Source organism: Xenopus laevis, chromosome 1S (genome assembly GCF_017654675.1).
Source record: "Xenopus laevis strain J_2021 chromosome 1S, Xenopus_laevis_v10.1, whole genome shotgun sequence".
Classification (NCBI taxonomy): domain Eukaryota; kingdom Metazoa; phylum Chordata; class Amphibia; order Anura; family Pipidae; genus Xenopus; species Xenopus laevis.
In genome coordinates, this window is record NC_054372.1 from 10,063,423 (window position 1) to 10,351,780 (window position 288,358).

The window sequence follows — 288,358 nt, forward strand, 5'->3', positions numbered from 1 at the left end:
AACAGAGCCTCCTATAGTCTGTCAGTCCACATAGGGGCTACAATAGCCAATCACAACCTTTATTTGGCACCCCAGGAACATTTTTCATGCTTATGTTACTCCCCAAGTCCCCAACAGGTGAAAAGAGTTGGGAACTCCTGGTCTAGGGAGACGCTTTTGTGCCTTTTTCTCAAACATTTGTGAGTGCGTTCTTAATTATTTATTAAAGCTTTGTAAAACGCTTCTGCACATGTGAATTTTATTGCCCACATAAGGAAAAAATAAAATCAAGAATGGACAACACTAATCAGATTTTTGCTTCTTTCGCTTGGGGCTCTAGTGAGTATAATCAACCACCGGATTTACCATGGTTCTCAGTGTGGGTACCAATTTTACCTGAATCTCATCCACTTTGTAGAGCCGGTGTGATGTATCACTTTTTCACCAATCACAATTTATATTTATGTAATAGTTGGTGTGCACTGATACAGATTTCTAAACGTCACGGCTGTAAATATTATTTGACATATTACGCTATATTTTTTCCATTTTCAATTTTTTCCCTTTCTCAATAACATTCTGGTAAGATGAACCTGAACTGAAAGCCTGCACTTGTTGGTGAAGTTTATAAAGTAATGCTAGATAATAAGCCCTGAGAATATCCATCCACTTGTTGTTGTGTATGAAACATCCGTGCTGTAACTAACACAAGCTCTCGCCTATCTGCAGGAGAGATCTCTGAGAGAAGCCCCTCCAGGTTCTAGAAGTTCAGCACTGAGTGGAGGCAGCTGCGCTCGCTCATTTAGGTTTCACTTACAGTATTTCTGTTAATAAATCAGTTTGGGCCCAGATAAAAAGAAGGGGGCCTTTGTGGAAGTTCTACTTTCAAGGCTGTTCGGACTCACGCCAAGAAATCCACCCAAGAAATGACTGTATGGAAGGGTATTTAATTGAAAAAATCCAGCAGAATTTAATATCGCTTGACACTTTTTTTTTATTGTTATTGTTGAAATAAAGGAAACATTTTGTTAACGCAAAGCCCTGGCCCTTGAATTTCCTTCTGTGGTTAATCCACATTAAATTTGTTCTCTACTAAATCCATTTTGTACCTCGTCATTTCACCTACACTATTTAGCCTGGCTGTCTGCTCGGGGGGGGCTACAAGTCAGAACCGCTCACATACAGAACATTCTTGTCATCAGGTCTATTATAAATTGACTGTGGGTGTCCAGATTGCTTAGTTTAAAAGGAGTAGCCTTGAAGGCCGCAGACTCCAACACACACCTAATAAGAAATATCCTCCCTTGGTGTCGGTTCCAGGCCCATCTTCAAATGGAGCAGATTCTTTTCCTATCTCTGAAGCTCCTTTCTATGGCCTTATTTGTAACTGTCCTAGAATGGATGAAAATACCAGCCTTCCCCATGACTGTTTCACTGCCTACTAAATGACTTGCTGAATGTACGGCCGCCATTTCTCATTCATGTTTGCGCTTCGTCTTAACAAACCCGCGTGCATTTTACATGGTCAAGTGGTTGTGTAGTTGAATTCCAGACGTAGTCCAAGCCCTCGACGTTGTCTTTGTAAATAACCGTGAGTGTTCTCTTGGACAAAAGAACTGAGACCTGGGGTGAGGAGATGAGATGATTAATATCTCGGGATACATTTGTTTGACTATTGTACTTGTCACATTTTAACCTCAAAGTCTTTGATATATGGGCACTCATCGTATATGCAGTGGAAATATATATATAAGACAGCAAATAAAAGAGCAGTGGTATTAAACTCTGTAAATAGACACATGTTTCAACAATGTTCTGAAGGTTGGAGCTTCTTAAGGGTCTGGCCACACGGGCAGATTCGGGGAGATTAGTCGCCAGGCAACAAATCTCCTCTTCTTCGCGTTGACTAATCTCCCCGATCTGCCTTCCCCTGCCTTCCGCCGGCTAAAATGTAAATCGCCTGGGGGCAGGCACATGGAGCGGTTTGTTTTCCAAAGTTGTCCGTAAATGAGGAAACTTCAGGCGACTTGGGAAAACGAAGCGATCCAAGTGCCTGCCCTCAGGTGATTTTCATTTTAGCCAGCGGAAAGCAGGGGAAGGCAGATCCTGGAGGTTAGTCACCGAATCTGCCCGTGTGGCCTGACCCTTAAGGTGGACCAGGGAACTAGGTTGATCTGCTGGTTAAGTCCTTAGGGGTTCTATAGCAGATCCCACTTAGGGCAGAGACACACAGGCAGATTCGGGGAGATTAGTCGCCTGGCGACAAATCTCCTCTTCTTAAGGGTGACTAATCTCCCCGACAGGGGCGCTCCACCAATGAGGCGAGTTGAGACACTCGCCTCAGGCGGCAGCGCCCCCTGGTTGCCAGGGGCGCCAAAAATGCCGCTCCTGGTAACTAAGAGCCGAATTTCTGGTTTTCAAACCGGAAATTTGGCTCTTCTAGTGCAGAGAGCGCTATTGCGCTTTCTGCACTAAGCGTCGCGGACCGCCCCTGCCCTCTCCGGCGCTATAAAGGTTAGTGCAGTGGGGAGGGGTGGGGGCGGCGAAAGAAGGCCGCCTCAGGCGGCATAATAGCAAGAATCGCCCCTGCTCCCCGAACTGCCTCCCCTGCCTTCCCACCAGCTAAAATGTAAATCGCTGGTGCAATGGCACTCGGAGCAATTCGTTTTCTGAAGTCGCCCGAAGTTTCCTTTTGAGTTGACAAACTATTCCATGACAAACTTGAAACTGATGCCAGCACAAGTCACCAATATGGAATGTCATTGACTCAGCAGAAAATATTAAAAAATATAAAAAAAACAGCAACTTTATCTACTTATGAGCAGGATATGTGCATTTCTTGTATAGAGAGTATCCCCAGTTCAACAAGCAACATGAATATTCTGAACTGTATACTTACACCGTATATTAACACAATTGCTGAATGTTGCCAATAAATACTGGTGAGGGACAGGAGATGCTGCTGATTGGGGCAAATATTTATTTCTAGGGGTAAGATGACACATAGGAACAAAGGACAAGTGAAAACAAGAGATACAGACATGGAAGTATTAGAATGGCTATGTCCAAATATGCAGACACAATAGACACAATAATGCAATCAATCCTCCTAGTGTTTAATTGTTGAAAGCCCTCAAACTCTATTGTTATTAGTTTTACCCCTGTAATACCCCTGTACTACCCTGTACTAGCCCTGTATTACCCCTGTATTACCCCTGTATTACTCATGTACTTTCCCTGTACTACCCCTGTATTGCCCCTGTACTACCCCTGTATTGCCCCTGTACTACCCCTGTATTGCCCCTGTACTACCCCTGTATTGCCCCTGTACTACCCCTGTATTGCCCCTGTACTACCCCTGTATTGCCCCTGTACTACCCCTGTATTGCCCCTGTACTACCCCTGTACTGCCCCTGTACTACCCCTGGATGTGGATTATGAACACATTTTCTGTATCACCAAATGAATGAGTTCCCCACCATAAAGGCTCCATTACAATGGACTCATTGTTTTCTCTTTATTTATTGTACTGCAACTCTGAGCATATGATACAGTCTCAAATGGGCTCAAACGAGAGCTGGAAGCCGCCATCTGGGCTAGTGAGTTCGGTCACTTCCACTACACGGTCACTCGTTGTGCAACTCAAGCCTCTCTCATTCCTTCAGCATCTGTTGTGTGTTATGGGCATAAAACCCACGAGGAATATTTCGGTTTAGCAGGATATGGGACACTGCAGAATTCACGGCAGAAAAGATGAATCAGTCACAGGCATGATGTGGCTCTAATTGGGATAGGATTCAGTTGCCAAGTCGAAGGGCTCGGGAACGTCTGTAAGTGTAATCAGCGCAAAGTGCTTTTGTCTCTGCAAATTAACCAGTTGTCAAGGATCACACACCAGATTTCCTGCTAAAAAAATGAAAGTCAAAAGTATGATTTATTTGGAACAAACTCAAATTATAGAGACTTATATGGCTTGAGACAACTGAGTCTAAAGGGTTTATTTACATATGCAATATAGAGTGAAATTTTAATATGCAAGTCATCTTGTATTTTACCCACTTTTCCCAAGAATAGAAGTGTTGGTGGCTGAGTTGCCCCTATGAATCCAAAGGAAGGCAACTGCGGGTGCGTCAAAGGGGGTGGGAGTGACTGCAAAGGGGGCGGAGTCATGGTGTGCAATTGGACATGACGTCAAAGGGGTGGGGCAATACGTCAAAGGGGGCGGCGTGCAATTGGCCAGGCACTGAAGAAAAGGTTGATTTTGTGCAGATTGGGGTAGGCCAAGGGCTTTAGTTAGCTACATTGCCGGTAAATTTGTAATACCGGCCTTGGAGGGTTTTTTACCAGCTAGGCTGGTAAAATACCGGTCAGATGGCAACACTATCGATTTCTCCTCCCTGCCTTCTATAGGAGATAACCAGGGAGGAGAAATTGAGCGTCACGCGATGGTCGCTGTTTCTGAAGAGGAGCGCAAGCAGAGAATCGGTAAGTAATTTCTTAATAAAGACTTTGCGCATTTAAAGTTAAAACTGCCTTGGTGTTTTGTTTTGTTAAGTAAAAACTATTTTAAAAAAAAAAAAAAAATCATGTTACTGGTCCTTTAAGAGGTTCGCTGATAAAAAAAAAAAAACACCATATTAAAGGGATACTGTCATTTTTCAGTTGTGCTACTCCAGCAGAATTCTGCACTGAAATCCATTTCTCAAAAGAGCAAACAGATTTTTTTATATTCAATTTTGAAATCTGACATGGGGCTAGACATTTTGTCAATTTCCCAGCTGCCCCAAGTCATGTGACTTGTGCTCTGATAAACTTCAATCACTCTTTACTGCTGTACTGCAAGTTGGAGTGATATCACCCCCCCCTTCTTTTTCCTCCAGCAGCCAAACAAAAGAACAATGGGAAGGTAACCAGATAGCAGCTCCCTAACACAAGATAACAGCTGCCTGGTAGATCTAAGAACAACACTCAATAGTAAAATCCAGGTCCCACTGAGACATATTCAGTTACATTGAGTAGGAGAAACAGCAGCCTGCCAGAAAGCATTTCTCTCCTAAAGTGCAGGCACAAGTCACATGACCAGGGGCAGCTGGGAAATTGACAAAATGTCTAGCCCCATGTCAGATTTCAAAATTGAATATAAAAAAATCTGTTTGCTCTTTTGAGAAATGGATTTCAGTGCAGAATTCTGCTGGAGCAGCACTATTAACTGAAGCGTCTTGAAAAAAACATATTTTTCCCATGACAGTATGACTTTAATGTTAAGATTTTTCTCTCCCTAACGACCAGTTTAAGTGCGGTCCAACATATCAATCCTATTATCATGAGGTTATTGGGGATCATGTATCTAACCATTTTTCATCCGACAAAGGTCAGAAAATGGGTTGGCAGGTTAGAAAATTGTCCTCATTCCCAGTGAAATGTAGTCATTGTCCAACTGTTTGCAGGGCCAAGCAGGCAGCTACTCACAGTTTTCCTGGCTTCAATTAAACGATATCACTTGAAATGGTCTTTTTAGTTGGTGGACAAATTGTACATTTAAGCAATTGTTTCTAGATAAGCTTGGTTTTATGATAACGAAAAGATCTTTAAAAATCTTAATGGCCTCTTTTAGTCAAATAAATATACTCTCAGGAGTATGTCAGATTAATTCTGAACCAACCAAATTCACATAGTTGTCAGTAGTGAGGTTCAGTGAAAATGGTAATGTTGGGAGGTTGTACAGTAGTTTAAGGTCCCCATAGACGCAAAGATTTCTCTTGCCGAACGAAGTCCGACCAATCCTTTGAAATTATTGTGCGGTTAGTGGGACTCGAACAATCGAACATCTTACGATTTTTCGTTCGACATCTGTCAGAAAATTGATCAGCCAGGTTAAAAATCTATCTATGTTTGCAGACCCAAGCAGGCAGCTCCCCTTTGTTTTCCTGGCAAATTGGTCTTTTTAGTTGATGGACAATTCGTACGATTGTTTCGAGATAATCGGGGTCTCACAATGACGATCGGATCTATTAAAAATCTTTACATCTATGGCCAGCTTTACCCATGATCACCCTTCCCACTTTTCCATGCTTAACACACTTCACACTTCGTAGTGTCTTCACGCTAAAGGTGGCCATACACAGACAGATTAAAGCTGCCCTATTAGTCCTTTAGACCAATTCAGCATCTTATCTGCCAGTGTATGGGGCTTCTGATGGATCTCCCCGATCTATATCTGGCCAAGATATCAATCAGGGACCTCTGATTTTTTCTGGCGATTAAGGACCACATTGTCTAGTTGATGCGGCCCTATGACCAGTCGATATTTCCCTACCGTTGATGGGCATATCGGGGAAAGTTCCGCTCATTTGGCAACCTCGCCAAACAAGTGGATCTTATCGTGTTTGGCCACCTTAAGGCAGTGAGCCCCTACCAGTGGCTTGCAAGCAACATATTGCTCACAAAGTTGTGGTTGCAGGTGTACTGCCAAATAAAGGCTCCAATAGGCTGCCAGTCCACATAAGGCAAGGATGAGGATCCATAACCTTTTGTACACATGAGCCACATTCAAATCTAAAAAGTTGAGGAGCAACACAAGGATACAAAAAGAACTTGGGAACTCCAAATAAGGGCTCTGATTGACTGTCCGGCAGCCCCTATATTAGCTAGCAGCCTACACGAGGCTCTGTTTGACAGTACACCTGCTTTTTATACAACCAAAACTTGCCTTCCAACCTGGAGTTGAAAAATAAGCACCTGCTTTGAGGCCACTGGGAGCAACAGCCAAGGGGTTGATGAGCAACATTATGCTTGCGAGCCACTAGTTGGGGGTTACTGACATATGGTCTACCATATGGCCAATTACATCCCTTAAATGGCACCCCCAGGAACTTTTTGTATGCTTGGGTTACTCCTCATGGCTCATGGATAAAAAAGCTTGGGGACCCCCGGGCTAAGCCATCTATGTACCTTTCTGGCAACTCATTTAAGAGTAAGAGAAATTCCTAGAGTGACATTCAAATTGGGCCCTGGTGCATTAAATTAAAATTTCCAACTAAACTCAACACAAGCCCAACATAAAGTGCCAGTCCATGGTAACATAGCAAACTGTGATGCTTTCTCAGGGAACCTTATGAATAATCAGCAGTTACTAGAGAGTATTTGCTCATTGCTCCGGAAGCTCCAGCTAATCGCAGCGACTTTTCTCCCCGAATGCTTCCCCTCTCTCTGCGCCTGGCTAAAATGAAAAATCGCCTGCGCTAATCACACGCAGCGATTCGTTTTCCGAAGTCGCCCGAAGTTGCCTCACGAGGAAACTTCGGGCGACTTCGGAAAACGAATCGCCGCGTGTGATTAGCGCAGGCGATTTTTCATTTTAGCCAGGCGCAGAGAGAGGGGAAGTATTCGGGGAAGATTGGTCGTGGAAAGTCGCGGCGATTAGTCGCCAGGCGACTAAATCTCCCCAAATCGCCCAGTGTGTCCCAGCCCTTAGTAAATGCACTCCATTATCTCTGCTCCTCCTGCCGCCACTCAGTCATAGATCATTGTCCTCTCTTGTCTGATCTTAACTCCAGTCTCCAAAATAAACACTCCCCTGAATTTTTTCTTTCATTCCTGGCAGGTGAGTACACAGAAACCCTAGACATCCCAATGATTGTGCTTTATGCTGATGCATTCAGACCGAACCTACTTTTTGCCACAATTTTGTGATACATGAATGACAGTATTTCCAACCTCTTCATTTGATAGCTTGGAGATGTGGGTGATATTTTTGCAAAAATAAAAATACTTATATATAAATATGTGTCAGTTGGTTTCTGTGTGTGTGTAGGGGGTGAGCCTCCTTACTGTCCACCTGTTGGTAGGCCAAGAATATGTTGGGAGCAATCATAGACATCACAGGAAACAATTCCAGAGTGTCCATAAAGTCATTGGATTAATCTCTGCAGGTGAAAAAAAAAAAGCTCTGCAGGTGACAAATCTCCTCCAATAGCAACTAATCAGCTGTAAATTCTCATAGAAGAGATAAGTAAATTCTATTAAGATATGGTTGTGATATGGTTTTAACTTGTAGGGGGAATCCTGGCCACCAATCGGTTTTTAGTGCCCATGTTTGTGTGGCTTTTTTACTGTGGTGTGGGTTGTTTGGGGGTCTAGGGTGGGGCCTGTGGCAGTGGGTGGGGTCCAGGGGCCCCAGAAATCTTTATCGTATGGGGCCCTTTGATTTGTGATGGCGGCCATATACAGCTCTATGAAAGTTCTAACAGACACCTTTAGGTAAAAGGGTTATAATTATTTTTTCTGGGACTAGGCTGCAGTTTCTGGTTTGGGCAGCTGTGTGTAGGCTAAAAGTATAACTTATGGACTTGCCTGGAACTGTGGGCCATCCTTATTGTCCAAGTGAAAACTGTCACCAAGGGAAAGGATGGTTCAGGCTTTACAGTTCTAAATGTCCCAACAGTATTTCTACCAGATTTTTGGGCCTGCATTGGTTTTGCAGGCCCGTTAGTGGGTCCCATAAACGGGCCCCAGAATGGGGTTTTATCGGCCTGTGCGTGGCCACCTTATATCTCAGCAGTCACTCGTTCAATTGGCTTCAGCCTTGTCATACCCATAGAGGAACCCCATTGGGCTCTTTTGGACACTTTGCCACAACATTTATAAACCGTAAGGAATCCTGATAAAACCTAATGTTCTGGATATAATATTATAGGGCAGGGTTAATATGCCAGATGGTTGATCATATCATTGCATGGTGTATATGGATATTGGTCAAATGTCAGAAATGCTCAGCTAGGTCTTGTCCTTCTGATGACTGTAGCAGACGCGCCCATGTGTACCAAGCTCACAATTGGACTTCTTTGCATGTATATTGCATTACTTTTTATAATTATTGTTACATAGTCAGTAGACTGTTATTAACTTCTGGGGTTGTTGTTTAACAGCAGCTGCAGGGCCACAGGGTGGACTTACCTATGTATCATGTATCTGTCTATAATAGTTGAGACTTGATGCTGGCCCTGGCATTTAGGGCAGGGGCAAACAAAGCTACTGGGGGAGATTAGTCGGCCAGCGAGAAATCGACTCTTCTTCGGGCAGCTAATATCCCCTAAATGCCTTCCCACCGGCTAGAATCTAAATCGACGACGGGATGGCACTTCGAACGCTTTGTTTTCCGATGTCCCCAAAATTGCCTCGCGAGTAAAATTTGGGTGATTTCGGAAAGCTGTAGCAATCCAAGTGCCATTCCACCGGTGACTTACATTCTAGCTGGCGGGAAGGCATTTAGGGGAGATTAGTCTCCCGAAGAAGAGGAGATTTGTTGCTGGGCGACTAATCTCCCCCAGTAGCTTTGTATGCCCCTGCACTTAGAATTTACAAAAAAACATAAATGAAGGGGTGAGCTCCCATTGTGTAAAATTGTCAACCCCCGGTAACACTTTCTGCCCAATCATGTAATAACTTGGATCATAACATTTCTAAAGCATCAACATCTGCAAAGAATTAAAAGGCGGCTCCCAGAACTTGACTCTGCGCGGCTGTTCAAATTACGCTCATTGGCAAGTTATTTTCTCTACTGTATTCACTGGAAGTCCAACGTTTGCTCCTCATAACTAGACAAAATTAGATATTCAGAGCATTAGAGAGGTGGCTAATGTTTATCTAGGTGGTCAACTGGTCATGATTACTGTGATCATTTCTATTCACACCATTAACCTGCAAAACACCCCCTATGAATACACTTTAGGTAAACAGATTGACTGAATACAATGGGTATCCCACCATCACTCACAAAGCTCTCAGACTCTTTTTGGCTAAACCTGTTGGTATAGATATGAGCACAATAGTGTGAAGCCACTGATTGGATTTGCAGCTGTCGCTTCTCTGATAGCAACTGAAATAGAAATGACGTCCAGTTTCTTTCCACATGTCCAATAATCTGAACATTTGGGGACTGTATTAAATTAAATGAATGATGTCAATTTTAAAAAAAAGTCTGTTGAGATACTGTCTACAGTTGAGTCTACAGTCCATTTGTAGGCCATGTCTAGCTTGTAGGCTCATGGCATTTTTAGATAAAAAAAAAATCCTTCTTTTTAGATCAAAATGAGGTCTCAAGTTCTCAGCTATTATGTTCAGGCCACAGAAGTTCAGCAAAGGTATCATACATAGCTGTGTTGCCTTTTGCATTTTTGTCTCAAATGGCTCACCACATCCCACCATGTCACTCACAGATCATTATATTAACAGCGGGGCCAAACTGGCCCACCAGGCCTTCAGAAGAAATTCCAGTGGGCCCCAGATAGCTGGTAGTATGCAATGCAATGTGCAGTGGGGAGGTGGAGGCAACCAGTGTAGTATGGTGCAGCAAGGCATATTGGGGGATTGGTGTTGGTCAGTGATGTGAAGCAGCATTGGGGGGGGGTTCAGATTGAAAGTCAGGGTGGTGGGCCCTAGGGGGTCAGACTTACTGGTGGGCCCTGCATACCCCAGTCTGATACTGTTTAGGTGCAGAGGATAGCGTTGTTGTGTAGTCAGTCAAACAAAGTTTGCTCAATATGTTGGTAAAATACTTACATGCTGGATATTTATATCTACAGTAATTAGCACTCCTTGGTCTCTTTTAGACAACAGGTGGAGACTATGGATGATCAGCTGAAGCAGGCTTAGATCTGTGTGCCCCTGATATTTATACAGCTTCTGGAGTTCAGTTATTTTGGGTAGGTTATGTCTTCAGCACAAATCTTTGTTCTGCACATTGTTTCCAGCCATTCCAATGTTCTCTGTCTTGCTTGGAAATAGCAGCTCCAGGACAAGTTACTTAGCAGGTGTCTTCTGGCAACACGAAGGCCAATGTCTGATTTTGATTTGATTTGTTTGTCACCTTTCCTGTGATCCTTCACTTTCAGCCTTTCCAACTCTCCTTTAAGGATGATCGCACCTGATTCCCTTGTCCGAAGCTCTGCTGTGTGCAGCGACTCTCTTTATGAAAGTGTTCTGGCTTGCAAGTGCGTCAAATAATTGGCCAACATGGGACATGACCTCATGGTTAAGTATGTTAGCAGAATTTATATTGTTCTTAGAGAAAGAGTTCCCCAATCTATCCCTCTCCATCTGGTGATCCTGCGCCTCACTACAGATAGGTAATGTCGCCTTTGTATAGTGTTAACTCCTGTCTGACCTGGAGATAGATAAGGAACTGAACCCAACTCTGCTGTCCTCTGCCAGCTGTCCAAAGACAGAGCTCTCAGCAGGGTTGGTGGCCACCATGCATGACTCCTGAAGACAGACTTGTTTTTTTTACTGTATGTACCTGGGAGAATTGTAAGTTACACTGACTTTAGTGCCTTATGCTCCATGAATATGCACAAAGAGTATAGCTGCTTTTTCGATATCTGGCATGGGGGGGGGCGAGGAGCCATCATTGGGTATGTCTGGGGCTGTGGTGACAGGGGGAATACGAGATTCTTGTTTAAATAGTTGCAATCCATATCGGATGTACTTGTAAATAACCCACTTGCCTATGTTAGAAAGGTGAGGAGATCAGGGCGTTAAACAAATATTCACACTTCAGACGAAAGAATCCCAGATGTTTTAATTGCCCTTAGAATAGGGAAATAATATATCACACAGGGCTCCAAGTCTTTATTTACTTTGCATTTTATAGAACAAGGGGAGAAAGGGAGAAAGACATTTGAAAGCTGATACTCCTACTGCCTCTGGTATGGCTTGATATTTTGAAATACAGAACCTGTTAAAAAGAAACATTTTCTAACACTGGACCTTGGGCTCAGGCATGTGTGAAACCCAGTAGAGCAGTTACCGGATGGTTTTATTTCATGGCAGTACTATGCTTTAAAATGTACATATTGCTGCGATTCATATTTGGTTTTGAGGCTGGAAAATATGTGTTGTTCCTTGATCCATAATATCGAAGTCCATGCAACACTACACAGGCTTCCCTTGGGAGACTTTTGCTCAAGGCATTCAATTCAATGAAATCTATATCCAGATATGGCCCTCTCCGGTGTCATGGGAATAAAAGCTGCATTCAACATTATATGTGGGGACTGGAGAGTTGGGAAAGGCTAATTCTGATAGGCTGCAAGCAAGCAACATAAGTCTATTATCCAGCTGGCCAATAGCTGCCAATGCAGATGCGGCATACAGCCAGTTGCTATGGAATATACTCAATCATTAGGAGGGTAGGTTCCTGACATTAACCTAAAGATCCCTGACAATCTTTTCCAGTTCTAGATGGCCCAACCTTTGGTTAAGCCCCCAACCTTAAAGGTCCATTTTGGTCAGGATCCCCCTCAAAGGTCCAAATTTTGATCCAGGCTCCTGTAACTCATGACATGGGTACAGATATAAGAAAATTGCAACACTCTATTGTCACACTAGCTGTCCTTCATGTTGAGCATCCCAAAGTTTGGAAACCACTATCCAGAGGGCTTTAGCAACAGGGAAAGGGGATCAAGGGTAAAGAGACAACAAGTGATGTGTGAGGAAAAACTCAACCCATACCTAACCGTAACGCACAAAATTTTAACCTGCACTGACTCTAGCCCGCAAAATGTTGCCATTGTAGGATCCTTACCCAACCCTTACCTGCATCATCTCTCTTTGTATGTTACTTCTGTGTGTGCCTCTGGTTTCTAGAGCCAGAATCTTCTGGAGCACTGTAATTACCCAGTCTGACAGTCAACCCTTTACTCATAATGGTTGGCCAAATTTCAATCCAAACCCACCAACTGATCAAGCCAAAGGTTACCATGGGTTTCATGTCACTCAGGACTAGCCTGTCCATCAAACTGGAAGATCTACCTTTTTGTGGTTGGCATGAAACTGGGAACCACTGTTAGCTGTGTATTTTGGGGCTTTATTAAGCTGGGGATTTAAAACAAACTATTTCAGAAGCTTGTACCACCAAGGTTCTTCAACCTACCTTATGGAAGGCTGGAGGGAAGCAGATTGAGAACAAAATAATAAATGAATCACATGTTACAAATCATTTATAATACAGGAATGCATCAATTTAATTTTAAGACCTGCTATTCCCATAGAATGATCTGAGGCAATACAGAGTTTTTTCTTGATAGAGTCAAAGAAATTGAAATTAATATTAAAAGACTCAGAAACTTGACAGGGGCTACTGGGGATGAGTAATGTGTCTAATCACTGGGCCGTTAGAAGCAAGAGATAAGTAATACAATCGCTATGCTGGAAACTACAAAAAGCAACAAACAAAGAAGCCCAAATTAATCCAGAGACAGTAGTTAAAACTAGGACCTGTCTTCTTTCTTTGATGTGGGTGCTATATAGACCTTATCTGTTTCACTGCTCTATTTCTCACACCTCCCACTGTGAATTCAGGGCTAAAGGTAGCTAAATGTTATCCTTTCAGATAAATAGGATTGTGGTGCATTTGTTAATCCTCATGGCAGATAGGACAGAATAAACACACACATACTATCAGCATTCCTGGATAAAAGCTTTCAGCATGGGTAAGATAGAAGGAGGCACACATTGATCAAATACTCAATAAATTAGAAGAAGAGCCTGGGTCTTGAGACGCTGTCTTTTTATAGAATGTACCCAAAAAAGGACATTGTGGAAGAAATTTTGGGTTCGGGTATGGGACTAATTATCTGGAATGCTTAATACCTGGCATTTTTCCACTAGTGAAGTCTTTCCATAATCCCAAATGCTAGTGTAGAGGCCACAAGCCAAGGCTGTCTATCTTGTTATAAGTCTCTAACTCACTCGCTTCCAGCCACTTACTGTCAATACCCTATGGGGTTACCCTTTACTGAGATGTGCCACTGTACCTCTATTCACTCATGCTGATGGGTACAAGTGGCCAGTTAGTCAGTTCTCAAGCTGGATATACACTGAAATATCTTGAGGTAGGCAATATCATGCTGATCCAGGGACAGGGATACAGGCTGTCAAGGAGCGGACTGCATCAATGAGCCATCTTGGTCATTGCCCTGACAAGATTTTTTAAAATTGCCTGATCATGGAAATCTGCCCAGTTTTCAGCCAGATATAGTATATAGGATATGCCTGTTGTAGTGCCCCGTACACGGGTAAAATCTCCCAGTGTGTAGTTACCAGATTACAACTTTAAAGAGGAGGGACTTTACAAAGCTGATGTACATATTTCTTTAGAATTATAACAGTCAGTTAGATGTAAGAGCCACATCTGCAATTTGTCACAAATATGTGGCCTCTTATGTGTAAGTTAATCTCATAGTAATGTAGTGCATAGCATAGCCATCCATATACTGTATAAAATACAAGGCCTGCCTTTGTTCCCCAAAGAGAGTACAATATGGTACCTACCTGTCAGAATTGTGTTTCCTTAGGGTAAAAAAGAGGAGGTGTTCAGAAGGCTCCACTGGCTTTGTGGAGGTCAATTGACTCTGTTGGTGTATGAAAATAATGGGATGAGCCACATGTATTCTCTTGCATGGAGAAAGGAAAATGTGGGACATTAGGGGAAGAAGTCAGGATAAAGACTGAGCCCTGGGGCAGTAGGTCCCAAAAGTCAGGAGAGGCAAGGGAATCTTAAAGGGGAACTATTGTGAAAATGAAAATTTAACATACGCTTCCTCATACTGAAGCAAGAAATTTACGCATACAACCAATGAAAAATTCTGCATTTTTTCTGAAATGATCATGTTTATATTCACTATCCCTCTCATAGCATCTGTTTCTTCTCATTCTGTCTTCATGCAACAGTTGGGTGTCAGATAATTATTGACAGTTAGATCCAATATATCTTATAGGGAGGGTTCCCTTTCCTAGCAGATGTATTAGAGCTCAAATAACTGATTCCAGTACAAACAAAATGTAACAAAATAACTGCCTTTTGCACAAATCCTGCATGTAGAGAGACATGATGTCTGGTGAGTTTAATAGAGGGAGCTCTAATACATCTTCTAGGCAAAAGGATCCCCCCCTAGAAGATATATTGGATCATTCATCTGACACCCAACATCTGCATGAAGACAGAATGAGAAGAAACAGATGCTGAGAGAGGGATAGTGAAGTTAAACTTGATTATTTTAGAAATTATTCAACATTTTTAATTGATTGTATATAGAAAGTTTCTTATTTCAGTATGCTGAAGCTAAAGTAAAATTTTGATTTTCAATAGTTCCCATTTAAGACTTAGAACAAAATAATTGTGTTTTTTGCTTTTGTTTTGCTCTTCACACAATACTGACTAATATCCCTGTACCATGGATATGGGGTAGTTTGCCAGTACACCATGTCAACCAGCACCAGTGCATCACTAGATCAGGAAGGCCTCCTTCACTTTGGCTTAAAGTTGACCACACTTAAAGCCACAGGGGCCGGATTTACATAGCGGGCACCCCATAGACCCACTGCCATTCTTCACCCCTGTTCCCTCCCCTTCATTCATGCACATGCACAAATGTTCATCAGATTGGGAGCACTGGGGATCCTGGGAAATTTGAAAAACAATTGTATCTCATGAGCAGCCCCAGAGTTTCCAAACCAATGTGGATGTGGTTGGGCAGCATGCTGCCCCCTAAAATCCTGCCGCCCTAGGCCCGGGCCCTAGTGGCCTTTCCACAAATCCGGGCCTGAAAGCCAAAGTATAGAATATGCCAGTATGTGGCCAGATTTGTGTGGGAGGCTATTGGTGTACCTGTGTGAGACCTGCATCCCAGATATTAAGTTTCTATTAAGTTGGGAAGAGCATGTGTAGCAGCTTTGAGATGAGCTACACCTCTACATACAGCAGGCATTTCCCTTGTATGAATGATGAATGTAGATCATATAATTCCATATTAATAGACAACTCAAGCCAAGCAACCCAGTTTCCAGACTTGCTGATGTGTGCAAGGAAAGTATAACCCAAAAGAGGTGCCTTTATTCAAACGCAAAAAAGATCTTTCACAACTATTAGTTGAAGTCTGACAAAGTCAGAGCAACAAACAAAATTTTTTTATAGGAAAAGAAAAAAGAAACCCCACCAATAGTTATGATTCTAAGGTTGACAGGAAAATTCTAATAGGTGATGCACCCTACTTATTTAACAACAATAATTCATAAGAAATTATACTAAAAAAAGATTTTAAAGTGCCAGTGCCGTTATAACCACATTAACCTTTCCCGAATACTTTGAGATCGAAAAGTTTGAAAAATCGAACTAATTCAATTCATCTGTGAGATAATATTACTCCTTAAATTCATCCATAAATAGAAAAATTCATTATTTAAGTAAAGTGCAGTGCAATAATTTAGAGTGCAAAGAAGGTGCCAGTTAGAACCAAGAGTCCTTCATCTCTCCCCAAGCAAAAAGACCCTGCCATGTGGCCAAATGATTTGCCATGAATGATGAATATTCCCTGATCACTTTGGTTTGTTTTAACACCATTTATTTTTCCTTGGCCCCTGTCAGGCCAGGATGTTGCTTGTTGTAGGGAAGACACACACCAGACAGCGCCTGATAAGCTTCTCTCATCTATCACTGATTTCTAATCATTTTACTGATTTTGTCCAAAGCTCCCGGTAAGAATCAGATTGAATGTTGCCTTTCAATTCCTCAGCTGCCCAGACAGTTTTAAAAGAAATCTTTGTTTTCTTTGGCAGTTTCAATTATTGCCAATTACTATTCTGAAATGATTGCTCACATTTTTTGCTCCGGTAACACAATAGTATCTTTTTCCTTTGCCATAAATAATATCCGGTGAGCGGGCGAAGTTCCAGAAAGGGCTTTTATTACACTGACATTTCCCAAAGAAGTCACAGCTCCTGGCTCAGACTGGTCATAAAATGCAACGCTCTTTCCATATTTCCAGATAGCCAACACTTTCCACTATTCTTCACCTTACACACAGCGAATTTCCCATGAGGGTGAATATATGGAAATATTGAGAAACATTAACCTCTGAGATGCTTAAAGGGGAACTATAACCACAAACATTTTAGTTTCAACACATTGGAGAAAGCTGTTGGCAGAGATGAGAGGACCTGGGGCAACTCATAATTTGATGGGCACATTACTTATAAAAATAATTATAACATGAAAATATATAAACTTGGACTGTTTAACATGTGTCACATCAGTCCCCTAGCACCTCTTTTCAGGACGTTCTGGGATTCACATTTCAGTTAAAACAGAAACAACACCATCTCTCCCTACTATACCTGCTATCCCACAGTCACACTCCCTTCCCAGAGACTATTATCCACTGTTACTATAGGCACCATCTCTCCCTACTATACCTGCTATCCCACAGTCACACTCCCTTCCCAGAGACTATTATCCCACTGTTACTATAGGCACCATCTCTCCCTACTATACCTACTATCCCACAGTCACACTCCCTTCCCAGAGACTATTATCCACTGTTACTATAGGCACCATCTCTCCCTACTATACCTGCTATCCCACAGTCACACTCCCTTCCCAGAGACTATTATCCACTGTTACTATAGACACCATCTCTCCCTACTATACCTGCTATCCCACAGTCACACTCCCTTCCCAGAGACTATTATCCCACTGTTACTATAGACACCATCTCTCCCTACTATACCTGCTATCCCCCAGTCACACTCCCTTCCCAGAGACTATTATCCACTGTTACTATAGGCACCATCTCTCCCTACTATACCTGCTATCCCACAGTCACACTCCCTTCCCAGAGACTATTATCACTGTTACTATAGGCACCATCTCTCCCTACTATACCTGCTATCCCACAGTCACACTCCCTTCCCACAGACTATTATCCACTGTTACTATAGACACCATCTCTCCCTACTATACCTGCTATCCCACAGTCACACTCCCTTCCCAGAGACTATTATCCACTGTTACTATAGGCACCATCTCTCCCTACTATACCTGCTATCCCACAGTCACACTCCCTTCCCAGAGACTATTATCCACTGTTACTATAGGCACCATCTCTCCCTACTATACCTGCTATCCCACAGTCACACTCCCTTCCCAGAGACTATTATCCACTGTTACTATAGACACCATCTCTCCCTACTATACCTGCTATCCCACAGTCACACTCCCTTCCCAGAGACTATTATCCACTGTTACTATAGACACCATCTCTCCCTACTATACCTGCTATCCCACAGTCACACTCCCTTCCCAGAGACTATTATCCCACTGTTACTATAGGCACCATCTCTCCCTACTATACCTGCTATCCCACAGTCACACTCCCTTCCCAGAGACTATTATCCACTGTTACTATAGACACCATCTCTCCCTACTATACCTGCTATCCCACAGTCACACTCCCTTCCCAGAGACTATTATCCACTGTTACTATAGACACCATCTCTCCCTACTATACCTGCTATCCCACAGTCACACTCCCTTCCCAGAGACTATTATCCACTGTTACTATAGACACCATCTCTCCCTACTATACCTGCTATCCCACAGTCACACTCCCTTCCCAGAGACTATTATCCACTGTTACTATAGACACCATCTCTCCCTACTATACCTGCTATCCCACAGTCACACTCCCTTCCCAGAGACTATTATCCCACTGTTACTATAGACACCATCTCTCCCTACTATACCTGCTATCCCACAGTCACACTCCCTTCCCAGAGACTATTATCCCACTGTTACTATAGACACCATCTCTCCCTACTATACCTGTTATCCCACAGTCACACTCCCTTCCCAGAGACTATTATCCACTGTTACTATAGGCACCATCTCTCCCTAATATACCTACTATCCCACAGTCACACTCCCTTCCCAGAGACTATTATCCACTGTTACTATAGGCACCATCTCTCCCTACTATACCTGCTATCTCACAGTCACACTCCCTTCCCAGAGACTATTATCCACTGTTACTATAGGCACAATCTCTCCCTACTATACCTGCTATCCCACAGTCACACTCCCTTCCCAGAGACTATTATCCCACTGTTACTATAGGCACCATCTCTCCCTACTATACCTGCTATCCCAGAGCCACACTCTCTTCCCAGAGACTATTATCCCACTGTTACTATAGGCACCATCTCTCCCTACTATACCTGCTATCCCACAGTCACACTCCCTTCCCAGAGACTATTATCCACTGTTACTATAGGCACCATCTCTCCCTACTATACCTGCTATCCCACAGTCACACTCCCGTCCCAGAGACTATTATCCACTGTTACTATAGGCACCATCTCTCCCTACTATACCTGCTATCCCACAGTCACACTCCCTTCCCAGAGACTATTATCCACTGTTACTATAGGCACCATCTCTCCCTACTATACCTGCTATCCCACAGTCACACTCCCTTCCCAGAGACTATTATCCACTGTTACTATAGGCACCATCTCTCCCTACTATACCTGCTATCCCACAGTCACACTCCCTTCCCAGAGACTATTATCCACTGTTACTATAGGCACCATCTCTCCCTACTATACCTGCTATCCCACAGTCACACTCCCTTCCCAGAGACTATTATCCACTGTTACTATAGGCACCATCTCTCAATACTATACCTGCTATCCCACAGTCACACTCCCTTCCCAGAGACTATTATCCACTGTTACTATAGGCACCATCTCTCCCTACTATACCTGCTATCCCACAGTCACACTCCCTTCCCAGAGACTATTATCCACTGTTACTATAGGCACCATCTCTCCCTACTATACCTGCTATCCCACAGTCACACTCCCTTCCCAGAGACTATTATCCACTGTTACTATAGACACCATCTCTCCCTACTATACCTTCTATCCCACAGTCACACTCCCTTCCCAGAGACTATTAGCCACTGTTAAGCTGGCCGTAGATGTTGAGATTTTTAAAGATCAGATCCTGATCGTGAGACCGCGATCTTCTCAGAACGATCGTACGATCGTACGAATTTACCATCAACTAAAAAGACCAATTTGCCAGGAAAACAAAGGGGAGCTGCCTGCTTGGCCCTGCAAACATAGAGAGATTGCACTGGGACCGACAACGATTTTTTGACCTGGCCGATCAATTTCCTGAGAGATGTCGGGCGAAAAATCGTAAGATGTACAATCGTTCGAATCCCACTAACCGCACGATAATTTCGAAGGATTGGTCGGACTTCCCTAAAATCGGTCGTTCGGCAAGAAGAATCGTTGCGTCTATGGGGACCTTTACTATAGGCACCATCTCTCCCTACTATACCTGCTATCCCACAGTCACACTCCCTTCCCAGAGACTATTATCCCACTGTTACTATAGGCACCATCTCTCCCTACTATACCTGCTATCCCACAGTCACACTCCCTTCCCAGAGACTATTATCCACTGTTACTATAGGCACCATCTCTCCCTACTATACCTGCTATCCCACAGTCACACTCCCTTCCCAGAGACTATTATCCACTGTTACTATAGGCACCATCTCTCCCTACTATACCTGCTATCCCACAGTCACACTCCCTTCCCAGAGACTATTATCCCACTGTTACTATAGGCACCATCTCTCCCTACTATACCTGCTATCCCACAGTCACACTCCCTTCCCAGAGACTATTATCCACTGTTACTATAGGTACCCTCTCTCCCTACTATACCTGCTATCCCACAGTCACACTCCCTTCCCAGAGACTATTATCCCACTGTTACTATAGACACCATCTCTCCCTACTATACCTGCTATCCCACAGTCACACTCCCTTCCCAGAGACTATTATCCACTGTTACTATAGACACCATCTCTCCCTACTATACCTGCTATCCCACAGTCACACTCCCTTCCCAGAGACTATTATCCCACTGTTACTATAGGCACCATCTCTCCCTACTATACCTGCTATCCCACAGTCACACTCCCTTCCCAGAGACTACTATCCACTGTTACTATAGACACCATCTCTCCCTACTATACCTGCTATGCCACAGTCACACTCCCTTCCCAGAGACTACTATCCACTGTTACTATAGGCACCATCTCTCCCTACTATACCTGCTATCCCACAGTCACACTCCCTTCCCAGAGACTATTATCCACTGTTACTATAGGCACCATCTCTCCCTACTATACCTGCTATCCCACAGTCACACTCCCTTCCCAGAGACTATTATCCCACTGTTACTATAGACACCATCTCTCTCTACTATACCTGCTATCCCACAGTCACACTCCCTTCCCAGAGACTATTATCCACTGTTACTATAGACACTATCTATCCCTACTATACCTGCTATCCCACAGTCACTCCCTTCCCAGAGACTATTATCCCACTGTTACTATAGACAACATCTCTCCCTACTATACCTGCTATCCCACAGTCACACTCCCTTCCCAGAGACTATTATCCCAGTGCTACTATAGACACAATCTCTTCCGACTCCCTGGCTTAAATAAGCTATTTGCTCCCTCTCCTTTTTTTTAAGTTTAGCCAGTTTCAGAGGCGCCTGGTCTGTCAAAACATCTTTGCTTCTCTTCTTGTCAACTTTTAAGCAAATTGGTGGGTTTTATGAGTACAACCCATTTGATGTTGAAAGGCATAACCATATCCTTGTGTCTGCAGATATGTATGCATGTAAATAAGTCATGTCTCCCCAGAGAACTCTAAACCCCGCTTCAGTACCTGTCAGTACCAGGGCAAAGTACAACTATTTATTATGTGCTGCAACTCAACTTACTTCTCCATGTCACTTAGTAAAGTCATTCTACAGGGTCTATAAATTTCAGAACTTGTCTCAACTGTTGAAACCCTAGGAGAGAAGGGCTCAATCACAAACTTGGTAACCAATGGCTCTTTAGACAGGAGAGGCATGATGATATTAAGTGCCAAAACATATTGGGAAAGCCATGTATTTAGGGTTTTTAAAAATGTTAAAGTTGAGGTAAAGGGCTTTTTTTGGAAGCCTTGAAAGAGGTTGCTCTAAACACCGACTCTTTCAGTGTTAACATACCTGAGTTAGACCCCTGCTGCTGCCTTCAGAATAATAGTACAAAGCTACCTAAAACTCCAAAACTCCAAACAAGACTAAAACTAAACTGGACATTCACACAGCAATAATATTGCGTAAACAAAATTTCATACAACTCTTAGTATGTGTATGGTTCTACGGCAATCCAGTTTGTGTATTGGGCTGGTTAGCTCATTTCTTCTGCTGATGTCCCATGTCAGCAAGTTCATTGTGCATAAAACAGATACAAAATTGAAGAGGAGCCATAGCTCACCATTGTTTCTTGCTGTGTTGATTGTTTGTGCCCTTTGCATGAAGATTGCTAAAAATATGAAGGTGGCCATCCTGCTTGTGGTCCCTTGTATGCTCTCCATCCATTCAGCCCATGGGCCGATTGGGTGAAGAAAGTACCCTGTTAGGCGATGTTTGATTTACTTTAGATATTTATGCAACAAATCGTAGCAGGTTGTGTGGTGTTTATACAAATGGCCTGTAGATGTCACTGTGCTCAGACTTATACTGTGCATATTTCCTGGTAGCTTAAAAGTGAAAGTGAAAGTTACTGTTGTGTAATGCCTGCATGACTCTGCTAAAAAAGCACTGGTATACTCTACTCATCCTCGGCTACCAAAACATAACAGGTTGTTCCTATAAAGGAAAGTTCCCCATTCCTTGGGATAGTCTGCACTAAGGAACCCAAAGCAATGGATGGAAGAGGCAACTTCATGGCCTCTTAGACTGACATTTGGGGGAAATGTTAATATGCTCTGCTAGATATTGCTTGAGGCCCATCCTAGAGACCAATAAGGTTACATTTGGAGTCAACACAATGACAATATATTGCAGCAGAGAGACGGCTGCTAGTATTAGATCATTTATTTCCTGATTGCATCTGCCCTCATATCAATTAGAACACACTAAAGATTACATTTCACTGGTGGACATTCTAGGACACTGATGATAAAGAAGGTCATGACAACTGGGACCGCTGGTACCAATACTGCATATGTTTTCCCAAAAATGTGAGGGGGGGGGCTACGGCATTATGGAGCTGCAAGCCATCTGCCATTCATAAATATTTTTCCATCCTATAGAATTTCATATACTGTAAATGCATAGATGGGTATGTCAGCATAACTCACATGCCTTCATTTTTCCTAGGTTTCAAGGTCTCTTTGATGGGCTGAACATCTCCAGTGAGTTGCCAAGAGAAATAAGACATATATTACATAGTCAAGCCATATTTTCAGGACTGAGTCGTTTTCAGGAACTATCATGGTCGATCATTTAATACCTGTCTGCCCAAAGTATACAGAAGAAAACAGCCAATTAACTTAGAGGAAACACCATGACCACCAGCCCAATTTATACCCAATAATTCCCTAATTATGGAGCAACGACAGCCCTTTAATGACGTTGTTCATCATTCACATCAGTCCTCGCCCAGAGGAAATATCAATCTAAGTTGGCCATACATGCTACAATCACAATCTTTCCCATGACTACTGGCCGTACGAAAGATCCTTCATCCGCTCTACTAACTTTGAATTGTCAGATATGCAAGTAAAAACACCAATAATTCTTTAGCTCTATCTATCAGCATTAATATTATGATGTTCGGTCACCATAAAATTTTTTAGTTCTTGCCAATCAACGAGACAATCAATATCCAAATTTTTTTTACTGGTATCAGTCGCCTTGTCTCCCAACACACATGCACTGAAGATGTTTTGTACAATAATATTGGTGTGTGAATAAGGTCCCTACCATGCACATACACTATACAGTAACTGTGATCCCCAACCAATGCTCACAAGCAACAAGTTGCTCACCAACCTCATGGATGTTCCTCCCAGTGGCCACAAACAGGTGCTTTTTATTTATTTATTTTTTAAATCTTGGCATGGAGGCAAGTCTTGGTTGCATAAAAATCAGGTGTAAAAATTTCCTGCAGGCTGCCAGTCTACATAAGGGCTACCAAATGGGCAATCACAGCTCTTTTTTGGTTCTCACAGGAACGTTTTGGATACTTGTGTTGCTCCTGAACTTACATTTGAATGTAACTCTTGAGTATGAGGTTGAAGACCTCCGCACTAGAAGGTCCCTACCATGCACATAAGCAAGGCAGTGGGGGCACAGGTATCTTGAAACCAGGCCCTGGTTTGCTACAGCCCCAGCCAAATCAAGTTTGTTTTTATGTTTTTAACCAAGCAAAATATTTTCAATCCATGCTGTTATTTTGAGCGATTGTTGCCTCCAGTGCCGAAAATCAACAACAGAGGTAAGTAAGCGTCATTTCCAGAATGAATTCAGTCAAAATGCCAGGGCTCATTAAAGCCCTGTGTGGCCACTGGTCACAAACACCTTGGCCTTTGGTCCACCCCAAGGGAACTGAGGACTTGTGGGCACCATGGCAAGGACAAATAAGGAACAATAGCGCAAGTGTTTAAAATGCCAACAATGCTCTTGAAAAGCCACAAAAGGGCAGTGAATGAAGCAGATTGTATTAGCGTTTAATGCCCCACATTAGTATTCAAACCTTCTTAGATATTGTGTGGAAAATGGATGGTGCGATTGTGAAGGAAGAATGGATTTCGCCTGGAATGAAAGATCCATCAATTCAAACAGGTTCAGAGTGAAAGCAGGTCAGCGTATCGCATGATACAGATTCCTCCGTGTCTGGTCTCTCTGTTCTGTGTCTATTGTCCAACCTAACAACGTTTGACTGTCTTAGAACTGGAGATGCCCGAGAGGTCTGTGCTCCCCTGTCAGAAAGGCAATGCTCGAATTTTAAGTACCATTAAGCACAATGACTTTCCTTCTGGCCTGTGGGCTGAAGAAGATTAGTCACTGGCAGCTGAACTCCAAGGTCAATGCACTTGGCATATAACAAATGGAAATGCCTTGAATTACATGTCCAACAAAATGCCCTGTCGTAGCAATTATTTATTTCTGGTACTTGCATTAAAAAAATGGTTTCATCATTATTAATAATAATAATAATAATAATAGATCTGTGTATTTCTATTTTATGGTAAGTTTACATTAGTAAGTTTGATCAGTTGTGGACCTGTTCATTCTCAGCCATCCATTGAACTCACAGATTTCATACTCATCGTGACCCGAGGCTTAGGGGTCTATATAGAAGGTTAATGCTTTTTTTAAAAAAAATCAGAAATTTTAAGACAAATAGTAGGGTAAAAACACCTACCTGGTGGTCTAATGGGCGCTTCTGGATTCCCGCAGTGCTCAGGTAGTTTTGGTTATACTTGGAGCGCCTTGTAACGTCTGGTATTGACCCTGCCTGCTTCACATCTTGCTGACGACTTCCACGTCCTTTCCGCGTACGTTGGGTCCCATAGCCTGCTCAGAACCCTCTCCCTGTTCCTCTCACATCAAGTCCTGTCTGGAGTGGAGGGCTCCTCACAAAGCCAAAGGTGGCTGCTATAGGCAGAAGAGTGCGCCGTGACCAGGTCCTTGGAGTTAGTTCTGAGTTTGAGATAACTTACATTACAGTAGGGAAAGGATAAATGTACATTTTAGTGGGAGATATTGTGGTCTATTTCTGAAGATTGCTTTATATTATTGCTTTATATCTACTGTATATCTAAATGTATTGCCATGAAATAAATTCTCAGGTTACATAGTTACATAGTTAAATCGGGTTGAAAAAAGACAAAGTCCATCAAGTTCAACCCCTCCAAATGAAAACCCAGCATCCATACATACACCACTCCCTACTTTCACACAAATTATATATTCCCATATCTATACTAACTATAGAGTTTAGTATCACAGCAGCCTTTGATATTCTGTCTGTCCAAAAAATCATCCAAGTCCCTCTTATAGTCATTAACTGAATCAGCATCACAACATCACCCGGCAGTGCATTCCACAACCTCACTGTCCTGACTATGAAGGTTGGTGTCTATGTGTATTTACTTTATATGTGTTTATTACATGACACCATGGCATCATGACACCATAGAGCAGTGATTCCCAACACATAGCCGGGCCAGGGCGGCCAGGCGCCCTAGGCAACCTGACCGGTCCTGGCGTTGGCGAGATGTGCGCTTGCACAAATTGCTGCTCAGCGTGCACACATGCATGAATGGATGTGCACATACGCAGAAGTGCAAAAACACTAGGAAGCTAAAACAAAGTCGGGGGGAGAGAGGGGACCAGACATGGGTTAGGCAACAGAGAAGGTACGGGGCCCTTGCCATAGAGGTACCTGCACATATAGATAGGCTGTAGGTAGGGTTGCCACCTTTTCTGGAAAAAAATATCGGGCTTCCTATATTATCTTTTTCCCCTATTAAACTAATAACATTGGGAACAACCATTGTTTTTACCGGCCAGGTGGCAACCCTAGCTGTAGGAGTTCATAAGGAAGTGGTCCTTAGGGGGTGGTCTTGGAGAAGAAAACATGAGCTAGTGCTTTCAGACAGTTGCCATAGAAGGCACATATTTGGAAGCATATTTTACTTCTCTTCCACGTTTTGCAAAACCGGCACAATCAGCATTTTGATATACAAGGTTAATATAACAGGGTGCAGGAAGGGACATGTTCTATTAAATAGAAGAAAAGCTGAGTTGATTTTGGAATCTTGTTCCACACCATGTGATCACTAATGTGTTGAATTCTGGTATAATGCACCCCAGGGACCCATTTACAAGTATTTTCCATGCAATCAATAAACTGTATTTGATAAATAATAGCCGGCGTAGGACAAGCTTGTACAACATGAGATGGCTTTGCATTGTCTTGCAGTTTGCCAAGACTCCAAATGTTCTTGAGTGCACACACATTACATGGCCAATTGTTGCCCTCTTCAACTTCAATGTCAGGATCAAAATCTTTGTCAAGATGCCAGAGCAGAAAAAACAGCCGTTATCTGATACTCGCACATGGAAAATGGTCCATCATGACATAATAAACAGATGAAGAAATCCAAGTTGCAACAGCCTGAATGTGAAATGCCCTCAATGCCACCCTGATGCAGGTCTTACAAATGTGCTATAGGCAGTTACAATTCACAGAGTAATAACTTCCATTTTGGCTGGAAATAATGTTTTCATTAGATGTGATTCAGCAGCTTTAAGTGGATACACAAAATAAGCAAAAGGAGGATGTATAACTTAAGGCATTTAGACATTTTCTGTGCTGTAGAAACGCCTGTGTTAGATCAATGAAGATTGCATTTTAAGTTATTCCATATGGCCAAACCCTGTCCTAAGCACTTGCTACATGGAATTATGCAACTCTCTGCTTCTGCTTAAATGCTCAAACTGAAGACGTGTGTTTAACTTAGGGGCAGCCTAATTAATCAACATAGTTATTCTGTAGAATGTTTACCATACCTGAGTAACCAGCTCTAGAACTCTCTCTGTTTGTTTAGGATAGCAGCTGCCATATTAGCTTGGCGTGACATCACTTGCTGCCTGAGTCTCTCCCTGCTACTGCTCTGGGCTCAGATTACAGCAGGGAGGGGAGGAGGGAGAGAGGAGCAAACTGAGCATGCTCAAGCCCTAGCCCTGGAGGTTTAAGCTGAAAACAGGAAGTCTGATACAGAAGCCCATGTGTGTAATGTACTCGAGAATCAGGAACCTTGAAGGCAGCTGGTACACTCATACACACAAGGTGTTCACCAACTCCCTTTTGTTGCCCCCGGCCTTTCTGTTTCGCAACCAACAAGGAATTGGTGTGTTTGATAGTAAAGAGGTACGGCAAGGATTAGGCAAGACGTAGTCACAAAACAGGCAAAACTGTTGAGGCAGGCAGCAAAAATCGAAGTCAAAACAGGCAGAAATAAAAAAACAGGAAATTCCAACAGTAAATAACGCTTCAGCAGGGTCTGTAAATGGAAGCCAGCTTGGGCACTGTTAAAATGGAGGAAGGCCTTTTTATAGGAGAATTGGTGCCAAAAATTTGTATCTCGCGCAGAAAATGTTGTAATGACGTATTGGCGACAAACACGAATGAACCGACGCCAGCGTCACTTGCGCATGACCGGAACACGTGACGATGCAGGAAGCGCGTACCTGCGCCCTAGAAGCCAGGGAGTGACATCTGGAGGTACGGGAATGGAGAAATCTCCTGGCGCGTCTTACAATATGTACACAATAGAAGGAAAGAAATGTGGTGTTTCTTTTGACAGAGGACTCAGAGCAGCATTACTTTGAGGATTTACTGGTGTATTTATATAGAGCTTTCTGATAAGGCTTACTTAATTTTAACATTTCCTTCTTCTTTAAGACAGGAGATGGCAGTGGATATTGGTGGGGTGAGAACAGTGTCGGACTGGCCCATTGGGATACCAGGAAAACTCCCGGTTGGCCAAGGTGTCAGTGGACCTCTTGCTTCTAACCATTTAGCCTATTTCATTGTCATTCCATGTTTCTTTATGGGAACAAAGTGGCTTGATAATGGAAGAATAGAGTATAGTATGTAGAAGAAAAAAGACTAGGAGAATAAAGAGGTTGAGTGAGGAGAGGAGGCATAATAGTTTGTAAAGTGGGCTCTCAGCCTAAGGTTTTCTGGTGTTCCCCTGGCACCCCAGTCCAACACTGGGTGAGAAGAAGAGACCATGTGAAGGCAAGTAGTGAGGTGTGCAGGAGTGAGAGCCAGAGAAGGCGGAGGAATGAAGAGCATTCCTATGATAATGAAGAGCAGGTTATCTCTCAGGTGAGAGCCAGAGGACTGAATGAAGGGAAACAAGTGGGAGGTGGTTAGTAGCAGTGACATAATTATAGAGGAATTAACGAGGCCCAGGGAAAGGCTGGCCTGGACCTCAGGGTCTGCTTCCTCTATACTTCCCCTTCCTTCCTCCTCTTCAGCGGGTTCTTCCGGAAGTACAGGGTGCAAGCAGCGGGAGGGTGGTTGGGTATAGAGGTTCACACCAGGTCCCTTAAACTTTTTTGTGGAGGGGATAAGAGTCCTGTACTTACTCCACTGGTTAGTAGTAGGTTTCAGTAATTTAGGAAAGACAGGATAAGGGCAGGATATGAATGCGAGAAATGAGGTCCCTCGGAGCTTCCAGTCAGCAACATGCTGAATTGGCATGGTTAATAAACACACCATCAAAAGTAATCACAAAAGGGGGGACTGGGCCAGGTTTGGGTGGATAGTACTTGATATAGTCGGATCCAGTCCCGAGCTATATGTTTAAGGCACCAGTGAGTTCCCTGCAACTGGGTCATTGGTTCCAACTGTCAAACAACTTGGTCACTCCTAATCCTTTGACTGAGAGTGAGAAAAATAAGATTAGCTGTGGCAAAGATCTGAAACTCGAATGTATCAGTTGAGCGTTAGTATAGTGTTAGTATAAAATATATTTATATCTATAAAAAATTTGGAAGAACCAAAAAACCTAAATCTACGTCATTTGGATGAGCTACAAAACCTACATCATTTAATCTCAAAGTAAAGGCAGTCTGTTAAACTTCCTCAGTCCTTAGTCCTTGACATACAGTGATCAGAGATTCTTCATTCAGCAGTGCTTAACATGCACAAACCATGTTTGTCCACTAGGGAGCAACATAACTTATATTTACTTAATATTCCTATCTTCCTTCTCTAAAATATTTCATATTTCATTCGGACTTTTTCCTAGCAGTGAATTTGAACTTGATGCCTTTTGATGAGTGCATCACTGCCCGGTACCATCCCTGATTCTAATTGGTTCTTTTTCTTGCATCTCATGTCCTGCAGACTCATCACTTGCTCATCACCATCACGGGCAAAACAGAGGGGCCGCTTATGAAAAATGTGCCCCAGTGTAGCAGATGGCCTGTATTTGTATATCTAGCAAAAGGCAAAAAATAAAGGGACTCACGCAGTGTTATTCTATAGTGTCAGGGCCTTGAAGAACTTTCTCCCATTAATTAAGGAGAGCATAAAAAATAAATGTCGCGAGCTGTGAAAACATATCTGTTTCCTAGATATAACAGAGCAGGAGAAACCTTATAGCTGGCAGAGATTCCTTTGAACAATATATATGGAGCCATGGCCGTTCCAAAAACAGTAACTCAGGTTCTCCTGCTCATGTGCATCCAATTACAATAAAATGTGTAGCTGTCGTGTGAATGTCACATGGATGGTTTCTTCAACAACACTACTGGGGGTCATTCAGAATTTTGCTTTCATTGCTGTACCTGCAGCTGGCAGATTGGTTGCTATGGGTTACTGCCTCTGTCCGGACAAATTTGCCCAGTGTTCACAAGTGAGTCCCCGAGTTTTATAGGGTGTCCTGATGGGTGGTGGATGAAATTTCTAGTAAGTTCAGATAAGTAGGTCAAGATGTTGACAGTATGATATTGTGCAGAATTGCAGATAACAGGAGAAGATGGTAAAAGTAGGGCAAGGTGGGACAATAGGACAGCATGGTGATGATAGGGCAAGGCAAGAAAATTTGATCAGTACGGCAATTTGGTGACAGTTGAGCAAGATAAAAAGAGTAGGGCAAGATGGTTACATAGCAAAATGGTGGCAGTTGGGCAAGATGGCTACAGTAGGGCAAGTTGGTAAGAGTAAGATGTTGACAGTAGGGAAAGATCGCAAAAGTAAGAAGTAAGACGTCAACAATAGGACAACATGGAGACAGTAGAGCAAGATGGCAACACTAGAGCTGGGATCTCCAACCAGTGGCTCGGGAGCAACATGTTGCCCACCAACCCCTTGGATATTGTTCCCAGTGGCCTCAAATTAGCTGCTTATTATTGAATTCTTGGCTTGGAAGCAAGTTTTAAATTCATAAAAACCAGGTTTACTGCCAAACAGAGCCTCCTTTGGGCTGCCAGTCCACACAGGGGCTATCAAATAGTCAATCACAGTCTTATTTTGAACCCCAGGAACATTTTTCATGCTTGTGTTGCTCTCCAACTTTTTTTACTTTTGAATGTGGCTCATGGGTAAAAAAAGGTTGGGGACTTCTGGACTAGAGCAACATGGTGACAGGATGGAGATAGTAGAGCAAGATGGCCAGAGTAGGACATAGGGCGGATTTGGACAAGATGGTGAAAGTAGCGTAAGATAGCAACAGTAGAGCAAATTACAACCAATCATCCTCCATTGCTGCCTGAGGGAAAGTCCTGGTGATGTTCACCCACTCCCTACACAAAGCCGGCCAGCAACTATATTTATAGACCCGCACCCAGCCCGCTCATCTCCGATGTTAAAGAGGGGGCAGGGCAGGCACGCTCATATATATGGAGGCTGTCAGAGCTGAAAGCTGACATAGGAAGGTCATGGGTGGGGAGAACGGAAGAAGAGCTTAACCCGAACTCACCCAACCTGTAAACCGGCGGGTACCGTGGGTGTCGCCTTCACATTATTATTGTAACACCAGACTGGCCAGCTGAGAGCTCTCCAGATTACATGGTGAGACTTATATTGCAGTTTAATAATTAAAAAAAAGTTGGTGACATGACATTTGGCGGAGTGTGACCAACTGTCATATTATTATTTTCACTTAAATTATAACCAATCGTTCTTCCAAATTAAAAAGAAAAAGAAAGTCCCAGGAAAATTTACCATTTTATTTCCACATCCAACTTGTCTCCAGGGTATTCCAAGAGCTGTGTGTATTTATGGAGACACATAAATAAAGGCACATACTGTACATAGCTACTGTACATAGAGAGGATGCCCTCTCACCAGCCGGAAGGGAATATTCTTTAAAAAGAGAAACCCAGATCCACACAGCAGCAAATTTTATTGATGTCAAATTGGCTTGTGTGAAAAGGATCCTGCAAAGATCTGCCCTCTAGCTCTAGAATACTGTGCAGCCTTCCTTAGAGGTTCTAAAAATGCCCCTACGGATGTGGATAATGACTTTTAAAGGTAAAGTATTGGTGAGTTCAAGGCTCAAAGTCTCAGTTGTCTCTTATAATACTAATATGGTCTGCCCATTAACGTGGTGGTTCAATTTATAGGAACAGTTCAGTATAAAAATAAAAACTGGGTAAATAGATAGTCTGTGCAAAATAAAAAATGTTTCTAATATAGTTAGTTAGGCAGAAATGTAATGTATAAAGGCTGGAGTGACTGGATGTCTAACAAAATAGCCAGAACACTACTTCCTGCTTTTCAGCTCTCTAACTCTGAGTTAGTCAGCGACTATAAGGGGGGGCCACATGGGACATAACTGTTCAGTGAGTTTGTAATTGATCCTCAGCATTCAGCTCAGATTCAAAAGCAACAGTTATGTCCCATGTGCCACCCCCAAGTCACTGATTGGTTACTGCCTGGTAACCAATCAGTGGAAACCAGCTGAAAAGCAGGAAGTAGTGTTCTGGCTATTATGTTAGACATCCAGTCACTCCAGTCTTTATACATTACCTTTTTGCAACAATATTAGAAATATTTTTTCTTTTGCATCTATTTACCCAGTTTTTATTTTTACACTGAACAATTCCTTAAAGTTAACTTTTAGTATGTTATAAAATGGCTATTCTACAACTCGTCTTTATGGGACAACTGGGGGAGCAGGTCTGGGCTGGGGCCCAAACAGGTTTTTTCCCAGTGTCCCTCCGGCCCAGTCCGACCCTGCTACATCATTTTAGAATTTAACCCAAAGGTGAACAACCCCTTTAAAGGCAACCCATAGGTTTTAAACCACTAGGGCCCCTGCACCCCATACCATCCCCATACATTTACAAAAGTGCCTTCTTCCCCCCATAGTGACCAGCTATAGATAGAGTTGCACAATGGGGTTGGAATGGTGGAGGAGTGTGTTTGTATGTAAAGCCTGAATTAAAGCCATGCACTAAAGAAATAACAATAGCTGCCACTGGTGAGGGTGTAGAATCACTCTGGGTAGAGATTTTGACTGGGCAAAAGGTTACAAAGAGAATTATCATTGGTGTATGTTATAAACCACCTGGTATAAGTGTCGAGTATGAAGCCCAGCTACTCTTGCAGATACAAGCGGCTTCACAGCTGGGTCAAGTTGTTGCTATGGGTGACTTCAATTATCCAGACATTGACTGTAATGGCGTTTCTAAGACAGAAAAAGCTAGTAGGTTTGTAAATATGCTGAATGACAACTTTTTATTCCAGCTCGTTCAAGAACCTACTAGGAATAACTCTCTTTTGGACCTTGTAATAACTAACAATACTGAACTCATATCTAACATTTGTGTGGGTGAGGGGCATTTAGGGAATAGTGATCATAACATGGTCTCCTTTGAGATTCTGTTGCAGAAGCAATTCTATAAGGGACCAACTAAAACACTAAATTTCAGACGTGCAAACTTTGACAGTATAAGGACATCTCTGCAACATATTAAGTGGGAAATGCTTTTCACAGGGTTAAACAAGGAACAAAAATGGGAAGTCTTTAAAATGCTGCTTAATAAATATACTTGTCAGTATATTCCACTTGTAAGCAAGGAACGTCGTTGCAAAGCAAAACCTTTTTGGTGTTGAGGTGGGTAAGAAAAGATGTGCTTTTAAGGCTTTCAAGTTAGCTGAGACAGCCGAAATATTTATAAGGTACAAGGAGGCCAATAAATCATGCAAAGAAGCTATAAGGCAAGCTAAAACTGATATAGAAAAGGATATTGCAGCAAGCAGTAAAAAGAATCCAAAATTATTTTTAAATATGTTAATAGTAAAAAAATGAAGCGGGAAGGGGTGGGACCCTTACTATCAGAGGGGGGTCAGCTGGTTGATGAAAACAAAATAAAAGCGCAGATTCTGAATTCATATTTTTCGTCTGTCTACAAAAATGTTGAACCAGTTAATGAAGGTTTCCTTCTTAATAGTCCCAATTCTAGTAATACAACTAATGATGCATGGTTCACACATGAAGAAATTCAAAAGAGACTAGAACATATTAAGATAAACAAAGGTCCAGGGCCAGATGGTATTCATCCCAGGGTACTTAGCGAGCTTAGCTCTGTGATTGCCAAACCTCTTTACTTAATTTTTCAGGATTCATTGAGATCTGGCTAGTGCCGAGAGACTGGCGAATTGCTAATGTGGTGCCTCTATTCAAAAAAGGATCCCGTTCTCAGCCTCAAAACTATAGGCCACTTAGTCTGACGTAGGAAAGCTTTTTGAAGGGTTATTAAAGGATAAGATACTGAACTTCATAGTAGAGACCTCGATTCTGGGATGGCAGTGGATGTGATTTACTTAGACTTTGCTAAAGCATTTGATAAAGTGCCACACAAAAGGTTACTGGTTAAATTAAGGAATGTTGGCCTGGAACATAGGATTAACCTGGATAGAGAACTGGCTAAAAGATAGACTACAAAGAGTGGTGGTAAATGGAACATTTTCTAATTGGACCAGTGTTGTTAGTGGAGTACCGCAGGGCTCTGTACTAGGTCCCTTGCTTTTCAACTTGTTTATTAATGACCTGGAGGTGGCCATTAAAAGTACTGTTTCTATTTTTGCAGATGATACTAAATTGTGCAGAACTATAGGTTCCATGCAGGATGCTGCCACTTTGCACAGTGATTTGTCTAAACTGGAAAACTGGGCAGCAAACTGGAAAATGAGGTTCAATGTTGATAAATGCAGGTTATGCACTTTGGCAAAAATAATATAAATGCAAGTTATACACTAAATGACAATGTGTTGGGAGTTTCCTTAAATGAGAAGGATCTTGGGGTCTTTGTAGATAACACGTTGTCTAATTCTGGGCAGTGTCATTCTGTGGCTACTAAAGCAAATAAAGTTCTGTCTTGTATAAAAAAGGGCATTAACTCAAGGGATGAAAACATAATTCTGCCTCTTTATAGGTCTCTGGTGAGGCCTCATCTGGAGTATGGGGGCAGTTTTGGACTCCAGTCCTTAAGAGGGATATAAATGAGCTGGAGAGAGTGCAGAGACTAAGTGCAACTAAACTGGTTAGAGGGAGGGAAGAGTTAAATTATGAGGGGAGACTGACAAGGTTGGGGTTGTTTTCTCTGGAAAAAAGGCGCTTGCGAGGGGACATGATTAGACTTTACAAGTACATTAGAGGACATTATAGACAAATAGCAGGGGACCTTTTTACCCATAAAGAGAATCACTGTACCAGAGGCCTCCCCTTTAGACTAGAAGAAAAGAAGTTTCATTTGAAGCAACGTAGGGGGTTCTTCACAGTCAGGACAGTGAGGTTGGGGAATGCACTGCCGGGTGATGTTGTGATGCTGATTCAGTTAATGACTATAAGAGGGACTTGGGTGATTTCTTGGACAGACATAATATCAAAGGCTAAACTTTGTAGTTAGTATAGATATGGGTATATATAATTTATGTGAAAGTAGGGAGGGGTGTGTGTATGGAGTTTTCATTTGGAGGGGTTGAACTTGATGGACATTGTCTTTTTTCAACTCGATTTAACTATGTAACTATGTAACTATGTTTCTCTTCCAGTCCCAAGCTCAACAGCAGTGATTACATGATCCCTTAAAGACAGGACCAGGGTCTTTGTAGCTTTGGGCCAAAAGTGACATGACTAAACATGGTAACCGCCAGCCTATCCCAAAGCCCTGCCTTTGGCTGGCAAGTACAGTGGAACAGCACAATTTGGGAGTTTATGTTGTACTTGGGGAAGGGCCCCAGTCAAAATGTAACCACAAGATTAATTTACTTTAAGTAACCCCCCCCCCCAACAACCAGAGAACAGTTTGGATGTGAGGAAGGAGCGATGCAGAATTATTAATAACATGTATTTATAAAGTGCTAACATATTCAGTAGAAATACATTTGCCAGAGCATTTGAATTCCCTTGGGACAGTTTTCTAATATGAGCCCAGCCTATTGAATGAGGCTCCTATAAACAAGCAGCGAGGAGCAGCTTAAGCGCATATGATATAATATCCGGTTCTTTCTCGGGTTCCCTGGCACCACTATGAGTCAATATATATCAATGAGTCCTTTTTCTTCTCCAGGCCGTGACATCCTAAGTCTGTAAGGCTTAAGGCTAATTTCCCTTTAATTGAGGAAAATCACAAGTATATTTTATTTGCTGATGTGAATGATGAACGCTCTGTGCAACATGCTTAAAAGTGTCGGGCGCTGTATAAATAAAGGATAATAATAATAATTGAATTTAAATCATTCTGTTTGCTGACAGGCTTTCTATACAGTCAGCCCGTTCCTTAAATGTCAGTCTGTTCTCAGTGTATTTTCATTGTAAATGACTTTTTGAATAGACCTCTTGAATGTTTTCTCTGACCTTCAGGGGTCTGACTAGGAGAGGAATAGAGATGTCGCGAACTGTTCGCCGGCGAACTTGTTCGCGCGAACATCGGGTGTTCGCGCTCGCCGGAAGTTCGCGAACGTCGCGCGACGTTCGCCATTTTGGGTTCGCCATTGTTGGCGCTTTTTTTTGCCCTCTCACCCCAGACCAGCAGGTACATGGCAGCCAATCAGGAAGCTCTCCCCTGGACCACTCCCCTTCCCTATAAAAACCGAAGCCCTGCAGCGTTTTTTCACTCTGCCTGTGTGTGCTGAAGAGATAGTGTAGGGAGAGAGCTGCTGCCTGTTAGTGATTTCAGGGACAGTTGAAAGTTTGCTGGCTAGTAATCGTTTTGATACTGCTCTGTTATTGGAGGGACAGAAGTCTGCAGGGGTTTGAGGGACATTTAAGCTTAGGTAGCTTTGCTGGCTAGTAATCTACCTTCTACTGCAGTGCTCTGTATGTAGCTGCAGTGGGCAGCTGTCCTGCTTCTGATCTCATCTGCTGACTGCTGCAATAACAGTAGTCCTTGTAAGGACTGCTTTTATTTATTTTTTTGTTGTTTTACTACTACTACTACTACTACTACTATAAGAGCCCAGTGCTATTAGTCTAGCAGTGTTGGGGAGTGGGACTGGTGTGCTAATCTGCTGCTCCTAGTAGTTCAGCAGCACCAACTTTAATTTTTTTTTTTTAATATTCATTTTTTTTTATTTTACTTTTTTTTATTTTACTACCGCTGTAGTAGTGTATAAGTTGACCTTTTAGGCATTATTTGCCCTGTAGGCATTATTTGCACACTGTTTTCTTCAACCCGCCATCGAGCTGTGTGACCTTGTTCACATTCTGTCTAAATATCCATAATATTACCGTCTCCAGAAAAAACACCGGAGTCACTTTTTTCAAGCAGCCATAATATATTTTACGTAATCCGTATCCACCGCTGTAGTAGTGTATACGTTGGCCTTGTAGGCATTATTTGCACACTGTTTTCTTCAACCCGCCATCGAGCTGTGTGACCTTGTTCACATTCTGTCTAAATATCCATAATATTACCGTCTCCAGAAAAAACACCAAACAATGCCTACAAGGTCAACGTATGGCAGTTGTTTAAAGAGAACAGTAGATTACTAGCCAGCAAAGCTACCTAAGCTAAAATGTCCCTCAAATCCCTGCAGACTTCTGTCCCTCCAATACAGAGCAGTATCAAGCAGATTACTAGCCAGCAAACTTACTATCATCTGTCCCTGAAATCACTAACAGCTCTCCCCCTACACTATCTCTTCCAAGCACACACAGGCAGATTTTTCAGATACATTTTTGCCCTTGATCCCCCTCTGGCATGCCACTGTCCAGGTCGTTGCACCCTTTAAACAACTTTAAAATCATTTTTCTGGCCAGAAATGTTTTTTCTAGATGTTAAAGTTCGCCTTCCCATTGAAGTCTATGGGGTTCGCGAACCGTTCGCGAACCGCTCGCGTTTTTGCGCAAGTTCGCGAATATGTTCGCGAACTTTTTTTCCGACGTTCGCTACATCCCTAGAGAGGAACAGCTGCTTTAAGTCTTTGGGGCTGTCACAAACCTTTTCTTGTGTGTGTTGCTAAGGTGTACCATTATAGGGTATCACTTTAAGGGCAGATGATAAGATTCGGGTTGCCTGGTGACCCGGCTAGAATCTAAAAAGCCGACGGGATGGCACTCGGAGCGATTCGTTTTCTGGAGTCGCCCGAATTTGCTGGACAAGGAAACTTTGGGCGTCTTCAGAATACAAATCGATCCGAGTGCCATCCCGCTGGCAATTTAGATTCTAGTGGGGCGGCAGTTTGGAGAGATTAGTCACCTGAAGGAGAGGCGATTTGTAGCCGGCGACTAAATCTCCCCGAATCTTCTCGTCTGTCTCTGCCCTAAAAGGTGTGTATAACTCCTATTGCCATAGCTGTTAGCCTGGGGCTGACAAAGGCCTTGGTGCCGAAACGTTGGGGCCATTCTCATTTTTCTGGTAGGTGTATCCGCTCCTTGCTGATATTTTGCTTGCTATGTACAATTAATGGGTGGTTGATATTTTATGCTATTTTTAAACATTGTATAAATCATGCCATGTGTTGTATGGCGTTGTCCGTGTAAAATGCTTTTCCCTGCATAAAAGTAAAAATTATTTTTTCGAACCACCCTCTCTCTAAATTGTATTTGTTTTGAGTGTGCAAACATGCAGATATAGATTGCTGCATTATGTAACCACTGGGGGGCAAAGGGGCAATAAGTCTGGGTGCCACTTCTGTATATGATATCCAACAACTTAAATAATAAAATATACTAAATCACTTGTACTTTTATGTACATTTTCAGTTCATGGTGCTCCTTTGATTGGATATTGCAGGACAAATGATCTTTTTGCCCATGACTCAAGTTGGCCTTACACACTTAAATTATGATCTTTCCCACGATCATTGGTTCTACAAAAGATCTTTCGTCCACTCTACTAACGTTAAGAGCTTAATCGTCAGATATGCAGGTAAATACAAAAAGAATTCTGTAGATCTATCTGATGGTTCAGCATTAACGTTACAATGTTGGGAAACCTTCAAAGGTGCCCAATCAAAATTTTCAGTCCTGCCCGATCGACGAGACGACCGATATCCAAGGCTTTTTATTGATATTTGTCTTGTCTCCCACCATACACGTGATTATCATACGATAGATCTTTCATATATAGTATTGGTGCATCTATGACCACCCTAAGGCTACTAGGGACGGGTATATAGGATCTGAAAGATACTGTGGAGAAAGTCAGGCCGAGGATCCGCTCCTCCACAATTCCATTTCAGTCATTTTTCAGAAAGTGGCACTTGCACTCAAAGTAGTCAGAGGTCATATAGAGACTGCTGTGCTCAAATAGAGGATCAGGGTTCAGAAAGTGACCTTGCACTGTAATGTTCAGGAATTCAGAAAGTGACCCCTGCACTAAAACAGATATCAGGCACAAGCCCTGCAATTAAACATATGATCAGGGGTTCAGAAAGTAACCCCTATGCTGAGACATTCATGGGTTCAGAAAGGGACTGCTGCACTCAGTCACTCATACAATTTGTCTGGGGTTCAGAAAGAGACCTCAGCTTTTAAATAGATGATCAGGTGTTTAGAAAGTGACCCTTGCTGGTGTTAATCCCAGTGTTAGTTACTGGCCCCACAAAAAAATCTTTTAAGGGCTCCTCGTCATCCAAACCTTGGGACACTACTAAAAAATACCAGTGTCTGGGCTGCACTGACTGTATATAAATGAAATGCAAACAGTGCATACCCCTTGGGATCTGATTGGGTATCATTATGTAGAGACCCTGAGATTTGGGTGTATTTATCTCAGGCATTTCTCTTTTGGTAAAAGGACACCTAAGGGCCCTTTAGTAACTCAGGCAGCTATGTCCCTTGCTGGGTCCACATTAGTTCATGGAGTTTGTCCACTAGATGGCACTGTTTGTCAATATAAAAGGGTTTAGCACCATGCGGTCTGGGTCTGTCCTGGGACTTTGCCTCAGTGTGAGGTACTACAGGTCCAGGTCTGCCGGGAAAGTTAGTTAAGTGTAAGATAGTGATAGTAATACCGTAATAGTCGCTCTAGGAGTGAAAGTCAGCACAGGGTAGCTAGTGAGCAGATGTGGCTCCAACGAGGAGAAATAGTGGGGTTAGGACCCCGTGGTATTTGAACCACTAGTGCAGGGACTACAGTGGGTGAGTTGAGGACCAGATAGGATACCAAGACCCAAGATCCCAGGCTGAATACAGTGGGTGAGGATCAAGTCCGGTGCCAAGATACAAGACCTCAGGCTGAGAAACCCATGCCTTAGTGCTTCACCAGAGGGATAGTGCCCAGTGAGAGTGGTAACTATTCCCCAAGTCTATTGTTGCTGATTGATATTGTATTCTACTCCGTCTGTTGCATCTTCTACCTCCTGATGGGAATATTGTTGTTGGAGGCTACGCTATAACTGCTGTGAACATCAAAGTGCTGTAACTTATGATCTTGCCGGTGCTCTGTTAATAAACCAGTTATAATTTACTGCAAAGGACTTGTCTGGCTGAATCTACTGCTGCATTTATCCACACCAGGTACCGGGAGTTGCAGGGAGTTGCCCGGGTACACTGGGGGTCGGGGCACACTAATAGCAGTGTTAGCCTGGTCACACACAGCCTCAATACACAGCAAAAGTACACTCAAGGGCAGTGATCCCCAACCAGTAGCTCATGAGCAACATGTTGCTCCCCAACCCCTTGGATGTTGCTCCCAGTGGCCTCAAAGCAGGTGCTTATTTTTGAATTCCTGGCTTGGAGGCAAGTTTTGGTGCATAAAAAACAGTCTCACTGCCAACCAGAGCCTCAATGTAGGTTGACAATCCACATAGGGGCTACCAAATGGCCAATCACAGCCCTTATTTGGCACCCCAAGAACATTTTTCATGTTAGTGTTGCTCCCCAACTCCTTTTAGTTCTGAATGTTGCTCACGGGTTCAAAAGGTTGTGGATCCCAGCTCAAGGGTGTGCTACAATTACTTGAGTACACTTACAATGGAACTGATGCCCAGGTATATGGAGATTTTGGGAATTTTGGGGCCCATAAAAATCTCTTGGAGGGCTATTGGCCCAAGGCTTATAGAAGAAAAGCCGTAAGCAATAGTGGGACATTTTGCTCCTGTAATTACAGTACCCCCAATCATTCAGTTAGTTGGTCGAAGGTTCTGGGAGTTGAATTCTACAACAGCTGGAAGCCTGCAAGTTTGACATCTCCGGTCTGATGTATTTAAGTTTCCCCATTCACGCTGGGTTCCTAAACAAAACACTTGTGTAACAATATATCTGGGGATTTGCTGGCTCGGGGTAGACAAATGGCGATCTCTTTTCTCAAGGCGACACAACAGATTGGGTAACCTGAGATGAGTTTTTTTGGTGTGTTAGCATGTGCTAAGTGAAACATATGTAATGGCCATGGCTTTGTGTGTCCAACATCTCTCACTGAGTCAATATGTCCAGGCCTCGCACTGGGGAATTAGTAGTTTGGAATCAGTCGACAAAGAAGAACAAGCACCTGTTACTCGGTTCCGTCGCGAACACTGAAAAAAATGGTGTTAATCGTCGCGAGAATTTTAAGGAAACCAACGTCGATATTAAGTCAGGGACCCCGAACTGCAACAATTCTATTTAAAGGAAGATGGAACCCTAAAAATACCTTTTTTTTGCCATATAGCAAATATTGAATTAAAAGTGCATCCAGATAATGAAAATAAGGACATTTTGCATAATTAAAGAAAATGTACCAGGATTATTTTTTATCAGGAACCAATTGACCTGCCTGTTTGTTTCTGGAGTGCGGGAGGAGAATGGGGCATCCAGAGAAAACCCATGTATTTCTGGAGAGTTCTGTGGAGGTCCAAAGACATAGGGTATTTTTGGGTCCCTACCTTCTCCAGTGTGCATGATCCCATATGAATATCCATCTCACAGGGCTTGATGATCCTTTCCAGGTGCCCCATCCACCAGGTTTAGCAACAGTCACCAGACAGGTGGGCCCAGTGGGTACCTGAAGAAGGTGCAATTTCAAGGTCTCTGGAAGTGATGCTCTGAAATGTTTTGGCCTAGGAATTTCTTTGAAAGCCAGTGTTTTTATCATTGCCCCCTCTATTTTTGTTTTGAAATTTGAGTTAAAAAGAGCTGAAATCATCTTATATCACTTGCTTTTTTCTTAATATACTAAACCCAAAGAGCTACAAGTCCTTAATCTCCCCCCTTAAAAATTCCAGATGCAAAGGATGCCTGTGATTTGTATTCTGACTAATAGCAAATTCTGCTTGACTGAAGATAAATACCTGCAGTTCTGCTAACAAATCCCTTTCCCCCAGTGTAGAACGCAGGAGATAAGTAAACTCACAGTACAAGGTTCTCACAGCTGCCGCACCAAGGGGCCCCATCTCTCCCTCTGGTATTTTGGGCTGGGGACAGGGATTGCCGGTGGCAGCTGAAACAAGTAGAGCAGATTTTCTTTCCTGCTCAGAGTATTGCTAGACAGCATGCTGATGTACAGTTGTTTCCCACCACAAACACCCCTGGGACGCAACTAGTAAAGGGGACACATTCTCCAGTCAGTGGGTGTTCTTAAAGGGATACTGTCATGGGAAAAAAAAAAATTTTTTCAAAATGGATCAGTTAATAGTGCTGCTCCAGCAGAATTCTGCACTGAAATCCATTTCTCAAAAGAGCAAACAGATTTTTTTATATTCAATTTTGAAATCTGACATGGGGCTAGACATATTGTCAATTTCCCAGCTGCCCCAAGTTATGTGACTTGTGCTCTTATAAACTTCAATCACTCTTTACTGCTGTACTGCAAGTTGGAGTGATATCACCCCCTCCCTTTTCCCCCCCAGCAGCCAAACAACAGAACAATGGGAAGGTAACCAGATAACAGCTCCCTAACACAAGATAACAGCTGCCTGGTAGATCTAAGAACAGCACTCAATAGTAAAAACCCATGTCCCACTGAGACACATTGGGGGGAATTCACAAAAGTGTCGGGAACGAAAAAATGTCTTTAAAATGTCGTAGAAAGTGTCGTCGCAACAGCCGACAAATTCACAGAGCATTTCTCCACCAATTTTCCGACATGTACGACACTTTTGAATTAGTGTAGTTAAAAGTGGGCGTGGCTTTTTCGGCGCCACTTTTCCCGACATTTTTATGAATTACTCGTAAACTCATTTTTTTTACCGACAATTTTTCAGACACTTTAGGCTCTCCAAAATGAAAATGTCAGTCAAATTGTCTTTTAAAAAGTCTTGGTAAAAGTCGTTTGTACGATGAAAAGATATACGACATTTTAGAAAATTTACAGACTTACGAGACATTCAGAGATGGTAACATCTGCTTTTGTGAATTTGCCGTTCATACGACATTTTACAAATTTGTTGACCGCCACTTCTGGGTGACTTATTTTACCGACACTTTTGTGAATTCCCCCTATTCAGTTACATTGAGAAGGAAAAACGGCAGCCTGCCAGAAAGCATTTCTCTCCTAAAGTGCAGGCACAAGTCACATGACCATGGGCAGCTGGGAAATTGACAAAATGTCTAGCCCCATATCAGATTTCAAAATTGAATATAAAGATTTCTGTTTGCTCTTTTGAGAAATGGATTTCAGTGCAGAATTCTGCTGGAGTAGCACTATTAACTGATGCGTTTTGAAAAAAAAACAGTTTTCCGATGACAGGATCCCTTTAAAGAGAAAGGTGGCACCCTGGGGCAGAAGTTGGGGTTGGCATTATATCTTCACAGCTATGAGGTATTGGGTTGGATCTGAGACAAGGCATATTTCTCAGGAGATATCGTCTAAGGTGGCATTACACTCCAAGTAATTTAGGTCACTTACCTTCTGATGGTCAGAAAAAACCATCGGAGTCCTGTAGTAGAGGGAGATATTGGGAAACCTGGTACATGAAGATTTTGGTTGGTCTAGGCCAGGGGTCCCAAACCTTTTTTTTACCCGTGAGCAACATTTAGATGTAAAAAGAGTTGGGAGCAACACAAGCATACGTTCCTGTGGGTACACTGCCAAATAAGGGCTGTGATTGGCTATTGGTAGCCCCTATATGGACTGGCAGCCTACAGATGTCTCTGTTTTGCAGTACATCTGGTTATAATACAACCAAAACTTGCCTCCAAGCCTGGAATTCAAAAATAAACACCTGCTTTGAGGCCACTGGGAGCAACATCCAAGGGATTGGGGAGCAACATCTTACTCACAAGCTACTGGTTGGGGATCACTGCTATAGGCTTAACATTTATACTGCCCTTTCTCCTGGTATCAGTGTGAAGTAAAGACCATTAATTACCCCCAACTTCTGTAATAATAGCTTAAACCAAATAATAAAATGGTTAAATGGAAGTTGTATTATTACTTTTAACAGGGTGATCATTCAGGTTCGTTGTAGCCTTTGCAAAGTCCTCGGCTGGCTATTGGAATCCAAGGCATATACTTCTTCTGGTCCCGCTGGGAAATAAAAATGATCACAGAAACTGATCCATCACCCCAATACTTGTAAAAATAACAGCTCCTTTTCGCAACTGTTCCTCCCAAATACCCTGTTATTAGTATGTAGAAAGCAGTACCAGGTGAAGGTATTGTCATGCGCTATATACTGCTAAGTAAAGGCTTCCTGTGACTGTATATTGCTCCAAATGCTTCCTCCTTTCATATCCCACATGACTTTCTCTACAGAAAGTTACTTTATTCAGCACCCTATTTCTTTCCCTTCTCTGGCTACTTCCATTGAAAAATAATTGGGTGAGCAAAGCCTTGATCTGCCCCTCACACAGGTCACAGAAGAACAAGGGGAATGTCTTGTCATTGTATACTTTGCATAGCATCTCTAAAAATATTTGTACCTCCTTATCCAATAGCATTTTCTAACCTGCCAAGTACCGTAGAATTATATCCCTTTTTCACGAGATATTGGTTAGGCAGGCCTTTGGCAAGGCCTCATACAATGACCAATAAACTGCATACTTAAAGGGCCACATCAACACTGATCCACTGCCATGTGAGTATTGCTGAATTTCTGGAAGGACTCCTGCATCCAGGATTAACCAGGCAATACCATACACAAGACTATATTTTACTATTGAGTGCTGTTCTTAGATCTACCAGGAAGCTATTATCTTGTGTTAGGGAGCTGTTATCTGGTTACCTTCCCATTGTTCTTTTGTTTGGCTGCTGGGGGGGGGGAAGGGAGGGGGGTGATATCACTCCAACTTGCAGTACAGCAGTAAAGAGTGATTGAAGTTTATCAGAGCACAAGTCACATGATTGGAGGCACCAGGGAAACTGACAATATATCTAGCCCATGTCAGATTTCAAAATTAAAAATAAAAAAAAAACAGTTTTCTCTTTTGAGATTTTCTCTTTTGAGAAACGGATTTCAGTGGAGCAGCACTATTAGCTGATGCATTTTGGAAAAAAATGACAGTATACGTTTTAGTCCTGGTCTAAAGCTTGGCATACACAAGAACATTTGCTTGTTTGATGTGGTTTCTACAATGTGCGGAACTGGGCTGATCTGATTATTTGGCCCAGTGACTGGTGGATCAAACGGAGGACCCAAATTTCTAAATACATTAAATAAACTAAATACACAGTGACAGATGCCTAAAAGTACTAAAGGTTTGATGGTAAGTCACAGTGAGCAGCAGCTTTATTACCATGACATGTTCATGCACTGAGGGAGGGATACTAAAAGGCTATTGTGATGATATTTGGCCTCAGAATGAGACCCAATTTGGGGAAATGGTCAGAAGACTTGTCAGTGACATACAGTATACAGACAGTAGAACTTCATTATAGATCACAATCAGTCCAAAACCTACACATACTACGGAAACATACCCATTACTCATGATAGCCCTCGTTCTTGAAGCATTAATGTTCAAAGGAGGCACTTTGCAACTCCAGCACAATAGCCCATGTATTTCAGAGGATTACCAGATTAAGGCCAGAGTGAATTAGAATCTTACAATCTTTGTCTCACGTCCCCATTTTTGGCCACACCACAACGTTGGAGATCAAGTTTCTATACAACTACCATACAGCTTGTCCGGCTCATACTCTGGCATGCCGCCCATAGCCCATATACTGTACATGGGGCACTGCAACTATGATCATTTTTCAGCCTCTTTATCAAATCAAATTGATACTCAGTTTATTAAATCTATAGCAGTGTGTAAGATCTGTGACCGCTGTGGAATGTAAGCTCTGTGGAAAAGCTGGCTGGCATCTTAGCCATAAAGCAGGAAAGAACTGCTGCTTTGGGAGAGAAAGAACATAGAAGGTGATTACACTCCCCTGCACAAGATTAAAAGTAACTTTCATTTTTCAGAAATTAAAGAGGAAGTTCACTCTCAACAAAATTATAGTTATCAACAGTTCTCCCCAAATATTGACGTTATATATTTTTTCCCTGAAGCTTAACTCATAAAATGAAGCAAGTTCATCTTCACCATTCTCATTGCCTGCAGTGGCAGCCCTGTAAGCCAGACAATGTCTAACTTCCTAAACCTTTACAGGAGCATCAGAGACGTTCTAGCAACTACTGTATCAGTTACTCTGTTACAGACGTTAGTAAAGACCTGGGAGCATGCTCAGTAGGGACTGTTGCTCAGAAATGCATCCAATATGGTATTATATTATAACAGAGTCAACAATCTGGTTGACTAAGCTTTTGGGTAGAAGTACAAGTATGGGACCTGTTATCCAGAATGCTTGGGACCTGGGGTTTTCTGGATAATGGATCTTTCCATAATTTGGATCTTCATACCTTAAAGGAGAACTAAACCCCCTTTCTAATAAAAACCCATACCCTCCATAGTACGCTTGTAAGATTGTAAGCTTTTGCACCTTTTGTACCTGTTTTGGTTGTGATGTCTGTAACTCCAGTTTCTCTATGTATGTAATTAATGTGATTTAGTTGTACAAACACATTTTCTTTTCAGCGCTGCGAAATATAATAAAAATAATAGTTGCGCCTCCCTGCTCCGCCTGCACAGAAGTTAACACAAGTAAATACCCCTAAGCCGGTAATTACCCCTTGTTGCAGAGTCAGTGAAGCAGAGCTCACGGGGGCCATCTTTAGGCGATTCGGTAATCTCGATAAAGAAGCGCCATATCGGTGCATGCGCCGTTTGGAGCATTTTACGGGTTCGCTACAACTGCGGATGTGATGAAGTGACGAAAATTACAGAAGCGCCTGAAGAAGACCTGAAGATTACCAAAGCGGCTGTGAGCTCCGCTGCACTGGCTCTGCAACAAGGGTTAATTAACATATTAGGGGTATTTACTTGTGTTAACTCATGTGGGGGGAGCAGGGAGGGGGGACTATGGAGTGTAGGGGGTAGGGGTTTTTATTAGAAAGGGGGTTTAGTTTTCCTTTAAGTCTACTAGAAAACATTAAATAAACCCAATAACCCGATTCTCCTTCCAATACGGATTAATTAAATCTTAGTTTGGATTAAGTAGTAGATACTGTATTTTATTACATAGAAATTACAGAGAAAAGGGATAATGGAGTCTATGGGAGACAATCTTTCCATAATTCAGAGCTTTCTGGATAATGTGTTTATGGATAATGGATCCCCTATCTGTAAAACAATTTTTTCAACCAATAGGTAGAAGAGCACAACAATTCCAGATCCTTTGTAACCAAATTGTTGCTGAAATTTCACAAAATGCTGTTGATAGCTTCTTTTATATGTAGCAACTGTTTTGTGTTTATTTTCCCTTTTAGAATAAGAAGGAACTAAGACAGCTCTCAGGGGACGTTGCACAAACTGGCCCATGTAATTAGCTTGGGGGCTGCATCTAATGTCCCCAGATGTTGTCACGTTCTTATCTCCATGAGGATCAGCGGTTATTGTATTCTTGAGTCCTCAGCTCGGGAAGAATTCGTTAGCTCAGCTGATTCCTTCACACAAACCAAAATATTCACACCTTCCAGGCCTCACAATGGCAATTGCAGACGTGCATTGAGCCCAATCATTTACATCAATGTTAAACTGATGAACTTTTTCTGGACATTTGTTGAATCCAGGCTAACAAATGCCTTTTGTTTCCATGGCCTTAAACCAAAATAGGTTGACATTATAGTCTGGTCCATCATAACCTAATTGTTGACTTTTAGCAAGGTTGGTTATGGAGGCAAAATCAAACTATATAAATATGTTAGTGTCTGTTCTGCCCATAGACCAATGGAAGTTTTGTAGCTCCAGGGGCAGTGGTCCAAATTTAGCCTCTGTCATCAACTGGCTTAGGTCCTGAGTTCCTTTTTAGCCAGGACACTCACTATTTGCAATGAGTTTGTTGGTTTTCTTGGTGTCTGGGCCCTCCTGTGTGTGAATAAAATGTTAGCGACCTTCGACTGTAAGCTCCACTGGGGCAGGGACTGATGTGAATGATGTATAGGCTCTGTCTTGGCAGAAATATGCTGAAAGTTTCCTGTTCAGTTACCTTTAATTCAGAGTTAAAAAAGGGGTGATTTGATCAATATAAACATTATCATTATTATATACTATGTGCATGGGAGGGTGCACAGTGCAAACAATCAACACAATCCACCATGTTGTTTTCTCTTGGCAGGTAGAAGAATTGCTGCAGGTCTCTGTGTTCCAAATTGAAGCGCAACAACATTTATTTGCCCCATGAATACAGAGCTTCCTGAATTCAGCAGTGCTAAGTTGGTTTGTTGGAGACACATAGGTATTCTGCCCCCTAACTTGGACTGCGAATGTGTCCTGTGCCAACTGGGGTTAAGCTCTGCACCCTGTGCTGGATTTTTTCTCCAACAAGGGAGGTGCAGAGTGCAACAAGACTCCAGTTGTAAGTGCTTAATAAACAACCCACAACATAAAAGTCATTTTCAAGTTATCTGCTCTTTGGGCCAGGGACCTCATCCCCAAATATGTACAGGTAGGGGACCTGTTATCCAGAATGCTTGGGACCTGGGGGTTTCCAGATAAGGAGTCTTTCCATAATTTGGATCTCCATACCTTAAGTTTACTTTAAAAAACATTTAAACATTAATTAAACCCAATAGGACTTTGCATCCAATAAGGGTTAATTATATATCAGTTGGGATCAGGTAAAAGGTACTGAAGGTGGCCTTCTTGTAATTTAGAACTTTCTGGATACTGGGTTTCCAGATAACAGATCCCACACATGTATTGAAAGCTCTAAGCTACTAAGCACATATGTATCTATTTGACAAGCATATACAGCATTGAATAAAGAGGAATGAGGAGGAGTGGAATAAGGAGTGACTTCAGGTTAGGTCTAAGCGCTGACAATGCTATTGACATAAGGAGGAGGATAGTGGGCACCTGTGTCAAGTTACAGTCAGGTCAAAGTGGAATGACAAAGAGCCATCATTACTTACTTTAATTTGAAAATATGGGTAATTACTATTACTAAAGGGCAATATCCCCCAAAAGACTGTAAAACTAACAGGTGTGTGAATCATCCAGCTGCTTTACCTCTGAGGAACCACTTACGGCTAATGCTCAGGATTCGCTGCATTTTTGTGGCAACACAAACAAGCTAATAGCGTCTCTGTGGCCCTGCCCTGCTGCTATTCATGGGAAGACTCATAGTCACATGGAAAGTCTATTACAGTATATAAATGCAATAAATATTGTAATATGTTTTCTTATTTTATGCATATTTACAATTTTTTCTTGGCATATGATAAAAGGAAAAAAGCAAAGTCTTGGTAGATCAGTAGTTGGACATATTACATTTCATGGGAAATGGGGATTACAGGTATATCATTATATGGAATAGTCAATATTTGTGCCTTGGCTTGTGACTGATCCCTCAAAGTCATAACGTGGATATTGTATATACTGTATACTACTCAAGAGGTGAGAAAATGTTTCTACCAGACTTTCCTCTCCAGCTCCTAGCAGCCCCACTGTGAAGCTGTAGATATAAAGGTAACAGATAAAGCTAAACTATGTTCTACTGCACTTGGGCAACATCTGAGGACACTGTTTTTTTTCCCCTAATTAAGAGTGTCAACCTGCTTTTATTTGTTTTTTTCAGGTCAGGTGATTTATATTCAAGGTCAGTTCTTAAAATTGTAACCAAGAAGTAAACAGTGCACTTGAAAGTCAAATATTAAAGTCCAACCTGATGTTTGATAAGGAGTGGAGGGGGCACAAATCAGCAGTCTGTTACTCCCATACACCCTTTCATTGCACCAAGTGGAAAATTTGTCCAAAAGCACTCGCACACCCTGGCCTTCACCGAAAACGATCCCCTGGTGCACAGCAAAATGGAGGAAACGGCAACCTCTCTATCCAATGGCAACAATAATTCACCGGCACACAGGTAATGCAAGCAGGTTATACCTTGCTTAAAGGGGAAGGAAACCTAGTCGGCGCAAAACCCCCCTCCCGTTTGTTGCCCCCCCTCCCTCCTCCTCCCTGGCCTACCCGTCCCGCTGGGCAAATGCCCCTAACTTGTTACTTACCCTTCTGCGCAGGTCCAGTCCAGGGAGTTCACAGACGACATCTTCTTCCACGCGATCTTCTTCCTGCTGTGAACGGCGCATGCGCAGTAGGATCAGTTTGACCGGTATGATCTACTGCGCATGCGAGTGACATGCGCAGTATATCCGTACCGGCGAAATGATCCTACTGCGCATGCGCCAAAACGCCGTTCACAGCAGGAAGAAGATCGCGTGGAAGAAGATGTCGTCTGTGAACTCCCTGGACTGGACCTGCGCAGAAGGGTAAGTAACAAGTTAGGGGCATTTGCCCAGCGGGACGGGTAGGCCAGGGGGGAGGAGGGAGGGGGGGCAACAAACGGGAGGGGGGGTGGGGGGTTTGCGCCGACTAGGTTTCCTTCCCCTTTAAGGTTTATTGCTGCAATAAGGTATAACCTGCTTGCATTACCTGTGTACCTGTGTGAATTTTTGTTACCCTTTCATTGCACCACACGTTAACTAATTCCGTGGCACAGCAGACATTTTTTTAAATTAAGTGTTCACTCTTATCGGAACACAGAAAGAGTTACAATATGCTTTAATAGTAAGAGAAATAAATGACAATTCAAGAAGATTCAATATTCAGCCACATTGCTAGTTTTTGTATTTGTTGAAAATGTGTCAAATGCAATATATATATATATATTATGTGGTAGAGTGACCAAATAAAGGTGGAAAAATGTCACCCCAGTCTTTAATTTCTCTCCAGTGATTGAGATGAGTGCCAGGAAAGGGCTCAATAAACAGTAGCCAGACACTCCATTCCCCAGGTCCAGTCTGGAGATTGGAGCTCACTTTTCACAGGAAAGCTGTCCTGTGGAAAGAGTATTTAAACTTAAGGAGTTAAGTTAAAAAAGTAGTTAAAAAAAAATACTGTATCTCATGAGCCGCACTAGAGCTTCCAAACCAATGTGGGAGTGGTTGGGCAGCATGCCGCCCCCCTAAAATCCTGCTGCAATAGGCCAGGGCTTAGGCGGCAGGATTTTAGGGGGCAGCATGCTGCCCAACCACACCCACATTGGTTCAAAAACACTGGGGGTACAATCATTTTTTAAATTTCCCATGCACCAATCCCCATTGCTCCGGTTCAGTTGATGAAAATTTGCACGAATTAACGGGAGGGGACAGGGGCGAGGAACGGCAGTGGGCCTAGGGGCGCCCACTATGTAAATCTGGCCCTGATTATTGCCTCCTACCCCAAAAAGTATACTCCCACCTTCATAACTGAGACAGTACCAAACTCCTACCAGGGTTGTCCAACCCCCACTCATTAAAGTAATTAAGCACAAGTGTGCCAGGTAAAATGGCTTAATCCCCAGTGATTTTAAGCTTTACTTTAACTAAGATCTATTCAAAGGGAAGAAATTATTGGATTTGCCTTTACTTTATTTTCCCCTTCTTTGTAAGGAGCAATGATGAGGACAAATTGGAGGAGAGAATGCCTTAGCCATTCCGAGTTTGAAGTCTATATTGATGTGAATACAAATGTGCATGTAATTAACAAAGGGGGCACAATAATGTGTGTCTATACTGGTGCAACCCTTTTACCAAGGAGTGGAACAATAAAGATGAATTTTTCTGAAAAAACGTGCAAATTTCCACTGGGAATTTTACAGGACTGGTTAGTTAGATCTCCATACACTAGTAGCGTCTCTCTTTATCATCTAGGAAGCCCTTAATTACACCATTTCCTCTGTCTGCTTTTCTTTTCATAGGGGTGAATTGAATTGGGCTTTAATTACACCCCTGCCCCACAGGAGTACAAAATGTACTTTCCGTATAATTCAAGCCCTTTAATCACCAAATTTGGATACAAAGGCAGAACCAAAGCGCAGCTCAGGTGACAATATAAAAGCCCCATGTCACCACCAGCAAGAAAACCCAATGAAACAATATGAGGAAATGGGATGAAGGGAAAATGCATTGCCGTGTTCTTGCAGCAATTAAAATGTTCTTACAATTTGGTTACAAAATCATTTGTTTATACGAGACGTTAAAATAAACACGTTTTTTCCGTCCATTTCCATAAACACATGTTTAGTGTTTAGATCTCTTTACAAATAACTTTCTGCCAATTACACTTTCCTTTCAGAGCTGCGTGTGCCTTTCGCCCTCCAACGAAGGATTGTCAGGATTTAGGGAATTGTGTTTAGCAGGTCGGTAACAATTAAACAACATAGTGACTCCATCTTTCCTGGGAGGAAATATTAGAGCTCTGTTGGACACACGTCAGGATGTTTCCCTTCCTGGTTTCATGTGGACTGACAGTCGTTAAAGGGGAACTATCGCGAAAATGAAAATTTAATATAAGCTTCATCATACGGTAATAAGAAACTTTGTAGATGCAATCAATTTAATATTCTGCATCATGTCTGAAATAATCAAGTTTATCTTCACTATTCCTCTCTCAGCATCTGTTTCTATTCATTCTGTCTTCATGCAGCAGTTGGGTGTCAGATAATCATTGACAGTTAGATCCAATATATCTTATAGGGGGCTCCTTTTGCCTAGAAGATGTATTAGAGCTCACTCAAATAACTGATTCCAGTACAAACAAAATGTAACAAAATAACTGCCTTTTGCACAAATCCTGCATGTAGAGAGACATGATGTCTGGTGATATTAATAGAGTGAGCTCTAATACATCTTCTAGGCCAAAGGAGCCTCCCTATAAGATATATTGGATGTAACTGTCAATGAATATCTGACATCCAACTGCTGCATGAAGACAGAATGAAGAGAAACAGATGCTGCGAGAAGAATAGTGAAGATGAACTTGATTATTTCAAAAACTGTACAGAATTTTTTAATTGGTTGCATTTAGAAAGTTTCTTATTTCAGTATGATAAAGCGTATATAATTATTTTTTTTTGCCATAGTTCCCCTTTAAGTACAGGGAAGTTAATGGAGACAAGGTGATCTTGGATCCAAGTCTATCAAAGCTTCTATTTGTTTTATTGCTATTCGGCTTTACCAACAGCTGGAGAACCAACCTTTATAACTTGGGAGGATAATGCAGATATCCAGCAGTTCATTGGTGATTGGCTTTGCTTGCTATTCAAGTCTGTAATCCCAACAATATCTAAGTGCACTTTGAAGCTAGAAAGTTTTGGGTCTCCATTTCCCAAACCTTGTAAAAAAAGTATCTGTTTCATCCATTTGATGTTTATTTACAGGTAACCATGTGGCAGGCCTTGGTTGGGGTTAACCACCTTTTCTGTCCTACCTATTGGGCAAGATATATATATATATTTTTCTTTAACAAGAGCTACTGTAAGCTTTAAAAATGATTAGTCACCAGACATTACAGTGTGTCCATAATGACTTGTTATTAGTGAACTCAACTCACCAGTAATTGAGGATGTAAATGTGTCTGCTTTGATGTTTCTATTTCCTTCTTCTGTATCTTTTCAGGTATCAATCTGTGTCTTCTCTCCAAGGCATAGACGCACCGATACTATTGTATAAAACAAATTTTCTGCAGAAGACTTGGATATTGGACTTGAAATTTCCAGGCCAATTGTAATGTACACCTAATGCTATTTTGGTGCCCTACTCCTGACCTCTCTCTCTCTCAGTGGCAAATTAATGATATGTGAGCAGGGGTTTATTAATGCACAGGCTACTTTAGGTTATATACTAGGGGCCCAGTATCATCAGGGGGCCATCTAGTTTTTTTTTCAATTTTTATTTCTATGGACCCACCCAATGCAGGATTTGGTTTGAGATTCATCCAAGATTCGGCCTGTATTAGCAGGATTCGGATTTGACCGAATCCAAGCACCCAGACGAATCACAGTTTGCGTAGTTCTTCCCAACATTTCTATATGCAAATTAGGGTCCGGTTTGGTATATGGCAAAATATTTCCACAAAGGATTCAGCCGAATCCTAAAGTAGTGGATTCAGTGCATCCCTAATTATTTCTATTTTCTTTCTTTCATTATTTCTTTTTATTTGCACTGCTGGGTCGGTGCTGGGAGAAGAATACAGGGGGAAGGCACATGCGTTCGCCCAGATGCATACAGATGAGGATGCGCTGAAGCCAACCCAGTGTAGAGAACCTTTAAGCTTTAAGTGTGCCTTTAACCAATATACAGTTGTTCCAAATTCCTACACCAGGGATGTCCAACCCCCACAACAGAACTAATTAAGGACAAATGTGCTTGGTACAAAGCCTCAATCCCTAGTGCTCTAAGCTTTACTTACAATAGGATATATTTCAAGGGAAAGATAAAGTAGGATTTACCTTCACTTTATTTTCTACTGCTTTTCAAGGAGGGACAATGTGCTGTGTTTGTCAGATGAGGTTTCTCCAGTACAATGGACACGTATAAAACATCACTTTCGGTGGCCATACACGGGCTGATAAAACTGCTAATATTGGTCCTTTAGACCATTTCGGCAGCTTATCTGCCCATGTATGGGGTCTTCTGACGGGTCTTCCTGATTGATATCTTGCCACGATATTGATCGGGAAGGTTTCATTTTTCCGGCGACCGACCCTCACTGATCGTTCTGCCCTAGGGCCGAATGTTCGGATTACCCTGATATAGCCCTGCCGTTGGTGGGCATATTGGGGTAAGATCCTCTCGTTTGGCGATGTCGCCAGATAAGCAGATCTCTTTGTGTATGGCCAGCTTTAGGAACAGTTGGAGATTCTTTTTATTTTTATTTTGATTATTTGGAGTCAAATACAAGTCATAGTAGCCGTAATAAATACCTTTATTAAAACATTCCCAGTCAGAGAGAGCAAGAGCATCCCTAGGGGTCATACATGCTGTTGCTATAGCTATTATAATAACACTGACATATATATAAATGAAAGACCAGCCTTGGTTCAACTTATTGAAAATGACAAGAGCCAAAGTCTCTTCCATGTTCAATTACCTACTGACAAGCTAAAAGGTTTGCTGCAAAGCGGGGATTAAGTTGTACCACTAATCACCTGCTGTAGGAGTCCGCCTAGCAACGTCTTCCAGTGGATTTTCCACTTCGCATGTCTACATGATGTGATTTATCAGACGGCAATACGACATGACAGGCCGTACTTAAGGGATTCGGATGCACCCCTGGGTGGGGTTATAGGGACATCCATTGAGATCTTTTAATGCACATCCAAGCATGTATCCATTCCCAAACAAACCAGAACCAACAAACTTTGATCAAAGAAATGAAGAATCAACTAGAAAAGCAAATAGTAAAAAAAATTGTTTTTATTATAAAAAAAAAAAAAAGTCCTTGAGATCTTAAGTCAATATATGAAAGGTTATCCTCTTGTGTTTGATGCCATGGGCTGAGCCGGGAAACCTGCCGACACAAGCCACGGAGCCTGGAGCAGGGCGGCCAGAGGGGCCCACATCACAAAGTTTATGTTGATTTGTAAAGCGAAGCATTTACACTGGTACACAACGCTGACGTCCGTATACAAAAGATAATAAACACTTATGGAAAGCTCTGCTTTATTGCTTTGACAGCAACGGCTCTTCTCGTGGAACTCATGGAAATTGTATCAATATACAAAATAATAATTTGGTATCAATTATGTACTGTGTGTATCCCAAATAACATTATATAATTACAAGGTACTACTTTGAAAAATGAAAAAATACGAGTTTTAGAAGAGCCCTCTCTAAAATCCACTGCTTGGCTGGATAGACACTTGGTGGGCCCCATGGCAATTTGTAGTGTGTTTTCCAAGTACAATGCAGAATTTTCCCCAAATTTACATTGTAATTGTGTCTGTCCAAAATTGGTGTTACGCAAAAATGACTTGCAAGTTGCACTTGGGGTACTTGGGACATTCTGGTCATTGAACTGGCACAGTGCCAGGCCTAAAAGTGAGGGCACCCAAGCCAATAACCTGTCCCAATTGCCTCAAATCACCCCAACTTTTTGTCTTGGTATCTACCCACACCCCCCTTGCGAACCAGATCCTCTCATAGCAAGACAGCATTAGGGAGTGGGGAGTTTAAGTGCGCCATACTTACAGAAAGCCCCAAACTAGGTTAAAACAGGCAGGAGATGTACATGCCCAGCACCCCCAAGACCAAGTCGGCAGCTTATTGGCCAGTGTTTGGGGCCCCCCGACGGCTTTCCCGATCGAGATCTGGCCGAAAGTCAGCCAGATATCGATCGGATGAGACTAAAAATCCCGTCGGATCGCGGCCACATCTGTTCGTTGATGCGGTCCCATGATCCGACCGCTCGTTCCCATTCATTAGGATCCGATCGTTGGGCCCTAGGGCCAGGGCCGCCATCAGGGGGGGACAGGGGGGACAAGCGTACCGGGCCCGGGCATGAAGGGGGGCCCGGCAGCGCTGCATTTTCTGAAGATCCGGGCCCCTCTTACGAGCGCCCGAGCCGTACGTCTTGCCTCTTGCGTTGCCGAATGCGGAAGTGCCGAAAAGCCGAAGCCGATGCGCTGAAAAGACCCGAAGTCACAAAAACAGCCGAAATTGAAGTCCTGAAGTGGTGAAAAGACCCGAAGTCACGAAAGGAGGCGAAGTTGAACTACTGAAGCCATGAGTTCAATTCTACTGAACACCAGTTTGTGTATTTTTTTTTTTTTAATCCCCTGGCCACCATTGTATTATTTTAATATTCTATAGGCCCCTGCCACCAATCTTTTTTTTAAAACATTTTTTTTTGGGGCCCCAATTTTTTTTTTAACTCGTAAGGGGCCCCTGCCACCAATGTTTGTTTTTTTTTTATTTATTTTTTTACATTTTTTTTGTTGGGGCCCCAAGTTTTTTTTAACTTATAAGGGGGCCCCTGCCACCAATGTTTTAAAAAAAAAAAAAAAAAATTTTACATTTTTTTTTTTGGGGCCCCAATTTTTTATAAGGGGGCCCTGACCATCAATAGCTTTTTACAACTTGTGTGGGGGGGTTACTTTTTTAGCGCTGATGTCTGTGTGGTCTTTTAACTGCAATGTGGAGTGGGCGGGATATGGGGTGGAGCTTGGTCGTCAGTGTGGGCGGGGCCCAGGGGGCCCCAAAAATTTTGTTGTACGGGGCCCCGTGATTTCTAATGGCGGCCCTGCCTAGGGCCCACGATTGGATCAGCTTGATATTGCCCACCTCAAGGTGGGCATATCGGAGAGAGATCCGCTTGTTTGGCGACATCGCCAAATGAGCGGATCTCTCCGTGTATGGCCACCTTTAGATATACCTCAAACCCCAGCTTGAAGGCCACTTAGGGTGAGATTTGGGTATTTGCAACCCTAGCTATTCTGGGAACTATAAATGATTGATTCAGCAATGTCTACCTATGTCTGTAACCTTGATATGAACTATCTGGGAACCTTAAACCCAATGACCTCCTAGGGAGACCTGAACTGAAAAAATCTGACCACCTCATTCACATTGACAAGCATGGCTAAGGTTCTAGGCATAGCCACCTTACAAATGGCATGTAATTGGCTGCATTTCTGCAGCACTTTTTCTGTTATGTAAAGTAAATTATTTGGGGATTGCACAACAGTATGAACAAGTTGGCAGGCAAGATGGGGTGTCACTTATATGGGGCAAATAGCAAGTGAAAACCAAAACTCAGCAGGTAAGGCTAATGGCAGTGTTGAAATAAATGGTAAATTCTCCAAATAACATTGCTGAGATTTATGGGCGTATTTACTGAATTGTTGCCAGTTACTCTGCACCATTCTGCTGTGTGTTATGCAACACTCTCCAATAATCCTCAATAAATCCACGATAAAGCTGAAAGAACAACCCTTGCACTCAGGATTAAAGGCTATACAGTAATTTTTAGATTTATGGAGGTACAGGTTTGAGATGATCATCCTATGAACTTGGTTTTTGGCTTGTGTATGGTTCCTTTATCTCTGACAGTCTCCTGTATAAACACAATGAAATCTTAGATACTGTAAACAGGACTGGAGGAAGGGAAGTGGAGGTCCTGGGGAATAAAAGCTGGGACTCCTACTTGGGAGCAACAACCTTCTTTTCTACACATTTGAATTTGCCTACAATGTTGTTCTCAGTACTGAGGAGTTACCTCGAATACTGGAATAACTTTATGGGATCTCTCTGTAAAAAAATACTGACTACTAGCACTGTGTAGATTTTATCTTTAAGGGTTGTGCTTTGAACTAACCAGGCAGCAAAATGTCAAAGATCAATAATAATTGAGATATAGGACAATTTTAAACGTATTTTGTTCTCCTATACTGCGACTGCTTTCCAAAGGGAATATTTTTGCCTGGCAGTCAATGTTTTTGTCAAAAAGTATAACAGAAATGTGACAAAAAGTAATGAGAAAACATGTCAGACATACTGTAAATTAATATATAGATGTCCCATGGCCAACACATCACCCCATATGCCCAGGGCCGGATTTACATAGTGGGCGCCCCTAGGCCCACTGCCGTTCGTCGCCCCTCTCCCCTCCAGGGGGACAAGAGCAATGGGGATTGGCGCATGGGAAATGTAAAAAATGATTGTATCTCCAGCGCATCCCCAGTGTTTTTGAACCAATGTGGGTGTGGTTGGGCAGCATGCCGCCCCCCTAAAATCCTGTCACCCTAGGCCCGGGCCTAGGTGGCCTTTCCACAAATCCGGGCCTGCATATGCCCCATGAAGTTTTCATTTCTTTCTTCTGTCTGCTATGGGGTGCCAGTATCCAATGCCTCTCAGTGTATATATGGGATTGGGATGCCAGTATCCAGTGCCTCTTGTGTATATATGGGCTTGGGTGCTGGTCTCTAGTGCCTCTCAGTGTATATATGGGTAGGGATGTAGCGAACGGCGGAAAAATGTTCGCGAACATATTCTCGAACTTGCGTCTGGTGGTGGTGAACTACTAGGAGGAGCAGCACACCAGTCCCTCTTTTCTCTGAACTGAACAGCCAGAAAAAAAACAGTTTCTAACTTAATTGGCTTTTGGCAGAGAGCTCAAAACAGCTAACAGGTGCAAATAAGATACTTTGTAACAATTTTGACTCTGGTTGGTGCTGGTAGTGGTGAACTACTAGGAGGAGCAGCACACCAGTCCCACTCCCCAACACAGCTAGACTAATAGCACTGGGCTCTTATAGTAGCAAAGTAAAAAAACAAAAAAGAAAATAAAAGCAGTCCTTACAAGGACTATTGGGTTATTACAGCAGTCAGCAGATGAGATCAGAAGCAGTGCCCACAGCAGCTACATACAGAGCACTGCAGTAGAAGGTAGATTACTAGTCAGCAAAGCTAACTAATCTAAATTCACTGTCCCTCAAATCCCTGCAGAGTTCTGTCCCTACAATACAGAGCAGTATCAAGTAGATTACTAGCCAGTAAAGTTACTATCAACTGTCCCTCAAATCACTAACAGCTCTCTCCCTACACTAGCTCTTCCAAGCACACACAGGCAGAATGAAAAAACGCTGCAGGGCTTCAGTTTATATATGGAAGGGGAGTGGTCCAGGGGGTGTGGGGGTGGTCCAGGAGGGAGAGCTTCCTGATTGGCTGCCATGTATCTGCTGGTCTGGGGTGAGAGGGCAAAAATAAGCGCCAGCTAAGGCGAACCCAAATTGGCGAACGTCGCGCGACGTTCGCGAACATTCGGCGGACGCAAACGGCCGATGTTCGCGCGAATTAGTTCGCGAGCGAACAGTCCGCGACATCCCTATATATGGGATTGAGGTGCCAGTATCCAGTGCCTCTCAGTGTATATATGGTATTGGGGTGCCAGTATCCAATGCCTCTCAGTGTATATATGGGATTGGGGTGCCAGTATCCAGTGCCTCTCAGTGTATTTGAGGGCTTGGGGTGCCAGTAGCCACTGCTAATTATTGTATAAAGTTCTGCTCTCACGTTATAATAAAAGGATAATTATAGTTTATTAAAAAAAAATAGTAAATATTTGCAGACACCCACCTGATTCACATGACAAAGACATTGATTGGCTATAGTAACTGTGTTTGTTTTGCTATATATAACAATCGACAGGTACCACTGTGCTATAACTAACTGGCAGCACATACAGTAATGTACTCTTCCACCAATGCTGTAAAACCTCCTCTTTAGGATTCTTGGTGGCCATACACATACAGAGATTGAAATTTTGTACCAATTTCTAGAATGCGCATGTGAAAGGAACTGGAATAGATATCTTTATATCCTGTATATTGTCCATTACATCGATTGGGCAGGTGTGAAAACTTTGGTGGGTTTGACTCAAACAACAATAAGCTTTTTTGGATGGGGCACTCTATAGCTCTTTAGAAGTTTTTTTTTTATAATATCTATATTGAGTGTATGTACCCATTTATTGTACAACACGGCAGAATATGTTGATGCTTTATAAATACATAATAATAATAATAAGAATACTAATAATAATACTAATAATACTAATAATACTAATAATAATAATAATAATTATTATAATAATAATAATAATAATAAAAATAATCTATTTGTGTATAGCTGGTGTGATGACAGAATGATATCCATGCCTGATTCACAGCTCTGATCACCAGGACACTGGCTACTGATTCCAGCCGTGGCTCTATCCACAAGTAGTTTGGATATTCTCTATACTGTATATATGAGTGGGTTTCCTCTGGGTACTATGGTTTCCTCACACACTCTAAAACAGTGGTCCCCAACCAGTAGCTCGTGAGCAACATGTTACTCACCAACCCCTTGGATGTTGCTCCCAGTGACCTCAAAGCAGGTGCTTATTTTTGAATTCCAGGCTGGGAGGCAAGTTTCGGTTGTATAAAAACCAATTGTATTGCCAAACAGAGCCTCCTGTAGTCTGCCAGTCCACCTAGGGGCAACCAAATAGCCAATCACAGCCCTTATTTGGCATGCCCATGGATTTTTTCATACTTGTGTTGCTTTCCAACTCTTTTTTTCATTTAAATGTGGCTCACAAGTAAAAAAGGTTGGGGACCCCTTGCTCTAAAAACACAGAGTCAGGTTAACAGGCGTCTGAACTAAAATCCATAGTTACTATGATAAAATTACAGTGTGATGGGGAATGTAAGTTCCACTTGGGCAGGGAATGGGGCATAACTCTGTATGACTAAGTACCGGAGGGTATGAAACACTTATGGTGGACCATGCAGGGTCAGTATGTACCATTTTAAATGTGAACTGCAATAAAAAATGTATTTTTAACTATAAATTGAGCCTTGGGTCATATATGCTGGATATATATTTGTACTAAATCATAACTCTGTAAAGCCCCGTGGAATATAAAGAATGATGATAATTTCCCTATAGAGGTTATACATACACAGAACCTGTCCTTGCCTCTATGAGGCAGATAAATGACAGTTGCCATTCCAAAGCCACCCTTTTCTGGCACCTAGTCAAGTGTTGGATTCAGGGTAAGAAAAACAAGACCTAAGGGGGAGCTGTGAAGTTGCTGTAAAGCTGAGCCATTCCACTGAGGGCGAAAACATCCTAGAGGTTTAAATCACGGAAAGTTTGTATTTTTATTAGGCCCAAGGAAAGGCTTTTGAGCGTTAAAACAAACAGTTGATTTGCTCCGGCAGAGAATCCACGGATAACCAAAGAGGATAGAGTCTGAATTAAAAAAAAACATTGTCTGAGGAAATATTTAGACAAGTGTGTAAGGCCCCCGGCACCCCACTGCTCCGCGGTATCTGCTTTCCCCATGATGGGGCTGCTAATTGATCAATAAAATACTCACTGCTTAAATAACTGCCATTTAAAGGGAAAGATGCCATCTCCAGTTTTATCACTTCCCAGCGGGCCCCTGCCCAGTCTCTTGGCTGCGATTCAACTGCGCCGTCTGGGGTGGGGGGAACTGAAATGTCACTTAAAAAAGATCCCACAGAATTTGCCATGATGGTTTCCCGGTTTCAAAAGAAAACTACTAAAAAGCTTCCAGGGTGCATGCTGTTTTTTTTAAAGGGAAAGTTCATTTTATGAGTAACTATTAGGGTGCTGCAGATGGAAATTTCTTGCAGCAGCTTTGCAACTGTATTCTAGTGAATTATTTGAATTTGCCTTCTTCCTCTCCCCGTTCTTACAGTGTATGTGTGGGACCTGCCCAATTGCTTCTCCATAAATAGATTCTAGGGCTCATTTACAGCCTCAAGTGCAGTTGGCACCTTTTAGCACTCATTTTATCGCATTTATTTATTGCACTTATTTTTAAGCACTTTTTTATCACTGTACATAGGATCTTGGCAGGAGTGCAGCATACTCTTTTAGGCTCTGTCTCAGGCTTTTGGTAACCTGGAGGAAGCTTCGGCGGAACCACCGCCCAGGTCCGGACTAAGAATTAAAATAGGCCCTGGCATTTCAGGTTCATAGAGGCCCCAACAGTCCACACAGAGGCCCAAATAGCCCCCACCAGCCCACTAAATACTGACTTTCTATGGCACCTTATAGCAGCCCCTCTGGCATTTGCCAGAACCCACAGATTGCCAGTCTGGGCCTGCCACCGACTGTGCCTTTTGGGCGAAGGATGATGGGACTCAACCTTGCTTTGGCACCTCTCTTATCGCCTTTTGTCCTGGGGCTGACGAGTATGGAGCATGTGCCTTTGCATAGGTCTCAGGGTACCCTGCACTTTAGCACTGCACACTTTTAGGGTGATGAAACCACGACCGTGGCTTTCAAAAAATGTAGTTGTGCTAAATTGGACACAATCCCAATTATTAAATGTACTTGTATTAAATGGTATTCCTTGCACTTCCTTATAGTTGTGCGTCACTGCCTTCAGCTGTGAATTTTGAGCAAGGCACTCAAAAGGTATAGGTAGCTCCAGGGTGCATCAGACGCACACATCATTGTTTTTAACACTAGAAATGAGCCAACTGATATTTTCAGTGCTCTTGCATCTGATTTGCCTCAAAACACAAGCACAACGGTGCAAATTTTGATGCATGGTATGCAGGCGCATGAGGTACATCTCCCTCTTGTAACTGGAATTACCCTGAGATTATGGGGAAAAAAGATGCGTTGTAGTGGGAAAATATAACAATCACATCCAGAAGTGCACTTTGCCCACATAACTTTCAGGTCTTTCAAGGGATATTGTAATGGGAAAAAAAAATTCAAAACGCATCAGATAATAGAATTCTGCACTGAAATCCATTTCTCAAAAGAGCAAATAGATATTTTTATATTTAATTTTGAAATCTGAAATGGGGCTAGACATATTGTCAGTTTCCCAGCTGCCCCAAGTCATGTGACTTGTGCTCTGATAAACTTCAGTCACTCTTTACTGCTGTACTGCAAGTTGGAGTGATATCATCCTCTTCCTTCCCCCCCCCAGCAGCCTTACAACAGAACAATGGGAAGATAACCAGATAGCAGCTCCCTAACACAAGATAACAGCTGCCTGGTAGATCTAAGAACAACATTCAATAGTAAAAACAATAGTGTCCCACTGAGACACATTCAGTTACATTGAGTAGGAGAAACAACAGCCTGCCAGAAAGCAGTTCCATCGTAAAGTGCTGGCTCTTTCTGAAATCACATGACCAGGCAAAATGAACTGAGATGCACCTACACACCAATATTACAACTAAATACACTGGTTCAGGAATAAAATGTTATATTGTAGAGTGAATTATTTGAAGTGTAAATAGTGTCATTTAGAAATAAAAACAACATCATAAAAATCATGTAGGAATCCCTTTGAGGTTGCCCAAAGCCTATTTAGAGCTATACTATGACATCATAAAATATGAAGATATAAATTGGTTCTTTGGACCTTCCATTATAACAAATACAAATAAATGATTGTTCCTAAATTCAGACGAAAGAAAGAAAGAAAGAAAGAAAGAAAGAAAGAAAGAAAGAAAGAAAGAAAGAAAGAAAGAAAGAAAGAAAGAAAAAGAAAATACACAAAGGCAGTAAACGTCAGACATTTAGTAATGTCTAGAGAAGCAAGAGCCACATCAAATTCAAACATAAACGATGTGAATCCAAACACAGACTTTTGTCTCCGGGTCCCGCCTGTAACAAATCCTCCGAGTGAGAAAGTGCACAGATTCCACTGGTGCCAGCGCAGACTCTGCTCAAACCATTGACAGTAAAGCTCCGAAAAGATCAAGTTTCTCTGACAAATATTCAGTGTTGTGAGTCTCTGCTCCATCGACTGTATATTTCTCATCAGCGGCTGCAGCGTGTTGGAGACAATGACATTGTATTAGTAATGGGCTTATTAGTAATGAGTTTTTCCTCCAGCCATGGATTCCTGGCACAATTCCGCAACTCGCCATCTGCATATTTTTTCACGAAACTCCGGGAAAATTTTTGCCATGAAAAAATGACCAGAAGAGAAAATGCTCATTGACTTTAATGCATTTGGACAAAAAAGTCGCCATAAGAAAAAACGGCCATTGACTTTAATGCATTTGGAGCGAGAAAAATTGCCGCGTGGGTAAAAAAATTTACCTCAATGTGTTTTGCAAATTTTTCGAAACTGGGCCAGATTCACTCATCACTACATTTGATACATCTGATGCAGTTAGAGCAGGATTTCTTAACCACATTCTAATGGGACCCAGATTAACTGTGCCATACGGTTACCAGATCCACAACTGAGAATACAATTCTTTACCTATAAAAGAAAACTATACCTGATATTGGTCATAAAACAGCTCATATGTAAAACCCTGCTTCATGTAAATAAAACCATTTTCATAATAATATAATTTTTTTTTAGTTGTACAGGTATGGGAACCGTTATCTGGAAACTTGTTATCCAGAATGCTCTGAATTAAGGAAAGGCTGTCTCCTATTGACTCCATTTTATCAAAATAATCAAAATAATTATTTCCTTTTTCTCTGTAATAATAAAACAGTCGCTTGTACTTGATCCCAACTAAGATATAATTAATCCTTATTGGAAGCAAAACCAGCCTATTGGGTTTATCTTAATATTTACATGATTTTCTAGTAGACGTAAAGCATGATGATCCAAATTACAGAAAGATCCATTATACGGAAAACCCCTGGTCCAGAGCATTCTGGATAACAGGTCCCATACCTGTATTCATTTTGAGTTTTCCCGAAATTACAATTGGTTATTGTAGAAGGAAGTTTTACTGTATCAAGGGGGATCCTATTAGCAGAATGGGGACATACTTGTGGGTCCTGAGCCAAAGATTATAAATAATTCTTGTACTATAATAAATATGGTAATATATACTTACAAAAAATATCTGACATCATAGCAACAGTAACACTTTGCCACAACTTAAAGGGATACTGTCATGGAAAAAAACATGTTTTTTTCCAAAACGCATCAGTTAATAGTGCTGCCCCAGCAGAATTCTGCACTGAAATCCATTTCTCAAAAGAGCAAACAGATTTTTTTATATTCAATTTTGAAATCTGACATGGGGCTAGACATTTTGTCATTTTCCCAGCTGCCCCCAGTCATGTGACTTGTGCCTGCACTTTAGGATGGAACTTCTTTCTGGCAGGCTGTTATTTCTCCTACTTAAAGGAAAACTATACCCCCCAAACAATGTAGGTCTCTATAGAAAGATGTTGCATAAAACAGCTCATATGTAAAATCCTGCTTCATGTAAATGAACCATTTTCATAATAATATACTTTTCTAGTAGTATGTGCCATTGGGTAATCAGAAATAGAAAACTGTCATTTTAAAAAATAAGGGCTGCCCCCTGGGATCGTAGGATTCACTGTACTCACAAACATACCAACAAACCATACATGTTAGGTCACATGAGCCAATTAACAGACAGAGTTGTGTCTTTTGCTTCCACACTTCTTCCTGTTACAGTTAGAGCTGCAGTATTTCTGGTCAGGTGATCTCTTCCTGTTACAGTTAAAGTTGTAGTATTTCTGGTCAGGTGATCTCTTCCTGTTACAGTTAGGGCTGCAGTATTTCTGGTCAGGTGATCTCTTCCTGTTACAGTTAGAGCTGCAGTATTTCTGGTCAGGTGATCTCTTCCTGTTACAGTTAGAGTTGAAGTATTTCTGGTCAGGTGATCTCTGAGGCAGCACACAGACCATCACGAAATGGTGGCTCAAGGCAAGAGATGTAAAAGGGCAATATTTACTTAAATATATATTCCAGTTTGGTAAGATTCTTTAATATGCCACTTAATATGTTATGAACTATCTGTTGCTTAAGTGTTCATTTTGGGGGTATAGTTTTCCTTTAATGAAACTGAATTCATATTTGTTGGCGCAACAGCAATTACAGACCCCAGGTTTGGCTTCCATAGATCACACAAATGAAATTACATTTTCAAACAATCCAGGGAGTGTTATGGGGTTTTACTTGTGACAGTCTTCAGCCTGATGGCCATGAAATGAAGCAGATGCTTGTGCTGTACAGATGCTTACATTTATACACACACACACACACTGCAATGCCGCAAAACTGCTAAAGCCTCAATTTATCAACATCAGCGTTTGTTAGATTAGGCACTTAGCTGGCTCAAAGGCACAAAAACAAGAAGTCAGATCTGTTTAAAATCACAAACTCAAAGCAAAAAGAAAACCTTTCATGTCCAACAAAATCTCCCCTTACTCCCTGAATGATCCTCCCTTTTGTTAATGTATTTTAATTACCCTTCTTAAACAAGAGTATAATATCCTTCTTATGCCTATAGCATATATATCACTTCTGGACATTTTGCCTGCTCCTTGTAAAAATGCGAGTAGGCCAATCAGACCAGCACAATGCCTAAAGGTGTCCATACGCAATAAGATCCACTTGTTTGGCAAGGTTGCCAAATGAGCGGATCTTAACCCGATCTGCCTGTTCCTAGGGCGAACAATCAGATTATAGCAAAGGAAATGGGTGCCGATGGGTAGTAATGAGCACATTTATTTGCAAACCATAGATTTGAGGCGAAATTCCGAATTTCGCGTGCAAATTGGCAGAGAAAAAACCCCCATGAGAAAAAACACCCATTGACTTTAATGCATTTGGAGAAAAAAGTCGCCATAAGAAAAAATACCCACTGACTTTAATTCATTTGGAGAAAAAAGTCACCATATGAAAAAACACCCATTAACTTTAATGCATTAGGACAAAAAAAGTTTCCATAAGAAAAAACGCCCATCGACTTTAACAAAAAAGTCGCCATAAGAAAAAACGCCCATTGACTTTAATGCATTAGGACAAAAAAAGTCTTCATATGAAAAAACGCCCATTGACTTTATCCATCAGAACAAAAAAGTCGCCAGAAAAAAAACGCCCATTGACTTTAGGGTAAGGTCACACCGGGCGTTTTGGGGAGATTTAGTCGCCTGGCGACTAATCACCTCGCCTTTGCTGCGACCAATCTCCCCAAAGGCCTTTCCTGAATCTTGTGCTGGCTAAAATGAAAAGCTTTCTCACAAGGAAACTTCGGGCGACTTTGGAAAACGAATCGCTGCGTGTGCTTAAAACCCCGTGGCTATTTATCACGCAAATGAGGAAGTAAACAAATGCTTTAACCACACGCTCAGTTCTCTTGTGCCCTTCCTGCCCCAATTTTGCATATGCAAATTTGGATTCGCCCGAAGTTTGGTATTCGGCCGAATCTTTATTAGGATTTGGCCAAATCCCAAAATACCTAGTACAGAGTATTGGGCATTGAGCATTGAGCATTTTGTTATACTACATTAAAAGGGTGGTTCACCTTTGAGTTAACTTTTACTATGTTATAAATTGTTCAGATCTAAGCAACTTTTACATTGGTCTTGATTATTTAATTTTTATAGTTTTTGAATGATGTACCTTCTTCTGACTCTTTCCAGCTTTCAAATAGGGGTCCCTGTTAGCGACTGCTATACACGTGCTGTTTCTCTCTATAATAAGAGAATAACTAGACCAGAGATGCTGGTGTATTTGGGTAAATCTGGTGTTTGTATCATCTGCCCCTCACTAGTGCCATAGTGTTGCTTCACACGGCTCCGCTCACTCCCAGGTACATTCATACAACTGTGCATGAAAGGTGCAGTCACACCGGTTTCCATTAGGATGAAAGAGAAGATGAAGGAGAAGCCTGTGTGCGGCTGTCATTACTATAGAATAAACAGCACATCAAAGCCACGGAAACTATTCCTATTTGTGGCTTCATTATAGGGGTTATTTATCAAAACCCAAATTTTTCTGTTTTTGTAAATAAACAAAGTCCAACCAAACTAGAATCCACGATTTCCCTCATTTATCAATAAAAAACCACGGAAAAAAAAACGGACGCCCAAAAAGTCAAACTTTTTTATGAAATCAGCGGAAAAGCGAATGTTTAGAATTGCAAATAGGGCCTCTGCCGTTGACTTCTACAGTAACTCGACCGGTTGAAGATGGAGAATTTTCGGATTCTGACTTTTTGCAGCTTCGGGGGTATAATAAATCTTGAAAAATTCTGGATTTTTTCCCACTAAAAATTCAGATTTTATAGTAAAAAATAAATTGAATTTTTCTTGTGTTTAACATTCGGATTTTGATAAATAATCCCCTAAGTGTGACAGGATGCAGTGTGTGTATGTGTTCGGCAGCAGTGTGTGTGTTCCATACGGCCTGTCTCCATTGCAATATGTGTATTTCTACCTATCCCATGGCAATGTGTCTCCTCCTCACAGCATTGTGTGTCTGTGTGTTCCATAATGTGTATGTTTGTCATAGTTGTGCGTCTGTCTTCTCTGCAGCAATGTGTGTATTTATATCCATCCCAGCCAATAGTGTGTGCACATCCATTCCAGCTTTGTGCATGTGTATCCAGGGCCACCATCAGAATTTGCGGGCCCCATACAAATTTGTGGCAAGAGACTGGTACAAGTAAAATAAAATCCTTTGTGGCCAGCCCCCCGAAGTTAAAAAAAAAATTTGTGGCCAGAGGCCCCCCCCCCAAGTTAAAAAAAACATCAGCTGCCAGGGCCAAGTTAAAAAAAATCAGTGTCCAAAGACTTAGGCGCAACTTGGCTCCTACTTTGAAGCAATTCAGCTCCTGCTGCTGCGCAACTTGGCTCCTACTTCAGTGCAGTTTGGCTTCTATTTCGTCACAACTCAGCTCCTACTTCGGCGCAACTCGGATCCTACTTCGGCGCAACTCGGATCCTACTTCATCACAACTCGTCTCCTGCCGTGGCACAACTCGGCTCCTACTTCGGCACAACTCGGCTCCTGCCGTGGCACAACTTGTCTCCTGCCGTGTCACATCTGGGCTCCTACTTCGGCACTACTCAGCTCCTGCCGTGTCACAACTCTTCTTTGAAGCAACTTGGTTCCTGCTGCAGTGCAACTCAGCTCCAACTTCAGCGTAACTTGGCTACTACTTTGGCACAACTCGGCTCCTACTTCGGCACAACTTGGCTTCAACTTGTAATAATGCTGGGCCCCCCTAAAATATAGAAGCCATTGTACCCCCAGTGTCCCCCTGAGGGTGGTTCTGTGTGTATCCATTCCACAGCCGTGTGTGCCTTCAATAAGTATATGTGTGTATCCAGTCCATAACAATGTGTGTGCTTGTCCTTTCCACACCCGCACATGTGTGTAGTAGCCATGCAGCATTTAGTGATATGTGTGTGTCTGTGTGTACATGACTGTGCACAGCTGTGTGTGTTTACCTAGTATGAGTGTGTGTATAAATATATAAACCTACATACACACATCTGTGTTTAGCTGTTTGTTTGTGAGCATTGGAGCAGGTCCGGACTGAGAATTAAGATAGACCCTGGCATTTCAGGTGAATACAGAGGCCCAAACAGCCCCCACCAGCCCACTAAATACTGACTTTCTATGGGACCTTATAGCAGCCCCTCTGGCATTTGCCAGAACCCACAGATTGCCAGTCCAGGCCTGCATTGGAGGCTGTGTACAAATAGTGTATGTTGCATATATCAGTGATGGTATTGTTCTGTGAGCACAGTATATTTATAAAGCCTGGGTGAGGTTTTGTGTCTATAATTTATATTTAATTGTATGTGTGTGTGTGTGTAGAGTGAAAAAGTATATGTATTGCCCTGCGTGTTTGTATGTGTCTCCTTGTGTAATGTCTGTGACTGTGTGAATATCTGTGCCAGGTGTGTGTGTGTAGCTTAACATGTAACAATGTATAGCTGTGTGTGCTCCCAGCTTTGAGGAGGGTGGGGGGTCTAAAAATCTAAAAAAACGAATACTAATGCATTGTAAGACTACTTGTGTATAGTTATTGCTAATTTTTTGTCTCATCTTTCTATTCAGGCCTCTCCTAATCATACTCCAGTCTCTTATTCAGATCAATTCCCTGTTTCTAGGGTAACTTGGACCTTAGCAACCAGATACTTCACTGATCTGTGTGTAGTAGTGACTGAGCTGTGTGTAGTAGTGTAGTGACTGAGCTGCAGTGTCAGTGTGTAGTAGTGTAGTGACTGAGCTGTATGTGCAGTTGTGTGTGTAGCAAACATCTCGCCCACGGACTCCTGCCCATCGCCTGCACACAAGGGGACTCCTAGAAGAACAGCTGCGGCGCGCTGGGGGTTAAGCTCAGGTCAGGCGCTGATTGGCTGCGGGGAGGAGAGAGGCTGCTGAGCGGCCAGAAGTTTTCAGTGGGCGTGGCTTGAGCTGCAGCCTGCGGTCCCCTGAATCACAAAGCCTGCGGGGAGGCGCACGGACAACACGGAGCTTCTTTCTACAGCTCCGAATCCACTTGGTTTGGTTCCCAGTCACACCGGCACCTCGGGCCGCACAGACACGGAGTGGGAGTCCCCGTGTGTGACATACAGACCTGTATATATATATATATGTGTGTGTGTATAGAGTGAGGGACACCCCAGCGCCTCAGCCTCCTCCTCCTGTCACCCCCGGGGAAGCGCCTTGTTGTACCGGACTCGCTGCAACTCAGCCGGGATCATTGGGAGGAGCCGCACATGGGGGAGACAAGGGATTTACACTGACCTACTGCTGCTGCTACTGGGGGATATAATTGTGTCTATAGGAGAAGATCCCACCTGGGACCTGCTGGAGGTGAGTCACATCATTGTGCTGATCCCAAACAACTCCCGGCGACCCTTGTATGGGGGGGGGGACAGGTTATCCAATGGGCTTATTATCCAGCTATACATGATGTACTGTACAGTATTACTGGGTCACCTCCATCCATCCTCCTCACACTCACTCTATGACTCCCCCAATAACTGCTGCTCACATTGGATCCCCTGCACTCACACACTCACACTTCATTGCTACAAAACGGCTCCAACAACGGCTGAAACAAAGTATCCCTTGGGCTTATTTACTACATATGTCCCAAATCCGTCTGTCCCCTTCCTACCTACTTGTTCTTTTCCTTCTCTTCATACTATTCTGTGCGTTTATTGGTAATTTAAATGTTTATCTTCTATCATCTATCTTTGTCTGTCCCTTTATCTGTCATCTATCTCTATCTCTCTCTCTCTTTATATCATCTATCAATCATCTATCTATCTATCTATCTATCTATCTATCTATCTATCTATCTATCTATCTATCTATCTATCTATTGATCTATCTATTATCTATCACTATCTATCTATCATCTATCTATCTATCTATCTATCTATCTATCTATCTATCTATCTATCTATCTATCTATCTATCTGTCATCTATCATCTATCGATCTAACTATTGATCTATCTATCTATCTATCTATCTATCTATCTATCTATCTATCTATCTATCTATCTATTATCTATCTGTCTATCTATCTATCTATCATCGTTCTCTCTCTAAATCAGTAGCTTTATTATCTACATGTTGTTATATCATCTATCTTTTCTATCAATTATTTCTAACAATCAAATACGTATCAGCTGATGTATTTATCGTGGATTTGGATTATTTATGACAATATAGACTGTGTATAAGTAACTGTGGCTCCTGTGTATGAAAATGTGCCCGTGTGACAGTTCAGCAATGAGTTCCCCGAACAGAAGAGGGATTGTGGATAGAGTGAATGCTTTATGGTACAGAAAGCGAAAGTGAATGGCCCTTATGATACAATGATCCAAATATTGGGATGTAAAGTAGCAGGTTCCCCCCAACCCCTCTGATAAATAAGCGCTAGTTGTTCCGTAGAGAGACCCAGCGGGGCTCAGAGCTGCCATGTGTCTCAGGCAGGATCATTTCTGCTCTGTCTCCTGCAGCTCAACAGTGAGCTCGGCCGATCTGCTCTATGCGCAATGATGTAGTTGTATAGAACCTTTTGGGGGAGGTGGGGTTTCATTGCACCCCTAGTAACCCCACAGCTGCAGACATGTGTTAGCTCCATATATCACTGTCATTGCATTCTGTAATGCCCAATAATCCCAAAGTACTGCTCTCCCAGCCCTCTGCTTTCCCTCTTCATTACAGCCCCCCTGTACTGATTGACGTCCTCATCACACTGCCCTGTACCCCCACTTTTTTGGAATTTAACAGAAACCCCCTGTATAAGTCTACTATTAGGACCTCTCATTCCTGCAATTTCCCATTGTACAATATTGCTAATTATTGTTTCATATTAATTAATATTTCATTCATATATGAATCTAGTATTCAGATATAGATCGTTATATATAATTAGTTATTTTTAGCGTTGTTGCACTGAATTTCCCAGAATTCCCCCAAAGCCATCCGCTGTACAACGGCATTTTGAGGGCCCCTTTCAGCAGCCCCTGTTCCTCATCAGTCGGTCAGACTAAATCAAACGAAAATGCTATGTTATGAATGTTGCCATTCAGTATAGTAAAAAAAAAAAAAAAATCAGAACTTAATGTTGTTTACTCAGGAATAAAAATGTCCCTGCTTTCATTAGCTAATTTGGGGTCTGACCCCGGCGGACATCCGCACGACCCCATACAGATGAAGTACTGTATTCATCCCCTGGAACTAAAGCCCCTCTGTGCTCTCTGAATAAAGCTTTTCACAGCAGTCACTTTACTGTATAGTGTGTAAGCGCACACACAGCACATGGTTTTTTCCTATAACAAGCATCTTAACCCCTTTGCTGCGCCAAAACAACATCAGGAAAAAAAAAAGTTTGTACCCTCCGGTGCCAAAGTGGTTAAGAGCTCCTGCTGAGAATTTGTAAGCCAAATACAAGGTGTAATTATTTAACTTGTTGGATTCAGTACTTGGATTGTTGTTGTGTGTCCCCGGGGTACGGAGCGTTTAGATCAAGCCCTTTTACAAGTGCCTGGAATTCAGACACTGTTTAGAGAGTGAGAGTTAAAGGGTAATTAATATACTCTTCTGCGCGATCCTTAAGGAGAACTATCGCGAAAATGAAAATTTACTATAAGCTTCATCATACTGAAGTAACACACTTTCTAAATATAATCAATTAAATATTCTGCATTGTTTTTGAAATAATCAAGTTTATCTTCACTATTCCTCTCTCAGCATCTGTTTCTCTTCATTCTGTCTTCATGCAGCAGTTGGGTGTCAGATATTCATTGACAGTTAGATCCAATATATCTTATAGGGGGGCTCCTTTTGCCTAGAAGATGTATTAGAGCTCACTCTATTAAAATCACCAGACATCATGTCTCTCTACATACAGGAGTTGGGTGTCGGATAATCACTGACGGTTAGATCCAATATATCTTATAAGGGGCTCCTTTTGTCTAGAAGATACATTAGAGCTTACTCTATTAAACTCACCAGACATCATGTCTCTCTACATGCAGGATTTGTGCAAAAGGCAGTTATTTTGTTACATTTTATGTGTACTGGAATCAGTTATTTGAGTGAGCTCTAATACATCTGCTAGAAAAGGAGCCCCCCTATAAGATATATTGGATCTAACTGTCAATTAATACCCAACACCCAACTCCTGCATGAAGAGAGAATGAAGAGAAACAGATGTTGAGAGAGGAATAGTGAAGATAAACTTGATTATTTCAGAAATGATGCAGAATAACTGTTTATATTTAGAAAGTTTGTTATTTCGGGGTGCTGAAGCTTATATTATTTTATTATTATTATTTAATTCATTGTATTTACAAAGTTTCTTATTTTAGTATAATGAAACTTATATTAAATTTTCATTTTCGCAATCGTTCTCATTAAATCCACTTGTCCCGTCACATCCGTGGCTAGCAGAATCAGCCTCACTTCTAGGGAGCATCGCTTTCACTAGCAAATAAATGACAAAATCAGTCCCAACACCGGTGGAGTTTACAATCTAATCTCCCTGCCGCAGGCACCTGCTCTAGGGGGCAATTCGTTGGAAGTTGTCGCACCTTTTACTATGTTTTTGGACTGGGAGGAACATACAAATTCTAGGCAGGTACTTGTAGACTGTGGTTGGAACCAAACCAAAGAACCCAGTAGTTGAAGACAGAATTTCAACGAACTATTGTGCCACAGAAATGCAGCAATAATCAAGAAACTCCATAAGGAGGGTTCCTGACCCTCAGATTCAGTAATACTAACTCACAGTTCCTCCATGCTGCATAATTCATAACCCTCCCCATTGGTGAATAAAGGATAATATTAAAGGGGTGCTTCACCTTCAAGTTTCACCGTCAATTTTTAGGATGTTTTAGCATGGATAATTCTAAGCAAATTTTCAATTGGTCTTCATTATTTCTTTTTAAAAGTTTTTAAATAGTTTGCCTTTTTCAGCTTTCAAATTGGGGTCACTGACCCCATCTACACACAAATGCTCTGCAAGACTACAAACTTTATTGTTACTGCTACTTTTTATTACTCATCTTTCTATTCAAGCTTCTCTTATTCATATTCCAGTCTTTTATTCAAATCAGTGCATGGTTGCTAGGGGAATTTGGACCCTAGCAACCAGATTGCTCAGCTTGCAAACTGGTGACCTACTGAATAAAAAAAAGTCAAAAAAACAAAAATAATGAAAACCAACTGCAAATTGTATCAGAATATCACTCTGTACATCACACTAACAGTTAACTCAGCCCCTTTAATTAAATACATGTGCCATACATTTTGCAGTGTATCGTTGGGGTGCTGGGGTCAAGTCCAAACAGGGTGCTGAATTGTAAGGTGCTTGCTGAGACTCACACACACCTTTGTGCACAAATACTTTAAAAAATCCCTTGTAAAATATACATTTTGTGCACAGGCCCTTAAAAAATTAGAGCAAAACCGGGGGTGGGGGATTGATCCTAGAGGATTTATGTACATGTTGAAAAGGGAAATTAGATTGCAAGCTCCTCTGGTGAAGAAGATAATGTAAAGCGTGACTATGTTCCCCATAAAGCACAGATATCTACACTAGTCCCCTTTTGACCCCCTATTAATTTGTCCTTGTGTTTCTTCATCATAGGTGAATTATTTCTGTGCATCTATCTGTGGAAAATGGAATTGCAATTGGCTCTCCTGATTGTGGGGATAATCACCTTCTCAGACTCAGCAAGAGGTAAGGGTGATAAATATCAGCAAGCATGGAAATTTGTAGCTCCAGTGGAAGTGCCAACCATGGTTTATTTGGTTAAGGTGGATAAAGAGTTGCTTTCTTGAAGGGATTCAGTCAGGATTTTTATGGTGTAGTTTTTATTTCTAAATGACACTGTTTACACTGCAAATAATTCACTGTACAATATAAAATGTCATTCCTGAACCAGCAAGTGTATTTAGTTGTAATATTGGTGTGTAGGTGCATCTCAGGTCATTTTGCCTGGTCATGTGATTTCAGAAAGAGCCAGCACTTTAGGATGGAACTGCTTTCTGGCAGGCTGTTGTTTCTCCTACTCAATGTAACTGAATGTGTCTCAGTTGGACCTGGATTTTACTATTGAGTGTTGTTCTTAGATCTACCAGGCAGCTGTTATCTTGTGTTAGGGAGCTGTTATCTGGTTACCTTCCCATTGTTCTGTTGTTAGGCTGCTGGGGGGGAAAGGGAGGGGTGATATCACCCCAACTTGCAGTACAGCAGTAAAGTGTGACTGAAGTTTATCAGAGCACAAGTGACATGACTGGGGGCAACTGGGAAACTGACAATATGTCTAGCCCCTTGTCAGATTTCAAAATGAAATATTAAAAAACCTGTTTGTTCTTTAAAGAAAGTGCAGAAGTCTGCAAGTTTTATGAAAAAATCATGTTTTCCAGTGACAGTATCATTTTAACCTCTGTGAATTGTAATTTAGCAACAACTTAGGGGCTATAAGCCTGTTTTGTCCCTTAAATAAATAACTGCCCACAGTAACCAGTCTTTAGGGCAACTTCATAGAGTTATAGAGAATATTGTTGCCTTTTCCTTAACGTAATATGTGCTCACCCGGGACAGATGCAGTTTATATTCCTTATCTTCCATTTAACTGGTTGCTGCATCATTGGCCACTATTCTAGGCTGAGGAGGGGAGTCCAAGATAAGACTAAATCAAACAGCCTTGTGCTTTTCCAAAAGGCACAGCAATGACTCTGCCCGTCGGCCATCACCTACCGTGACACTTGCCATTGGGAGATAATCTCCCCATAAATAAAATCACTTCACTAGAAGCCCCTGGGTGTCAGGGAGGTGATTGGTTTATCTGATGAAACACAATGTTATGTGGTTTCTAATGAGCAGCTCGAAGGGCAGTGTTTCTAAAATGTACTGGAATAAAATCAATTTTGCTCTCTTGCTCTCCTGCTTGTGTGGTTACAATAGTTTATGGATTAATATATCCAGAATTCTCCGGACTTGGGGTTTTCCTGATAATGGATCTTTGTGTACTTTGGATCTTCATACCTTCATTCTACTAAAAAAACATTGAAACATTTAAAAACACAGTAGGGTTTAGATTTTAGATTGATAGGGTTTTTTTTTCCATCAACAAGGATTAATTATATCTTAGTTGGGATCAAGTACAAGTTACTGTTTTATTATTACACAGAAAAAGGAAATCAATTTTAAAAATTGGATTATTTGGATAAAATTAGGTATGCACCGAATCCAGGATTCGGCCTTTATTAGCAAGATTCGGCCGAATCCTTCTGCCTGGCAAACAGAATCTGAATCCTAATTTGCATATGCAAATTAGGGGTGGGGAGGGAAATCTCTTGACTTTTCTGTTACAAAACAAGGAAGTAAAAAATGCTTTCCCCTACCCACCCCTAATTTGCATATGCAAATTAGGATTCGGATTCGGTTCGGTATTCGACCAAATCTTTCGCAAAGGATTCGGTGGTTCGGCCGAATCCAAAATAGTGGATTCGGTGCATCCCTAGATAAAATGGAGACGGGCTTTCTGGATAATGGGAAATCAGTCTTTAAAATTTTAATTATTTTGATAAAATGGAGTCGATGGGTGATGGCCTTCCTGTATTTCAGAGCTTCCCGGATAATGGGTTTCTGGATAACAGATCCCACACCTGTACAGAGAAATCAGTCTTAAAAATGTTAATTGTTTTGATAACATGGAGCCTATGGGAGATGGCCTTCCTGTATTTCAGAGCTTTCTGGATAACAGGTTTTCCGGATAACGCATACTAAACCTGAATTATGTGAATCATGGCAATATGCCAAAAACTATACCAAATCCCAAAACAGACTGAATTGCTTACATATTTGTAGCCTTGGGCGACTCCTTAATAGTATCGAATTCAGACCAAATCCACAACCCTTAATTTGTTTCATTTTTGAAGCAAGCCCTTTTTTTAAAAAATTATTTTTGTGCACAAATGAATAAGCAAATTAGGGTTTTGGAATCTGTGTAGTATGTGCCCATTTCTTGGATATTTTGAAAGGATTCTGTATTCGTTTGGATCCGAATGTGATTTGCCAGATTTTGCTAAAACCTGTTAAGTTTGTTGCGGTTGGTTGTCTGGAATTTGGTTGAAATGATGAGAAACTTGGAAACTGTGTGGAGTCTGTCAGTATCTCATTACAGAACAAATATACCGACTGTTGGCTTGTCTTTAACTTCTGAGCCCTCTGCTCAGTCTGAAACAGTAAATGTCTATTTAAGAGATACTCAGAACCAAATCCTGCCCAGTGACTAGCGTTGAATATTCTAATGATCTGATATGCGGCTCTCAGCAGAATCATTGACTTTTTGTTGCTTCATGACCATGAGATTAAATGGAGCATTTAATATATATATATATATATATATAGCTCCAAAGGTTGCCAGCACTCTCGAAAAAAGGAATTAATTTGCCTGGGTGCAGAAACAACAAAATACAACTGTAGAAAGATCCGCACTCACAGGTCTTATAGAGAAAAATAAATAATTTATTAGTTACACAGGACTGACATTTCGGCCTACCCAAGTCCTGTGTAACTATATATAGTGAATAAAGTACCCCCTCTTGTAAAATATAAGGATATTATAAGTTACCGAGGAGTTTCATGACCATATAAAAGTATGAGGCCGAAGGCCGAGTGCTTTTATACAGGTCATGGAACTCCGAGGTAACTTCTAATATCCTCATATTTTGCAACTGGGGGTACTTTATTTATTATAATACACAAATTTCAGTGAGTCATGTGACAGAAATGACATCAGAACTCACCGTTTATAACTGATGACATCAGAACTCACCGTTTATAAGGATATAATTTACAGGATATTCATGGCTTTTGTGTATTTTATATATATATATATATATATATATATATATATATATATATATATATATATATATATATATATATATAAAAATATATATATATATATAATACACAAAAGCCATGAATATCCTGTAAATTATATCCTTATAAACGGTGAGTTCTGATGTCATCAGTTATAAACGGTGAGTTCTGATGTCATTTCTGTCACATGACTCACCGAAACTTGTGTATTATAATAAATAAAGTACCCCCAGTTGTAAAATATGAGGATATTAGAAGTTACCTCGGAGTTTCCTGACCTGTATAAAAACACTCGGCCTTCGGCCTCGTGTTTTTATATGGTCATGAAACTCCTCGGTAACTTATAATATCCTTATATTTTACAAAAGGGGGTACTTTATTCACTATATATATATATATATATATATATATATATATATATATATATATAAATATCCCATAGGTGACGGCACTCCAAATAATAATCAGGATACACAGGTCATCAAGTCATAATCGAGGTTTATTGGTGGACCAACGTTTCGATTCCGTATTGGAATCTTCATCTCACCCTGACGAAGATTCCAATACGGAATCGAAACGTTGGTCCACCAATAAACCTCGATTATGACTTGATGACCTGTGTATCCTGATTATTATTTGGAGTGCCGTCACCTATGGGATATTTGTATAATTGTACAGACTGGCACCCAGCATTTGGACATTGCTTATGGTGTGCGTTCCACGCTCGCTTGGACTATATATATATATATATATAAAAATAAAAAAATAGTGTGAAAGCTGCATTCCCTTAGAGCTGGGTGCCTAGAACCAAAAAGATTTAATACATACAATGAAGGTGGTCCGTGCTCCAAAAACCAGTATTTCTCAAAGTGCTTTATTCTATAAGTTACACCAAGCAGGAGACTATACATATGGAATAAAGCACTGAGAAATAGATATTTGGAGTATGGATCACCTTCATTGTGTGTGTGTATGTATGTATATATATATATACACGTATGTCTTTCCTTGCACGAGCTAGTGCTGTACAGCAGGCTACACTCTCGTCTACTGTTTCCTATAGACATGTAGTGTGTTATTGTCTTATATATCAGTATATTTCTAGCTACAGCTCAAGAACCACGCAGTGTTTTCTCAGTTGGCATTTTCAGCCAGTAGAGAAGAACATGAACCCGACTTTTCTCTAATAAAAATGAGGGATTTAGCCAGATCCTGGATCCTTCCTGAAAGATTCTGCCCAATCCCGAAACTGAATCTGAACCCTCATTAAGCACAAGAAAATTGGGATTAGGAATGGTTAAAGAGAAACATAAAATTTGTGATGGAAAGAAGTGATTTTATGGTTTTGGATTCGGTACGGCCAGGCACTTGGATTCGGTCATATATGAATCTTACTGTAAAAGGCTGAATCCTGAACTGAATCCTGGGTTGGGAGCATCCCTAATAAAAAAACTACTAAAATACCAGGCTGTGCAGTAGGGTATAGGCACTATTGATGTGCCATCAGTTTTTGGCCTTCTTCCCATATAGTAACACAGCAGTCTGCCCTATGGATCTGTACATCGACACAAATGCAGGACTCGGTGTGGTGGAACGCAATAAAATCCGTTGCAAATGGTAAAATTTGGAATGTAAGGGTCCTAAGGCTCCCTGAGCCAAGGGCCATGTTTAGATTTAGAGGACAAAATAAAATTTGTGGGTATGAATGCCCAATCAATGGCGCTTCAGCTGTTGCAAAACAGCTCCCGTCTTTCACCTTTGCATCTGCCATCTTGCTCCACCTTCTCCATTGTGCTCCGCAGGCACCACCTCGCTGATCTTGCTAGTAATACGTTTGCAATTAATCAAGGCCAATGCTTTCCATTTATTAGAGATATCCCTGTCTTTTTAAATGATCTGGTAACCAGGAGTTGCATCTGATCTGGTGTAAGTAGGGGTGCTGATGACCCACAGGAAATATTGAGACCCAATTTCTTCTTACCATGGGGAGGCACAATTATCAAAGGTCGAATTTCGAATTCATGTGAGTTTTTAAAAACTCCCCTAAACTCCTATAAAATTCGAAATTTGACCAATTGAAATTTATTTAAAAAAAAAAAAAATCGAATTTTTCTGACACGGGTGAATTAAATCGACCTGAAGAATCGAATTTGATTTGAATTTAAAGAATTCGGTTCGAGTTTTTTATCTGAAAAAACCTTGAATGTCAGGAAGGCTGCAAACTACTCCAAATTGATCCCTGGATGTCTCCTATTGATTCAACAGCAATTTGGCAGGTTTTAGGTGGAGAATAGTTGAATAGTTCTTAAAGGACCAGTAACATCAAAACATTTTTTTTAAAATTCGTTAGAATACATCGAAAAAATTTTTTAAATCGCAAAGTCTTTATTAAGAAATAACTCACCAAAACTCCACTTGTGCTCCTCTTCAGAAAATGATTGAGCGATCCATCTTTCGGTGCTCGATTTTTCCTTCCTTATAGGAGATAGCCAGGGAGGAGAAATTGAGTGCCGCACAATGGATCATCGCCCTGTCGCCTTTTCTGAAGAGGAGCACAAGTTTCGGTAAGTTATTTCTTAATAAAGCCTTTGCAATTTTAAAGTTTAATTTGTCTTGGTGGGTTTTTTTCTATGTATACTAACAATTTTTAAAGAATTGTTGATGTTACTGGTCCTTTAATGGGCCAGAGTATGATAAATCTTGAAAATCAAATTTTTTAGGGATGCACTGAATCCGGTTCGGGATTCGGCCAGGATTCGGCCTTCTTCAGCAGGATTCGGCTGAATTCTTGTGCCTCGCCGAACGGAATCCTAATTTGCATTTGTAAATTAGGGGCGGGTAGGGAAATCACGTGACTTTTCATCAGAAAAGAGGAATTTTTTCCACTTTTTCCTTTCCTGCCCCTAATTTGCGTATGCAAATTAGGATTCGGTATTCGCCCGAATCTTTCATTGGGGATTTGGCTGAATCCCAAATAGTGGATTCGCTGCATCCCTAGAATTTTTTTAAAAAAACTCTTATCGAATTTGAATAACTCCTTGGTCAAATTTGATAGTTTTGGCCATGAAAAAAATTAGAAAATTTGAATTTTCAATTTGACCCTTGATACATCTGCCCCTTAAAGTGAAGAGGGATTAAATTAAAAAAACAAAACAGGCCTGGAACGTTATCACCCCTGTGACATGGGATTAGTCGGTGTCTTTGCAGCTGTCACGCTGATTGTTCTTAGTGTTTAATGTAGCATTAAAACAACTGGATCTCTATAGAACGGCTCCTCCTTTGTTGTGATTCAGCATTCAATGGCTAATGACTTGTGTTTTCTGCGTAATCCTACCTGCTAAAGCCCAATCTCTGTGTTCTGATCATTTATTCTTTTACTTTGCTGGTTGCTTAATCCCCTCCAGTATCCCACCCTCCTCCACCCCTTCGCCCACTGGCTTTGCACATGATGTTTTTGCCTCGTCGGTCACATTAACTGGAGCCTTCGCTTTAGAAGTGTGAAATTGCACAGATTGTTAAAGAACAGGGGGAAAGAAAATAAACATCAGAAAAAAGAAACACTGCACATCTGGCAGAGCTTTCAGGTTACATTTTGGTGCCGAAAATTGTGAAAGTGCAGTGCGTAATTTCTAATTTGTCTCCTAAACTATCGGTGAACTCGTGAGGAATGTGGCGTAGTGTGTGCCCTAGACGTGGCCCGTGGTGTGAGCAGGATTATTGGGCAAGTGAAAGTCTCTCTACTGCATTGTGGCTTGAACTTGTCTGAGCATTAAAGGGGATGTACACCCAAAAATCTGATTTTGCCAAATGAAAGAAAGTTTCATTCCAAGCCAAGTTCCAGTATACATTGTTTACAAATTTACTTCTGCCCCGGTGGCTGTGACTGTTGAAATAATGTAGCAGAAGCTTCCCGATAAGGATTAATAATAATTATATATATATAATAATATATATATTAACTTATATTATAGCACAGATAAAGGAAATCATTTTGAAAGTATTTAGATAAAATAGAGTCTATGAGAGACAGCTTGTCTATAATTCAGAGCTTTCTGGATAATGGGTTTCCGGATAACAGATCCCATTCCTGGACCTGGTAGAGCGAAGTGAATTAACCTGCGGTGCACTGGAACAGACAAAAGATCTATTGTTTTATCTGAACACGTTCCATTGAAAGTTTATTTCTCAGCCGCCTGTTCTTGTTTTAATTTTTCCCTGACACATTATTTCTGTCCGGAATGTTGTGCTACACGTGCGAATTACACATATCCGTGGGCTCCACCCTCCCTTCTAGCACCTTCTAAACCACGGCCGCTGTCCTGTGTCGGCTGATTTAAATAATGAAAAAACAAAACAAAATGAAATGTTAAGCTGGCCATAGATGTTGAGATTTTTTAAAGATCCGATCCTCATTGTGAGACCACAATTTTCTCAGAACGATTGTAATACGAATTGACCATCAACTAAAAAGACCAATTTGCCAGGAAAACAAAGGGGAGCTGCCTGCTTGGCCCTGCAAACATAGATACATTGCACTGGGACCCACAAACATTTTTTGACCTGGCCGATCAATTTCCTGACAGATGTCGGCGGAAAATATACGATTGTTCGAATCCCACTAACCGCACAATAATTTCGAAGGATTGGTCGACTAAAATCGGTCGTTCGGCAAGAAGAATCATCGCGCCTATGGGGACCTTGACTGTGCAGATCGGTCTTATTGGACGTCTTCCTTTTTTTATAAACTCAATTTATTTTTCAGTTTCTACGGCCTGTGACCTTGGCAACGAGAGTGCAGGTTGATTACAAAAGATATTTTTATTACTTATATTTTCAACCTCCCGACTGGTTGCAAGATTGAGCATGACCTTAGCAAGCGGATAACATAAATACCCACTAGCAAGTGGCAGAATCACCATTTACTGTACTTTTGGAGAGGTTACCAAACAAGCAGAACTTTCCCGATTTGGTCACCAATGTGCTGGGTGGAATCTCCAGGCCAATGATCAGATCATAATGGGCCCCAAGGGAGATCCATTGGCAGAGGACCTCATTGATTCACTCAAGCTGTCCTTTCATATGATGTCCCAAATAAGTGCTGGTTTATAAACCTATAACGGCAAATATGGTTAAATGGGTTGTTCACCTTTAAATTAACTGTTAGTATGATGTAGAGAATGATATTCTGAGTCGATTTGCAAATGGTTTTCATTTCTTTTTATTATTTGTAGTTTTTGAGTTATTTAGCTTTTTAATTCAGCAGCTCTGTAGTTGGCAGTTTCAGTAATCCAGTTGCCAGGTACAAATTACCCTAGCAACCATGCATTGATTTGAATAAGAGACTGGACTATGAATAGGAGAGGCCTAAATAGAAAGACACATTATAAAAAATAGCAATAACAATACATTTGTAGCCTTACAGAACATTTGTTTTTAGATGGGGTCAGTGACCCCCACTTGAAAGCTGCAAAGTGTTAGCAGAAAAAGGCAAATAATTCAAAATATCAATAATGAAGACCAGTTGAAAAGTGGCTTAGAATTAGCCATTCTATAACATAATAAAAGTTAACTTAAAGGTTTAAGTTCTCCTTTAAATGTAATAGCAAGGCATACAAGTATATTTAAAGGTGAACTAAACCCTAAAAATTAATAGGGCTAAAAATGCCATCTTTTATATAGTGATATATATTATATATATTACATATATATTTTATATATTGCACGAGGCTAAAGTTTGAGCTTGTCAATAGCAGCAATGATCCAGGACTACAAACTTGTCACAGGGGGTCACCATCTTGGAAAGTGTCTGTGACACTCACATGCTCAGTGGGCTCTGATTGGCTGTTGAGAAGCTAAGCTTAGGGCTCGTCACTAATTATCCAGCAGAAAATTAGCTTCCCTGTAATATAAGCTGATGCTACAGGTTTGCTGATTATTAAATTCTGATGCTAATTGCACTGGTTTCTGTGCTGCCATGTAGTAATTATCTGAATTAATTACTAATCAGCCTTATATGGTGACATTTCTATTCTATGTGTACTGTATATTGTGAGTGGCTCCCTAAGCTCAGTAAGTGACAGCAGCACAGAGCATGTGCAGTGAATCAGCAGAAAAGAAGATGGGGAGCTACTGGGGCATCTTTGGAGACACAGATCTTTACTGCTAAAGGGCTGTGGTTGCCTTGGGCTGGTACAGAAGTACAACATTTCTAGCTACTGCTTTAGTTTAACTTTCCTTGTCCTTTAAGGAGCAACAGAAGCACTAGCTATAAAGAGGTTCCGGTCATTTTTCCTGTGGAGCATTTAACCCCTTAGCTCAGTGATCCCCAACCAGTGGCTCGTGAGCAACATGTTGCTCTCCAACCTCTTGGATGTTGCTCCCAGTAGCCTCAAAGCAGGCACTTATTTTTGAAATCCAGGCTTGGAGGCAAGTTTTAGTGGCACAAAACCCAAATATACTGCGAAACAGAGCCTCATGTACGCTGCAAGTCCACATAAGGGCTACCAAATGCCAATAATATTTCATATTTTGCACCTGTAGGAACATCTTGCATGATTATGTTGCTCTCCAACTTATTTTACATTTAAATGTGGCTCACGGGTAGAAAAGGTTGGGGACCCCTGCCTTAGCTCAAGGGTTTCTCCCAGCACTACTAAAGGTTACAACCAGGACCACCATCAGGGGGGATGGGCCCAGTTCTTTTTGTTTGTTGGGGGGGCCCGGTGCTTTTTGGATGTTTGGGGGGCCCGGTGCTTTTTGGGTGTTGGGGGGGGCTTGGTGGCTGTACTCACACTGTGGCAGGGCCCCTGCTGCCGTCAGAGAGCTGCAGAATGGGGTGGGGAGGAGGGACCTGTAGTGGCTGCATGTTGCTTTCCCCTCCCCTGCTACAAGAAGAAGCCGCAAGGGAAACAGGCTGAGAAAAGGAACAGAATAGAATCAGGGGAAGGGAAACAAATGTGCAGCCACTACAGGTCCCTCCTCCCCACCCCATTCTGCAGACACAGCCACCTTGAAACACACTAATACAAGTTCTTTTTATATTTTGGCCCTGGACATATATTAATAATAAGGGAGGGGGAGTCAACAGACACTTAAGCAACTTTTCAGTTGGCCTTCATTATTTATTTTTACAGGTTTTTAATTATTTGCCTTCTTCTGGCTCTTTTGATCTTTCAAGTGATCTTTCGTGTAAAAAACAAATGCTCTGTAAGGCTACAAATGGATTGTTATTGCTACTTTCTATCACTATATTTAGGCCCTCTCCTATTCATATTCCAGTCTCTTAGTTCAAATCAATGTGTGGTTGCTAGGGGAATTTGTACCCTAGCAACCAGCTTGCTGACATTTCTAACTGGAGAGCTGCTGAACAAAAAGCTAAATAACTAAAAATCCACAAATAATAAAAATCAAATGCAAATTGTATCAGAATATCCCTTTCTACATCATACTAAATGTAATTCAAAGGTGAGCAACCCCTATGGTTAATGGTTCTAAGCTACTTGTGCCCAAAAGAAACACGTCTGCTTATAAAGGTTCCTCAGGAGAGACAGTTCTGGTAGGGGCAGGGGGGCACAGGGGGTACTCCTGGCCCAGGCCTAACGGGGGGCCCGGCTGTGCTGCACTTTTCTGAATAGCTGGGCCCCCCTTGACAGCGGCCGAAGTCCTGAAGCCGCGAAAATACCCGGAGTAACAAAAGGAGCCGAAGTTAAAGTCCTGAAGCCACTCGTTCAATTCTAATTTAATTTTTCAAACCCCTAGCCACCAATGTATTATTTTAATATAGGCCCCTGCAACCAATGTTTTGTTTTTTTTTTTAAATATTCTCTGGGGCCCCAATGTTTTTTTTAACTTGTAAGGGGGGCCCTGGCGCCAATGTTATTTTTAACTTATAGGAGGCCCTGGTCACCAATTATTTTTTTTAACTTGTAGGGGGGGCCTTGACCACCAATTTTTTTAAAAAAAAACTTTTATGGGGGGCCCTGGTGCCACAGTTTTTTTTCAACTTATAGGGGGCCCTGCTCATCAATGGCTTTTCATAACTTGTGTGTGTGGGAGGTTTAACGTTTTTAGCGCTGATGGCTGTGTGGTCTTTTAACTGTGTTGTGGGCTGGATCTGGGGTGGGCGGGGCCAATGGGGCCCCGAAGATTTTGTTGTACGGGGCCCCGTGATTTCTAATGGCGGCCCTGGTTACAACACTCCATTTTTGGGGTAAATCCAAATGACCTCTGTTGCCCGCTCAGCACTCAAGACAGAAAAAAAAAAGTTGGTTAAAAGACGTTTTGTGTTTTCCTAGAAATAAATCAGAGGCGTTCGGCCGTCCTCCTCTGAAAGTTATTGCCACGGATGTTTCAGATCTGTATTTTGTGCTGTCATAATTATAGGTGTTCAGCCCAGTTACTGCTCAGTGTGGTTTCCAGTTAAGAAATGTGGGTTCTGTATCCAGTTGCTGTGGGTAGTGTCTTCACAGAGGCATTCCTTCTAACCAGCTCTATTTTATATCCCCTTTAATATTACAACTTAATAGTAAATGGCTGATGTACATATTTGTAGTCATATAGAGGCTCTTTTCATAGATATCCCCTACCATTCCTGTTACAGAATGCTCGGGACCTGGGTTTTTTCCAGATAACAGATCTTTCTGTAATTTGGATCTTCATGCGAAAAGTCAATTAGAATATCATATAAACATTAAATAAACCCAGTAGTTTGCTTTTGCTTCCAACAAGGATTAATTATATCTTAATTGGGATCAAGTACAAGGTACAGGTATGGGACCAGAATGCTCGGGACCTGGGATTTTCTGGATAATGGATCTTTCTGTAATTTGGATCTTCGTACCTTAAGTCTACTAGAAAATCATGTAAACATTAAATAAACCCAATAGGGCAGACATACTAAATAGAACTAAAGGATTCCCAGCCGTTAAAATGTTTTTGGGGTTGTCGTTGACAATGTTCAGCGATTTGGCTCATTTTTCGAAATAAACAATTGTGTCAGTTCAGTGGAATGTGTTTGACTGCTTTGAGTGCACCTTTGTGTTGTGTAGGGTGTTAGAGCTCAGTGGTAATGCCGCGCTCGAACACAGCTTCAATTCAGTGTAGTAGTGGGATTCATGATTTGTAGAAAGTCTGAAATGAAAGGCCAGTTTATTAAAAGTCGAGATCAGTTATTTTCTATATGGTATGGGACCTGTTATCCAGAATGCTGGGGACCTGGGGCTATCCGGATAACGGATCTTTCTGTAATTGTGATCTTCATACCTTAAGTCTACTAGGAAATCATTTAAACATTAAATAAACCCAATAGGCTGGTTTTGCTTCCAATAAGGATTGATTTTGGTTTTGCTTCAAATAAGGATTGATTATAATGATTTGGTTCATTTTTCAAAATAAACAATTGTGTCAGTTCAGTGGAATGTGTTTGAGTGCAACTTTGATTGTGTAGGGTGTTAGAGCTCAGTGGTAATGCTGGGCTCGAACAACTGCTTCAATTCAGTGTAGTAGTGGGATTCATGATTTGTAGAAAGTCTGAGATGAAAGGCCAGTTTATTAAAAGTCCAGATCAGTTATTTTTAGGGATGCACCGAATCCAGGATTCGGCCTTTTTCAGCAGGATTCGGATTCGGCCAAATCCTTCTTCCTGGCCGAACCGAATCCGAATCCTAATTTGCATATCAAATTAGGGACGGGAAGGGAAATTGCCTGACTTTTTGTCACAAAACAGGAAGTAAGAAATGTTTCCCCTTCCTACCCCGGAAGATTCGGATTTGGTATTCGGCCGAATCTTTCGTGAAGGATTCGGGGGTTCGGCCGAATCCAAAATAGTGGATTCGGTGCATCCCTAGTTATTTTTCTATATGGTATGGGACCTGTTATCCAGAATGCTTGAAACCTGTGGCTTTCTGGATTAAGGATCTTTCTGTAAATTGGATCTTCATACCGCTTAAATCTACTAGGAAATCCTTTAAACATTAAATAAACCCAATAGGCTGGTTTTGCTTCCAATAAGGATTAATTATATCTTAGTTGGGATCAAGTACAAACTACTTTTTTATTATTATAGAGAAAAGGGGAATATTTTTTTAAAATTTAGATTATTTGGATAAAATGGAGTCTATGGGAGATGGTCTTTCTGTAATTTGGAGCTTTCTGGATAATAGATTTTCGAATAACGGATCCCATACCTGTACTACTCTTGGATCTACTGCCACAATCCCAGCCCCCTGCACAAAGACTCGCAGATATATAAAGCTGCCTATGTAAGGGAAAGGTAACTTTTTGTTTTTTCTTTAAATGACTGATTTTCCATGAGGCTGATGGCATAATTAGTAACTGCCAGGACATACCTCCAGCGTGCAGTCATCTGGCGTCAGTGGAAGGAGCCGAATCACTGGGAAATCAGAAGTTCTCGTAGGGAAGTAGAACAGGTTAGGATGGATTTAATTAGATCCACTTGTTTTGCCTCCAGAAGGTTCCATAGAAGAGTTGACATTGAGCAAAAGTCTATAACAAAGGCACCACTCTGGTAACTGCTCATTCTGCTGTGTATGTTCTGACTCTTAATTTTCATTATTTTACTTTTTAGTCCAGAAAACATATAGTTCTATATATCTAATAGTGTTATCTTCCCTAAAGGTGACCATATACTATTAGATTCCCTTGTGTGGTGAGGTCGCCAAACAGTGGATCTTCCCCCTATATGTCCACCTAAGACCACCTAAGGAGGGCCATATTGGGCTTAAAGGAACAGTAACACCAAAAATGAAAGTGTTTTAAAGTAATGACGATATCATGTACAGTTGCCCTGCACTGGTAAAACTGTGTTTGCTTCAGAAACACTACTATAGTTTATATAAACAAGCTGCTGTGTAGCAATGGGGGAAATGGAAAAAAGGCTATATGGCACAGGTTAAATAGTGAATAACAGATAACATTATGTTCTACAGAGCTTATCTGCTGTGTAACCTAAACCATTTCTCATTTGAATGGCTGCCCCCATGGCTACACAGCAGCTTGTTTATATAAACTATAGTAGTACTTATCTGTTATCTACTGTGTATCCTGTGCTTGAATGGCTGCCCCATTGCTACACAGCAGCTTGTTTATATAAACTATAGTAGTACTTATCTGTTATCTACTGTGTATCCTGTGCTTGAATGGCTGCCCCCATGGCTACACAGCAGCTTGTTTATATAAACTATAGTAGTACTTATCTGTTATCTACTGTGTATCCTGTGCTTGAATGGCTGCCCCATGGCTACACAGCAGCTTGTTTATATAAACTATAGTAGTACTTATCTGTTATCTACTGTGTATCCTGTGCTTGAATGGCTGCCCCATGGCTACACAGCAGCTTGTTTATATAAACTATAGTAGTACTTATCTGTTATCTACTGTGTATCCTGTGCTTGAATGGCTGCCCCCATGGCTACACAGCAGCTTGTTTATATAAACTATAGTAGTACTTATCTGTTATCTACTGTGTATCCTGTGCTTGAATGGCTGCCCCCATGACTACACAGCAGCTTGTTTATATAATAAACAATATATTTAAACAATAGTAGAGTTTCTGAAGCAAACACAGCAGTTTTACCAATGCAGGGCAACACTACATTATATTTTTATTACTTTAAAACACTTTTTATTTTTTGCTGTTACTGTTCCTTTAATATGAGCCAAATGATCAGATTACAACAGTGGGAATACAAGCCTTGATGGGTCTTTGATCACTGATTGGTCCGATGGGAACAATCAAACCTGCCCAACTAATTTTTATCCAGATATCAGTTGAGTGGACCCATTGGAGGGCCTCATACATGGGCATATAAGCTGACAATCGATCTAAAGGGCCCAAATCGGCAGTTTAAATCTGCCTGGACATGGTCTCTGTCATTCATTCTGACCTTCACATTGCTGACTGGTTGTTATGACCTGTGGTCTTCGCAAACCAAAATGAAGAGCAGAACCAGTGTGGCTCCTCTTTACTCCTTTATCTGCTGAGGCATCGGGCCTATACGTTATCAAACTTGGCCTATCAACTCACCATCGATTCCCTAATTATTTCTCCATTACGCCTGATGAGTTTGGCTTTATTTCCCCTTAAAGGGTACATTCACCTTCCAAACACCTTTTTTCAATTCAGTTGCTTTTAGATTTTCCCCCAGAAATAAAGACTTATTTCAATTACTTTCCATTACTTATTTTTTACTGTTTTTCCAAAATCAAAGTTTTAAAGTTAAATGTTCCTGTCTCTGGTGTTTGAGTCTGGCAGTTCAGTAATTCAGGGGCAGATTCTGAACTGTTACAATTTTGCAACATTGAGTTGATCCATTTCTCAGTAGGATCTATAGGGAATATAAGTGCAACTATTGTATCAATTCTAACTGTAATGAAACTCAGGGATTCTGCTCAGCAGGGACAACAATAACAAATGTATCAACTAAATGTATCAATTTAGAACAGTTTACAGGGTCAGCGACCCCCCTCCCAGAGCTGCTTTAGAAAAAGTCGTTATTTCTGGTTATCTATCTGAAAACAACTAGTTGTTTGAAGGTGAACAACCCCTTTAAGAAAGAGGCCACAGCGCGTAGGGATAACAATGCCCCTGTTTTCCCTTCTTGTGCAAAGAGCCCGACATCTTTAGCGTTTGTTTATTAAGTGCGGCTATGAAAGGGGCTGCGCCGACACGGGACGTCACGCTCGTTTGATGTGCGCTATAAATGTATTTTAAAAGGCGAGATGGAACGGCAGGAGGAGCACAGAACTAGTGAGTGGAAACAAGTTACGGCGACGGAGGGGGGGGGGGAGCACAAAGTCTGGTTTTGTTCAGCGCTTTTAAGTTTTAATGTTGCTTCAATAGCTCTGACAGCCGTATACATCAAAAGGAACAAGCATTAATGTCCATTTACTCTTCCACCCCCAGCATTGGGACCTCGCTTGTTTATTACAGGAGAGACGAGCATCTAAATGGTTCCTGGAGCACATGAGAAGCTCAGTATTAGATGCACAAAGATCTCTCTGCTCGGTTATTTTACGTATTGTGCCTCCGGCTCAGGAGCTGGATCATATAGACTCTGCTCCTTGGTGCCGCTCTACTTTGCCAAAGGCTCATTCAAACAGGAGCCACATGCTGAGTCTTACCCCCATATGTAATAAAATGCACTAAGTTTGCCCAGGAGCAGTAAACTATGACAACCAATAAGATTCTTGCATTTCAGCGGGTGACTAGTAAATGCTACCTGCTGATTGGTTGCTATGGGTTACTGCTCCTGGGCAAACTTATTATTAGGATAAACTTACTATTAGAGACATAGCCCGCTGCAGAAATAAGATAAAGTCCCCTGGCCATGGACCCATCTCATGGTGTGTGCCGGTGTGGGGGTGGGTGTTGCGGGGTACAAGGCACGTCTAAGTGTCTGGGGTACAAAAAAAAACTCCTTTCAACCAAATGACTTCATCCAAGTGCCTTGTATTTATTTAATAGATGTTATAAAGCATCTGATCACAAAAGCAGCGAGCCAACACTCCCCAGGTCTAAAATAAAACATCCAGATGATGATATGCGTAGGTATCTAAGGATGCTGGGAGTTTGGGTTTGTAGATAATTGCACCACTTAAAGGACCAGTAATGTTTTTAAAAAAAATGAGTTTCTTTTTAACGCAAAAATAACACCAATTTTTTAAAAAACATTTTTTTTTCTTTTTAATGAAAAAAATAACACCAAGACAGTTTTCACTTTTAATTCGCAAAGCTTTTATTAAGAAATTACGCGCTTCTCTGCTTGCGCTCCTCTTCAGAAATGGCGACAGGGCGACGATCCATCGTGCGGCGCTCGTTTTCTCCTCCCTGGCTTTCTCCTATAGAAGGCAGGGAGGCGAAATCAAGCGCCACACAATGTATCGTCTCCCTGTCGCCGTTTCTGAAGAGGAGCTCAAGCAGAGAATCGGTAAGTAATTTCTCAATAATAATTAAAATAATAAAAGTGCTTTAAAGTAATACAAATATAATGATATGACCTGCACTGCACCCCAATGACTTTCTATTTTCTACATCTGACAGTTTTTCTAATGTTGAAGAATAAAGTTTAATTTTTCCCCTTCTAAAGCAGCTCTGGGAGGGGGGTCGCCGACCCTGTAAACTGTTGTAAATTGATACATCTAGTTGATATTATTTGTTATCTTTGTCCCTGCTGAGCAGAATCCTTGAGTTTCATTACAGGCAGCTGTTAGAATTGATACAATAGTTGCTCATATTCCACAGATACTGCTGGTAAATGTATCAACTAAATGTAGCTCTAGAATCTGCTCCTGGATTACTGAGCTGTCAGACTCAAACTCCAGAGGCAGGAACATTACATTTTAAACTTAAATTTTGGGAAAACAGTAAAAAATTGGTATTGGTGTGTAGGTGCATCTCAGGTCATTTTGCCTGGTCATGTGCTTTCAGAAAGAGCCAGCACTTTAGGATGGAACTGCTTTCTGGCAGGCTGTTGTTTCTCCTACTCAATGTAACTGAATGTGTCTCAGTGGGACCTGGATTTTACTATTCTATCTACCAGGCAGCTGTTAGGGAGCTGCTATCTGGTTACCTTCCCTTGTTCTGTTTTTGAGCTGCCGGGAGGGGAAAGGAGGGGGTGATATCACTCCAACTTGCAGTACAGCAGTAAAGAGTGTCTGAAGTTTATCAGAGCACAAGTCACATGACTGGGGGCAGCTGGGAAACTGGGAAACTGACAATATGTCTAGCCCCATGTCAGATTTCAAAATTAAATATAAAAAAATCTGTTTGCTCTTTTGAGAAATGGATTTCAGTGCAGAATTCTGCTGGAGCAGCACTATTAACTGATGCGTTTTGAAAAAAACATGTTTTCCCATGACAGTATCCCTTTAATGTCACATTCAAAGATGAGGCAGCATGGCTAACACACAACCACACTTCTTGGCTACACTTGAGTATATTTGACCTGAAATGAATGAGACAGATGGTATATATTAAGGGGGAGGGGAGAAAGGACTACCGACACTTTTTATTGTGTCTTTATCCGATGCCCATGGCTAACCTGATTTGGCTTGCCCATGTGTGCGGCTAAAGGCCTTTTGGCGTAAGTGTTGTGCCAGTATGCTTTTAGTTTAGCCCGGCTGGATTTCTTTTCTTCGTAGCACAGTGTAGGGCTCTGGCTGCAGATCAGAAGGGGCAAGTAACAAGTTAATCGATGCCGTCTGCTGCTGCCCTCCATTCACGGCTCTATTTATTTTCCTTACCCACCCCTCTTCCAAATAAACATGGACTGGCTGATTGCTCTGATTGCACAGTCCCGGCATTGTGTCCCGGTGCAGAAGTCAAGCTGCCAATGTTCATACATACAGTAGGGCTCATTTACTTGCTAAGTGCAAAATGGGGAGGAAAATTGCCATGTTTTTGGCCCAGAATTCCAGCATTATTGTGAGCAATAGTGATGAGCGAATCTGTCCCAGTTCGCTTCGCTGAAAAACTCGCAAAGCGGCGACAAAACTGCGAAAAATTGGCAAAACGCAATGGCCATTTTTTCGATTAACTTTTTTTTACGCGAGTGACTTTTTTTTACGCGAGTGACAATTTTTCTTACTTAAAATGCATTAAAGTCAATGGGCGTTTTTTCTTATGGCGACTTTTTTGTCAAAATGCATTTGGGTTAGGCCAATGAAAATCGCCAGGGGGAATCGCCCGAAGTTGCCTCAAACTTCGGGCGATTTTGGAAAACGAATCGCCGTGTGTGCCTTCCCCAGGGGATTTTCATTTTAGCCGGCGGAGGGCAGGGGGAAGGCAGTTCGGGGAGATAATTGCTGGGGCGACTAATCTCCCCGAATCTGCTTGCGTGGTTTGACCCTGAAAGTCAGTTGGCTTTTTTTTCATGGAGACTTTTATGTCAAATTGCATTAAAGTCAATGGGCGTTTCTTCTCATGGCGACTTTTTTGTCCTAGTGCATTAAAGTCAATGGGCGTTTCTTCTCATGGCGACTTTTTTGTCCTAGTGCATTAAAGTCAATAGTTGTTCTTTGCTTATGGGCATTTTGTTTCTGTGAATTTTTCCGTGGCAAATTTTCGCCGGAGTTTCGCGAAAAAATTCGCACATGATGAAATTTGGAATTTTGCTGCAAAACCATGGCTGGCAAATAAATTCACTCATCACTAGTGAGTAACTTAGCGCATGATTTAGTAAACCACGTGCAAGTTGGGCAGACGTCAGTTATATGACAATATCTCTTCAAGAATGTCAGTTAAAGGGAACTGGGGAAGCTACAGGTTTTACCTACTGAACTACATTTCCCAGAATGCCAGCTGGCAATCGTAGTCCGCCAACATCTGGCCGTTTACGTTTCCGCTGGACTGAATTTGCTGAAGGGAAGGGGTGGGGGTTTTATTTAAATTAAGAACAGAGAACTGTAGGAGAAAAGGCTTGTTCTGTTTCTCCTAATATTTTTTTCCCTCTGTGCGTAACTGTAGAAGTCAAAGCGGTTTCTGTATTGGCAGGAAACTCTGTTATTTTCTTATTTTCCCCCTCCCCCTATGATTTGGCCACTTTATAGATTTAAATGCATCCAGGCAAGGAGAGCGGAGCAGAATGTTACAGTACATACTATTTTACCTACAGCTGTCCTACAATTCCCAGCATCCTCTGCTGGCCTTGTCCGCAGTGCAGGTCTTTACCCATTGCAACCAATCAGCAATTTGCTTTCATTATACTCCGTGCAGTTGAGCAATGAGAGTTAGTAGCTGATTGGTTACTATGAGTATGGCATTATAGCCTATGTGCAGTGTAGTCTGCGGATTTCTCAGCCAGACAAACAGACGGAAAAGATGATGTGGCCCCATTACCAGTTCCACTGACAATGGGGCCACACCAGCACGAATAACAGCACTGGAGATATAGAAAGTTTATATTCAAAATTATTTTAACCTTTCCGACCAGCCCGGGCCAATTACCTTGACCCCTGGGTTCCCATCTGATTCCTGTGTAGTGATTTGTGTCAATCATAATTATAGTTCTGCTGCTGAATAGGGAGCAGTTATTGTTCTGTTATATTCTGTAGTAGAAACGGTTTCATTATAACTGTGGGATGTATTTTGTCTCCTCTCTATAGGGGACTGGCAGGGTTAATCTTCTTTAATCAACCCTGTTGTGCAAATAATTCACTCTACAATATAAAATGTCATTCCTGAACCAGCAAGTGTATTTAGTTAGTAATATTAGTAATATTGGTGTGTAGGTGCATCTCAGGTCATTTTGCCTGGTCATGTGCTTTCAGAAAGAGCCAGCACTTTAGGATGGAACTGCTTTCTGGCAGCCTGTTGTTTCTCCTACTCCATGTAACTGAATGTGTCTCAGTGGGACCTGGATTTTACTATTGAGTGGTGTTCTTAGATCTACCAGGCAGCTGTTATCTTGTGTTAAGCTGGCTATAGATGTTGAGATTTTTAAAAGATCTGATCGTCATTGTGAGACCACGATTATCTCGAAACAATCATACGAATAGACCATCAACTAAAAAGACCAATTTGCCAGGAAAACAAAGGGAAGCTGCCTGTTTGGCCCTGCAAACATAGATAGATTGCACTGGGACCGATAAAGATTTTTTAACCTGGCCGATCAATTTCCTGACAGATTTCGGCCGAAAAATCGTAAAATGTTCGATCGTTCAAATCCCACTAACCGCACGATAATTTCGAAGGATTGGTCTGACTTTGCTAAAATCGGTCGTTCGGCAAGAGAAATCTTTGTGTCTATGGGGACCTTTAGGGAGCTGTTATTTGGTTACCTTCCTAGGCTGCTGGGGGGGGAGGGGTTGATATTACTCCAACTTGCAGTACAGCAGTAAAGAGTGACTGAAGTTTATCAGAGCACAAGTCACATGACTGGGGGCAGCTGGGAAACCGACAATATGTCTTGCCCCATGACAGATTTCAAAATGAGAAATGGAGAAGCACAATTAACTGATGTATTTTCCCGTGACAGTATCCCTTTAAAGCGTTTGCTTGCTGCCCAGGTTATACTCATGGAAGAAAGAGATTAAAGATAGGAAAGCTGGTATTTTTTCCCCCTAGAAATTGTGCTAAACCCTAGTCTCAACAGGGTGCGTTTGCTCGAAGGGGGGGACTGCTGGGATTTGTAGTTTAACAATGACCAGCAAGTTTGCGCATTCTGTACAGTAAACAAACCCCACAGGACAGTAATTAGCCACCTCAAATGATCGCACCCCGCCTGGGATAAATGGGTTTTGCCGCTGGATGGCCCAGCATGCAGCTGAAGGCTGTTTGTTTTCCTAAACACTTCTGATGACTTGAGAGCAATAAAGCAATTGTGAATGAATAGGCACATATCTGTGAATGAGTGAGTCTTATCTTGCTCATGTAGGATCCTACTGTGTGTATTCATTTCTTGCCAGCCTCCTCCGGCTCTGCCTTTTCTCTCTCTCTCCGGATTGGAAATGGCTGAATGGATTCGGTGCTGGAAGCCACAGAGCTCCATTGTGCTGACACTCTCTCCACTTTACACCCAGCTGATGGATTTATGGGGCTGACACTCTATAAAACACCACTCCATTTTTTTTCCTCGGTTTCCAGATAATATATTATTATTATGACTAATAACACTGATTTTTCTTTGTGCTAGTAATTCAGTTTTTAAGGCAAGCGTGAAGAAAAATAACAGCCTTTGCTGAAATATACATTTTGTTAGATCAATGGGCCACTTATTACACTCACCTTTACAAATGTTCTTAATATGTAAAAGGTCTTGGCATAGATTGAGTTGTTAAACCAGTAATCATCTGTAGTGATGCACAAATCTGTCCTGTTTCGATTTGCCGGAAAATTTGCAAAATTCGAAAAAATTTGTGAAATTTGTGAAATTGTGAAAAATGTGCGAAACGCATTGAAGTCAATGGCCACGAAATAATTGTGATGTGCATCAATATTGACGCGTATTTTTATAAGCGCAACTATTTTGTCCAAATGCATTAAAGTCGGTTGGCGTCCAAATAGTTTTGACGCGCGGAAATTTTTATGTGTATCAAAATTCTTTTTTTGTCACGGGGGATTTTTCGCCAGCAAATTTCTGCCGCAGTTTCAAGAATTTATATGCCGGTGGCAAAGTGCGGAAATTTACTGCAAATCCATGCCTGGGAATTTATTCGCCCTTCATTAATCACCTGCCCATAATTTAATTGGTGCAGCAAACCCCTTTCTATGCGTTACAGGTCTATTCCAATTACCATTTGATAGGGCAGGTTTGATTTTTCGGAAAGTGGACTGCGTCGGCTAGTTGATGCAGTTCTTACTCCGACAGTTCGTATTCCCCCATTATAATAATATTGTTGGCTCTAGGGCCACCAATCAGATTAAGCCTGATTTCATGGGCATATCGGAGGAAAGAGCCGCCTATTTGGGAACCTCTGCAAATGAACAGTGTATGGCCAGTAGAGTAACTAGTTTTTACTGGGCCCCACAACAAATTATGTTTCATGCTCCCAAAATGTTTAGAGGTTGACTTATTATATTTATTGAAACTGTGTATGAATTAGGCCCCCCTATACCTCCTGTGCCCCCCTGCAGCTTCATGGTCTGCTTCCTCTATAGTTACGCCCCTGTGTATGGCCAGTTTAAGTTAGAGATTCCAAAACCCCCTTGGGCACCCACCTCATGTAAACCCAATCCTCATCTGTCACATCATTGCCATTAATTCCAAACCTAAACATCATCCCCCCACACCCTGATGTAATCACCCCTCTCCTCAGCGCCCTCTGTCGGAGGACAATGAAAACAGTGTCTATCGTATGTAGGCAGAGGAAGCTAACGCCAATGTGGGGCCATACACAGCTTATTGGCCAATCTATCGGTTTGTCCACCGGGCTACCTCAACTGATATCTGGTCGATCTGGCAGATTTAAAGATCCTGTTGAATTGAGGACCACATTGGTTTGTTGATGCAGCCTTCGCACTGCCCTCCTCCGATCATTGGGTCCTAGGGCCAACGATTAGATCAGCTTGATATCAACCATTCAAGGTGGCACTTTGGGGCAAGATCCACCCATTTAGTAAGATCTCCAAATAAGCAGATCTGCTCATGTATGGCCACCTTAAAGGAGAAACCAACCCTTAATAAAAAAAAACCCCTACCCCCCTACTCTACATAGACCCCCTCTCTCCTTCCCCCCAGCCTAGCTGCCCCCATGGGCCCCTAACTCTTTACTCGGGGCTCTTTACCTAGTGCCCAGCAAACGGATCATAATGGATCTAATACGGGCGCTCAGATCGCGGGATATAGACGCACAGATCGAGACAGATATCGATCGGGGAAGCCCGTCGGATGGCCACACACACAGGCTTTTATCGGCCCGTGTATGGGGGTCTTTGTGGTCAATCAAAATCTGACTCCGACTCCTGCATGAGAAGAGAAGGGAGACAGACAGACTGCTGAAAGTGGGATAGTGAAGAATAACTTAATTCGTTCAGAAACGGTACAACGTTTATATTTACAAGGTTCCTTATTTCCACGAAATAAAGCTCCTCGAATTTTTTCCATTTTGCGATAGTCATTTTACATTCTCTTTGTTGAAATGCGCTGTGGTATAATTGAATCAGTGACGGCATAAAATAAATGCCTCTAATAAAGGACTTGATCGAGGCCTCCTCACATTCCAGACTGAAAATGTAAGGATAATAAATGGCAGACAAACACTACATATAAAGACAGTATCGTTTTCCTTTCAGCTTTCCAACGTTATGGCCTCTGGATGAGAGGATCGGAGCAATAGTGAGGCTGCCTGGCCTATACAAGTCACACCTAGCCCATATTTGTACGTCTTTAAGGTCAATGATCAGGTTCTGCAAACATGCCCCTCGTTCCACAAAAGCGCCACTTAATTACCTCTCTGAAAAGAAAGCAGTGTGAGACCCATAAGGACCATCATATCATATAAAAGCCCTTTTAAAAAATGGAGGTATTTGTTAAGCCTCAGTAATTGACTCTTGTTTATCCTGGCCGCCCCCTTTTCTACTCCAAACTTTATTACCCCTGTTAAGCCAGAGGAAATGAATTAACATAATTTACTGTTTTTAAAACAAGACAAATTCTAAACTCCCCCCCCTTTAACGCTGTTTACAGAGTCTGGGTCCATTTAAAGGGAACAATAACCCGATTATGAGGCATAGACTCTCTCTCTCTCTCGCTCTCCAAAGGAAACTGCCGGGAATTTTAATGCACAGTGTCGCTACTGCAAGTTTTTAAGGTCTGCTGGGCTTCGAGGATACAGAGCCAACCATTATTCAGCACGGTCGCTGGTTAAATGTGTCTGGAGATTGACTCTACAAGGTGTCGGGTGCTGCTGTTTGGTGCCGCTTACTAAGTGATCGGTGACTTGCCGGCGAGAGATGTTCTTATAGGAAGGGACCTAGTCTGGCAAGTGACATTATTTATTAGGCTGCCTGGCGTTCACGATTACCCCATATAATTTAAGAAGCCTTTTTTTCTCAATAGAAAACAATACCAGTTTTACATTCATTTAAGGGGAACATTTCTTTGGTTTAAAGGGGTTTGAGTTAACTGTTATTATGATGTAGAGAGGGATATTCTCAGACAATTTGCAATTGTTTTTCATTTTTTATTATTTGTGGGTTTTGAGTTATTTAGCTTTTTAATCAGCAGCTCTCCAATTTGCAGTTTCAGCAATCTGGTTACTACAAGGGTCTAAATTCCCCTAGAAACCATACATTGATTTCAATAATAGACTAGGATATGAATAGGTGAGGCCTGGATAGAAAAGAAGCAATAACAATATATTTGTAGCCTTACAGAGAATACCTCCCAACATTTTGGAAATAAAAAGAGGGACAAAAAAGTTGCAGCGCCAGTGCTGTAATTTTTAACCACGCCCATTTTTGTGGCCACACCCCATTATTACCATGTTCATTTTACAAAATTTAGCAGATTATGAAAGTTTGAACATATTTTTGTGTTTTTTTACAGTTTTGCTAATGAAGGTGATTTGTCATTTAAGCTGTGATTCTAACTTTTCCCAAGGGACCTGTTATCTTATATTGTTACAATTACTTATTTGCTTATCTTGAAATTGTTACAAAAGTATCTTATCTGCCGCTGTGGATGTTCTGGGCTCTCCGCCAAAAGCCAATTTAGTTAGAAACATTGTTTCTTTTTCTGGCTTTTCAGCCTCAGAGAAAAATGGGACTTTCCAGTATGAACGAGGGACTGCGGGTTGAGCTGTCAAAATAGGGACTGTACCTCTAAAAACAGTTGAGAGGTATGCAGGGCATTTTTTTTTTAGATGGGGTCAATGACCCCCATTTGAAAGCTCCAAAGAATCCAAAGAAAAAGCCAAATAATTAAAAATCAATAAGATAACTCAAAAAGCTATAATAATAGCAAATGAAGGCCAATTGAATAATTGCTTAGAATTAGCTATTCTAAAAGTTAACTTAAAGGTGAACCACCCCTTTAAAGTTATTTATGAATGTCATTTAATATCACTGCCATTTTCATTCCAGTATACAGGTATGGGACTGATTATCAAGATTGCTCAGGACCTGGGGTTTTCTGGATAACAGATCTTTCCATAATTTGCATGTTCATACCTAAAGTCTACTAGAAAATCATGTAAACATTAAATAAACCCAATAAGTTGGGTTTCCAATAAGGATTAATTATATCTTAGTTGGGATCAAGTACAAGCTACTGTTTTATTTATCAAAGGTCAAATTTCAAATTCATGTGATTTATTTTCAATTCGAATATACTCACAATTCGACTGAGAGGTTATTTAGGAAAAAATCTGAATGTCTAATAATCGATCGAATTGTTTCAGAAGATTCTAATCGTATTCGATTCGTACGAATCGAGTTTTTCGAGTGAATTTTAAAACTGGAAATCTCTAATTCAACTTTACTATTCGACCCTTGATTCGACCCTGCCCCTTAATGTTTACATGATTTTCTAGCAGACTTAAGGCATGAAGATCTTAATTATGGAAAGACCGGTTATCCAGAAAGGTTATCCAGAAAACCCCAGGTCCCAAGCGTTCTGGATAACAGGTCCCATATCTGTATACATACCTTCCAACTGTCCCGTTTTCAGAGGGACAGTCCCTTTTTTGACAGCTCAACTCGCAGTCCCTCGTTTGTACTGAAAAGTCCAGTTTTTCTCTGCACTGAACAGCCATGAAGGCACGAAGATCTTAATTACGGAAAGACCGGTTATCCAGAAAGGTTATCCAGAAAACCCCAGGTCCCAAGCGTTCTGGATAACAGGTACCATACCTGTATACATACCTTCCAACTGTCCCGTTTTTAGAGGGACAGTCCCTTTTTTGACAGCTCAACCCGCAGTCCCTCGTTTGTACTGAAAAGTCCAGTTTTTCTCTGCACTGAACAGCCAGAAAAACAAAGTTTCTAACTTAATTGGCTTTTGGCAGAGAGCCCAGAACATCCACAGCTGCAGATAAGATACTTTTGTAACAATTTCAAGATAACAAATAAGTAATTGTAACAATATAAGATAACAAGTCCCTTTGGAAAAGTTAGACTCACAGCTTAAAGGGCAATTCACCTTCATTAGCAAAACTGTAAAAACTGAAAAAAACACAGAAATGTTCAAACTTTTATAACCTGGCAAATTTTGTAAAATGAACATGTTAATGTTGTCCCTCTTTTTATTTCCAAAATGTTGGGAGGTATGCTGTATATTGTGTATGGGACCTGTGTGGTGAGAAACACACAATAGAGTGATTCCCAATCCTGTTAATAGCGGTTAATCTGTCACTAGTTCCGCGCTCCTCCGCTTCTCACCATCAAAGCAGTTTCCTTACACAGGTGCGTGTGTTACACATTCACACTATTCTTACATTGTCTCAAAAACACACAAATTGTGGGAAAAAGGTTACTCTGCTGTTTAGTGACCCTACACTAACAGAAAAGCACACTTATATAACAGAATCTGGCGTTCCATATTGAATAATTCAAATCCTCCCCGTGGTACAGTTGGGGCGCAGAACTACAAGATACTGGGGGTACAGGTGAGAAATCTGATGGATCTCAAACAAAGAGCCTATTATATTCCCTCGCTCCATCTGCGCTATAGATGCCCTACAGATTAGCTACAAATGTTAATTGCGCAGCTGGATTTTGTGTTTTTTTATGTCACGTTCAGAGTACGCAAAAAAATGCTTTTCCTGGACCGGGAAAGCCCGACTTTATAAGTGATTTCTTAGGCAACGAAAATGACTGTTAATTGGAAAGCTGCTTGAAATTAATTTCAGATGCAGGCGGGACACAAAGGTAGTGTATGTGAAGCAAGGCCTGTGTTGTTTCAGCTTGAAGGAGTGTGGCAGTTGTGTAATTAGATGTTAATGGGCCAGACAGGGATTTCATTTTAGGGCCACCAGTATATCTACAAGTTGACCTATGTATAGTAAACATGCTTTTTAAGTAGGGCCCCAGTGGACTCTGCTTTCTACTAGTTACCCTGGTATAGAGATCTTTCCTGGAAAAGATGATTGTTTAGGATAGCAGCTGCTGTATTAGCTTGATGTGACATCACTTCCTGCCTTAGATTCTAGCTTATCATTATAACAGGAAACTTCAATCCTAGTGGTCAGAGATCCTACCCGAAAACTATTGTTTCTATCACTGCAGGATTCTGAGACTTTACAGTAAAGGCATACGGAGCATTTTGGTCATCACTTGCCATCTGGCATTCATCCTGGCTGAGGTGCGGCTGCCATGTTTATTGCTGAAAGACAGAGGTGGTCAAAATGCCTGTGAGCCAGTCGCCTAAGATGGTTAAAGGAGAAGAAAAGCTACCGAAGCATTTTATTGCCAATAGATTAGCCACAATAGTACAAGCCATAACACTATATTTTTATATTTTTTTTACAGAATGCTTTACCATACCTGAGTTTAGCAGCTGCCATATTAGCTTTGTGTGACATCACTTCCTGCCTGAGTCTCACCCTGCTCACTCATAGCTCTGGGCTCAGATAACAACGGGGGGGGGGGAGGGAGGGAGGAGGAGAGAGGAGCAAACTGAGCATGCTCAAGCCCAAGCCCTGAAGATTTAAGAGGAAAAGAAATACTGTGTTTCTCTTGACAGAGGACTCAGAGCAGCATTACTTTGAGAGTTTACTGGTGTATTTATATAGACCTTTCTGATAAAGCTTACTTAATTGTAGCCTTTCCTTCTCCTTTAACTAGCAGAGGAACTGAGATAGGTAAGGGAAAGGAAAACCATTAATTGGTTATTTTAAATTATGATAATTGTATTTAAATGGCATGTAGATATTCATAAAAGAGACATTTTTGAATGATTGAAATGTTCCAGAATTGTGTGCTATGGGCAATGTATTTTCAGAATATGAGATGGATCCCTTTAGTGCGCCGGCAGATGTTACAGGTGGGAACAATTAGTGTGCAGATTACATGCCTTTAATTGCATTTCCTTGGATTTGGGGTCTGGGTTTAGGGCGGGCGCTGGGTAATCTTGTAGGTAAAATGGTAAATCACGTGACCACAACTCATGAATACAGAAGTCACTGGGGGTCATTTACAAGGTACAGAGGATTCTCGGAGCTGTAGGAAAGGAGATGTAGATCCTATAGGCTGCCTGTGAATAATTATTATAACCCGGCCTTTAATGTGAAAATAGTGAATGGAATGTTCCCGTGTGTTAGATAATAGTGTGCATATCACATTTGTCTCGGTAACTATGTAGTATTCTGAGCAATCCAAACTTTTTAATGAGATACAAGGGCAGAGAGATCCTCCCATCCCTGGCGGGTTTAAAGGCTACACCAATGTGTTATTGGAAAAACAGTGTTTGGGATGATGAAGCACATTCTGCTGATAACACGACTTGCCTTTTGTTTTTGAAGTGGAAGTTAATGAGCTTGGGGTGTCGAGATGTTGCTAACGCTCTGGAAATATCCGTTAGGGGAACAGAGGAGCCGAGCCGTTTGTTTGGCTGAAATTATCTCCAAGCGCTAAATATTTTCATTTGGTGAAGCAGTTGAAACACACGGCAGCTCAATATCAGATCGGCTTGTTATTGTTATGGCAAGGGAAGAGGTTGGCAGGGTGTCGTTAGAATATAAACTAATTGGACATTTCTTCCCCAATCTCTGATATCCAAACCAAGGGTTGATCCCTTTGCTACTATAACAGTCTCTAATCTTCAGGGAAGATTTCCACTAGGTGTTGGAATAATATTGGTAGGATTTGCTTCCATTCGGACACTGATCAAACCATGGCTTTCAGTTGGCTTTCTGCTTCACCCCACAGGGGTTCAGTTGGATAAAGGTCAGGGATTTGTGCAGTTTATTCCACTTCTGTCTCATCGGATTTACTGTGATAAAAATGTTCATGACCTTATGCGCGGGCATTCTGCACTGCAGTTACCGTTTGGTGGGTTCCACCATTAGACTCAGCTCAAATAGTGTGAATTAGTCTTCTTCTCATGAGCTCCTATTGTTATCCAATCAGTTCAGGGTCGATCCGGGCTGGAGGGCCACAGAGAAAAAAATCTAGTGGGCCCTGCCAACCAAGACCTGCTCCCTGCCTGAAATCCTGATCACTGCACCCTGACCTCCCCCTGCCCCTATTCATAACTGCAAGAAGGAAAATAAAGTATTCATGGAGGGTTGCAGCTGGGGCAGGTGGCCCAGGGGGCAGAGAGGAGATGCAGCGGAGGCAGGGGGAAGATAGGAGTTGCGACTGGGACCCATAGAGGTGTATGGGCCTGTGAGGCGACAAACCCAGTGGGCTTTGGATACCCCAGTCCGCCGTTGAATCATTTCCCTTTCAGCCATGAATCAAGTTAAGAAACTTAACTCTTTTTTAATTGGCCTTCCCCTTCAGAGACTGTCACCTCTCCAGTCCATAATGAACACTGCGTCGAGGCTCATTGATACACCTCAGCAACCGCTCCTCCTCTGCCTCGCCATTCTGTCAATCCCAACACTGGCTTCCGTTACCTTTCAGAATAAAATTCAAATTAATGACCCTGACATTCAAAGCACTTCATAACTCTGCTCCACTCTACATCTCTGAACTCATATCTATATACTCACCAAATCGCTTACAACGCTCCTCTACTGGCCTGCTCCTCAACTCTTTTCTCATTACCTCCTCACATGCTCGCATTCAAGACTTTGCAAGGGCTGCACCCCTCCTCTAGAATTCTCTCCCACGGTCTGTCCGACTTTCTCCCAACATTTCTGCTTTCAAAAGATCTCTTAAAACGCACTTCTTTAGAGAAGCCTACCTTCACTCTGCTTAACTACCAAATGCAATACCACATACAGTACCACATCTCTCACCCACTAAATTCTGATCCTGCCCACTCCCACACCTCGTGTCTTATTCCCTTTCCCTTTAGGCTGTAACCTCTTTTGTACAGGGCCTTCCTCACCTTTTGTACCGGTATTGGTTGTGATGTATGTAACTCCATATGTTCTATGTATGTAATACATGTGATTTAGTTGTATAAACACATTTACTTCAAGTGCTGTGAAATACGCTGGCGCTATATAAATCAATGTTACTAATAATAAATACATCTTTAAATGTGTTCCTCTTCTGGTGGAGAGTGTTGTTGGGTGCCCAATTTTACCATTTACTTGCACTTCTGCGGGTTCAGTCCCCATAGAGAACACTCAGGTCCAAATAGGGTTGACACCTTTTCTAGAAAAAAATACCGACCTTCCTATTTATTTATCTTTTTTCCCTATTAATAACATTGGGGTCAACCATCATTTATATCGGCCAGGCCGGTAAAATATTGGCTAGGTGGCAACCCTAGGTCCCAATGGCACTAGCCTTCTTATAAGGAGGTAATTACTTATGAGACGTCATTTTAGGGATTTCCTCAGCATATAGTTGTGTCTGCTATGGACAAAACACCTTTAACATCTGTTTTTGGGGCATTTTAACTTTCCCGTGATGGGAGGATTTCCCGTTCTCTTCCAGCGCTCCTGTGTTCCCAGTGGCTTTGTGCTGTTTATTTGATATACCTGAACACCTGGCGCAACTAAAAGGCCCAACAAGTTTCCACACCTCCGCGTTCTTCTCTTCTCTCTCCCAAATGTCTTTCATCCCGCGCGGCTTTGTTAGTGATTTCCTCGCCCTAAAAGGATATAGTCAACAAGCCGTATTAATCCCCTATGACTGGCCCCCATCAGTTGTAAAGCGGAGCCTGCCTACAAATGAAAGGACTACCTTACTAAGAATAACATGATTGCACAGTTCCCCAATCCATCTGCATTCCCTGGCTTTTCAGCATTCACTGCAAATCTCCCATGCTTTTACCTTCTTCCTTTGTTTTGTTATGCTCTGCAGGCTTGATTGAAAGTCACTGTGGCAGCGGCGATGCCTGGCTGGCTTTGGAGAAAACAAGTCTAGAGCTCATTTAGATATTGGAGTTGAAAGAGGCGCCCATTATCTGCTACCAGGGGTGTGGGGTTGTTCTTTGTGTAACCAGCTGTTTTCTGTCCTCAGGGGTTCCCAACAGGGTTGTATTTTATGTTGGGCAGCACAGAAAAGGCCCTTGGCCCCCAAATATAGATTGTAATAATATGAAGCACTTTGTAATAACTGATGCTTCAGGCTGTGGAGCTTCACAAGAATTCATGCATTTGTTTGTATGTACAGGTATGGGATCCTTTTCCTGTAACTCATCCATAAAGCTCTGAATTACGGAATACCCATCTCCCATAGACTCAATTTTATCTAAATCATCCAAATTTCGAAATATTATTTCCTTTTTCTCTGTAATAATAATAAAACAGTAGCTTGTACTTGATCCCAACTAAGATATAATAAATCCTTATTGGAAGCAAATCCAGCCTATTGGGTTTATTTAATGTTTACATGATTTTCTAGTAGACTTAAGGTATGAAGATCCAATTATGGAAAAATCCGTTATCCAGAACATCCCAGGTCCTGAACATTCTGGATAACAGGTCCCATACCTGTATATGTACATACAGTATATAAATTCTTGGATACGTGTGCATGTGCACATACAGTTATTTGTGTATGAATTCTTGTTTGTGGGTTCCTGTGTGTGAGCGATTTTATACATGTGTCCGTCCTTCCAGGCTGTGGTAGGTGTGTGCAAGTATTGTAGTTAGGGTTGTCACCCGGCTGGTTTTTTATCGGCCTGGCCTGGCCGGTAAAAATGATGGTTGATCCCAATGTTATTAATAGGGAATAAAGATAAATATATATCAAGGCTATTATAGCGTGTGTGTGTGAGGGTGCCGCACTCGAGGAAGTATTCAGAGAAAAATGTTGGTTGGATTAGGACTTTTCAGCACCATAACTAGCATGTCCTTAGAATGAGCAGCCTGACCATGAAATCACTTTATCTGGCATTTAATCTTTAAAACATTTTATTTATGCATAAACGGCCGCTCCGCTGCGTATTTATAGCAGCACGGACTTGGCCCATATATTTTCCCTGCAGCTGGAGATCTTATGCCACCTTCAGTCTTTCCTTGGCAGCGAGCTCTCCAGCTGTGGGGAGGGCTGATTTAATCCCTGAGCCCTATCAGACGGTGGTGAGATCCCTGCAGGCTGCTTTTACTCTCTGTGACTACAGTCTCTGTCGTGGCCCTATGTACCTTTCCTTGGTGTGGGGAGCTTTGAAGCTGGGGGTGTCGTGCTTTCTTGGCATAATATCTGTCAGGAAATCAATGTAGGAAGAAAAAGAACCCCTCTTCTATCAATTACTAAATGGTTTCACAATGTCAGTTCTATTAAAATTCCTAAATCACCAACCACCATCATTTGCCTTGAAAAAAGCCAAGTATTCTGCTGTGCATTTCGTTTTTAATGAAACTGTAGCTTCAAGCCTTTTAGTCAAATTATTTTGGAATCGGTCAAGTAGGGGCGCTCGGTCCTCTCTATCTCTCCTTCTCTTATTGCAATCCCCCACTGGGACTCTAAAGCTGGCCATAGATGTTGAGATTTTTAAAAGATCAGATCCTCATTGTGAGACCAAGATCTTCTCGGAACGATTGTACGATCGTACGAATTTACCATCAACTAAAAAGACCAATTTGGAAGGAAAACAAAGGGGAGCTGCCTGCTTGGCCCTGCAAACATAGATACATTGCACTGGGACCAACAAAGATTTTTTGACACGGCCGATCAATTTCCTGACAGATGTCGGGTGAAAAATCGTAAGATGTACGATCGTTCGAATCCCACTAACCGCACGATAATTTCAAAGGATTCATCAGACTTCGCTAAAATCGGTCGTTCGGCAAGAAGAATCGTCGCATCTATGGGGAGCTAAGGGGACCAATGATCTGTGGTTTTTGAGGCAAAGACTGCTCTCTCACAACCTAGGGCTAGTTAATCATTAAGACCACAGTCTTGGTTTCCCTGTCTGTCTTAACTTTGTGGTGTCCCAGGGATAGAAAAATCATAGGTAGAAGTTTTGGGACAACTCCACCTCTCTAAAGGTGGCCATACACGGGCCGATAAAAGCCGCCGACAGACCGAGTCGGCAGCTTATTGGCCCGTGTATGGGGGCCCCTGACGGGCTTCCCCGATCGAGATCTGGCCGAAAGTCGGCCAGATCTCGATCGGATGGGGTTAAAAATCCCGTCGGATCGCGGCCGCATCTGTTCGTTGATGCGGTCCCGCGATCCGACCGCCCGTTTGCGAACGTGAAGGATCCGATCGTTGGGCCCTAGGGCCCACGATCGGATCAGCCCGATATTGCCCACCTCAAGGTGGGCATATCGGAGGGAGATCCGCTCGTTTGGCGACATCGCCAAACGAGCGGATCTATCCGTGTATGGCCACCTTTAGTTCATTTTCCAACTATCATTACTTGGATTGAGTTGATTTGGAATTTATTTATCCTCTTATTATGGTCATAATAAATGTTACTATCTATTAATCACAATCAATTTGGAGAATTAAATTAATTTATTTATGGCACTGCACTTTATTAATGGTTATTTAATTACCAAGAAGTAGTTGTATTAATTGGAAATTGAGCAATATTAGTATTAATCAAGTAATTTCTCTTGGGAAATTGAGGAATTTATTAATTGCCACTGCATTATATATTAATCGATTGGGAAAGTTACTGGATCAATCTGTAGTCTAACTTATCAGCAAATTGTGATTATACAACGTTAATGCACCATCAACTATATTTTAATTAATTGTTTAATACTTAACTTATTAGCACTAGCACTTTTATAGGAGTATTGGCTAAATTGACGGGTAAACTTTGAAGTTGGCAAATCAATCTAATTCAATTCTGGTGGTTGGTGATTTAGGAATTTTAAAAGAACTGACATTGTGAGACCGTTTCGTAATTGGCAGAAGAGGGGTTCTTTTTCTTTCTACATTGATTTCAATTATAATTATTAGGGATTCACCGAACCCAGGATTCCGTTAGGGATTCGACCAGGATTGGGCCTTTTTCAGCAGGATTCGGATTTGGCTGAATCCTTCTGCCTGGCCATACCGAATCCGAATACTAATTTGCATATACAAATTAGGGGCAGGAGGGAAATCACGTGACTTTTTGTTACAAAACAAGGATGTAAAAAATGTTTTCCCCTTCCCATCCCTAATTTGCATATGCAAAGGATTCGGTTCGGTATTCGCACGATTCTTTCGTGAAGAATTTGAGGGTTCGGCCCAAAAAATATTGGATTCGGTGCATCCTTAATAATTATACTGATTATATTAGACCTCTAATCTATCAAGGGGATAAATTAGCAATTGTTAATTAAGGGTATCAATCTTATCTAAGTATAATATCTGTCAGGCTCACGATAGATAGGAGACCATCTTAGTTGAGAGCTGGCATCAGGTAAAGGCTGCGGCATAGAGAGTGCACTTACCAAGCAAATTATTAAAATTCACGCCGCTTGAAAGGCCTGTATTATCGCAGCGGGGGATCCCTATTTTAATATTCACAAAAGCCAATATAAAGATTTACATTTAATTGGGTTAGGGCAAAGCACCTTTGATGCTCGTTTTGTGTCGCTTTTCTCTGTAGTCCTATTTGCTCTTTAGTTTTAACACTCTCATTGTTCCCTAAACGCTTTTCTGGTTGTATTCCCAAAGATCTAATTGGCCCAGAGTGGGACAGGGCTCCTGGCTATGCAGGACAACTGATGCCCCTGAGAAAATAAACATAGATCTGAGATTCCAAACTGTTATTGTTTAACGGCAGATCCTGCCTACACCCATTTAATCGTATTAGTGTTCTTATTTGTTACAGGTTGGCCTAGCCATGTGATAGGTTTACTTAATTGGTTACAGTTGGCTTTAGACCATGATAGACTAGTCTAATATTCCAGTGCTACAGTGGTCTAGTTACAGGTTGGTTGAACCAAAGTAAGCTATTAAGTAAGCTTTATCAGAAAGGTCTATATAAATAAACCAGTAACCCCTCAAAGTAATGCTGCTCTGAGTCCTCTGTCAAAAGAAACAGCACATTTCTTTCCTTCTATTGTGTACTCATGGGCTTCTGTATCAGACTTCCTGTTTTCAGCTTAAACCTCCAGGGCTTGGGCTTGAGCATGCTCAGTTTGTTCCTTTCTCCTCCCCTCCCTGCTGTAATCTGAGCCCGGAGCTATGAGTGAGCAGGGAGAGGCTCAGGCAAGAAGTAATGTTACACCAAGCTAATATGGCAGCTGCTATCCTAAACAAACAGAGAGCTTCTAGAGCTGTTACTCAGGTATGGTAAAGCTTTCTGCAGAATAAATATAGTGTTATTGCTTGCACTATTGTGGCTAATCTATTGCCAATAAACTGTTTCGGTAGCTTTCCTTCTCCTTTAATGTCAGTTGTCAGTTACAGGGATTCGTTATAGCGTGGGCTGATTGGTGGTCTGGAAACACATGGGGTTACCTGCGGGTATAAAAGACGGTGGTTGTCAATAGGGATGCACCAAATCCAGGATTCGGTTCGGGATTTGACCAGGATTCGATATGAAATGCTCGCACTGCCGAAGTAACGCTAATGAAAAGTCACCAGCGTTCACCAGCAACTTTGCATATTAGTGAATTAGCGTAGTGGTAGCGAATTTACACCTGGCAAAGTGGTACGATGTGTGCGAACCGGTCGCTGGTGACAATTTGCCCTTTAGTAAATCTGCCCCCCTGTGTGGCCTTTGCCTTAGGCAGGACAGTGGTAAGTGACTGTTTAAGCACTACTACTCCCATCATGCTCTCCTGTTCAGAGTCGCAGAACAGCTGAAGGCTGGTTAGGGCTGGCTCTAGAAAGGATTTGACAACATGTGTTTTTCTTCTGTATATGAAAGAAAAAACAATAAAAGGAATCTACTCCTTTGTAGCTCTGGTACAAAGCCAGGCGCAGTGCTTGTCTATACAGGCCTTTACTGGGAGTGCGTTCTACATCACCTTCCGCTCTTTCCTTTCCCATGAAAATCCCTTGAGCTGTCAGAATACAACATAACGTTGCTCAGCTTTGTCCTTGTGCTATTCTTCCCCCCCATTTGCCCTCACTCCCTCCATTGATTGAGATAAGGGGTCGGTGACAGACTGTGCAAAGCACTGTTGGCTTAATGATAATATTGAGGGAGAAACTTGATATGCTGGATGACTAGAGCCATGGAGTGGCCAAGGAGTCAAATGGAGCAGGGACAGGGAATGAGGCTCGGCTATGCTTTTAATTTGTGGCTCAGAACATCTTGAGCTTGCATAAAAGAGTAGAAGTCAGGGCTTAGTGGAGTCATTTAGTCCCACTTGCTCTCCCAGTTCAGAAATATAAATTAAGGCTAACAGTAATGCCGTATTCCTTTGTGTATCCCATGCGCTCATAAATAATAAGTAATTAGCCAAAGGGCAATGAACTGCGAAGAAAACGTATTTCTTGTCCTCCTACAGTGACTCTTCAGAAACAGGCGGTAAGCACTTTCTGTAAGACACAGTTTATGCTCTAAAGGGCCACTAAACTTTGGGAACTGGATTTACCCATAGCTCGTACACTAGTAATGTGACTGCAGCTACACCCACTTTCCAGTAAGCTCCTCCCTTTCTAAAAGGTGTACGATTTTACTATTTAAATTCAGCACATAATGACCATTTATCAACTCCATTGGCCAACCACAAGATGTGCATCCAATTCACAGTCTTTCAGCTGATGTTTAACCACGACTGAGGATGCTGGGAATTGTAGTTCAGCAGCTTCTGAGGTGACAGGCTCATGATATTTCATGCAAATGGCTGGCTGACTTACTTGATATCATTTTCTTTCTTTGCAGCAGACATATTTCTGTACAATTTTCTCTTTACTTCATTTCCCCGAGTGTTTCGTGCGAATGTTTTCCCTAATACCAGCAAGGTCACTAGACATGTCAGACTTGCAGGCTACAGAAAAGGACAGTGTGTATGGAGTCTGCATCAGCTGATAGTACCACCTTTTATGCTATAACTGCTACATCCAAAGAGATTGAAAGTTGGGGTAAAAAAAGAATATTTATTTACCAATTTATGGGTGCCCAGAAGTTGTTTTGCCTGAAGTTGCCTCACGAGGAAACTTTGGGCGACCTCTGAAAACACTTTAGTGCAGGCGACTTTTCATTATAGCCGATGGGAAAACACGAGGAGGCAGTTCGGGGAGATTGTCACCCAGAAGTCGAGGCGATTAGTCGCCAGACAACAAAATCTCCCCGAATCTCCTTGTGTGAACTAACCCTTTAAGTAATTGTCACTTGAAGTTCCTAAACCTGACAGTTTTGTCACCCTGACTGTCCCTTATTAAACTGTCAGTTAGAGTTTCTAATGCTAACGGACTCCTGCTGCAAAAATATGGCAGCCCCCTCATAAAGGAACAGGGTAGTAAGAAAGGTAATGTAAAAGCATCAGGGAAATACTTATATGGCAAAATTCTAAATAGCATTCAAAGACAATGTTATGATAGATAATAAAAAAAGGTTATTTCCGATGCCAAGTTCATGTAGAAGTCAATGGCAGATGCCCCAAAGAGAAACTGATTTGCGATGGGTTTTCTGAAAAAGTTGTGGTATTCAGGCGTCAAAATCCGGGAAAAATCTTGGTATTCCGGCGTCAAATTGGAAAAAGTGTGGTATTCGCGCGTCAGATCTGAAAAGTTCTTCACAATTATATCAAGTTTTTTCCTGAACGATTGGGAAAAGTATTGATAAATAACCCCTTCAAATTTGCCTATAGGTCCTGTTGATTGCTTTTTTTCAGATACTGTAGGGCTACATTGTAAGTTATTGTTACTTGAAGTTCATAAACCTGACTGTTTTGCCAACCTGTTTCTTCATCACCTGTCAGCAGGCCTGGACTGGGAGTCAAAATAGGCCCTGCCATTCCAAGTACACAGAGGCCCAAACAGCCCCCTAACAGCCCAAATCCCCCCTCGTCCAGAAACTAGGGATGCACCGAATCCAGGATTCGGTTCGGGATTCGGCCAGGATTCGGCCTTTTTCAGCATGATTCGGATTCGGACGAATCCTTCTGCCAAACCGAATCCGAATCCTAATTTGCATAAGCAAATTGTTATATGCATATGTGGGGAGGGAAATCGCGTGACTTTTTGTCACAAAACAAGGAAGTAATAATGTTTTCCCCTTCCAACCCCTAATTTGCATATGCAAATTAGGTTTCGGATTCGTTTCGGTATTCGGCCGAATCTTTCACAAAGGAATCGGGGGTTCGGCCGAATCCAAAATAGTGGATTCGGTGCATCCCTACCAGAAACGCAGTCATGTGTATATGCACGGAATGTGTTAAAACATAACTTTTAATAAATACCATTAAAATAGTTGGAGGTCCAGTATTTCTCCATTAAAAATTTGTCAGATACAGGGAGGCGGAATAGCAAGAGGTAGTGGGTTTATATTAAATATATGCGGCAATGTGTAAGCCAGGCAATTCCACGGTGAAATAAAGTGGCGTGTTATTTGGTACTAGTGTCAGTGTCTTATGTACATAAATTATAGTAATCGACTGTACATAGCGTCTTAAACGCATAGATTGTAATTGCTGCCGCGTATAGCGTTTTATGCGTTTGAATTGTAGCAGACTGCTCCCTGTATCCGCCTCCCTGTATCTGATGTATTTTTAATGGTGAAATACTGGACCTGAGTCACCTCCACCTATTTTAATGGTATTTATTAAAAGTTATGTTTTAACACATGCCGTGCATATACACATGAGTTTCTGGACCAGGGGGGATGGGAAGGTGCAATGTATTAGGTCATTTCAACTGCTGCACATATATGGCAGCCCCCTCATAGAGGAACACGTGGGATCAGATAGATAATGTAAAAGCACTGGGCAAATGCCTTTATGGCAAAATGATAAATGGCATGTTAACGTGTCACATGGTGCAACCAAATGAGCAAAGCCAAAACATGGCTAGAAATGAGGAACTCCTCACATATCCTGCTTGTTTTAGGCTCCACCTACTTACCCATCAATCCATTTCAACGTGTCACATGGCGCAACTGAATAAGCAAAGCCAAAACATGGCTGGATATGAGCAACTCCTCACATAAAACACCCCATTTAGCCTTCCTTCAGTTTGCATGAGTCACATGGTATAAATGAATTTGTCAATGAACCAGACAGGCCTAGATGCGAGGAACGCCATGTGTGGTAAAATGATTTAGGAAACTTAGACGGTGTTGTTTTTTTTTTAATGATTAACTGGGATATTCCCCCCTTTTATTTATATAGTGGATTAGTGACTGGGTTAGAATGATTGAATGCCGGTCTCGAGAAAGATTTGTCCTCACATTCACGCAATTAGCTTCCTGGTAAATAAAACTAAGCCTGAGAGTCTATAAAAGCTGAGGCAGAACACCCACACGCATGATAATACCTGGTAATCTGCAAATGCCACAGCCCTTTCTACAATAAAACAACAGAGAAGCCGCCATGTTTGTTGCAAGAGGAGAGGCCAAACTTGCTGTAGTAGTTATGAGACCCTCCAGCCAGGGTCTTAGGGCTCGAGTTTTTTTTCTGGAATTTCACAGCACTACACTAAAATCTATTTGCTGATTGGGGCTAGATTCAGAGCTAAAAATCTCCCCTTGTCCAGAATGCCCGGGGGAGTAAGCCAGGAACTGGGAACGATGACGGCCATGACAGGGCTAGGAATGAGGGAACCGGAAGAGGAGGTTAGGGATTATGGGCGTTGTAGTTCCTATTAGGGATGCACCGAATACACTATATTGGATTCGGCTGAACCCCTGAATCCTTCACAAAAGATTCAGCTGAATACCGAAACAAATCCGAATCCGAATTTACATATGCAAATTAGGGGTGGGAAGGGGAAATATTTTGTACTTCCTTGTTATGTGACAAAAAGTCGCTCAATTTCGTTCCCTGACCCTAATTTCCGTATGCAAATTAGGGTTCGATTCGGCCGGGCAGAAGGATTGCCCGAATCTGTATCCCACTGAAAAAGGCCTAATCCTGGCTGAATCCCAAAATGAATCCTGGATTCGTTGCAACCCTAGTTCCTGGGTTGCTATTGGGATGGGTGGAGAAACGAGGGGTTAAAAAAGGGAAGGAAGTGAAGGGAGCATGCTCTTTTACCTTCAACAGCTCCCGCCCTCCCCAGAATAAAGGAGTAGTTGGGTAAAGGGTGAGAGTTAGCATAATGTCACAGCAGGAGGGACTCCCCTAAGGGAGGAGTCAAGAGAGTGGTAACAAGTGTAGGGCGTAACAGGGGTTAGACCTGGGGCCAACGTGATGGAAGGGTAACCGGTGGAAGGGGCATGAGTTACAGAGGAAAGCCACACCTAGGAAGGACAGCAGGTGGGCCCCTTGCTATTGGGTACAATCATTTGCAGCCTTCAGTGTCTATTAGATGTTAAGTAAGTTAATATTTGATAAATGCGATGGTACATTGCCCTACACTCAGGGAATACAGGGATATGGGAGATAGCTCATAGTACAAGTTGATCCAGGGACTGGTCCCATTGCATCTTGGAGTCAGGAAGGAATTTTTTCCCCTCTGAGGCAAATTGGAGAGGCTTCAGATGGGTTTTTTCGCCTTCCTTTGGATCAACTGGCAGTTAGGCAGGTTATAATAGAGTTAAAAGGTTAAACTTGAGGGATGTGTGTCTTTTTTCAACCTAACTTACTATGTTACACTTAACGCTTTTGGTTTAGGTTGGTCGTTATTTATGTGATTTAATGATAAAGTTTGTTATTTTAAGAAAGGGGAGGGAAGCTTGGTGTTGTTGGGAGGGGCCTGTTAGATGGACGCTGCTCCTGTCATGCCATATCCAGGTTGTACTGAAGGTTTAGAATTTTGGGGTTCTTTGCAGGGCTTTCCATTCTCTGCCAAGGGAGCCAGCCATGTTGATCTTCAGCAGTTTGCTTTCCCAACTGAAATGTTTTCTAAAGTTTATTCAGGTTTCATGCTGTTGTATGATCCCAGGATTATTGGCTTTACAAAAAATGGCAAGCACATAAATGCATACTTAATGGAGGGAAGGGGGGACTAAAATCTGGCAGTTCAGACAGAGAAGGTCCTTGTTCGGATAATAACCGCCGAGCCAATGATTGTGACCTTCCGTGATCGTCTGTAAAAGTATCTGGTTAAAAAGATTGAACTGGCTGACACCGGCGGCTCGCTCCTCGATGAGGTGGGAATCTGACTGTAATGACAGGTACAACAGGGCTGCGATGACAGATTCATTCAAACAATATTCTGTGGCTGAACGTGGCCCTTAGTCTGTCAGTAAACATTTGGCATGTCCCAGTGCCTACAGGGGATAGAGAGTGGGCTGCCATTGTTCAGCACTGCAGTAATGGGACTTCAATTAAATAGCGCATTTTGCGTCAGATGGTGCCCCAAGGAAGAATGGTTATTTGCAGAGTCCTTTATAGAACAGCATACCTGTATACATAATTCAACCCTACCTTGATTTATTAATCTGTATTTTTTTTTTTTTTTTTTACAAAGGATTATGTGGTTATGTGTTTTCTTTTTCCGCCACAAACGCGATTCAACTTAATTATTAAAAAAAAACTGACTGTAAGCAGAAAATACACTTCTGCATAACAGAAGAAAATGTGATTTCAGATGATAACTTTACACTATACGTTAATTACACATTTTTAGGTTTTTGGAGAATTATGGGTATTTGTCTGCCTTTTGCACTGTTGGTTATGACTCCGTGCACCACTGAAGTTATTTTGTACAGGAATGGGACCTGTTATCCAGAATGCTCGGGACCTGGGTTTTTCTGGAAAATGGATCTTTCCGTTATTTGGATCTTCACGCTTTAAGTCTACTTGAAAATCATGTAAACATTAAATAAACCCAATAGGCTGGTTTTGCTTCCAATAAGGATTAATTACGTCTTAGTTGGGATCAAGTACAGGTATGGGACCTATTATCCAGAATGCCCGGGACCTGGGGCTTTCCGGATAACAGGTCTTTTCGTAATTTGGATCTTCATACCTTAAATCTACTAGAAAATCCTGTAAACATTAAATAACCCCAATAGGCTGGTTTTGCTTCCAATAAGGATTAATTCTATCTTAGTTGGGATCAAGTACAAGCGACTGTTTTATTATTACACAGAAAAAGGAAATCATTTTTAAAAATTTGGATAAAATGGAGAATGGGAGAAGGCCTTTCTGTAATTTGGAGCTTTCTGGATAACGGGTTTCCGGATAACGGATCCAATACCTGTAGTATTCTGCTCTCTTCTTCAGCTAGTGCTCCATTTCCCATAATACTAAGCACACTTCTCATAGAACATACAAGGAATTGTTTTATTATTTCCATCTTGTTCTCCTGTCTCCTTCTTGGCCACTTTGGCTGCCGTTATAGCCTTCCTAACAACAGCTGTTCCTCTGTGATGCCCTTGCTTCCCCCACCCCATCAAAGGCAGCTCTGCACCCTGGTTAAGGGCTTTTACACACGGGCGTTTTTTTCTTGCGCTCCACAGCGCTGCGCTTTCTTCCGTTCAGCCGCAGGGGAGCGCAGGAGTAGACGCGATGCGCTCAATTATGGTGAAGGGGGCTGTACGCATGTAAGCGCCAAACGCAGGTAGGACTCAGCATGTTGCATTTCACATGCGTTTGGCCCATACATGCGTCTGTGTGAGTACAGCCCCATTCACAATAATTGAGTGCGTCTACTCCTGCGTTCCCCTGTGGCTGAATGGAGGAAAGCGCAACACAGGGGAGCGTAGGAAAAAACGCCGGTGTGTAAGAGCCCGAAAGCACAGACTGTATGGACTAATTATTTCTGAAAGATCACTTATGAGTTTGATGTTCACTTTTTAACAGAAAATATAATTTTTTCCCCTTAATATTTTATTGATATTTGTTTAGGACACCGGCCAGAACCACAGATTTCAAGAACAGCACACACTATTTATGTAAAAATACTCGGTTGGTTAATAATATTTTCAATAAGACCTTTGTGCTTAAAAATGTCATCATAAAAGAAACTTTTGTAGCTCCAATATGTAATGATGTTACCGTGGAGGAAAAACACTCTTAAATGGGCTCATTTGATGAAATTGGTGCACACTTAGGGTCCCATGTACAAAGCGGTGTAAAATGTTTCTATTAAACAAGGTGTTAAAAATTGTGTAATAAAGATGGCGTGTTTCTAAAGCTTAGTTATTGTTCATACGCATGAAATGACGCCATGCAATGCGATCGCAGAAATAATCCATTACAAAAAGAGTTTATTGTCTTATTTATATAGATGTGTATTATAATCCATGCCAAATGGCGCCAAATTACACATTTGAATGAAATATTTATTCAGGGTATTATTGTTTGTTTTTATGCAACCATGGTGTTAAAGTGGTAATATTTGGATAAATCAACACTTTGTTTTAAACATCTTTATAAATATGTCCCTCTGTTACCAATTAAATAATTTTCATTATTGTAATTGCCCTAGACTAATCAAAGAGATTAGGTGATTGGTAGCTATTTGTGTGCTAATTCTGTATTTGTGTTAGTAAAATTCACATACAATTGTATGCTGATAGCCAAGAACCCTACGGAAGAATTTTATATGCACCCAATATTGTCTTATTAGCTTGCAGTGCTGCAGACTGGCATTGAGATGGATTAGACCAAAATACTGCATCATTGTGCAGGCACAGCAGTGTTGCCTCTTAAGGGTCAGGGCACACAGGTAGATTCGGGGGGGGGTTAGTCGCCCGGCGACAAATCTCCTCTTCAGGGCGACTAATCTCCCCGAACTGCCTTCCACCGGCAACTTCAGGGCTACGGAAAATGAATCGCTCCGAGTGCCATCCAGCCGGCAATTCACATTTTAGGTGGCGGGAAGGCAGAGGAGGCAGTTCAGGGAGATTAGTCGCCCCGAAGAAGAGGAGATTTGTTGCCGGGCGACTAATCTCCCTGAATCTGCCTGTTTGACCTGTCCCTAAAAGTTGAACAGAAACAAAAGTACATTTTGTTGATATTTCTATTGTACTTGTCAGTTGTCTCAGTCCTTTAGGGACCTGCCACTCCTCGGGAGACTCTCCAACTCCCACTGGCATTAATGTAAATTGCTGGTGCTAGCTAAAATGAAAACAAAGCCGGTGCTAATCACACGCGGCAATTCATTTTCCGAAGTCGCACGGAGTTTCCTCGTGAGGCAAATTATTCAGGGAAGGCGTTTGGGGAGATTGGTCGCCAGATGACCAAATCTCCCCAAAACGCCCTGTGTGGTCTTACCCTAAACATACAAATAGTTTCATCTTTCCCAAGTTGCCCAAAGTTTCCTTGTGAGGCAACTTCGAGCAACTTTGGGAAGCCTTAGCAACTTGTATATGTTCTCCCACCGGCGATTTACAATATTACCAGCGGAAAAGCATTTGGAAAAGATTAGTCACCCATACTAGAGGAGATTAATTGTGGGGTGACTAATTTCCTCGTGTGTCATTGGTCGGGGAACTCCGGCTTTCAAACCAAAATTTGATAAAGAGGCCCACATAACTCAGTAACCCCTAATATACCCATCAGAGTTACCTGTTTCTTCAAAAAGCATGAATAAATGCTGTTTTTTTATGCTGAAATCCAGCTGTTTAGCAGTTCTTCTCTTTCTGCATCATTTGAAATCCTGGTAGGGAAGGAGGGACTAAACACTGATGTTACAAACTTCTCCACAGCTTACAGACAGCATGCAGGAACTATATAACCCACAATGCATTGCACTTTGATGTTCCATTCCTTATTGAAACGTGTGCAGGGAATTGTGGGGTTTGGAGGATGCAGGCTAAGGACAAATGGCTGCTGATACAAAGTAACAGTAGTCAGCCAGCTCAGCAAAGTAGTCAGACAGATCAGCAGAAGAACAGGAGGCTAGGCTTAGGGAACTTTTCAATCATGAAAAGTCTGCATATTTTTGAATTGCTGTATATTGCAAAGTTGCTTGAAATTATGTTTACTTTTCAAAAAGCTTAAGTTATGTTTTTGTGGAGTTGCCCTTTAACCATCTGTGATGGGAGAATTATAGTGGCTTGATTGATTTTCTCTCTCTGGCTTCAGGTTGGTCTAGCCATTTGATGTTTCTGGCTCCAAGATTAGCTGTATCCCTGCCTGCCAACCAAACATCCCTGCCAACCAAATAGTTGGTTGCACATACACACAACATAAAGTAGGTTGTTCATAAAAATGTAATTTGTAATATTCCTGTGCATGGCAGCTGATGTTTGGTTTGGTTAATGACTGTTGACTGGGTTCTTACAGCTTATTTCATTCTATTAGATATATTGCACATAGCTGATCAATCCATTAACATGCATTTCACGCTTCATTTGTTCTTTAAGTTGCGCCGTACTAACTAAGGCATCTGACAGGCTTCTAAGGAATAATGTATAGTAACATCCCCTTGGTTACCAGGAAAAAAAAGTGAAAACATCAGAAAGGTCACTAAACTAATGAGGGAAAAATGTGAACATGGGGGTTGCAAGCTCCTTCACATTACAGCAAAGCAATCAAGAGGAATGATTGAGGAGGACCATTGAGGTTACAGATCTAAGCTGTGAGGCCGGTCTCCCTGTGGAGGAGGCTAAGGGAAACGCCAGCTGTAGAAACAGCAAATTCCGCCAGACCGCCCTAATCTCTGGATACTCATTTTTTTTCTCCCGACATAACAACACTTTTTGTATTAGGCAGATTTATGTATGAGATGCAACCACAACTCAATAGTACACATGGTTGTCCAAGCAACTGCCTTGGGCCCCACTACATTTTAGTTCCCATAAAAGCAGTACTCATTGGTGGGGTTGTAACTGTGGAATAATATGTATAGGAAAGCAAGGTGGCATCAATTTGTAACAATGGGGCTACATAACATGCACCCTTCAGCTGCTGTTTCACCCACTCCCAACAACCCCCCACAACTGGATTATTTGCTCCATGACTGTTCAACACTATGGACAGCCCTGCAGGGATAAATGTTGTTTTAGCCTGTTGACCACTTGTAGCTATAAAGAATGCATGATATTATTTTCCATAATTTGCTTAATGCATAAACATACAACAATGATGGCAAATCCAGTTGGGCACAATTGGAACTCTTTGAATATTGCCCTTATTGGAGGTATGTGCATTACTATCTACAAATCCTTGAAGGATGGAACCCTCAGCACCTTATGCAGATGCCAATCAACAAGATTTAAACCATAATGTACTTTGAAAGATGTAAGCCAACAGGATCGATTGGCTGACAGTGCTGATAGAAGGACAGATGGCTGCGGAGTCAAAGCCAAGACTTTGTGCTTTTCTGTTGGTGAGGGATTTAACACTTTCAGCGTTTGACTGGTCTCATACGTTCTTGCCTGCAGAACTCTCGTTTTTTTGTATGTTAGTAATTTGGATTGGGGGAAGTGGAATATAAAAAAATATGAAGTAAAAGTTGGGAAGGCTAGATAATTATTACATGCATTATCATGCATAGCTAATATGTATACCTAGCAAATGTAATACAAACAAAGTGAAATACGAATAATTCTGTTAATGAGGGTAATTCTTTCAAGAGAAGAAAAGCCAGGGCCATGTTTTTTTCCCCAGTCCCTGCTTTAAAATTAATTGAATCAATAGCTGGAACTGCTAATGAGATCACATCTCATTGATATATAGTGCCTTGGAGTGGAGATGAGTAGAGAGGTTAGGCTTCTGTCATTCTGAAGGATGGAAAGAGACAAATCAAAGTTGTTCTTTCATCTACTTCTTGTAGATCAAGATGCTCTTTGAAGTTAGAGAGATGACATGATTTATCTCCCTCCTCCCATTTGATAAACATCATACCTAAAGAAGCCTGACATAGGGAGAATTTGCACCTGACTTTAAGTTCTTTCCGATGTTTTCATGGCTTTATCTTCTGTTATTTTGTTTTTTAATAGAAAGAATGTATATTCTAAATAAAACTTGCAGGAGTGAGACATTGGACTTGGTGGACTTGTCTTTTTGCAACCTTAACTTCTTCTCCCGATACCTAATAGTGTTGATGGCAGGTCATAAGTCAAAATGTACAATTAACATTTTAAACATTTTTAATTGTTGCCACTCCCAGGTGCGGTTGTCCTCAAGCTGATACCTGCAGGAAAAACATTTGTGTCATTTGTTGTCTATTTTTCTTTTTTGCATAGCGGAACCCTTCAATTCTGTCCAATAATGTTGTCCTCAATGGTTTCTCAAAAGCCTAGCTGTAAGGGCAATACTATACCTCAAGCCTTGAATGTTTCCAAAACAGCACACCTAATTTAGAACTCAAATGTCATATCACACTCATTCTCTGACAACCACCTTTCTAATGATGTGACAAAAGTTCCACCAGTATAACCAAATGGAATTGATGGATAGTCTTTGTCCATTAAATCCTTGAGACTCCTACTTACTCGTCCTTAGCATGGCTTTATTAGTATGCATTTTGTTAACTAATAGCACATTGATGCCCTATGCAACAATCAAAAAATCTTGACTGATGATTCAAGGTGTTATACATCTGTCCGTTTGGTCTGAAGAAGGACATTTTTTTGGCCCTGTAAATCTTGGCAGCTTGGGGTGGGTGATCAAAGAATGAGGCTTTTCTACAGTGTTGACCATGATGGACTTTATTTACCAGATATTTAAGGCATTGTAAAAGATAACATTATAATGCAGTCAAGGATTGGAAGCCACATCGGTTCCTTTTGGTGTACAATTAAATGGAGAATTTTGGTATGGCCCATATATTTTACCCCCATCTTTCTAAAAACAGAGAAAAGTCTTTTTTGTTTAATATGGAGGTATTTTTCCAGCCATCTGATGTGTTATTCTTAATTACTTATCACTACTTTTTAATATTTTTTATTTTAATCTTGTGGTCACCTTTCTAGGCATGCAAGCGAGATTGTTGCAAAATTCTGTCATCGCTAGCATGGGTTTTGGGTTTATTTAATACAGATCCTGTGAATTTCTCCCATTTAATACATTCTAAGAGCATAAATAAGGTAGAAGTATTTTTCTTATTCATACTGTGTTTTCACAGCTGATGCATAGGCCACCCTCATACTGATCAGAGAAGGGTCACCAATGTTAAACATCTAGCTGTCTCTTCACACCTGCTCTGTGCATGTTCAGCTGCCCCCATCCCCTCATTTCAGCAACAAAAACGGCTTGTGAAGGAGGCCGAAATCTAAACTCATTCAACAGTTCCATATTACAAAGGAGGGTAGCGGTGTTGATACATGGAACTTCATTTAACACATGTTGAATTCCTGAAATAGACTATTTTGCTTCATTTTTGATGAAGAAAAACGATTGAGCCAGCGATACCTGCATTTGCAACACAGTGTTCACTTTATAGTATGTTTTCTGGGCGTACACAGGACTGTATACAATATGCCCCCCAAAATAAATGTATATATATATGTATATAAATACACAAACCCTGAATGTCTTGTAAAACTTGTTAATGGTGTTAGTGATGTCATCAGTTCTAATTTGTGCTTAGTGATGACAATTGTGTAACATGTTTCATCAAACTTTTATGCACCTTCTAATTTAAAATATTGAGGGTATTATAATTCATCTGAGAGGTATATGGTTATTATTTCTCATAAGGCTTTTCAGTGATTTGTAATGATGTTATATTACATTAGAGATACTTTATTCCTTATTTATAACTTGGTTCAGAGATTCTGTTACAGAGTATAGGAGGCCATACACTATAAGATCCTCCCATTTGTTGAGGTTGCCAAATGAGTGGATCTTTCTCCTGATATTCCAACCAAAGGCAGGGTAGTATCGGGCTAATTCGATCGTTCCCTAGGGACGATTGGATTATAACAATGGGAGTGGCCGCTGATGGGACGAGGAACGTATCAACTAGCCGTTGCGGTCCTCGATTGCGAGGAAGCTCTAATCTACCCAATTGATATTGGTTGAGAAGGTCCGTCTGAAGGCCCCATACAGTACATGGGCACACAAGCTGTTGTATCGGTCTTAAGGACTCGAATTGGCATCTTAAATCTGCCTGTGTATGGCCACCTTAAATCAGCTTCTCTGATGGTCCCCCACACTTGCTCAAGAAGGTGTGCCAAGGTGGGTGGAGATTGGTACAGAATAGGCAGGTAATGAGTGGTTACATAGAGTAGGTAGACTTTCAGCAAAGATGTCCCTCTCTGGCCTTATGTAGTTTTTCCACCCCTAACTCTTCCAATGATAAGATTTATTCTTTATTAGCTATTTAATGGGAATTTTTGCAATGCATAGTTTTCCACCTTGAGGAGTCCAGTTATGTCTGACTCAGAAATGTATTGTGTTCTTATTATTTACATTGTATTGTACTGATAAGGCTCCAGAGTATCCAGTATCAAGGAGCAAATGTAGAAGGGTTGACTTCAGGGGTGAAAACAGCTCTGTACAAGGACAGAAATATCTCTGGAATGTGCTCACATTAGTTTGGAAGAGATTACGGACAGGCACATGTTAGCTGGCCTATGGTATCACGGTGCATTGTGCTAATTCTGGCCACTCTCTATACTGCTTTTCAGACTGTACAAAAGTCCCAGTAAAAGGGAGCTGTGATTGATTGTTTGATGGTGATTGGTCCTCCTTTGTTGCTAATTGGTCCACCAATTGTGGGTGTAGGTGTCATCTCTGCACCCAAGCAGAAGATGGAGCACTGCTCAAGGTATCCAACCTTCTAGAGGGAGCACTGCATCTCTTTAAATGCATATTCATGTGTTGGCTAAAGGGTAAAATGTTAGATTTTCCCAACTGCCAAATTTGACCCTCACTAGCTGTGAATGTAACAAACCTAGTGCTTTAATATGCAGCAAATTGCTGGGATTCCTGTACACTCACCATGCCCTGTGCAATCTCTCCCTTCACTTTGCATATCATTTCCTTTGCATATTTGCTGTGAGTTCCCAAGCCTCGTGCCCTGCTACCCTTGATAACTCTCCATTTCTGGAATGCCTGTGCAGGGCTGCATTATCAGCTCCAGTACTATGATATATGAAATTACTCAGAACCTCCTTGGTGACATAGTTAGAAGATCTTCACTGCAAATAAGATTTGATGTGTCCTTCTGTTGTACAGAGCTGCTAAAAGCTGTGTCTCTGTTCTCCGCACTGCTGATTCTGACTCCCGAACACTGTTGCAGAATCAGCTGATTAATAGACTTGGAAAAAATTGTCTTCCCCTACACCGTTGCAAGAGTCCGAACCAGAAAAGAGAAAGCAGCGATTGCTGCTTTCCGTTGCGATAACATTTAAACATGAATGTATGTTAGAAAGTTACTTAGAATTACATTCTTTATGCTAAAAAAAATCTGTTTTTGGGTAAATTGGATATGACCTTTTGACTGGCCATGGGCCAATTATCCGCTAATACAGGTCTATGTGGTGGATTATTAAAAAACAATGATGTCATACAGATATTATAAGGTGGCCACCCACAGAGAGATCTGCTCGTTTGGCCAATCTCTCCCCCAATATGCTCACATAGGGTCCAACGATAATGCAAGGCGTGCGGGCGTTCCAATCGTGGGACCACATGAACGAGCAGATGTGGTCTGTGATCCGACGGGATTTTTAGCCCTGCCCGATGACATCTGGCCGACTGTTGGCCAGATATCTATTAGGGAAGCCCGTCAGAGGGCCAATAAACTACCGACTCTTTCTGCAGCTTTTATCTGACCTTGTATGGCCACCTTCAGGCATGCTGGAGGCCATAAAAATATCTTTGAGGGCCACTATCCTCCAATTGAACAGCCGTGGACTAGATGAATAAAAACTATACAATATATGGCTGCCGTCTCTCCCTCCCTGTTGTGTTCCATACACCAACACCCAATCAGATCGCTCTGATGGGATAAATGTAAAATATCTGTTGCTGGAGCGAAATTAGGTGATGCCTTGATAGAGTGTAACCGTGGTTTAAAGGGCATGACCCCAGGAGGCTTTTTGGTCTTCCTCGGCTACTGCGCATTTCGCACTAATCCGTGTAATTCTGATATGTATAAGTGCAGACAGCGTCCATCCTTCTCCTGATATCATTTTTAGCTGTACCAGTCATGCTCAAGAGTAACGGCCCCCCTATCCTATTGCACGCGGACATGTTTTCCACCCCATTACTCTGAAACGGGACTCTGTCGCCCCACAGCACCGCATTCCCATAGCAAGTGGGGACTTACTTCCTTAGGGATCCGAGAATGTGCCACCTCGCCAGCAGCCTACAGGCATTCCTAGTGGTCGCCCTCATCGGAAAAAGATCATATATTCAAAAGGCAAAGGGGGCAGTCAACCCAGCAACAGTCCAGCTGGAAATGGGGGCCCTCTTTAGGATGTGCGACTAAAACTGTCAGTTGTAGTTCAGTAACATCTGTAGCATTGCCATCTGCCAGGCCCATGTTTTAGGCATTAAAGAGAAGTGAGGCGCTTTGTTGATTTTACATGGCTCTCATTTTGCCTGACCTGTGACCCGCAGAGCTTAGCAGAAGTCAAGTCTTTAACTTTTGGTGCCAATTCCACTTAGTGTTTGGGGGCAAGGGGGGTCACAGTGGATAAAAGTCGCAGGGGATAAGTACCATGAAAAATGCTGCATCTTCCTTAGTATCTCAAAGATTGTTATACTGATCAGTATCAAATTTAGAAAACTGTAGCAATATTAAAGGCCAAGTCAAACCAAGGATGAACATAGTATTTATTTATCTTCAATGACAGCTGACCCATTTAATCACCCCGACTTAGCTTTATGGTGGCCATAGACATCCGCTCATTTGGCGATGTCGCCAAACGAGCGGATCTCTCCCCGATATGCCCACATTAAGGTGAGCAATACTGGGCTGATCCGACCGTGGGCCCTAGGGCCCAACGATCATATTATAATGCATCCGATATGGGCGGTCAGATCGCGGTACCACCCAGAAACGTAAATCTGACGGGATTTTTTAACCTGCCCGATCGAGATATGGCCAACTTTCGGCCAGATATCCATCAGGGAAGCCCATCGGATGGCCCCACACACGGGCCAACAAGCTGCTGACTTGGTCTTTGGTCCAGCCTATTCCTCCAAAGCATAACATATGTGTGACCCAGGGGGGCAGATTTGTCAAGGGTCGAATTTAGAGTTCATGGGAGTTTTTTTTAAACTCCCATAAACTCCCATGAACTCAAAATGATACCAAAATTCGACCAACTACAATTTGTGAAAAATTAGAATTTTTCAAACTCGGGTGAATGGGATCGACCTGCAACCTCGATTCGAATTCAGTTTGAGTTTCTTCTTCGAAAAAAACCCTTGATTTTCAGGAAGGCTGCAAACAACTCCTAAATTGATCCCAGGACGTCCCCCATGGGCTAAAACAGCCATTCGGCAGGTTTAAGGTGGTGAATAGTCGAATTTGAATTCTTAAAATCTCAAAGTCGAATTTGAATTCTCACAAAAATAGAAATAAACGGCACACTCACTTCAATGCTACTGCATAAATTCAAATTGTTTTCATTTTTATTTCAGTGAGATCCCAGCAAACGTTTCGGGGTCAAGCCCCTTCATCAAGTGAATTCTCACATGATACATTTTAAAAAAACTCAAATCGATTTTTAACAATTCCCTAGTCGAATTTCACAGCTTTGGCCAAAAGAACTTGAAAATTCGAATTAGAAAATTCGTATTTTCACATTGACCCTTGATAAATGTGCCCCTTAGTGTGCAATAAACAGTAAAATAAGGGCTGTCATATAAAAAGGCATCTGATCCTCAAAAGCCACTCAGCAACCAAATAAAACTGTAAAAACCACGCTTTAAATACTCAATAAAATAAAAAAAGTTTAAGGCTTACATGTGAACAGGACATTCCATAGCTGAAGCTTTGCTTATCTATATTGATATATATCCCATTGAGATGGAGCTGCCATACTGTTTGCATTAGTGGATATTGAATTCTTATGGCCACCAGGGGAGACCTCTTGAGTCAACAGAGAACATCTTGTCCCCTTTCGTATAGAGGAATTCAAAAAGATAAAAATATATATTAAAAATAAAGGGAAGATAAACCTTCTACACATACATAGTGTCCCTTAGCATAGACTGCCTGTACTTGGGTTTGGGTACTTGTGCAAGTGGGAAACTGAGGACGCTCCTCGGGATTCCCACAGTGCAGTTCTGGCTTGATCCCATTTTTTGCATTTCCAGTGTTTTTTATTAGCTTGCAATGCTGTGAGGTAGCTGCTTCTGTTGTCTGTTTAAATCGTAACATGATACCGTGCCAGATGGCAAGAATAGAGACTTGCCCTTGTCTGATCAAAGTTGTCTGCTCTTATTAACCTTATAACATTGTTTTCCTCTGCCCTGCCATGTTCAGCTGCCTTCCAGCTTACCCTGGTTATGGGATATAAAATAAAGATACAGGTATGGGAACCGTTATCCGGAAATTCGAATTACAGAAACGCTATCACCTATAGACCAAATTTTATCCAAACAATCGAGATTCTTAAAAAAATATTTCCTTTTTCTCTGTAATCATAAAATAGTAATAGTAGTAGGTATGGGACCTGATATCCAGAATGCTTGGGACCTGGGGTTTTCCGAATAACGGATCTTTCTGTAATTTGAATCTTCATACCTTAAGTCTACCAGAAAATCATGTAAACATTAAATAAACCCAATAGACTGGTTTTGCTTCCAATAAGGATTAATTATATCTTAGTTGACGTCAAGTACAAGCTACTGTTTTATTATTACAGACAGAGTAAAAGGAAATCATTTTTGAAAATTAGGATTATTTAATTATAATGGAGTGTATGGGTGACTCCCTTTCTGTAATTCAAAGCTTTCTGGATAACGGATCCCATACCTGTACCTTGTACATGATCCAAACTAAGATGTGATTAATCCTTATTGGAAGCAGAACCAAGCCTACTGGAGTTATTAAATGTTTATATGATTTTCTAGTAGGCTTAAGGTATGAAGATCTAAATTACGGAAATATCTGTTATCCGGAAAGCCCCAGGTTCCGAGCACTCTGGATAACAGGTCCCATACCTGTTTATAATATATATGGGGCAGAATGGGGGTGCCTAACATGGTTGCCTTGAAGCTCATGAACATGGTTGCCTTGTAAGTTGAATTCCCTGTGCCCAAGTGGGTGCCCTCCAGCCCTCCCAATTCAAGATATATACAGTAAACATGTATCTATAACTTGGCAAGAGAAATGAATGACCTGCGGTTGATTCAATCAGGCAGCAGCACAATAGTCCTTCCATGTATGGCCTCTGCTAGAGCCTAAAGTAAGTCTGAGAACTGTCTGTATAATTTCAGCTTATTGTTCTTGATTTTGTGCCCATTAATGAGCTAATATTCTGTTTGTCATTGTGTTGTTCTTGTGCCGAAGCAAAGGAATTCTCAAAGCCGTAGCCGAATTTCGATTAATTGTCTTTTTTAGTAACAACAGTAACACTTACATTAATTACTGTGAATGCAATTATGCTTTCTTTAACATTTTTGTTTAACCTTCCACTTTCCGTTGCTCAGACTCCACCAACTTGGGGAAAGGGCCCCAAATGTGATTTATATCACTAGATTTTACTAGCTAGTAAAAGTGCATCGGCCAGATGAAACTTGCCACTTTTAATCCTTACAGTTTAGAAAGGCACGTTTATAAAGATAACACGTTCTTGGGGATGTTTGGGAAAGGGGGAGCTGCCACCCAGATTAAGTGCTCAGCACACCCACCAAGGTATCGGGGGATCGGTTGGCTGTTAATACTTTATCGCAAGCAGTTTCATGACCACGTACCTCACTGTGGGCCAATGGGTTTTGCTTAGAAAAAGAGTACTTTGTATTCATCTTTAATTGCTGAGGCCACCAAAGGGATATTGAGGCACTTCCATGTGGTCCAGTTGAGTTATTGTTGGTTTACATTAGAAATTGAGACAGGCGCCCTTCAGGCAGACATCACTGGCCTTGATCAACATCAATGAATGGTTGGGAGATCCAGACAGACATAAAATCATAGACCATGACTGTCAACACACAACTTTCAAGGTCTGCATTTATCCTTTCAAATGTATTGAGGGCCTTGGGAAAGGCCTCGATCAACTGTGTTCTGCCCCTAAAGAAATAGTTTCTGTACTTAAATAGCCTACACCAGTGTTCCCCAACCAGTGGCTCGTGAGCAACATGTTGCTCTCCAACCCCTTGGATGTTGCTCCCAGTGGCCTCAAAGTAGGTGCTAATTTTTGAATTCCTGGTTTGGAGTTTTGGTTGTATAAAAACCAAGTGTACTGCTGCTTGTAGGCTGTCAGTCCACATAGGGGCTACCAAATTGCCAATTACATCACTTAATTTGCACCACCCCGGAACTTTATTCATGCTTGTGTTGCTTTCCAGCTCTTTTTACATCTGAATGTTGCTCACGGGTCAAAAAAAGATTGGGAACCCCTGGCCTACACCATCAGGGTTGTTTGATGCCCCTGGTCAAAGACCCAGTTGGCCAAAGGTGATAAACAGAATAAAAAGATCCCTTTTCTAGGAGATTCCATGTCCCACGCATTCCACATCCCATACGTTTATGAAGCTTTCGAAAAAATAAAAACATGAACTAACTTTCATTATTTGAATTTGAATGTTTTCTCTTCTAGTGACCTCAATGTCAAACCAGGCCTCCTAGGGCCCACCAGAGAACTTACATTGATGCCCCCTCAAAACAATTAGTGCTAAATGTAATAGGTATTAATTAGACTTATGGTGCAAATAAGATAGGGCTGAAGAAAATCAGATCATGTGGTATTTTGGCAGGCCCTTCCAACCCTGAGTGGCCTTGTTAGTTGTCAGACACTATCTAGAAATAAATTGCTCCATCTTCAGTTTATATGAACATTGATAGTTTCTGTCACCGTTGGTGTAACACCTTTGGTAGCTAAAGCAAAACAAGCTAGCCTACATGGTAATACAATCCAATAATTCCAGTAGGCCCATTCATAAATACATGAGTTTGCGGGGCCCTGTAAGAAGCTCATGATTATAAAAATGATACAAGGTCTGATGGAAACCTAGGGAATGGCCCACCAAGAACTAGATGGGGCCTTAAGCTGGCCATAGACGCAAAGATCCGAAACGATCTGACTTCCCCATCTTCTGACCTGCCACTAACCATTCAGATCAAATAAAGTAGTAAAAGAACAGATCAGCCGATGTTCTGCCCCTGACAGCAATCGTACGAAAGTTATGTCCGACAAAGCTGGTGGCAGTCTCCCACTGAAAATCGTACGATCGGCAATACACGCAGAGATATTATCGGCAGAAATCTTTTAACCTGTCCGATCGTCCAAACGGCGTGCGTAGGATGTAAAATGTCAGGACTCCACACATGGTCCGAAAATAGTACAAATCAAGGATTTGTACGATCGGATTTTGCGTCTATGGCCAGCTTTAGGGTGTCCATACATGTAAAGATCTGCAAGGTTTCCAAGCAAACAGATCTTTTATTGATACGCTGACCTTGAGGCCTCTGGTCAAACAATCAACATCAGTGTAGGCCTTTAGGAGAGGACCTCACCAATAAGCCGATACTGTCCTTGCCATGACGGAATTTGTAAGCCAGGCCAACTGATAAGGCTAGGCCCATACACAGGCTCATAAGCTTCCCATTAGGTCTGAAGGAGCCAAATTGACATCTTAAATATGTCCGTGTATGTCTAGCTTTAATCCATATTTCTTTCTAATTGGTTAGGTGAAATGTTGTCATTCACGTGAAAGAACAAATTATATAACATCTTATCCAATCTATCAGCAGGATATCGCAACAAAATGTAAACGGAGACACGCTAATGTTCTTCGTGGGAGGAATAATATTTATAGGTCATGTTTTGACTGTGATCTAACATAATTGCGTGACATTAAACAGCTTGAATCTCCTCTTGCATAAGACTCTTTAATAGGGTATGACAACACTGTAGCCTGGCTTGTCCGTGCTGCCTCTCTATGTTCCCACTGCTTTGTCTGACACGGGAGCCTTTGATTTTTTTCCTTTTTAATTCAGTAATTATTTTGTCTGCCTTCATGCATGATTTTATTTAACCGTGCCACTGTCTAGAGGAGACAAACTGGAATCCCGGCAGTTCAGAGAAGCATAAACAGTTCATTTGAGGTGAAACAGAGAGACTGGGGATTACATGCACAATTGATTGCTGTGTTTTTCTTTTTACTTTTCACATTAAGTCACTAACTTGAAGGCGGAAGGGTCGGTTCATCTTCTTGATGACAGGCTTTTGAATGCACATTTGGGGATTCTGTTCTGTGTTTCCCCATGCAACATTGTCCCACAACACACATAACCCAAGAGACTTAACAGTCCTGCTGTGTCTCAGTATCACCTAGCATACTCATGTGAGCGGTGGAGTATGGGAACCAAAGCTGAACTAGTAGCTACTGTACTCACGGCAGACCAGTAATGTCCAATATGGCCGCTATGTCCAATATGGCCACTAATGTCCAATATGGCCACTCAGGGCTCTGTTTAATTCGTTTTTTTTATACAGTATTATGGTAGCTTCCAGTGATTTTAATAATAACAAATATGTAATTTATTCCAACAAGTTCTCTTTAATCACCTTTGCTGAGCATTGGTTTGGGGTAGGCACACCCTGCCAGATTGTGGGCTCTCCCAGAAATCAATCCGGGCACTATTTTGGGAAATCCAAGGATAAGAGCGTCTCTGTAATTTGTTTGCACCAGTCTCATCCATCCATTATTAGCTACTTGTGCCGCCTTTTCTCAGACATTTGCTGATAAGCACAGAGTTATCTAAATGCAGTGCTGAATGGCTCACACTTACTTACAGAAAGCCAAGCTGCCTTCTTTGTAGTCTTCCAGTCTTTCGGTCTCATATAATGTGTCTTATAGTTTCCTGCCGCCATTTCTTTATCTCAAGCCTATTTTGATTGTTGGAAAGCTTTTGTAATTGCAGCAAATGTCACAGTGCAGATATAGGCATGGCTGGCTAGCAGTGCAAGTGTCCAGGGTATTCTAGTATTTAGGAGGGGGTATATAGTATGAACAAATGTGCGTGAGATAAATAGGACTGAGAAATGGGTAATAAAAACTGATCTCAATTAAAACCCAGAAGTTGCATAAGGGTCTGGCCACATGGGCAGATTCGGGGAGATTAGTCACCAGGCAACAAATCTCCTCTTCTTCACGGTGACTTTTCTCCCCTGATCTGCCTTCCGCCAGCTAAAATGTAAATCGCCTGGGGGCAGGCACACGGAGCGGTTCGTTTTCTGAAGTCGCCCATAATTGCCTCATGAGGAAACTTTGGGCGATTTCGGAAATTGAAGCGTCTCGTGTGCACTGCGCTGGTGTTTTCTGATTCAAGCAGGCGGAAAGCAGGAAGAAGGCAGTTCAGGGAGATTGTCGCCCCGCAGAAGAGGCGATTAGTCGCCTGGCGACTTAATCTCCCCGAATCTGCCCATCTGCCCTTAGCCTAAGGGCAACATGATACAGCGAAGCTCATTTATAGTCACCTATAGTAAACAATCTCAGTATTCTACATGTAGTAAATACTTGTACTTCAAGAGTGGTGGATTTTTATAAATTTCCACATACCACAACGCAACACAATGTTCATTGATACTGAAGGCCCGTGGGTTGTGCAGCAATGGCGTGACTGTTGCCATCTTTCGTTGCCATCACAATCTTGTCCTGCTGTAACCATCTTGTAGTGCTATACTAACTATAACTGGATATGCACTAAAAGATCTACTTATTTGGCCATGTTTCCAGAGAAGCAGATCTTCCCCAGTTTCTCCACCAAAATGCTGGCCTGAATCTGATCATTTGTCAACCATTGATCAGATTATAATGGGATCCTAGGGAGACCCATTTGGAGATGACCACATAAACTGGCCGATTGGGTTTTCTAACCTGCTTTCTACAAATTTTCAGACAGATTTTGTCAGACAGGCTGTTGGGAGGGCCCTATACACAGGACAATAAACTGACGACTTGGTTTGAAGGGTCCAAACTGGCACCTTGTATTGGCCACCTTATACTACTTTCTTGCAATCTGCAAATACTTTACTCACGGGCTCCTATCATGTGCGGTGTCCATTACTGAATCCACCCTATAAATACGAGACTATTAAGCACTGTTTTATGTTTAGAAATGTTCTGGAATGTGCTGGGAGCACTTAGGCATTCTGAACTGTTTCAGGCTTCTATTTTTAACCAGTGGAGATCCCTTTGTTTCCTTGTCGATGAGTAAAGTAAACGGGAAACTCAAGCTTTTAATCAATCCCCCGAGACGTTGTGTTGGGCTCTTGACCATTACCATTTGAATTGGTCTGAATAAAAAGGAAAGTCTGATGAGGATCCTGATATTCTCTGATGGTCCATCCTAAAAAAACTCAGTGAAGTGGCTCCTTTTACTACAACCATTGTGGCTGCCCGGATTGTGTTCTTCAAAGGATGCCCGTCTCTTTCAAGCCACAAGGACCATATCACAGCTCAGCATTAATGTTACCTGATACAGGTCTTCCGTCCAGCTTTGAGTTGCCCTTCTCCGTGAATTGGGTTTGTTTAGCAAAGTCACATAGGGAGAGGAAGAAAGAGGCTTTGTCCCATCGCTGTGCCCATTTGTATAATTGATTATGGCTCCGGGATTTGTTACATACAGGCTTCAGGGCTGATAACCTGCTCTCTTCAGATTGGGACCTTTCGAAACATTCACTTTTTTGGTCATTTCCGTTCCTGAAAAAGAATGATTCTATCTGATGGTCTTTAGAGTGCAGCAGTAAGAGTATAAGAAGGTATCGGTGTTAACTGGAAGCTCTTAAGGATTGGATTTCACCAGTTGACAAAAGACAATAAAGATGGCCCTATCTTTTAGGCTTCACATTTCAGATGGAATTTAGAGTCAGGCGCAGACAAAAATACTACAGCTTCTTGTTTTTGTTACTAGCCATTGCCTGCTTTTATGTTTCTGAGGATTCTGTGATACAACTATCTTCTGGAAGATCTACCACTGACTCTCCTTCTCTTGTGAATATATTAATATACAAAGCAGCAGTGACAAGCAGTGTTAATAACCATTTGTAAATATGATAAAGAGTTGAAATTATATAAATATGCGTTCCTGGATCATGGCAAATTGACATTAATCCCAGTTTGTTGTATATCAAGGAGCAGAGACCCTATACAACAGAAACCACAGAGGCTTTGAAATCTGTTTTCTTCAAGAGGAATTTGGAGGCAGCTTATGTAAATGTTATGCCCAACTGAAACCAGCTTGTCTCTTTTCCAGGACTAAAAAGGCAATCAATGTGTATAATACATCTCTTTTACAGATCATCAAATTATGCCCCCAAATGGGATTCCTAAAATTCTGTTCATTGAAAAGCATTGGGCCTCCAGAACAAAGACGTAGAGGAATAAGGGAGCAACTGTACAGGCAATACAGTAAAAACATAAATTGTGCATCGAGGTCCTCATGTGCCTAGTGGTGTAAAACAACAGCAGTTCCGATGGTGCCGCATTGTTCTGTGCCTTTGTTCCAGTGCCAGATCCAAATGCCCAGACTTTGTTGAGACTCCATATTATCCGTATGTTTACTAAACATATCATTAGAAAGAGGCATTTTTCTGGTTCTTTTCCCAAATGGCTCCATGCATTGATTTGTTTTCTCCTCCATATGTATTTATTGCCCTTTTATTTAATTTGTTGGCTTTTTAAAAGGACACTGGCATCAAGAAGTAATGTTTGTGCCTAAAAAAAAGTGTTGGTTATTAAATTAGGCTTGTGCTGTGCTTGCAAAGCTATGAGTAACTAAGCGGTTAAAGGGATCCTGTCATGGGAAAACATGTTTTTTTCAAAACACATCAGTTAATAGTGCTACTCCAGCAGAATTCTGCAGTGAAATCCAGTTCTCAAAAGAGCAAACAGATTTTTTTATATTCAATTTTGAAATCTGACATGGGGCTAGACATTTTTTCTGTTTCCCAGCTGCTCCCAGTCATGTGTCTTGTGCCAGCACTTTAGGATGGAACTACTTTCTGGCAGGCTGTTAACTCTCCTACTTAAAGGCAGTGGCGTAACTAGATATTTTTCAGGCCCCCAAAATGTTTTGGGGTTGACTTGTTTCTCCAATATTTATTGAAATTTTATATGAATTAGGGCCCATGGGGCCCCTATACCTCCTGGGCCCCCCTGCAGCCGCAGGGTCTGCTTCCTCTATAGTTACACCCCTGCTTAAAGGGATACTGTTATGGGGAAAAAATTTTTTTTCAAAATGAATCAGTTAATAGTGCTGCTCCAGCAGAATTCTGCACTGAAATCCATTTCTCAAAAGAGCAGATCTTTTTATATTCAATTTTGAAATCTGACATGGGGCTAGACATATTGTCAATTTCCCAGCTGCCCCAAGTCATGTGACTTGTGCTCTGATAAAAGGTCCCCATAGACGCGACGATTCTTCTTGCCGAACGACCGATTTTAGGGAAGCCCGACCAATCCTTCGAAATTATCGTGCGGTTAGTGGTATTCGAACGATCGTACATCTTACGATTTTTCGGCCGACATCTGTCGGGAAATTGATCGGCCAGGTCAAAAAATCTTTGTCGGTCCCAGTGCAATCTCTCTATGTTTGCAGGGCCAAGCAGGCAGCTCCCCTTTGTTTTCCTGGTAAATTGGTCTTTTTAGTTGATGGTAGATTCGTACGATCGTACGATCGTTCTGAGAAGATCGTGGTCTCACGATCAGGATCTGATCTTTTAAAAATCTCAACATCTATGGCCAGCTAAACTTCAATCACTCTTTACTGCTGTACTGCAAGTTGGAGTGATATCACCCCCCTCCCTTTCCCCCCCCAGCAGCCAAACAAAAGAACAATGGGAAGGTAACCAGATAGCAGCTCCCTAACACAAGATAACAGCTGCCTGGTAGATCTAAGAACAACACTCAATAGTAAAAACCCATGTCCCACTGAGACACATTCAGTTACATTGAGAAGGAAAAACAGCAGCCTGCCAAAAAGCATTTCTCTCCTAAAGTGCAGGCACAAGTCACATGACCAGGGGCAACTGGGAAATTGACAAAATGTCTAGCCCCATGTCAGATTTCAAAATTGAATATAAAAAAAATCTGTTTGCTCTTTTGAGAAATGGATTTCAGTGCAGAATTCTGCCGGAGCAGCACTATTAACTGATTCATTTTGAAAAAAAATTTTTTCCCCATGACAGTATCCCTTTAAGGAGGACCTTTTCAATTGGTTATTAATGTTACCATTTGACTGGTAAGGATGAAGCTGGTATTATAAATTTAGCAGCAAATTCACATTCTTCCATTCTGCCGATTCTCCCAGTAGCTCACCCATCTAGTTACCATTTATTTGTAATATACAGAATTTTAGAGCTTGGATTCTGCTCCATCCTTCCTCCTCTGTTTCAGACTGGTGGAGAAAGTAGGGGGCAAAGCCCACTGAAATTCAGCAAAATTCTGGCTGTAGATTGGCTTTTTCAGGACTGGGTTGCTGGACCACTATCGTCATGGATTTCAAAGTGTCGCATATACAGGTATGGGATCCGTTATCCAGAAAGCTCCAAATTACGGAAAAGCCATTTCCTATAGCCTCCATTTTATCCAAATAATAAATTTTTATCCCTTTTCTGTGAAATAATAAAACAGTAGCTTGTACTTGATCCCAACTAAGATATAATTAATCCTTATTGGAAGCAAACCCACCCTATTTGGGTTTATTTAATGTTTACTAGTAGAATTAAGGTATGAGAATTACGAAAATATCCATTATCAGGAAAATCGAGCATTCTGGATAACAGGTCCCATACCTGTATCAGTTTACCAGAAGGGGAGCCCAGTACCTGAAAAATATACGGTCATAAGCTACTGCACTGTAGAAAATAATTTGCTTTTTTTCTTGAACAAAGGATTTTGGATAAAGATTTCTTTCGGAATAAAAACGAAAAAAACGGTTAAAATTCCAGGGGACAAAACTGAAACAAAATTTAAAAGTTAAAAGGCAGCGCCAAACCTGGGTCCGGATGATTGATGCCAATGTATGTCTGAGCCGAGTGATGCTTTGTGGGAATATGTATTGTGATCAAGTGCTTGAGAGGCTCTGAGTGGAAACCCAGGCCGTATTCTGCAAAATCACTTAGAATAAACGCTTTGCAATATGGGGGTAAAATGAACCTTTTGTATTCTACTAAAGGCAAAGCTAAGCAGAAGCACTTGGCTTTCAGACTAAGATGAGGGCCAAGTATTTACTAATGAGCAGGGCCCCTATACCTCCTGTATTTGTTAGTATTTGTAATCTGTATGTTTGAAGTATAATCCCATCAATGCAGAATATATTCGTGCTTCATAGATTTGTGTCAATAATAATAATAATTAAAAAGATGTGCACATGGACACTGGTATTCTGTTGTACATGTTTGTGGTTATTTATTAATTACTGATATTGTTTGTCATGCAGCTCTCAGAATATAAGCCTATGAGTAAGTGCCCATTTTGGCACGAAACGCATTAGGCTAATGCATCTCCTTATAAAAAATTTTTCATTTACTTGGGCTACTGCTCCACTAATAGTGGGTCTCTTCCCATTTTGATTTTTCATTTACTCTCTTAAAATGATGGATAACCCATTGGACTGGGTTTTTTTGGGGATGAATCCACTGTATATTTTTCTTAAATAAATTGGATTTATGATTTTCCTGTTTTAAGCGTACGACTACATAACGTAGTAGGGTTGGCACCTTTGCCAGTGGCTAAACCCGAACAAAGGGGGCGGGGCAGATAGCATTGGGGTTGGAGCAGTGATATTCGGGTGGGCATGATGACATCAGAGATGATGTCATGTAGTTATGATGCCGGGTCAGGGTTATTGCATCACTTATATGCAACTGGCTGGATTTCTGTTTTAAATGGAACAGAAAGTTTTGAATGGACAGCCCTTTGAAACCCTACCTCTATGCCCGATAAACAAGACCAATCCTTTAACTACAGGTGTGGGATCTATTATACAGAAATCAGTTATCCAGAAAGCTTTGAAACACAGCAATGCTCATTTAAAACAACTATTTCTAATTTTTGATTGATTTGCTTGTTTCTGTAATAACAAGAAATGAACTGCACCTGATAATAACTAAGCCACGTCTCAATCAGTATCTTTGTATTTAATTGGTTCTCATATATTAGCCAGATTATTGTTGAAAGTTGAGACCCGAACAGGCCTTAGAAAAACCGAACTGTTCGGGTCAAAAACTTCAGTAAAATGATATATCTCTCAGAATATAAAGCTGCTATCAGCTCGCTTCATCTACATTGTTTCAAGAGTCGGAACCAGCAGAGTAATGAATGTATAATAAAAAGTTTCTTAGGATGACATTTTTTCTCATTAGAATTCCCCTTTATATAAAACCTGTTCCATTGGAGTTTGGGAAGTGGTAGAGACGCGGCTGCTGCTCCCGGGGCTGTTGTTACACGACTGGTTGGAGATGAAGGGGCTTAATGCTGACAATGTGAAGCCAAGTGAAGAACAATCTGTTTTGAAAGGTGTTGAATGTAGAGAAAGCCAGGAAGGGAGACAGATTGTCTCAGCGGTTGATCCTATTGATCCTGCTTCCTGGCCGCTCATGTCATTGGCATTTTTAGGTGGGCCGGTTACTCATCTCTTGGCAAAAGGACATAATATCATTGACAGTGCCCAGAGCGGTTCTTGCTCAGCGGGTAGGGACACAAGACACAATGTTATAGCGAAATGCCAGGGCTTACATTAAGGGGGTTATTTATCAAGCGCCGAATATCTGAAATCCGAAAAATTCGGATTTTTTTATTGAACCAAAAAAAGAAATCCACATTTTTTGGGATTTATTTAAGTCCAATGGTCTGAGAAGCCCAAATCCGGCATCTCAAAGCTCTCGGGTCCTGTATAAGTCAATGGGGAAGGTCCCAGTGTGTGCGCTGCTGTCCTTACCGATATCCAATGATTTAGGGAATTTCGGACCAAAAAGTCCGAAAAATTCCTACTTTTCATGCAAAGGTCCGAAGTTATTGGGTTTTTGCCCGAACCTATTTTTTCTGACTTTTTTTAATGATTAATAAGGTCCATTGGGGCAATCGGACTTGCTCGGATTTCTAACTTAGAAATACTGAGATAAATTGGGACCTTGATAAATAACCCCCTAATTGTGTCAATTGTTTGGGGGAAAAAAAAAGGAAAATCTGTATTTTTAATGTATTTGTGGTGATTTTGTTGTTCGCGGTCAGTGAAACCGCAGCACCCAGGAGAAGGGAGGGTTAGTGCTCAGTGATGACTGTCACCACACGTATGACACATTTATGGGGGCTCATTTATAAACACTGGGCAAATTTGCTCCTTTTTCAACAAGTTTTGCCGCACAAATGACGCCCGAAATGCCCGCAGAAATGACACTGACTAATAAAAGCTAATAACTGATTGGTTGCTATGGGTAACTGCCCAGATGCAAATTTGCCCGGTGTTTATAAATGAGCCCCAGTGTCCACCCTCAATGGTTTCACTATAAAACTGATAAGTCCATTTACTGCCAGCGTCTTGCACAGCTCTAACATGCTCTAATTTGGCAAGTTATGAAACACATTTCTGTGGTTTTTATGTTATTACAGTTTTGCTAATGAAGGTGAATTGCCCTTTAAACTGCAAGTCACAGATTCCCCAAGAGACCTGCTTATCTTAAATTGTTACAATTGTCTCTTTGCTTATCTTAAAGTGTTACAAGAGTATCTAAGTGCACCTGCCACATATTCTGGGCTCTCTGCCAAAAGCCAATTAAGTTTTAGAAACTTTGTGTCTTTTTTTTTTGCAGGAGCTGAAAGAGAAAGTAGGGCCATTTCAGTAACAATCCGGGACTGTGGGTTGAGCTGTCAAAATCGAGACTGTCCCGTGAAAAACAGGACAGCTGGGACGTATGAGCTCAGCCAAGCACTATGGTTGTTCCACTCCAAATTGTAGATGCGGAACACATTTTAAGAATTCATCCCCTTATCTGGGGACACAATTTTAAACAGGGAAACTAAATGGTCCCTGTGTGAGGCAGCAGCTCCAGTAGAGATCTTTGCGTCTCAGTCTTAATGTTGAGGTTGGGGGCAGAATAACAGCAGAGTGAAGGTTGAACGAGCAAATCCCAAGAAATCTCTGAATTGTGACACAAGTGAAATCTGACTGCGGTAATTACCGTTCAGGCCATAATTTATCCCATATTTTGGCTCCAGCCCTTCTCATTGAGGGTAAGCTGACCGACCAGCTTCCTTCTGATTGGATAAGGTTACAAAGCTCTGCTGGCTGAAACGCTAGTATCCTGCCTGCAAACGAAGCGAGGGTTGCACCTAGCCAACAGCTCTGCCAGGCACCTGCTGGGTGAAGGGTTTTTATAGGCTCCTTCTAATTCCCTTGTAACACAGGAATATATTACCTACAGCGCTGAACTATATCTCCCAGCATCCACGTCCCAGTATCACGGCCAGGGTGGGATTGGGATATAAGAATCCACTTCGTTGATATCCCTCATTGGGAGCAGAGCAACATGTGTGGTCCCAGGCATACTAAAAGGGAAACTATCGCAAAAATGAAAATGTAATATAAGCTTCAGCATACTGAAATAAGAAACTTTCTAAATACAATCAATTAAATATTCTGTACTGTTTATCTGAAATAAACAAGTTTATGTTCACGATTCCTCTCTCAGCATCTGTTTCTCTTCATTCTGTCTTCATGCAGCAGTTGGGTGTCAGATATTCATTGACAGTTAGATCCAATATATCTTATAGGGACTCCTTTTGCCTAGAAGATGTATTAGAGCTCACTCTATTAAAATCACCAGACATCATGTCTCTCTACATGCAGGATTTGTGCAAAAGGCAGTTATTTCGTTGGATTTTGTTTGTACAGGAATCAGTTATTTGAGTGAGCTGTAACAAAATAACTGCCTTTTGCACAACTCCTGCATGTAGAGAGACATGGGGGTATATTTATCAAAGAGTGAAGTTAATAGTAAAGTTCCGCCACTAGTGTGAAATTCCGCCCCTTTCCATTCATTTCTATGGGATTTTTAAAGGCGTATTTATCAAAGGGTGAACTTTCACTTCACCCATTTATAAATATGCCTTTCAAAATCCCATAGAAATGAATTGTGAGCTGCGGAATTTCACTCTAGTGGCGGAACTTCACTCTTTGATAAATTTACCCCATGATGTCTGGTTTAATAGAGTGAGTTCTAATACATCTTCTAGGCAAAAGGAGCCCCCCTATAAGATATATTGGATCTAACTGTCACTGAATATCTGACACCCAACTGCTGCATGAAGAGAGAATGAAGAGAAACAGATGCTGAGAGAGGAATCGTGAAGATAAACTTGATTATTTCAGAAACTGTACATAATATTGAATTGATTGTTTCTTATTTCAGTATGATGAAGCTTATATTAAATTTCACGATAGTTACCCTTTAATAAAAGCTACACTTGTTTCAGGCACCATTCAACAGTTGCAAATCCTTTCAGCAACATGTAACGCACACACTCGCCTAAACTGCTGATGTCAAAACATTTCCCTTGGATTTGCCTCTCCATGAACATTCTACTGTGATGTCATCATATCAACAGAGCGCAGCAAGGGAGCACCTGAGGATCACTACCATATGGTGTAGAGCACTTACACCCCTCCCTTCATTTTACTCCTTACTAATTTTGTATAATAATCTTTTATTGGGCGCCAGGGGGTCAGTGACCCAGACAACCAGATTTCATTTTTAGTTTCAGGCAGGAAACAGGTAGAAGAGTATAAAAAAAAACACACACAAACAAAATGAAATACTGAAGACCAATCGAAAAGTTGCTTATTGGACTGTCTTCCATAATAAAACAGGAGGAATTTAGTTTCAGTGACCGGGAGGTGGTTGCGTAGCTCTGTGTGTGGCCATTCCTTGTAATTAACCTGCAGAGTGATTTTCTTTTCCCTAATTTGTAGGAAGCGGCTCGTGACATCTGCATTCAGCCCCAGGCTCTGTGAGATCACCATTACTTCCTATTCCCTTTCACTCCGGAACAAATATAAAGACAAGCGAACACTGTTAATCCCTAATTATGTAGGGAGTGACTTCCATAATACTTTTTTTTATTTTACAGCCTTGTAGCAAATCAGAGAATGGAAATGAGCTGTTTCTTTATTACCACTAGAGGCGCTGGTCTACAGTTGCCTATGAAGCACATACTATAAATATACTGTATAAAGACTACAGACCACAACCCCAAGTGCTCATGAATGAACAGTAGACTTCTGTTCTGGCCTATGGAGTGTTGCTCAGTTGAGACAAGCAAAATTGTAGCTCCCACTCAGTAGAGTCCTGCTCGGAACTAATTTCTAAGACCCCGACTCGAACCCGCAGCCCGCGACCCAAACCAGCAACTAGGGTTGCCACCTTTTCTGGAAGAAAATACCGGCCTTCCTATATATTTATCTTTTTTCCATATTAATAACATTGGAATCAACAATCATTTTTACCGACTAGGCCGGTAAAATACCGGCCAGATGGCAACCCTACGGCCGCAACCTGCATATTTACCCACTTTGATTGGCGACCCAGACCCGCAACTGCCTTATCCGCAACCTGACCTGTAACCCGCCGACCACCATCAAACAGGAACTGATGTTGCTGCAAACCGGAAGTGACATCATCAAAAGTGGGCGGGACAGAAAAACGTATTGTAAAACTTGAAATTTAGACGAGACCCGCAACATGACCCGCTGACCGACGACCCGCATCTATACCCGCACCTGAAAATCCGCCCCTCATTCAAAAGGTGCCCGCTTTTTTTGCGGGTAACCCGTGGGTACCCGACCCGCTGCAGGACTCTACCTCTCTCTACACATAAGTAGAGACTAAGGACTTTAGGCAGACTAAATGAAAATTAGCAATAGCAATAAATTTGTAGCCTTACAGAGTGTTTGCTTTTTAGATGGGGGTCAGCAACGCCCATTTTAAAGCTGAAAAGGCAAATAATTATAAAAATAATTATAAAAACCAATGGAAAAGTTGCTTAGAATCGGCTTTTCTATTACATACTAAAAGTTTACTTAAAGGAGAAGTAACCCCTAAAAATTAAACCCCTGAACTTATTGACTGAGGCTAAAGTTTCAGCTTGTCAATAGCAGCAATGATCCAGGACTTCAAACTTGTCACAGGGGGTCACCATCTTGGAAAGTGTCTGTGACACTCACATGCTCAGTGGGCTCTGATTGGCTGTTGAGAAGCTAAGCTTAGGGCTCGTCACTAATTATCCAGCAGAAAATGAGCTTCCCTGGCTGTAATATAAGCTGATGCTACAGGTTTGCTGATTATTAAATTCTGATGCTAATTGCACTGGTTTCTGTGCTGCCATGTAGTAATTATCTGTATTAATTACTAATCAGCCTTATATTGTGACATTTCTATTCTATGTGTACTGTATATTGTGAGTGGGTCCCTAAGCTCAGTAAGTGACAGCAGCACAGAGCATGTGCAGTGAATCAGCAGAAAAGAAGATGGGGAGCTACTGGGGCATCTTTGGAGACACAGATCTTTACTGCTAAAGGGCTGTGGTTGCCTTGGGCTGGTACAGAAGCACAAAACATCATGTACAACATTTCTAGCTACTTCTTTAGTTAGGCTTTAGTTCTCGTTTAAAGGTGAACCACCCCTTTAATATTATACTTCCTTCTCATGAAGGCAACCTGACCTGACTTCCCCTATAGCACAAAGAGAACTCACAGGTGTAGATACAGAACAACACCCAATTATTATTTTAAGAAAGCTATTTTATTTCTAAAAGGACAGTACTATACCCCTAGCAGGAATGCAAACTTGGGGCAGGGCAGCTGTTGTGCATTGGAGGATACTGAAAGATAGAACAGTTGCAGGATCGGAAGCTCCAGTACTGTTTGCCCTGCTTCCCAAATGCCCATGAAAGGGGTATCTCCACTTTTATAACTACAATACCCATGATCCTCTGCCATACAGTAACCGGCCTGTTGCTTTCAAAATATTGTGTATGAAGTGTGCAGACTTTTGTTCCAGACTCTTGCCCCATAGCCATCCCTCCCATCCCGGCACATGGAACTACCAGTGAAATACAGTATACGTTTCCTGCGGAGATCTGGAAATTTGACTCCAGGTGTCCCACGAGGAAAGGCAGTTGTTTTAGCTGTGAGTTTGAAAAGGAGCCTTAGAAGCCCTGGGGCTGAACAGCTTGTTTTCAGCTTGTCTGCAATTGACCTGCTTGACAGCTCCAGGAGATAAAGGATTGACCTGCCTAAGTGGTGTATTTATTGAGCTCGTTACTGTTACTCTGTCACTTCAGGCGATTTAGGGAGTGACTAATCATCAAATGAGCAGATCTCTCCCCGATATGCCCATATTGAGGTGGGCAATACCAGGCTAATCCGTGGGCTCTAGGGCCCAATGATTGGATCATAATGCAGGTGATCGGATCACAGGACCTCATCAACGAACAGATGCATCAGCGACCCGTCTGGTTTTTTAACCTTGCCCAATTGACATCTGCCGAATATCAGCCAGATATGGATCGGGGAAGCCCGTCGGAGGGCCCCACGCACGTGCCAATAAGCTGCAGACTAAGTATCTCGGCCCATGTATGGCCAGCTTTAGTCTGAGCAGCATGTTCACCGGAGAGGCTGGATCTCCCGGCACACACTGGGGCAAGTTCGTCACTAACGAAAATTTGCCAGAAATAACATCCACAGGGACGTCGCTAATTCACTAACAGGCGTAGAGAACCGGAAAAAAGCATTGCTAATGAAGTTTTGCGCCCTTTCACCAGGGACTTTTCACTCAGGCGAACAATCGTTACTCTGCAAAAGTGCAAAAAGAGGTCTACTCCGGATCAATGAACTCTGATGTTTTTCTTCTGGAAAAGAAAGAGACATTGGTATGGACATTATATCGACCCACTATGGGTTTAAAAGTCTCAATGGTATTTGTGTGGCTTTTTTTTCTGAGCTGTAAATATCTGAGAGGTCCCTTGTTCACATGTTAATGCATGGTGCAAACCAAACTTGCATTGTGCCATATTTCTTCATGGCTTGGGCACCTGGAACACTCTTCTAAGGCATAACCAGGAAGCAGCACTCCTACTGGTCAGAAATATAAAACAAATATACTATAAAAATATTGCATAAGTATTGTATTTTCCTTTAAACGAGAGCTAGCTAATCAGAGCTTCGACTTCGTCATATTGTAAACCATCATCTTGGCAAGCGTTATTCGGTTGTGTAATAAGGTTTGGGCCACCCCACCTTTCCTTCATCCATCATCTATGCTTATGTCTAAATAAGTCAAGGAATCTTCTGTGCGTGGAATGGAACCTTTATATGAATGCCAGACGGCACCAGGCAGCCTAATAGGAAAGAGCAGGGAACTTGTCTTGGTCATTTAGAGAGTGTTTGCATTCGGTAGTTATTGATTGGGGATGAAGATGACTTTCTTCAACAAATAGTTTTTTGACTGAGTAACTTCTTTGGAGTAGTTTGTCTCACTTTTAATATTGCCAAATTTATGTCCCAGGCGCTGACTAATGTCTGACACCATCGAAAGTCTCACCGACTTGAACTTTTATCTCATTCTTTATGGATAAAGAAACTGCTTAGCTGTGTGTCGATGTGAATCACTCTCCTACGCTTATGTCACATTGGGCCATTGTTCCTTATTCGTTTTAAAGTTGCAGATTCAGCCCAAAAATTGCTTAGAAAGTCTTATCTGCCATGTTTTTTTTATTAATATTTTCCAGGGAGAAATTTGCAATGATAAAAGGTATCCTTATGGTCAATTTTGGTGCCGACCAACAGGTTATAAATCCCTGTATTACTAGATACTGGTTTTAGCTGGTTGGCTGTAGATGGGGTTTCTTGTTTATTATGGGAACATAAAAGACGACTTCCCCCACAGACTGGTTAACACGGTGCTGCAAATGTCATAGGTTGGATCCCAGGCAGACGAGATATCAACATGTAATGATGGGTGGAAGAACAAAGCAGCCTGGCTCAAATACCATCCTCTTCTTCTTAAAATTGAGATTTCACTGTAGAATTTACATCCAGAAGAATTTATTTTGCATACAGAAGCTTTAAAGTGGACCTGTCATCCAGACACAAAAATCTGTATAATAAAAGTCCTTTTCAAATTAGACATGAAATCCAATTTCTATTTTTTATTAAAGCATTCATAGCCGTTGTAAGCTCATTTAAAAATCTCAGCTGTCAATCAAATATTGTCTGCCCCTCCTCTATGCCAGTGGCATAGAGGCGGGGCAGACAATTACTTTCACTTTCCATTCAGCACTTTCTAGAGGTCACTGTTCTCTCCACATTCCCCCGTTCTCTTCACCGTTTAATTGTGTAACCAGGGCATAGGAATGGACATCGGGTCCCCCATTCTGGTGCACAAACAATATTTTGAGATGATACAAGGCTTGCCTTAATAATAGTGCCCATAAAATGACTCCTGCCTGCTTGTTATAATTATGAATTCCCAGACTGAAGGAAACAAGATTCAAATAATTTATATAGTGTAATTAAAGTTCATGTTGCTTGACTAATTTGATAAAATAAGATTTGGAATGTTTTTTTTTGGGTGACGGGTCCCCTTTAATGAACAGTGCTTCAAATGACAGATACCTATTACCCAGAAAACTCCAGGTCCCAAGCATTCCAGATAGTAGATCCAATATGTGTGCCTGAAGATTCTTTTGTAGAGACAATGATCAACTGATAAGAGAAATGATACTTTGTACCTACCTATAACCATAAGTGCAGCTTAAGATGTGATTTTCCAGCTGGGTGAGGCATGGTTGTTGAATAGAATAAGCCTGGGAGCCAGATCTGCTGCTTGAATCCATCAGGAGGAATACTTTATTTTCCTTGTAGACTTGTAAGCAAGATTACTATAATAGTAGTAAGTCGTGATTTATTTCCTGTTCGTTTTCATTACCTCTCTGGAATTGGCATTGATTTGTAGTATTATAGGGGTTATCCAAGATATTCCTTGGCCACTTGCATGGCGATTGTCAGATTTGATTTAATGTTCTCTGCCTGAAAATAGAGAAAAAAGAAGAAGAAGAAAAAAAAGGAAAGGAATAGTTTAGGCAAGGCATTCACTTGTTATGAGCTGCTAAAAGTACATTTTAAAACCATCTGAAACGGGTTAAAATCTGCCAAATAATGCCGGGTTCATTTCTTGTGAAGAAGGCAATCTTTATTTGAACAATGTCTAAAGTTTCCTTGTAGGTTCCATAAATATTTGTCGGTGTTCCACCTTGCAAGACCCTTGCGAGCCTTTGGCAGCGATGCTTGGTATCTGCTGAACAGTCAATGTAAATAGATTTGGGGCAGATAAACCGGAGCGAGCAGAGTACCAAATATCTAGAGGAGAGCCAACTGGATTCTTGGTTTGGGTTTTCTACTGAAGAATGAAGCTATGGGTTTTTTTTTTAAATTTACAAGAGTGGTATAGTCCAAGAAGCTACTGTGTCTGATTGCTCTTTCCTAGTGTTATCTCTGACCTGGAAGAAATAGGCATTAATGGGCAAACCAATAGATTCTGGTGGAAATATTAGTTGTGTTGGTCACTAACAGTAATAGAATGAAGTGTGTGGGTTCTGTCACAGTGGTAAGCTTTGCTATTTTTGCAGTGCTGGGGTTGTAGGTTCAAATCCAGCCAAGGCATTATCTGCAAGTTGTTGGTATGTATTCTCTGTATCTGCTTGGGTTTCTTCAGGGTTCTCCAGTTTCTTCTCACACTAAAAAAAACATATAGAACATGCTAGTTGGCTCCTGATAAAACTGGTCATAGAGTAATGGTTAGATTGTAAGAAACATAAATAGATAGGGAAGGAAAAAAGGGTACATTTTCAAGCTGGATCAGAACTAGAGATTTTCTTGGCTCAGTAAGTGGCTCCAGCAGCAACAGGTAGCTCAATACTAATGGAGGACTGGCAGTTCTGCATTCTCACTGTGTTCCCAACATTGTTTACAGCGTTGGCTGAAGCTAAAATGTGCTTGAAAAGCACATTGAAAAGAAGGCGTGAAACGTTAGTTCGGAGGGTAGGCTGCATGGCTCAGCAGCAATTTGATTTTATTGCAGTTATGCCCTTGGAAGAAGATCTTTAACTGTTAAAGTTATAAATATATGTAAGTTGCATAGAGAACACGGCAACTGCGACTAGCTTTCTGATCTGGTCCTGAGCCAATAATGGTTCATCGGTACCACTGCTTCCCCGCATGTTCTCGATGTAAAAGGAGAATCCCAGAATCTGCAGAATTAAATGGTTAATGCGAGTCAATGGCATTGCCTTGCACGGCTGGTCCTCGATGTCAGCCCGAAAGGTTAATATTCTTTGTGCTGACAGACCCTGCTATCCAGTACACGGGAATGGCACATAAACAGTTCCACCGGTCGGGCGCTTAGATGTGTGAAGATGAGACCCACTACTTTGATCTGAATGGCTCTTGCTTCCTCTAAGATTAGCCGGAGGAAGGCTGGGGTGACCAATATTACAATATCCAATTACAGGGTTCTAGCATGATATCAAAAGCAGAAGTTTTTACAGGTATGGGAGCTGTTACCCAGAATGCTCGGGTACTGGGGTTTTCCGGATAATGGATCTTTCTGTTATTTGGATCTTCATACCTTAAGTCTACTAGAAAATCATGTAAACATTAAGGGGCAGATTTACATAGGGTCGAATATCGAGGGTTAATTAACCCTCGATATTCGACTGCCGAATGTAAATCCTTCGACTTCGAATGTCGAAGGATTTACCGCAAATAGTTCGATCGAACGATTAAATCCTTCGAATCGTTCGATTCAAAGGATTTTAATCCATCGCTCGAACGATTTTTCTTCGACCAAAAAAACATTAGAAAGCCTATGGGGATCTTCCCCATAGGCTAACATTGCACTTCGGTAGGTTTTAGGTGGCGAAGTAGGGGGTCGAAGTTTTTTTTTAAGAGACAGTACTTCGACTATCAAATGGTCGAATAGTCGAACGATTTTTAATTCGAATCGTTCGATTTGTAGTCGAAGGTCGAAGTAGCCAATTTGATGGTCGAAGTAGCCAAAAAAAACATTCGAAATCCGAAGTTTTTTTTATTCTATTCCTTCACTCGAGCTAAGTAAGGATTAATTATTTCTAAGTACAAGCTACTGTTTTATTATTATAGAGAAAAAGAAAATCATTTTAAAAAAATTGGATAATGCAGATCTTTCTGGATAACTGGTTTCCGAATAACGGATCCCATACCTGTATTATTATTATTATTATTATTATTATTAAGACATATTTAAAAAACACCAACATATTCTGCAGCGCTGTACAATGAATGGGTGCACACACTGAATATAGAGATTGCAAATATCAACTCATCAGATTCTTCTGTGTATGGGCAAGCAATAGAGCCATTTGGTAATTCTTGTGCTGTCCTTGGCTTTAAGCAGAGCTTCAGAAACTGTGGGACTTGTGAGACAAATTTGGGGAGAGTTCTTGTTTGCTGTCCTAGATATTTCTAATTTGAGAAATCAAACACAATTAAGCTTAATGTGTTAGTGCTCGGTGTTGCTCAGTAGTGGCCCTGAACACTTTCACCCATCCAATTCATATTGCATGCAGGGAGCAAGGATATAGGCAATTATTTTCTACCTTCTTTATTATAATTAGGGATGCACCGAATCTACTATTCTGGATTCGGCTGAATCCTTCATGAAGAGTCGCCCAAATACCGAACCGAATCAGAATCCTAATTTGCATATGCAAATTTGGGGCAGGAAAGGAAAAAGTAGAATTTTTTTTTTTACTTCCTAGTTTTTTGATGAAAAGTCACATGCAAATGCATATGCAAATTCGGATTCGGTTCAGCCAGGCACAAGCATTCGGCCGAATCTGAATCCTGCTGAAAAAGGCAGAATCGTGAACCGAATCCTGGATTCGGTGCATCCCTAAATGTAATTAATTAACCCATATTTAACCAAGTGGTTACTATCGTTACTGTTCTGTAAAAATTACAGATCAATAAATAATAAGCAGTATTTTTATATATTCCTGTAATTTGAAAAAAAATCGTTTGAACCCACAGGTCTGAGAACCGTTGGCTTAGCAGTATCAGTATTATCTTAAAGAAAATGACAACAAGACTTTCATTCTCTCCTTCATCACAAAGTTTACAGCGGAATACAAGGTTATTTACTGTAAATTGCGTCTTTCCGAAAAAGCCCAGCACAATATGCACAAGCTTCTTGGAATTTCCTTCTTGTAATTATGTTTAATGTCTTAATAAAGTTCTCTTTGAACTAGATTATGGTAAATGCTATCTTAAGAACGATTTTGTGTAGGGGATGGGGACCATATGCAAACTGCTCTTTCTGAGGTTAGCAATAAACATGGATCGTTTGAGGCTAGGAATGCACAATAGAAGGTTTTTTTGGGGTGATTGTCACATCATCAATGATTAATAAGTAGACTACAGGGTCTGGATAAAGGCAACAGTGTGATGCTTTACCCAGATAATAATTTGTTGAATTTTAGTTGCTTAAGTTCATGGGAAATTTAAAAAAATATAGGACTGATTTGTGAAACTATTCCCAGTCTAGCTTTTATATATAAGGCACAGAAATTAAAATTTAAAAACATGACATTAAGGGGCAGATTTACTGAGCTCGAGTGAATAGTTCGAATGCAAAAATATTAGAATTTCGAAGTAATTTTTTCGACCATCGAATTGGTCAAATTAGATCGAATTCGATCGAATCGAATGATTTGAAGTTAAAATCATTCGACCATTCAACCATTTGATAATCGAAGTACTGTCTCTTTAAAAAATCCTTTGACTCAATACTTCGCCAAATAAAAGCTACCGAATTGAATGTTAGCCTATGGGGACATTGTAGATAGGTTTTGGGCACTTTTTATGATCAAATAAAAATCATTCGATCGATTGCTTAAAATCGTTACAGCCGATCTTTTTTCAAAGAAAATTTAGAGTTTTTTATCCGGCAGCGCCTCTTTTTTCTCCTCTCTTTCTCCATGGATGGGCGATTAGAACTTGCAGTAACTGAGTATACATTAAAAGTTGCCCAGCTGTTCAGTTAGACAGGTGGAGGATTTTCTTTTTCTTTTCTTTTTTTTTTTTGCACTGGACAGAAAGTGCAAAAGCAGTTGCTCTTTTCTCCGCAGGGTGAGATGCAGTGGCGCTTTTGTTTAAATCAGAAAGGGAATTATACGGAATATTGTATATATTCATCTGTACACCTTAAAATCAAGGCAGGGCATTGACTATTCACATTTATGAATCATATTAAAAATGCAGTGCTATTTACATATAAAAATCAAAATGACATATAAGAAAATGACATAAAAATTTCTGGGGAATTTTGTCTGAATTTATTTGACGACATTTCTTACAACTGTACTTTAATTTAAAAATTTAGAAATTTAGAAAAAATTTAAAAAAATTAGAAATTTAAAAAAAAACATCTTTTTTTATTTTGTGTTGAGATAAATTCATGTTATATAAGAATGGTTTGCGCAGGATATATTTTAAACTAGATAAATGGTGAATGAGGCCGCATGGAGTGTCCTCACCCAACTTAGAAAAGTAAATATAAATATTAGAAAAATGGGACTTCAACTCCAAATGACCAATTCACCATTACAATATTAATTTGGATATGGAATTACAAAATATTCTGAGAGTAAAAATAAAAGGCAATATTTATTTGTTTACCACCATGCCATGAATTGGTTAAAAACATTTAAAAACCAAGGAAACAGCGCTGCATAAGGACTGAGGGATCCCTCTCCACTGACAAACATACAATGATAAATTAAAAGTTTGTAAAGTGGAACTGAGCCACTCAAAATGGGTAGCTGATAAAAACCATCCTGGGTGTTATTCTTATAAATTCCACAGCCCTTAAACTGAGTCTGACAAATAAACCTGTAAAAAGTGTCTGTCTGACTTTTTGTAGAAAAACTCGAATTTTTCATTTTTTTTTTTTTCATTTGAATTTTTCGGGATTTATTAAAGCCCGATGCTGCAAAAAGTCAGAATCCAAAAATCCACCGTCGCAGACCTGCCGAGGTTGTATATAAGTCAATGGGAGAGGTCCCTATGCTATTTGGAAATTTATGTGGTTTGCTCTGGAATTAGCCTGATAATCCGACTGTTTAGGCAAAAATCGGTAAATTCAGGTTATAAAAAGTCCCAAAAAATCAAGGATTCGGGAAAGAACTCACTCAATTTTATCGAGTTCTTCCCTCATCCGATTAAATCAAGATTTTTGAACAATAAATAAATTGAAATAAAAAAAATCTGAAAAATTCAGATTTTGATAAATAACCCCCTCAATATGCTTCTTTTTTTTTTTTTTTTTTTTTTAGAAAGAATTATTTCAGTTGATATTCATCCATTCTTTTGGTGATTTCTAGAGCTGAATTTAATATCTGGATATGTTCACATGTATGGGACCAGTTATCCAGCTTGGGCCCTTGGGTTTTCCAGATAAGGGATCTTTCTGTAATTTGGATCTTTATACATTTAAAATACTAGAAAATCATTTAAACCAAATAGGCTGGTTTTGATTCTAACAAAGATTAATTATATCTTAGTTGGGATCAAGTACAAGCTACTGTTTTATTATTACAGAGAAAAAGGAAATCATTTTTAAAAATTTGGATTATCTGGATAAAATGGGGTCTATGGTCGACAGCCATTCTGTAATTCTGAACTTTCTGGATAATGGGTTTCCAGATCCCACACCTGTACTGCAAAGGCATGAAAGATTTTAAAATGAATATTTATGTTGCATAGTCAACTTTTTACCAGGCTGCTGCAATTGAATTATTTCCATGTTATGGTCATGGATTCTTATTTTATCTTGAGGTATCACCAACACTTCACTTCTTAACTTGCTCTTCTTCTTGAAAAGAGCCAAAATTATTTGTAAAGGTGGCCATAGACGTAACAATTGCCATCTTTCTTGGAACAGATGTTTCAATACACACGTGTAGAGCTGAATGGTCAGATATACAGAGAGAAACAATAAAATTCTACCTCTATCTGATGATTCAGCACTAACAATGGCTGATGTGTGGGAGCCTTCAAAGACGCCCAATCAAAATTTTCCATCCAGCCCGATCGAAGAGCCGACCGATTTCCAAGTCTTCTGCCAATATTGGTCGGCTCTTTTCCCACCATACAAGCACAGAATATCGGATGGAAATTAGTTTTGTACGATATTATCTGTGCGTCTATGGCCACCTTTAGACCTGCATTAGAGTCCTGCAGCAGGTCGGGTACCCGCGGGTTACCCGCAAAAACCTGCGGTACCCTGCGGGTTGCAGGTAGAAGATTCGGGAGCAGGCATAGACGCGGTTCTCCAGGTTTGCGAGTCGCGGGTCATCTCAATAGTTAGTTTTACTCCTTTTTTTCTGATCACTCCTACTTCTAATGATGTCACTTCCGGTTTACAATGACAGCACTTCCTGTTTTACTCCTTTTTTTTCTGATCACGCCTATTTGTAATGACAGCACTTCCTGTTTCTTGGTGGTCAGTGGGTTGTGATCGGGTTGAGGATAAGGTACTTTCGGGTTGGGTCGGGTAGCGGGTCCAAACGGGTAAGTATGCGGTTTGCAGGTCGGGTTTAACAAATTGGTTCCGCACAGGCTTCGTTCAGTTTGATGTTGTATTTTGTCTGCCTGAGAGAAGTGTATAAAGCAGGGGTTTCTAAGGGGTATAAGATGATGAAATGCTCATCCATTACAAGCTGCATACAGTACAAAACACAATTTAATCATTCGGGCCAGATGGTCTACATCACAGAAACATTAGTGGAATAATTGCACTGCTTGAAGGGCCAAGCTCTTTAGATCTTCTTTTCTAGTTATAGGATACTTTTAAATAAGCCTCTTGTAGCCACGTGGGTATGTTGGCACATATTCTGCTGCTCAGCTGGGATGTGTTAGGATCTATACATGGAAGAGTTAAGTTCAACCTAAGTAGCTGATGTATCAGTGGTATAAGGGCGATAAGCTAGCACACATTTCAAAAGATAAATGCATTGACTTATTGTTGACCTTGACTGCAGAATTAATTATGCTCTATTGCTGGTTACTATACATCACAACATACCGTCACCTCTGCGTTGCCACATTTGTTTTTCTACTTTCTGCACTCGGTGTTGGGATAATTATGTCACATACGCAGACTCGGCCGGACAAGAATAACATCACAGTTCACTTCTAAAAAAAAAAATGTATGAGCTAATCCTTGTCGGCCAAACATCAGAGGCGTAGTGATAGATTTACACAAATGAGAATAATTGTTAATCCCAACGTATCAGTCCCCAACTAAAAATCCACGTTATGTTTACTCTATCCAACCTTTTTCTACATTGGAAAAAAATTTGCAAAATTTGGTTAATGAAATAAAAATAGAAATGCAAATGTTAAAAAAAGTTTGCTACCGGTCTTGTAACCCATAGCAACAAATCAGCAGGGGTCAAAAGCAAACATTGGACTGGTATAAATTGTAATGTCTGTTGAGAATTAGATGAAAAAACTGAGATAGATTGCTGGAGTTGGTTTTATTTTAGACTTACATACTTCTTTTTTGTTTGTTTTTTTAAATAAAAATGTCCTAAAAAAGCAATGTATGTGTAGCTCTTGTTTCTAAGATGCAAATGATAGAGGAATGTGATGCAGAAAGATTTTTTTTAAAAATTCTGTCGACTTGCGTCAACACATACATATTCGAAGGATTTTACTTCGACGGCCGAATATCGAGGGTTAATTAACCCTCGATATTCGACCCATAGTAAATGTGCCCCACAATGTTTGGTTCATAAAAGCCACAGCTGATAACCTTTAACCCATTAATTATATTTAAATTTACAATTTGTTTCATTTTTACCTTCTTCAGGTCCCCCGCGCATATCTGACAAAGTGATACACCGGCAGACAGTGAGGCTGGGAAGAGCCATTAAACTTTTGTGTCCAGTAGAAGCGGACCCGCCTCCTCTTATAATGTGGATGAAAGATGGCCGTACTATCCACAGCGGCTGGACGAGGTTTCGGGTTTACCAACATGGGATGAAGATCAAAGACGTGGAAAGTGAAGATGCAGGAAGTTATATCTGCAAGGCGACAAATGGATTTGGAAGTATCAATGTTAACTATACACTTATCGTAATAGGTAAGAACCAGATTGCCAAGAATTCTTCTAGCATAAGAACTACAGCTTCTTTCTTGCATACCAAAAGCGGATGAGTTTGAAAATGAAGAGTTTTCATGAAGTTCTATAAACAAGTTGTATATGAACCAAAGTTGACATCTAAAAGCAAACTTTACACCTATCTCTCTAGTCAAGAAGTTTTGTTAATTAAGGGGGAAAATATACAGTGATAGTGAAATTATACAACTGCCTCCTGGAATATCCATATGCCATCCATTTATCTGTTCATTTGAGACCCTGAGGCTGTTGCTGGACCTTTTGTGATGGTGATTAGTGATGGGCGAATTTGTCCCGTTTCGCTTCGCCACAAAATTCGAGAATTTCCTGCAAAATTCGCAAAATGGGAAAAAAAATTTGCCGAATACAACATTGATGCTGGCAACAACTTCGAAGCTGGCGACATTTGACGCCCATTAAAGTCAATGGGCATCCGTTAGTTGTCGACGCCGAACTTTTGCGGCAAATTCGAGAATTTATTCGTCGCCAGCCGAATAAATTCTCCCATCACTAATGAATCTGGGCAATTCTTACTTTTTATTATCTATAACTTCCATGAGTCTTTACATCATTAAGGGGGTTATTTATTAAACTCCGAATGCCAAAAACTTGAAAAATTCTAGGTTTTTTTTACTATAAAATCAGAATTTTTATTGGGAAAAAAACCTCAAATTTTTCAGGATTTATTTATTATACCCCAAAGATGGAAAAAGTCAGAATTTGAATATCTGGCATCTCAGACCTGCCAAGGTTGTATATAAGTCAATGGGAGAAGTCCTGAAGATATCCTGACCTACACCTGGTTTTGTGCAAAGTTTTGTCGTTTTTGGGCAAAAATCTGAAAAAAATTAGTTTTCAGGCTAAAATCTGAAAAATTCATACGATTAGAATTTTTTAGACGTTTTTCAAATTTTTTTCAAGTTTTTTCCTGAACTGGAATTTTTCTGGGAAAACGTATTAATAAATAATGGAAAATAACCCCTGCGGATTTGGTTGGAGTATATGTCAGAAAATAATGAAATAAATTTGTATTTTGATAAATAACCCCCCAAGTATCAGAAGGAGGATTTTTTTCCTTATTTTTCCAACGTACAAGGGAAAAATGTTCGTTTTTCTTTATGAGGGACTTTAGGAAAAATGTACTTACCCGTTGCTCAAGTTTTAAATTGTTTTTTCTTGAAATATTGAAGAAGAGATAAAATTAGAAAGTAAAACCCCTTTAACTCAAAAAGACAGACCTGTGTTTATATTTAAAATAGCATAATGTTCCCAATAAGCCTAAAGCTAAGACATATGGTTAGGCAGTATATTTTTAAGAGACTAGTGTTGGTTGGCTTGTTAAGGAGAATTGCATCATATTTTACAACTCCAGTTTAAGAAGCACCCCCAGTGGTCTGTAATAAGTCGTGTCCGCTTTAGATTGACTTCAGACGCTGCAGTAATATTTATAGCTTATCAGTCTCCGCAACATCCTCTTGTAATATAGTTTTGACTCCTGCTTTAATGCTTTCAGATGGCTTGCAAAGTTAAAAACAAAATCAAATATAATTTGACCACATACCCTACTCATGCTGTTTCCAGATGCCTTGGTTTATCACAAGCTGGGTAGAATGGAAGGTACAAGGATTATGTGTGATGCAAAAGAAACATCCACTTCTTTCATTCCTCAAATGGTCTTTCCAGTACTAGTGCATACTTTATACAATCACATGGAATGAATGGAACATCCCAACATTTGTAGAGCATCTGCAGATATATACGTACACAAGGCTTTTCCATTTTCAAACAGTTTTATCTCCTTTGACATGAAACATGAAAAATGTATTATCTTCTCCATTCTTCCTTTTTTGTGTTAAATGGAGTTGGAAACCTGGTGAGCCATATGTTTTGAGATTTCGGTATTGCTCTGTTTATGTAATGAATCCAGGTTTGTGTTATACATTTTTCTTTGAGTAGGGAGATCTAGAGAGTACTGTGTTGGCTATTGGTAGTCAATCAAGAAAGAACTGAGTACTGTGTGGACTATATATAGTGAATAAAGTACCCCCTCTTGTAAAATATAAGGATATTATAAGTTACCGAGGAGTTTCATGACCATATAAAAGTACGAGGCCGAAGGCCGAGTGTTTTTATACAGGTCATGGAACTCCAAGGTAACTTCTAATATCCTCATATTTTGCAACTGGGGGTACTTTATTTATTATAATACACAAATTTCAGTGAGTCATGTGACAAAAATGACATCAGAACTCACCGTTTATAACTGATGACATCAGAACTCACCGTTTATAAGGATATTATTTACAAGATATTCATGGCTTTTGTGTATTATATATATATATATATATATATATATATATATATATATATATATATATATATATATATATATATATATATATATATATATATATATATATATATATATATATATATGGAGTATTAAGTGATTTACTGGCTATAGGTAGAAAGAATAGGAGCATCTCCTGAGTACTGTGTTGGCTATAGGTTACTGACTCTTAAGGTGGCCATACATAGGGAGATCTGCTTGCATCGCCAAACGAGCAGATCTATCCCAGATATGCCCACATTGAAGTGGGCGGTATCTGGCTGATCCGATCGTGGGCCCTAGGGCCCAACATTCGGATCAGAATGGAGACCAAACAGGTGGTCGGATCGCAGGACCTCATTAACAAAAAGATTCGGCCGCGATCCAACAGGATTTTTTAACCTGCCCGATCAGCATCTGGCCGACTTTGGGCCAGATATTGATCGGGAACACCCGTCGGATGGCCCCACACATGGCCAATAAGGCTGCCGACTCAGTCTATTGGCAGATTTTTTATGGGGGCCTTTAGAGGCACATTTATCAAAGGTTGAATTTTGAATTCATGTGAATTTGAGCTCCCATATATTCTAAATTTCGACCAATGGAAATTTATTAATAAAATCAAATTTTTTTAAACTCGGATGAATCGACCCGAAAACTGATTTGATTTTTAAAAGCTCGATTTGAGTTTTTTCTCAGAAAAAAACTAGAATGTCAGGAAGGCTGCAAACAACTCCAAATTGATCCCTGGACGTCTCCCATTAACTTATACAGCAATTCGACAGGTTTTAGGTGGTGAATAGTCGAAAAATCGAGTTCTTAAAGGGCAGAGTATGATAAATCTCAAAAATTTAATTCGAATTGTTTTTAAAAAATTCAAATCGAATTTGAATAACTCCCTAGTCGAATTTGTCAGTTTTGACCATAAAAATATTTGAAAATTTTAATTCGAATTTTGAATTCAAACCTTGCTAAATCTGCCCCTTAGAGTAATAAAATCTTGGGAATATTCCATGGATTATTGGCTTTTGGTATTAAGAGCAAGAAGATCTTATACTGTAGGTACTGCATGGGCTAAAAGTTAATGGTTCTTAGAGTAATTAGGTCTTGGGAGTAAAGTGGCGATTACTGGCCATTGGGTGAAAGAGTTGAAGATCTTATGAGTTATCCTATGAGTAGGTTCATGGGTTTTAGAGTTTCTGGGTAATATTGTATGAAATATTGCATTGGAGACTTGATAAATAACCTTAAATGATGCAGGGTATTTTTTTAAAATAAACCGCAATGTACATCCACTATATGGACTGAAGATACTAAGCAGGCGCAGAACTATGATTTAGAGAAAACAATTGCTCTGGCCACTTTTTATACACCCCTTTCCATTGTTTACACCCAGTGCGATGTCTTGGAGACAGAAGTTCAGGCAGCAGTTGCCTTACAAAGGCTATAGATTTTATAATATTTTTTTGTGCTTTTGCTCATGTAAACAGTGCTGCACATAATCTATAGTTTTTGTTATTTATTGTACAAGATAACGTTGAACAGTGAAGTTGAAAAATGTTTACACTTAATCCACGTTCTTTGTAGAGCAAATGAAGGAAAGAATATGGTATGTAGTCAGAGTCAACCTTCTAGGCTGTTTTCTTATTTTAGAGGGTTATTTATTAAGCTCCTTTTTCTAGTCAGACTTTTAAAGGGGAAGACAACTCAATTTTTTCGAGATTTATTAAAGTCGGATGGTGTTAAAAAACCAATGAAAAAAGTACTCTAATTCAGACCTGCCGAGAACATGTAAAAGTCAATGGCAGATGTCCCGTTAACAATTGTAAGAATTACAGTTGCGCTGGGTTTCCAAAAAAAAAAATAATGTAGCTTTCGGGCGGTTTTAAGAAAAACTGGTAGGTTTTAAGTGCATAATCTGAAAAAAATTGTGGTTATTGGATTTCTTTAGAATTTTTTCCTGACTTTTTCGCCCAAGAAAAATTAGTGAAAATGTATTTATAAATAGGGGGGAAAGTACGTGCGGATTTGGTCGGAGTAGTTTTCAGAAAATAGTGAGAATAACCCCCTCAATCTTCTGAAACTCAATTATGAAAAAACTTTTAAAATAAACTCAGTCAACTTTTTTCCATGCTCTATTTTCCCCCCCAATGATTAACATACTCATTTGTGATATTCCATTCCTTTTTAAAAATATGTAAAAAAAAATTAGAATTGAATGTTATAAAAATTATGATTGAATGCTTGAATTTTAAAGGGGTTGTTCACTTTCCAAACACTTTTTTCAGTTCAGTTGTTTTCTGATTGTTCACCAGAAATAAAGACTTTTTTCAATTACTTTCCATTATTTATTTTTTACTGTTTTTCAAAAATCGAAGTTAACAATACACCTCACATTGACTTATATTGAAGCTCGTCAGGTTTTAGTTGTCAAATTTGTTCGCTTACATTTTTTCAACTAATTATTCATGCAAAATTAAGTTCTGAAAAACTGGAATTCAAAAATATTCATGCTCCTGATTTTCTGCTGTGATTTTCTTAAATGATGGCAAAAACTCTCATTTCAATTTGTATAATTAGCTGTTGCTCAGGTTTTTAGCCAAAGAGTCTGCAGAACTATCCATAAACTCATTTGTAGTAATGATAAAGGAACGATACTTTTTTTTCTTTATTAAAACAGAATTAACATGTTTCCAGTACCATATCAAACACTGGTGTATAATACCCCTTTAAATTGAGGTTACTACAAAAATCATCTAAGGGTCAGGGCACACGCTCAGATTCGGGGAGATTAGTCGCCTGTCAATAATCTTCTCTTCTTCGGGGCGACTAATCTCCCTGAACTGCCTCCTGCCGGCTAGAATGTAAATCACCGGTGGGATGGCACACACGGATCAGTTCACACACGGAGCAGTTCGTTTTCCGAAGTCGCCCGAAGTTCCTCGTGAGGCAACTTCAGGCGACTTTGGAAAACGAAGCGCTCCGGGTGCCATCCCGCCGGTAATTTTCATTCTAGCTTGCAGAAAGGCAAAGTTTCTTGGAGATTATTCGCCCCAAAGAAGAGATTTGTCGCCAGGCGACTAATCTCCCCGAATCTGACACTAAAAATGTTTTACAAAGGATAATATTTGGAAAAGTGTCAGAAGGCTGAATCTAGCAGTGTTCTCCAGTCACAGGATGAGCGGGATGAGTGAGTAAAACACAGAGAATGAATGGTTTTACCAGTAGTCAAGTCTAGCAGGCTTTGTGGCTTACCACAAGATTTGGAATGCCAATTATTTACAAGAACAAAAATTACAAGCTCCGGGAGAAAAACTCATCTTAAGCTGCAAGAATAACTTTCTTAACGAATAGTACAAAACCATAAGTAGAAAAAAAAATGCCAAAAAAAGGAATTAAAAGCACAAAAGTAGCGAGAATGGAAAAAGAAGTAGAACAATGGTTTAAATTAGTTCACACATCAGAGAGTGTAGCGCTGCTCGTTTTCTCGTGAACACGGTTCAAATCCAACATCCCATAGGGATTCGAGGGGAAGTAAGTGTATTTCCTATTAATGCATATTTTCCGGAGTAGAACAATAATGTAAACAGCAATACTCGTTCGAATATATTTTACCATCAGTTAGATCCCCTAGCCGGTGTTTGAAAATGACGATGTTAAGTTTATACACGTGGGAACTTAACTGAGATCGCAGCTGGTTCTCTCTATAAAACCTTTTTTCATTTACCCGTTGGAGAAAAAAAAGTAAACAACGGCTGTTTTCGTTACACAAATATATGGAAGGTTATGAATGGAGTCTTTATGGAACCATGGTTATAATTACTTGACTGCCTGACCTCTTTGGTGCAAGAGTTTAAGAGAGACCCAGCTTGATCCTAAGTAAGTATGGAGAAGGGAAGTGCTTTGGTTTGTGTTTTTGGGCTATGAAATGCGGTGCACATTATGCCCATTATGCCCATTGCCAGTTAACTAATGGGTGGCTGTACTTTAGTGTATGGCGCCCTCAAAAATTTTTTCCAAATATTGCCAGGCTAAGCAGTATTGGCACCCAAGGCATGACTACTTAACCCAGTGCCCTGTCTGCATGTCCCAAGCTCAATATTGGCCTTGCCCTTTTTTTGGTCTGCAGCTAGTCTTCCCTATGACCTCAAGCTCCCTCTGCAGCTTTATTTTACTTACCTGCTTCCACTTGCATCCCAAAGCATGTAACTACCCCAATTTAGTTGTTTGTTCTTTTTTTGCCCCACCATGTAGAGTCCTGTAGCAGGTCGGGTACCCGCGGTTTACCCGCAAAAACCTGTGGTACCCTGCCGGTTGCGGGTAGAAGTTCCGGGTGTGGGTATAGACGCGGTTCTGCGGGCTTGCAGGTCGTGGGTCGGGCCGCGGGTCTTCTCAGTAGCGATTTTTACTCCTTTTTTCTGAACACGTCTACTTCCAATGATGTCACTTCCGGTTTACAAACTTCCTGTTTTACTCCTTTTTTTCTGACCATGCCTACTTCCGACAAAGTCACTTCCGGTTTACAATGACAGCACTTCCTGATGGTCAGCGGGTCCGGGTTGTGGGTTGGGTCGGGTAGCGGTCCAAGCGGGTAAGAATGTGGGTTGCGGGTCTTTCATTCCCAGTAATTCGTTATTACGCTATTCCTTTGGACTTGAATCAGTTTGGAGACATCCTGAAAATCAAGGTTTTTTGGGTTTAAAAACTCGAATTGCATTCGATTCGAATTCTATTCTAGTTTGCAGGTCGATCCCATTCACCTGAGTTTGAAAAATTTAGATTGGTCATTTTTCCCCTGAATTTCGAGTTCATGGGAGTTTTTGCAAACTCCCATGAACTTGAAATTCGACTCTTGATAAATCTGCCTCCAAGTGTTGGGCACCATAATTATCTTACCATGAAAAAATCAAGCTGGCAGCAGTGGTACAAGCTGGCCACAGTTAAAAAAAATACATCAGCCTCTGGGTGTTAAAATACATAAATCTGTCATCATTAGCCAGGGTAAGGGGTCATCATCCTTTCTGTACAATGAAGGAACTGTGCATAATTATTGGCCAGAGAGTTCAGAACAAAGTAAGCCTTTAACAAATACTCCAGCGCTGATAGATGGATGTTTGCAAGGAATTTAATGTCTTTAACAGCATTTAGTGAAAGCAGAGTCTAGGCTTCAGAGCTCTCGGGAATACGAGTCTCGACTCTTCTTTTCCAGATGCACTGCCAAAAAGAATGCTTTCAGTCCCCAATTTCAACTCAGAAAAAGGGCTCTCTGAAATCACATTTCTGAAAAAAAGATTTAACACAAAGGGGGGGTTGGATACATTTTGTTTCTAGAAGGAGAATGAAGAAAGCCTGAGTTTGCTAAAAAAAATCAGTCTCCGTATCCGCAAAATGAGAAATGCCCATTCCAGGATGTCCCCCATAGGCTAAAACAGCAATTTGGCAGATTTAAGGTGTCGAATAATCGAGAACCAGTACATGATAAATTTTGAATCAAGTTTTAACTAAATCTAATTATTAAATTCGAATTCAAAATTTTAAGTTTTACTTCGACCCTTGATAAATCTACCCCTTGGTATCATGCCTGTCCCACAGGACAAAGCTGGATCTATTCCTCTTCACCTGAATTGCTTCATAACATTTTGGGGCAGATTTATTAAGTGAAAATTCAAATTTTTGAGTTTACATTCTAGCCGGCAGGAGGCAGTTCAAGGAGCTTAGTCGCCCCGAAGAAGAGGAGATTTGTCGCCGGGCCACTAATTTCCCCGAATCTGAGCGTGTGCCCTTACCCTTATGGTGTACATTTTATTTCTAAATTACACTGTTTACACTGCAAATAATTAATTCTACCATGTAAAATTTTTAGTTGTAATATTGGTGTGTAGGTGCATCTCAAGTCATTTTGCCTGGTCATGTGCTTTCAGAAAGAGCCAGCACTTTAGGATGGAACTGCTTTCTGGCAGGCTGTTTTTTCTCCTACTCAATGTAACTGAATGTGTCTCAGTGGGACCTGGATTTTACTATTCTATCTACAAGGCAGCTGGTATCTTGTGTTAGGGAGCTGCTATCTGGTTACCTTCCCATTGCTCTGTTAGGCTGCTGAGGGGATAGGGAGGGGTCAATATCACTCCAACTTGCAGTAAAGAGTGACTGAAGTTTATCAGAGCACAAGTCACATGACTTGGGGGAACCTGGGAAACTAACAATAAGTCTAGCTCCATGTCAGATTTCAAAATTAAATATAAAAAAATCTGTTTGCTCTTTTGAGAAATGGATTTCAGTGCAGAATTCTGCTGGAGCAGCACTATTAACTGATGCGTTTTGAAAAAACAAGCTTTCCCATGACAGTATTCCTTTAATCTGTACCTGCCATACTATTCACGGATTCTGCCCAGAGAATACTGGGACATGTGCCTGGAGGATGTTGCCAGGATTCTACCAGATCATCTCTATCCATTATCCAAGCCTGGAGCTATATTTAACCTTTATGATGCCCTGTGTTTTATTTATTCACATCAGTCCCTGACCCAGTGGAGCTTACAATTGAGGTATCACACAGTCGCAGTAGGGCCTGTTTTATCACAGGTCATTAAACTTGCCTGTGTGGGGGTTGTCCCTAAGGAGAAGACATACAAACTCAGTGATAAAGTGGGGATGTTGGAGATCACATGTAGCTGACGCTAGGAATCGCTCCAGTTTCGCCAGCTTGAGATTCCATTTCTGAGTTCTTCAATTCCTCTTATTTATAGGAACCGAGAGGGGCATCCAAAAAGTGTTCTGCACCATATGTGGGTACACTTAAAACACAACTTCCATTTTGGATGCACATAAATACATGCTATATGCTATTCTGTACATAATTTACATTCTCACTTGTGTCTTGCAAATGCTATATATATATATTCATAAAGTATATATGACCAGCCCTAGGATTACTGGCACCCTTTACAGAACATATAATTGGCACTCCCCAAAAGTGCACAGAAAATACAATCCAACTGGTTTCATGCTATTGGTTGTATAGATGCAACCTTTGTGACATTATCACATAAACGAAACTGGATTTACTTATATAATATAAGCCAGAACATATCTGTAGTACAGTATAGGAAAAGCCACTCAATGTTTATGAGCAGCTGTAGAGTATTATGATTCTGCATTTGTTTGTTCATGGAAGGGAAGGATTTAGGGAAGGGAGTGGACAACAAGAGCGAGAGGGCTCTACTTGACATGTAGAGTAGAATTACTCTCCAGAGAAATCCCAGGAATCTCACAGAAGAGTGAGATGGCGCCTTCTCATTCTCTCCACACAAATCTGTATTTGTGCGGTTTCTTGGGTGCCTCCAAAGAACTGATTGGCCGGGGTGGCTTCTTCTGGTTGCCAATTGTGTTTACTGAAAGAGGAAAACACAAAACATACTTCACCCTCGGTTGTCATAGTTCAGCACCTTGGCATATGGGTGGAACAAATGAAAAGACGTTACAATTTAAGACTTAAAGGAGAAGGAAAGTTACGGAGGCATTTTATTGCCAATAGATTAGCTGCATTAGTGCAAGCTAGAATGCTATATTTATTCTGTAGAATGCTTTACCATACCTGAGTAAAAAGCTCTAGAAACTCTCTGTTTGTTTAGGATAGGAGCTGCAGTATTAACATGTTGTGACATCACTTCCTGCCTGAGTCACTCCCTGCTCTGGGCTCAGATTACAGTAGAGAAGGGAGGGGGGGGGGAAGAGGAACAAACTGAGCATGCTCTTGCCCAGGGCAATGAGGTTTAAGCTGAAGGCAGGAAGTCTGATACAGAAGCCCATGAGTACACAATAGAAGGAAAGAAATGCAGTGTTTCTTTTGACAGGGGACCCAGAGCAGCACCACTTTGGGGGTTTACTGGTATATTTAGATGGACCTTTCTGATAAGGCTTACTTAGTTTTAACCTTTCCTTCTCCTTTAAGGTTGTAATATCTTGGGGATGCCTTTAAAAAAACAGGTGCACGGCTTATTCCAGTTCTGGTAGTCCATAACAACCAATCAGATGTTTGATTTCAAATGGCAGAACAGTAAATTCTCCATTAGATGACATTTCCTCAGCAGTTCTATAATGTTAGAGGCTGTTCACAAGATTAAATTGTTTTCTTTCATAGGATTTTTGTGAAACAGCAATATTATTATACCTTACAGACATTGCCAGGGAGTCCTGACTTCCCCGCCAGTTGCAACAAGAAGCTCAGGGAGGAACAAACAAACACAAAATCCCAATTTATGGCATTTTCCATGCAACCTAGTGACAGGTCCTGGTAAATATTTAAGTAGCCTTGGGCAGCGCATCAAGGAGAGTCAACTGTGTCTCTTTAGATGCTGTTAGGTACTGCTTCCCACCAACCACCTTTAGCAAAACCAACGGTGACCTTCTGGTTGCACAGACCACTGGCACGCATTTTCCTTTGCTACAGGGTAAGATACGTTACATCTTAGATGCTATGCTCATTTTGTATTTCTTATTATTCTAAAGATCTGCTAGTAAGGTCTGATGGAAGTTGTAGTTCAACAGCTAGAGTAAAAAAAAAACAGTTGTTTCCTGGCCATGATTGAGGCCAGATGTACTAAGCAACTGGAAAACTTTTATAGCAAGAAAATTCCAAGAATGCAAATAAATATAGTGTCCAGTGCATCCCATAGATCAAGTAAGTGCAGGTGAACTGGTTTGAGTAGGCCGTACCCAACTAGGCTGTTCCACCAGGAGCTAGCTTTCGTTTGAGTGCCAGCATTCTCTAACTATGCTACATTATCAGGCAGATTTATCAAGGGTCGAATTGCGACTTTGAAATCCAACTATTCAAATACTTCGAATATCGAAGTCGAAGTATTTTTTACCGAATTTGGCCATCGGATGATCGAAGTGAAAACGTTCGATCGAATGATTAAATCATTTGAATCGAACGATTTTAGAGTATGATCGAACGATTTTACTTCGATGTGTGAAGACTTAGAAAAATGGTATAGAAGATCCCCATAGGCTAACATAGCACTTCGGCAGGTTTAATTTGGCGAAGTATTGAAGTCAAAGTTTTTTTAAAGAGACAGTACTTCGATTATCAAATGGTCGAATATTCGAACGATTTTTACTTTGAGACGAAGTAAATTCGAAGTCGTAGTATCCTATTCAATGGTCGAAGTATCCAAAAAATTACTTCGAATTTTTTTTACCTCGAAAATTCCCTCAAATTTACTTCGACCCTTGATAAATCTGCCCCTAAATATTGGAAGGCAATTGACGCCTGGATATTAGGACACCTTATAACCTACTTGTTAAAGTTATCACCCGTTACCCAATTGTGCCATGTGTATGTGTCCCATGGTACATATATGTGAAGTGGGGAAGGCAAAATACAACTCAATAAGAAGAACACATCGAATAACAAGTTACGGGAAGCACCCACTTACCCAGTGTTCTGTATGACTTGTGCCTCATGTTATAGCTGAAATAGTAAAGGCGAAATACACCAAAATATGAGGAACGCCTTCTATGAACTCTTTGCTACTGTACAATATCCTTTCCTCAATCACAGTAGAGCGTTACAGTTGCTGTAGTGTATTTACCATGTATAAACAATTAAAATAATTAACTGCTCAAATTATTTCACTATAGTTAATATCCTCTAAACTTGTTTTTGAATAAATTAAGCCTTATATAAATACTTATCTTCCCATCTCACGTTGTTTAAATCCTTTTAAACCCCTGGAGCTTCACTTTGCACCTACTTTATTCACAACTTCGGGTGTCTTCGGAAAACGAAGCGCCGCGAGTGCCATCCCTCTGGTGATTTTTCATTATAGCCGATGGGAATATTGCGCGATCGTGGGGTGCTCTACCTGTTCGAAATCCACTTGTTGAAAGTGCTGGATGCTCAACCAGAAGACCCTTCCCTTGCACGGGGTCAAAGGTACATGTAGAGAATAATCCAGAAGCACAGCAGAATCTTGCCCAATGAAATAGCTGCTTTAATCAGCCCATGTTTATGTGAAAAAAAGACGCCCTCTTTTTTTTGGATAAGCATGGGCTACATAAAGCACCTATTTCAAGGCGATGTTTACCATAGGGATACGAAAATGTATATATATATATATATCCCCAATCCAATAACCGCTGTCCCTCCACGATTCTGCTCTCTCTCTGTTCTCCAACAGTTTTCAGTAACAAAAGGCAAAGGAAAGTAATGTTTAAAAAAAATTTGGCCGAGAGCACAAAGTGATGAGTCTGGCAGATTGATTTATAAACTGCTCTTTCCAAGTCCTGCTGCTGAAACATACCAATGTGTGACAATTAAACTCAACATCTGGAGCGTATTTGCAGAGCAAGCCCTAAGTAAACAGAGAGTGCATGTCCATTTCCTTCACGTTGGATTTCCTGTGGCTACCAAAAAGCTTAACTTTCAGATAGAGCTAATGATAACAGAGTCCGGCAAAGCTCCGTTAGATCCTGGTGGATATCGCCTGGTGGATGGCTCCATATTGGATTGCTCAGCTGTCACTCGTCTGGTTATAACCACGAGAACTGCTGCAAAGTAATGTTAAAAGACAACATAAACCCTGAAAACTTAATTTGCATATGCAAATTAATAAAATCAGGGAAAATTCCATCAACTTCAGGTTCAAAGTCACTCACACTCACACTCCTGAGCCTTTATCTTTTGTTTGTACAATTCAGATTCTAGAAATGAATCCTGAATCAGAACATCTCTACTTTAAGGGGCAGTGAAAATCCGAATTATAAAAATTTGAATTTCGAGCTAATTTGTGTGTACTTCAGCTAGGGAATAGTCCAAATTTAAAAATTCGAATATCGAAATTTATCATGTACTGTCTCTTTAAAAATTCAACTTCGACTTTGCCATCTAAAACCTGCTGAATTGCTGTTTTAGCCTATGGGGGACCTCCTTGAACCTATTTGGAGTCAATTGGTGGACTTTGAAAAACCAAAGGTTTTTTTTGAAATTCGAATTTGATCGAATGCGATGTTACTTCGATTTGTACGATTCTAATTCGATGGAAAACTGACCTATTCGCCCAAAAAAAACTGTTTTTTTTGGATAAATTACGATTGGTATTTTTTAATTCGAATTTCGAAGTTTGTCGATTTCAGAAAAACTCCCATTACTTCGAAATTTGACCCTTTATAAATCTGTCCCCTAATCTGAAAAGTTATATTGAACATATATTAAAGGGATACTGTCATGGGAAAAAAAAACATTTTCAAAATAAATCAGTTAATAGTGCTGCTCCAGCAGAATTCTGCACTGAAATCCATTTCTCAAAAGAGCAAACAGATTTTTTTTATATTCAATTTTGAAATCTGACATGGGGCTAGACATTTTGTCAATTTCCCAGCTGCCCCAAGTCATGTGACTTGTGCTCTGATAAACTTCAATCACTCTTTACTGCTGTACTGCAAGTTGGAGTGATATCACCCCCTCCCTTTTCCCCAACAGCAGCCAAACAAAAGAACAATGGGAAGTTAACCAGATAACAGCTCCCTAAGGGTAGGGACACACTGGGCGATTTGGGGAGATTTAGTCGCCTGGCGACTAATCGCCGCGACTTTACACGACCAATCTTCCCCGAATGCCTCCCCTCGCTCTGCGCCTGGCTAAAATGAAAAATCGCCTGCGCTAATCACATGTGGCGATTCGTTTTCCGAAGTCGCCCGAAGTTTCCTCGTGAGGCAACTTCGGGCGATTTCGGAAAACGAATCGCCGTGTGTGATTAGCGCCGGCGACTTTTCATTTTATCCAGGCGCAGAGTGAGGAGAGGCATTCGGGGAGAAAAGTCGCTGCGATTAGTCGCCAGGCGACTAAATCTCCCCAAATCGCCCAGTGTGTCCCTACCCTAAGGGTAAGGACACATGAGGAGATTCAGGGAGATTTTGTCCCCTGGCTACTAATCTCCTTGTCTTTTGAGCAACTATCTCCCTGAACTGCCTCAGCGTTTTTCCCCATAGGCTACAATGAAAAGTTGCCTGCGCTAATGCACACAGGGCGATGCGTTTTCAATAGTTGCCTGAAATTGCCTCACTGAGGCAACTTTGGGCAACTATTGAAAATGCATCACCGTGTGTGCATTAGCGCAGGCAACTTTTCATTGTAGCCTATGGGGAAAAACGCTGAGGCAGTTCAGGGAGATAGTTGCTCAAAAGACAAGGAGATTAGTAGCCAGGGGACAAAATCTCCCTGAATCTCCTCGTGTGTCCTTACCCTAACACAAGATAACAGCTGCCTGGTAGATCTAAGAACAACACTCAATAGTAAAAACCCATGTCCCACTGAGACACATTCCGTTACATTGAGAAGGAAAAACAGCAGCCTGCCAGAAAGCATTTCTCTCCTAAAGTGCAGGCACAAGTCACATGACCAGGGGCAGCTGGGAAATTGACAAAATGTCTAGCCCCTTGTCATATTTCAAAATTGAATATAAAAAAATCTGTTTGCTCTTTTGAGAAATGGATTTCAGTGCAGAATTCTGCTGGAGCAGCACTATTAACTGATTCATTTTGGAATTTTTTTTTCCCCATGACAGTATGTATCCCTTTAAAGAGAGATGCTTAGCATTACAGTTAGGCAAAATTGTATTTTTTTACTTTTTTTATTTACTTTCTTTTTTATTTATCCAAATAACCTGCTATTTGAAAGCACACTTCTGATTGGTTGCTTTAAGTTGCTGTGGCAGAACGGTTGATGTCTTTTTTCATATCGCCACCCCATAGCTTGATAAAATCAAATCTTTTGGAGAGGGACATTTTTGTATAATCCCAACCTCTGCCTCTGAAATCTGATTTAAATATTTTGTGAAATTTTATATTACTAGACAGGAGCAATCACATGTTCCCTTTATCCTTTCTAAGCTTCCCTAATTTGCTCTCTTGCTTTTGCCTTTTTTCACTAGCATGATTCTCGGCAGCCTGTAAACCTTGTTCTTCCGCAGCATAGGTGCCAACAGTAGGTTGGGAAACTCGCAAGGGTCCTCGGAGATCCATAAACTTAATATCCCTTCCAGTTTTTATAAACCTTGTAAAAAAAAAAAAAAGAAATAAAATTACTTTTCTTTCTGTATGTGCTTAGGTTATGACGGCTGGAAAGAATTGGTAGACTATTTTCAGCTGTGTAACATATAAAAGCCAAGTTTGATTTATCGTAAATCTGACAGGTTAAAAATTTACTTAAAGGAGAAGGAAAGCTACCAAAGCAGTTTATTGCCAATAGATTAGCCACAATAGTACAAGCTATAAGACTATATTTATTCTGCAGAATGCTTTACCATACCTGAGTAAACAGCTCTAGAAGCTCTGTTTTTTTAGAATAGCAACTGCCATATTAGCTTGGTGTGACATCACTTCCTGCCTGAGTCTCACCCTGCTCACTCATAGCTCTGGGCTCAGATTACAGCAGGGAGGGGAGGATGGAGGGGAGAGGAGCAAACTGAGCATGCTCAAGCCCTAGCCCTGGAGGTTTAAGCTGAAAACAGGAAGTCTGATACAGAAGCCCATGAGTACACAATAGAAGGAAAGAAATGTGATGTTTATTTTGACAGAGGACTCAGAGCAGCATTACTTTGAGGGTTTACTGGTGTATTTATATAGACCTTTCTGATAAAGACACTTAATTTTAGTTTTTCCCTCTCATTTAAATGCAAGGCCCGCACGCGGGGTGGGGCGGAATCCAGACGAAATTGGTGATGTAACAAGACTTTCCTGGGACCTGCCGCAAAATTATTTCATGGGACTTTCTCAAGGCCATGTTCTACTGAAGTAGTTACAGGGCATTTGTTTTTTTTGTACGTGGAAATACAAATATTGTGTCTTCGGCAGCTGCTATAAGTAGTGGTTTTCATTATCCGAGAAGAAGTGCTCTATTGTACGAGCCCCAAGGAATGAACGAGATAGAAAATGTGGAGAATTTTCAGGCCACGATATGTTTGCACTAGGAAGCAAGGGACTTACTGGAATGCAGATCGTGCTTCCAAAAATATTCCCTGCAATAGCGCTTTTGGTCTATAACGGTTATTTTTATTGGCTCATCAGTCCAATGAATCCCAGTGATGTCATTTTCCCTTATGGTAGAGACGAAAGTATAAAGAATGTTCTGTGGTTTTTCAGCGCGAGAGCCAACAGCTGAGCTCGCTCCCTTTTTCTGTTTTTTTAACCCTGTCCACACAGGGAATATCACGCAGGAGAAAACAAGCTAGCGCCTACAGGGAGCATCCAACACCTAATAGGTTAAGAACCAGCCTCTGACTGTAAAAATACACTGGATATTTTTAATTTGCTAAAAGTATTTTTCTGTTAAGGGGGGGAGAGATGTTTGTGATAAATTTTGAAAATATTTTTGTAAGCTGCTATGCTCTCTAAAAATTGTGAAAAAAAATATAAGTATATGTAGTTTATAATAATATGACATTGGGAGATGGAAAGAGGCCCAGCCCACACAATAAACCACATTCGTGTCAAAAAAGTTGCTAAAAATAACTTTTATTTTCTTACTGCAAAGCTGAAGTTTAAATACATGTCGCTTGGTTGGCTACATGGAGGCAGCCATCTTTAGTTTGGGCAGCAAGAGACAGGACCATGGACTGTGGGAGCTGTACTTGAACAACAACTAGGATTGGTGTTGAACAGCAATTAAAAGGAAAGCAGTGCTCATTTATTGCTCTTGGCTCTGTTGGCATTTGCTTTGCCACTTGCTTGATGCCAACAGAGATAGGAAAGCTGGTCAAAGAGGACAACCCTGCCCTTCTATATGTATAATCACCTTATTTTTCGACTTGTCCATTAGACTCAGCTAAATCAGGGATATTTACCCCAACTCCCCCCAAAAAACAATTGTGCCAGAAATATCATGTTTAACTGAGACATCCAAAACCCAAAGGCATGACCATCCCACACCAAAATAAATCTACTTGAATACCAGAAAACTCCCGGTGAGCCCACTGTCAGTGGGCCCTTTCCCTTCTAACCATTTGGCCAGTTTCATGGTCATTCCCTACTTCTTTATGGGGGAAAAAAGAGACAATATTGGAAGAACAGAGTATAGTAAGTAAATATAAAAGACTAGGAGAATAAAGAGGTTGAGTGAGGAGAGGAGGAATAATAGTTTGGGCCATGGTTTCAAGTTTTCAGGTGGGCCCCATGCATCCCAGTCTGACACTGAGCGGCACATTTACTTAATTAACCCTCGATATTCGACTGTCGAAGTTAAATCCTTCGAATATCGAAGTCGAAGGATTTACCGCAATTCAAACGATCGAAGGAAAAATCGTTCGATCGAACGATTCGAAGGATTTTAATCCATCGATCGAACGATTTTTCTTGGAGCAAAAAAAGCTTAGAAAGCCTATGGGGACCTTCCCCATAGGCTAATATTGAGGTTCGGTAGGTTTTAGGTGGCGAAGTAGGGGGTCGTTTTTTTTTTTAAAGAGACAGTACTTCGACTATCGAATGGTCGAATAGTCGAACGATTTTTAGTTCGAATCGTTCGAGTCGAAGTTGAAGTAGCCAATTTGATGGTCGAAGTAGCCAAAAAAAACATTCGAAATTCGAAGTTTTTTTATTCTATTCCTTCACTCGAGCTAAGTAAATGTGCCCCTGAATCTGACGCATCTTTAACTTTTGACCTTATGAATGTTGGTCAGTGAAGTTGTTTAAAATGGAGTAACACACAAGCGCAAACATGGACAGAGAAACTAATCACTAGTGTCATTGATTCCTCACTATTGACATCCAGCGCATTTGTTTCTGGTCCAACTCAAAGCAGCAGCAGATGCTCATTATACACGGAGCCATTGATGAGGGTTCATTTACATTTAAATTTCCTCAGCACCCAATAGCGTGATTTTCCCATAAAAGGCAAACATTTTGGGGACTACAGCAGCCTGAACTTGTATCCCAAAGCCAACCTACTATACAGTGCTGAAGGAGCAATAGAACATGGGTTCTCTATGGGACTACGCAGCAATCCAGCTGCTTAAAACACTCCAAAGGCAGTGAAACTAGTGATGTTGTGCCATGAGTCTGGGGTTGGCACTGTTAAAAAACTAAAATTTGCTATATATTTCTTTAAATATCCCTTTAAATGATTATTTTGTGCAAGATTAGCCCATCTGGCAACCAATGAGTCACATGGTTCCTTGCAATGGCATTTCCCTATTCTTCATATTTCATGAGTGTCATAAAGCAATTATTAGATCAGTGAAATCAAGTAGAGAATATAAAGAGTGCAACAGGAGAATAAAAAAAGGCAAATTATGGGACAAAATGCCATTAAATTATTAAGTAAAAAGTTAAGGAAAAAATGTTTCTTTCAGGTTGAACACCTGGGGGTATATTTATCAAAGAGTGAAGTTAGAGATAGAGACACTGAAATTCCTCCACTCTCCATTAATTTCTGTGGGATTTTTAAAAGAGTATTTATCAATGGGTGAAAGTGAAAGTTCATCCTTTGATAAATACGCCTTTCAAAATCCGTCTAACTTCACTCTTTGATAAATATACGCCCAGGGCCGCCATCAGGGGGGGACAGGGGGGACAAGCGTACCGGGCCCGGGCATGAAGGGGGGCCCCGGTCCGGGCCCCCCTTACGAGCGCCCGAGCCGTACGTCCTCCCTCTGCGTTGCCGAATGCGGAAGTGCCGAAAAGACCCGAAGTCACGAAAACAGCCGAAGTCCTGAAGCAACGCAAAGACCCGAAGTCACGAAATGAGGCGAAGTTGAAGTACTGAAGCCATGAGTTCAATTCTACTGAACACCAGTTTGTGTATTTTTTTTCTATAGGCCCCTGCCACCAATCTTTTTGTAAAACATTTTTTTTGGGGCCCCAATGTTTTTTGTTTTTTTTTACATTTTTTTTTGTTGGGGCCCCAAGTTTTTTTTAACTTATAAGGGGGCCCCTGCCACCAATGTTTTTTTTAAAAAAAACATTTCTTTTTTAAAATTTTTTTTTTTTGGGGCCCCAATTTTTTATAAGGGGGTCCTGACCATCAATAGCTTTTTATAACTTGTGGGGAGGGGTTACTTTTTTAGTGCTGATGTCTGTGTGGTCTTTTAACTGCAATGTGGAGTGGGCGGCATATGGGGTGGAGCTTTGTCAGTGTGGGCGGGGCCCAGGGGGCCCCAAAAATGTTGTTGTACGGGGCCCCGTGATTTCTAATGGCGGCCCTGTATACGCCATAGCGCTGCCTTCATACCAGAAATTCGATTTTAACTCTCACATTATAGGCATTATAGGCGGAGACAAGCAAATCACTCCTTTATATCCCTGTGCCCAATTATACATCCAGAACCGCTGGTTTTATGGCACAGATACAGCCTAATAGTTCAGAGCCTTACTCTATATCATTTAGTTTAAAGGCAGTGCTATGTATAAAGCATGAGGCATGTAAATACCTTGTGGTTTCAGAACACTTTATGTTGCATGTCTTGCATTGTAAAGGACTTTTTTGGCTCCTTTTAGCCCATCTCACCATAACCAGAAACCAGGTATCTTTTTATTTAGGTTGAACATTCGCTGGCTGGATATTGCAGCCCCCTGCACAGGCCGGTGTAAGGAGTGTTTATGTTCAGGTCTAGGAGAAAGATTAGTGCTCTGTTTTAAAAGGAATCCTTTAGCGAGACAATTGGGTTGAAATGCGGGTGCGCTGGCAGATATACAGTGGAAGGAAGTTGTTGAAACTGTCAGCCTTTCCATTTTAGCTCGGAATGTGCTGAGCCATGCGCTGCCGAATGGGAGCTTATTCTCCTGTTTATTTTATGAGCGTTCAATGGAGAGCGGAGAGACCTACCTGGCACCAGTCAAGCTGAAAGGGAACTGGCATATATTAAAAAAAATATGTATTTTAAACTATATATATATATTTTATATCTATAAAAAAACACCAAGTGGTCTCAATGACTAGTTTGATCTGGAAGAGCCATTTAAATCATTAAATTCGTAGCTAACTAGCCTATGCAGACCTCCCGACTGTCCTGTTTTCAGAGGGACAGTACCGCTTTTGACATCTCAACCCGCAGTTGCTCAAACAAAGTTTTTCTAAGGGCAGGGGCACACGGGCAGGTTCGGGGAGATTTAGTCGCCTGGCGACTAATCGACCTCTTCTTTGGGACAACAATCTCCCCAAACTGCCTTGCCCCTGCCTTCCGCCTGCTATAATGAGAAAACGCCAGTGCAATGGCACTCGCGGCGCTTGGATTTCCAAAGTTGCCTCACGAGGAAATAGAAGCGCCACGAGTGCATTGCCGCAGGCGATTTTTCATTTTAGCAGGCGGAAGGCAGTTTGCGGAGATTGTCGCCCAGAAGAAGAGGGGAGTAGTCGCCATGGCGACTAAATTGCCCCGAATCAGCCCGTGTGCCCCTGCCCTTACTTAATTGGCTTTTGGCAGAGAGCCCAGAACAGCCACAGCTGCAGATAAGATACTTTTGTAACAATTTCAAGATAAGCAAATAAGTAATTGTAGCAATATAAGATATAAGGTCCCTTGGAAAAGGTTCGACTTAAGGGTGGCCATAGACTTAACAATTACGATCTTTCTTGGAAAAGATGTTTCCAAGAAAGATCGTTCATTTCAATACACAGGTGTAGAGCTGAATCGTCAGATATACAGATAGAAACAATAGAATTCTACCTGTATCTGACGATTCAGCACTAACAATGGACGATGTTTGGGTTCCTTCAAAGGCACCCGATCAGAGCCCAATCGATGTGCCGACCAATATTCAAGTCTTCTGCCGATATCGGTCGTCTCTTTACCCAACATACATGCACCGAATATCGTACGAACATTTGTTTCTTATGAGATTATCTGTGCGTCTATGGCCACCTTAAAGGGCAATTCACCTTCATTAGCAAAACGTTAATAACTGGAAAAAAAAAGGCAGAAATATGTTCAAACTTTCATAACCTGCCAAATTTTGTAAAATGAACATGGAAATTAGGGGGTGTGGCCACAAAAATGGGCGTGGTCAAAAGAATTTCACAGCACTAGGTGCGAGAACTTTTTTTATCCCTCTTTTTATTTCCAAAATGTTGGGAGGTATAAAATATGTTGGAATGGGCAGAGCCAGTTAGTTCTTGCACAGCACAAATGAAGGAGAATCTGTAGTCCTGCATCTTTGCTGGAAAAATATAAAAATAAGAAAAGAATTCTTACTTGTAAAAGATGTATACTTGCTCCAGAAATGTTGAAATACTCTCATATAACCAATCTCTTCATGTAAAAATGTCTAAGTTAAACTGTTATTCATATCTGTGTACTCAGCCCCAAACCGAAATGAGTGTCGTGGAAAAATTGATTCCGACACAGAGAAATATTATGTTTTTTTGGATCCATTGCGTGAGATCTACCTGGCAGCTGTGCAACAATCCCCCAGATTACTCCTAAAATAAAAATATATCCTTAAAGTCATGCAGAGCGTAGATCTACTTGATAGATTTCCCTTTTCATAAATGAATACATTATTCACATTCCAGGTCCTTGTAGGAACGTGGTACAACTTAGCGCATTCCCCAGTTCCTCATCCCTTTTCATTTTGCAGCTACTGAATTGTCCAAAAGAATGTTGTTTTTGGCTTGTCCTCCAAACATCCAATAGACATTTTATATCAATTAAATATGTTTGCTAAGGATGAAGGTGCGAGGAGCACTCATTTATACATCTCAGATGGAGGCTTTGGAGTTATGGGTGGGAGAGACACTGACCAGGGGGAGCTCATGTAGAGTTGGGGTGGGGTTGATAAATAGAGGGGGCTGCTTGGAAGTGAGACTCATGAATCACAGAGAAAGAGTTTATATGAAAAAACATCTGATTGGTCAAGTTCATTAGTAGGTCAGTATTATTCTTGCCATGGTTTATATATGAGATGATGAAACTAGTTTAAAAGGACGGCCAATGCTAAACAGATAAGACGGCTATTAAAGGAACAGTAACACCAAAAAATGAAAGTATTTTAAAGTAATGAAAATATCATGTACTGTTGCCCTGCACTGGTAAAACTGGTGTGTTTGCTTCAGAAACACTACTATAGTTTATATAAACAAGCTGCTGTGTAGTCATGGGGGCAGCCATTCAAGCACAGGATACACAGTAGATAACAGATAAGTACTACTATAGTTTATATAAACAAGCTGCTGTGTAGCCATGGGGGCAGCCATTCAAGCACAGGATACACAGTAGATAACAGATAAGTACTACTATAGTTTATATAAACAAGCTGCTGTGTAGCCATGGGGGCAGCCATTCAAACACAGGATACACAGTAGATAACAGATAAGTACTACTATAGTTTATATAAACAAGCTGCTGTGTAGCCATGGGGGCAGCCATTCAAGCACCGGATACACAGTAGATAACAGATAAGTACTACTATCGTTTATATAAATAAGCTGCTGTGTAGTCATGGGTGTAGCCATTCAAGCACAGGATACACAGTAGATAACAGATAAGTACTACTATAGTTTATATAAACAAGCTGCTGTGTAGCCATGGCAGAAATTTAAAAAAGGCTATATGGCACAGGATAATTAGTGGATAATAGATAACATGATGTCCTATAGAGCTTATCTGCTCTCTGCTGTGTAACGAGCTTTTTCTCCTTTGAATGGCTGCCCACATGGCTACACAGCAGCTTGTTTATATGGACTATAGTAGTGTTTCTGAAGCAATTACAGCAGTTTACCAGTGCAGGGCAACACTGCATTATATGTTATTACTTTAAAACACTTTCTTTTTTTGATGTTACTGTTCCTTTAAAGAACCAGTAAAATCTAAAAAAAAAAAAAAAAGTACAATTTTGTTAGTATACATTGAAAAAAAAACACCAAGAAAAATTAAACTTTAAAATCGCAAAGTCTTTATTAAGAAATAACTTATCGAATTCTGCTTGCACTCCTCTTCAGAAAAGACGACAGGGAGACAATCTATCGTGCGACACTCAAATTCTCCTCCCCATAAGGAAGGCAGGGAGGAGAAATCAAGACCACACTGAGCATGTGCACAGTCTTGGTCTTGCAAAGATGTTTAACAAAGTTACAAGATGGTGACCCCCTGTGGCCAACTTTGAAAGCATAAATCATTTGTTAGTCTTGTGGTTCATGTTTATTTTTAGTTAAAGCACATGAATTAAGTTCCCCTTTAAGATTTTTTCATGTGCCGAAATTGACAAATTTGATGGAGTGTAAACTGTACTTTTTATAATCCTGTTGTACGGGCCCTTGTGTTTAGCTTTCCATTGTGCAAACAGAATTGAGTGCCCCGGTTCCTGTGTCAATTTACTCCATGACCTGCTCCTGCTCACGCACCCATGTACAGCACTGCCCAAGCCTATTTGTATGTAAAGCCTACATCAAACAATAGGCTCATTTCAGTGTTTGTTTTCTTCCACCAATTAGTTCCAGTGCACGCAGAACAAAAGCTCAGCAAACAAACCATAAAGTAGCCTCATAAATCGCGCCAGTTATCAATTACTTTGCCAACCGACATCCAAGAAATACTAAAAAAACAAAACAAAAGGTACCCTGGACTTATTGGTATTTTTTAATAGATGGTGCATTTGGCCACTAGGTGGGGCATCCAGTGAGAACTAGCAAACACTAATATCCTTGAAACAGGGCAGTGCTGCAAAAGCTGTATGTAAGGCTCATAACCTTCCTCTACATGTATGTATGTATGTATATATGTATGTATGTATATTTTTATTTGTATAGCGCTCCTTGAGGGCAAAGCTCTGTACAGCAAAGCAATAAATTAGTAGTAACAAACAAGGGGTCATTGAAATAAAAAGTAACAATAAGTGCATTATTAGAAATACAATTCACATAAATATAAAATATAATTACAATACAGATCAAGTGTTCAGTGTCAAGGAAACAAAAGGCTGGAGGACCCTACCCCATAGGGCTTACAATCTAAATGGGAGGGTAACATACAGACACAATTCAGAGGGGTATTAAGGTGCTGTGAGTTACAGTTTGTTACACTGTTCTATAAGTGCCAGTTCAGGTGTTATCCAGGTGCTCCCAGAGGGAGTCTTTAAGTTTTGTTTTAAAAACATTGAAGGAGGATTCTCTCCTGAGAGATTCAGGAATGACATTCCAAATATAAGGAGTCACAAGAGAGAAGGGTTTGATACGGGAAACAGCAGTAGTAGTGGGGGTACAACCAAGCAGTTGCTCTGAGAGGAGCGGAGGTTTCGGGCAGGAACATATAGAGAGACAAGAGATGAGATGTAGTTAGGTGCAGAGGAGTGAAGGACTTTGAAGGTTATGAGAAGGAGTTTAGAAGTTATTCTTTGTTTTATAGGAAGCCATGATAAGGACTTCAGCAGCGGAGGGGCCTGTACCTTTTGGATGAGAGGAGGATAATTCTTGCAGCAGTGTTTAATACAGACTGTAGAGGGGAGAGATGGGAGTTAGGGAGGCCAGTTAGTAGATGTTACAGTAATCTAGTCGGGATAGGATGAGAGCATTCATGAGCGTCTTGGCTGTATCAGGTGAAAGGAAGGGACGGAATTTGACAAAATTGCGTAAGAAAAAGTGACAGGTTTTGACAGTGGTGTTAATATGATCAGAGAAGGAGAGAGAGAAGTCAAAGATTACCCCCAGACAGTGAACTGAGTTGACAGGGTAAATGAGCCGTCAATAGAGATAGTAAATAGGGGAGTAGGACCAGGCTTAGGTGGAAAGATGATTAGTTCAGTTTTTGTTATGTGAGTTTGAGGTGGCGCTGGTTCATCCAATTTGAGATAGCCAGGAGGCAGTTAGAGATCTGAGCCTCTGTTTCAGCTTTTAATGAAGGGGTGGATAAATATATTTGGGTATCATCAGCATACAGATGATAATTAAAGCCAAATGATCGGATGAGATCTCCCAAAGACAGAGTGTACAGGGAGAACAACAGCGGACCAAGTACAGAGCCTTGCGGCACCCCCACATGAAGTGCTGGAACTGGAGATGAGGTTTTGTTATCATAGGAGACAGTGAATAATTGGTTAGAAAGGTAAGAAGAGAGCCAAGATGCAGTACATAAACTACAATAGCGTGTTGCTGAGGTTTCTAAAAAGGCTGAATGGGAAGACAGAAAAGAACTAGGACAGAACTAGGGACAGGCAAGTGAGGTCTGGAATGTTGAGTGTTGTATAGAGAACTGTGTGTAGGTTTAAACCCACGCATGCTTATATCTGAATACAGAGCCTGGTCCTGGTCTCCAAGATGCTGTAGAGCAGTGATCCCCAACTAGGGTTGCCACCTTTTCTGGAAAAAACTACCAGCCTTCCTATATATTTATCTTTTTTTCCTATTAATAACATTGGGATCAACCATAATTTTTGCCGGCCAGGCCGATAAAATACCGGCCAGGTGGCAACTCTATCCCCATCCAGTGGCTCTTGAGCAACATGTTGTTCTCCGACCCCTTGGATGTTGCTCCCAGTGGCCTTAAAGCAGGTGCTTCTTTTTGAAATCTTGGCTTGGAGGCAAGTTTTAGTTGTATAAAAACCAGATGTAATGAGTCTATTGTTGGCTGCAAGTCCACATAGGGGCTACCAGTAGCCAATCTAATGTTGCTCTCCAACTTTTTTTTTACATTTGAATGTGGCTCATGGGTAAAGAAAGGTTGGGCCCCCCACTGTAGAGGAATGAAGCAATATTAGTGCATGCTAATGCTTTGTAAAGTGGCGCAAAGTGTGGAGGACACAGATCTTGTCAATTAAGACCCTCATAGCCCATTCACATGGGAAACCACATTCCTCTGCATCAACCTGACACTTGTTAAAGGTTACGTTTCATACAAAAGCCCCTAATGCCCATTGTTGGGTACAAAAATGTTTTTCTTTTTTTGGGGACGGGGAAATCCTTTTTTTTTTTTTGGTTGTTGTTGCAGAGGTTAATCTGAGCGGATACCCAGCAGCTGTTTTTTGTCTTGGCACTGGTGAGTGCTTCCATGGTGGCGGCTCATTATCTGTAGTATTTACAGAGTTACAGACCTCATAATAAATTAAACTATAATCCCCGCGGAAAGGTCACCTGTAAATCATTTTCCTTTCTGTTTTTCCTTATCTTTCTTCCTTCCCGTCACCACTACTTGCAGAAATGTACAGCCCTTCAGTGGAAGCAGCAGATGCCTTCACTTTTTAATTTTGGGAAGGCAGCGTTTTTGATTGGCTGCTGTCTGGCCACCACCTGCTCTCCATGTTGGAAGTGTGCCAGAATTGGATCATTTGTACCCCAGAAAGCCTTTCATGTGCTAACTAAGGCATTGTCCTTCCCAGCTTGGTAAATTTGTCTTCACTTGTAGTTTGCGAGGCCTCAATAGGCATGTGTCTGCGGGGTGATTTGGGCAGGGACCTCATGCATTAATTGGCCTGTGAAGAAGGGGTGGTGAGGAATCTAGGCCTTTTTTGGCAGGCGGCAGACAATGTGACCTAAAGAAAGAATAGAATTGCTTTTATGTAAGGGGGGCTGTTGTGTGTTATACTTGGGGAACGAGGGAAAGTAGAGAATGAAAGGCAGCTGTATAGATGATCAGCCTGCAAAGTCAGCCTCAACCCGCAACTGTAGTATTGGTTGGCCAAAGATTTCTTGATGCAAAAAGTATTATTTCATGTAGATGTATTAGTATAATTGTGTGGTGTAATCACTGTGCTTAGCACCATCCAACCGCTGTTGTCCTCCAAGGTGGATACAAATGTCCACATCCCTCATTTCTGTCGGCCAGGCATCTTCAACAAGTTGCTAACTGGCCATAACTAAAATAAAGCAACTTCCAGCCTTCTAATTGTCCCATTATTTTAATGTGATGTTAAGAGTGATATTTTGAGACATTTTGCAATTGGTTTTTATTTTTTATCATTTTTGGTTTTTGAGTTATTTAGCTTCTTATTCAGCTGCTCTGCAGTTTGTAGCTATCTGGTTGCGTGGGTCCAAATTCCCCTAGCAACCATGCATTAATGGAATAAGAGACTGGAATATGAATAGGAGAGGCCTGAATAGGAAGATGAATAATAAAAAGCAGCAATAACAATACATGTGTAGACTTACAGAGCATTTGTTTTTAGATGGGGTCAGTGACCCCCCTTTGAGAGCTGTGGAAAGAGTCAGAAGAAGAAGGCAAATAATTCAAACACTATAAATAATGAAGTCCAATTCAAAAGTTGTTAAGAAGTAACCATTCTATAACATATTTAGGGGGATATTTATGAAAACTCCACATTTATGGTGAGGGTTTTAAAGGGGAAAATATGAATATTATTTATTATTATACCCCAACGCTGCTCAAAGTCCGAATCCAAAAATACTCCATCTCAAACCAGTTGAGGACATGTCAACGACAGATGCTCCTTTTACAATTTGAAGAAATTGTGATCTGGGTGTTAAATCTGAAAAAAAAAATATGATTTGAATTTTCACATGATTTTATCGAGTTTTTTTCCCACACCAAGTTATTTTATTGATAAATACGGTAAAATCATGGATGGGAGTTTGTTTGTTTTAATAAAATAATGAGAAAATTTGGAGTATTAGGAAATACCCCCCCCCCTTAAAGTTAAGGTGAAGTTAACCCACTCTCTTTAAAATAGACTTGATGGTTTTGCTATAGTGAGTCAGTCCATATAGAAGGTTCCCATCAGTATCTGGGTACAGGTATGGGATTCATTGTAAGGAAACCCATTATCCAGAAAGTTCTTCTTTTTAAATCTAACAGTCTCTCAAACCCCTTTGAGTGGCTGAGGAGTGTGGGGATCATTTTAATTGAGAAGAGTTGATTTTCCTTGTCTAATAAATTACCAGACAGCTATGAAAATCAAACCTAATATAAAAATTTTTCTCCTACATCCATGTTTATTAGTCCAAAAATTCAACATCATTACATGAGTCATACCAGTTTTATTTTAGGTCTCTCAGACAGCAGTTCCCTCCCCTCTCCCAATAAAAACAAGTTAACAAATATACGCTTGACATGGCATGTCCTTCAAATTTTGTTTTTTAACTTACAAGTTCCTGAAACTCCATAAAACCGATATACATCATTTTCCAGAAATTCGCTCCAAGCTTTTGGATGGCATCTCCCCCTTTCTCCCCCAAACAAATGACACATTGAAGAAGTTGCGTGTTTTTCTTGCTCCTGAGACCTGGCATTCTCCAGATAAAAAGGCTCAGGCACATAGATTTATAGACTACTGTGTAAGTCGTAGACTTCAGGAGTCGGAGAATACAAAGGACCTGTTAATACGTTAGAAGACACTGGCCAGATTTCATGTTTGCAGCCAGTAGGTTAATAGTTCCTCAGAAAATGACTTTATTGATTTATTTTCGCATGCTTTTGCAAATACACTGACTTTATCAACAGAGGATGATTTTCAAGGCATTCACACCAGACAAGGTGTCGGTTCCACATTGAGTGTGAGATTCTGCCCTGTCCTCGTGCATCATAGAAACCAACTGTGAGCTCTTTTGATTAAAAGGACTTTTTTTATATTATCATTTATCTGTAGTAGAGTGAAAAGAATGCTGGGTTTGATCATGTCTGGAGCCTTTGCAGCAATGCCGTATTCCACATTCCATGGATTTTAGTTGAAAATATTCTCTGCGCCACCTAGTGGCAGAACTTCACTATTGATTAAAATGTATAAATACAACTATAATAAATAAAAATACTCCGTAAATGAAAAACAAACATGATAGTGCCTTTTAAAGGGACCTGCAAGGATCACTGCCATTTGACTAGCAAATAATAAAGATGGTTGATGGACAGAACCTGTTAACAGCAGTGTCTGGGCATGAGCAGAGTCGGGTTTCTGTCATTCTAGTGAAGTTTTGCAGAACCTCAGTAATGCCGGGATTGTCCTACCCCATCAGTCTAGGCAGGATCAGGGCTGCTACATTTTGTTTATAAACTCCCCTACCCTTGGGTCTCTCCTCTCATGTAAGTCATGGACCATTTATTTGCTGTCAATGTGTCAAAGCTTGCTTCTGATTGCCAGCAGGCTCAATTGAGTATAATGGAGTATTACAGAGTCGTGGTAAGACTCTATGGAAACCAGAAGGAGCCCAGCTGTTTAGTATGGGTACAGCTGTGTGCCGATGGCAAAGGGACCTTAAATAATATGGGGTCACTGACCAGCAAAAGGGAAAGCAGTGACAGGCACGAATCCGGTACTGTATGCGGGAATGAAGTACTGCAGATGGGAGATTGTATTTCACGCTTCGCTGTTTGTTAATTTGAGTCTGGCGTATCGATTTCACAAACGCTGCCTGGGTAGGGCTCCAGAGCAGGCTTTCCACATGACTTCAGATTTGAAAACACTCGTGTGACACATTTGCTGTTCCCATTTATGTGATAATGAAGTAATGTGATAGTTTATGAAAAGGCTAGTGTAAGATCGCCTCTGTTCTCTTACCTACAGCACAAGCCTGCTCACAAGGGATTCACACAACTATATAAGTAATCAGTGGGGATGCACCCAATCCACAATTTGGGATTTGGCCCGGATCTCCGAATCCTTCATGAAAGATTCGGCCGTATACTGAACCGAATCCTAATTTGCGCATGCAAATTATGGTCAGAAAAGGAAAAAGTGGAAAAAAATTCTACTTTTTTGGCGAAAAGTCACGTGATTTCCCTACTGGCTCCTAATCTACATGGGCAAATTAGAATTTGGATTTGGTTCGGCCAGGCACAAGGATTCTGCTGAATCCAAATCCTGCTAAAAAAAAAAAGGCCAAATCCTGAACAGAATCCTGGATTCGGTGCATCCCTAGTAATCAGATGGACGTTACACATTCTTGTAGACCAACTGAGAGCACCATTAGTGTTATGTCATTGCATTTAGCAATCTAGATCAATTGTTAGATATTCTTGATCCAAATTACCTGGCTTGGTAGCCTAAAGTCTACATCTAGAAGGACCTTCACCCTCCCCCCAATGACTTTTGGAAGTGCTGTTGAGTCACAGTCTCAATTGAAGCTGTAATTGGCAGATCCAATGTTCTATCCAGACAAAACACCCAGGATTCAGTTGAATCACAAGCCAGTGTTCCAGTCTGCCCTCTGTGGCCACACATTCACCAGCTGTCGAACAGTAATGTTGATATTGGACAAACTGTCCTACCAAATCTGGCACCATGTTAACTTTGCTTCACCTACAGTAGTTTAACATTACAGTCCAACATACAGACAATTTCAGCCATTCAATGTCCTGTCATTGCTGGTCCAAGAAACCAATAAAATTCAGGTTCTCCATGGTTCCTGCTGTAGCTCCAGATTGGCTTTACGTCACCTGATGGCATATTTATTCCAATCAATTGCTCAAAGCATGAAGACCAAAGAAATTTGAAGAGGCTAGAAGTTTTGTGACCACTTCACTTGGTTGTGTGCCTTTATATGGGCTTTTATAACAGTGGGCTGCATTATCCGTTATTGTTATTGTGGCTTATTTATTTTTATAGTATGTTATTTTTATGCAGGGCGTTTATTACAAGATCAAACATACAGGCCAATGTAGGGAAAAGAAATTCCTGTGTATGGTTTGCCATCTGTTGAAATCTGCAACATAAGGCAATACAATTAATTACATTAAAATAAAATAGGGAACAGTTGGGAACTAGAAAGTTATTATTAGTAGAATCTTTTATCTCAGTCGGACTGATATATAATACTGCCTTTTAACCCTTAGTCCAGTTCACTTATAACATTATAGATTCATCCGATACCAAAAATTCTTACTGTGTAGCAGATGGTTTGCAAGATGTGCCTCTTCTGTAATGACCACCCACTAATTACTGGTATCTGTATCACCATCATGTGAAGTGCCCTAAGCTATGTTTGGTAACATTTGTGTGTCTCTAGACTTACTCTAGGGAACCCTTCACTTAATGATGTCCTTTACTGTTTGTGAGGGGCCTATCATCTGTTTTCCCAGTGTAGCCCCTTGGAGAGCTGGACTTTGTGTGCCACCTGTGTGGCTGTAATGTGCTAGAAATGCTCCATACATAAACTTATAGTAGTAGTTTGAGGCCTCTTACTGCCTGGGCTGTGTGTCAATACATGTTTCCAGTTGTAGAAGAGCCGTACAGGAATATTTTCTGTGTGAACACTGAACACTGTATTCCCGCTTTTAGTTTTTTATAGTTAGGGTAAAACTTAGGGGAAATATTCTTTGTGGGCACTAGTCCAAATCTACTGTGACCTACCCTATACCTCTCCAATATTTAAATCAAGAATAGGAATTCAAAAACCAGGCTCTTGATCCAGTTTGACCAAGTCGAGGAACTTTAGGATTCAGTAAGGTATTCATCCAAATCATAGAACTTTTTGCAGGAGTCAGATTTGGCTAAATCCTTAGTTCTCATCTGAACATTTTTCAAGTTGGTATGATAAAAAAGTAGGTGTGGGGATTTCATGCAAAATCAGTTCTTCTTGAAGGTGTTGTAAACCAAAGGCTCTCAAGAACATAAACCCTTCTGTGGGTAGAAACAAGTAGGAGAAACTGGGAACCCATGTGATCACTTCGGTAGACGACACAGCAGAGGTGTGAGCAGAGCAAGGTGACTTACAATAAATCCTAAAATCACCTGGGAACATTGGCCCACAGCCAAACCAACCTAAACCCTTAGCCAATGGCACATGCAGCTCTTTTAAGCCTAAACTGGCCTCCTACTTCTGCCATTGTCATACATATATACATTGAAGTGAGCCAAAATGTTGAGTCCAAATTCCAATTCATCTTTACTTCCTGGTACCTTCCTCCCTTTTTGGGTCCATGATTTGGGACTATACCCTTTTAAAACAAAATAGTTTTGGGTTGAGATAACTAACATCCATCCCTTCTTCATGATGCACAGTAGCAAAAGTCTCTTTATGCCTTTGTTCTACTGTACATAGCAAGCCAACAGAATGTATGTACTCCCCTATCTGATTTACACTTTGCATTCAAAGTTCACAGCAATACAACATACTTTTCCCACCAGAACATACAACATTTGTCATCTGCAGACTTTTATTCTTTGCCATTTACAATATTTACATAAGATTTCCTTCATGAGATCAAACAGCCCTGGTTTTTGTGCTCAAACAATCCCCTCTCTTTTGTCATTGTGTTGGGGGAGGTGCGGCAAAGAAAAGTCAGATTTTAAGGTAAAAATCCACTCCTTTGAGAAAACGATTCTTTATTTTCAATGCAAGGTCTTGTCGCAGTGCAAGTAGGAACAGCAGTTAAGGTTTGCCGAGCCTTTTGAAGGTAAGGAAAACGGCACAAGCAGCGGCTTCTGTGAATTCGGTTGTATGGCAGGTGAGACACCTCGCCCCTGGCTCTTTCAACATGCTGGTCAAATATGTCCTTTTTTTCCTATTCTTAGGAGATTTGCTGTTTTTTTAATGGAAGAATGTAATGAAAGCCAGCTGTCTTTGATGCAGAAAATACATGGATTTGGGCATAAATAGAAGTGTAACTGGAGCAGGTTCTTTTTCAAATGAAAAAAGTTCATTGTGTGCAGAACTGAACCTTATTACTTGTAAGATTTACAGGTTGGAGTTTTTTTTGCCACTCTGGATTCTGGGTAATCTCATTATGGGTCGGCCTCCGACCTAATTCACATAATCTCCAATAGTGCTGTGATGCTATCTTGGTCTATTAATGGCAACCATGCAAGGGTCAATATGGCAGGCCACCATATTTTGTTCTGTATGACTTAATCTATGCCTGTTGTAGCCAACCCTATATGGTATACGAACGGAGGAATACTGTACAACTGGCCATACACATGGATGACCACATTCTAATGTTCCATTCACCCCAAATAATCGGCAGTGCATGAATTTAAGGGGAGATGTAATTGCTCTTCGTGCTCAGCCTGGTGCTTAGGCACATGAAATTTTCAGGATTACAGGATGATCTGTCGAAAGCAACCCCAGAGTTGGTGTAGGAGTCCAGACAGTTGGGCAGTTTAGTCCCAGCGGGCATGTATGGGTAACTTTAGAGGTTTTCTAAAACGATTTGAGGCCGGCCTAACACAGAGCAATTATGTACCATGCTCCAGTGAAATAATTCTACTAACTCCCCTTTAGTGTAGTGGGAGGTAAAATGTGTTCCATTAAAGGTGGTCATCAGCTTTGCAACACAGATATTGGCTTGAGCCTCCCTTTTAAGATGTCCACATTTTTATATCAATTAATTCAACTACATCAAGTTTCTGGACAGTTTTATGCCTTCCTCCCAGACTCTGTTATGTCCACAAAATCCCAGATTCTCCCAAAAATAGCAGTAACTTTCACAGACGTTAATCCCTGGCATATAATACGGTAGGAAAAATAAACTTTGATTTGGCAAGGATCCTTAATCCCATCAAAGATAATACATATATTCTGTGCTAGGCATTGTTTTGCTCATGTCACATTTCAGACAGTTAAAAGCAAGTTGTTCCCTGACATATGAAGTTGCACCATGCCTACCGTGACAATTTCCATCCATTTTACTTGGCTAATTGTCCCGTCGAGCTCTGTGAAGATTTGCCATTGTGCAGCACAGCAGGTACGGGGAAGTCATGCGGAGAGCTTAGCCGAATCGTGTATGTCTGGTCTTTGCCTTGCATTGCTTCCAAGCATTGTAAGGCTCTTGTAAGATGATTAATGGTCAGTTTTACACCTTTGTGCTTCATACACAATCTGCTTTAGCTGAACTTCCACTGTTGGAGAACTGGAGAACATGGGGCTTAAGCATTGTTTCCTGAAAGAAAGTAAAACAAGAGTATGATTTGGGTAAAAGACTATAAAGAAGAACTTAATGCCGTACAGGGGCAGTTAGTCTTGAAAATGTTTATTGTATATCAAAATTAAATAATATTCTCAAGCTTACTTATAGGCGTGGCACTTCTGTTGTTCTCTATTGCAGCATGGAAATCACGGTGATATCTTGAAGTAAAGAATATTATTGACCACTGAGTGTGTGGGTTGGGTTAGACTGGGGAAGTACTGCTCCAAAAGATTCTGGGGTAAATTTATCAAAGAGTGAAGTTCCGCCACTAGAGTGAAATTCCGCAGCTCTCAATTCATTTCTATGGGATTTTGAAAGGCGTATTTATCAATGGGTGAAAGTGAAAGTTCACCCTTTGATAAATACGCCTATAAAAATCCCATAGAAATGAATGGAGAGTGGCGGAATTTCACTCTAGTGGCGGAACTTCGCTATTAACTTCACTCTTTGATAAATATACCCCTATGTCTCTTGGAACCAGAGGCACGTGAAGAAGTAGCGACAAAAGGTTAGGGTTAAGCACAAGTTGAGTTTTTCCTGACCCACACATCACTAGTGGTAGCACCAGAAGGCTAGTGGGCTGCAGGTAGCCTTTACCTACCAGGGGTAGTCCAACCCAATGTTTGAGGAGTGCTACTTCCATGGTTATTTTCATCCATTTCAACTTGATAGAAAGACCAGGGAGTCTTAATTGAAAATTTTTTAAAAGTTAACGGCTGTCATTCAGATAGACCTGTCATTTCCCTCTGATAAGAGCCGTAATTCCAAAATTAGACCAATTCTACGGAATCTCGTTAGCAGCGCCAATCGATAACATGTGAGAAACACAAGCACAAAGGGAAATGAATCTGTGTGCATACCATCTAAAAATAAAAGGGGTAGTTATTACTCATATTTACTCATGTTTAATGTATCCAGTGTCTTGCAGTATTGATTGCGTTGCACAAGGAATGTCTAACAAGCCTGCCTCCCTCAACATCTACAATCTCGTATATCTGAAATTCTATTAAATTCTATCATATCAGTCGGACTGCAGACATACACTGGTAGCAGACATGATTGTGGGTAGGCACTAACAGTAGGCTGGACTTTGGCACTATAATGGCAGCCTACACGGGAGACGTTGTACTTTTTTGTAATGGTAAATAACTCAACTACGATCGTTGTTCAACATGCTATTGGGTTTGCTTAAACAGAATACCAATAAGGACACAAGTTATATATATACAAATACATCCAAACAATTGCAGTTAAATTCTTAAAGTAAAGGAATGTCCCAGTGATACAATAACTTGCGACCCCAATAAAGGAACGGACCCAGGCACAAAAACCATAGGAAAGTGGGAGCACGTATTCAACTGAAACCACAGATGCAGCCCCTGTGGATTATTCTTTTATATCATGACTCCCATGTCACATCCCACTTAGCTCTCAGCAGTGCAAAAAGAACATATTTCAAGAGTAGCCATTCTTCCCAAACGCATTCCGTCTTGGCTCTCAGTAGTAAAATAGCGAATAGGATTTTAACAGATACCATGGCGCGGGCGTTTGTCCACGATTAGACCTAAGAATGGCCTGAGCCTTTGTCTGGTTGAAAGGAAAGCTTGTAGTTCATTAAGCAGCGGAGGGATTAACTGTGTTGGAACTGCTTTGAAAAGCCACTAGAGATACTCCTAAAAGATTTGCTATCTTCAAGAACTTTCTTCTTTTTTTTTTTTACTCTTCCCTGCAGATTCCTAATGCCTCGTCTTTTGTCCGCAGCCTTGTAAGAACAGGACCCTTTTCTTATTAGGGAATTTTCTTACAACCCTTCCTCTTTTGTTCTCGCCGCTGTTAATTATGAACTTCAGTGGAGTTTACCAGTTTAGGCTGACCCCTATAAGAGGCGAGATAGAAAGGAGGTGAACCAATTAACTTAAGCGCCTTCTGAACGATTATTTCTAGAGAAAAAGAAAATAGTATTCAGTTATTTTCCCACTGGTTAATCGGCGAAGCAAATATTTCTCAGAGCCTGTTTGCCAGTGTTGTTTTTGAGACACAGTTTGCAGAGTAAAATGAAACATTTTTTGCAAGTGATTAGTAAAGAGAATTAATGAAACAAAAACAACAGATCCTAAGTGTGTAAGTAACATGTTTCTTGGGGCCCCGGTTAGGGTTTCCACCTTTTCTGTAAAAAATTCCGGCCTTCCTATATATTTATCTTTTTTTCCCTATTAATAACATTAGACTCAACCATCATTTTTACCGGCCAGGCTGGTAAAATACCTGCCAGGTGGCATCCCTAGCCCCAGAATCAAAGGAGTTCCTTGGGGGGGGTGGGTTGAGATGAAGTGCAAAGAACATACAATAGACTGTAACGGTTTCTTTAGTACAGGTATGGGATCCATTATCCATAAAGTTCCACATTACAGGAAGTCCATCTCCCATAGACTCCATTTTATCCAAATAATCCAAATTTAAAAAAAAAAATATTTCCCTTTTCGCTATAAAAATGAAATAGTAGATAGTGCTAGATCCAAACTAATATATAATTAAACCTTATTGGAAGCAAAACCATCCTGTTGGGTTTATGTAATGTTTACATGATTTTCTAGTAGACTTAAGGTATGGAGACCCCAATTACAAAAAGATCCATGAGCATTCTGGATAACAGGTCCCATACCTGTATATACACCAGCCATGTCCAACCAACATTCTATAGCTGTTTTTGACCTAGTGGAGGGCCAATGGTTGAGTAACTACTTACAACTGGGATTTTGCTTGACTTTCTCCCTCTTGTCCTACTCCACCTGGTCCTACCTATAGGTTTTGCTATGCAGGCCACATTATATGTGGAGCCTCCATTAAGAACAGGGAAGTACAAGCCCCTACAGTGCCTATCTACCCTTGATGCTCCTTCTTTTGAGTAATTTGAGTGTTGTACAAGAAGGGGCAAGTAAGGTGCAAGTGTATAAATATATATATATATATATATATGTTTTCATTTGTTTTCTCCTGACGAAGAGCCCTGTGTGGGCTCGAAACGTCGAGTTCAATAAAATACTTTGGTTTGCTTCAAAAAGACCCTGTGAGTGCCGCTATTTTGCAAACCTCTATCTACCCTCATTGCTGAGCACCCAGGTACTGCCTTTGTTTACGGAGTGCACCTTTGGACTTGAATATATATATATATATATATATATATATATATATACTCTAAAATTAAGGCAGCAGCATTGTGGGTAAAAGCAAGTGTGACCCATGAAGAGTGCAGCACTTCCAGTTGTGTGTGTGTGTAAATGAGAGGCTCACGCACATAGTAGCGTATCCGTTTATTTACAAGTACTCTAAGACAATGTGTTTCCCTCTGAACTGTTTTTGGACTCATGGTATGGAGAGACTGCAGCCGTATCCATGTAGTGGAATACTGGAAGGGTATTACTTTCAAAGGGAACGATGACTGTCCAGTATGCAAAATATTTTAATTCAGCAAAGCCTCCTGTTCTCCTTGATGTTTGCTAAAGTTACAGCCAACAGCTGTAGCGGGGTATGTGCACAAGAGGCAGAGGGGAGAATCCTGTTCCCTTCTTGCCTCTTACAACTGATACAAGTTACTCGTTAGTAGGCCGCACCCACTCACGTGTCACAAATATGTTATTGGCAAAAAGTGATTGGAGCGATGAAAGCTTTGATATGAGATGAGCTTTAAACAGCTGGCCTAGGTGTCCTCTACAATAAGAAATGTCACTTGGAAATCCATTACTCTGCTGGAAAATCCCAACTCTTTGTACATTAATCTTCACAGTTTCTCTTCTAACTCAACCTAGTAAGAGTGACCAGATGCCACCGGGCAGCCTTGTGGTTAAGGCAATGGATACCAGTTATTGCCTCCGTTACATGACCTTGGGACCTCCAACAAATCATTTAATCTACCCTTTGCTTTAAAGTTTAGAAGTGTTGTATGTTGGACCCAGGAGTATTACATGTGACTCCCCATACTCAGGCTACACTTTACTCTTGTTTGTCTCCTGGCTTTTTTTAGACTCACTGGGGTTTACTCTATTAAAATCACAAGTTCATGGGCATAACACACACATAACCCTGTGACTTATTTTTAAACTCTTTTGAGTAAAGGGCCAAAATATTTAGTGGTGGAAATGCCTAGATGGTTATGTAGATGATTCCATTTCAGGGGTGACCTAACATAATGCAGAGTGGGACCCCATGGATGAGATGTTTTCCCAGTAGGCAACAATGGGATGAGATTGGTAGTGATTTGGGGCATTCTGACTCTGGCATCCTTAGCCACTGCCATTAGAAGGGTATCACAGTTTATAAGTTTTCCAAGTGCATTGTTTTTACCATTCCCACAATTTCATTATTCGCACTGTTAGTGCAAAACCGTGAGTATTTCTGTGCTGCCATCGAGCTCTGAGTCCAACTATCCTCACTAGACTCAGCCAAAGAGGAGCATTCTGGGGAGTTCATGACCTACCAAATATTATTCATAGTCTCTAAGTGTGGGTTATTCTTGGTATCCAAATGCTCGTTTTCACACATTTTCCTTCTGAGCTTAGGCAGACGCGATGTCTCCAGCCAAAAGGCAGCTCAAGACTATACATCACCTCACTCGATCCCTCATTAAAGTGAATTGTTGTGTCCTATCAAACACCACACTATTCTGGCAGGCTGCTCTCCCGGCTCAGGAATGTTCCTTTCTCCTTATTTTTATATTCACTCGTTTTTTAACCGTCGATGTTATTGTGTTTCCAGATATCTGTGGTGGCTGTTTCCCTGCTACTGGCACAACAAGCCGCCTGCTATCAATTAAGTTGTTATAGTTTTTCTGTGTCTGACACCTTTTTTTATTAGATTCGTACAGAATAACAGCGTAAGAGTGTCCAACGCACTCAAAATTCCACAATATTGTTTCTGCACAGAGCAACATGGCAACAATTGTGTTTAAGATGACTTCTCTTGGCAGTGGTTTCACACTGAGCTAATAACCAGGGCTGGGACTAGGGGTAGGTAGCAGAGGCCTAACCATAGACAGGGAGAGGGATGCAATAATAGGGGGTAAAAGTGGGAGCACTTGGCAAGGGGCCTGTGTAGACAGAGATGTGAAATAAGGGGAAGGGAGAATATCAGTTGATGGGCCAAGGCACAAGCATGGAGTTGGCACAAGTAGTATTTTCCTTGGGCAGCAATACCCTTGACCATACTCTGCCAGTAACCCATAACCATCAGCAGGCAGCATTTTTTCACAAGAACTAGCATACTTTGTGCCTTTAAATACACTAGTGTTGTCCTGGATATAAGCCTTAATGGCAAATCATCTACAGTATCTGACCAATCATCCCATGGACCTAATGAATGGATATGTATATCACAACACCAGAGCCCCGTCTCTCTTAAGGCAGGGGTACTGAACTTTTTTTACCCATGAGCTCTGAGTTTTCAGATGTAAAAAAGACTAGGAAGAGGGGGCAACACAAGCATAAAATAAGTGCTCTGATTGGACATTTGGTAGCCTCTATGAGGACTGGCAGTTTCAAGAGGCTCAGTTTGGCAGTACATCTGGTTTTTGTGCTGCCAAAACTTGCCTCAAGCCAGAAATGCAAAAATAAGCACCTGCTTTGAGACCACATCCAGTGTTTTGTTGAGATCCTGGTGCTCATGCTTGGGAATCAATACTCTTAAGGGTACATCAAGCTCTAACAGTTCAACACTGAATTCTCAAGATGTTGTTGGGCTACAGCATGCATCATCCTACAGAGAATGTTGGGAACTGTAGTCCCCCAGCACCCGTGGAGCACAGTTAGTAAAAGCTGCTCTGCACGCCGAGACTCCCTCACTGCCGCTTGTGTTTGGTTGTAGCTGTCTGGGATTCTGGGGAAGTAGCTAATATCCCAATTTGTACTTCTGGTTTTAATTTCCCTGGTATTCATATCGGCAATAAATTCTTACTATTATGGATATTGGAGACATTTTTCAGGGAGCATACATTATATTTAGGTACCAGAGAAACTGGTAGCTGATAGGCCTAAACTTTCTTCAACAGGAGGGAAAAAGGCCTCATTATAGAAACTTGAGCCTGACTGGATTACATCACTTTCTCCTTCATTTCACTGAACTCCCCCTTTATTCTCCGGACGGCCCCTTTCTCAAAGTGCTGAGCGGGAGCTCCCTTAATGGTTCATGCTGATCACTTCATTCCCCGCCCTTTTGCTTTGAAGTGGGCTCTGGTCTCAGGATTAAGTTCAGGGGTCATTATGTTTATTTATGCAGAGTTGGGTCTCCTGTGAAATGGGCCTTTCAGGGCATCTGACATGAAAGGCTACAAATCTGCCAGGTTGTTGAAGGGACTGGTCGGCCTTAGAGCAAATTAAAGCAGCCTCGGCAGATCAAGGAAAAATACTGAGCTTGTATTTAGTTTAGAAATTGGTTCTGGGACCTCCTTATTATTAACGCCCTCTCTCTTTTACTGTGTTTTGCAAGGTTGTCCTACATATGTGCAGCCCAAGTGATTTTATTGACTCCCAGCCATATTCAAATGTAAAAAAAAGTTGGAGAGCAACACAAAGATTCTACAAGTTCCTGGGGTGGCAGTTATGGATTGTGATTGACTACCAGTAGAACCTATGTGAACTGGCAGCCTGGTTTTTATTCAACCAACACCTGCCTCCAAGCCAGTAACCTGCTGGGGCCACTGGGAGCAACATCCAAGTGGTTGATGATCAACATGTTGCTCATCAGTGCTCCTTCCTCATTTGACAGTCTTTGCCAGGTGGTTGACCAAATTTGGCTGATCTTATTGTCTGGCCCTTGGGCCACATTTCTTGGTCCCACCTACTATGAGGTTCTCAAAGGAGAGCACATAGCCTATATAGAATTAGGTGCAAGCCTGTAGGGCACAAAGGACAGTTGTCTTGGGCCACCAATAGCAGAAAGGCTCTTTGTGGAAAGGACTTTTCAGGCTTTAAGCCACAATGACTGATGTATTTTTAGATCAAATGCTTTTTTGTATAATAAGTGTATGACACTTATTGAGGGCTTGTTTATTATTACAAGTACAAAAATTACTATATTGGTTCTCAGCATAATTCACTCCCTCTTTACAATATATATTATATGCACAGTTATGTCTCAGTGTGGGACTGCACAAACAGCAGATGTACAATGTACTCACTAAAGTAAAAATTTGTCTGTGTCAAACCCTTTGGGAACCCAGCGCTTGTATTGCTCAGCCATTCTGTTTGGAATGAAATCCATTTCGTCATTTAGCAGTAGGTGAAAAACATCTGTTGCATACGATACCATTGCTTTAACATTGACATTTGCTTTGGCCAAAATTCAGGAGCTTAACTTCCCCTTTGGCATTGTGAGGAAATGAACTTGTCAAAAAAAAAGCCGGTTTAACTGTTAAATGGATGTAAACACACTGTCACTTATGAAACTTTGGGCCAAAGTCAATTCAGTGAGAAAAAGTTTATCAAGCGAAAACTCATGGACGAGATTACATTTTAGATGCAATTCAATTAAAAAAAAAATTATCTCGTGGTTTATCAAGTGAAAACTCATGGACGAGATTCAATTTTAGATGCAATTCAATTAAAAAAAAAGTTATCTCATGGTTTATCATGTGAAAACTCTGTTGAAGTCCAGTAGGGAAAAATTGGAACTGAATTAGGAGAAAAGTTTTTTCCTTGAATTGAATCTTGTCCCATCCGAGTTTTCATGTGATAAACCATGAGATAACTTTTTCTCACTGAATCGAATGTGTGAAAAGAACACAAGTTTAGTGTCTCCTGATTTTAATGGAGATGGAAACCACCAGAAATGCCAACTAATTCATGTCATTAGGGTGATAATGATAAAGTCCTGGATTTTTTTTTTAGAAATGAAATTCCTCTGTAAATTTAAATTATAACATAAATTAAGGTCTCAAAAAAAAGGCCTTTAACATACTAGCATAGTGTTTTACAAACTGTGGGACTGCTAGTCATCAGGGGACTCAGCCTGAAGGCCAATGAGGGTTCCCTTTCAGGAGAATGGCTGTTTGCTCTCCTAGATATACCTGTGATTTGGCACGAAACGCGTAAGGTTTTTGAGATGTATTTTACTTAAATAAACAACTTTTTTTATCTGCACCACTTTGGTTACATTTTGTGCCAGCCTGCTACGTGTGAAGTCGAAATGCCTGAAAGACCAGCTTGAAGGTCAACTGGTGTGAGATTGGGAAGAAATGTTATCAGATTGCCTACATTTCCTCGGAAATATGACTGAATAACTGATACAGCCCTGTTTTCATATATCTCTAACCTTGTTATTAGCTACTGGGGGGGGGGGCAAATGTTGGAGTTCCAGGGGGACCTTGAACTGAATAAGTCCTACAAAGACTGCACAAATGGGGTTAGTAGACAACTCTAGACAAGCAAAGCTTTAACCTCACTACTAAACTGGACTAAATTGGGACCTGCTGGTACTGTGGTACAACTTTGGACCCAACATACTGCCGTTCAGCTTTTTTTAATCTTTAATTTATTTGGTAAATGGTTTGGGTTGTGTACTTACCTGCATGCCACTATCCCTGCATCCTTGAAGAACCTAAGTCTAATGCTAAAGCCTCGCCTCAGCAAGTATCTCTTTAACAGGACTCAAGTCAAGGTATGGAACAAGGAGGCCACGTACAGGCGCAACCACGTGTTCAGACTCAGATTTGCTGTTCAGATCTCATGTTTCCACCTTTACAATTTCTGTGTCAGTCAATATGAGCTTGTGGTTAAGTAACACGAAGGCTGCAGTGGATGAATCATGACAGAAGAATTTTATCGCGCCTGAATATGCGTTGAATAAAAGCAGTTTTATCACTACAGCTTGCACAAGACATATTTCCTTTCTTTTTTAAAGTACAAGAATCTCTTGCTTGTACTTCAGGTCATATATTCTAGGAAATAGAGGGAGGTTCCTCTCTCCTTGCAGGTTGCAAGAAGGAATGCCAATTGGTTCTACCATTGTGAATCTCTAAAAACCAACGCTGTCCAATGACTTCAGTAGTAGAAGTGGTATAGTATAGTATAGTATAGTAGAGCACCTAATAGCATTTATCTAAACAGTGTTTCCCAACCAAAGGCTCATGAGCAACATGTTGCTCACCAATAACTTGGATGTTTCTCCCAGTGGCCTCAAAGCAGGTGCTTATTTTTGAATTATTGACTTGGAGTCAAGTTATGGTTGCTTAAAACCAAATATTCTGCCAACCAGAGCCTCCTTTAGCCTGCCAGTGAACATATGGACTACCAAATAGGAAATCACAGCCCAGGAACTTTTTTCATGCTTGTGTTGATCCCCAACTCTTTTTACAACTCAATGTGGCTCACAGGTAAAAAAGGGTTTGGGACCCCCAATGTAAAGCTTTCAGAATCACTAGCTTGTTCTACATTCTATGACGATTCTGCAGCACATAGGCTCCTCTAGATACATCTGTCAAAGCTATAGAGCAACTCCAATTTATTGTATAAGTACAGCGTGGAAAGAATGTTTTGTGTGCAGAGTACACGGTGCCCTTGTGCTTTGTGGTCTATTTTTGGAATATAAATGTAGCACAAACTAAACTCATCTATAGGGCTCATTTGCCTTTTATCTTTTCTGGGGAGGAGCCTCTGTTATGTCAGTTAGTGCACCAGTTTCTGAGATTTGGCTGAATATGAAGGAGAGAAGCATCTTCAAAGGATCAAATGGATTTGGAGCTATTCGCATCACATCAAAGGCTTGGCATCAAACAGTTGGTAGAAGAATGCCCGTTAGTTGGTGTGTCTATATGTATATTGGCAATGGCAGTCCCTTCCCAGAGTCTAGTAACCCCACTGTTACTATAGGCACCATCTCTCCCTACTATACCTGCTATCCTACAGTCACACTCCCTTCCCAGAGACTATTATCCACTGTTACTATAGGCACCATCTCTCCCTACTATACCTGCTATCCCACAGTCACACTCCCTTCCCAGAGACTGTTATCCACTGTTACTATAGGCACCATCTCTCCCTACTATACCTGCTATCCCACAGTCACACTCCCTTCCCAGAGAGTATTATCCACTGTTACTATAGACACCATCTCTCCCTACTATACCTGCTATCCCACAGTCACACTCCCTTCCCAGAGACTATTATCCACTGTTACTATAGACACCATCTCTCCCTACTATACCTGCTATCCCACAGTCACACTCCCTTCCCAGAGACTATTATCCACTGTTACTATAGGCACCATCTCTCCCTACTATACCTGCTATCCCACAGTCACACTCCCTTCCCAGAGACTATTATCCACTGTTACTATAGGCACCATCTCTCCCTACTATACCTGCTATCCCACAGTCACACTCCCTTCCCAGAGACTATTATCCACTGTTACTATAGGCACCATCTCTCCCTACTATACCTGCTATCCCACAGTCACACTCCCTTCCCAGAGACTATTATCCACTGTTACTATAGACACCATCTCTCCCTACTATACCTGCTATCCCACAGTCACACTACCTTCCCAGAGACTATTATCCCACTGTTACTATAGGCACCATCTCTCCCTACTATACCTGCTATCACACAGCCAAATTCCATTCCGACAGGGTTAAGATTAAGTCTGCATTACATAACATCAATAAATTTACTTTATTTTTATTTTGCTTCAATAAAAATATACCTTGCATTCTTCCTTTGAAAATGTCCAGCTTCCGGGGACTGCTAGCAGCCAGAAAGCTTTTTTTAAGTCATTTATTCTCATTACAGCCCCACATTTCCAAGCTTAGCAGAACAACATATATGGTGGCATTATACAAGTTGACGGAGTGTTTAGAAACATGCTGAAATATCTTGAAGGCTAGGAAGTTTAATAGAGGAGCCATAATATTCCTTTCTCTAAACGGCCAAGCACAGGCACCCAAGCTTGATCCTTGACTTTATGTTTAACTAAACCTACCAACCATTTCAGTAATAAAAAAAGTAATATATAACAATGTCCTACTCGCCCAGCACCCATTTGAAACCTCACCCTAATTCTGTGAATCCCCAGGCTCTTTTAGCTGTGAGCTTAACCTACTGTATGTCCAACTTTCCAATATCAAGTTACTGAGTAGAGAGTCTTGGTAACGAGTTGGAAAGTCTCAACGATCAAACATGGGCACCCTTGGTTTCTGTTGTTAATGAATGTGCAATAAAGAAAAAAAAGTTCTCATAACTACTTGTTGGGGTAGTCCTGTAATTGTATAGTTGTTAATGGAGGAGAACTTTAAATAACAAGTCTCTTGGCCTTGTGTTTTGCAGATGACGCCAGCTCTGGAAAAACAAATCATGCTCCTGATGGGCCCAATACAGAAGTAGAAGAATATTCTAATAAGCAGTGGGGTAAGTACCTGCCTCCTGTATGTTTGTTAAGGGTTAATGTTAGTGATGATTTTTTTAAAGGTCATATTATATCTTGCCTTCCAAAATTGTTTCCATGCAACATTTGAAACAAAGCTATGCTTTGCTGTGCTAACTTACTCCTATGACCTACAAAAATCCCTTCCAAATTGAGTAAACCCCATCCTTGTTGACTACCCTGTTGAGGGAAAATGCAACAGTTGTGTGTATATTTTGTCATTCATTCCATATGAAAGCATATAAAAATCCCAAATGCATTTAATTTGTTAATGGCATCATAGATATGCCTTTTTCAGCAGTTAGGGTAGTCATATAAAAGGACAACTTTTTGTTTTACCTGACTGGTAAACCAGCCGCCCAATTGAAACATTCAGCCAAATAGCACTGAGCTCTTAGTTGAGCCAATGACATAAAACAAGCAGATCCGAATGAAAGTGTCCGGAACACAAGGTCCAGGTCTGCCAGTAACACCTGCAAAGATAAGCTACTGGCAGATAAGACTTTTTGTCTGGATAGACCAACTGCAGAGCAATAAGATTGCCGGGCATTTTGTCCAAACTACTTGCCAAATTGAATTGCCATTTTTGGAAGGTCAAGGTGCTCTCAAGTTGGTTTGGAAAAGGCCCACTTTGGCTTTGTAATAGAGTTTCTAAAGAGGCATCGGACAGGAGTGTAGGGGCCCACCATGGCTGTTGCCTCAGGGGCCCCCCACTGGGCCGGGTCAGATTTAATTGCAGCTGGGGTAGTGCACCCAAAGACTGGGCAGAGTTCGGGCCTGAGTCAGCTGAGTTTCTTAGGCAGTATCTGGAGTCCATACAGTATATTCTCGGCTGCTGAAAAACACACAAAACTTCCTACTCAAAGCATTCTACTTTGCATAAGTAACTGTGTATTAGTCCTAATGCTTATCTATTATAACAGTAGTAAATAATATAATGCATTTCAATATGGAAGCAGCCATATACAGTAGAAGAGGTTCTTGTGTATATATATTTATATAACATAGAGCCAAAAAGTTTTCAGTGGAAACCTGCTGAAATCTATATTTAATTGTGGGAGAAAAGCATAAAATCCATCCGATGAGGATGTTCTAAACTTGACATTCATCGACACCTAGGGTTGACACCTGGGCCACTATTTTACTTGCCTAGCCTGAAAAACACCTTCCAAGGCCGGGGCAGGTATTACAAATTTACCGGCAATGTAGCTGCCCTTAAATTTGTAATACCCCTAACAAAAGCCCTTGGCCTGGCCCCAATCTACTCAAAACTTACCTTTTTGCCTCCTACTGGCCATCGGGTGTTGTGGCTCCGTCCCCTTTTTTTTTTTTACATCACAGCCCACCCCCTTTTACATCACGGTCCTCCCTTTTGTTCCGGTGGAAATTTTATTAAACGGTGGCAACCCTATCCACACCCCACCAAGTGACCAGGCTGACATACTTGTTTCCACAGCTGTTGCTCTTGGGACATTCAGTCCTTGACTTCCCTGGTTTTATAAGGCCGTCCATGAAATGATCCCCAAAGTGTAGAGCAAGCATCTTTCATTAGGGATGCACCAAATCCACTATTTGGGATTCGGCCGAATCCCTAAATCCTTTGTGAAAGATTCGGGCAATTACCGAACCGAAGGAAAAAGTGGGGAAAAATTTTTTAACTACCTTGTTTTCTGGTGAAAAGTTCCCTTGCATCCCTATTTTACATATGCAAATTAGGATCCTGGATTCAGTGCATCCCTCTTCTTCATGCCAGGGGCCATGAAGTACCCAATATATCCTAAAGCACAGTAGCTACTCATTGAATTAACCCTTTTAACCACCTAACCCTAAATAAAAATGGCAACTTGGCCCTATGGTTTGTGTATATATATATAAATAAGGGGCATAACGTTCTGGTAATCCACTTTGTTCTTTGGCTCAAAGCTATTTTTGTCTTTTAATGGAATAACACATGTAATAAATAAATGCCGTGCCTTACTGTGACCCTAATTTCAATAATTCAGATAAGAAAACATGTGTCTGCTAAAATATAAACAGGCTGGGTTGGAAGTATCTACAACTACAGGAAAAAAACAATATGGCGGCCATCATGTTTGGTGAGGAGAAGTGAACAGAAACTGCGGCAGTAAAAAAGCAGTTTCTATTTACACGATAATTCTCTTTCCATTGTATTAAATGTAAAAAAAAAGATGCAGTTTCAGGCAAAACAGGTCCACCTTGAGGCGGCATTTCTGCATTACGTGTTTTGGCGATACATTTGCGCTGCCCTTTCACGTGTCACTCATTTTTGTTCCATGATTGATAAGGTGAGAAGCACTCACTTTGTTATAACAGCACACGCTGTGACCCCCTGCCCGAGGGAGAAAACAGTTTTTATAAAAACAAACATCTGACAATTTCAAACCAGCTTGTCAACCAGCACGAAACCCAAGAACAGAAGCCAATCTGAATTCCACAGGGTCAAACTTTTATTGAAAGCCATGGTTTATTATTGATTGCCGCACCCAGGACCCTGTCAAATTTACCCGTGTACCGTAGTGAAAATAAACATCCACCTCATTCAGTTACTTCATTATACAGAGTTTCAGACTGTGCAGTTTCTTTAGTCCGTTCACACTGGGGAAAAAAAAAGGAATTTGAAGAATTCTTTGCTGAGCGAGCGCTTTTTCTTGGAGGAATTCCGTATGCTTTTTATTTCTATTTATTTAACTAAATCTTTAGAGCCGAGGATTTATTATCGTAACGTAGAAAGTGTATATATTTCATGCCTTAAACCAGAACAAATATACGTTTTCAATTTAATCCCTTATTACTGGACTCGTTCAGGGAATAATGTCAATTATAACAATATTGACACCTGAAAACAATGTAAAATATATTTCGCTTTTTTCATTCATTTTGCTACTTTAAAGTCATTTAAAGGAATGTAATAAAAGTTGCAAAGAGAAAAACAATTCGCAACCAATAACAATAAAAATCGGCATCTCGCAATGTAATATTTTTCCTTAAACTGTTATTGCATTGCGAATTGTAATTGCGCATTCTTAAGATGAGCTTGAAGGTGTCGTAATCTTTTGGAGCAAAGATAACAACTTTTTCAGTTTTAAATTGAAATTTTTAAATTCGCGCAAAGCAAAAATTTTTGCGCAAAGGCATAACTTTTCGCATTGCGAATACTTTTTCTCTTATCGACTTTTATTACATTCCCCTGATTGGATCTTAGTTAGGGAGGTAAAAGAGGGAAAGAGACTTTATATTTTCCATATTAACACTGGGCCACCTCTCTTTCCCAAGAAGGAAACTTCCCGTAGCAAAAAAGTGGTTTTCAAACTGTAGCATTGGAGGTCCCCCTGGCAGACAGTGCACCTCCTGGCACCACTGTATTTCCTATTTCAACGTATTAAAGGGGATCATAGAGATCCACTATAATGAGTATGGATATCATCGGGCACCGATTTTAGCTTAGAGTCCTTGGGCACCAACTTCAGGTTAAGAATCCTTGGCATATAAGTAGAAATTCCTTAGCCAAGTAATACATTTTCATTTGAAAAATAAGGTATTTATTAAAGGGATCCTGTCATCGGAAAACATGTTTTTTTCAAAACACATCAGTTAATAGTGCTACTCCAGCAGAATTCTGCACTGAAATCCATTTCTCAAAAGAGCAAACAGATTTTTTTATATACAATTTTGAAATCTGACATGGGGCTAGACATTTTGTTAATTTCCCAGCTGCCCCTGGTTATGTGACTTGTGCCTGCACTTTAGGAGAGGAATGCTTTCTGGCAGGCTGCTGTTTTTCCTTCTCAATGTAACTGAATGTGTCTCAGTGGCACATGGGTTTTTACTATTGAGTGCTGTTCTTAGATCTATCAGGCAACTGTTATTTTGTTTAAGGGAGCTGTTATCTGGTTACCTTCCCATTGTTCTTTTGTTTGGCTGCAGGGGGGAAAAGGGAGGGGGTGATATCACTCCAACTTGCAGTACAGCAGTAAAGAGTGATTGAAGTTTATCAGAGCACAAGTCACATGACTTGGGGCAGCTCGGAAATTGACAATATGTCTAGCCCCATTTCAAATTTCAAAATTGAATATAAAAAAATCTGTTTGCTCTTTTGAGAAATGGATTTCAGTGCAGAATTCCGCTGGAGCAGCACTATTAAATGGTTCATTTTGAAAAAAAAAAAATGTTTTCCCATGACAGTATCCCTTTAAGCTTTTCTTATGGTTATATTCTTATTTTCCATGTTTTTTTTTTGTAAAGAAATCCTTAAATCGCTTTATTGTGAATAAGAGAAGCAAGGACCACTGACTTTTATTAGACTTTCTATCACATGACTTGAAGAACTTAGGCTGTTTTGAGCAGAAACATATAATATATAACTTTCTCAAAATAGAAGAACTTTAAGAAGAATTTTTTTTGATGTATCCCTTTAACGTAACCACCTTTCAGCTGCCGCTGGCGTGGATGATGAGAACTGGGGTTCGGAAACAGCTGTAGGGGTGAAAGTTTCAAATCGCTGCTGTAAACCATTTTTAGGAGGAGAGTTTATACCATTAAATTTTATTATTCTTTTTATTCACAGCCCGACCCCGGTTTACACAGCCAGCGAAAATGAGGAAAAGAGTCATTGCTAGGCCATTGGGAAGCTCCGTACGACTGAAGTGCATCGCAAGTGGAAATCCCAGACCAGATATTACTTGGCTGAAAGACAACAAGCCGTTAACCTCTCAAGAGATTGGGGATAACAAGAAAAAAAAATGGACCCTGAACCTGAAGAGCCTTAAGCCGGAGGACAGCGGGAAGTACACATGCCAGGTTTATAACAGGGTCGGACAGATTAATGCGACGTACAAAGTCGAAGTCATCCGTAAGTACCAATACAGGCTTTCAAAGGCAGGTTTCTTTTATTCTGGGCTCTCTCCAATCCAAAAAAATGGAAAGCACATGCGCCAGCCAATCTCAGGTTCAGCATGACTAGACCTGATGGACATCTGGTAACCATAAAGATGCAGCTGTGTAGAGACACTGAAAACATATGTTTACACTAAAACCAGGAGCAGAGACAGGAAAATGAATCAAACCTCATCCTCATGTCAGATTTGGCATTTCCCTTATATCAAAACCAGAAAAAAAATGTAAAAAATCAAAACCAATGAAACAGGAGTTACGCTGTAGATTTGAGAAGGATACGCGCTTTCTCGTTTGCTTGTGAGAAATCTGGCTTCACCCACCAGACAATGTAACTCAATAAAGTCAACCAAAAAGTGGAAATAGTCCCATAAAGTCCAATAACATTTGCTGACACCGAGGATGGTGTTTTAGATTTCCTGCACCACCTGTTTTTCCAGTTCCAATAGGTTTGCCTCCAGCCAAAGATATTTTTGCTACACGCACTTTTAATAGGTCTTGTTTTATGAACAACACCTCGTAGGCTCACCTGTATCTGCACTTTCATGTAAACTTTTAGCAGCTGATATGATTTGTATCACCGCTCACAATAATGGTATGTACTGCCACAATGACGGATTTGGTCATCAATAAATATGTTGAGCAAGGTGCTCTTTGACCGTTAAGGCCAAAACCTTTCTTCCTGGTTTCCATCTTCAATATAACCTACAGCTTAATTTATATGAGTGATAGTAACATGGTAAGTTAGGTTGAAAAAGACAAGCCCATCAAGTTCAACCTTAAGTCTATACTGTATATAACCTGCCTAACTAGCAGTTGATCCAGAGGAAGGTCCCATGTGAAGCCTCATCAATTTGCCTCAGAGGGGGAAAATTCCTTCCTGACTCCAAAATGCAATGGGACCAGTCCCTGGATCAACTTGTACTATGAGCTCTCTCCCATAACCCTGTATTCCCTCACTTGCTAAACACCATCCAACCCCTTCTTAAAGCCTGTACAGCTGAGTCATGATCATTCTTATATTATATGAGAATTAAATAAATATAATATATCATATAAATATATAGTACCTTTTAGAATACAATATGTGCCCTTTTTCTTAGGCACTTGTATTTTTCCAGAGAGAACTCGATCCAAGCCAATACTCACAGGGAACCATCCGGTTAACACCACTGTTGACTTTGGCGGCACAACGTCTTTCCAATGTAAGGTGCGCAGTGATGTGAAGCCGGTGATCCAGTGGTTGAAGAGAGTTGAGTACGGCACAGAGAACAAGTACAATTCCACCATCGATGTTGGCGGGCAGAAGTTTATAGTGCTTCCTACAGGAGAAGTTTGGTCCAGACCTGATGGCTCTTATTTGAATAAACTCATTATAACCCGCGCCAGAGAGGAAGATGCTGGGATGTATATTTGCCTTGGCGCTAACACAATGGGCTACAGCTTCAAAAGTGCATTTCTGACTGTGTTGCCAGGTAAGCGTTATTCTAAAATAGTATTGCATTTTCAACTTTTAATGAGACCCTACAAATATGGGAGCCAATCGCAGTCAGATTTTCTGCAAATGGTGCTCATATTTGTTAATATTTTTAGCAGCCTTAATCTTCTTTTTACTTTCTCAAAAACCATACTTACTCTAGAGTCATCATTAATTCTATGTTTCATAGTGTGCCTCCATGAGTATTCTGGGCTTGGATTCATCCGACACATTTACACAGTGCTTAAGCTTAGCATGGGTGATGGACAGGTCTCATTGAATGACAAGTTGGCAAGCTGAGTTTGAAGTGTGTTGTCATTTTTGAAGCCTATGGAGGGTCTCTAGATAGTCAAGTTTGATAGTCAAGTTTGAGGAGGAATCCACTGTGACTTGTAACTGTGCAATAATCTGCATTGTCTGATTTTGACTAGAAAATGACTGCTATTAAATTGAAAACAGTCTATGAGCTTCCCATTGTCTGTCAGGGCCAAAACTGATTCGCAGACTGTTTGCAACTGCACCACATAGTTGAGATTTCTGACTTGTTGACATAAGAGGAAGGTATTAGTGACAATTGACCACATTTCATCTCCAGTTTGTTCAAGGAAGCCAGGCTCACTGCTGAGGGATCGTATTTTGAAACCATATGTGGTCGGGCTGAGTTTATTCTGCTAGACGTACAAAGGCGAAATTAAACAGAGCCTAGAAGATAACCAGTGAACAAAAGCAAACTGTTTGTTTGTCCTTTAAGACCTTAATAAGATACCACCAGCAAAGCATTATTTGTTGGCGTCCGACACTGCTGCTTGGCAGGCGCTTTGTTATCAAAATAATGTAGTATGCTCTTTTGTGCTTGACATCTGTTTTTCATCATTCCCTTAAATTTTATTAATTTGTATCATTTTTCTTTGCCTACTTCCAAATCTACAGACCCAAAGCCTCCCATTGCACCTGTGGCCTCGTCAAACAGCAGTCTCCCGTGGCCAGTGATTATTGGAATACCAGCTGGAGCCGTTTTTATATTTGGGACAATTCTTCTTTGGCTCTGTCAGACGAAGAAGAAGCCATGTTCTCCTCCAGCTGCAGCTGCCATCCATAGACAACCAGCAAGGGTAGCCATACCACAAATGCCTGACAAAGAAGGCATCTCCTCTACAAACTATGATGAGTACCTTGCGCAGCAGCAGCATTTACTATCACAAGGACCTGTCTTAGCACCGGCCATGTCATCAAAAATGTACCCAAAGATTTATACAGATATCCACAGTCACACACATTCTCATGTGGAGGCCAAAGTCCACCAGCACCAGCACATTCATTACCAGTGCTAAATGCTGACCAAACTCAAGTGACTTATATTCTCTCACCGGTACCTCAGAAAGACTGCTTGGTTCAGCTTACACTGCCAGTAAACATGGATGAAAGAATGTCATAAATAATTTGAGAGCGACAAAGAGAAGAAATAATGAAGGAAATTACAGCCCCCAGATTAAAAATGGGGCATATGTTTTATTTGCTGTTTTATATGTGGGAGTTTGGTGTGAAGAAACAATGTGTGCTATGAAAGCAAAGGAGGAATTATTTGTTTGCTGTTCCACTTCAGGGTCAGTAATTGCTTAATGTTGCATCATTCTATTGGTGCTTTTGGGGTTTGACCCTACTTTGAGGCCATCCCTTAACACAAGGGTACCCAAACTTTTTTACCCATCAGCCACACTCAAGTATAAAATAATGTTGGAGAGCAACACAAGCCTGCAAAAAGTTCCCGGGGATTCCAAATAAGAGCTGTGATTGGGTATTGGTAGCGCCTATGTGGACTTGCAGCCAACAGGAGGCTTTGTTTGGCAGTATAGATGTTTTTCATGCAATTAAAGGTTGCCCTTAAGCCAGGAATTAAAAAATAAGCACCTGCTTGGAGGCCACTGGGAGCAACATCCAAGAGGTTGAAGAGCAACATGTTGCTTACAAGCTACTGGTTGGGGATCACTGCCTTAACAGAGTAGAACAGTTAGATGGCCAGCACCAAAGGAGACATGTTAGACTTGGAAAGGTGGAATGGCTTTCATACTGAAAGTTATAGATATACATTAGATATAAGCTAGCATGATTGCTTGAAATATGGAAAATGTCTTGACAATTGTTGTTCTTGGGGGTTCTTAAGCCCCTCAAAAGTGCCTGCTTCCAGTTATGCACCACCAGCCATATTTATGTTCATACTCATGTTGCTTCTCAAAGTCAACTTTGATTGCATTATACAGTTCGTCATCCAAGAAAAACAGGCAATTCAAACAAAAGTGCTTGCGAGTACCAATTGGTTGTATTCCCTGTATTTAAATTGCTTATTTCAAAATAGTCATAATAATATTGTAATATTTGTCCGTCGATAAGAGCAGTAGCGTCTCAGCAGCTTTGAAAGATGAATATAGAAACCATGTAATTCTATATAGAGTTTAAACTAAAGCCATGTATATTTAATTTATTTTGTTAAACAGAAAAAAATAACGTCTATGTAAAATATTATTTTCATCAACTGGTAATTTGTATAGATATTTTTGAGTGAATATATATAAGGTTCTGTATTTTTTTTTTTCTGCTGTGACTCTTTAAAAATGAACAATGTAGTAGGCACGGGTGGCAATTTAGAGACGCCTATGGACTTCATAATGGGGCTTCTTCTGCATCTATGGGAAAGGGTCCGCAACTTTTCAGTCTTTAAATTGCCACCTGAGCTGGAGTCGTGTTTTTGTGTACATCTAAAAAATTATACAAAATTTGTCCAACAAATTATTGACAATCTTGTACAGTAAAATCCCCCCCCCCCAAACTCTACCTACCAATTCCCAAAGATATCTTTTTTAAACTTTTACAGAGGGAAAAAGACAAAGAGAATTACTTTATCCTAGAACTTTCCTTCATAATTGTTAATAACACGAACTTGCCTTACTATACATTTATACCACTGTGCCAGCCCTTTTCTCGAAATGATTAATATTTGGGGCAATTTAGGGTCCCCCCGCAACTGACAACTACGCCTCATTTTTTTCATTAATGTTTTCTTAACATGTTACATTTAAAAAATAATTAACATGAAATTATTGTATTAAAACATAATCCTAGGCCCAAGTCGTGTAACTTTGATTCACCCTTAGTGGTAAGTAAACTTTTAAAATAAATTAATGTAAAATTGATGAGAGTGCGATTCAAAGTACTTTTGCAATGTACATTCATTATTTTTTTTATTTATTTTAATTCCAAAATATTAAGGTATACATGTGCTGTTAATATGAATACATTTTGTAACAGCAGCGCCACCTGTTGGTTACTTTTTGACCTCTCTGACCACCGAATAGTCAAGGAAGAAGTTAGAAGTAAAAAGAAAGAGGCTGCTCTGACGATCTTCTGCTTAGGAAAATTTGGGAAATGTTTCAAATGTTTTTACTAAGCAGAAGAACATCAGAACAGCCTCTTTCTTTCTACTGACAACTTCTTCATATTAACAGTAAATGTATTCCCTAATATCTTTAAAAAAATGAATGTATATTACAAAAGTTCTTAAAATAGCCCCCTCATCAATTTTACATTCATGTATTTTAAAGGTTTACTTATCCTTTAATCATTTCAATATCTATTGGTGAAATACCCAGTTTGCCATAATAAAGATCCAGTTTCAGTGTAGGTTTGGTGGTTATGTATACAAATACAGTCCAACATATGAATTAAAACTTTTTTTTTAATAAGATTTTATTTTTGGTAAAAACTTCTAAAATAAACTATTGTGTTTTTTTGTAAATCTTAGAACATTTGTGTAATAAAGCTAAATGCCTAAAATGTCCTCTGCAACTGCTCCGTTTTTGCATTTAGGTATGTGAAAGTGTATATTATACATTTTTGTATAGTAAGATGTGTATAAAATGTGCCATTTGGAGCTTTCATAAAATCAACTTATGGCTCAGGATTTATGTGTGTTTTTCTTATTCTTTCTTTATGAACTTCTATATAAATTGGAATCCCCTGACTGTAGTGGGTGTTTAATAAATGTGCTTCTTTGTTCTTTTTGCATATAGTTTTTGAGCTATTTATGATATTTTATTATGTAGCACTCTGAACTGAAAGAGCTCCAACTCAAAACAACTCTCTTTTGGAGACAGGTTTATGAATGATCCTGAATAAGTTTCCCTTTATATATTTGTCACAAATTTCCCCTGCTCAAAGCTCACAAATATTTTTTGATGAAGAAAAAGAAACTATGGAGTAAGTATAGAAAGACCTTTGATAATTCATCCACGTATTTAAAACATTTATATTTAAAACCTCCAACGTCTAAAACTTCGTACTTTTTCGGATTTGCCGGCAGAAACCACGAAATCTTCAGATTATTGAACAAAACCCAGTGCAGATCAGGAAATCAATGGGACATCTATCATTGAACTGGGCATGTCTGAGTTGGAGTACTTTTTTAATTATGAATGATCCAGAATAAATTGCCCTTTGTATACTTGTCACATACATTCATACATATATTTGCTCACAAACATTTTTTGATAAAGAAAAAGAAACAATGGAGTAAGTATAGAAAGAGCTTTGATAATTCATCCACATATTTAAATCATGATGAAAATTTGGGGAAAATTTAGATTTTGGTGAAAATTCTTGAAACATTTCTAAAAATGTGAGATAAAAATTGACAATTTTACCAGTACAGCTAGCTTAAGCATTGATACATAACTTTGAGTCCCAAACAAGTAGGATGGGCAACTGGGTTCAGATGGTATACATTTTTAAGATGAGAGAACTTATATTATTTAGTGGTTTCCCTGGGCTAACTTAAGGATTCCAGCAACAGTCTGGAACTCTGGATTTGTCCTAAATGTCTCAGGACCTTAAAGGAATTGTTCAGTATAAAAATTAAAGATGGATAAATAGATAGCTGGGTAGATGTTTTCAATATAGTTAGTTAGGCAAAATTGTAATGTATAAAGGCTGGAGTGACTGGATGTCTAACATAATAGCCAGAACTCTACTTCCTGCTTTTCAGCTCTCTTGTTTTCCACTGATTGGTTCCAGGCAGTAACCAATCAGTGACTTGAGGGGGGACACATGGGTCATATCTGTTGCTTTTGAATCTGAGCTGAATGCTGAGGATCAATTGCAAACTCACTGAACAGTTATGTCCCACGTGGCCCCCCTTATAGTCACTGACTAACTCAGAGTTAGAGAGCTGAAAAGCAGGAAGTAGTGTTCTGTTATTTTAGACATCTGCTCACTCCAGCCTTTATACATTACATTTTCGGCTAACTAACTATATTAGATACATTTTTTATTTTGCACAGTCTATCTATTTATAAGTGATGAGTATGAGGCCAGCTACTCTTGCAGATACAAGCGGCTTCACAGCTGGGTCAAGTTGTTGCTATGGGTGACTTCAATTATCCAGACATTGACTGTAATGGCGTTTCTAAAACAGAAAAAGCCAGTAGGTTTGTAAATATGCTGAATGACAACTTTTTATTCCAGCTCGTTCAAGAACCTACTAGGAATAACTCTCTTTTGGACCTTGTAATAACTTATAATACTGAACTCATCTCTAACATTTGTGTGGGTGAGGGGCATTTAGGGAATAGTGATTATAACATGGTCTCCTTTGAGATTCTGTTGCAGAAGCAATTCTATAAGGGAGGAACTAAAACACTAAATTTCAGACGTGCAAACTTTGACAGTATAAGGGCATCTCTGCAATATATTAAGTGGGAAATGCTTTTCACAGGGTTAAACACAGAAAAAAATTGGGAAGTCTTTAAAATGCTGCTTAATAAATATACTTGTCAGTATATTCCACTTGTAAGCAAGGAACGTCGTTGCAAAGCAAAACCTTTTTGGTTCAATAGAATCGTTGGTGTTGAGGTGGGTAAGAAAAGACGTGCTTTTAAGGCTTTCAAGTTAGCTGAGACAGCCGAAATATTTATAAGGTACAAGGAGGCCAATAAATCATGCAAAGAAGCTATAAGGCAAGCTAAAATTGATATAGAAAAGGATATTGCAGCAAGCAGTAAAAAAAATCCAAAATTATTTTTTAAATATGTTAATAGTAAAAAAATGAAGAAGGAAGGGGTGGGACCCTTACTATCAGAGGGGGGTCAGCTGGTTGATGAAAACAGAATAAAAGCGCAGATTCTGAACTCATATTATTCACCTGTCTACACAATGAGGAACCAGTAAGTGAAAAGTCCCAATTCTAGTAATACAACTAATGATGCATGGTTCACACATGAGGAAATTCAAAAGAGACTAGAACATGTTAAGATTAACAAAGGTCCAGGGCCAGATGGTATTCATCCCAGGGTAATTAGCGAGCTTAGCTCTGTGATTGCCAAACCTCTTTACTTAATTTTTCAGGATTCATTGAGGTCTGGCATAGTGCCGAGAGACTGGCGAATTGCTAATGTGGTGCCTCTATTCAAAAAAGGATCCCGTTCTCAGCCTCAAAACTATAGGCCAGTTAGTCTGTCGTCAGTGCTAGGAAAGCTTTTCGAAGGGTTAATAAAGTATACAATACTGGACTTCATAGCAAATCATAATACTATGAGTTTGTGCCAGCATGGTTTTATGCGTAATAGATCTTGCCAGACTAACTTAATTTCTTTTTATGAGAAGGTAAGTAGAGACCTCGATTCGGGGATGGCAGTGGATGTGATTTACTTAGACTTTGCTAAAGCATTTGATACAGTGCCACACAAAAGGTTACTGGTTAAATTAAGGAATGTTGGCCTGGAACATAGTATTTGTACCTGGATAGAGAACTGGCTAAAAGATAAACTACAAAGAGTGGTGGTAAATAGAACATTATCTAATTGGACCAGTGTTGTTAGTGGAGTACCGCAGGGCTCTGTACTAGGTCCCTTGCTTTTCAACTTGTTTATTAATGACCTGGAGGTGGCCATTGAAAGTACTGTTTCTATTTTTGCAGCTGATACTAAATTGTGCAGAACTATAGGTTCCATGCAGGATGCTGCCACTTTGCACAGTGATTTGTCTAAACTGGAAAACTGGGAAGCAAACTGGAAAATGAGGTTCAATGTTGATAAATGCAGGTTATGCACTTTGGCAAAAATAATACAAATGCAAGTTATACACTAAATGGCAGTGTGTTGGGAATTTCCTTAAATGAGAAGGATCTAGGGGTTTTTGTGGATAACAAATTGTCTAATTCTGGGCAGTGTCATTCTGTGGCTACTAAAGCAAATAAAGTTCTGTCTTGTATAAAAAAAGGCATTAACTCAAGGGATGAAAACATAATTCTGCCTCTTTATAGGTCCCTGGTGAGGCCTCATCTGGAGTATGGGGGCAGTTTTGGACTCCAGTCCTTAAGAGGGATATAAATGAGCTGGAGAGAGTGCAGAGACTAAGTGCAACTAAATTGGTTAGAGGGAGGGAAGAGTTAAATTATGAGGGTAGACTGTCAAGGTTGGGGTTTTTTTCTCTGGAAAAAAGGCGCTTGTGAGGGGACATGATTAGACTTTACAAGTACATTAGAGGACATTATAGACAAATAGCAGGGGACCTTTTTACCCATAAAGAGAATCACCGTACCAGAGGCCTCCCCTTTAGACTAGAAGAAAAGAACTTTCATTTGAAGCAACGTAGGGGGTTCTTCACAGTCAGGACAGTGAGGTTGTGGAATGCACTGCCGGGTGATGTTGTGATGCTGATTCAGTTAATGACTATAAGAGGGACTTGGATGATTTTTTGGACAGACATAATACAAAGGCTATTCTGATACTAAACTCTATAGTCAGTATAGATATGGGTACATAGAATTTATTTGAGAGTAGAGAGGGGTGTGTGTATGGATGCTGGGTTTTCATTTGCAGGGGTTGAACTTGATGGACTTTGTCTTTTTTCAACCCAATTTAACTATAAATGTAACTATGTCTGAGTTTGTTTACTTTTTTATTCGGACTTTAAACACCATCAGAGTTTAATAAATCTAGAAAATGTTGTGTTTTTTGTTTTCTATGAAAAATGGTTTTCCCATTTAAAAGTCTGACCAAAAAAATGGACTTTAATAAATAACCCCCTTGGTGACTGGATTTCATCTGGCAAAAATATTTGGTAGTTTAATGGCTATTGAAAAATATAGACTCAAGAAGAAAGACATGGTTGGACACAAGCCCTTATGAAGTGGGCTCATGCTGAATATACTGTAGGTATATACAGTACATTCTGTTTTTCATTATTGCGAGTTCTTTGTGTTCTTGGGGTTTATTTATAAGGTATCTAGCGGTGACCTGGAGAAATCACTCAGCATTCAGAGCCACAGTCTGTTAGTTGTGCTGCCAGCTAGTGCTCTTGGACCAGTTTCTCTTTCATTTAACAATTTATAAAAATCTTTTTGTGGAAATCACTCAGTCTGACACTTTTTAAAAGTTTTGCTACTGGCGATTATTCACAAAGAAAAAGAAAGAAAAGCAAAAGTAGCTGCAGAGTTTGTTATGATTCATTTCCCACTCTGGCTGCCTTCTCTGGTGCCATTGTTTTGCTTGGTTTCGGTTGTAACACACTTTAACCCGAGAAAATCACAGTTCATTTGCTGAACAGAAAAAAAAAACTGTGTGAAACAATAGACTGAAAGTGTTTTTAGCCAACGTGGCCGGGTCTCCGAGCTCAGCAGAAAGCTGGCACACACGCTGCATAAATAGGCTACTTTTTATTTGTTAAGAAAATAAATATTCAGGAATGAGATGTTTTTTTTTTCTTTTTTGGACAAAGAAATCTTTTTTTGGGATAAAGAAGCTATTATAAGTGATTTTACTCACAAACAAATGCAGTTTTAGTGGAATATAAGGTTAAAGGTTTCTTTAGAAAATATGCCGGGCCAGAGAGGGGATTACAGTCCTGTATCTTTGTTTAAAGGGATACTGTCTTGGGAAAAAAAATGTTTTTCAAAATGAATCAGTTAATAGTGCTGCTCCAGCAGAATTCTGCACTGAAATCCATTTCTCAAAAGAGCAAACCGATTTTTTTATATTCAATTTTGAAATCTGACATGGGGCTAGACATATTGTCAATTTCCCAGCTGCCCCAAGTCATGTGCTCTGATAAACTTCAATCACTCTGTAACACCTACTTGGGCCACTCGGGGTTAATTCACCAGCTAGAACACTAGAGCATGGGTTACACGCGACTTACACCCAGGGCAGGGCCTTCGCTAAGTGGAAGTGTTCCCTCTATGGTGTAGTGCAACTACATCCCCCCCAGGCTTCTGTGCACACAAAAACAACTTGGGCGCTAGGAGGTTCTTAACAATCAGGAACGGTTTATTATGCCAAAAAGGGCAAATGACCACAGGTTTCAGTACTCACGCAGGAGTTGAGGAAAACAGCATATTGAGAGTTCACACAGAGCAAAGGCAGGCTCACACAGAGAGTACACAGGCAGATGCAGTACAACCTTTCCCTCCTGGAAGTTGTCAGGAAAGCAGCTTCTACTCTACAGTCCCTCTTCACTAGTGATGGGCGAATTTATTCGCCAGGCGCGAATTCGCCGCCAGCGAATAAATTCGCGAAATGCCCGCGAAAATTCGCGTCAAAAATTCGCCGGCGTCAAAAAATTTTTATACGAAAAAACAGGCGTCGGCGTCACAAACGGGCGCCGGCGGCAAAAACGAGACGCCGGCGCCGTTTCGCGAATTTTTCGCCGTTTCGCGAATTTCGCGCGAAATTCGCGAATTTTTCGTCGAAGCGAAACGGCGCAAATTCGCCCATCACTACTCTTCACTGAGGTCCCTGACTGGAGGCAACACACAGAGCCTCTGGGAAGCTCCTCCCTTACTGCAAATCCTTGTTGGAGCTTCAGCTGCTCTTTCTCTCTCACCTCTCTTCCTTTCTCTCCTAGAGAGACTATGACAAGTCTGCCCTAGTATATCTGTTCCTCATTCACGGGGTTACCTGGTCCCCGACTTGGACACATGACTTCTTCTGGCCTATTGCACTCAGTCCCCCTGAGCTCATCCAGCTGGAATCACATCCAGAGGCAAAAGAGGAAGAGGCCACTCCCTGCACACACTATATAGGAGTGAGTCAGAGCAGTGTCATCAAATCTCTCAGCCTATCACTGTAAAGGTTATTTTGTAACAGGGATTCTACCCAATAACCCAAGGAAATGGTGAAAAGATTAACTCTATAGGGCCTGTATCCCTATAGGGCCCTACAACTCTTTACTGCTGTACTGGGAGTGATATCAACCCCCTCCCTTTTCCCCCCCAGCAGCCCAACAAAAGAACAATGGGAAGGTAACCAGATAACAGCTCCCTAACACAAAATAACAGCTGCCTGGTAGATCTAAGAACAACACTCAATATTAAAAACCCATGTCCCACTGAGACACATTCAGTTACATTGAGAAGGAAAAACAGCAGCCTGCCAGAAAGCATTTCTCTCCTAAAGTGCAGTCACATGACCAGGGTCAGCTGGGAAATTGACAAAATGTCTAGCCCCATGTCAGATTTCAAAATTGAATATAAAAGAATCTGTTTGCTCTTTTTAGAAATGGATTTCAGTGCAGAATTCTGCTGGAGTAGCACTATTAACTGATGTGTTTTGAAAAAAAAACATGTTTTCCGATGACAGGATCCTTTTAAGGTTAATGGAGAAGAAGGGTTTATTTATCAGCCCAACAGCCATGTTGCTTTCCAGTTGTATTGGACAGGCCGGTTGCACTTCATTCTTTCCCAGGGTTCAAAATTCAACTACAAATTGAACTACAGATGGGATTCACAAGACTTAAAAAGTCCACATAACACGGAAAAGCACATTTATCAAGGGTCCAATTTTGAATTCATGTGTTTTTTTTTAATTTGATTTTACTCAAAATCCGACTGAGGGGTTATTTATTAAAAAAATCGAATATCTAAAATTCAGAATAATTTTACTGACCCGAAAACTTAAATCGAAATCGACCAAACTCGATTTGAGTTTTTTCTCCAAAAAAAACTTGAATGTCAGGAAGGCTACAAACATCTCCAAATTGGGCACTGGACCTCTCCCATTGGCTTATACATGAATTCGGCTGGTTTTAGGTGGTGAATAGTCGAATGCAAATTCTTAAAGGGCCAAAGTATGATATTGAAAAATCTAAAAAAAAATTTAAAAAAATCTCAAATCGAGTTTGGATAATTCCCTGGTTGAATTTGACAGTTTTGACCATAACATTTTTTTTCCAATTCGACCCTTAATAAATCTGTCCCTGAATGTCCTGCTTTCTTTTAAAGGCATATTTAAGAATCAAATTCATGATTTGCGTGAGGTTTTTTATACCTCGGATAAACTCGAATTTCGAATGTTTGGGTATTTATGAAAAAATCTTAATATCAAAAACTCGAATATAAAAACACTACTGATCGAGTTCATGTCCCAAAAAAAATATCACTCAAATTTAGGTTTATGTAATTTTCAGATAAAAACCCTCAAATCAACCAAAAAAAACAAAGAGCTTTGCCTAGGACAACTCCCACTGACTTCTACATGACCTCGCCAACTTTTAGATGTTTGCCAGATTTTAGACATTAGAATTTTTGTTTGCTTAATAAATACCAGACTTTCACATTTTCAAAAATATAACTCAACTGTGTGAATTTGGGTTAATTTTTTTTATAGATTTTAAAATAAGTGGCACCCAGCAGTGAATATGTCCGTCCCATACATGCAGTAACTTTAAATAACAATCATAATAAACAACAGCAATGCCCCTTTCCTTGGTAAATCTACTTTTCACTTCTCTTGGAACCTTTTGTAAAATTGTGCCCAATTTGACCAATTTCTTCACCTTCTTTCCAAGAGATGTTGATCCCTAAACCATGAACTCAGGTTCCATAAATGGACTTTAAACATAAAAGAAGTGTGTTTACCCTTTTAGAGTTTGCTTCCACATATTTAACAAAACCTTCATGTCTCTGAAATAAAAGGGGCACTTAAAAGCTCTCTGCCTTTAATTAATGGCAACTCCTCCTGCTACGGTTATCCCATACTCTGTAGGACATTGTACATCACTTAGGCTTCTTACAGCGCTTTATAAATAAAGTTATACGTACATACAAAGAAGACTGGATAAAACATATTGGTGATGGAATGTTGGGTTCCCCAGAGAGTATCTAAGCACACTTACCTGCATTGACCGATCTGAATAGAAAATCAAAAAGGAATGTAATTGATGTATGTTATTGAATTAACGTGAGCTTTTTCCAAAAGTGTGACTTGGATGGAGAATCAAGCAAGAGCAGATCGATCAAGAGTCCATCAAAACAGGCAAACCATTAAAAAGAAAACCCTTCTAATGTCTCACAAAGAGCTACAGTAGCATCAAGCTTGTTAGGTAGAAACCCTGAGGTAGAAGCGATTGTCTGTTTTTGACTTCCTCATTAAAGAATCATATAATTTAGCTCAACCCTTGGCAAATGGCAAATACATTTTGGGGTAGTTGGGTCAGTCATTAAAAATGAATTGACACAACTGTCAAAGGAAATCAAAAAAATATATACAGTACATTCTAATGAAATGACACCAAAATAATCTTAAAGGGATACTGTCATGGGAAAAATTATTTTTTTCAAAATGAATCAGTTAATAGTGCTGCTCCAGCAGAATTCTGCACTGAAATCCATTTTTTAAAAGAGCAAACAGATTTTTTTATATTCAATTTTGAAATCTGACATGGGGCTAGACATATTGTCAATTTCCCAGCTGCCCCAAGTCATGTGACTTGTGCTTTGATAAACTTCAATCACTCTTTACTGCTGTACTACAAGGTGGAGTGATATCACCCCCCTCCCTTTCCCCCCCCCAGCAGCCAAACAAAAGAACAATGGGAAGGTAACCAGATAACAGCTCCCTAAGGCTAGGGCCACACGGCGCGATTTCGCCGCGATTCTGCGCTGGGCGAGTTGCGAGTTGCGAGTCGCTGCGGTTTTTAAGCCGAAATAGCTTTGTTAACTTTGGCGCTGGCGTCATTGCAAATCGCGGCGAAATCGCTGCGCTAATTCACACGCGGCGATTCTTTTTCTACTGTCGCCCGGAAACGCCCAGCGAGGCAACTTCGGGCGACAATAGAAAACGAATCGCCGCGTGTGAATTAGCGCAGCGATTTCGCCGCGATTTGCATTGACGCCAGCGCCAAAGTTAACAAAGCTATTTCGGCTTAAAAACCGCAGCGACTCGCAACTCGCAACTCGCCCAGCGCAGAATCGCGGCAAAATCTCGGCGTGTGGCCCTAGCCTAACACAAGATAACAGCTGCCTGGTAGATCTAAGAACAACACTCAATAGTAAAAACCCATGTCTCACTGAGACACATTCAGTTACATTGAGAAGGAAAAACAGCAGCCTGCCAGAAAGCATTTCTCTCCTGAAGTGCAGGCACAAGTCACATGACCAGGGGCAGCTGGGAAACTGACAAAATGTCTATCCCCATGTCAGATTTCAAAATTGAATATAAAAAAATCTGTTTGCTCTTTTGAGAAATGGATTTCAGTGCAGAATTCTGCTGGAGCAGCACTATTAACTGATGTGTTTTGAAAAACAACATGTTTTCCGATGACAGGATCCCTTTAATAATCAATAATTTAAAGATCATATTCTGAGTATATCATCCTGCTAGAAGCATATTCATACTAACCAACTGGCACATCGATATTCTCAGGGATTCCTACAACAATTCCAAACATCCCACTAGTAGCCCATGGCCAAGTAAATTCTCTAATAAAATATCCCTGGCTTTGATGTTTGCATTCAAATAGTAAATGCCTGTTAAAACATTCAAATTTGCATTAAAATCCAAGGGAAATTGAGATGGTTATCAATGGGGTTTTATAGAAATAGTAGAACATTACTAAAATCCCATGTCATTTTAAGCTTTTCAATAACTGTCGCTAATGGATCGATGAATAGGAAATTTAAATTTCTTTTTACTATTTCCCCTTTAAGAAATAAAGAATTTTTCCAGGTCGGCTATGAAGAATAAACATTAACGCTGAATATTTTTATAAAATGTAGAAAATGAGAACGAAAAATGGTTGAAGCCAAAATACAGAGGTTTAGAATTAGCTTATGTGTTTATAAATATGGTCTTCAAATCTCAAAATCTACAATAAATCACAGTAATAAAGATTATTAAATGGGCAACGACAACGGCAAGTGTTAAATGGGCAACGACTACAGTGAGAGTTTCTGTTACCAGATGGTGTTCCAGAGAAGGTTCCTGAGACAAGTCATTTATTCCCACTAACATTCATCTTTGGGAATTTCAGGCTTCATTATTTAGCACATTATATTTTGCTCGTAATCTGTGTTCGTAGATAGAAGTTGGCCAACACTGGGGAAGATGTCAGAGTCCAGAAATGTTTTCTTGTGTTGTTTTTACAATAAGACGACTTACCAAAAATGGAAGTGATGTCAGTGTTGTGGTTATAAGGAATGATAGCGCTGCACATTGTCAGGGTTAATCCGTGTTTATGCCCCGGAGCTTGATGTTTATATTGCTGATATACAGAATTTCATAATGGGTGTCTAGCTGATAAAACTTTATAATTCGGTCAGGAGAAGATACAAGACCACCCTCTCTCATGTCCATAATTCATGTTTTCATGCAGTAAATGTCCAACACATATTCAGCAACTGAGCAAACACAATGAAGGGGTTATTTACTAAACTCCGAATGCAAAAATCACGAAAAATGTATGTTTAAAAAAAAAAAAAAAAAAAATATATATATATATATATATATGTGTGTGTGTGTGTGTGAAAAAAAGCTGGTAGATTTTGAAATAAATCTACCAGCTTTTTTTCACTTGTCAAGACCTATGTGTGTGGAAGTTTTTTTGCGTTATAGATATGAATTTTTGTTCCAGCACCTAGGCATCACCATGGCTATCTGATATATATATATATATATATATATATGTTGGCGCTATATAAATACATGTTAATAATAATAATATATATATAAAATTGCACTTTTAAAAAATCACCAATTTTTCAGAAATGTATTACACCTCGAGGATGGAAAAGTCCGAATCTGAAAATCCGGCATCTCAGACCTGAGGTTGCATATAAGTCAATTGGAGAAGTCCCAATGATTTTTTGATGTGCGCTGTGTTTCGGGCAATACCACGAATTTTTCAGAGTTTTCAGGCAAAAATCAGTGTTTTCGGGTGAAAAATCCATGAAAATCGGATCAAAATTTCGAAAAAAAACCCCCCTGAAAATCTGATAAAAAATCCCAAAAAATCATGAAAATCTAAATTTTTCACGCAAAGCAAATTTAATAATAAATAAGCGAGCAGATTTGATCGGAGTTTGTAGCAGAAAATATTGAGATAAATTCGGACTTTGATAAATAACCCCCTTAGTATATCCCTTAATATATTTGGGAAGACAAGTGGGCAGAGAATGCGCAGTAGAAAGTATTTGGGAGCCTTCTTTCACACAACAGAGCATGAGGGCATTTAGGGGTGGTTGGAGACTTGCACATACACATTAAGGGGCAGATTTATCAAGGGTCGAATTTCGAAGTAAAAAATACTTCAAATTCGACCACTGAATTAAAATACTTCGCCTTCAAATATCGAAGTCGAAGGATTTTTCACCGAATTTGGCCATCGAACGATCAATAAAATTGTTCGATTGAACGGTTAAATCGTTCAAATCGAACAATTTTAGCATACGATCAAACGTTTTTACTTCGATGTGTAAAGACTTGGTCTAGAAGGTCCCCATAGGCTAACATAGCACTTTGGCAGGTTTAATTTGGCGAACTATTGAAGTCTAAGTTTTTTTAAAGAGACAGTACTTCAAACATTGCATATTTGCATATTCAAACTATTTCACTTTGAATCAAATTCAAAGTAAATTCTAAGTCGTAGTATCCTATTCGATGGTCGAAGTATCCAATCAAATTACTCTGAACTTCGAATTCACTTTGACCCTTGATAAATCTGCCTCTAAGTGACGTGGCACCATCTTTATCACATATAAATATAAAAAATGGCGGCCGCAACAGACAAGAAACATTTAAACCTTTAAAAGCAGACGGTGGGAAATACAATCGCTATTAAGGAAAAAAAGTTAGGGATCAGGTAAAGGCAAGGGAGGTCTTTATAATGTTGGTGTCTAAACTTGAACCCTTTCCTTGTCCTTTAAACACTCCCTGATATAATTAAACATACACATACCAATAATTATATACAACACACTCAAACTCACATAGTCTAAGTAACAAGCACTCACACCCTGACTAACAGTTTCAAATACTCAGAAGCTTGTTTAATAAAGGGTCGGATTTTAGAGTTTTTTGAAACCACAAATAAACTCTCAAACTCTAAAACCACGATTGTCATTGAATTTATAAAGGGGATTATTTATCAAAATCCACATTTTTCTGATAATTTTTGGTGAAATAGTCTGACCAAATCTGCATTGATTTTTTCCCCCTTATTTATTAATCCATTTTTTCTAAAATTTCCTGTGCAGGAAAAAAACTCGATAAAATCGTGAAAAAATTCTAATTATACAAATTTTTCGGATTTGACGCCTGAAAGCTCCGACTTTTTTTGGGTTTTTGCTCAAAAACCATAAAATCTTTGGAATATTGCACGAAACACAGCCCAGATCAGGATATCTTTGGGACTTCTTCTACATGAACACAGCAGGTCTCAGTTGGAGTACTTTTTAATTCGGACTTTAAACTTCGGGTTTAATATATTCCGTAAAAAAAATTTCCACTAAAAATTTCCACTCTAATTTTTTGGACTTTGATAAATAACCCCCTAAAAGTTCTGATAACGAATCTTATTGTAATTTCGATCTTCATACCTTAAGTCTACTCGAAAACCACGTAAACATTGAATAAACCCAATAGGCTGGTTTTGCTTCCAATAAGGATTAATTATATCTTAGTTGGAATCAAGTACAAGTTACTGTTTTATTTTTACACAGAAAAAGGAAATCATTTCTAAAAATTTTGATTATTTGGATAAAATGTCTATGAGAGATGGCTTTTCTGTAATTTGGAGCTTTCTGGATAATGGGTTTCCGAATAACGAATCTTTCTGTAATTTGGATCTTCATCCTGTAATTCTACTAGAAAATCATATAAACATTAAATAAACCCAATAGGCTGGTTTTGCCTCCAATAAGGATTAATTATATCTTAGTTGGGATCAAGTACAAGCGACTGTTTTATTATTACAGAGAAAAAGGAAATCATTTATAAAAATTTGGATAAAATGTAGTCTGTGGGAAACGGCCTTTCCGTAATTCGGAGCTTTCTGAATAACGGGTTTTCCGTATAACATATCTTATACCTGTACTACTTTACTAGGATTGTAACTATTTACACAACTCTGTATATAGGTCTGTTGGAAAAGCAGAAATCCTCTCCTGTGTACAAATAAATAACAATTATTGGGTAATGTCTTGTAAAAATAATAATAATAATATATTGGTCCAAAATTGTGACCTCCAAAGACTTTTTAGAACTCTATACCTATATAACATATGAATATTTATATACGTTCACCCTTGGCCAGAACTTTTGTCAAATAAATGCCAGTGGATTCAGTTATGAACAAGGTCTCTCATTTCTTCTCTTTCCTTCTTCCTTGTCTCATCTCATCCTCAGTGCCTCCCCCATCCAAGTCATCCTTATTCTTCCTCACTTCCATTGACCTTGAGGGTTCTACAGCAGGGCTAGCATCTGTGCAGGACTTTTATTTTTCTGCAGCGTGTTTCTTAACCCATTGCCTTTTCTTCCTCTTTATCTGAGTTGCAATCTGCTCCTCATTCACTTGTCCCTACAGATTTTTGTTGGAGATAAAGTTGGTCCAGAACATGGAAAGGCTCCTTTTCAAGTTGACAAAGACTTTTAGACGGTGAACTCAGAGGTGTCTTTCCAGCCATATAGGAGTACAGAAATTACATTTGTCGTAAAAATCCTGGATTCCATCAACAATAAAATGTATCTGCCTTTCCACACTGGGTAGAGTTGTATGATGGTCACATTTTCCTTCCATGTCTCTGCTCTGACATCCAGGTTGGCTGCTCTATTCTTTATGACCAAACTGCCCAGGTACATGAACTTCTCTACCTCCTAAACATGCCATTCACATACAGTTGACAACAGCCTTGAATGTTAGTAATGACGTTTTACCAAGATTCCTTTAAGTCCAAATAGCCCAGCTAATTTTGCAGTTTACTCTCGTGTCCCTGTTATTTTCAACTTTAAGGAAAATTATGCCCTCAAAATGAATACTTAAGCATTACATTTCTATTCTATTAAGTGGCATATTAAAGAATCTAACCAAACTGGAAGATATATTTAAGTAAATATTGCCCTTTTACATCTTTTCCCTTGAGCCACCATATTGTGATGGTCTGTGTGGTGCCTCGGAGATCTCCTGACCAGAAATACTACAACTCTAATTGGAACAAGAAGAAGTGTCAAAGTGAAAGACAGAACATTGTCCAATAATTGTCTCATGTGATCTAACATGTATGGTTTATTTTTGTGCGCCATGTATTGTAGGATCCCAGAAAGCTGCCCTTAATTCTCCAAGCCGCTACCAGAATCCTCTTCTCTGTTCGAATCCGGAAGTCTTTTTATGGCTCCAGAGCAAACACACTCGGTTTTCAGTGAAGAAAAGCAAGACTTTGCATTCCAAACTGATATCTACCATGTGAGTTTGCTCCGGAAACCGACACTAGTCAGTGGCTGAAATCTGCCTATGGATTCCAGCAGGCTGATTTCTGCCCCATTTGGCCTTAAAATGGCAATTTTCTATTTAGGATTTTCCAATGGCACATATTATTATGAAAATGATTTATTTACATGAAGCAGGGTTTTACATGAGCTGTTTTATGCAATATATTTTATAGAAACCTACATTGTTTGAGGGTTTAGTTTTCCTTTAAATGTGGCCATAGATGCACCGATAATATCGAACAAAATGAATTTTCGTACAATATTCAGTGCATGTATGGTGGGAGACAAGCCGACGAATAGCGTCGATCGGGCTGCCTGGAAAATTTTGATTGGGCACCTTTGAAGGCACCTGAACATCGGCCATTGTTAGTGCTGAATCATCAGATACAGGTAGAATTCTATTGTTTCTATCTGTATATCTGACCATTCAGCTCTACACGTGTGTATTGAAACGAACAATCTTTCCTGGAATGAAATTGTAATGTCTTTGGCCACCTTTAAACAGATGTCATCAGTGTGGTTGACATCCTCTAGTCTTTTATATAACATTGGAGAATTCCTTTGACAGTGCTGACTTTCTGGGCCAAGCATATAATATGACGGAGAAGCAAGGATAAGACCCAGCCACCATGGTATATTATATGATCGGCACATTTCTGAAGAAATTTGGTAAATTATAATATAATTCATGACCTTTTCCTTTCAATAGAGAGGTAATTGGTTTTGCAAGAAGTACCTTAGTTTACAGCCTATATATAATGTTTTTGTAGTAGCCTATGCTATAATAATCTGTAAATTATAGGTTACTATCACTGTAACACAAGGGCATAGAACTATTTTTATAATTAAATATTCTATTATAACTCATGAGACATGCACCATTTAAGATGTCCAAATGGAGCAAATAGTTAATACAAGTTATGTCTGTCATATTAACCAAGGTTTTTGTCGGTTTCTCTTAAATTATAATGTTGTTCTGAAAAAGTACTTTTCAAAAAAAAACAAAAAAACAGCAATGGTTTAGTCAAAGTGCCTGATATTTTGTTAGGGACATCATGCAATAACCAGATGATTTAACGTTTCCATTAGTTGTGGGTATTGTTTATGGAAGATGTCACAATTGTTTAATTCTGCTGCTGGGTCCCATGGAGACGTATGGAACACAGAGTGTTTTATAGCACTTTTTCAGGATGTCTGGATTTTATAATCGCACTGTGACTCTCAGGCGCATTGCTCTGTTTTCTTGGACATTACCAAACCTCTTTTCTGAAGCAATGCAAATGAAACAGCTTGGCCTAGATTTTGGGGAAAATTAATCTAAAGTAAGACCATGAAGCACTGGAAAAAAACAAGTCAAACCATGATTTGCTATGTGAGTATAGTGAGTATACATACAGATTAGCACTGTCCCTCCTACTGCGCCAGGGCCATTAATACTCCTTCCATAGATATGCAGAAAGTTTCTAAATATATGTGAGCCTGTATTTTTATCTATGCAATACATAAAAATTTCACTATATCAATGTATACAAAAAGTTATCTATGAAGTCAGAAAGAAGAAGAAGATAGCATAGATCCTTCAAGTACCATGAATTCTCATAGGGTGCATTCCGTGCCGTTTACCATGGATTCTTATAGGTTGTATTCCGTGCCATTTACCATGGATTCTTATAGGGTGTATTCCGTGCCATTTTCCATGGATTCTTATAGGGTGCATTCTGTGCCATTTCCATGGATTCTCATAGGGTGCATTCTGTGCCATTTACGATGGATTCTTATAGGGTGTATTCCATGCCATTTACCATGGATTCTCATAGGGTGCATTCTGTGCCATTTCCATGGATTCTCATAGGGTGTATTCCATGCCATTTACCATGGATTCTCATAGGGTGCATTCCGTACCGTTTACCATGGATTCTTATAGGGTGTATTCCGTGCCATTTTCCATGGATTCTCATAGGGTGCATTCTGTGCCATTTACGATGGATTCTTATAGGGTGTATTCCGTGCCATTTACCATGGATTCTCATAGGGTGCATTCTGTGCCATTTCCATGGATTCTCATAGGGTGCATTCTGTGCCATTTACCATGGATTCTCATAGGGTGCATTCTGTACCGTTTACCATGGATTCTCATAGGGTGTATTCCGTGCCATTTACCATGGATTCTCATAGGGTGCATTCTGTACCATTTCCATGGATTCTCATAGGGTGCATTCTGTACCGTTTACCATGGATTCTTATAGGGTGTATTCCGTGCCATTTTCCATGGATTCTCGTAGGGTGCATTCTGTGCCATTTACCATGGATTCTCATAGGGTGCATTCTGTGCCATTTACAAGTAGCTAATACTAATATATCAAAGTGAAAGAAGATTAAATGAGCCCTTTAATCACTTATCCAACTTTTTGTCTTGGCTAGTTATTGCAGAGTTTCATTGGCTTAGCTGAGTAACAAGCATGAGTAATATTGTAAAAGATGTCAAAATTTGACTTAATTCTGCAAAGAGACAATCTATGAGCATGTGGTCATCTTAATAAATACATTTACAGATGAAATTAAATACTGGCATTTAAATTAAAAATATAATAGTATCAAAGACATCCTGAAATTGTCTCCCTATACTTTGTGGAAGTCCATCTCCCATCAGGCATCGAGAGGCTGTCAGACATCACTGGAATTTGTGTCTCAGATTTACTGATTAAATGACACCCTTGCAGCTTTGCAGCTTTCCTTATAAAAAAAATGTACTGATCGATTCTCTTAGGAAATACTCCTTGGAAGACTAAACATTTGTGCTATTTACTTGTGCTATTATTTCCAGGTTAGAGTGACTTGTCTGTTTTTGACTTGGATTTGCTCTTCCCCAGTATAAATATCCACCCTCTAAAAGGATCTGTCCCTCAGTGTGAGCCCATGAATAACAACCTTTATTGATTGTTTTGGAACCTCTAGTGTTAAGTCAAGTTATTAGTCATATAGCAGATCCATTGTAAGCAGAGTATATGGGAACCGTACACCAAGGGAGAGGTAAAATTGAGACCTTTGCTGGAGCAATCTCTTCTGAGTTACTGACTGTTTACATGTGGATCTGCCTTTTACCATGAGCTGTGCTATACAAATAGAGGAATACCCTCACCTGAGCAAATTCCTTCTTTACTCAGGGGGTAAAATGAGTAGCAGCAGATAACTTCGGGCAGAGAATGCCTCTTGGCTTCACCAACAACCTCTAGTTAATTTCTTGATGTGACACAGGTTAAATCATACTCAATAAAAAACCCCCAGGGGATCTAAGCCCAGTCTTTTGTGAGATGTGATGATACCTGTTGGGTGCCAGAAAATAATGCAGCAATGATTTGACTTCTGCTGTTCTTGCAACCCCATTACCCACAGCCACATGAGACTATTAAGGCACAGGATCTTTGTCATATGCTTCATAAATGTATATCTTAAATAGATCACTATATCCAGGGGAAGCAAAATTCCAGTGGTGATTTGCAGATGGCAATTGTAGGACAAGATATTGAATGAAGAACAAGACGATGAGTAGAGTAAGAAGGCAACTGTGGGACAAGACTTTGAATGCAGAACAAGATGATAAGAGTAGAGTAAGGTGGCAACTGTAGGACAAGACTTTGAATGCAGAACAAGATGATAAAAGTAGAGTAAGATGGCAACTGTAGGACAAGACTTTGAATGCAGAACAAGATGATAAGAATAGAGTAAGATGGCAACTGTAGGACAAGAATGTAGAATTAGATGGTGACAGAAGGATAAGGTGGCAACAGTAAGACAGGGTAATTGCAGTAGGGCAAGATGGCAGAAATAGAACAAAATGGTGAACATAATGTAAAATCCCTTTAGCTGCTGTTGAATCCCAACAGGGGATTGGTGCACAGAAAATTTTAAAAACTATTGAGTCTCCTGCCAGTCCTTAGTGCATCCGAACCAATGCGGGTGTGGCTGGGCAGCATGCTGCCCCACTCAAATTCTGCCGCCCTAAGCTCGGGCCTTTCCACAAATCCATGCCTGGCCCCACAACCACCAAATACAGCACCAGCTCTGGGCTTGAATATGATTTTGATAAATGCCTGTCCTGGAAAGCAAGCGTAACAAACTCAAGCTATAACCATGCATTACTCAGTAATGTTACATGGACCATGATGCTATTATTATCCTTTATTATTATAGCAAAACCACATTTACACAGTTTGCACAGTGATTGAACACCACTCCCGCTGCCCTTATTGTCTTTATCATATTCGCACACAATGTTCATTAAGCCGCTGCATTTAATTATTCTGTTCCCTGTTTCTTTGGCAGAGCCCCTTACCCTCTGTTAAATGAATATGGTAGCCTTTTCAGTCGTGTTTCAGTTTCAAAATGTGTCTCTAGAAGGCTTGTTAGTGTGTCTTTCACTGCTGGATTTAAGATAAGCATCTAAGCCAATTTGGATTGATGTTCTTACTTCTTCGGAGGCTGAAAGTGATAACAATTCTTTAGCCCTATTCATTATCCCAGCCTTTTATATGAAAGGAATGAGAGCCCTTATCAACGCAGAGGGGAAAAAGTTCCTAGGCTGAAACCGATCATATAAATCACAAAGGAAAAGTATTTTCTGTGCAACTGAGACTTTTTTTTGCAAGATAGCTTTATGGCCGGCTATTTTGCTTTTCTGTTTATATCAGAAGGGAATGAAAGCTGGCTCAGGCAGCAGAAACATGATCCACTAAATCATTTTAGATGTAAGTAGGCCAGATAACTGCCTTTCACTTAGAGTGGCACAACTACACAGCCAAAAAACTATTAGCAAGCAAAATCCCTAAACAATACCCGTGCGTGTTACCTGAGTCTTTCTCTGATTCCAGTAGAGTTTTTTCTTCTATAAAAATTACACTGGAACCCATTAACCTTGTCATGGAACAAAACTAGCCTTTCTCTACAGACCAGGGGAAATGTGAAAGAACACAACTGATTAAATGGAAACAAAAACATATTATAGCTACAGGCATGTTTTCCAGAACGCTTGGGTCCTGGGGTTTTCTGGATAACTAACAGATCTTTCTGTAATTTGGATCTTCATACCTTAAGTCTATTAGAAAATAGTGTAAACATTAAATAAAGGATAAATCTGGAGCAGGCACTCAAATGAAGGCAGTCTTCCACAAAATAGTCAAAACAAAGTAAGGATTTATTGTGTCCTACGCCTTACGCGCTTCGTGTCTTCAACACTTAATCATTGCCTAAATAAACCCAATAGGCTGGTTCTGCTTCCAATAAGGATTAATTATATCTTAGTTGGGATCAAGTACTAGTTACTGTTTTATTATTACACAGAAAAAGGAAATCATTTTTAAAAAATTTGGATTATTTGATTATAATGGAGTCTATGGGAGATGGCCGATACCTGTACAGGCAAAACCAAAAGATATTGAGAGGAAGGTCAAAACCAATATACTGTATGTATGTTATATAGGGGCAGATGTATTAAGGGTCGAATATCGAGGGTTAATTAACCCTCGATATTCGACTAGGAACTAAAATCCTTCGACTTCGAATATCGAAGTCGAAGGATTTAGCGCAAATGCTACGATCGAACGATCGAAGGATTATTCCTTCGATCGAACGATTAAATCCTTCGAACGATTCGAAGGATTTAAATCCAACGATCGAAGGAATATCCTTCTATCAAAAAAACTTAGGCAAGCCAATGGGGACCTTCCCCATAGGCTAACATTGACTTCGATAGCTTTTAGCTGCCGAAGTAGGGGGTCGAAGTTTTTTTTAAAGAGGCAGTAGTACTTCGACTATCGAATGGTCGAATAGTCGAACGATTTTTAGTTCGAATCCTTCGATTCGAAGTCGTAGTCGTAGTCGAAGGTCGAAGTAGCCCATTCGATGGTCAAAGTAGCCCAAAAAAACACTTCGAAATTCGAAGTTTTTTTACTTCGAATCCTTCACTCGAGCTTGATGAATCGGCCCATAGTGTATTCAACACAAGTTTAATTTATAGAAGAATCATGTTGACCTTTTGAAGGATGTTAGAATGTATTAAGGTGATGTGCCAGGGTAGGGTTTAAAATGTTGGTGGGATGGAAGAAAGTTAAGAAATAAGGAAGGAAGGAAAAAGAAAGTTGGCAAATAATATATAGTGAATAAAGTACCCCCTCTTGTAAAATATAAGGATATTATAAGTTACCAAGGAGTTTCATGACCATATAAAAGTACGAGGCCGAAGGCCGAGTGTTTTTATACAGGTCATGGAACTCCGAGGTAACTTATAATATCCTCATATTTTACAACTGGGGGTACTTTATTAATTATAATACACAAATTTTAGTGAGTCATGTGACAGAAATTACATCACTACTCACCGTTTATAACTGATGACATCACTACTCACCGTTTATAAGGATATAATTTACAAGATATTCACGGCTTTTGTGTATTATACTGGTATAATGGGGACAATATGACACCATTGTCTTTTGTAGAAACTTCTCAACTAACTACATGTCCTGTTTCACATTCTGTGTGTGACTCACACATTGTGTTCACCACAACCAGCAGCAAAAGAAGGTAAAAACACTTATCTTTTAGGGTTTGGATTTGGTTCAGCTACACATTATATGATTCCTGAGGTAGACGTACAAGGGGAAGCAAGAATGTGCTCCTTCGGTTTAATGCACAGAACATTTCTACATCCTTTGCAGACCCCTAACTTGAATGTCTTAATGATGAGGGGGCAGGGGATGAATGTCTCTATGCCTCCTGCCCATCATTTATATAGCGCAGATGAAAACAGGCAATGTTTTCTTCAACGGAGCAGCGGCAGGTCTCTGTGCTCCAAAATGGAACCCAGAGGCAGAGTTATGGATGGATCCTTATATTATTTGGGCAATTTGGGGGCATGGCTGAAATTAACATGTTGAGTTACTGGGTGCTGGAGATTATGTGTGTTGTAATCCACGATTTGGCCTTATTTATTATTTAAAAAAACACCATTTAATCGGATTGGGGGAAAACTCTATATAATCGAACGAGACCCTGAATCATACGATTATTTTGGAGGTTTTCCCCAAATTGTATGATTTTTTGGGGCTTTTTCCTGAAAATCCTGAATTTTTTTAGCTTTTTTGCCCGAAAAGCCCTAAATAGTTGGATTTTCGTGCTAATTCCAGCACAGACCACAGAAACTTCCAAATCTCCCATTGACTTATATACAACCTCGGCAGGTCTGAGATGGCGGATTTTCAGATTCTGGGCGTTTTTCGAGTTTTTAGCATTCAGACATTAATAAATAACCCGCTTTTTGTACAGGTCCTCAAGTGGTTTAGATGGCAGGATAAATATTTCAGAAAAATTTAAGGTAATATTTCTAAATGTTCTTCAAATGACTGGAGCATATGTGAGACTGCTTCACTGGCTTCTTGGCTACTTCTGAAAAAAACAAAGAGATCAGATGAAAATCAGAGCAAAATGTATGGTAGAACAATTAAAACTTCTCAAGTTCAATAACATTTGCAGATCTTTTGGCATTTTGCTTCTTCTAACAGATGAACAGATGATTCAGCAGTGAAAGAAAGTCTTCGGAGATTCCTTAATCATTACATCAATAAAACCATACATTCTCCAAATATCTTATATTTTTCTCCCTTTTATTTTCTTATTGTAAAAAGTACTTCTGAATAATATTGTAACTGGTAATACACACCAGCATGTTTTTGTTTGTGTTTTCTGTTTCAGATCTTTTAACTTGCCATCAGGAAGCTAACTCTAGCACGGGTCCTAGAATTCATATTGTGCAATAATCTTTCACCATATTCAGAATACCTTATTCCATTACACCTAAGACTCTCCGGGGCAAATTTACTAACCTCTGAAAATTCGCCAGCGACGGCTTTGCTCACATCGAAACACTTCGCCAAGTGTAGATTCGCCAGGATGACATTAATTCACTAAAATCCGAAGTTGCGTCCAGGGTGCTGAATGCTGGCAAAGTTGTGCTAGCGTTACTGCGCCAAGCGAAGCAAAGTTGCGCTAGAATTGCCTCAAAAGTTAAAGTTGAATGGACGTATATGTTGCAGCAAACACATTACACTACACAAGCCCAGGGAACCTTAATAAAATAAAATAAAGTTGTTATATTGCCCTACACATGTGCCCAGTGTATAGTTTATGTGCCATATGTTAGGAAATGTAGTGGGGAAGCTGGTTATTTCAACCTATCACCCTTAAAAAGAAAATGGAAAAGACGCCAGCTTTTTTTTGGGACTTAGAAAAATTTTCAACTATTTTTTTGAGGAAGTCCTATCTACTCTATTGCACTTCGTCTGGTCTGAGGTGGCAAAGGCAAATCTGGCGCAAGAGGGAACGTCCGCATCTTAGTGAATTGGCGTAGTTACGTCCATTCGCCAGAGCGCAAATTCGGCAGGTGTTAGAGAGCGGAGTACCACTAGAGTCTATCTATTACGACAGCGAAGTACCCAAATGTCGTCACACTGGCGAATTTTCGCTAGTGTTATGCGTAATGCAAGTTGGAGTGATATCATCCCCCCTCAATTACCCCCCCCCCCAGCAATCCTAACAACAGAACAATGGTAAGGTAACCAGAAAACATTTCCCTGGTAGATCTAAGAACAGTACTCAATACTAAAAATCCATGTCCTACTCGACTCCTTCAGTTACCGTGAGTAGGAGAAACAACAGCCTGCCAGAAAGCAGTTCTATCCTGAAGTGCTGGCTCTTTCTGAAAGCACACGACCAGGCAAAATGACCTGAGATGCACCTACACACCAATATTACAACTAAATACACTTGCTGGTTCACGAATTACATTTTATATTGTAGAGTAAATTATTTGCAGTGTAAACAGTGTCATTTAGAAATAAAAACTACATCATGACAGTTAATGGGCATCTTTTCTAATGTTTTTTCTCTCTCCAAATACATTAGAGTCATTGGGCACTTTTTCTTGTTCCGACTTTTTTGACTGCAGGATTTTCACCAGGTTCAGATTTTCAGGAAGGATAGTAACTAGAGAACTCAGATAGTAGAAATGAACCATGGAAGCTTTCATGCTTTAAACATTAAATATACAGTATTTCAAAAATATTCCGACCTGTTAAAAGACAAGGGACAGACCCCTGAACTATACTTTTGCAATTTGCAGCTGGAGACAGGAATTTTAATTGAAGCATGAGCTCATCTATCCCTCCGCACAATGACCTCACCTCCATGACATCCCAAGGGGAAAATCAACACCTCAAAAGATCAACGGTAGATGCGCCGATTATCTAAGGACAAAGTCATCATGAAGAAATACAATTGGATATTTGTCAAGAAAATTATCTGGGCCGAATATTTTGCTGGCAAGTATCGTCTTGACGGAGGTCTGCTCAAAAAGATCTCAGAAGATCTACATATATCTCTCAGGATATTGTGGTTTTTAGTTGATAAGGCTTTCACAAGTTTTGGATAACTGAATGGAATAACTTTTAGGATATGTAAGTGAATTGTAATGTGGATAAGCTGTCCTACTATCGATTGGAGTTTTTGTTCGAACCCAGTTAATTCTAGATCTGACCTCATCTCTTTGAGACAGGATACATAGGAAATCACAGGTATTATACATGTGCATTAACTATATGGCCTTCGTTCAATGGACTGTAAGCTCTGTATGGCAGTGTCTCACTGGGGCTAATATATTTTTAGGGGCACAGCGCAAATATTCCCTAAGATGAGTTCCTTACCAAGAAGCATCTTTTATGATGAGGGAATGTCAGAGAAGTGAGTCTGCTTGAAAGGTTATTGAAAGAGCTGTTATGAGTTATGGGCACAAACATTCTCCTTTACATGATGACCCTTAAGGATCGTTTGTGCCTCAGCATCCTGGCACATTCTAGTAAAAGATTTGACTATGTCTATGGAAGCAGTACTATGTATTGAAAAATATAAAGAATAAAATATGACTCATAAATTAGTCAGTGACTCAGGGGATGTGTATATAATTCCTGGGTTAGCTCTTTACGAACAGGAGTACTGTATATACTCGAGTATAAGCCGACCCAAGTATAAGATGAGGTACCTAATTTTACCTAGGAAAACGTATTGACTTGAGTATAAGCCTAGGGTGAAAAATGACAGATAAACCTGTTCCATTGCATACCTATACTATATACTTGCTATATAAACTGTGCAGATGAAGCGACAAATAACTAGGTCGGATGTTTTTATTTTAACCAGTGACTTCACCTTTCTTTTGGTAAACAGTGCCGTTCTGAGAATACTTTGTGCCATTATACATTATAAAAACAAACAACGTGTTCAATGTGACGTCACAGCACCCAAACGCAGCAATGACATTTATCCACCCCCTTGCAATGTTCCTCACAAAGAAATCTTCCATTTCCCCGGGTACCACTCACAGGGCAATAACGGGCATTGTCTCTCCTTCAGCAGAGGCTCACGCCATTCAACGAGTAGCCACACCAGGCCATATGTGGGCAACCTTCCGTGCTGTCACTCACAGTGCTACTTACATCAGCAAACTCCTTCCTATACAGGCATGCTTCAGTATACATTGTAGTTCCCACCCTTCCCAGCTATAGTCAGGTGATCCCACTTGTGTCTAATAAAGGGCAGCCAAGTTTGGGGGTTTTAACCTTGAAAACAACAAGTAAGTTGCAGGTAAAACTTAGTCCCTTTGTAAAATGTATAATGAAGCAATAGAATTCTTAATGAATCAGATGAAAATTGAGCGTAGGACTGGTCAGATATGGGATGACTTTGATGTAGTTGTTCAGCTTAAATATATTGCAATATATGGACAAACAATCCCTGTTTTGTTTAAAGGGTAAGGCATTTTTCAGTAGCAGTATGCACAAAATGTCTCTGTCTTAAATATATTGATAATGGGTTGAGTACAGAGGACTCTTGTATTTGTCTATATGTATTTTGTGGTCACACCCTCATTGCACCCCCGCCTAATGGTTTTAAAAATTAGTGGTGAGCACAACTTTCCCTTGTTTCTATATATATATATATATATATATATATATATATATATATATATATATATGTATATATATATATTATTAGACCAATGGCGGATTAATGAGATGTGGGGCCCTTAGGTTGCATCCACACAGGCCTACCTTCCAGGCTACTGCTGGGTTCAGATGCATGCAGATCCAGACATGTGTGCACCCAATCTCCGCTGGGTTAGGTTTGGGGAATGCCAATTACATAAATGGATCTGCAAGCATCTGGGCACAACCACGCAAATGTCTTGTCTGACTTCTTCTCCCAGCAGGTGCGCCCGACTGGACCCAGCAGTGCAAATAAAAATACATAAAATAGAAATAATAATTGAAAAAAACCTAGATATGCCCTTTATGACACTGGGACCCTAGACTATAACCTAGAATAGCCTGTGCATAAATCCGCCCCTGCTTAGATATCAGAGGGATCACTTACTCTAATCTGAAATTTTCTAAATTATCAAGCAGGGATGCCATGAGGGTGTGACCACAACAATTATACAACCAAAGACAAATACTTAATTTGTAAGATTAAAGTGACATAAGGAAATCAAAGTCGGGGTCTTCAGACTGGACTTCCAGTGGTATCTAGTAGAGCAAAAACCATTCTTGTCAAACGAATTGGCTATCAGGGTTCCTTCCCCCATTCCCCATATACAGATTGGGAGAAGCTCTGTATTATACAGGTGTGGGACCTGTTATCCAGAATGCTCGGGACCTGGGGTTTTCCGGATAACGGATGTTTCCGTAATTTGGGTCTTCATGCCTTAAGTCTACTACAAATTCATTTAAACATTAAATAAACCCAAATAGGCTGGTTTTGCTTCCAATAAGGATTAATTATATCTTAGTTGGGATGAAGTACAAGCTACAGTTTTATTATTACAGAGAAAAAGGAAATCATTTTAAAAAATTTGGATTATTTGGATAAAATGGAGTCTATGGGAGACAGCCATTCCGTAATTCAGAGCTTTCTGGATATCGGGTTTCCGGATAAGGGATCCTATACCTGTACTTTACTGGCTGTCTGACACAGTTAGCACCATTTTTTTTATTGTAGAAAGCTAGTTACAAGACTCTAAAGGTTGATTCTATCACAAAAACATTTAGGGGTAAATTTATCAAAGAGTGAAGTTTCGCCACTAGAGTGAAATTCCGCAGCTCTCAATTCATTTCTATGGGATTTTGAAAGGCGTATTTATCAATGGGTGAAAGTGAAAGTTCACCCTTTGATAAATCTGCCTATAAAAATCCCATAGAAATGAATGGAGAGTGGCGGAATTTCACTCTAGTGGCGGAACTTCACTATTAACTTCACTCTTTGATAAATATACCCCACAAACTTTATGGAGCCCTGGACTAGGGGACCATAAACTTTGGAGAGCTACATTCCATTCCAGGGCCTACAAAAGAAAAGAGTCCCCCTTTTAGGATCTTTAGGGTAGGGGTTTTCTATGGTTTTCCAAGGTCTATAGACCCTTGTCAAGCTGAAGGCTCCATAGAGCTCTTTGTATGTCATTGTGATAGTATTTAGCCCAATTTAAGTTTAATATATTAGATATTTAGCTTATTACATGGACAAAATTGGGACAAAGCGCCAACTTAGACTATAGCGTACACTCAACAGGACATCTTAATATTATAAGACAGAGGTTCTCCCACATCAGTATATGCAGTATGGGGGTAGGGAGTTGGATGGTCATTTTCCTTATGCTAAATAAATGGTCCCTAGTGCTTAAAAAGGTTTTCTCAACCATTAATTAAATCAGTAGAACTGCATACAATGAAAATAATATAATAGACATATTGAGACAAATAGACAGAAATCAACCAGTAAGAGGTTGATTTGAGGAAAGACTTTTAATTTCGGTGAGCTTTCCACTGACATTGCCACTAATCCTGTTCTAGTTTTGTGTATAAGGTAAACAATAACTCTACACCCACAGATACCAACATAATCAATTGAAATGAATAGAATTACTTGTCAAACATGAAAGATTGCCTGGTGGAGTCATTGTGCAAGGAAGTGATTAGCTTACATCTAAATCAGAAAGTGCAAATTCTAGTCTAATGGTAAATTCCCATCTATGATCACCTTGTAGTAGCAGCAACAAAGTCAGAAATGCATTCAAGGCATGAAGTGTTAGGGTTTGAGTAAGATGGAGAACTCATCAGTAGGGATGTAGCGAACGTCGGAAAAAAAGTTCGCGAACATATTCGCGAACTTGCGCAAAAATGCGAGCGGTTCGCGAACGGTTCGCGAACCCCATAGACTTCAATGGGAAGGCGAACTTTAACATCTAGAAAAGACATTTCTGGCCAGAAAAATGATTTTAAAGTTGTTTAAAGGGTGCAACGACCTGGACAGTGGCATGCCAGAGGGGGATCAAGGGCAAAAATGTATCTGAAAAATCTGCCTGTGTGTGCTTGGAAGAGATAGTGTAGGGGGAGAGCTGTTAGTGATTTCAGGGACAGATGATAGTAAGTTTGCTGGCTAGTAATCTGCTTGATACTGCTCTGTATTGGAGGGACAGAAGTCTGCAGGGATTTGAGGGACATTTTAGCTTAGGTAGCTTTGCTGGCTAGTAATCTACTGTTCTCTTTAAACAACTGCCATACGTTGACCTTGTAGGCATTGTTTGCCCAGTTTTTTTGGACGCAGCCACTGAAGCACAGTTGCCAGAAAAAATATGCCATATAAATGCTGAAAATAGTCATTTTTCGCCATACGTTGACCTTGTAGACATTGTTTGCCCAGTTTTTTTGGACGCAGCCACTGAAGCACAGTTGCCAGAAAAAATATGCCACATAAATGCTGAAAATAGTCATTTTTTGCCATATACGTTGAGTCAATGTATGGCAAAAAATGACTATTTTCAGCATTTATATGGCATATTTTTTCTGGCCTCTGTGCTTCAGTGGCTGTGGCCAAAAAAACTGGGCAAACAATGCCTACAAGGTCAACGTCGTTGACCTTGTAGGCATTGTTTGCCCAGTTTTTTTGGCCACAGCCACTGAAGCACAGAGGCCAGAAAAAATATGCCATATAAATGCTGAAAATATAAATTTTTTTGGTTGCAGCCACTGAAGCACAGAGGCCAGAAAAATTATGCCATATAAATGCAGAAAATATGCATTTTTTTGGTCGCAGCCACTGAAGCACAGTTGACAGAAAAATTATGCCATATAAATGCTGAAAATATAAATTTTTTTGGTTGCAGCCACTGAAGCACAGAGGCCAGAAAAATTATGTCATATAAATGCAGAAAATAGGCATTTTTTTGGTCGCAGCCACTGAAGCACAGAGGCCAGAAAAAATTAAACCAGTAGGGTTTGCACCCTAGTTTGTAACGGTGGCGGAGGGAGGAGGAGGACGCTAAAGGACAGCTGTGTGTGGAGTCATGAGGCTTGAAGAGAAGGACAGCTGCATAGAAGTCAGAACAAGTCTTCCGGCGTGCAGTAACCCTCCGAGATCCACCCCTCATTCATTTTAATAAAGGTCAGGTAATCTACACTTTTGTGACCTAGGCGAGTTCTCTTCTCAGTTACAATCCCTCCTGCTGCACTGAAGGTCCTTTCTGAGAGCACACTTGAGGCTGGGCAAGACAAGAGGTTCATGGCAAATTGTGACAGCTCTGGCCACAGATCAAGCCTGCGCACCCAGTAGTCCAGGGGTTCATCGCTCCTCAGAGTGTCGATATCTGCAGTTAATGCCAGGTAGTCCGCTACCTGCCGGTCGAGGCGTTCTTTGAGGGTGGATCCAGAAGGGTTGTGGCGCTGCCTTGGACAGAAAAACATTTGCATGTCTGACGTTACAGACTGGCCAAAGGGCTTTGTCCTTGCAGGTGTGCTCGTGGCAGGATTACTGGCACCTCTGCCCCTGGAATGTTGATGAGTTCCTGAAGTGACATCACCCTTAAAAGCATTGTACAACATGTTTTGCAGGCTGGTTTGTAAATGCCGCATCTTTTCGGACTTGTGGTATGTTGGTAACATTTCTGACACTTTATGCTTGTACCGAGGGTCTAGTAGCGTTGCGACCCAGTACAGGTCCTTCTCCTTAAGCCTCTTGATACGGGGGTCCTTCAACAGGCATGACAGCATGAAAGACCCCATTCTCACAAGGTTGGATGCAGAGCTATCCATCTCCGCTTCCTCATTATCAAGGACTGCATCATCCACGGTCTCCTCCCCCCAGCCACGTACAAGACCAGGGGTCCCCAAAAGGTCACCACTAGCCCCCTGGGAAGCCTGCTCCTGTTGGTCCTCCTCCTCCTCCTCCACAAAGCCACCTTCCTCCTCTGACTCCACTTCTGGCACCTCTCCCTGCGTTGCAGCATGTGCCTGGGTTCGTTCTGGTGATTCCGACCAGAAATCGTGCGCTTCCAGCTCCTCGTCACGCTGGTCTACAGCCTCATCTGTCACTCGTCGCACGGCACACTCCAGGAATAAAGCGAAGGGTATTAGGTCGCTGATGGTGCCTTCGGTGCGACTGACCATATTTGTCACCTCTTCAAAAGGTCGCATGAGCCTGCAGGCATCGCGCATAAGCACCCAGTAACGGGGGAAAAAATCCCCAGCTGTGCAGATCCAGTCCTACCACCCAGTTCAAAAAGGTACTCGTTGACGGCCCTTTGTTGTTGCAGCAGACGTTCCAACATAAGGAGCGTTGAATTCCAGCGAGTCTGGCTGTCAGAAATCAAACGCCTGACTGGCATGTTGTAGCGCTGCTGAATGTCAGCAAGGCGTGCCATGGCTGTGTAGGAACGTCTGAAATGGGCCGACACCTTTCTGGACTGGGTGAGAACGTCCTGGAATCCTGGGTACTTGGAGACAAAACGTTGGACTATTAAATTTAACACATGTGCCATGCAGGGCACATGTGTTAAATTGCCTAGTCTCAACGCTGCCAACAGATTGCTTCCATTGTCACACACCACTTTTCCGATCTGCAGTTGGTGTGGGGTCAGCCACCGATCGGCCTGTGACTGCAGAGATGACAGGAGTACAGATCCGGTATGGTTTTTGCTTTCCAGGCACGTCATCCCCAAGACAGCGTGACAACGGCGTACCTGGCACGTCGAATAGCCTAGGGGGAGCTGGGGGTGCACAGGTGTGGAGGAGGAGAAGGAGGACCCAGCAGCAGAGTAAGAAGAAGAAGAAGACGAGGTAGAGAGCGATGGAGGAGTAGAGGTGGTGGCAGAACCGCGTGCAATCCGTGGCGGTGACACCAACTCCACTGTTGTTGTTGAGCTACCCATTCCCTGCTTCCCAGCCATTACCAAGTTCACCCAGTGGGCAGTGTAGGTGACATACCTGCCCTGACCATGCTTGGAGGACCATGCGTCAGTAGTCATATGGACCTTTGGCCCAACACTAAGTGACAGAGATGCGGTAACTTGGCTCTGCACATGTTGGTACAGGTGTGGTATTCCCTTTTTAGAAAAAAAATTGCGGCTGGGTACCTTCCACTGCGGTGTCCCAATTGCTACAAATTTGCGGAAGGCCTCAGAGTCCACCAGCTGGTATGGTAAAAGCTGGCGGGCTAAGAGTGCAGACAAGCCAGCTGTCAGACGCCGGGCAAGGGGGTGACAGTCAGACATTGGCTTCTTACGCTCAAACATGGCCTTCACAGAAACTTGGCTGGTGGCAGATGACTGGGAATGGGAACAGGTGGTCAAGGTGGAAGGCGGAGTGGAGGGTGGTTCAGACGGGTCAAGGAGAGCAGAGGTAGAGCAGTAAGATGCTGGACCAGAAGGAGTGTGGCTTTTAGTTTGCCTGTTGCCTTTGAGGTGTTGCTCCCAAAGTGCTTTGTGCTTGCCGCTCATGTGCCTTCGCATAGAAGTTGTACCTATGTGGCTGTTGGGCTTACCAAGGCTCAGTTTCTGACTGCACTCATTGCAAATTACAATGCTTTTGTCAGAGGCACACACATTAAAAAAATCCCACACTGCTGACTTTTTGGAAGTGTGCGATCTGGCGGTAACAGTAGAAGTTGGCGGAGTTGGCGGTATTGGCGGCAATGGCGGGTGCGTTGGCCGGCTGAACACAGGTGCCGATACATGTTGTTGCCCTACTGATCCCTGCGGGCTGTCCTCCCTGCTTCTTCTAAGTCTTATTCTCCTACTGCCTCTCTGACTCTCCGTCTCTCCATCTGAACTACCCTCCTCTTGCTCTCTTCTACTAGGCACCCACAAAACATCAATCTCCTCATCATCATTCTCCTCAGATGCATCAATTTCTTCTGACACATCACAGAAGGAAGCAGCAGCGGGGACCTCCTCCTCATCACTCATTATGTCCATCTCTATCGTGTTCTCTGCCAGAATTAAATCTGGTGTAAGGTCCTCATCTCCTTCATCTTCTTCTGGCAATAATGGTTGCGCATTACTCAGTTCAAGAAACTCATGGGAAAATAACTCCTCTGACCCCAGTGAAGAAGGGGCACCGGTGGTGGAGGAAGTGTTACGTGGGGTGGCCATAGCAGTGGAGGATGAGGAGGATGTTGTGGTAAAGTTAGAAACGGTAGAGGATGGGGTGTGCTGTGTAAGCCAGTCAACTACCTCTTCAGCATTTTGGGAGTTCAGGGTCATTGGCTTTTTAAAACTGGGCAATTTGCTAGGGCCACAGGATTGCATAGCAGCACGGCCCCTAGCACGGCCTCTGCGTGGCGGCCTGCCTTTGCCTGGCATTATTTTTAAAAAAACAACAACAACAACAAAAACTCAGTTGGTTTTTCTGGAAACGATAATACACACAGCTAGATGGCGGGTTGAAGAAAACACTGTGCAAATAATGCCTACAAAGTCAACGTATACACTACTACAGCGGTGGATACGGATTACGTAAAATATATGAATGCTGCTTGAAAAAAGTGACTCCGGTGTTTTTTCTGGAGACGGTAATATTATGGATATTTAGACAGAATGGGAACAAGGTCACACAGCTCGATGGCGGGTTGAAGAAAACAGTGTGCAAATAATGCCTACAAGGCCAACGTATACACTACTACAGCGGTGGATACGGATTACGTAAAATATATGAATGCTGCTTGAAAAAAGTGACTCCGGTGTTTTTTCTGGAGACGGTAATATTATGGATATTTAGACAGAATGGGAACAAGGTCACACAGCTCGATGGCGGGTGGAAGAAAACAGTGTGCAAATAATGCCTACAAGGCCAACGTATACACTACTACAGCGGTGGATACGGATTACGTAAAATATATTATGGCTGCTTGAAAAAAGTGACTCCGGTGTTTTTTCTGGAGACGGTAATATTATGGATATTTAGACAGAATGTGAACAAGGTCACACAGCTCGATGGCGGGTTGAAGAAAACAGTGTGCAAATAATGCCTACAGGGCAAATAATGCCTAAAAGGTCAACTTATACACTACTACAGCGGTAGTAAAATAAAAAAAAGTAAAATAAAAAAAAATGAATATTAAAAAAAAAAAATTAAAGTTGGTGCTGCTGAACTACTAGGAGCAGCAGATTAGCACACCAGTCCCACTCCCCAACACTGCTAGACTAATAGCACTGGGCTCTTATAGTAGTAGTAGTAGTAGTAGTAGTAAAACAACAAAAAAATAAATAAAAGCAGTCCTTACAAGGACTACTGTTATTGCAGCAGTCAGCAGATGAGATCAGAAGCAGGACAGCTGCCCACTGCAGCTACATACAGAGCACTGCAGTAGAAGGTAGATTACTAGCCAGCAAAGCTACCTAAGCTTAAATGTCCCTCAAACCCCTGCAGACTTCTGTCCCTCCAATAACAGAGCAGTATCAAAACGATTACTAGCCAGCAAACTTTCAACTGTCCCTGAAATCACTAACAGGCAGCAGCTCTCTCCCTACACTATCTCTTCAGCACACACAGGCAGAGTGAAAAAACGCTGCAGGGCTTCGGTTTTTATAGGGAAGGGGAGTGGTCCAGGGGAGAGCTTCCTGATTGGCTGCCATGTACCTGCTGGTCTGGGGTGAGAGGGCAAAAAAAAGCGCCAACAATGGTGAACCCAAAATGGCGAACGTCGCGCGACGTTCGCGAACTTCCGGCGAACACCCGATGTTCGCGCGAACAAGTTCGCCGGCGAACAGTTCGCGACATCTCTACTCATCAGATGATACTTCTGAGAAGGCACCTGGTTCTGATATATGGTGACATCTTCCTATACTGTATGTCCTCACTTTGTCTATTCAACCTTGTGAAACTCAATATCCATATAGCATCTGTGCTGGTTCTGTCTAAGGAACATCTGTTGCATGTCCCAGCTGTTAAAGCTCTTCCTTGTCTGATGTTTTCCTCTTGACATTTGCAGCTCTGATAATATTACATCTCCAAAGACGAAGATACCAATGACATTCATCAGCTGTTCTTTTCCCACCAGCACACACAAAAATGGAGTTGACCTGGAAAAGTGATGTCTTTCAAGAATTGTTAAATCAAATGTCAATAAGCCCACGAGGGGACGTGGCAAAATAAGTACCAAAAATGTTAAAAATTTGGTACTGTATTTTCAGTTTCAATATGTAGCTAAAAGTTATTGGCATGTATATGATCATTAATAGCATGTCGTTAAGAACTGAAATGCCTTTACTTTCCTGCCGCCATATCTTTTTACTCCCATTTGGAAAGACATCCAAGCATTTTAATACCAACCCTAAATAAATCATTCAGAGTTCTTGGCATAGCTAAACCAGAATAATTAGTTTATCCCTGCTCTGCATGGCCCACCTGACACTTTAGAACATATGTATATGCATTGGTTTTGGTGTCAGCAGAAGGTGGCAAACTGAACTAGGCATGGGGTGGAGCAGCAAGCAGTTGGTTTACATCAGGAGCTCTCACATTCTTTGCCTGGTTCTGCTGTTTGCTGGAATGTGCTGCTTCAGAAAGAGAAATGGAATCCCAGTACAACAGGCAGTCTAAGATAGAACTCCTAGGGGCCGATTCATCAAGCTCGAGTGAAGGATTCCAAGTAAAAAAACTTCGAATTTCAAAGTATTTTTTGGGCTACTTCGACCATCGAATGGGCTACTTCGACCTACGACTACGACTTCGAATCGAAAGATTCGAAGTAAAAATCGTTCGACTATTCGACCATTCGATAGTCGAAGTACTGCCTCTTTAAAAAAAACTTCGACCCCCTACTTCGGCAGCTAAAAGCTACCGAAGTCAATGTTAGCCTATGGGGAAGGTCCCCATAGGCTTGCCTAAGTATTTTTGATCGAAGGATATTCCTTCGATCGTTGGATTTAAATCCTTCGAATCGTTCGATTCGAAGGATTTAATCGTTCGATTCGAAGGATTTAATCGTTCGATCGAAGGAATAATCCTTCGATCGTTCGATCGTAGCATTTGCGCTAAATCCTTCGACTTCGATATTCGAAGTCGAAGGATTTTAGTTCCTAGTCGAATATCGAGGGTTAATTAACCCTCGATATTCGACCCTTGATGAATCGGCCCCCTAGTATTGCACCACCATAAGACTTAAAATATTACCAGCCAGGTTAAATAAGGAAAAGTTTCTCAATAATACTAACCAAAATAACGAGGTTTTTCATTGATTAGTGTTATCCCTATCTCCATTTCTCCAAGTAAATGGCACAAACAAAGATTTCTGCTGTTGATTGTTGTTGAGATTAATCTCCCAAAATAGCTAAAGCCATGAATGCAATCTATAAAAGAAATGCTTTGACCACTTAATATAACCGGTAAAGCTTCAGAGAATCTACTAGCATTGATATTCAACTGCAATGGAGTTGGGGGAACTATTTGACCTTACATTAGGACCATTTTCTGATATTCCTTCTCATTGCCATGAGATAAATTCTTTTGTTGGATAAGTTTTTGAATTCATATAAGTTATTGCAAGTCTATAGTATTATACGGGCAGTTAATGTAGAGGGGGATCTGCTGAAGAGCACCTATATGGTATTCTGTTGTTGAGAGTGGATGCATTGCTTTTTCATATTTCTAGATTGAATTTATTGATTTAGTGCAATTTGATGTACTCTCTGCTTCTTTATATAAAACACCTTTCCACACCCTTCTAAAAGCAGTTCGTTATCACTGCTTGACCTCATTGCAGAAGCATGAATCACAAAAACATTCTACTCATACTGAAATCCACCCACTGCAATTCCAAGAACTACATAATAGTTCTCTCTAGTCATTATGAAGCTGCCTCTTATATCTCTGGTTTTATTATAACCTATGTGCTCTGCATGCAAACCCTACCAACTACTCCATTCAATGAACTCTCACCATTGATTTTATAAGAGGTTCATTTCAAAGAAATTAAATGGCAACATAGCATCCAGTATCATATTAGTAAGGCTCAATAATGACTGGTTATTGACCAACAATGGCCATGCAATTTAATGCAGTAGTGGGAGCCCTACGCTCCTTGCAATCAAGGGGCAATTGGAATAAAGGAGGGACAAATATGGAGGTGCAGCAGATATCAAAATATATATCCATTTGAACCGGAATACAAGGCTGATAGATTAGAAGTAGAGGATGATTACATTTGTGTTAAGGTAACACAAGAATATATTCAAACAGTCACCTTCATGGGCGTTCACAGAAAGTTTTCCGGGGGGGGGCAAGGAAGAAAACATTCTACTGTGCATGCGCAGCCGCACGAAGAAGGAGGAAGATGGAATCTGTGGTGTCCACTCAGCAGACCAGTTCAGAAAACATCAAAAGTATGTGTATCTTATGTGGAAGGAAACTGCTCTAAAAATAAAAAACAAAAGCTATAAAGACCACCTAAATATAACTCACTTATACCCCTGAGGAAGCTGCTAAGGCAGTGAATCACATTGGGCTGGCATACAGTAGGTGGGCTTTGGTATTGGAGTAGCTACCACATGTCCCAACGTTAATAGCTTTTTTGTCACTAAATGGACTTATGGCAAATGGGTGGCTAGGTGGTTATATCTGGTGCCAGTTTGCCTCACTTCAAGTGAAGAAGAAGCAAAGAAGAAGCTTCCAAACTGCCCTGGGTCACACAATTCAGCACCTGAAGAGCCCAGTTTTGAGCTCACTAGTTTTTTCTAATTTAATAATAAAGAGAATAAAATGTAGGTCAAACTCAACTTCCACATTGATTTGTGTGGTGTATAGTAGTCAACATCCTACACCTTCCTCAGGATATTTTGAGACATCGCTCTAGGTAATGTAGGTCCTATAGAACTTGTAGGACAATAAGCCAATTTGAGACTTTATTGGCTGGCTACAACCTCCTTATCTCCTTCCATGGCCTCACTTTTGTTTTTTTCTAGCTTGCGCCAAGAAGCAGCAGAAAACTACAATGTGTAGTCTGCATAGAAATTCCCATAATTCTACAGGAAAATGTAACTGTATAGTGGCCCTTTATACAATTTTACATCATCTGCAAAACATATTTCAGAAATATGCAATTTATGGACTTTTTTACTCAAAACTGCTTTTAGTAGGTTTTTTGCCTGCTTTGTTTATTTTTTATTAGGTAACAAATTTTGAATTTATTTTGTTCCAGACCACAAAAGAAATGTTCCTTTTAGCGCCCTGGGCATAGTTTCCACTTCTGGCTCAGGACAAAACTGCCCAAGATTGAGTTCTATTTATTTAGGCAACAGCTCTTTCCTTTGCTTGCTCGTTTTGTTAGAGTCAAGGGGGACACACGGAGAGGACAATTCGAGAAAGCAGTTTATAGCTTCCACATTGCTCTCTGATTAGATTGTTTTAAATAGAATTCTGACTAATGTTGTAGAGGGGTAAAGAGAACACCTTCACTTACCTTACTCCATACAGGTAAATCATTAGTCCAAACTAGTCTTTTCAGAAACACCATTCCAGGGCATTAATAATGCATTTTTTTTCTTGAGATCCTGGAACTGTAATGGAGTTTCCAAGTACAGGCCATCTTTTCACTCACCTCTGGTTTCTGGTAAATTTGTATCTCAAGCAGTAAGAAATCACCTTCATCAAGGATACAGTTATTCATTCCCACTACTAGAGAGACATGGAGCCTCCAAGCCTTAAGAGTAAAACCTTAATTAAAGCCTTAATTAACATTAAGATTAATTAAGACTCTTCTTGGGAGATATTATCTAATATTTTGTTTTATCACATACATTAGAATTTAGGGGTGAGTGATGCACCAGTTCATTTCAGTATTATCAGTTTTCCTGACCCAAAACAGGTTCAGTTTATTTTAGGAATTCTTCCACTGTCCAAACCAACACCTTTCTCAAAATTCTGCTGAGCCAATCATAGTCTTGCATGTTAAAACTGCCCACACATATTGTGTATGTAGACAACATAAGGGGAAATTATCTTTTTCCAATCATGCCCATTCCATAACCAGCTGACTTTCTATCTAATTGTTAACAAAAGGGAAATTAGAGTGCAAACACCTAAGTGAACAAAGTCACTAAGTTTTCAGAAGGCTTGGTAACCCACAGAAACCAGTTAAATGCTTGTTTTTAAACCAAATGACCAGACATATCTGCTTGCTGATTGGTTAATATAGATTACTTGGCCTGGTGCAAACTTTAAGACCTTTATTATACTCTCCCATTAAACTTGCTTTATGTATAACTTATTTAATGAAATTTCTTTAAATTGTACTGGGTCCATGCTTGGTATAATCTATCTATCTATCTATCTATCTATCTATCTATCTATCATCTATCTATCTATCTATCTATCTATCTATCTATCTATCTATCTATCTATCTATCTATCTATTATCTATCTATCTATCTATCTATCTATCTATCTATCTATCATCTATCTATCTATCTATCTATCTATCTATCTATCATCTATCTATCTATCTATCTATCTATCTATCAATCTATCATCTCTCTCTCTCTCTCTCTCTCTCTCTCTCTCTCTCTCTCTCTATCTATCTATCTATCATCTGTCCATCATCTGTCCATCTCTACATTATCATGATTAACATGATGCACAGCAGCAATCTGGAAGGCGCCAACACTGACCAAAGCTCCACCATCTTTGTAGGCAAACCAGCAGGAAGTCACAAAATGAAACACCAATAAGAGTAGGAGCTGATCAGATCCCAGATGATGGGCAATTATGCTCTTCATTGATATCATAACCCACCAGTATACTGGGAGAAATCCTGGTAGACCTCATTCAACAGACCAGCAGGTATGGTGGTGGTATTTACAGCAAGGGATAGAGGAGTGATCATTGGCATTGCTAGGAAGGGGTGTTGGCGGTTTACGGAGGCCCTGGAAGTCAGGTACTCCAGTGATCCTATGGGTCTCCAGGAAAAAGTGCATGTGCTTACTCATTGGCTTAGTATCACCTTATAGCACAGGGGTCTCCAACCTAATTTACCCATGAGCAACACTCAAATGCAAAAAGAGTTGGGGAGCAACACAAGCTTGAAACCGTTACTGGAGGTGCCAAAGAAGGGTTGTGATTGGCAGCCCCTATATGGACTGACAGTCTAAAGGAGACTCTGTTTGACAGTGAACCTGTTTTTTTGCAACCAGTACTTGCCTCCAAGCCAGGAATTCAAAAATAAGCACCTGCTTTGAGGCCACTGGCAGCAACATCCATGGGAAAAATGGAGAACATGACTGCTTAATTTTTTTACATACTCACACAGTTTGCTATGACAAATAGCAGGCATATTCATCTAGACTAGGGGTCCCCAACTTTTTTTACCCGTGAGCCACAATCAAACGTAAAAAGAGTTGACGAGCAACATAAGCATGAATGAAGTCCTTGGGGATGCCAAATAAAGGCTGTGGTTTGCTATTTGGTAGCCCCTATATAGACTGGCAGCCTACAGGAGGCTCTCCCTTATGCAACCAAAACTTACCCTCAAGCCTGAAATTCAAAAATAAGCACCTACTTTGAGGCCACTGGGAGCAACATCTATGTGGTTAGTGATCAACATGTTGCTCGAGAGCCACTGGTTGGGGATCACTGATCTAGATATTCTGCATCTGCATCAAGGATGATGGGTGCTGCCCCACATGTGCGTGGAAGCTGGTGCACATTAAAATCTCTTGGTCATGACTTTAGCATCAGTATACAAAGGGCGACGTACCAACTAAATAGCTCAGTTCAATGGTCTACTTTGCATAAATATATCTTCTCGCTGGCTATTAGCCCTGAGCAATTGGCACTACTCAGCGCAGAACAGTTTTATAGCCATTTTGGAACTTGCCCCGTTGGAAAGAAAATCTTCTTTAACCATGGGACTTTCCATAATGCAGATGCTGGTTTGATGTTTCCCAAATTTCAAGGAGTTTTTTTGGAAATAAAAGGAATGTATTTGGCAAACCAACAAGGAAATAAGCATTTAAGCAAACATGTCGGCAAGCCAAGGCATACTACAGTGTGGCTCACCTTTCATTTCAAACGTAAACTATGCAGAATCAGTTATTTGTGAAACGAACGTTTGTCAGACGCTGGAAATGAAAAATTGGACTGGCAGAACTCATAAGGTATTGCAGTGATCCAAAAACAACAGGGTGCTTGGGAACATAAGCCCCTCGCTGAACTCCCGTTAAACACGGTGCAATTTAAAATACGCAGAACACCAAGAGCAAATAAATACATCTACAATAAAAAAATGCCCTAAATTGCCACTCAGCACCCATAAAAAAGAAAAACACAGATGATAATTTTGTTTTAAAGGGGAAAGTAATTAAAAAAGAATTCAACAAAGTACAGATTAGGCAATATATAAGGGCTATAAAACATTACACCTTGTGTTTTTAAGGACTTCATGTCAGGCTATCGTACAATACTGGGCTGGTGCAAACCTATTGAACTGGGACTCTTCTCTTATAATTGATCTATTCTGATTTATCATTTCCACTTGGGGTTTGTCTAAAGAATTCACCTGGCAATTTCCCTGTCTGGATGATATCAAATAATAATTCCACCCAAGGATTTAACAAAACATTTGCCTAACAAAAAGTTACACATACACACAAGAACTTTATAACAAGAATTACAGTAAGTGAACAATTTAGGGCACAAACTATAAATTATAGGGATAAAGAGGCAACTGAGGGGTTCTGTGACCATATAAAGGCACAAGGCTGCAGGCTGAGTTATACAGGGAACTCTGAGTATCACTCATGTATTATAAGGGATAATGTACCCCCTACTGTAAATGATAAGGATATTAGAAGTCACTGAGGGGTTCTGTGACCATATAAAGACACAAGGCTGCAGGCTGAGTTATACAGGGAACTCTGAGTATCACTCATGTATTATAAGGGATAATGAACCCCCTACTGTAAATTATAAGGATATTAGAAGTCACTGAGGGGTTGTTCTGTGATCATATAAAGGCACAAAGCTGCAGGCTGAGTTATACAGGGAACTCTGAGTATCACTCATGTATTATAAGGGATAATGTACCCCCTACTGTAAATGATAAGGATATTAGAAGTCACTGAGGGGTTGTTCTGTGACCATATAAAGACACAAGGCTGCCTTCTGAGTATAACTCATGTATTATAAGGGATAATGTACCCCCTACTGTAAATGATAAGGATATTAGAAGTCACTGAGGGGTTGTTCTGTGACCATATAAAGGCACAAGGCTGCAGGCTGAGTTATACAGGGAACTCTGAGTATCACTCCTGTATTATAAGGATAATGTACCCCCTACTGTAAATGATAAGGATATTAGAAGTCACCGAGGAGTTCTGTGACCATATAAAGGTACAAGGCTGCAGGCTGAGTTATACAGGGAACTCTGAGTATCACTCATGTATTATAAGGGATAATGTACCCCCTACTGCAAATGATAAGGATATTAGAAGCCACTGAGGTGTTCTGTGACCATATTAAAGAAGAATTAAAGCCTAACTAAAGAAATAGCTAGAAATGTTGTACATGGTTCTTCTGTACCAGCCCAAGGCAACCACAGCTGTTTAGCAGTAAAGATCTGTGTCTCCAAAGATGCCCCAGTAGCTCCCCATTTTATTTTCTGCAGATTAACTGCACATGCTCTGTGCTGCTGTCACTTACTGAGCTTAGGGACCCACGCACAATATACAGTACACATAGAATAGAAATGACACAATATAAGGCTGATTAGTAATTAATACAGATACTTACTACATGGCAGCACAGAAACCAGTGCAATTAGCATCAGAATTTAATAATCAGCAAACCTGTAGCATCAGCTTATATTACAGCCAGGGAAGCTCATTTTCTGCTGGATAATTAGTGACGAGCCCTAAGCTTAGCTTCTCAACAGCCAATCAGAGCCCACTGAGCATGTGAGTGTCACAGACACTTTCCAAGATGGTGACCCCCTGTGACAAGTTTGAAGTCCTGGATCATTGCTGCTATTGACAAGCTCAAACTTTAGCCTCGTGCAACAAGTTTAGTATATAAAACATGGCATTTTTAGCCACATTCATTTTTAGAGTTTAGTTCTCCTTTAAGTCACAAGGCTGCAGTATGACTCATGTATGAGAATTCAGGGAGTCATCAAGTGAAATTATTAAAGGGATACTGTCATGGGGAAAAAAATTTTTTCAAAATGAATCAGTTAATAGTGCTGCTCCAGCAGAATTCTGCACTGAAATCCATTTCTCAAAAGAGCAAACAGATTTCTTTATATTCAATTTTGAAATCTGACATGGGGCTAGACATTTTGTCAATTTCCCAGCTGCCCCATGTCATGTGACTTGTGCTCTGATAAACTTCAATCACTCTTTACTGCTGTACTGCAAGTTGGAGTGATTATCACCCCCTCCCTTTTCCCCCCCAGCAGCCAAACAACAGAACAATGGGAAGGTAACCAGATAGCAGCTCCCTAACACACAATAACAGCTGCATGGTAGATCTAAGAACAGCACTCAATAGTAAAATCCAGGTCCCACTGAGACACATTCAGTTACACTGAGAAGGAAAAACAGCAGCCTGCCAGAAAGCATTTCTCTCCTAAAGTGCAGGCACAAGTCACATGACATGGGGCAGCTGGGAAATTGACAAAATGTCTAGCCCCATGTCAGATTTCAAAATTGAATATAAAAAAATCTGTTTGCTCTTTTGAGAAATGGATTTCAGTGCAGAATTCTGCTGGAGCAGCACTATTAATTGATTCATTTTGAAAAAAAAATTTTTTCCCATGACAGTATCCCTTTAAGTATATATTTTATCTTGTCTCTTGTATATTAAAATGTTATTTAATGATTTAGCTTTTTCTACATTATCTATCATTCATTATAACATTCGTCATGAAGCAATGGAAAAGGTAATTCACGTTATTTTGGGTTAATTGGACATCTTGTGTGAGTGACAGGGGCTGAAAGTTCCCTCCGTTCATCATTTCCTCGTTTGACTGTATCGAAAATTCACACCAGTTATTCAGGGACCTTGAAAACCACAGGAATACTAAAAAGCCATTCATTTTAATTTCATCCAAAAATTTGTTTACATTCAGCTGTCTAACAGCTGAGAAGTGCGTGTCTAGTAATGGATAAGAGAAACGCGGGCTGTGGCTCCCCGGGACCCCGGGGCATGATCTTGTGCAACTTGTACAGGAAATTGGATGCAGAAATGATCGCATGGAGGCTGTTAGTGAAGTGACAGTGCAATAAAGCAGAAATATCAACTGCCACCTATTATAAGCATTCCAACTGGATGGGGTCACCGTTTAATGGGCGGCTGCTGTCCCAAACCATGTTTTCTGCTGATGCGGAAATGAGATGTTGAGAGATATTTTTGTTGGTATCATCATTGAATTATTGATTTTTCTTTTGTCTGTGAAAAACCAAAAATAGTTTTCTCCCATTTCTGAATACAATTTCAGCTGGTCTCAGATTTGAATTCTGACTGATCCCCTACAGTGAGTCTGAAGGTGGCCATAGAAGTTTGGCAAGGTCAGAATAGAGTAGGTCTTTGCCCAATTTGGCAATCAATTTGTGGAGCCCAATCAGGGTGATCCATCCAGTCACTGGTGTATACTGTAGGCCTTGAGTGATGGTGAGCACCATTTTAATATGCCAGTTTATACCTTCACAAGTGCCCCATAAATTGTCTAGTAAGATGCCAATTTAGTTTGGATGGTCTAAATTATCAGCTTTTATTTGTCCCTGTATGATGAGCTTAAAACACTCATATATGGACCAATTATATACTGAGGTGATATGTGGGCTGGCCCTACAATCTGAGGGACCTGTGTTGGCAAAACACATCTTTAGTCTTTTCATCGCATCTTTTTGGCATGTTACTCTGATGATAAAGTTTACCTTAATAGTATATAAACTTAGCTCACCATATCAATACCTACACGAATGCTGGGTGCTCACTGTCTGAGGACTCTCTAACAACCCCCATATACATAACAAAAGATTGAATGAGCAGGGCACACCAGCCTACTAAAAAATGTTCACTTTTATTATATATACATTTTTTAATGTTGCATGTGCCCCTGAAAAAGACCCCATGTATGGGGTGAAACGCGTTGGGGTTTTTTGCCTGTATTATAGATATATGCAATGAAAGTGAAAATGTTTTCTAGACTTGTGTGCCCTGTTCACTCAATCTTATTTTATGTCCCTCTGGTGATATCAGACACGGGTGGACCAGGAATGCCTATACAAAGAATAAAGGCTCGTTGGGTCGGGTTGTGTCTGGGTTTAAGAGAGGGGTGCTAGTCAGGAGAGGGGAGTCAGGTGTGGGTCAGTGTCAGGGCCTAGCAGCCCTAGTAGGTTGGATCTGGGACCAAGGAAGAAGCTGTATACAGAAAAGTTCAGTTTGGGGTATCCAAAGGGTTAAGAAAGTTCGTAGTCATATCCAGGCAAAATCAGGGCAGGCAGCAAATAGCGAAGACAGAATCAAGGTAGGAGGTCAGGAACTGAAGGATCAAGGCAAAATAGAAATTTAGGAGCACCCAGGAACCCATGTCTCTTTATTTAGAATTTTTGTGCAGAAACGTGGTGCAATGACATCATGAGCTGCTGCGTGAGACTCAGAGTGACAACGTCGCTACATGACCATGGGCACCTCTGTCTTGGGACACAAAGTGGAGCGCTCCTGACAGTTGGTTTCTTGGTGACAATTTGAGCTACAGGCAAGTGATCAGAAGGAAATATAGATCTGTGGTTTCTATTCTCTGTCCTCTGTCAATGGATTACGCACTGGCTGACATGGTGCACTGGAGATTTTTGATAAAAATGTTTTAAAAACTTGCCTAATTGCCAAACCAACCTATACCCATACTACATAGATCAGGGATGTCCAACAGGCAAACACGCAACCCCCGCCCCTCGTGTAGGTCCCCACATGAAAGGCTGCCTGCTTTGGTTTCTTAGCCATGTGTAAGCTTTAAAGGGTATCAGCACTAAGATTAAATGGCCCCTGCATTGTTTAGACTGTGAGCTCCTGCATTGTTCATACTTGTATTTCCCCCCTGCATGGTCCACACCTGTAACACCTTAATTGTTCACACCCCAAAAGCCCTGTACTGTTCACACTCATACCCAGACTGAAACGGCTCCCTGTGTGTGCCATATTCTGCCTGTCCTATGCTCCCTTTATGTGTCATACTCTGCTTTCCCTATGCTCCCTGTGTGTGTCATATTCTGCCTGCCGTATACTCCCTGTGTGTGCCATACTCTGCCTGCCCTATGTTCCTTTTGTGTGCCATACTCTGCCTGCCCTATGCTCTTTGTGTGTGCCATACTCTGCCTGACCTATGCTCCCTGTGTGTGCCATACTCTGCTTGCCCTATGCTCCCTGTGTGTGCCATACTCTGCCTGCTCTATGCTCCCTGTGCCTGCCCTACTCTGTTCTCTGTGGGACGTGAACCTGATAGGGTTTGTACTGGGGTTTTTTTAGCATTCGTTGTTAGGGGCCCCTAAGGTGTTAAATCATGTGCTGGGGTGCAGTGTTATCCACAGGGGAGGATACGACATATGAATTTAACGGTATGACTTACAGTTTTCACATATGAATGATGAGTGATTTTCATGCAGTGAGCACCAACCATTGGTTTTTTGGTGTGTTACCACCATTAATGTGGACATGGTCTTAAAAGTTCTTGAGATAACATGGCTGTGGTTTATTATATAGATAATGGTGGGAATTATTGGGTCCCCAAAAATGTACATGGCCAGAAACATGGCATCTGATGGGTTTCCAAAGAAGTACCACTCCGGAGTCAGACTACAGCTTTCTGGAACTGTTTTGTAAACCTTGAACCAGAGAATGCTTTAAATGAATGAACATGAGTTGCCAGAAAGATAATCAGTTAGTTGCCATTTGAACATTGCAAACTTTCAACTGAGTGGGAGTCATATTGCTTTCCTCAGAGTATTGTCCAAAATATTCACCTTCTATTCGTGACTGCTAGACAGTGTTCCTCAAGTCTATGGCATGTCTGGAAGCTTTTGCACAGTCAAACAATGATGTATGGATTAAAAGGCAGGTATCTCCTACTTTGCAGTCTAGTCAAGGTTCATAAAGAAACTTTCCCCATAAAAGCAAAACAAACTCATGACCAATTGCATTAGAACAGTAAGAACATTGTACGCAGTGATAGTGCAAAGTCTCCATTGCCTCCAGTCTCTTCCACATTCCAAGTGTCTCTTGCTATTTGTTCTTCAAGATCAATCTCAATCCCTCACCTCATTAAAATCATTTTCCTGCTTCCTGTTCAATTACACATTTAACTTGATACTTTGTTGTTCCCTGAAAGTGGAACATTCATCTCGTAATTGAGCTCCACTTCTCTTAACATAAATGCAATGTAAAATTCCATTCTTTCATGGAACATATAGACAGCAGAAAGTAACACAAAGCAGAATATCCATCTGGCAAAACCCAATGATCATTATTCTTGGGAGAAGGGAATTGTATCAAAGGAATGGAAGGACCTGCATGAAAAATACATGACTGATCAAGATGTACATTTTATACTCAGCCTATATTCTTTATTTTATTGTGTTGCTCCCCAGCTATTTTTACAATTGAATGTGGCTCACAGTTAAACAAAGGTTGGGGATCTCTGTTCTAAGGCTTATTATCATTCACCGCTTACTCCAGACTAACCTCAAAACAAACTCTACTAGTACTTCACCAACCTGTAGAGATGGAACGCTATGTACCAAAGCAACATCTTGGACTACTCATTATATACAGTATGGTCACATGGCATGCTTGGGCAGGTCCCTTAAAGGAAAACTATACCCCAAAATATAATAGTTAAGCAACATATAGTTTATATCAAATTAAATGGCATATTAAAGAATCTTACAAAACTGGAATATATATTTAAGTCAATATTGCCCTTTTACATCTTTTCCCTTGAACCACCATTTCATGATGGTCTGCGTGCTGCGTCAGAGATCACCTGAGCAGAAATACTGCAGCTCTAACTGTAACAGGAAGAGATCACCTGACCAGAAATACTGCAGCTCTAACTGTAACAGGAAGAGATCACCTGACCAGAAATACTGCAGCTCTAACTGTAACAGGAAGAGATCACCTGACCAGAAATACTGTAGCTCTAACTGGAACAGGAAGAGATCACCTGACCAGAAATACTGTAGCTCTAACTGTAACAGGAAGAGATCACCTGACCAGAAATACTGCAGCTCTAACTGTAACAGGAAGAGGTGTGGAAGCAAAAGACACAACTCTGTCTGTTAATTGGCTCATGTGACCTAACATGTATGGTTTGTTTGTGTGCACTGTGAATCCTAGGATACCAGGGGACGGCCCTTATTTTCTTAAATGGCAATTTTCTATTTATGATTACCCAATGGCACATACTACTAAAAAAAGTACATTATTATTTAAATGGTTTATTTACATGAAGCAGGGTTTTACAAATTAGCTGTTTTATGCAACATTGTTCTGGTGGTATAGTTTTCCTTTCCTAGTCCACTTTAGGTATAGTGAGAATATTAGAGTGACACAGACATGGTAAACTGTGTGAACTTACTTGAACTAGGGGAGAGTGGTCAGTCATTGAGAATTCTTCTTTTTTCCATCTCAACCTGTAACTGTATGGCATCCCATTCCCTGGTTATTTAACTCTTCTGCATCAGCCTTACAGGCAAATGTTGATCAAAGTACTATAACAGTATATATGATGCTGACTTGGTGAGACCAAGAGTACAGTCAGTTCTGGTCTAATAATTAGTACACGAGGGACATTCTGAGCAGCCCGATTCTTAACTGTCCAAATATTACATTGTAGGCCCTGTATTGGCAGGTAAAGTCTGTACCAGTGTTCCAAATGAGCTCTAAAAAAGATATATAGGTTAATTATGAATACCGGTTAATTATGAATACCGCGTTTGGTCTTTCCACTGAAATTGTGGTTGGTTTTGCCAAGAGAAAAACCCTTTCTGCCTGCAGCTGGCAATGCGCAATGCATATCTAACATGAATATGAAATAAACTCACAGTGAACATGTGTCACCGGGTGATGGAAGGAGAAAGTAACACAAAGATAAACGCTAATGATACTGTATATAAATAGGGTTCAGCGCTATTGAATTGAAACCTGTCAGCTCCAATACAAAATGTAATAATTCAAGTCATCTGTTCATAAAACTGGTTACATTTTTACACATTCTGTTTCCCTGCAACGGGAACAGCTGTACCATATCCCCGAAACAATAAACATTTGGCCTATAAATTATTTTCTTTTTCCTTACCAAGATGAAAGCCATGTGTCTGGCTCTTTAACTGCGCCTGCACACCAATAAATCCGCAAGTGCCCAGATGTACATAGGGGATATTACCTACATCCTAGAATAGAAACGGATGCATAGGGTCATTTGTAAAGAACTCCGTGTTATAAAATACATTTCCCCACTTCTGGGTATTTTATCACATCACAGTGCAAAGAAAGGATATGTTCTGCTTGAAACATTGGTCCATGGTAACTATATATTTAATTAAGCTGATAAGGCCATTCAATATAGACAAGCATGTGAAGACCCTGACCAAATGAATGACTATGGGTCCCACAACAAAACATATCCATAAATAAATGCTTCATCTTTGGAGTCCGCCTGAAGAAGTCTCCAATAGGAAGCGGAAACATTGATTTCTAATTAAATTTCAATTTATTGCATGAGTCCTGTGGTGTGTTGGATGTTTCGTACAGGTGTGGAATCCATTATCCAGATATCTTGGAATTACGGGAAGGCCATCTCCCATAGTGTACATTGGAAATGTTTTTCCCTTTAATAATAAAACAGTACCTTAGATCTGATCCCAACTAAGCAATCCCATTGGGTTTATTTGATGGTTAGATACATGTTTAAAATAATATGTAATAAAAGGCAATACATTTGCCCAGGAACAGTAACCCCTAGCAACCATTAAGATATTTGCTGTTAAACAGGTAAATGATACCTGCTGATTGGTTGCTATGGGTAACTACCCCTTACAGATGTGGAGACTCCTTAGAAACTCGTTATCATGAACCCCCCTAGATCCAGAGAATTCAGGATAACAGGTCCCATACCTGGATTATAAATATATATCCAACAATTTCATCCTCAAACACAAAAAAAGTGCTGGTCTCTATATTTACAGATATAGATATATGTTTTAGAGCGCATATACAGTAAGTAAAAGTAGCACCAGTCCATAATATACAGCTAAGCCAAGGTTAATAGTTAACTCCAAATAAAGTTCATGCTGAAAAGCCCCGACGTGGTATAGCCAAGACAATACATGCAGTTCATTCCTTAAATTAGACCACAGGGTCAAGCACCAGAGAAAAGTAACTTTGCAGGCCCAAAATAATAAAAGATATGCAGTTCAGGTATCAGGTGCCACCTCTTATCATTGGCTACTGAGGTTATCATCACATTAATGCCCCTTGTTGGAAACCTCACTAACACTTTTAAATGGGGCGCAAAGCTGCTCATGTCCTCCTAGAGCACTAAAAAAGATCTGCCCTTACCACTGATACATCTCTAACTTCAAATCACATCATTACCTTTGTTAACTTAACTATTCGCACACAATTTCTTCCACCAGCATTACTAGACATGGTTTTGTCCTGAACCTGCCACTTTTGAGGTGGTTACTGCCTATTTGGCAGTATTCTAACCCAATAACTCCATTAAGGCTACTACCCTTAAGGAGAAGACTTCCTCAGTATAGGCAGAACTCTCAGAATAAATGTTATAAAGATCAACATAACTAAAAGAAATGTCGATAAAGGGCGAATATTCGCCAGCGAACGCTCTGCCACACTTCGCACCACTTCTCCATGCGCCAAATTCGCTACCACTATGCTAATTCAATAAAATGCGAAGTTGCGTCTCTGTAGCCGAACTCTGACGAAGTTTCACTAGCATTAATTTATCAGTGGGAGCAGTGGCATAACTAGAAATTACTGAGCCCCAGAGCAAATTATTTTTCAGGCCCCCTGGTTGACCAGTTTTACCAATATTTATTAAAATTGTATATGAATTAGGGCATTATGGGGCCCCTATACCTCCTGGGCCCCGCAGCCACAGGGTCTGCTTCCTCGTAGTTACTCCCCTGAGTGTGATGATTTCATAGAGAACTTTCGCTAGCGTTCATTTCTGCCTGGTGAAATTCTTCATTAGTACTCTTATGCTTGGGTCAATTTGAATATTTATAGGTCTTATATATGTTGGTGCAAATGCTTGAAGTGGCCACTTATTAATACAAATGTCCAAGGAAGCAAAATAAAGACAAAAGAGATCATCTAATGTCCTAAAACAAATGTGACATGCCCCTCAAATGGTTGGGACAAAAATGTTGACACATAAACCTTTAATAGTTAGGACTTTTGAAGGCAATCCAGCTTTAAAATATGAAAAAAAAATTTTATGACTTTCCGGCATACAGGATATGATGTCACTGACATAAGATTGAGGAGGATGTGGCTTCATCTTATCAGTTCGCCAGCGGAGGAAAGAGGTAACGTTCTGTAAAATTCACACTTTAGTTCAGTAAAATTCTTATTAAGGAAATATAATGAAAAAGGAATATGATGCCTAACAGCTGATACTTAGAAATTTCATTACAATCTTCACACCTGACTTTAATGGGTGAGACTATAGAAATATTCATGGCCATTTTATTCTGAAGCTGATTTTGCTGAGGAATTTTCCAAGTGGGACAGATATAATATTACACATGTTAGAGAAATAAAAATTAAAATATTATAGGGGGGGAACTGAAATCTTGTATTGTTATTAGTTATTAAATGCTATAAAATCTGTGAATGAGGCCAAAAAAACAAAAAAATGAAGGTAAATAGCAGATGCAGACATTTCTGAGAAGGAGCCCATAGTGTGCAACAAAAATATATATAGAGTTTTAAAGCGTAGATATGTGTCTAAAACCTGACTGCACTCCCACCATATGAGTCCTGTTGACCACAATTAGTGATGGAGAATAAATTCGCGAAACGCCCGCGAAAATTTGCTGGTATCGAAAACAACAGCTGCTGGCATCAAAAACGGCCACAGCGTCAAAAAAATGGACGTCGGCATCAAAAAAGAGATGCCGGTGCCATTTTGTGAATTTTTTGCCATTTCGCGAATTTTGCTGGAAATTCGCGAATTTTTCTGCGAATCGAAAAAGGCGCAAATTCGCCCATCACTAACCACAATTCCTAAGAGGAGGTGTACCAAGCTGCTGCTATAACAAGAACTAATTACCACTGGTGAAGAACTTATTGCAAAGTTTATTTTAATGATACATTGATGGACCATTGTACTGAGTCTCTAAAAATGCCCGACCATATATCATTGCCAACACATAAATGCAAAGCCCTCTTCCATAGCTGAGTAAATCTCAGTTTCCTCACAGAAGTTAAGTGGGTTAGCTGGTCTAACAATATTTTTTTAATTTTTACTTTGTATTTTAAGACATGATTGTGTAATAATTTCTCACTTGCTGTGTTTTCCCAAGATTCCATAAAGGAATTATTTTTTCGGCATTTGGCTTTTTGTCTTGAATAAGATGGCAGTCATTAGATATCTTATAAAAGAGAATAAAACTCTACATTTGCAGATTCCACTGTGAATCCCTCTGACATAGATGGATTCTGTTCCAGCTAGCCTTGGACAATAGTAACCTGGCCTTAAGCACAGAGCCACCTGTTTGGCTGTAAGAGCAGTTTTTTGCTTTTCTTTTCTTTTTTTTTTTTTTTTTACAACATTTTTATTGCATAATAAATAAAGACTGTCAAATACACATCAGCATAATTGCAAATTACAATGTTCTTTTATCACAATATATCACTTTCTTTTTTCTTTTTCCCCTCTCTTTTTTTTACCTTTCACTCCCTCTTACCCCTACATTAATTAGAAACTAAACCCAAAAAAAAAAAAGATATTTGTATTCAGTTATGAAATCTGACATGGGGCTAGACATTTTGTCAATTTCCCAGCTGCCCCTGGTCATGTGACTTGTGCCTGCACTTCAGGAGAGAAATGCTTTCTGGCAGGCTGCTGTTTTTCCTTCTCAATGTAACTGAATGTGTCTCAGTGAGACATGGGTTCTTATTATTGACTGTTGTTCTTAGATCTACCAGGCAGCTGTTATCTTGTGTTAGGGAGCTGCTATCTGGTTACCTTCCTGTTGTTCTTTTGTTTGGCTGCTGGGGGGGGAAAGGGAGGGGGGTTATATCACTCCAACTTGCAGTACAACAGTAAGGAGTGATTGAAGTTTATCAGAGCACAAGTCACATGACTTAGGGCAGCTGGGAAATTGACAAAATGTCTAACCCTGTGTCAGATTTTTAAAAAAATCTTTTGAGAAATGGATTTCAGTGCAGAATTCTGCTGGAGCAGCACTATTAACTGATGCGTTTTGAATTTTTTTTTTTCCCCCATGACAGTATCCCTTTAACATTACACCTAGGTACTTAACAGCCTCAGGTTGGCATCTAAAGTTAAAAGATTGTGATAGCCGATCTGCTATTTCCATAGGATGTTCAAGTTCAATGCCTCACATTTAGCAAGATTTACCTTGTATCCCGAGAATACATCTAGTGCCTTATATAAGTTAGGTAATGAGATTTGTGGTTGGCCTAATGTTAACAAAATATCATCTGCAAATAAACTTAATTTATAGCCCTCCCCTTCAATTTCCATTCCACTTTTTGCCTGATCTTTTGGGCCAGTGGCTCTATACAAAGGGCAAACAAGAAAAAAAGGGCAAACAAGAAAAAAAAACCTCTTGTTTGCAGTTTTTTGCTTTTCTGTGCTGTGGAGGGCTATCTCTATGCTTTCCCACAGGTAACTCCCTTATTATAAGTTTATAAATGCCCTGATTAGGACTTTTTGTGAGTTCAAAATCCATGGAGCTCGAGTCGAATAAACTCTCTCATGTGGTCTCCGGTTCCTGAAACTCCATGTCACCTCTCAGAAAAACCCATTTTTTATATTTTATAATAAAGGACTAAGACTAGAGGAGGAGCATGGAATTACTGTGGGTGCGGTAGGCTGGAAACACCCAAAGATGGAATTGTAAATGGCCAGTGACCATTGGCCACAGCACTAGCAGTTAAATCCCCTAAACCTGCTCATAGCCTGTACAAAAAGCTACAGGTAACAAAAACAGCATTATTATTACCTAGTGCAAAACTCAGTTCTGTAGGAAACATTATTGTATAATGGCCCTTTAAAGATCACTGGCCAAACGGCTACAGCCATTACGATATTTAAATAAAGGCTGAATGCACAACTAAAGAGCTCTCAGCATTCACTGAATTGTTAAGGACCTGATGGTTGGCATATCAAAAACATAAACAGGCTTTGAATGGTCTCAACGTGGTGAATGTCAAATGCCATTGGAAAGACAGCTGAAGCATCCAAGTCAATAACTTTGATCTGTATGACTGTAGGAGACCAGGCTTTTGAAAAAGAGATGCGACATTTAGAAGATGCTTTTAACCAGAGCAGTTAGTAACCAAGGCAAATAGGAAAATATATCTAAATCTAAAAATACACCGTAGATAGCGGCACCTTCCTACTTGGATAATGACTTGAATTTGTTTGCGGTCTGATTCAATTCCAGTTGGATTGTTTTTTCTTAAACGGAAGTCTTTGAAAAACCGGCGTTGGACTTGAAGAACAGGTTTGACGGTCACATTGGCGTGAATTTTATGGGATAACAATGAAAGTCTTTGGCATATATGTAAATTCCATTACTTGGTTTAAGTCCTAATCATTAAATAGCTATATTCATTTTTTGCATTTAATATTTCATTTGGCATATTCGCCTTGCAAATTAAATCATTTCCTTTTTTAATTCCTGCACATTTGCAATTGACCCAAATCTCTAAAACAAGGCAGACTGTGACTCTCCTGATGTCATGGAACTCGGAAGACTTTTCAAAGGGGTTTTAAGAGGCACACGGGTCTTAGGAACTAATGTTATTATACCTGCTCTGAATCAACTTTATAACATTCTCAATTTTTTTAGGGAGATTTTTGCAGCAGACAGCTTTGCAGTTATTTGTGCCGACAATTCAAACACCCATGAGAGGTTCTTTTCCGCTCCAGGAGCCGTTAAAAACATTTTGTGGTTAGTTGAGTCACTACAGCCCATTATTGCTGCTTCCCCCCACGCCAGAGAGAAATATTTTCGTGCAAAATATAAGAATTTGTGTGGAAGAGGTGAATGCCGACATGGAACGGGGCAAATGGGGTTCGGGGACAAGGATTTTGAGCATTGCCGGGGGTTTAAGTAAGATTCATAAAGAGAGTCATAAATGTAATTCTGCAGTAGCAGCCGGGAATCATTTTAATCTGAGCTGTAAAACTTGGAATTGTCAGGTTAGGCAAATATTTGTTGAAATTTATGTATAATATATTTCTTACAGGGGAACAAGAGTCGCCATTGTTAATATTTACCTTATTATGCAGTCTGTACATAGAAAGAGTGTAATGGGTATATACTGAAAATAGTGAAAAGAAATTGTAATATGGCACAAATTTAACCTATATTTCATATATTATCTATCATATATTATCCATGTATCTATCTATTACTCTCTATCTATATATCTCTCTATCTGTCATCTATCTCTCTCTGTCATCTCTCTCTGTCTATTATCTATATATCTACTGTATCTCTCAGCTATCTATTTATCATCTATTACTCTCTCGGTCATCTCGCTCTATTATCTATCTATCTATCTATCTATCTATCTATCTATCTATCTATCTATCTAATTATCTATCTAATTATCTGTCTATCTATCTATCTATCTATCTATCTATCTATCTATCTATCTATCTATCTATCTATCTATCTATCTATCTATCTATCTATCATCTATCTATCTATCTATCTATCTATCTATCTATCTATCTATCTATCTATCTATCTATCTATCATCTATGCATCATCTATCTCTTGCTATCATCTCTCTATATCTATTATCTCTCTCTCTCTGTCATGTACCTTTTGCTGTGGTTCCCCTGAGGAAGCCACTTTCTACCAAAATGCACATTGGGCATATTTTGTTTGGGATGATGGGACTATAACTATAAGGTTTTGGTGATATCTGATGGGGTCTATATTTTACACAGGTATGGGACTTATTATCCAGAATACTCGGGACCTGGGGCTTTCTGGATAACAGATCTTTCTGTAATTTGGATCTTCATACCTTAAGTCTACTAGAAAATCATGTAAACATTCAATAAACCGAAGAGGCTGGTTTTGCTTCCAATAAGGATTCATTATATCTTAGTTGGGATCAAGTACAAGCAACTGTTTTATTATTACACAGAAAAAGGAAATAATTAAAAAATTGATTATTTGGTTAAAATGGAGTCTACAGGAGATGGCCTTTCTGTAATTCAGAGCTTTCTGGATAAAGGGTTTCCGGATAACAGATCCCATATCTGTACAAAAAAATAATGTTGACATATTGAATTATTAAAGGGGAACGCCGGCTTCCAAACCAAAATTTGATAAAGAGGCCACATAACACAGAAACCCCTAATATACCCATCTATATATCTCTCTGTCATCTCTTTCTATCATCTCTCTCTCTCTCTCTCTCTCTCTCTCTCTCTCTCTATCATCTATCTATTATCTATCTATCTATCTATCTATCTATCTATTATCTATCTATCTATCTATCTATCTATCTATCTATCTATCTATTATCTATCTATCTATCTATCTATCTATCTATCTATATATTATCTATCTATCTATCTATCTATCTATCTATCTATATATTATCTATCTATCTATCTATCTATCTATCTATATATTATCTATCTATCTATCTATCTATCTATCTGTCTGTCTGTCTGTCTGTCTGTCTGTCTGTCTGTCTGTCTGTCTGTCTATCTATCTATCTATCTATCTATCATCTATCTATCTATCTATCTATCTATCTATCTATCTATTATCTATCTATCTATCTATCTATCTATCTATCTATCTATCTATCTATCTATCTATCTATCTATCATCTATCCTTTCTCTCTACCATCTGTCTATATCTTTTATCTATCTATTATTTCTTTATATCTGTTATCTATCTGTTGCTCTCTCAATCATCTCTCTATATCAATTATCTATCTGTCTATCATATATCTATATTCTACCTATCATTTTATCATCTATCATCTATCTATCTATCAGCGCTGCGAAATATGCTGGTGCGATATAAATAAATGTTAATAATAATAATGATATCTATCTACCGCTATAATCTATCTCTCTATTTACACTAATATTATAGATATATATGTGTGCGCTCAGATATTTGTTGTTTTTATTTCTATAGCCTCTGTATTATTAGTATTATTATTATTATAATTATTATAACATCACATATCTATATCCATATTTTGGATTCTGCTTCAATATTCTCATAAAGTATCTCTATGAAATTAAATGAATAATATTTAGAGCCTGTCAGAAAACCACCTTCAGTAGGAATACAAATAAATGCAATTTTTATAAAAAAATATATATATACGACTGCAATGAATTTCTCAATATTGGGCCCTTGATACTCAATTCAAGCCTTATAATTGTCATTTTATTTTCATGCCTTTAATTTTGTGTAAGGTGCAACATTCGCTGTGCTGATATGAGCAAGTAACAAAGTTCTCCTGAAATATTTTTTTAAATAGAAGTAATAAAATGTCCTCACATGAAGGAAGCAAAGGGCAAACTCCGTGATTAATTAATGCTAACATTCCTAAAAAAAATGCCAGTTATCCCTCCTGCATTCTCAGAGCTCCAGCGTGACGCGTGCCGTAAAGAATTCTGGATTGATACCGGGGGAATTATTTTGGACAGCCTATAAAAACACAAACAGATGATGAGCTTAAGTGTAGCTTCCTTGCCAATTGTATTTAGATCAGAGCACCCAAACCATTACTTCTAATTGAAATTAAGAGCTGCATTAACTTCATCATTTGATAATACTGATATATGAAATACTGACTGTCACTTGGAGTTTTCTCTTTTCCGAATATAGTCAATACTTTGGAAAAAAAAAACATTTCAATCCACTTAAAAAAGCAATTTATTGTAGAGAGAACATCATTATCTTTTGTCACCAGTTTCAGCAATGGGAGGGCAAAGCAGATTGAAATCAAATAAATTTTCTAGTAAACTTAAGGTATGAAGATCCAAATTATTATTATAAACCTAATAGGCTGGTTTTGCTTCCAATACGGATTAATTATATCTTAGTTGGGATCAAGTACAAGTATGGGACCTATTATCCAGAATGCCTGGGACCTGGGGCTCCAGATAACACATACTGTATTTTCGTAATTTGGATCATTATACTAGAAAATCATTTAAACATTAAATAAACACAATAGGCTGGTTTTGCCTTCAATTAGGATTAATTATATATTAGTCGGGATCACTACTGTTTTATTATTACACAGAAAAAGGAAATAATTAAAAAAATTTGATTATTTGGTTAAAATGGAGTCTACAGGAGATGGCCTTTCTGTAATTCAGGGCTTTCTGGATAAAGGGTTTCTGGATAACGGATCCCATATCTGTACAAATAATTATGTTGACATATTAGATTATTAAAGGGGAACGCCAGCTTCCAAACCAACATTTGATAAAGAGGCCACATAACACAGAAACGCCTAATATACCCATCGCAGTTACCTGTTTCTTCAAAAAGTGTGAATAAATGCCATTTTCTATGCTGAAATTCAGTTATTTAACATTTCTTCTCTTTCTGCATCATTTGAAATCCTGGCAGGGAAGGAGGGACTAAACACTGATGGTACAAATTGTAACAACTTCTCCACAGCTTACAGACAGCTTGCAGGAACTACATAACCCACAATGCATTGCACTGTTATGTTCCTCATTGAAAGGGAATTGTGGGGTTTGGAGGATGCAGATGGCTGTTGATACAAAGTAACAGTAGTCAGACAGCTCAGCAAAGTACTCAGACAGATCAGCAGAAGAGCAGGGGGCTAAGCTTAGGGAACTGTCAGAAACCATTAAAAATCATGAAAAGTCTGCATAATTTTTAATTGATGAATATTGCAAAGTTACTTGGAATTATAATTACTTTTCAAAAAGCTAAGGTTATGTTTTTGTGGAGTTCCCCTTTAAGATAAGTAACCATGCTAGTGTATTTAACATTTGCACTGTAGGTACGTAGATATACAGTACTGTGCCCGGCTTCTTATTTAGTGATAGGGACATGTTTAATGGTTATATTCAATATATTTAAACCTGGTGGGCTGATTTATTGTAAAGTATATTTGATATGGGATCCGTTATCTGGAAACCTGTTATCCAGAAAGCTCCAGAGTTATGGGATAATCGTTTCCCATAGACTCCATTTTCATCAAATAATTACATTAATAATTACATAATAATACAGTTTCCTTTTCCTCTATAATAATAATAATAAAACAGTATCTTGTACTTGATCCCAACTAAGATATCCTTATTCCCTATCGGAGGAAAAACAATCCTTTTGGGTTAAATTAATAAATTTTTCAGCAGATTTTGTAATCCAAATTTACAGAAAGATCCCTTATCTGGAAAACCCCAGTTCCAGAGCATTCTGGATAACAAGTCACATACCTGTACTTGTTTAAGAAGCTAAGCCCATGATTTAACCCTTTGTGCTACTTTTTAACTTGACCGTGCGTGTAGATGTTTTTAAGCACCTTGCATTTCCATGGAATATTTGCACATTTTTAAACTGAGCCTAGTTTTGGTGTTAGCTGCATATTAGTGGATTCTGTTTTAATTTTTTTGTGCTCCATAAGGATTAGCCATAGATGTGCACTGTAAAAAGGAGTGACCTTATGGGGCAGATTTATCAAGGGTCGAAGTGAATTTGAGGGAATTTTTGAAGTAAAATAATTTGAAATTCAAAGTAATTTAATTCGACTTCGAAGGAAAAATAGTTAGAATATTCGACCATTCGATAATCGAAGTACTGTCTCTTTAAAAAAACTTTGACTTCAATACTTTGCCAAATTAAACCTGCCGAAGTGCTACAGTATGTTAGCCTATGGGGACCTTCTAGACCATTTTTCTTAGTCTTTACACATCGAAGTAAAATAGTTTGATCGTGCGCTAAAATCATTCGAATCGTTGGAATCAAAGGATTTAATCGTTCGATCGAATGATTTTACTTTGATCGTTCGATGGGCAAATTCTTTGAAAACCCTTCGACTTCCATATTCGAAGTCGAAGGATATGAATTAGATGGTCGAATTTCGAAGTATTTTAAAATAAATAAATCTGATAAATCTGCCCCTATGTTTTGGGTCTTTTCAACTTGATCGACTGTATTAGGAGCCAACCTGCCCTTGTTTGGGCCATAGAATATTATGGTACTTGTCTGCTCAAATCTGTTAGAAACCTTTTGTTAAAGCTGGAAAAAGCTTTGACAAATGAGGTGATAACACACACACTGTCGTTGTATTATGTGCCAGCAATATAAAGTTAAAACTATTCTCATCTTTTCGTGAATATGAATAGAATAACTAATGTATATGCAAGGATTATGCAACATTTAGTACAGGTACATTTTTTTTCCTGTGATTAATTTACCAGTGTCATTTGCCAGTAAATTGTTATAGGATTGTGTCATTGTAATACACGACAATCAGGATTGTGTTATGTGTTATATGTATAAATATCTGTTTTTCCGCACCTTCTAACAGACCATCACTGGAAGTATCAACTGATAATGGATGTGCAGACAACTCCATTAATAAATGTAACCAGAGAGAGAACTAACAGAAGAGTTATAATGCGTCGCACCATCTATATATTGTGATTGTAATGTGATTAGAGAAAGTTAAATCGATGAGTTTCATACGTGCAAAATCAGTTTGTGATCATCAAAAAATTCACTGTATGTCAATTGCAAAAATGAATTTCAATTCATCAGGTGTGTGTCTCATTATTGTAAATAAATTATAAATACTTATAAATTCATTGGTTAAATATAAATATATTTAAGCACTTTAAGCCCTTTATATTTAATTAACCAATGAATTAAAAGTATTTATAATTTAATTATAATAATGAGACACACACATGATGAATTTCATTTTTGCAATTGACGTAGAATGAATTTTTTGATGATCACAAACTGATTATATACGTATGAATCTCATCGATTTAACTTTCTGCAGTCACACTACGATCACCATATATATGGATGGTGCGACGCATTATAACTCTTCTTCTAGTTCTCTATAACTTCTAGTTATATGTATACTGTGTATATATCTGTTATCCGGAAATTCATTATCCAGAAATCTCCAAATTACAGAAAGGTTGTCTCCCATAGACTCCATTTTATCCAAATAATCCAAATTTGTAAACATAATTTCCTTTTTCTGTGTAATAATAAAACAGTAGCTTGTACTTGATCCCAACTAAGATCTAATTAATCCTTATTGGAAGCAAAACCAGCCTATTGGGTTTATTTAATGTTTACATGATTTTTACTTAAGGTACTGTATGAAGATCCAAATTACAGAAAGAATCCATTATCCAGAAAACCCCAGGTCCTGAGAATTCTGGATAAGCGGTCCCATACTTGTATTTTGAAAACAACACCTAATCACAATTTTGTAGTCATCTGTCCCACACATAAAGTATCGAAAGGAGGACAAATACAACCGCAAATCCATTGTTTCTGTTTAGAAAAACAACGCAAATCCCTAACTGCATTTTTTTACATAAAGAACATCTTCATATTATTTTTAATATCAACATTATAATGCTAGAAATTATTATCATGGACTTTTAACTACGGAATCATACACATCTTTTTATCATACCTCTTTGTATTCCTTTGCAAACCTAATACCCATTAAAAAAACATGATTATAGAATTCTCATTTAAAATATTTAAAGACACTGGAGCAATGTGCATTCCTTGAGAAGAAAATGTCAAAGGTGTGAAATTTATTAGTAGACCAAAAAGAAAAAAACAATTCATTTTAATATTTATTTCACTAAGGGTTTTATTTATCAAAATCTGAATTTCCCTTATTTCTAAAAAGTACTCGAAAAAAGCAGATCGGGAAAAACCATGACTTTTTCAGATTATCGCATGAAAATCTTGACTTTTTGCGGATTGATGCTCAAAAAATCGGTTTTGTTTTCGGATTTAGTGCCCGAAAAGTCAGAATTTTTTGTGAAATCAGCAAAAATGTTCGGATTATCGTATGAAACTCATTGCAGACAATAATATCTTCAAATTGCAAATAGGACCTCTGCCATTGACTTCTACAGGACCTTGACAGGTTGAAGATGGGAGTATTTTCAGATTCTGCCTCTGGGTATAATAAATCTCAAAAAATTCATTTTTTTCGAACAAAAAATTCTTATTTAAAAAAAACTAAAAATTTTCTGCCTTTAATAAATAACCCCCTAAATGTTGCCTTTGATAGTTCAATTGAAAGGACAGCATAGTATAAAGCTTGGATCAAATGAATTCGTTAAAATTATTGCACCAAGCACAAGTTTCCAGTTAGAATTTTCTCTAGAGTCCAATTATCCTAAATTATTGTATATTTTTATATATATTTAACTCAAGAAGTGATGTCATTTCTGCTCATATTCTGTGACAACAAACTTTTATAGCATTTGTTTCATAATTCATGTAGCAGACGCCGGGGCTTTTTATTAGCTAGAATTTAAGTTAATAGACAATTTAAAAAATAGGAAAAATTATGGTAATTTGTAAATGTATCCAAATACAGTCACATATGGTTATTTATTAGCCTGGAAATGCGACTACATCAGCACTGATATTCACCAGTAGTGATGTGCACATTTTTTCTCCCGGCATGGATTTTCTATAAAATTCTGTACTTGGCCATCTGCAATTTTTTTGGGGAAATTGCAGCAAAAATCCCCCGCACCAAAAAAAAAGTTGTCAAGACAAAATTGTTGCAGAGACAAAAAAGTCACCAGAAGAAAAAATGCTCATTGACTTTAATGCATTTGGACAAAAAAGTCTCTGAGACAAAAAAATTGCAGAGATAAAAAATTTGCCACAAGAAAACCATTGACTTGAATGCATTTGGAGTGAGAAACAATTGTCACGCATGTAAAACATTCCTGTGCATTAAAAAAATGTTGACTTCTATTGACTTCAATGTATTTTGCAAATTTTTTCACAAATTTTTCGGTGAAATGGGACAGATTTGCTCATCACCGTTCACCTGTATGAAGTAAAATGCACCAGGAGACCAAACTTCAATTATAAAGGGCATATAATTGTTATTATTACAGGTCCTATGAGCAATGTATTTCTTAGAATAATATTTATCTACTGTGCAAAGATACATGACACATAAATAGAAAAAATATCATTCTGAAAAAGGTCATGCTGAAAAAGGTAAGCAAGCAATTTAAAGGCCTTACTTATCAAAGTCAGAATTTATCTGACTTTTTTAATGAATAAAAACCCGACCAAACTTGAATCCACGATTGGACATTATTTTTATAAAAAAAAAATCACGATTTTATCGAATCAGCGACAAACATAAAAAAATCGAGCGAAAATCTGAATCGTACTTTTTTTTCAAATGTTTTTTCCCGAATTGCTCAATTTTTTCGGACTTTTTGCCGAAAAGATAGCATTTTTTACATTTTTGTCCGAACAGCCTGAAATAGTTTGATTTTCAGTCTAACTCTCGCGCAGACCACAGAAACTTCCAAATAGGATAGGGACCTCTCCCATTGACTTATATACAACCTCAACAGATCTGAGATGCTGGATTTTCGGATTCAGACTTTTTCCATCCTCTGGGTTTAATAAATCTTGAAAAGTTATTTACCACTAAAAATTCAGATTTTATAGATTTTATAGTTAAAAAAAACTTTTGGGTTTTTGACATTCTGACTTTAATAAATAACCCCTTAAGTGTCATTAGAGTCAAGTATCTAGACAAAGTTGACTATTGAAGTTGGCAGATTTGACCATATATTTCTACAAACACCACCAGCAGTTTGAAATGGGGTTTCTTATGGATGTTCATTGCTCATTCTCAAATACAAAAACCCCACTTTGGTATTATTTAAATTTTCCATAATCCACCTTCTAAGACATGGGTCATGGATGAGTCTTATTATAAATTCCAGTGTGGGTATCAGTTCTTTCCCTCGTTATATTGGGAAGGCACCTTCTGCGATATGCCAGGCTGGGCACCGGGACAGGCAGTAAATATACAGAAATAAATCCTTCCCTGTACTTTGCCTTTCGTCCTTCCATAAATCTTGCTTGACCACTAATAGAAAGTGAAATCCCAGCATGTTTCCTGAAGGTCATATAAAGGTAAGTGGATCCATTGAATTAAAATTACAAGATGGCGGAAAAAAATTTGCAACCAACACAAGCTGTTGCTTTGGATGCTATTAACATTGCATCATCTGAAGATTGGAAATATTCCACAGCGAGACTATTTATATGTTCTCTCTTTGTTGGTCACATTACTGCCCGTCTGAGATGTTCATGGGCTATATTGCTAATGGAATTGGCTTAGCATGTGACTACATGAATCATGGCAATCTGATATCTGGCACTTTTCAAGGGTTCGGTGAGAGGCACGTGGACATTCTATTTTGTATTTTGCAGCTGCCGGTGTTCTGAATCCAGAATGCTGAACTGTATATTGGTTTACTAAGGGAGATTGCCATTGCTAACTGCCCAAAATGATATGTGCTGAGATCTGCAAGTTGTTACATGCTCTCCAGTACATTTATAAATCGAATTGTCTATTGCCCATGATACCTACTTTCTTTCATGTTGTTGCTCTACATTAACCTATGAGTTTCCCCATCCACCAGCTGTGAATACAGTCACAAATATTTATTTTTTCCCTACAAAAAATCTCATCCCTGTTTCTGCTGGACTGTCATAAACAGGATGTTTTCAAACACAGCGGGCCTTTATTTTTGTGTTTTTTAATTATTTGATTAGACAACTGCTAGCTGTTTGTTAGGGTCAATGACTTTGATGACCAGGCAATGGTTTGAATGACTAGACTAGAAGACAACCAGTAGAAGGCTGTAGCAAAGAGATATCAAAATCAATCAATGCCCATTCTGGTTGGTATAGTTATTAGAATTACATGAACCATGTGCCTAGTTGTTAAATTTACCCTTTTTTAAATCATTATATCTCTGTATATCTATGCTTTTAGTCTATGGACTTCTGTGTGCACAACGTTGGCACCTTAACCAGGAAAAGAGCACAAAGCAGCTTAAAATTCAGTTGTTGACATGTAATAGGCATATCATCAATATGTTGATTGTTTAAACATTATTTTAGACATCCCACCCAAATGTATTGCAGTTTGCGAGGGGAAGCTGTCAGGGAAAGGTAGGGGGCGCTAAAGAGGAAGTGATAGGGAAGTCGAGTCCTTCAGGCAGGAGCTGTTTGTGCACACAGGACACACAAAGGAGATAGAGGGACAGGATCAGAGTGATGAGGGTGTAGAGTCAGAGTAAGGCAAAGAGAACTAGACTGGAACGAAGCAGGTGGAGGCTTGGAGTGGGACGATGAGGGCAAAGCCGCAGAATCAGGAACAGGACTGGACTGGGATGAAGTGGGCAAAGAACAGTGACAGGACAGCAAAGGTTGGAGCAGACAAAGACTCTGGGACAGGACAGAGCAGGTGCAGAACAGTTAGAGATGGGGTGTGAGCAGGAGGACTGGAGCAGGACAGACAGGGGTGGAACCAGGAGCAGGACAAGGACAGGACTAGGTGCAGGAACCATAAGAGCAGAGAACAGGATAGGAACTAGACAAGGCAAGGCACAGACTGAGGCGGCCAAGTAGGAAATGAGAGCCTGGCACAGTGCCTCAGTGCTCAAGTAAGGCTCGGGCATATTATTTGAGGAGGGCTGGGATTATATAGGGCACCGTCAGTCCTAATTTAGCTGACCTCAACCCACCAATAAGGAAAAGGAAATTAGAGCTTGTCGGCTGCTCTCCTGGCTCGATGGTTAGGGAGAGCAGCCATCAACCAAGCTCAAACCCCAGCAGAGCCTGGCAGATGCTAACTTTTGAACTAGGAAAGTCTGAATGGTCTTGTTTGCCAACCACGTTGTCACTCCTGATTCTTCTGACTCCTGAAACATTCCTGATTGTCTTTATGTTGCTAATACTCTGATGAACAATACGTTTATATAGCCCCGTGAAAGTACAAATGTTGTGATTAGCAGCAAGTGTTTACCTAGTTTAACTTAGTTTAACTTAGCCCCATCAACTTCAAAGCTGGTAACAAAAGTATGTAGAGAACACAAAGAAATAGCAACAGAAAATCCTGCAAATGTTTCTTAAAAATGTAAAGAAAAAGAAAACAGTGCCCAGTGTCCAGTACCAATTACCTGTGCATCCTAATTTTTCTACCTGATGGTGTTCTATTGGGTAGTTGTATGTACTGCAATAGATGCACTGCCTGATGTCAGATGCCAGAAGTAAAAGTGTCTTCTTCTCTAGAGCCACAAGGTGGCGCATTACATTATCCAATGACTGACACATGCAAGGCAACCACAACACCACAATTAATTATAAACATATTACATTTACAGGTATGGAACCTATTATCCAGAATGTTCAGGACCTGGGCTTTCCGTATAATGGATCTTTACGTGATTTGGATCTTTATTAAGTCTACTAAAAAAATATTTAAACATTGAATAACCAATAGGATTGTTTTGTCTCTAGTAAGGATTATATTTTACTTTTTATCAAGGTACTGATTTATTATTACAGAAAAAAAGGAAAAAGATTGTAAAAATTTAAATTATTTGGATAAAATGGAGTCTATGGGAGATGGCTGTTCTCAAAATTCTGAGCTTTCTGGCTAATGGTTTTCCGAATAAAGGATCTTCTCCCTGTATAACATATTTTGCCATGGTGTGCAATGTAGAGTTCTGAGTGGATACATTTTTTGAAACCCGTACCTGACCCGTACCCACAATTTGACCGGCATGTTCCTGCTACCCGACCCTCAATTGACCAACTAACCTTCTGATGCAGAGGACATGCGGAACCAGAAGTGATGTCAAATTTGGCCGGAAGTGACGGGGCTGAATCTTCGAAAAAAGATTTAAGAAACTGGAAGTACCAAACAGGAGCATGCAAGGGGTGAAGCCTCACCTTTGTTGGGTACACAGCTGGGTTACCCGCAGACTGCACGCATGGCCAAGGAATCGGGGACTTTTTGCCCGAAACTCAATCACTTTGCCGTATTTCCATGGGTACCCAACTTGATGAAGGACTCTAGTGTAAAGAACAGTATATAAGATCATGGACCCAGCTGAAGAGGGTATTTAGAATATAATTTTTTAGTAGGAATGGACTCTCTAAACACTCAAATTAAATGTTTCTGAGTTCTGCCTCATCACGCACTAAAAAAAATGAAATCTTCCCACCTTTCTCAAAATCTAATTAGCAAGAATTCTTCCAAACTTAAGGAACTTCACAGATCCCAAGGAAAAGGCTTGGTGATGATAGTTTAAGCATAAGTTACATGTTATTCCTACTCTGAGGGTACCTGAGGGTGCTGGGAGACAGTTAACAGTTGTATTGTAGGCAAGGTTTGTTATTTAGAGCAACTAAGACTCTATCCCTTTCGTGAAATTTACAAGAAAAAAAATCAGAATTAAACTGAACCATTTTAATTGACTTGTTTATGATAAAAGCAAAGCATGAACAGAATGTGCGAGCATGGATTATCTAAGGTGTGCAAAAATTCTGTGTCTGAAAAAGGGTAACTCAAGTGGAAATTGCTTTGCTTTAAATGACATCAAACTCAGCCATTTGAGTTCATAAAAACAAATCATGTTGATGGTGCTTTAGTACTTTAAATGGACAAACATCAATCTACTCAATGTGCATTACGCATAAAATCCCACTTTTTTTACAAGTTCCATTATTAAAGTAGCACGTGACAGGAGCTGTCAAAAACTGTGCTGGGTTGAAAGACAATGATCTATCCCTACAGAACAATGAGATGGATGTCACCCTTCCGGTGAGGAGGCTTCTGACTTGGGTGGACCCAAAGGCAAATAACTCTTTGGCCGCCAACCCTGGAAGAGACAAAGTGAAGTTGGAGGTTTTCCTCTACCTTTATGTTTGGTGTATACCTTTAATTTCAATCCTTGTTTATATTTGTATATTGTTAAGAGGTGTAAGTTAATAATACAGATATACTTGCAAAGCCATCAGAGATCCTTCCTAAGAACTTTCGTTGGACAATCCTGCTTCCCAAAATAACCTGGTCTAAAAATGTCTATCTTGGTCTATTCCTGGCTAATACACTCTCCCAGCAGACTGGTGATGATGGAGCTTTCTGTAGGCCTTTGTGTAAGCACCTTGTATCAGAGTCACCCATGGCTGGTGGGCACCCATTACTGTAAAATGTATATGCAAGGCCTTTACTGTAAGAGTCAGGCATCGTCACAGACACATGCAATGAGCTCAAAAACACTTTATTGATGAACAGAAGTGATGGGTGAATCTGTACAGAAAAATCTGCAAAACACAGTGAAGTCAATGGGCATCAAAATAATTTTGATGTGCGACAATTTTGATGCAAGCAACAATTTTACTATACTATATTTTACTATACTGTATAATTTCACTATACTATATACCTATACTAGATAGCCCTGATGGCGCTAACCTCCCCATAGGTTTTGCCACTTCAGTCTGAATTCTGCCTCTTGATGTTCCTATGCCAAAGGTGGTAGTCCCTAGGCAAGTCCCTGCCTTATAAAGGCTATTGCAGGGGAATAACCCTACAGGCCAACCTTACAGGCCTCACCTGCTGGCTGAACATGCACATTACCATGACTATTTACACATACAAAATAAATTCTTTATTTGACCTCTTTACAACCGGACCCTGTGCCCAACCACAAATGAGTGTTGTCTGTACAGAAATACTAGCACACCACTGAAGGTGCAACAAGCTAAAGTTTTACTTAAAGGGGATCCGTCACCCAAAAAAATTATTAAAAATCCTATTTTATCACATTAGTCAAGCAAAATGAACTTAAATTACACTATATAAATTATTTGAATCTTGTTTCCTTCAGTCTGGGATTTCAAAATTATAGCAAGCAGGCAGCAGCCATTTTGTGGACACTGTTATTAAGACAAGCCTTGTATCATCTCAGAATCTTGTATGTGCACCAGAATGGGGGACCTGATGTCCATCCCAATGTCCTGGTTACACAATTAAATGGTGAAGAGAACAGGGGAATGTGGGGAGAGCAGTGCTGAATGGAAAGTGAAAGTAATTGTCTGCCCCGCCTCTATGCCCATGGCATAGAGGAGCGGCAGACAATATTTGATTGACAGCTGAGATTTTTAAATTAGTTTACAACAGCTATGAATGCTTTAATAAAAATCAGAAATTGGATTTCATGTTTAATTTGAAAAGGACTTTTATTATACAGATTTTTGTGTCTGGGTGACAGGTCCACTTTAATATAACAGTTCTGTTTGGCAGTCTGAATTCTCGGCTGTGCAATCAGATACTAATAGTATCGCAGCAAGTAACAGTTTAGCAGTTAATTTTCACTGTTTAGCAATGGAGTCCTAGTGTTACCCATAGTGTTCTCAGTTTATTATTCCCAAGGTACTGTTAACTTTTCCACTGTTCCCATATATGAATAAAAGAAAGGGAAACCGCAGAAGAATGGTATGACAGTTCCTTTTCAGCAAAGCCAAAGAATTACCAAGATCCCAAACCAACACATTGCACCTGGAACCTCAACCTGTCAGTTTGACATTTCCAATTACCTTTTAATATAATGTCATCCAAATTAGATCACTGGTAGTGATGGGCGAATTAATTCGCCAGGCGCGAATTCATGGCGAATTTGTGCGATTCGCTGCCAGCGAATAAATTTGCAAAAATTCGCCGGCAAAAATTTGCGGCGCCATTTCGCGAAACATTCGCCCATCACTAATCACTGGCAACTTGCATACCACTGTGGAACACTTATACGAATTCACAGAAACAAATATGGTTCTTCTAGAATTGTTTTTCTAGAATTAAAGGTAATGGAGGACATGTCTTCTCTGGTGGAGATACCTAGTTTATTTAGACCCTCTATGAAATGGATGGATGTATTTTGGTGTTATAACTTGTGTTTGTGAGCAATGGGTCACAGCTTAGAGGAGAACATTGCAAAGACTCATTTTAAGGCAATATGTGAGTTGTGTCAGTTATAATTTTAGAGGCACCACTTAGATTTTGTACAATGCTTAGTTGGAGAACGATATACACAACATTTTGGTCATCCAGACTGCTGCCAACTTAAGTCCTGTATATTGGATTCCTTAATGTGGTAAAGATAACAATTCACTGTCCTATTAGAATTCTGACCTGACCACTTTGCAAAGGATGCTGTCCTCTCCTGATGGGCCTGCCCTTAAATTTCAATTAATCTGATCATGGTCCTAGGGGGTCATACAATGCTGTTCTTATGGGTGGAGATGTGTTTGTCTGATAATCTCAACAAAGCTCTACACTCTGCAGTAGTATTGCTTCTACTTCTAGGAGGCATTGCCCCGTACAGTTGGCTTATGAGCAGCTGCATAAGTAATTTACTGTACATAGAGAAATCTTAGAAGAAACAGACATTAAAGGAAGTTCAGTTCTAACAAACGATAGATGGCAGTTTATATGTCTGTGCATGACCAGTGATGTAAATAGTTTAGAGTAAAGGTTACAGGATATGGAAAAGGGCCCAATATGCTAAGTCCATTCAGACATTCCATATGGGATTGTTATTGTGCAAGAGTGGGTGAAGAAGAGGAGAGCTGCCTGCAATTACTGAGATTACGGCTTGCTTTTACATGATTCACTGCAATGCCAACAGTTAATGGTCTTTCCAGGCATTTGCAGACACTGTAGGGTTTTAAAAACCACTTGACAAAGCTAGATAATAGGGAATGAAAAGACTGCACATATATTCTCCCTTTAGTTATTCTCATAAATTATCCCATTGATAAAAGAAAATTGGATTTAGTTGAGGTATTGCTGCCCTGATACTGTACAAGCATGGTGCTCTCAGATATGAAAACATAATAATCTACACTCATTCTTTAGAGAGGAAGAAAGGTGAACGTCCATGAATTTCCCCTTAAAAGAACGAATTATGAGTCTTTTGCTCTTTGTCAGCAAAGAACATTCCATTGAATTATCTTTTTCATTCAGCTCAGACTGGAAAAATAACTTGTTGCCAACCTTTTTTGAAGCTACATTCATAGACCAACCAGAGAAAAAAACACTGTCTTAAGGTTGATGAAGCCAAAACAAAGTATACGGGCATAACCCAGGCTGGCAGGGTAGTGGTCATGGACCTAACTGTCAACAACAACCTGGTAGGCAGCACCTTTGAGAGAGTGAAGATCTTCAAATATTTGAGGACAACAACGGAAGCTTGGTTAAAGTCAAGGAAAAGTGCAGCAGATGTTGTCACAGCTTCCATTTTGTCTTATGGAACACGATGAAGACTTTGAAATGTACAATATTAAGGTCTGGTCATGTACGGGCTGTGAAACATGGGTCCTGACTAAGACAGGTGAGGAGTTTCCTTAACTAGCTTAACTAGCTAAAGAGTATTAAATGACCTCACAACAGGGAGTTTTCCCAGCTATATAGGGAACCCTTGGTCTATGTCAAGATCAGGATATGAAGACTCCAATTATGGCTGCCTTAAGAACATGGCACTTATATATACATAGGGCATGTCCAGGGGCATAACTACAGATGAAGCAGACCCTGCGGGGGGGGGGCAGATGATAAAGGGGCCCCATGAGGCCATAATTCAAAAACATTTTCAATATATACTGCCAAAACAGGTCAACCTCTAGACCTCTAAAAAATAATTTGCCCAGTAATATTTAGTCTCGCCACTGGGCAGGTCATTGCGGCCTATGCTACTACCTAACATGATGCACAAGTTAGGGTATGAGTAGGTATAAACACAGTGTTGCTGAATGCAGGCAGTTCTGTACTCATCTGAGCGTCACATTTTTATTGCACTTTGCACCCTGCCGTCTTGTTGCTAAAGGGCCCAATGTGCCCTTCTAAATTACACCAAGAAACTGGAGTATTCTTTTTTAATCCCACATAACAATAGCAGAACCTTTTTGACACATCTGAATCTTGGTTCCTTGCATGCCAAAAAAAACCTCATGGAAAAAAACGCTGCTTTTATTGGATTCTGCCATCTTTAATTCTTCAGATTTATTGGAGCTGTTCAGTTTCAACAAACAGTAACCTTGCAGAATACTTTAAAAGTGTTTTTAAGGGAAACATTGGAAACTGCATAATTAAAATGCCAGAGCAGCAATATTGAGTTTCATGCTAATGTTTAAACCATATCAGGAGAGTCATTAGCATGAGAAAGAATCTGCCATAATTCTGCTTGAGAGGAGTCTGGTTACATGGCTGCCAGAAGGAAGCATGATCTAAGGCTTGTATGTGTTCATTGTCAATGTGCTGCTTCCGTGTAATTGAAAAGGTTTTGGCCGGGATTCAGCAAGCGCCCACTACCTGGGTCAGACGCACTGCAAGAAATCACTAATTCTGCACAATATCCAGAACATAAAACACAGGGTCATTATACTCTGTATGTCATTATAGGTCACTACAAGAGCTACAAAAATCAGCATCATAAAAATGATTCAGAATATCAAGCAGCCTTTAAGGGGATCAAAGAAGAAGTGGCTACACTGGGGGGTTTTTTTGGTATAGGGAGAGATAGTGCCTATAGTAACAGTGGATAATAGTCTCTGGGAAGGGAGTGTGACTGTGGGATAGCAGGTATAGTAGGGAGAGATGGTGCCTATAGTAACAGTGGATAATAGTCTCTGGGAAGGGAGTGTGACTGTAGGATAGCAGGTATAGTAGGGAGAGATGGTGTCTATAGTAACAGTGGATAATAGTCTCTGGGAAGGGAGTGTGACAGTGGGATAGCAGGTATAGTAGGGAGAGATGGTGCCTATAGTAACAGTGGATAATAGTCTCTGGGAAGGGAGTGTGACTGTGGGATAGCAGGTATAGTAGGGAGAGATGGTGCCTATAGTAACAGTGGATAATAGTCTCTGGGAAGGGAGTGTGACTGTGGGATAGCAGGTATAAGGGAAGATTGTATCATACTTACCGTGATCTTCCTTTCCTGGACACTCCATGTCATACTTACCGGGATAGCCCCGCCCCAGTGCTCCCATCAGAAGGACCCTCCCCAAAGCTTTAAAAGCCCAACCCCACCCCCCAGTCCGGTGTCTCGTAATAAGCTTCTAGAAACTACCGAAAAAGGGATGGGAAACCTGACATGGAGTGTCCAGGAAAGGAAGATCACGGTAAGTATGATACAATCTTCCCTTTTCCTGGACACTCCATGTCATACTTACCGGGACTTAGCAAGCTAATATCCCAATGGGAGGGAATTTGTTACACATAAGGAAGTGGCCGAGTATAATCTATACCAGATAAAACTCAGAAGAATGAAACCCCCAAAGGTGGACCAAAATCACCTTGTGGAAATCTGTGAACTCTATTTTCAGAGGAAATGGACTGGAAAAGAATAAAAGGAAATAGTACTCCTTAAAGGAACCCACACCAAAGTAATGATACCGAGTGTAAAACCAGCATGACAATTACATTTAAAAAGAGAGAACTCTTATTAAATCGAAGCGGATAGGAACCCAGAGTAACACTTCTACATAGTCTTACTCCTACTACATACCAGCACGTTTATTCCAACCGCATAACATCCACAAGAGGACTCTTGGAAATGGCTCAAAAAGCATGGTACCTGCAAAAGAGGATTTAGTAGGGGGAAGGAAAAATACCATCACTAGTATTCTACATGACCCCGCTCTGTATGACATTACCGGTACATGGCATCACCTAGTGTAGTTCCCAGTCTCTTTAATACTAAGGAACCTGTATTTATTCTAGACCATAACCAATACACCTCTCAATGAGAGGTCCGTAGAATGACTTATGGAGAAGGAGTGCTGCCAATGTGGGAATACCTTACCTGCCCTGTGAGGTATCTAGAAGCATTCTGCAGTCTGTACAGATTGAAATTGTTTTTATCTTTAGCTCATGATCCAACACCAAACAAGACTGGATAGTATTAAAGATCAGCGTGCCCTGGAGTAGACCAGGTAAAAGAAATGCCTGCAGATATGCATAACCTTGCTATGATACAGTCCTCGAGCCTTCACAGATGTGACCTGTACATAGCTGGAGTTATTGTACCCTATAGATTGGGCCTATAAACAATCTGTATGGCCTGCTCCCATGAGTTTACCATATAGGAAGAAATTTGAATGACTCAAGGAAGTATTACAACCAAGAATACTGCTAGAGATTGGTTATTCTCAAATCCCCGGACATGGACAGTACCATCCTTAAGTGTTCAAGATTAAAATTAATCTAGGTATGGAGATATAATTATTTACCTATTATTCTGCAATGGAACTCCCCATCTAACCATACATGCATGTCCAAGCCTGTTGGCAAGAGATGCAATAACCAGGACCTTGCCTAAGGCCGATACTGCAGCCTTGGTCTAAAAGGATAAAGTGTATAAGACCCTTTTTATAGCTTGATGTTAAGCCCTATGATACTTACCTCAACTAGCCAGGCCAGTCTATGGTGGTGTAAAAGGCTAAACCCAGAGTAACATAGTCCTTTAGAAAACCCAGCATGCCAAGATTGCATGCTTCCTGTCCACCATATGGATTAACATTACAGAATAGCCTGTTATAACGAACCTGTGGATCAAAACTTTTAGCTATGAGTGAATTGATGGAGAATACCTAATTTTACAGCCAGCTTTATATGGTACCCATTAATATAATATGTCCCATGAATATATAGTCCAAGAGCTGACCCCTATTGTATTGGAGACAAACTAAATAGGTCTGTATTATAAAATACCTCATTGCAAAGCTCTAAAACCCTGTGGAAGTAGTGAATACAGTATACAGTATGTGATTTAGTCAAACATTTGCACTGACTGATGCACCCACTGTCTTCCAGACTGAGACCAGATAAGTTGCACTCCTGTAACCAAGAAAGAGATCCTGATGAATATCATACCAGTTTTATAAATAGACCTTGATTTATCATTGGAATATACAGAACATCTATCTTGCCTGATATTCAGCTGTGGCGATATTAGAATCCTTGTTAAATGTATATATGACTGTATACATTTCTACGTCCATTTAGCCCCAGGCCAATCCTATCGCAGAAGCAGGATACGTATTTATCTTATTTTCTTAATCAGCAGGAATAAATCCAGTCGTAGAACATAGATTCTAATTAGTGAGATCCTTAAGACTGATAACTATTCCAACAGCCTATAGTTGAATGTAAGCAAATATATGGACCACGTTGACTTCAAAAGTTGTGGTCTACAAGTTCATGTTATAATACAGCCATTGTATAATACCTACCTGCTGTTTGACTATTGCATAACCCCCATATGCAATATAGTCGTATACCTTTAAACCAGAATTGGCCACTACTCTCACACCATCTTTGTAACGGTGCATAATCCTATATATTACATAGCATTTATATGAATCAGAATTGGCCTTAGCCAATCCATTTAGACAAGATACATGTCTACATCAGTTACCACCTTTACTGTATCTGTAACCCATATTCCGATTGTGGAATACTTACCGGGACACAGTCCCCTAAGCCATTATGGACTGC

At 40.4% G+C, this 288,358-nt stretch overlaps 1 protein-coding gene across 2 annotated transcripts; it reads left to right on the forward strand.

Annotated features, from left to right (window-relative positions):
* Positions 1–70,662: 70,662 nt before the first annotated feature.
* On the forward strand, positions 70,663–212,211 carry fgfrl1.S (fibroblast growth factor receptor like 1 S homeolog). 2 transcript variants are annotated; one of them, XM_018243001.2, is made up of 7 exons: positions 70,663–71,055; positions 75,351–75,443; positions 157,118–157,390; positions 202,843–202,923; positions 207,525–207,809; positions 208,954–209,325; positions 210,258–212,211. In XM_018243001.2, exons 2-7 carry the CDS (start codon positions 75,383–75,385, stop codon positions 210,656–210,658), a joined length of 1,473 nt encoding a protein of 490 aa, XP_018098490.1. In that variant the 5' UTR covers positions 70,663–71,055; positions 75,351–75,382; the 3' UTR covers positions 210,659–212,211. The 2 variants fall into 2 exon arrangements, with proteins under 2 accessions (XP_018098490.1, XP_018098491.1); XM_018243002.2 differs by having other exon boundaries at positions 70,665–71,055; positions 208,972–209,325.
* The last annotated feature ends 76,147 nt before the right edge of the window (positions 212,212–288,358 follow it).

Coding starts and splice junctions, on each gene's coding strand:
- fgfrl1.S (XM_018243001.2), top strand. CDS start 75,383: ATGGAATTGCAATTGGCTCTCCTGATTGTGGGGATAATCACCTTCTCA. Junction 157,391..202,842: donor CTATACACTTATCGTAATAG/GTAAGAACCAGA, acceptor TGTGTTTTGCAG/ATGACGCCAGCTCTGGAAAA. Junction 207,810..208,953: donor GTACAAAGTCGAAGTCATCC/GTAAGTACCAAT, acceptor CCTTTTTCTTAG/GCACTTGTATTTTTCCAGAG.